The sequence below is a fragment of the Corvus cornix genome, chromosome 1A (genome assembly GCF_000738735.6).
Source record: "Corvus cornix cornix isolate S_Up_H32 chromosome 1A, ASM73873v5, whole genome shotgun sequence".
Taxonomy (NCBI): Eukaryota; Metazoa; Chordata; class Aves; order Passeriformes; family Corvidae; genus Corvus; species Corvus cornix.
Window position 1 is genome coordinate 28,116,092 of NC_047057.1, and position 288,358 is coordinate 28,404,449.

At 39.4% G+C, this 288,358-nt stretch overlaps 1 protein-coding gene across 1 annotated transcript; it reads left to right on the forward strand.

The window, feature by feature from the left end:
- The first annotated feature begins 8,873 nt into the window (after nucleotides 1–8,873).
- On the forward strand, nucleotides 8,874–242,368 carry PDZRN4 (PDZ domain containing ring finger 4). Its single transcript, XM_039570943.1, is given in 13 exon segments — nucleotides 8,874–9,019; nucleotides 9,021–9,188; nucleotides 9,190–9,433; nucleotides 9,436–9,599; nucleotides 11,896–11,982; nucleotides 15,721–15,825; nucleotides 199,654–199,907; nucleotides 201,476–201,578; nucleotides 224,745–224,843; nucleotides 227,003–227,065; nucleotides 230,558–230,659; nucleotides 234,081–234,197; nucleotides 240,172–242,368. Coding segments are annotated over 13 exon segments (3,096 nt in total). The 5' UTR covers nucleotides 8,874–8,956; the 3' UTR covers nucleotides 241,699–242,368.
- The last annotated feature ends 45,990 nt before the right edge of the window (nucleotides 242,369–288,358 follow it).

Below are 288,358 nucleotides of genomic sequence, written 5' to 3' on the forward strand. Positions count from 1 at the left end.
AGTGAGGTGAAAAGTGAAAAGCAGTTATAGGACTTGCTTATAAGCCATTTAGTGGATGAAAGAGGTGGGTCAAAAATCTAGACGTCCCACTTATGGGATTTTAAGACTTGTTCTCAATTTTCTAGTGGCCAGAGCTGATTGTTGATTCATTTGATGTCAAACATAGTTACACAGAAATCATATAGTGTCTTTGTGCTGGTGAATAACTGTCATGATCTGATTATTGAGGTTCTTAGAAATACCTCTACCCAAATTAAGGTGCAAATGAGACCATATGCCAGTCAATAGTATGGGTTTTATTTCATAGTAAATATGAGAGAAAGAGAGAGAGAGAGAGAGAGAGAAATAGAAAATAGGTGGGGGAGACAGGAAGAGAGTGACTGGGAAAGAATAAGGACAATATTACCATTCCGTGGATCCCAACGATCGTCCATTGATCCTCTCCAGCTGGTCATCTTGGTGGTGAAGGTCCCCCAAAAAGCATAGAATCCCATGGGTTTATGTACCCTCGAGCCAGGTGGCAATGCCCACGCATGTCCCCCATGGGGAAAGGGGAGCAGTCTCTCACAGCAGACTCGGGATCTGTTGCATCACGTGCAGTCCGGTGGTGCAAAGCCTCTGAGGAGAACTTTGGGGGGTCTTTGATGGATTATGGCTCCCCCTCAGCTGTCTCTCACGGGAAGGTCCCATGGATGTGGCCTGTGGGGTTGGGGGTTCCACAGCCGGGCCGGTTTGTGTAACGGAGGATGGGTGTTCAGTGCCTCTGACCAGAGGTTGCACCACACACCCAAAACCTCCTCCTTCCCCCTCGGCTGGGGGGAGTCTGTGTAAACCTGGCTTCTGTGAGCTGGGCTCTCCCCCCACCCCAAACTCAGCCAGGGATGATTCTCAGCACAGCTGGTGGCTTTGGCCTTTTGTGGATGCATACCTTTCCCTCAGCCTGAGATGACTGAACAATGGGTTTCCCTTTATCTAATCAGCAGTTTGACTTTCAGTCCAAAGTCCCAGTCTTCAGGGAGGCTTCTTTGGTTGTAGTTTCTTCATAATGAGCAAAAATTTTTATCTATGTTTGAGGCATGAACTATTTTCAGTCTCTGACAGCCACCTCATGAGTCAAACATTGTAATACATGTCTCTTTCCTAGAGGTCTTCTTCACTTTATGGGTTGTCCATGGAGGTGATGAAGAGAGATAATAGTAGAAAAGATAGAAAGAGTAGAAGCAATAACATAATTAATCCTACAGTGTCCAATAGTCCGAAATGTCAAAATGTAAATTCAATTGTAATCATCAATTCAATTTCCATTAGTCAGTGCTTCCACCCCGTGAATCCCAGGAATCAATGTTTTTTAATGGGTAGTGGGTGTGAGGGATATCACAATATTGTATCTCTTAGATGGTGGTTCAATATGTTTTGAAATTAGTTACAGAATTGTACAGCGGGTCTTCATTTTTAAAATCCATAGAGGGGTATCTTCAACAGGTACATGTATTAACATGTGTGTCAGCTGAGTTTCAAGAAGATTCCCAGCTTTTGTAGTACAATTGATTAACTTTACACCCTGGAATAAATGTGAAGGGATTTGTTGAGGATGAGTATTTTCTTCTTGATGGCAGTCACACATAGTTAGAAGAACTTCATAGATAATATTCTTACTCTGCTGGATAATTCTACACATTATGAAGGATTAGTTTTTATGATACAAAATTAACACACAAAGCATTTTCATACAAAATATTTTCATGCAAACATATCCTTACATCAGGACTATGCTCTGTTTTCTAGGAGACAGATTATAGCACTGCTGTCATTTAATCTTGACACAAACCAGAAAGTGTGTCTTTATTACTGGTGGGATTAAAAATTGAAATTAGTTGCCTTTCAAACTTAGTTTCATTATCCCAAGTAGCTTTTTCTTTTGATTTTTAGTGAGTAAATTGCCTTCATCCCATTCTGCACCCACAACTGAGAAGCATGTGTATTACAGAATGTGCTGTAGTGACTACAATGATTGGCATAAATAGGAGAAGTGAGGAAAACTTAAAATACGCTCTTAAGACATATGGCATGAAGTTCAACAGTACATTAGTTTGAGAGTTGGTAGAAGGCTTTTCTGTAATTTATTCATGTCCTATCCCCCCTGGTTTAGGAAGGGGGATTCAATAATTTCTCATGTAGCATTTGCTTGTGTTTTGTCAAGTTTCTTTAATTTACTAATTAATAAATCCAAAAAATTTAGCCAAATTATAATAATTTTGAAGCCTTCTGAGGTAGAACTGGGAAGGTTAGTACATATTTGTACAATTTCAAATATGTATAAATTCTTATACCAACTCTTAGGATAAAAGTGGTTGAACAAATTATACATCCGTAAGACCTTTAGCCACACCATTTTTCAGTAAAAAGACAAAACAGGTTAGACAAAAATCAAACTCAAGAATATGTAGAATGCTTTAACTGACATTTGATCTCCCACCAAGTCACTTGCAATGAAAACACAAATTACAAATATTAACAAACTGGCAATGCAAGCAATTATGGTGACACTTTAAATTTCATTGTTTTTCACGCAGCTCCATCTCATGTGTTGGTAGGTTCCTATAAAAGAAAAGTGAAAATTTGGCCCACTAGACCGATTATTAAAAAGAAATAAAAACTTCTTGTGGCTAACACAAAGTGACAGAGTCCACGTGAAGAAATGGTATCACATTTAGGTGTGATTTTGCTGCTTGCAGTTTCTCTGCTCTCAAACGGTTTCCTGTATCTTCTCTGCAGGGATGTTTGACATTTCTAAAGAAAGAAACAAACTTCCTCAGAAAAATACGTCTGAGTGAAACAAGTTGTTAATTGCATTAACTTATTCAGGTGGAGTTTTAGCTTTTATTCTATGAAGTGCTTGTTGCGCCACTTTTGTTGTCTCCCGCAGGTTTTCAGTGGGGTTTCTTCCAAACGGTTGTTCAGTGGTGGGAGTGAGACTGCTTTTAAAAGTTTTGCAAGAGTTGCTGTCTGTGAATTAGGTATTTGAGTTGCTTTTTTTCAGGATTTTAGTAGGCTTCTGCTTTTCGCCCTGGAGCAGTTCATCTTATCAGTTTGCTCCCTTTGTTCCAGTGATTTTCCTTTTGGACATGATCAAATTCAGTGGCAAGTAATGCCATTGCCTAAAGCCATTTTTTTTTAAATAACCAAACACCTTTTTAGTAACCAATCATCTTCTAGTAACCAATAGCTCCCTATCCCAATTTTTCTTTTTACCAAGTCCACCCCAGGGATAGAGGCGCAACTGACAAATTAACCAAGGAAGAACAACAGAACATTTTCTTTGCACTGGCCACTCAGGACAGGCATTTTCCTCTAAAGTTAAGCTTGCATAGGGACAACACCAGCCCCATAAGTCAGCAGTTGAGGAATTGGCCTCAGGATTAGAACCTGCCAATTCTAGTTCTCCACAATAAACCACAGACTGGTGGGGGGGAGGGGAGGGGTGCCCACAAGATAGGAGCTGCAGAATTGGCTTCAGGACTGAAACCTGCCAATTCTGGCTTTTCGCAACAAAACACACAAAAGGCACAGGGACATGGGTCCCCTCCAAATGGGAGCCTTTCGGCTCCACACAAACACCACATAACAGGAGCTTTACAGCTCCGCACAAAACACCAAGCAGGAAAGGGAACTAAATGCCCAAATCTATTAACCACAATGTCCACAATTCCTCAAAGAAAGACGTATTCAAGTTTCTAAGCCTGCAGAGGAAACCACAATCTCCACAACCCCTCAAAGGAAGTTCATCCAAGCACCAAGAATTCCTATGGAAGGAATCTTAAAAAACCCTCACAGGCCCTCAAAAGAAATAGTGTCTAGATTTATGAGTTGTAGTAGAGCAGGAAGCATATGAAATAATTTCGTGAGAGGAGACAAGATTATTGTGAAAGGCACTTTGGGTCAGAGAATGTTATGCTTGTCAACTACACCAATTAAATGTCATGATCTGATTACTGAGTTTCTTAGAAATACCTCTACCCAAATTAAGGTGCAAATAGGACCATATGCCAGTCAATAGTAAGGGTTTTATTTGATAGTAAATATGAGAGAGAGAGAGAAAGAAAGAAAGAAATAGAAAATAGGTGGGGGAGACAGGAAGAGAGTGACTGGGAAAGAATAAGGACAATATTACCATTCCGTGGATCCCAACGATCGTCCATTGATCCTCTCCAGCTGGTCATCTTGGTGGTGAAGGTCCCCCAAAAAGCATAGAATCCCATGGGTTTATGTACCCTCGAGCCAGGTGGCAATGCCCACGCATGTCCCCCATGGGGAAAGGGGAGCAGTCTCTCACAGCAGACTCGGGATCTGTTGCATCCGGTGGTGCAAAGCCTCTGGGGAGAACTTTAGGGGGGTTAGACTCGGGATCTGTTGCATCCGGTGGTGCAAAGCCTCTGGGGAGAACTTTAGGGGGGTTATGGCTCCCCCTCAGCTGTCTCTCACGGGAAGGTCCCATGGATGTGGCCTGTGGGGTTGGGGGTTCCACAGCCGGGCCGGTTTGTGTAACGGAGGATGGGTGTTCAGTGCCTCTGACCAGAGGTTGCACCACACACCCAAAACCTCCTCCTTCCCCCTCGGCTGGGGGGAGTCTGTGTAAACCTGGCTTCTGTGAGCTGGGCTCTCCCCCCAACCCAAACTCAGCCAGGGATGATTCTCAGCACAGCTGGTGGCTTTGGCCTTTTGTGGATGCATACCTTTCCCTCAGCCTGAGATGACTGAAAAACAGGTTTTCCTTTATCTAATCAGCAGTTTGACTTTCAGTCCAAAGTCCCAGTCTTCAGGGAGGCTTCTTTGGTTGTAGTTTCTTTACAATGAGCAAAACTTTATATCAATGTTTGAGGCATGAACTATTTTCAGTCTCTGACAACAACATAGATTACAAATGTTTTCTGGATGTAATCTTCTTCACTGAATATCTGCAGCTTAATTGAATTTTCTTTCCTTAAATGATGAATGCAAATACTTGCTCGGCTTTCAGCAAAAATCTGTACGCTTTCAGACTTGGAAACCTCTTCAAACACTCTTATCATGATCAATGATAAACTGCGGAACAGAAAACTTGCTTGCTGACTCAAAAATTGTAAACCTTCTGAGGTGATTCTCTACAATGAAACATGCCAAAGTGCAGTGACATAAATTCTTTGCAGACTTCTGATGACAACAGATTTTAATAGCAAATGCTCAGATCTAAGTTCTCTCAGAGTGAAGTTGCTGAGATCTCCTGGCTCTAGATTAGTTACAGCATCTTACTAGTGTGGCTGGAAAAAGAACCTTCCTATGAAATTCTATGGATGAATAATACAGAAAAATTATTATTAAAATGAGGGGGGAAATACAAAAATACATCTTCTATGCCCACGTATGTGAGTTGAAAGTTCACAGGATTTTCCCCATTGACTTCAATGTACCCTGGAGGCTTACAGTTACCTTTAGGATTCCAGTAATTCTTACTTTCTTCTGATTTTTTTTATCAGAAGACTTGGAAACAGCTGTATAATTCATCCTTTAAAGTGTAAATCCGCTTAGGGTGAGAAAAGAACTATGGGCAGAATTAACCCTCTATTTACAATAGAAATAGCTCTTCTTCCCCTCTCTGATGACCAGGAGCAGCAGTGCTCTGTGCTGGTAAAGAACTCCTTCAGCAGCAGTTCCCCCCATCAATATCCTCCCTCAAAGCGTGTTTTTGTGTGTCTGCATTTGTGTAGGTACCTGTGACTAAGGAAGCAAATGTTTTCTTACTTCAAATTATTTTTTCTGCCTTAGCAAAGCAGAGCAAAAATGAATGTGTTGGAAGCTGTTGAAGACATGGACTCATCCAGAGACAAGGCACTGCACATTTATTTGATCCATGACTGGGTTCAGTCCCAGTGTGGCACTATCACTGTCAGCTGTCCCCAGTGCTCATGAGAGCACTGCTGTTCCTATGCTCCTCAGCCTCTCTCCATCTCCCTAAATCTGCATTTCCCTCTTTGACCACCTCAGTGAACTCATGACTGGAGTGGCTGTATGAAATCTGGAGCGTAGGTGCTGAGCCCTTGGAGGAGCAAAAAAAATTATAATTGTATTGTCTCTTTAAGAATATTTTAGGACAGTATGAGGATTGTGTTTTTCATTTCCTGATTACATCGGAACTAATAGGACTAATTGTAGGAATCATCCCTTGTAAGCACATCGGTAACATTTGCATTTATTTATCCATGTGTATCCATTTCCATGGAGGTCTGGTATGCAGACAGCTGTTATCTTTAGATGAGTTTAGTATATTTGTCTGTATTACAGGTTCCTGCACTGGAAAATTACTTCTGCTATAAACCCAGTTGCCTGTGCTTCCATCCGTGCTGACATCATGACAAAGAAAGATAATTCTTAGTCCAGCACAAGCAGACAAAAAGGCAACTGCCTTCTAGGCAACTGCCTGGAACTGTTTTGCCAGTGCATTGACATTTCACCAATGCCCAAAGTAAGCCAGAAAGGGCAGAGTTGTTGTTTTCAAGTATGCCTACCATGGGAATTCTAAACCATTGTTTAATTAATCACCTAATCTAAAAGAAGCCAACAGGCTCTGAGGCTCAGACCTGGCTACCTCATTCCTTTGACTGCATTTATACTGGTGAATAAAATGTGCCAGGAACTTCAGAAGGACTCACAGCCTTACCCCTAAGTCTCCAAAAGAGGGCAGCCACCCCAAACTATCTCTTGGGACTTGCCCCTGCAGCCCTTGCGCTGTGTCCAACTGTTGTTTGGGAGGCTGCTCACACATCTCAGCCAAAACTATTTCAAGCATCACAGTAACAGATTAACAGGAGCAATACCAGTTTAACAGATCATGAACCAGTGTCAGGGCCTGTTCTCTGCCCAGTTTAATTTATGAATGAAGACACTACTGCCTGTGTTCAGACCTGAAATTCTGGGCTGTATATAATGAGGTCAAGGAGATTCATTGAGGCACTGGGAGAAGAGAGAGGATATAAACAAATAATGAAGCCAAATTGATAGTTAAATTCAAAAATGGAGAGAAGGACACTATTATTTCATAATTTTCTGTAACATTCTGAATGACACTGATTCGACCCCATGAGCAAAGCAATTAAAATCAATGGATAGATGATCAAAACCAGCACAATAAGTTACTCAAGGTGTCTGATTTCCTTTTTCGTGTGAGAGAATGTGACTTTGATCTGCAATGAAATATTGTGTTACAGTACATTGTCTTCAAGATGAGAGACTATTTGATGGTGCAGTTCATTGGCTTATTTATTTCATGGCCATGGTAATCCAACAGAAACTGTGGGTTTCTGTTTGGCAAGTCAGAAATAGTAGATTGGTTGTGCTTCTCAGTAATATTTGTGTCTGTAGATGTTCTGTGAGGCATTGCCAATCTTTTGTTAAGTGAATCATGAGTATACATAACAGATCTGCCATCCCAGATACAGTTCTAGGGGCAGGTGTGTGCAGAGTTTTCCTTCTTGCTTTGGGGGGAAAAAATAGTCTCTGCTGTATTGCTCACATGATGTCTTTTTAGTCATGGAAAAGAACCAGTCATTAGTGGGTCTCAAAAAAAAAGCCCCCATGGCTTTCCCAGAGGGATGCTCATGAGATTTAGAATTCGAAGCAGAAATTGCAGAACTGGTGAGGACACCCCTTGGCTCTACCTCAGGAGTTCTCAGCCCAGAAAATAACCTGTGATTGGGCCTGGACAGACCAAACCTGTCATCCTTTCCAAAAATTATGGTGTCTGATCCACGTGTGAAGGAGCCCACTGAAGAAACCCCTCAGACAGCTCCATCCCTCTCTGCTCTGGGAGGTTTTCCACAGGGCTGGGGGGCAGCAATCTGGCCCTGTGTTTTCAATAGTGAAGTTATGTGGGGAATGTGTTAGGGGTTTCATGTTTCAGTGTGTGTTGTGGGTTGTGCAGCAATGATGGGGTAGAATCCAGGCAGCTATTGATCCTCACTACGCTTTTCCAGATTTTGCTGTGTTTTAGCTTTTCTTTAAATGAAAGTGTTGCTTATACATATGCTGTTGTTTAAGGGAGCTCAACAAGCTACTTTCTTATCCCGACTTATTTCCTTTATGGCATGGCAACAAAGAGAGCACTAGTACTGGGGATTTTAGGATTCTGTGCCCTGACGGATATCCCAAAACGGGAGGAAAAGAGAGGAGGAAGCCTTTTGCAGAGACGTGAAACAGGCATGCTCACACGTGCGCGTTATTTACCGGCACATGGTCGGCTGCCAGCCCAGGAGCGAAGCCATCCTGCTCGTTCCCCATCCTCTCCGGCCGAGCAAGCACTCGATCGCAGCCTCTGTCAGGCACTACTGGGCTCACCGCAGCGCGGGGTTTCGGCTACCGACAGGCGCCGGAAGAAGGACTGACAAGAAGCGTGTCCCCCGTGGGGGTGTTACCAAAAATCATAAAAATAAAACTCTTCTTCATTTGGCAACAGGATCCGGCAGCTATATCTCTCCGAAAGAGGGAGCAGTCAGAGCCTGAGCGATTCGCTGTCCCGCAGCCTGTCAGCTCCCTCCCTCTGCGACCATAGCGCAGCCCCGAGTGACCCGCTGGGGGCACGGCTCGCCCTCCGAGGCAGTGCCCGCACGGGGAGGCCGGAGGGCGCGGACCGAGCGGCGGAGCGTCCCCACGCCTCGGTCCCCTCGCCCCGCCGCGCAGCGAGGATGCTCTGGGAGGGCGGAGGTGGTGCCGGGGCTGGGCGTGGGGCGGTAGCGCCGGGGAGAGGGAGCTAATGTGAGAGGTGGGGGGAGCCGCCGGATCTCTGTCTCGGCGCTGCCGCCCGCCTCCCCCGGCGCGGCCCCGCTCCTCCGCCCGCCCCTCGCCGCCGCCCGCCGGGAGCGGCTCCAGCGGCGCCGGGCCAGGCCGGGGTCGCGGCGCCGAAAGTTTCGCGGTGTCCGGCCGCGTCATGGGCTTCGACCCGTCGCGGTTCGCGGGGCCGGTGGCGGCGGAGCTGCAGTGTGGGCTGTGGCGGGCGGGTGCTGGAGGAGCCGCTGTCCACTCCGTGCGGGCACGTCTTCTGCGCCGGCTGTCTGCTGCCCTGGGCGGCGCGGCGCCGCTGCTGCCCGCTGCGCTGCCGGCCGCTGGCGGCCGCCGAGCTGCGCCCCGTCCTGCCCCTCCGCAGCCTCGTCCAGAAGCTGGGAGGTCAAGTGCGACTACAGCCCGCGGGGCTGCGGCCGCACCGTGCGGCTGCGGGAGCTGCCCGCCCACCTCGCGGCGTGCCGCTACGGGCCGCCCGGCCCCGCCGAGCCGCAGCCCGCGCCGGGCACCCCTCCGGCCGCTCGCCGGGCAGCTCGGTGGGGCAGCCGCGAGCGGGCGGCGGGCACGCTTCCTGCGGGCGCTGCGGGGCGGCGGCGCCCCGGAGCCGGGTCACGAGCTGAAGAGGGAGGCCCCTGCGCTGGAGCAGGAGGGAGAAGTCGCTGCTGGCGCAGCTGTCAGCGCTGCAGAGCGAGGTGCAGCTGACGGCTCGGCGGTACCAGGCGAAGTTCGGCCAGTACATGAGCCACATCAGCAGCATCGCCCGGGACCTGGCGGGCAGCCAGCCCGGCAAGGTGAGTGAGGCGTCAGGGATCGGCCGGGCAGAGCCCCCCGGTCTGCGCCCCTCCAGCTGTGCTCTCCTCCAGCATGCTTTTCCCGTGCCCGACTTGTGAACGACCGGCCGAGTGGCGGGGCGGCGGTGTCCCCGGGGGCCGGCAGTCACCACTACAGCAGTCCGGGACCCAGCCCGGTCCGCTGCGCATCCCCCGGGCGGTGCGAGCTGCCCCTGCCCGTCCCTCGCCTCTTTCGGAGAGATATAGCTGCCGGACCCTGTTGCTAAATGAAGAAGAGTTTTATTTTTACTGATTTTTGGTAACACCCCTACGAGGGACACGCTTCTTGTCAGTCCTTCTTCCGGCGCCCGTCGGTAGCCGAAACCCCGCGCTGCGGTGAGCCCAGTAGTGCCTGACAGAGGCTGCGATCGAGTGCTTGCTCGGCCGGCAGACGGGTCCTGGTTCCTCCGGTAAGGGTGTCCGCATCAGGCTGCCCCGCCTCGCAGGAACCCAGCTGCTTTTGCTGCTCATTTTACTCCAGCTGGTAGTGGCGGCAGCTCAGGGGCGTGGACCTGGCTTTTAACTTTTATTTGAGCAGCTGAGAAGTTGTCTTAAAAAAACTGGAGTGTAAAATTATTGTAGACTTTGGAAACGATGACGAAAGGACATCAGAGCCTCTCTGGTTTGGTAGAATGGAATGACAGCTACCGCCGTGGATAAGTAGAGGCCAGAGCAGTGCTGCGCTCTCCCCTCAGGTCTGAGGGCATTGCCCAGAGACCGACTCTCTTCCGTAGGCGAAACAAACCATCCGAGAGTTGCGGTGAGCTGGCTTCACTTGCTGTGATGGAGCTGGTTGGTTTTTAATTCCTACCTGGAAGCTCACTCTGCAGGCTTAGGCAGTGCTGATTGCAGCCGTGGTGAGAAGTGTTTTAATGCAAACAATTTTTCTTTCTACCTAAGTCTTCACGGACCCTTGGGAAACAAAATCCTAGGTGGAAAAGGTCTGAGCAGTGAAACTCACGCCTGAAGCAATGTAGTATGCTGGGCATCTGCCTGCTGCATGGAAAATGGGAAAGGGGACGTTGTTCGCAGGACCCAGAATGGCTCAGAATACAGATCTCACGGGTCTTCGTGGCACTGAGTAACTCTGAAAACTTGAATTTTTTTTTTTTTTTTTAAGTTTCCTCTGGCTAGCTAGTCCATGAGGTTTAGGTTGCTGGATCTGAGAGGTGTGCTACACACTTGCTTCATCTCTTGGCAGATGAGATAAGGTCATGTGGAGTGGGGCAGCAGTCTGCTAAGCGAGAGGTGTGCGAGGAGAGCGGTGGCTGAAGAAGGGAGGAGAGGTGTCGGGACTGTCGGAAAGGATCCGGCAGAGGTGCGGGGACAGGCTGGAGCACCGCCGGGAGCACCTGCCGCTCCCGAGCGCCGCCGGGAGGTGTCGCTGTGGGCGCTGCCGCTCGGGCATCTCCCGCCGCTCGGAGCGGGAGAATGAATAAAACAGGAGCTGGACAGGAAAACTGAGTACAGGAAAAATATACGTAATTAAATTCAAATGCACCATTCGGGTATTAAACACGTCACTGACACAGTTAATAAAATATGTGTTTCATCGTAAAATAAGGTAACTTGCTGTGCTAAAGCCTCCTTTTTTTTTGTTTTGTTTCCTATTTTTAATTTTAATTATTTACCTGGTCCACTGAAGAAAAATATTTCTCTTTTCTCATTTTTAACTTTTACTCCATTTCTGCTTTTCAGTGTCTGCTTTATATTTTAAGCCTTTTTTTCAGAATAAAACCTATATTTTTACAGATATTGTTTTGGATTCTTTCCTTTTGGAGAGAAGTGAAAGCTTGGGATGAAGAGTTGGTTTTCATTTTCTCTGTGTTCTGTGAAAGTTGCTTTGAAATGTGCACTGATATGGCTTTGGGGTCTGAAAATTACAATGTGTATTTTAATCTGTACGTTTAATGTTTGAAATGTTAACATGTATAGGGATTTTATATTTATAGAAACTTCTAGATATTTTGAATGCTTTTTCGGTGGTGCCGAGCATTCCTCACGCCAAAAGTCTGTCCTTTTTTATGTTCAGCTGAAGATAACTGGAGATAATCAGGTGTTACTTGCTAACTTTTCAGTGACTTATGACTTTTCCTTTTTTTTTTTTTCCCAGTACCAAGTCTTTTCAGCCTAATTTTCCTTCAAGCCTTATCTAATATATTTTCCAGCTAAAAATCTTATGTGCATTAATGCTTTCATTTAATACCTTCTTCTTGAGACGGTGTTCTTTAACTATATTTCATCTCTTGCTTCTTAGGGAGGAGAACGCAAACCAATAATGATCATGCTACACCGTGAAAATGACACTTTGGGATTCAATATTATAGGAGGACGACCCAATCAGGTAATGAGAAAAGTAACTGTAGGTGATTTTGTCCTTATCTACTTTTACTCTATACACTGTTAGTAAAGAGTTACTTTTGATGACAGTAGGTATGGAATCTGTTCTTCAGATAGAAGAACTGTTTATTATCAGGTATAATTGGAGTCATTGTTTGGAAGACATAATCTCATGAGGATTTTACTATTCTAATTTTTTGGAAGGGTGTTCCTGGTGTTTTTCTTTAGGCTGGTTTACACTCAGTTCCCATGTGAGTAATGTGTATTCGTGCAAGCTCTTCAATGGAAATCTCTGAGACTACTTGTAAAAGTCATTGTTGCAGGATTAAGCCATTGGAATTTTGTGAAACAGCTTGCCTTTTTTTTTTTTTTTCTTCATTTAAAGGAGAGAAGAAAATTTGCTTCTGTAGCTCAGATAGTTTAAGCACATGTCCTGTTCTCACATGCCTGCTTTCAGTTTTTCTTTATGAACTGAAATGGTTTTCATCAATGCTATATCTTAATCTCATCAGTCTAGGTTTAGAAAGTTCATTGCAAACCATAGGATATGCATAAGGATCACTAGCCCCCACCTAGAACATACACATGAATATGCTTGTGCTTTTTTTTCACTTCATCTTTCCAAAAGCATTAATCAGGACTGTTATTGCATATGAAGGGTAAAGAAACCTGTTAAACTGGAAAATTAATAGTTGATTAAAAAGGGTTGGTAATAATTATGTACTGATCAGGTTCTTGTTAAGTGGGAGAGCTGTAGCCTTCTAATATTATTGAGGAGGGGAATAGGACCCTGTCTATTAGTTTGGCAATCTTCTTCTCTAAAGCTATATTTAGTGGTGCCAAAGAGTCTGTTCCCATTAGTTGCTGCAGAGTTACTGTTCCCTGTGGGTAAATATGAAGACCAGCAGTAATCATATGTTTGGGCTGTAAATCCAAACTAAGAGTTTCTTAGATTTTTCTAGTGGAAGGGTGAGACAACACGTGGCTACAAGTTAAAATACACATGCCATGTTTGGAGTATAGCAGTAACAAAATCCAGACCATCTTTAGTTAGGATTGCATTGTGACTTCTCTTACTTACATCTGTAGGAGAACTGCAGGGAAAAGGGAGCATGTGTTCTGTTTCCTTGGGATGGCAACTGAGCTTCTTCAAAGGGCTTAGATGTTGACAGTGCATGCTGCAACAGTTATATGTATCACAAACTGTCAGATTTTCTGACTTATTATTTTGCAGTTTTAAGGAGTAAATGATAAATATATGGAGGTCTATAGCTCTGGTGTTGAGAAAACTGCCGAATGGAGAAAAGGAAATTAATTTCTATTAACACTCATATTTGGAGACAAATTGGTGATGTTGTGAGGCAGGGATGGTCTCAGGTGGTTCTGAGTCTTTGAAGTTCAGCTTGGAAGTTCCTTTGTGTTTTGTTCTTATTTTGATAAATATGACTACCATAGGCATTTGATTGACATTTCCCAGATATCAGTGTGAGACTCAGTGTATCTGGACCTGAGGATAGAACAGGAAAAAAAAATGCTTGAGTTGACTCAAATATTGAAAACACAAAGTTCTGCTCAAAAGCTTAAATAGTAGAACAGGAGTTGTTATTAAAAAGACAAAAAGAGTTGGTGAAGGTGCTCTGTACATTCAGGTTGTTCGGGGAAAAGTGAAGCGTTGGCTTGGTTGAAGCGTTGGCTCTTGCAGCAGAAGAGCAGAACAGTGATGTCTTTATATTAGTCACTTGCTTGGGAATGAGTTCTTCACCACATGTTATTTGTGTTTTATAAGTACAATGCAGCTTTTTCCCACTGTAAAAAGCTCTTGATGACTTGATGACTTGGGGAACGTACACACATACTTTCTGCTGGCTGTGTTTCTTTTCAGTCCATAATAGGTATCCCCACTGTTTACCTCCTACCTGAAGGGAGGAGGAGAGGAACAACTCATCATAGGATCATCTTTTATTTTGTCAGAAAGGAACTTGCTTCTCATAAGTGTGTTTCTGAGAGGTGATTCATTATTCTGAGGGAGCAAGGCTGCTTTGATGGGCCCCAGCTCTGTCTGGCTGAGAGGACGGTTTCCCCTGAGGACACCACGTCAAAGCCAGGCTGGAGGGAGGTGTGTGCTGCGGGCACAGTTGCTGCACGGCACCTGGGCTGTGTGACGTAGTGCTGCAGCTCAGTGTGCCTTGTGCTGTGTTTTCCTGTCAGGAGTGGTGGGTACCAGCACATGCAACTGATGGGGACCACAAGCCACACTGAAATACCCTTTTTCTTAACAGGTCATATGTTGCTTTTGAAAAAGCCAATGAAATTTCTGATGGAAAGAAATACAGTTTTATGTATTAAGTGCTGTAATTTAACTTTTGGTTTTCTCAAGTTAAAACCAAACCATGTTACTCTTGTCTTTTCACTAGTGGCCATTACGCTTCTTTTATCAGTTTCATTTCTTGCTGCTTAGATGGGAAGTCAGTGGAAGTCTGTTCATTCATCATTTCAAAATATTGCTAAAACTGTTACTGTGTTTCCCTTTTGCCTCTTACCTGACATGTATGAGTCTCTGTGACAAGGCGGAAAAAAAAAAAGGAGTTTATGAAAACATAGTCTGACTAATATTATGTTGAACAAATATTTATTAACCTTAAATCTACCTGGCTTAAGTCTCCACAGGACTGTTGACACATTGTGTAAAGTATGTTCTACATATGCCTTTACAGTCTTCTTAATAGAAAAAGTTATAAAGCATTTTCCCCATGAGTGTATAGGACCTAGACTAGAAACCTGTGCACAAATGAACTGTGCTCTTGGTCAGGGATTCACCAGTCACAGAAGGAAAATAAGCATCATAATCTAAAGCATAAATCAGCTGGTAAACTATTCCTTTAGTTATTGCTAATTAGGTTATTATTTGTATAAACACTCAAAAAAACCCTGTAAGTAGGCACCGTCTGCTTGACATTAGTTCTTTATTAATAATTATTTAAAACTACTTTTAACTACCATGTGATGAAATAAAGCAGTTCCAGCATGTACAGCAACATCAGTTATATTGTTGCAGCTGTGGCAGATAACTTGTCTGTTTTAAATTTGACCTTATGCGAGCTGTACTTAGTGTTGCATAGAGATCAACTGGAAGTGGGTTTTCATTTTGTCCACAGCTCGTCTGTGTGGATTTCATAGTTGAGCAAGTTCTCAATCTCCCATGTGAATAGGATTTATGAGGTTAACCAGTTCCAACCAAATCCTGTCAATGTAACGTGCCAGCTAACTAGTGTCACTTTGTTCTTTGGAGCTTTATTTTCAAATGCAGTAAGGGAGTTTGCAAGCAGCAGTACTGCAGGACCCCTTTTCCTTCTGGGAGAGACACTTGTGCATCCATTTTTATGAGTGTCTTCTACTGTGCATTTATGTGCTAGGCTGCTGTGAAGTCTGAGGTTTGCTCCAAGTATTTTAGCTGGGATCGGATAACTCTTGCACCTTGTGTCTCATTTAGACTAAAATAACCGGAAGTAAATGGATAATCTTATAAAAATTTCTGGAATAATTCATTAATTCTGTCCTTTTGATTAATGACTACTTTGTGTTAAGCAAGTTAAAAAAACTCTCAAGGAGCTTAATTCTTAGCTAGAAGAGTGAACTGCATATTTCAGGTGGATTTACATTTTTCATTGCTGCTGATTTTAGTACCATCTCAGTTTTTGTACTAATGTGGCCCTTTTTGCAACTTCCCTCTTGCCTGGTACAGAACAATCAGGAGGAATCTGCTGAGGGAATTTATGTGTCGAGGATTTTGGAAAATGGACCTGCAGACAAAGCAGAAGGCCTGCAAATTCATGACAAGATTATTGAGGTAAGAAAAAACCCTCACCAATGGATTAGTCTGTCATATTATCAGATTAATAAAGGATTTCATGGTTTTCACCCTAAGTATGTTGTAATTTTTCTCTTTTGCTGTGTCCGAACATGATTCTTGTACACTGAATTGCTTGAACATTTCTTAGAATTAAAGACATAAGTAAGACAAGTAATAAATTTACTGGTGTTGCAATTAAGCTGATCTAAGTGAAGCAAAGGTGTCAGCACTTAAAAAGAAAGCAATAGAGGCATTTTGCATTTCTTTTCATTAAGCTGAGAAAGAAGGCAAACGATGAAAATTCACATGTTTTGTGAAACTGATTTTGTCCTATGTAGGGACTATTACTGTCATGACTCTGGGACAAGGCAGAGGAGATGGCTTGGTAAGCACTGCTGTGAAACTTCTTAAGCAGAGGAAGTACTTTCTGCTGTATGATCAGAAGGAGATAATCTATCGTTCTCACCTGGATCAATACAGCACTTTCATGGTCATGTAATATGCTAGCATGGAATTTTCAGTTTGTTCCTGCATTGTATGCAGTTTTTCTCATTAAATAACTATAAATAATAAAAGAAATCAATAACTCAGTTGGAAGAATAGGTCGATGTCTACCCTACACGTGCAACTGTAATTAGCCCTGTAAGAAATCTCAAAGGAACAGTTTCAAATGGTGACTGAAATAGGCTCCTTAGGGTGCTGCCAAGACGGCATTTCCCATCACAGCTCTGACACAACTGGCAGTGACAGCACGTACCACTAGCTGCTGGGTTTGTTTAGGCTGCGTCACTCCAGCTTTGCGAGTTTAGGGGAGGCTTAGAAGCATGGTGTGAACTTGTCAGTTGGACGGGTGTTTGAACAAAGACACATGAAACAAGTGGATTGGAAGATAAATGCAGAATTCTGGTGCTGGTTTCTTGTGTTAAACCTTGTTAAGGACTAAAAACCTAAGCTAAGAGTGTTTGAATGCTGGCATTGCTCTTGATGTTGGGAGCCTAGCCAGTATGTGAAATCAAATGAATATATTTTCTTGGAAAAATAAAGCTTATGCTCTTAGCTGGCAGATAGATGCATCTCTAGGAGACACCAAGTGGGCTGAGAAGAACTGAACTTGCACAATATCTCTTATTTCCCCAAGGTATACAAAGGCTTTCACATTTGATTTTTTTTGTAACAGTAGCCTTATGCTGTGAAGATCTATTTTCTTCTGACATTACTATTTCACTTACCATATTTTGTTTTGGGTTTTTTTACAGACTGACCAGCTATGTAGTTTCATGCATTTGCTCAGCACTTCCTGCTTTAATTTCTTGTGCTTTTATAGTGCCTTGTTTTTTAAGGCAAAATGGAGTGTTTTTGGAGGAAGGAAGAATAAAGTCACAAACCAGCATTTATTAAATGTGAGGTCATTTCTCAAAATGTCACCATAATTGATGCTTGATTTTTATATGTTGAAAAATTCTGGGTGCATAAAATCATACTGAAACAGATTCCAGTTCTATTTGACATTATAGACCCAATCTAGTGTAAGTATTCATACAGCTCTGAATGGAGCACCATGTTAATATGCAACAGCTTTGTATAGAGCTTTTATATTCGGGCAAGCATTTAAAAATATTTTGGGTTAGGCCAAATATTCTAGTATATGTTTCAGTGTTTCAAAATTTATTAGAACAAAATAAAAAGAGGAGAAGAAGTAGTAACACCAAGGCATTCTAAGTGAAATGCAAAGAAGAAATTATTCCTCCATGCTAGGTACAGGAAGCAGCTGGAGTCAGAACACTGAATTTTTCATTGCCCATGTATAGCTACCAGTGTTGTCTTGCTGTGGTTTGTTGTGAAAGATCAATCTGAAAGCTTTCGCTGTGAGGAAATAATCAGGATGGTGTAACTATTTAAAAAACATTGGCAGATATACAGAATATGAGTTTTGGTGAGAAGTTGATAGGAAGTGGGACTTCTTATTGCTTGCTCTTTGCTTATTCGGTGATCTGATCTAATGGGTGATATTTTATGAGACCATTCTTCAATAATCAAGCACAGAAGGAACTGATGTTGTTTGAAGAGCCTTTAATAGCTTAAGTCATTTATTTGGCAATAGGATGCCCGGGGTGTTTCTAGCAATGTGTATCTAATGGGATAATGGACAGAACTATCCCATTAAATCAGAAAATCTGTTCTCAAGGCATGTTGCTAAATAAAGAAGGTAATTTGTTTCAGTGGTTTATCACATGTTTAACAAGTATTAACTGCACATGGTTGACTATGGTGGGTTGTGCACATTTCAGATGACCATCTTGTGGGCGACAATGCAGCAAATGGATTTCACAGTCCTATGGCATTGGCAGATGGAATTGAGAGCCAAGGCTGGCAGACATAAGTAGTGCTGCCTTTTATTTATATATATCATTATCTGTAGCAGAAACATTGCCAAATAATTGTTAAGGTATTTAGAAGAATGTCAAGGGAAGGAATCAGATTTCTTTCTTGAGGTATTTATTCTAAGCGTAAAAGTACCACAGAAATGACTTAAGTTGATGGAAGTTTTTGAGATCAATGTGCCCAGGCCATAGAGCCTCTGATACTTTTGTGTGAAGAAGGCTGGTGTTTATTTGGGCTTTACCCTCAGGGGAGCATATTTTGTGCATGAGGACCTGAAAGCTGAAACAGATGCCTGTGTGCTGGCAGGGTGGTGGTGTGTGACAGTGACAGGGTGACAGCCCCAGATCCCTTGTGTCAGGGGACTGCATCTCTTCATGGGGGATGGTCATGGACCCTTGTTGATAATTTTCACCGTTCTGCTGAAGAACAGGTTTCAGGCACAGCATTACCCTTTTTATTAAAGGTTAACTCCTCTGTGAAAAAATTGTTTATGCATTGTAAAGCTGACCTGGGACAGTGATGTGCACAAGCAACACTTTGATATATATTTCCAGGAATCCTATTACAAGCCTCAAATGATCCTTATTTATTCATCAAGAATAAGCCCTTATGAATTACTTCTATGTAGCAGTTCCTGCGGATTTCATGGTCTTCTGATGCTTTCAGAAGTTTTTATCCAAAAATCCAGCTCCCTAAGTTGGCACTGAATTGTGTTTTCCAGGACTAAAACTGTTCACATTCTATAAAAAGCATCTCATAAAACCAGATGCAGCACTGGTATCTTTGACTCCCAACATAAAACCATTGGATATGAGTGTGGTGTAAAGCCACCCAAGCTCTAACTTTTGGATCTCTGTTTTCTTCCTTTTCACCCTTTTCACTTCCTTTTCACATGCATTGTGATTCTGAACATCTGAATTGTGTCAAGAGGAGACAAGCAGCAAGCAGTGCACAGGGCTGTTTATTAGTCTGTGCTAGTTCAGAAGAATTCTGGTTGCTTCCAGGAGAAAATTCAAAGTATGTTTAGAATGGTTCACAGTTATATAGCTCAGCATAATTTTATCTCCCCCTTGCTGCATGCTAATCGTTCCTACTGAGTAAATTCATTGCTCATCTCTGTTCATGCTTGATTACCTCCTCAAGGCAGTATAAAACAGCTATGATCCTTAGCAATGTTACTGATACACAGAAGTGTTTTTCCTGCTGCTTTTTTTATCCATACTTATCGTTCTGAGTGGTTAACACTGAAAGCAGCTCTTTCCATGTGGAGGAAAACGACTCTCAATTTGCAGTCAGTTCATCTTCACGTAAGTATGGCACCACATTGGCCAGATCTCCAAGCAGCACAGTACTTAATGCCTAATTACCAAGCCATTCCAAACTAGTTCTTTGAGTTGGTATTTTTCTTTGTATGCTCTGGTTTTAAGCCCAACTTTGGAATAAAAAACAACTCAGTGATTGATTTTTCTCCCATCTTCTTCCATTATGTAAGTCACAGTGTCTTGCAGAATACTCTTGAATCGCTTCAATGGTGTACAGAAAACACAGGACAGACTTTACAATCCAGTTCTTATAAAGAACATTTTTTCGTCAATTTGAGGAAAAGGAGCAACTATTAACTCACACTGTCAAAGTAGGTTTGCCAAATAACAAAAGAGCAATGAAAAGCTTTGTATGCAAATAAAAAGGACTAGGCTGAAGTCCAGAATATTCATATGTGGAAGTGTAAGCACATCATCAGCTGACAGGCTCAAGTGTTTTTCTGTTCCTTGCATTGCAAGGAAAAGACTTCTGTTCTTTAACTCTCAAGTGAAATGAGAATATTGGCCCTTCAGCATTTTAGTCAGCTGATTCTCATGAATTAAGTGGGCATGATGGAGAAGAAGGGAAAGGAAAACATTTCGTCTGGGATCTTTAAGTCTGAAAAATAAGATAGATGCATTTATATATAACGACTGTATGTTTTGTTCATGCAGCCTGAGCTCCATAAGTAGATAATAAATAAGGCTTCATCCTGTATTCCATGTTTCCCTTTGTTCTTTCCACTTTTTTGGAGAGTATTCGCACAATGGCTTTGAAGCACATGTCAGCAAAGCCAGTTTCAATAAAGATGAAGTCTTAAGGCTTATCCTGGCAGAAGTAACTTACATCTGTTAAGTGCCTACACAGAGACTTTTTTAACTACTGCCAGACTGCTGACTGTGCTGTGTGTCAGCCTTGTGATGTTTTATCTTCTGCATGTTTCTGTCATTACACTCACTGTGTTGCTCAAGCAAAATCTTTGATACTAGTCATGTTTATTTGGCTAAGATTCTCCAGTGTCAGATTATGTCTGTAGAAGTGTAGTGAGTCTTAAAATGTCTTGCTGGGATCAGAGCCAGAAGATTTCGAATGACTTTGAAACAAAGCTGCACAAGATGTGGCCAGTAAGATCTGTATGGTAGCTAGGAGAACTTAATATAGTTAATTTTAGGGGTGTGGATTTCAGTGCCTCTAAATATACCTTAGCTATATTCTCTTAAATGTGTAACAAATTCATATTATGTTGCAGGTAATCAGATTTAGCACCTGCAATCATTAGATAACTCATAACTAGTCTGAAAGATCCCTGGCATAATAAACTAGTGGAACTACAGGCTTAGAAATGTCTGTAGAATCTTTTCACCTCTCCCTCACCTGTTGAGCTACAGGTTTTTAGAGACCTGAAATCTTTCTTCTGTCTGAAAAAATTTTTAGAGTCGGGTGTGACCAGGTCTGCATAACTTCATTTGAATAGAAGCTACTGTCCCACTGACATTTTTTACAGAAAAAAACCAGAAAGCCTTAGAGTGCTTCTTGGAGAAGCAAGAGATCCAGGTTGTGGTCTCTGCCCTGCCTGAAGGATTGAATTTACGTCTCCGGGTAATTGCTCCTGTTAGTAAGGCAGAAGCTCTCCTGTGTTAGACCAGCATCCACCCACCCTCCTCAAACAGAGCTTGGTACCAGCAGGTTTTTAGAGAGCCAGGATTATTCAGTGATAATCTGGTGTGAGATAGAGACTAGTTCCAGGGAGCTGTATCTGGAATACTGGTCCTGCCCTTTTCCGGGTAAGTGCTTGTGACAATAAACAAGAATTCCCCTCTTTCTTTCACAGTCTTGTGTCTTACATGACACTTTAATGATACTTGCATTTCTAAGTTCACAGTGCCTTGACTTTGAGAGGGGAGCTAGCAATTGCTGTTAACCAGGAAATCCTCTAGCTAGGACAATTTTCTAAATGTGAAAGATGGGGTCCCCTGACTGAATGAATACCAGTAGTTATGGTTTTCCTCCTCTGGGTTTTAACTCAAGCTGCTGTGTTATCTGAAAGGTGGTTACTGCTGCTGATGCCCACTATCAAAAGACCATGAGGGCTGGGTATCTTGTCGGTGGGAGAACTTGGTGTTCAAGGTACTCTCTGTTCTAGAAGTTGACCATGGTTATCCTAGAATGCCTGAATTTCATAACTCGTTGCCTCAGTTTAGAGATCAGCAGCCTAAATTTGACTAGACTTGCTATAGGTCTTCAGAGGTGCTTGAATTCCTTTCTATTCACAGAACTAAAATGCAGATATTGTGTTTAGAGAAACAGGTTATGCTCCTTCCAAAAAACACTAAAATTCTAGCAATTCAGTGTCTGTGTTTTAAAAAGAAAACGTTAGACTTGTTTTTATGTGACCTAAAACTTCTTAGGGTTTTTTGTGGTGAACTGTGTTAGTCCTACTAAGACTTCACAAAATCCTTTCTGTCCTAAAGAACAGGAAGAAATAAAGCAAAATTATATTTAAGAAGGGGTGAAGTTTGTGTAATAGAGTAAATAGTGAATGACAAGATTTTATGAACAGAAATCCACTATTTGATCTCTTAGTTGACTGCATGAAGTCTTACAGTCATAAACAGGTAAAATATTATTTGACACTTTTTTGATACTTGTGTAGCACAGCAACATTAAACAATTCTAAAATGCCTTGTCTTCTAAGAGATGGGGTCTTTTAATCTGAGGTATAAACTCAGAACTTGCTGTGGATGCAGCTGTAGAGAGGCCCAAGCCTGTGGGAAGGTTTTCCATCTGTATTTGTTTGGTCTTATTCTCACAGACAAACCAAGCACATGTGCAAGTATAATGCTGCATTGTTTTTGTGAAAATATGTATGCTCACAGTGCTTTTATCTAAAAAAGGATGGAAATGCCAAACGTGGTTGGAACATGACCACCAGATGAGCTCTCCAACTAGTTTATTTGCAGAATTGGTATATTAAAGCGATAAGGCAGTGTCGTCCTTTTCAGTAAGTCTCTTCAGACTGTGAGTCATAGCTCTTTCTCAGCAAGGTGCTCCCAGTAAGCAAAGAAGAGGGATGCTGTGGTAGCTGGAATGGCACAAGCTAGATGGGGCAGAAGCAACCGTGTGAGAGTGTTTCTGAAATGTGACCTAGCATGAAAGAAGTCAAGAGAGTATGTGAAGTGGAAATGGTGAAAATCGTCTTCTACGCTGTTTTTTTTAATGCTATTTCTACCATGCTGGGGTTTTTTTTAGGTGGTTTAGGTTAGTCCTGATGAAAGTGGCTTTGGGATCTTGCATGCACGTGAATGTGCATAACCCCTGCCCTCCAATGGGATATTTCTATGTTGCTCTGACTGTGGGGGATCTCTACAACAGATGGATCACTGTAGGAGCAGAAGGGAAAGAGTGAAATAGAATGTACAAGAAAAAAGAAAAATAGGAAAATTTACAATTAAAGAGTACAAAGCACCAACCTCAAGTTTCCACAGAAGTACTTTCCAGTGCTTGCTCATAAATAGGAAGTGTGGGAGAAATTGAAGGCATGTAGGAATAGGGGTAGCTGAATTGTGAAATTAGATCATCCATACACGCTGCCATGAACTCTGATGGGTAAATGAGGGGGAAAAGTACTGCAGCAGAGCTATGATAACTGTACTGGGTCTGCAGAGTTGGGCAGTTGCCAAATTAGCAACTCAGCAGTGCTGTTAGGCCGGAAGGATTTTTGGTTAACCTGTGGAAGAGCTGACTAATGTAGGAACCTGCAAGATCCCTTAAATGGTGTTGCTACCATGGGCTGCAGATCCCCAGGCACCATGTGAAGGCCTGCTCACACCCATCTCCTTCAGCGAGTTTCTGATCTCACCCCTGAGGTATAATGTGTCAGAAATTTGGCAAGTTGAAGCTTAGTATCTTCCTAGATGCCCTGTTTGAGCTTGACTTTGCTGCATGTCATCTTTCTTTTCTCTCCCGTGAGTATTTTTAGGTTTTTTAAAAAGCTTTAAGGTAAACCTTGCAAAACAATAGGATATAAGCATCCTTCCCTCTTGCCCAGCAGCCAGAGTAATGCAGATTTATATGTAGCTGAGGTAGTAGGTTTAGAGGAAATTTTTGTTCATATGAGGTGTTCTTTAGGTGCTTTCAGGAATGCATTAAACAACTTGTCTAACATCTGTCAAATGCTGTTGCTTTCATCCCCTTCCCAGGAAGAGAATGGCATATGTAGGGGGGAGTGTTTTGTTTAGGAATTTTTCAAATAATTGTGTACACACATATTTACGTGTCAGCGTCTGTTTATGTTAGGGAAGACAAAGTCATAGAAATATATCTTTATTGCTGGAGGTGCAAGCTTTTGTGTGAAAACCCTTCTCTTGGATCTTTGCTCTGGGCATGATCTTGGCTCGGCCCTGAAGAAAGTGCTTTCTCATCCATTGATAAGCCAGATCTCCATGGCAGTTGGGCTGTAGGTTGTGTACCATTGCCTTGGTTTGGGTCCAAGTCTGTCTTACAGGTGTGGTGGACTTGCTGGTTGCTCTGGAGCTAGATACCCTAACCTGGTGAACTATGGAAATCTGAGAGGAGGAAAGGCATTCTCCAATGACTTCCTTAACCTTGTCAACACAGTGAACAGAAAAGATCAAAAGCTTCAGAGAGGACTTTAGGATGTATCAGGGAGAGCTAACACTTTGAGGCTCATATGATCAGGACTAGTGGGAATAATTGATGATAAGCCCAGCTGTGGAAAGCACTGATAAAGTCTGAGACCATGCTGAGTTTGTTGCTTAGAACTGAAGGATGTGCAAGGAAGCCATGCCTCTCACGTCACATGCTGCTGGCACCCCAGAAGCTCTTGGCATTTTCAGAAAGTGAAAAGAGCCTTCTTCTGCCTTTCATGAAGGTTGCTCTTTATTGTGGTTGAGACAACTTCACAGTTAGAGGAGTTGACAGCTTACATGTGTTGTGCGAATGCAGTGTTTTATCTTCTGAAGTCACTGAATGGATTGTTGCAATCCCAAGGATATGTGCTCCAAGAGCTTTGATCTCTTATTTTTCTTAATCAGCTAGTTATATTTGTATGGAGTAGGTAATCATGTTGTCTATAATTGGAGGTTGAATGAAAAAAGCCTTTTGTGTCTGCCAGTGAAGAAATGCTCTAAATGAAGTAATTATTCAAGGCTTAACTTAAAAAATTAATAGCCCAGTTTTTAAGAAGATGTGAAATACAGCAGTGTGTTGAATGGGAGAATGCTCCTCCTGAGAACTGTTGAATTGGTGTAGTAAGAAGCATGTACAGCACTGTGCTTTCCAATTGCTTTGAAAATTGAAGTGATAATGTTAAAAAAAAAGAAGTAGTTATTTGGGAACTTCTTCTCTCCAAAATGAAAAATTCTGCAGCATTTTAAACCATACTGTTATGGAAAAACTGATTTTTAAATTGGCAAGAGCAGATGTGGTCACTTCAAACCACTAACAAAGGCTATGCTTAGTAAAATCAAATATACTAAACAAAATACATTTGTTACTAATACACAGGCATTTTGGTAAATATATGTCTTGTTTGGAATTGCAAATCTAATGTAATTTTACAACTTTGTATGCAGACCCAACTTGATCGAGTCACTGCTGCTGCAGGAAAGGAGTGCAGAATGACTCAACACTGTTTCTTAATTCAAATTATTTTGGAAGGCATTCTCTTTATGAAATATTGTTGACAAAATAAGTCATGGCTGCTATGTTTATTTACATAGAAAGCTTATGTATGTTATTTATGGGATATGTTTTACATATTTTTCTCTTTGAGGAAAATATTTGTCTTTCAAGTAGCAAGACTGGGAGACAGAGAGGGAATGGGAGAAATTACAGAAAAAAAATTCAAAACACTTGAAATCCTGCTGATTTCTACTTGGTTTTTAAGTATGAAAACCTTATTTGAATATCACTTCCAAACACCTATTAAATGGTTTCACAACTTTAAAATTGGATAAATTATGATTCTCTGTGTCTAGAGGAGGTCACCTAATGTGGGAGAAGTTCTGAAATGGGTTGATAGAGAATATGAGTTTTTTTCCCTTTATCTGTCTTTCCCCCCCCATTTGGAGCATCCAACGTTTGAGAGATCCAGAGGCTCAGAGCTTACCCATCTGTTTCCAAGCACAGTCTCTCAATCTTGCATTTGCTTCTTTAACCATGCTGATCAAGAGGGTAAATATCTGAAGTCCTTCTAGCAGCATGTGGGAAGAAGGCATGCTATTTTAAATGGAAGGGATTTGCTGTCTTGAGTGAATTAAAACATCTGGATCCCTACACTTCTCTGTTACAGTCTGATTGATTCAGGCTAGTCTTTGGCACATGGCAAATATGGAGCCATATGGTCTTCATGCTGTCAGCAAGATTTTTGAGCACATACCTCTGCCTGCCCTCCAGCTTTCTCTGGTAGCTGCTACTGTGACCTAAAAGATAAATGTTCCAGGCGCTTTCAGGCTGTTGTGCCCTTCTTGAGCAGATTAGTTGCATTTTTTTGAGGGGTGCAATGTCTAGAATTTGGACCAGAAAGCTGAATCCTTCACCTCCCCTGCAGTGCTCAGAGCCCTGATCCAAATCGGATGCCTTGTGCTAGTGCCAGATGTGTAGCAGCACTTTCTAACTTACAGTTCTAACTTGCACTTACACTGCATCTTGTTTTTTTTAAATTTCTCCATGAAATCTCCAAGTGTTCAGCACAACTGGTTTATAGTATGCTCTAAGTATGTGATTATATAGAAAACTGACTCTTTTGAGAAGTTTTAAAACAGAAATTTACTTTCTAGTGACCAAGAGGATGGTGTTAAAGCCATAATGCTCTTTCTAGCACATCTTTTAATTTCTTTTTCTTTGAGTGGTAGGCAGAGTAAGTATGATATTTATCAAAAATATAGGAATTCTTCCATGTTTCCAAATACTCAGAATACCTTATTTTTTTTAATAAGTCTTTTTAATGATTTCTCTATTTTTCATTTTTATTTAAAAATAGAGCAGGAAGAGTCTGAGGACTAAGAATAATATTTCTATTTTAAAAAGCCTGTAAGAAGCAAAAATTGTTCATATATATTTTTTTTTTTTGGAGAACTCTTATTACTGCTAGAATGTACACCACTGTTTTCAGCCTTCTTTCTGAGTCATTTAAGTACTGTACCCTTGTACTGAGAGTGCGGGGGTTTTTTTGTATTTTTTGTTTCCTCCCTGCTATGAGGTAATGGAAATCTAAAGGATCACTAGTCATCACTTAGCCCAGAGGTTGTATCTTCTAATTAGCACTAACTATGGGAAGTATTTTAAAGATTAAAGAACACAATGACATATCAGAATACCTTTCAGAGAGCGAACTGTTCAGACAATGCTGTTAATATCTTAGCAGAGCAACTTAAGAAAAAGTTTTCATCTGATTCCTTAAATTCCTCACATCTTATGTTGGTCAGAGCCCTGCAGTCTGTTACAGCAGTTCTGTTGATGGCATGAACAAATATTTCAGGGAGTTTTAGTAGAAAATGAAGAATTGTACATTATCCACTTGCATTGCATTTCTCTCCCTCTTTTTATGTACTTTAAAACTAAAAAATACTCACTCCTGCTTTCTTAATCAGAGTTGCTACTTAGTGTATAAGTACCCTGTCCTCTCAGAGAACTTGTCTGTCTATTCTGCTTTGAGCTACTCCTGGCATCTGTTCTGGCAGGAAAAGCCTGAACTCCATAATCCAGTTGCTAAATTTTTCCTTTGATTCAGCCACTTAAACATGAAATGAGACTTTAGAGACTGATGGACTAGATAGAAAAATCTACTACACAACAGTGGAGTCCAATTATAAATTGGAAGCACCATCATTGGTGCTGCTTTTTCCAATTTTAAATGAGTTGAGTTTTCCCCAAATTCATGTATTGTGCATTTTACGAATAAATGACTGGCCAAACCATGATGAATCCATGTTACTAAGTAGGAGAACAACAATAAGTGATGTTCACCAGCCTGTGCCAAGCCATCTGCCTGATGTTTACTTTTTTGATCATGTGTTCAAAAGAGTACAAAGCTCTGCAAAAAACCCAACAAACCAATCTAAAAATAGAACCCAGAGCATACAGGACGCTTAAGATGAGATTCATACTGCCTATGGATAAATATCTTAATATTTTCTCATTCTCCAAGTATTGAAGATGAGTTAGGCATGTATTTTTTAACAAAGATGATTAGTTCAGCCTGAAATATTTCAGCTAGTGACATCTAAGTTAGGATGAGCTTCAGCTGAAGCAAGTGTTAGTGATACATCTTGAAGTCTTTGGAATTTTCACATGAACCAACATATTTTTAGTGCCTTTTAGTGCTTTTGAGGTTAGATTTTTGGGATAAAACTCTTTGTACAGAGTTCTTCACTGTAAAGCCAGAACACACCTTACTGAATCTTGAGTCATTCAAGAATGAATATAATTTTAGAAGAAATAATATTATTTGGTTTATTCGCCTTTGTATGTCATGTTTCACATGGGTCTGATATTCCATTCTTCTGGAATTACATATTTCACTAATTAAATCAAAGCTCATAATATGTAAAATGCCAACATAAGTACAAAGAGAGAAATTCAGGTACAAAACATCCTCTGATGCTGTTTGAGGTGGCTTGCTCCAACTCCATAGTCTTAATGACTCAATGTTACATTTTTCATTAAACTAACCAAGCAAAATCAGCACACAACAACAAGATCAAGCCTTATTCCTTGTTTCAGATATTTCAATTGCTAAATCGTTGCTCAAAATCTGGCAGGAATTAACATGAGAAAAGATGCAACTTGAAATGCTCCAGTAAACCCTCCTTATTTAGGGACTAGCTTTGAAGTCACTTAACATATGGTTTCATGTCATATCTAGTCTTGTTAATCTCTATGTCTTTATGACTGGAGTAAACCCAAGTGTTGGATGGCAGTCTGTGTCCCCTAAATTGGTTGGTGTATCACTGGTTTAGCTGACTCTGCTGTAGTGGAGGAATGAACCCCTGTGTTGGCTGAGAGCATGAACTCAATCTCAGCTTTGACCATTCTCTGTGCCTTTTTAGAAGTCAGAAAACTCTGATTTTTGCAATTTGTGGAGGAATCTGAGTAGCTGTTTGTGGAACCTTGGTGATGGGTTTTAGCAAGTGAAGATGCAGATGTGTGTTTGAAATGGTTGAGGGCACCAGCCATTGAAAGCAGTAGAGCAATGCTTCATTTTTCAGCAGTCTTCAGAGAGAGTTTGTTCAGAGAAACAGACCACGCAAAGACTGAGAGACTGGTGACGTTCTTTTGGCAAGGGAACAATAAAAAATATTGCTCAAAGTAAGAAATTTTTATCTGCACTTTTGTTGCTTTTGGGTTTAGTATTTTGTATGGAGATCAAAGTTACAAAAGGGAAGAAAGGCAGCATCATTTATCAAACTAGGTTGTAAAATTTGGGCGGGCTTTTGGGCAAAGGGTGTTTTCATTAAAACTGGCATAGAAAGATTTATTACACATTTTTACTTATTTTAAGTTTTTCTGAGGCTTTTTTGTGTGTTTTTGGTTTGGTTTTGGGTTTTTTTAGACCAGGACTGAGAAATTAGGAGATGTGGGGATTGCTTCCTGCAAAATAATCTTTTCCTTTTCTTGTCATCTTCATTGATTTGTGTATCCAGAGTTTATTCTGGAGTTTCATGGTTGAGTGTTTCCATTCAATTTCAACAAGCATATTTGAGCATTGAATGAGCATATCAGGTTTTGGGATGCACATATGTGGGATGCATTGGTTCTGAGGATGCTTCTGTGGGGAGGCATTAAAAACTACACTTGGAAGGAGATGTTGGCTGTAGAAGTACCTTGGAGCATTTGGAGGCTACTGAGAAAACAGGAACACTTGGCAGCAAAGGCACAAACACCAGTGTAAACTATAATTATGAACTAACAATCTAAAATATGAGTCAGACTAAAAGAAAATTGCAAATGTTTAATGTTCAATATGAATTTCTTGTAATACTTTTTAGTGGAAGGACTCGTAGCATTTTATTTGATACTGTTAAGATATTAATGGGCTAGGATGTCAGACACAAGGGGATAATATAAAAGGAACAGCTGAAGTTTTATCTATTAAACAGACTTTTCCAGATTGATTTTTTTTTAACATGGCTTTTCAGCTGTGCACTCTGGATATTATTTAACTTTCCTTTGCAACAGTTTTCCAACTTCAGCTATTATATGAACGTAAAACCGTGCTTTTGGGATGACACTCAAAATTTCTTTTTACAATTTGCAAGCTGTGCCTTTCTGTGCTCAGAAGGCAACTAGTATTGTTTTTCAAACTACTGTTTTACATGTGAGGATTTGGAAGTGATTAAGATCCAAAAGGCACTGTGGGTTACAAACTAGAATAGAATAGACTATTTTCAGTTGGAAGGGACTTACTGCAATCATCTAGTCCAACTGCCTGACCAATTCAGTGCTGAACAAAAGATAAAGCATGTTATTATTAGAGTCTCTTTTCTTAAAGTCTAAATTTGTAATCACTTTAAGGGATTTCTTTTTTTTTTCAAATGCAAGTGTTTACATGAATACTGCAATACAACTTTCAGTCTCCAACAAAAGCACTGTTAAGTATATTTCAGTAAGAAAGATTATCAAGGTGAAGAAGGTGAATGATGACTGCCTTTTCTTCCCTTCCATGTCATGCAGTTCAGAGCAATGCATAAGGAGCAGTGGGGAGCAAAAAAGACTGACTTAAAGGCCTATACTCATTACTTCCTCCAGCAACACTTCAAGTTGTCAGGTTTTTAAACTGGTTTGTAGAATTCTGGTAAATCAAAATTTCGTGTCTTATTGTTCCAAATTGAGATAGTAATGCAATGATTAAGACTTTTCTTTTTGTGGATAACCAAGAAAGTGCGTATGTTCTCCTGAGGTTACAGGTCAGTGTGGGTCTTTGAAAAGTTTTCTGGAGAGTCTGTGTGTGTTTTGGTGTTGGGGACTTGCATAGAGAAGCAAACTACAGTGACATCAGATGCAAGTGTGTATCTTGAGGTGAATCAAACACACTTTAACATTTATTTAAAGTATTTCAATTGCCATATCCATAATGGCATGTAAATATACAACAAATGGATGTTTATATGTGTATGTGTATACGTAGTTTTCCAAAGTCACCTGTGAGCTGAGGAAATTCAGTCTGGTATAAATCTTTGCATTTACTTTTAAAGTTTATAAAAAAAAAAAAACGTTTCCAGACAATTTGCATGTTAGGTCAAAGGTTTGTTTTGTGGTTTGTTAATTCTATTTTTCAAAAAAAGAGCAATCAGTGCTTTTTTTAACCTTAAATCATGTTGTTCTGTTAAACACAAATGCTCTATACTAATTGAAAGCCATGGGCAAATGCAAAGAATAGACCTATGTGTTGATTTCTTCTTACTTCATACTTTTATCTGAAATCTTACTGTAGGAAATATTTCTTACTTGATTTTGAGAATAGAGAAAATGTTTTCAGTATTTCTCTGTAAAATCCTGCTGAATATATTTCAAAAACTTTGATTCCTTCTTGCACATCTGTAATGACTTCTGTTTTTCACATAATGCTCAGATCACTGAATGTTAATGGCAGTTAGTTGAACTGAAGAACTAGTGATACTTTTATTATATTTCTCTTTATCTCCTGGAAACTCTGTTCTGCTCCTCTGCTCATGCATCTGGCATCTTTTTCATGTTCTTGGTGCAGAGGCCTTCAGAGTCAGGGACAACAATCATCTGAAAGAAACCATTCTTATCTGTTCTTATATTTTATGCATTTGTTTGCTGCTGTTTGATAAGGCTGTTAGAGTAGGTATTAAATGTCAAGGGCCATATGAGTGAAGCCATGAGTTGCTCTCAGTAAGAAGAGGAAGAGGTCATGCTCCTGCGTCAAGAGTGGGGCAGGAGATGGTAGGAGGGACTGTGCAGCAGCAACTGGAGAAGAGTCAAACACTCTCCAGTCTTATTATCAGCAGTTTTAATGTAGTTAATTAATGAGTTTAATTCTTGTCATCTCCTTATCTTCTGTGATCTTAATTGCTTGGCAAAGACTTTGTTGCACTGTGTCGGGGTTTTTAATGCTGTCAGTGTTTTGCATTGAGAACCTGACATTTATTGAAGTGTTACCTTATTGCTTTCTCTCTGGTTACATAAGTAAAGTCAAAGCACAGCAAGTGAAAATAGAATAGACTTGTAAGTCTATCTATTTTTATTGTAGAAGCTTTGTTGAATTCAGACATTTGTTTTAAAAATGATGACAAAAGTGACAAGTACCTCCTCCTTCAAAAAACCAGTGTGCATAATTAATTGAATGCGTGTATTTGTATACACATGCAAGCTGTATCATGTACCTTGGTCTTTGTACCTGATTTTGATGTAGACCAGCCCATTTCATAGGAAGTCAGCTGAGGTCTGCATCGTTTCACACTAGGTGCTGAGTGTTGCAAGTGACTGACCTGTAGGAACTGCTTGTAGGCGTAAAATATCCCCCGTAGCTGCTGTGGTGGGAAAGCTTCCAGGAACAGATGGAAGCTGCCACCATTCTCTGGAACAGCACCCAGTGCCATCAGAAGCATTGCCATTAGAGTCAATCTGTGCTTGCTCCCAAGGGACGTGCTCATATGGAGAGAGGAAATCAAAATGTACAGATCTTTGGTTTTACATACGTAAGCAGATTTGATTTGTAAGCAGATTTGAGATTGACAAAAGGCTGTAAAAATGGAGAAGCTTGGTTAATGCACAAAGCAATATTGTTTAGACTGTAGTGAATAGTGTCCTCTGATTTCATGTGCTGTGCTGCAGCTGTGGTAACCAAAAGATGATGGCTCTTTCCTCTGGCCTCTCAGCCTCAGGTATGAAGTACAGCTCGCCTGCTAAATATATTCCTGGAAATGTTGAAACTGCTCGGGAGGCAGTGCTATGACTTACGCCTTCCTACAACTCTGCTACTGATTAATTATTGCTGATCTTTGTTTCTAATCAGAGCTTTCACTCCATGTGTTTTGTCATTAAAGAGTACAGGGAATTTTCAGAAGAAAGATCTACAGGCCATGGTGCATAATGCTAATTCATTGAGATTGTGACTTGCTCATAATGCAAATATGCCTCCCTACCTCCTCTTTTTTGATTTACTTTATTCAATAATGTTAGCTGCCGGTGATGTTTAATTAGTTTAATTACTGTTGTTGACCTGTCAGGAAGTTTCCTTGGGTTTATGCAGACAGTTTATAATCCAACTGTTTAATATTGGCTCATGGTTGATTATAAATTTGAAAATACTGTAAGAGTCTGGGAAATCCAGATAATAACACTTAATAATAGTTTTAATGCTTAATCAAGCTGAGCATTTTCATTTACATGTATTTCCTGAAAAGCCAGCACTGATTGACAAAGGCTAGTTTCAGATCCTGGGTCCTTTGAAAATTAGGTAACAATTGACTTCTCTGGGTGTGGACATCCAAAAATCTGGGACACAAAGCTATGCTGTTGAGTCATCCAGTGAATCAGATTTACCCATTGATAAGAAATGGGTTAATGAATGCGTTTTAACAAAAAGGACATGGAGAGCAAAGTGAGAGAACATATGCTGGTGAGTCAAGATTTCAGCTGCCTTCCCTCCTGCTCCATCATCCTGCCATGTCAGAACCCTTAGCTGGGTTTTTGGGGGCAGTACCTGCACTGTCTAACCTACATGGTTTGCCTGCAATTATTCCTCATTTACAAGTTAGTGTGCAACATAGAAGAGTCCCACTGCTGGGTTGATCAGCTGCTCCTGGCAAGGGCTGTCAGTTGATGGGAGTATGCCATTTATCCCATCTTTAAATGGCTCTCATTTTACTGAGGAGATCCTGGAGTGCTCTTCTCCAGGGCTGTGCAGTCAGCTGCTGCCTGCTACCCTTGGCCTTGCCTGCTTCTCATGAGCCAGGAACCCCAAGACCTTCTTCTCAGGGCCCATTCTCTGCCCAGCCTGTACTTGTGCTTGGGATTGCCCTGATCCAGGTGCAGGGCCGTGCACTTGGCCTTGTTGAACTTCCTGAGGTTTGCACAGACCCACCCCTCAAGCCTGTGAGGGTCCCTCTGGGTGTCATCCCCTCCCTCCAGCCTGCTGACCACAGCACAGAGCTCGGTGTCGTCAGCGAACTTGCTGAGGTGCGCTCGATGCCATGTCCATGTCACCAAAGACATTAAACAGTACCGGTCCCAATACAGACACTTGAGGGTGTGTATTCACAATATACTATATATGCATAGAATATATTATAAAACGTGTGTGTATATAAATATATATATAAATATATATATATATATATATATATATAAAAATTTGTGTATCTCTCATGTAAAATCACTGTGAAAACTATGAGACGTAAAACCTGTTATTGCTGATTGGTTAAATTCTGGCCTGGTAAGTGAGAACAAGAATTTTAACATTGATTATAGCTACTCTGAGACTTCACTCTGTGCTTGCTTGTTGATACACCTCTAATCTTCTACTCGCACATGTATAGATTTTAGGGCCACGTAAGTGTAATTACAGTGGTAGGACATGACCAATCTCAGTGTTAAATATTTCCACAGGATTTCTTTTTGCAAAATCAGGTCCCCAAGCATCATTACAAATGATCTAGTAATGATATATTACCTTAAAAAAGATGAAGTTTAGGAAGGACAAACATAGGATTGATCGCTTTGCTCCCTTTAGAAGATTTATAATGATGTAAAAATTTCTATTCACAGGCAAGCATGTATGTCTGTTCTTTCCATTTGGAAATAGCAATATCTATTTCTCCTGTGTACTGAAAGACTGGAAGTGTTGTAGACTTTCCTCAATTTTCATTTGAAATAAATTTTTTTCATAACCTATGCCTTTTCATTTTGGTCTGGTTATCCAGAATTTGAACTAAATGAGTATTAATTAAAATAATGATGATTTCTGGAAGTTTAAAAAAAAAAAAAAAAAAACACAAAGAAACCAAACCACCTCTTTAAAAACTGAATCTGAATACATTGTATTTTCACAGTTGTTCCTAAGAAAGTCATTAAGCGAAACAGATCAGAAAAGAGCAGCTATATTTAAGATAGAGAAACCTAGAAAATAACAATACATAGAAAAATCTCTTCAGATCTTTTAAAGATCAGAATGAAAAATAAATGAAATGTTTATTTAAATGTGATTTTACGAGTTTCACTTGTTAGTTTTTACAAGCTGTCACCTATTGTGATTAAGATTGGACCTCTTTATATTACCCATTATAGTGAAAGAAAAGATTTTTATTAATTTACTTGAAAAACAAGATGGTATCAACCTATTATGTGTATATACCATTCAGAACCATTCAGAACATATTTGTTGACTTTTATAATTGCAGCTTAGTGAAATGATTTATAATCTTGTGAACCATTCAGAAGGCTAATAATGGCACTTTTGTCTTGTAAAATGAGCCAAAAATCATATGTCTGAAATCTGTTTTCCTTTTTTCATAAATGTCGTGAGAATAGACAATAGCCTGGACTGAAGCAAAAATAACAGCACGGAGCCAGACAGAGTGAATCCTGTGTTTGAGAGTAATATGAAAGGTTATTATCCACCCTTTCCTTAATCTGCCTCTACCAGAGAGCACAGATAGCACATTTTCAAGCTGTCTTCCCTCTCTGGAACAGTGGCAGCCAGTCATCAGGATCTTGCCATTACTTTTCATAATAATGGTCTTGCAATACATTAAGGAAATTCACATTTTGATGAATTTGCTTTTGGGCTAACTTTAATTAACTGTACCAAATTGATGGTTCAAAAGTTTGACTACATGCTTTTTAAATAAACATTTTGAAAACCTAAGATAACAAAGAAAAGTCAGAGTGGTGTTATCTGAATATCTTGATAATTTTTCTGATAATGCAACAAAAGAAATATGCTGGAATATTTTACGTGAAGTGACATTTTCTAGCTATCTGCACTTAGGAATGTGATTTAAGTTCCTAATTAACATGAAAAAAAGAAGGTTTTTTGGTTTTTTCCTGAAATATCATTATTTTCATCCAAATACAGGTATGGACTGCTGTTACATGTTACATGAAAGTTTCCATTTCATGACTTACTTGAAAGGATAGCCTCTTGCAGTCAGCAGGGAAGCCTAAAAACTTAGCTTCTTTTAAAGTGTTTCTCTGTCTCAAGTGAGAAAAAATACTGTTTCACTGTGCAGCAGTTGAACCTTTGAGGCAGTTAGTGATATAATTCAGACTGAATTAATTGCAATTAGAGTTGATATGTCAGTAGTTATCTCATATTGGAATGCATAGAGGATCTAAAGACATACTAAAAATATTACTTGAATATTAATTTTCTTGAAGAAGAACAAATAGTACCCCACAAAACTAACTTTCAGCCATTTCCAGACCATTTTATTTCAATTGACAGATGTGACCATAACCAGTCTGAAAGAAGAGTGTGGACTCCTGTTTATGTCAGTAGTGGTTGAATCTGTGTTTTGACATGCAAAATTTAGTTTGTAGTGAACATCTGTATTTTGAGGAAAAGCATTGTAGCCGTGTAGTAAGTAATATGGAATGTTTCCCAGTAATCCTTCCATTGAAAGAAGCAGGGTGGCTGATTTTTGGTAAGGAAAACCTGAGGAGAGTTTGGATTTTGTTCTGCTGTGTAAGCACTATCAAACATTACCTGGAAAGCTACAGCTGGCATTTTCTGTGCCTGGAGTTGCAAATCAGATCTCTGATTTTCTCCATGTCACTGTCTATTTCCTATTTTTCACCTACAGCATTTCTAGAGAAAGGAAGCTGCAGTGAGCACCCCTGCCAGGCCTGAGACCATGACACTTTGTCATGAATAGACAGAAAGTGCTTTACAATTCTCTGTTTATAGAGTCTGCTTGTGTTGGAGATACTGGCAGTATTTTTTCTCTTCTTTTACTTTGCCTTTGAGCAGTGGGTTTAGGGGAGCATTTTTCTGGTAGCCTAAAAAGATAAATTTTCTTCAAACTCAGTGTTAAACTAGTGCTCCTATGGAGGGGGAAGCACAGTCTTGGAAACTGCCATTTATGAATAAAACTTAAATAACTCATAAATACAAGGACTAGTCACAATCCAATCCAAGTTCTAGTTTCATCAGCACAGTATTATTCAAATCTGTGTTTCATCTGCATTTTAACTTGTTGTGCCAAATCATTCTTTTAGCCCACACTACATTGCTGTGTTGAGCCATTTAATCTGTTTTGTGGTTAAAGACTTTGAAGTTCTATACCAAACTGTAAAACTTTATCTTTCAAACACCAAAGACTTTGTCTAAAATACAGCCAGAATTTCATTCCAGCATTTTTCAAAACCGTCAGATAAATTACTTACTATGTTTAATTTCACTTGATATAATTGAAAAAGAAATCAACAGAGTAATAGAGCAAAACACCCTCAAAGGCTATGAACTCCACTGTGAGCCTCTTCCCTGTAGAAGCTGGGAGAGCTAACTGGGGAAAGATTGTGTTTGCTCTACTCTGACCTTTTCCCTTGCTCTGGATACTGATCAGGCTGCAGGATGGACCTTGAGCTTGATGGTCCTTTGGCTTCAGTCAGCACAGTTCTTACGGGAGGATTTTGCATTTGCTGGGGTTTTGGTCAAGTCACACTCATTAGCAGTCAAAGCTGCTGCCCAGGGTGTATCTGCACCAGAGCCCAACATCCTCCTGCGACAGTCGGGCTTCCTGCCCCAGCTCTGCCTCGACTGTGTGATCATAGTCAAACCCAAATGACTGCTTTCCTTTTGTAACCCTACGATAACCTTGAAAAAAAAAGTGTTTTCTCTGGGCCACTCTTTCCAGTGCCAATGACTTAAATTTTCCTAGTTTACTCCACAGGATATCTAGGTGGATGTTTGTTTGTTTTTTTGTTTTAAGTTGGCTAAAAAATACGAAAACATTTTCCCTGTTGGGGTGTTACAGAAAGTATTAAAACAATTTTGTGTCCTTTCCTAATCTGGTATGTTTGATAAAACTTATTTTTAAGGCTTGCTGATGAAGATATTCTCTTCTGGGGGTTTTGTGTTTTGGGGTTTTTTTCTGAATGAGGTTCCTGTTTCGTTTATGTGTTTTGTGTTTTGTTTTAATAGTGTCCAAAGCCTATTTCAGATAAACCAGGCACAGTGGCTTCCTTCTGTTGAGAAGGCTACGCTCAAATTATACTTTACATTCTGCTGAGCCAAATGTGCCAAAATTATTTAATACATAATTTCTCTTTAACGGACTCCTAAAATCTTGACTTCAGATACTGGTATTAAAGTAGATGTGAGGGAATTTTGTCTGGTGAAAACTGAGAATGGTGAGTAGTGGCAATGATCTCTTACGTATAACACCTGTTGAGTTTGGAAGGTATCTTTGAAAGAACCCTAAAGGCTCTCATTCTAAGTTTGCTGACTTCAGCCCACATATTAAGGCTGATATTTCACTGATACCATTGGCAAAAAATTATAAAAGAAGGAAAAAAGCCAAAGGGGCTGCCATCCTGCAGCACTAGCCACTTTGTAGTATGCACTGGAAAAGTCAAGAAGACATGTAGGAACCCCCAGACAGGCATCTGCACAAGCAATGCATAACCAGCCTACTGTTAACTCACTTATGGGGAGTGATAGCAAAAGAGCAATGACACTGATTAACAATGAAGCTGATGTTACTTTGTGTCTTGGGCAGGAGTATAATTTGTCATTAAATAAAAAAATCCTGTAAAACAGTTTGTAAATTATGCCCTCAGATTCACTGGAAATGTCTTTCTCTGCTCCAAAACCCCTAAGTGTTTATGAGGTGTTATTCTCACAGTTCATGGTTAAAAATGGTATGTATACACTTTAGTGAAATGTGAGCATCAAGATCTGAATGGATGGCAAGGTGTCTGTATTACAGAGCTAAGAGCATTTGTGTCTGTACTGCGATGTCTGAGCTGTTATATCGCTTAATGTATGAAAAGGTAGACTGATGGGAAAGTGCATAGCGAGTAGAACCATAAAAGATCATTAAGAGGAGACAGGCAAGTAGATGGTTTTAGGCACACATCCTGACTCACCAGACTGTTATGGTGAACATCTCTTAGAGAGCATTGCATTATGAAGGCCTTCGGAGTGGCTCAGTAGCCAAACAGATTATCAGATTTATGATGTTTCCTAAAGTTAGAAGAACATATATTTCCATATTTTAAGCAATAATTAATAATAGTCTACAGAAGTTAAAGCATTCTTTGACTTTCTTTTCCTAAAATAACATTTTATGATGACTATAGGTTTGTAACAAGTAGAAGAGAATGCTTACTATTTGCAGCTCTCATGATGGTACATACAATTCTCCTTCCATGTCTATTGAAACTCAGGTTAAACTCTGCTTGCCTTCAGCTTGGAAGTGACCAGTTTAAAAAAAAAGGCCTCTTGAAAATCTTGATTGGTTCAGGGCTCTAGTCTGCAGTTCATGGAATCTACTGAAATCAGAGATGATTATTTAACCCTATGACAGATGGAGCCAGGATGTCTGTACCATCAAAGAGAGGAAAAATGAAATGTGAGTGAGCAGAGAAGTCAGTAAATTGGAGTGGGCATGCTGAGGGAGTAAGAAAGGATACATTGCTGACATTTTTTTTTCAGCCATCAGCTTTGAAGCCAGCTACTGGTCTGTGTAAGTGACCTCTACAGCCTAAGCTGAAAGAAGTTAGAGGGTTAGATAAATGCACAGTTCTTATAAACGTTTCAGGAATACCTATCCAGAGCATTTTTTACAATGACAAGACAGCTGAGCTTCTTGCAGAGGATGAACTAAATGATTTGAATTTGTCTTTTCTTCTGGAGGTATTTATTTTACAATTTGATCTTGGTAGTAAGCTGAAGTTTTTAATATACTTTGAGGGTGTCCTCTGGCTTCTGTTAGTAAGTGCACTCATCTGGTTAGGAAAAAAGTCTTGATTAAATATATAATTGAATTCTGTATCTTTAAAATGCTGAATGATGTTCATTATTTGAAGCATGAGGCAGTTAAGACAGCTATGGACTGGACTCAGGTTATACATACTCAAGTTATAACATACTTTTAAATATTGGAGATGGTGCTTAAAACTAATTACCTAGTTCATAATATTCCCACTACAAACCTGTTCCAGAACCTTGTTTTGTTAGTATAGTAGTCATAGATGGTCTACCAGTTTATAAAGTAAGTGATTTTGCAGCCATTATTGTTAGTATCAGCCTTTCAGCTTAAATGATTCCTGTCTTTCTAGAGTTTGTTGCTACAAAGTAATTTTTAACACTCACAGCTTTCGTTGATGTAGGTACATAAAACAAAGCAGGTTCTTCTGCTTTTCTTGCAAAATTTAGAATTGGGCCTTTGTCTAGGCAAGAAAGTTGGGCTAAGATAAAGCATAATGATGAATTAGAGCAGGAATTAGGACAAGCTGAGTGAGATGTACTGGGAACTGTCTTGGGGATAGAAAAGGCTCTTGTGTAATCTATTTAACCTCCCTCCTTTCTGGTGTTTGGAGTAGACAGAGGATTCCAGGTCTTTCCATTATGCGGATGTCAGGAACTGTCCATGGAACCTCATGGTAGAGTGTTTCTGTTGCCCTCAATGCTGTGGAGGTCAACAATCTCCAATCGTCCTCAGTTAGACTTAATGGAAAAGATTAGTGTAATGAATCTAAAAATCACTGCTGTTGGTTCCTGTGAAATATGTGATACCAGATAATAGAATTTGGAGTTAGGCGGTCTTCAGTTTCTTTTTAAACTTTTATTCTACCAGTTTTACACATTATTTTTACTGAGAAAAGACGAGGGAAGGAAGTTGAAAACTCATGTAGCCAGGAGTTAAGGACTTCTAAATTCTGTGCATGAACATACAGCATAATTTGGCCTTCAGTTACAGGACTACAGCTGTGATATTTTGGAGAAAAGGGGTTGTGGTCTGTAGAGTTGAACAGAATATGCTAGATTTCAAATTCGTTTGAAGATAGAGAACTACTGAATTGAAGCTTTTTTTTGTACTGGTTTGGTTTTTTGAGCAGGTGTTATGTGTTTGTCCCTTGGAATATTTGCTTCTAAGTTTGCACTATATCTTGAGATAGCACAAAATACATCTTGAGAAGCCTCTGAGGGACAGTATTTAGCCAAGTTACCAAAGCTATTTTTGATTATTCATATCTTGACTATCCAGTTTCTCATTTTAAATTATCTGCTTCTAGACATCATCTTCAGTTTGTTGTGGAATTGGTTTAATGTTGCTTTGGAAGGCACAAGGGATCTGGGGAAGGCTGGTCATGGGTGTGGTGTGGAAGGTGTGGTGTAGACCATCAGCGGGTGCCAGAGACTCTCCTGGAGCCATGATTTAGAGTTTGCTACACATTTTCCATTGCAGCAAGTTAGCTGAGTCACTTGCCTGTGTTTACAAGAGTTATGTGAGTACATGGTTATGTTTGTAAAGATGAAGTAGGCAAATTGCCTAAAGAGATCTGGTAAAGGTAGAAGATGATTCTGGCAGCAGGTGGGATGCTAGGCTACCTGGAGCTACTTGTGAAGGAAAATGCTTTTTTCTCTCCGTATCCCAGCACATTAAAAATATGCAGTGACCTTGTGCTGTCCCTGTTCACATCCTCTGTACCTCCCACTATAAACATGGATTTAGGAAAATGGTTCCCTTCACAAGCCTCTGCCCTCCTGGTTTGAGGACTAGAGGTGCTAACAGGGGCTTAGCCAATGGGCAGGCCCTCTTTCCTGCAGCTCTCTTTCAGCTGCCTATTTGCACTTGTTTGACTGCTGATATTTCGATTAGCAGAAGAACATTGTCTAAGATCAGGACTTCCATTAGTAGTTAAAATTGATTACTGCTTCAAGAGCTAGTTAATAAAAGAAGGAGCAAAATTCAACTATAAGGCTTGGCTGAACCACACAGCTTTCACATAGATAGCTTTACTCATGATGAGCTGAAAAAATGGTTCCCTTAAGGTATCACAGAAGGTAGAGCTTGAGGGTTTTATTTTTCTTTTCAACTGTCAGTCTTGAGTCTTTAAAGTTACCCTGAAAGAATGTGTTTATTTTTCTTGTAGAACTTTAAATCTTCTCTACTAAACAAACATTGAACTTAAGGCCACTTACATCGTAAACTTCTTGAATTATCAGCAGAGCAGCATGAAAGATCTCCATTCCTGTCCTGATAACAGTGATAGATGTGAGACACCCAAAGAAAAGCCCATTATCTATCTTCCTCTTTTTATCAAAGAAGCAGAGTGCCCCAGGTCAATTCTGGAAGTAAAAAAAAAGCAAAAAGCAATTAAGTATTCATTACTCGTGCTTGAAAAAATAATTTGCAATATTTTTGGCAAAAGAAAGATGTTTTTGAAAACCACGCTCAGAAACAGGACCAGTTGCTGCGTATTATATTTACTGGTTTTAGTGAGGGGAACATAAGCTTTTTTCCTTGTTTTTTGTGTATGCCTGTATGGGTATAGTTATTTCGCAGAAAGACATATTGCCATGTAATCTTCCATGAATCATCATAGATTTATAAAGATAGAATTAAACAAGTGAGAAGGTTTCACTACCATAAAGGCATTGAAGTGAGGACCTGGCTCTTGAGTTAATTGCCATTTGAATTGTAAGATTTATCAAGAAAGAGGTAATGTATTTTTTAAATTCTGTGCAATTTTGGGGGGTTTATAACCACAGTAACATTTTGAAAAAGGCTAAACGTCCAGCCAAGTAATGCTTAAGCTAACAATATGTGTTTAGCATGACAGCAGTAGCACTACTGAACTCTTTTAATGAGTTTTGCATAAGCCACTTCTTGATTTTTGGTGGTCATTGTAACTGCAGAATTTATTCCCAACATCCATTTTATTTCAAATAAGAATCTTTGAACACTGTTGAGTAAGTAGCAGCATTTTTTTTTAACCTCATCAGTGATATAATTTCACTCAGGGGATCAAAAGGTCAGGAAAGCAAAAAGCTATATTAAGACCAATCAAATAACACATAACTATGCTGAATCTCTTAAAAAGCTAAAAGTGCTCGTAAAGGGAATGTACCCTTGAAGTGATTTAGTAAAATAATTTCTTTCTTTCTTTTAAATGGATTTTATCACAGCCTCAAAAAAAGAGAGTTTTTTATGAAAATGAGATATGGTATCTGACTTTCAAGGATAAGGTGAGACCACATCTTTTGAATTTAAAGAACTGGTAACTGACCTAGGGCTACACTGGAAGAAGGCAAGCGTGCAAAGACATGTTTAAGTTTTAAGGTTTTGAATGGTATTTGAACTCTATAAACATTTCCCACCATCTGAGCTGGATACAACCTCTACCTAGCTGCAGTGTTGTCAAGCAAGACTAAAGGTGGCCCAAATTAACTAATTCTACTAATTCTAATTTTTCAACCTAGCACACAGTTTTTGCATTTTGACTGTGGAGATCAGCTGCTCTAAAGTGATACCTTGCAGTTGCATGATACCAGAGGAAGGGCATGAATAAATCCAGTATAAATTACAAGCGATTTTAGAACCTTTTAGCTTGCTGTTATGGACAGTTCAGGCTTATCTTCAACTGTTACTTGACAGATTTAATTCCCTGTTCTAATAAAAATCTTCCTCCCTCCTCCTTACTTGCACCTTCCACAATCCTCTTTTATGATAATCTTGAAGGTCGGACTTCTGTCATTAAGTAGAGGAGCTTGAATGGAGGTACTCTGATTTACGGATAAAAACATCAATGTTGTTTTCATCCTACAAGATGGTGTTTGAATTATTCTTTTCGGTGTTGGAAGAGATGCCTGATGTGGATTAGAGCTGTGGATCTGCCCTCAAAGAAGGAGACAGTCTCCATGTCCTGCAGTGTCTGAAGGTGCTTTGCCAGACCTACAGACAGTGTTGTTTTGCAGTCCCTACTGATATTATTTATTTCACATTTGGTAATTGTGAGGGAAGAAAATAGTATCCTGGACTAATAAAGTTTCAGTAGTTTTACCAGCCAAAAAAAGTCAGGAGAATTCAGATTTATGAAACATTCTGGCCTCTCCTGAAGCTCTGCCCTTGTACTATAGATTACTCTTTCATGGATCCTGGATATTACATTCATGGATAGTCAGTTAGTGCTGCAGCTATGTCCGAAGAGCTCTTTCTGAAAGTGAAATGAACTTTTTTTTCCTTTGATATATTATAGATCTCTGGCATTCTCATTTTCCAAAGACTTGAAAGAACAACTTTTCCTGCTGACACAAAATTTTTCCTTCCTAGAGCCTTCATTTTTCTAGGGTAGCTGAATCAGAAACCTTGTGCATACTTATACTGAGTAGCAGGTGCTCAGGAAGGGAGAGCAGTGACCTTAGCGCTGTGCAGAGGACGGCTTCACAGAGCTGCCATTAATCTGGGCAGCACATATGAACTGCAATTGCAACCAATAGACAAATCCCTCGGACACTGTTGTGGCATGTACACTGTTACCTAAATACACCATGAATAAATTGGGTGTGGGAGAAAGAGCTGGAGAGCACACAATTCTGATTTTGAGAGAAGGGAGGGGGCATGAGTATGGGTTATTGGACATAGAAGAAACCTGCTAATGAGGCACTAAAATCTCCATGGGCTCTACCCCCTCTTTCTGCTAGAAAATTCATGCCTGTGGCAATAATTTGAAGGATCCTAGAATCTTAGCTGGAAAGTGAGCTGCCTTTTCCTGTTCTCTCATTTCTGACTGTATTTGTGTTCCCTGTGCCGTAAGAGGTGTGAGGTGGGGGGCATGAAATGTCCTGCTGTGTCTTGGCTCTTTCCATAAGTTTGCTTCATGTTTGGGTGTTTTCAAAGTGGTTTGCTGCTTTTGCAACTTTTTCATAACTCAGCAGCTAATTTTTCTTCATCTGTGCTTGTACAGTAATCAGTTTCTTGATGTACCCGTAGAAAAGGCTGAGTTCATATCTTTTGCAGTTGATTGACAACCTTTTTTTTTCCTTAGGACTAATCCAGTTCTTTAATGAGTTGCCAGAGGATGTTTTAAGCCCTCCTTGTGCCAATTTCTAGTAAAACCATGTGTTCTTTACTTGCAACAGCAAGTAAGCTTATCTTTATTAGTCATGAAAAAGTTAGAAATATCCTAGAAATTAATTCCTACTGATACTCATCCTGCCTCTCCACCTTATTGCAGCACCCTCAGTGTGCATGTTCAGCCTGTTCAGCTATTGTGCAAGCTGCAAAAAGACACAGACTCTTGCAGTATAGTACCATAATTATTATCAAAACCTGTCTAGGAATATGAGGGGGATTTATAGAATTGTAAACATAACATTCATGAATCAGTGCTTGCTTTAACATTGTCGAAATTAGAAATACTGTTCTCAACAGCTTCTTATGCTGTTCCTATGTTGCCTGCATATTCCTCCACAAACAAGATGAGAGGCAAACAAGAGATTTCAGTATCATCTGCACACATCTGCATCTCTGCTCCAACATGACCAATAATGAGCCATGAGCTGAAACACAGAATTTATCCATGCTCCTGTCGGTATCATGTAGTCACAGATGTATCAGTTTAACTCCTGAAGTAGGGAGTTGAAAATATTTTTGCCATTCTTGAAAATAACATACAATCATATCTTTTCATTCTTAGTTTATGTTGATTTTTTGGGGTTCAAAAAATTTTCTTGCTGTATTGCTGTTCAGAAAAGGAGGTCAGTGTTGAAGTCTTGGGCATGAAGTGTAGCAGTCAATAGTGAAGAGCTTCTGCTATGGTTGACTATGGTCAAAAGAACTTACAACTCAGCTTTTAGGTACCACAGTGCAGACGAATAATGGTTTGGATACAAAAAATGTATAATAAAACTACTAGAGAGTGTATAGGAATCCGTGAAGCAAGCAGTGACAGAGAACTTGTGTGTTTCTGGTACTAATCCTGTCTGAAGGTCAGGGAGTACTTTTTTTTTTTTGCTCTGTTCCTGTTACAGAAATTCCTGGTTTAGTTTTTCTTACTCCTCTTAGGGATAGTTGCTAAATGTGTCATGTGGCCTGCTTATTTTTCATCCCTGCTTTGAATTTTTCCATGCCATTAAAATTTCCAGGTGTAGACGGCAGCATAGTGTCTCTCTACAGCCAGAGATAGTGCTTTCCAACTTGGGCCAGAAGTTGGTGTCCATGACTTGCTGTTACTTTTGAAAATTAAGGGATTGAACAGTCTGCTGCAGTAGGAGCTTTAGGAGAGTGTCCACTGTGACCATGACCCTGCCCTGCACCCACTTCCCACTTTCCTGGTTTCATTTAATACTTGTTGCTTCACTCTCTCTTCTAAAATGTCAGTGCTGTAATGTTATTTTATGTAGTTTTCTGACCTCACACTGGAAAAATCTATTAATCTCCTGGTTATTATGCCCTGCCAGCTGCTAACTCACAGCAATTTAGGATATTGCTAAATCCTGCTGCTTTACACGCCCTCTAGACTCTTTTGTCTTGTTGTTGACCACTTCTTCCAAAGGTGCTGGCTTCTTTCCCACTCCTCCCTGTTTGAGTGGCCTTTCATCCTCAAACAATCCTCCTTATTATTCTACTTGCTAGTAGCATAGTTATATTTTGACTTTTCAAGAAGAACTGTTGCTACTCTTTACATCTTGAGTTAACATTTGAAAATCTGCAGAAAATCCTGTAGTTCATGTAATGCCTTTGTGTTGGTTTTGTAACTAATTTTCTGTTGTGATATCCAGAAACACCTCCAATGTGATGGAGATTCCACGGCAAGGTGCACAGAGAGCGTATCTGCCCATTTGTCAATAAGGAGACTTTTTCTTTCTGTATTAGTATAAGATCTTCCTGGCAGTTTTTCAACATCCACTTATTGAACAGTTAAAGTTTTACTGACTATTATATGAGAGGGATGAAAGAGGTACCCCAACATGTGGACTAGGAAGAAGTTCCTGGAGCTATGGGAATGGTTTTACTGTCTTGCCCTCTCTATGATCTGCAATTTGACTGCATGTGCTGGTGGAATCCAGCAGGTGACCCTAGCTGGGATGTGTCTGCTCATGGTAACCTCCTGACACAAAAATATATGATCATATTTTTCCTTGTCTCTTCTGTTTTTAACTTGAAGATGCCAAACTAATGCCAGTTGCTTTGGGCAAGGTACAGTATTTTGTGTCAGAGGGGGACACAGGAAAGGAAAGAATATATTGGCATGCAGTATGTCATCTGTGACAAAGACCTCTGGCACATGCCACTTGATCTGCAGCTGTGTTTCAGATACCAGTGGCATGGGAATGGGAGGGAGATGAGATGGGAGATATGGCAGGAGCACTTGGTCAGGATCTGACCCTACCTCTTTCTGGGTGATGTCTGTATGTGCTTGTTTATTCTTTGGATAATTACATAAATGCAGTCATGCAGGACACAGAGCATTGGAGTCTCTTCTGCTCTTGATTTCTGCCTCTTCTTCATAGAGTTTTTCAGACTAGTGGCTTGACCTAATACTGCTTGGATACTTTAGAAAGAAATCCTACAAGAAAATCTCTGATTTTTCTTCAGGCCTCTTTGACATTTCAGGTTATTTTATCTTGAACTAGTCCCCTGTCTTCTGAGGATTCTTCACCTACACCCAGTATTGTCCTTCATGTTGCACTAACCCTATTTTCTACCTGCCTTTGTTCTCATGCTGTCACAAACAGCTTAATGAATTTTGAGGAAAAAACATGAAGAATTTCTTAAACACTGATAATTTTATCCAGTTTTCTTTTTTTTTCCACTTTAAAGCCTTTTGCAGTTATAAAGGTGATCACACAAAGTTATCTTCTCACAGTGACCAGATTTTTTCCAGATCTTGCTGAACCACTCAAATATTTTTTCACCAGAACAATACAGCAATAAATCTCTAACTTCAGCACCTACCAGATGAAAATCTCATTGTACTCGAACAAAATAACAAAAGATCCCTGTGTGATAGGTTGGTGTTTTTCTTCTGTCAGAGTCTGGAGACAGGCAAACAGGATACAGAGGGTTTCTGTCGTCTGCGATGAGCAATTAAGCTGTTGGCCTGCTCATGAGAGTAAAGGCTGGCTGACAAGTTTCCTTCTTCCCCAGCAGCCTTCTAAGGAGCATTGCTGGTTTGAGCTGGGGACATGGAGGGGCTGCAGCTGCAAGCTGTGGCTGGAAATCATCTGGTTGAGTTGCACATCTCCAAACCAAAATAACCTTTTCTCTATACCTGCAAAGGGCCTCTGGTTGGCCTTCATGAGCATTTTTGGTCAGGACAACGGGAGGAAGACAAACTGATGTGTTCTACAGCAGATAATCCCCTGCTTTTATGGGTCAGGCAGGCACTCTCAACCTTTGTGTACTTGGAACACGTAAGGGTGTGTGTTGGGTTTTGTGTAACCTGGGTCACGTCATCTGGCAAGTAAACAGCTGAGCTGAGCATTCAGGCCTTTTGCAACTCAGTCCTGTGCTTTAATTGCTCTTCATCACCATGTTTTTCATTACTGGCCAAATCTGCAGCTTAAATCCCTGTTGCAATATTTCTGGCTCAATTTGAATAACTTCATGTTTCTCTGTGAATGTGAATCCATGGCCTTGTAGAGACTTTGAGGCTCTTGCAAACAGTCATCTTAAAGCCTAAAATGATTATCCTCGATGCTACAAGTAGATGTTTTTAATCATATATTGAGCAATATGCCTGAGTCCTCCACATTTGTGCTGAATCCTATATGTGGTATAACACTGCTCCCCTTAGTAACTCCAGGACAGTGGTTGTCTGGGCCCTGGCAAAAGCCCTTGGAAAACAGTGGCTTCGGGAACTTGTCTTTTCCATCTTGTCCTCTCTCACACATACTAGTAGCACTATAGGTTCCGCCTGGGTATCTCTTGAAGTATTAGAACCTGGATGTTTTGTGGTGTTACATTTTTTTTCTTCATTGCTGAGATAATTCACAAGAGTAGATAAGGAAATAAGAACTGGTCAGGAATTAAATCAGCCTTTCTATTGCTTTATTTAATAGAAATTGTAAAGGACTAGGGGCTGTTTCCGGTACAGTGACACTCTTGTGGATTTACTTTTTTTTAAAGAAAATGGTATGTAATTAGAGTTTTGTTCACTGAAAATGTAATTTCAACATGATTAATTCAGAGAGCTAATCTTACTGTAATTAAAATGTACTGTTGTTTTTTTTATTTTAATCCAAAGTAATTTTGCAATTAATAGCATTGACCTCTGGGTATGTACAGGTTAAATGAAGGAGAAAAGTACCATAATCCTTGTAAAAAACTAAGCAGTATGGACGCATTAGAGGAAGAAACAGTAACTCTTGTGCTGGCAGAAACTCTCTTGGAAAGGGCTTGTTTCATAACCCCTGGCAGAAGGCAGGCTGCAGCTCATGAGGTTTTAGAGAGCTTGAACCATCTCTCGATATTTCAGCTGCATGAGAGGCTGGCATTTATCCATTTGCTGAAAGATTTTACAGATGTGAGCTAGGCAATACTGTTGTTTTAGGCAGCCAGGAAATGACCTGTATGGAGCAGGCAGTTAAAGAAGAAAGATGTGAGCAAGCTTCACTTCTCTGGGACGGCTGAGGGGTTGTGATTCTGAAAGTTAACCTTATCCTGTTCAAGTTAAGCAGATCATCCCATCTGGTGTTTGTATATGATACTGCTGAATTCTGGCTAAACCCTTTGAAAGTTTTCACAAGTGTAACTTTAAGCTGGATGAAATCTAAGAAAGGCTGGATGAGGTCACAGTGTTTTGATGAAATCTCTCTGCAAAGACAGGAATGCGGTACGTCTGCATGTATTGTAGTGTACTCAGGGACTGGGGAAAGTTGCACTGTGGTACTTCTAGTCTTTGACTAGACATTGACACATTTTAACAAGCCTTGAAAATATTGTTCCGTATGTATAAACACATAGAGATGTTCAGGATGGAACAGGGAAAATGCAATTTATTCATGTACCATTTTTTATAAATGGGCCAAAATAGCCTTAAGCAAGGGTAGATATAATATTAAATTAATCATTGCCACTTTAGACGTTCTTTTTTGTTATTTTATACTGTTAAGTACCTAGAGATGATGGAGGTAGGTTGTGTTAAGGAGTGCAAAGTGCACTTTTTTGATGGCTGAAGTGAGCTATAACACTTGTTAAGCAATAATTAGGTGAAGATGCCAACAGATGGAAGAAAGTCTGTATTTTAACAGAAAGGCAGATCGTAAACAGAGCAGAGACCACCAGAGTACTGCAAGGAAGGTACGTGTCTATTCAGAGTTAAAGAATTTGGGGAAATTTAGCATAACTGATTAATATGGCATAAAACTGTCCTCTGCAAGTTGATGTGCATCTTGTTGGTGGTAAACCTAACAAGGATTGCATTCATTGGGTAATGGTCAGGAAGTGTTTATAAGCCACAGTTTAAATAGAGGGGATGTGATTTACTTGTGTTTTCTGGGAATCCTTTGAAACATTTGTTTTAAGTCATGTTAAACTAGAAGAGGTGTTTTGCTGTAGGCTTTTTGATGTTTTGCATTCTTATCTCAGGTGGTGAATTCTTTGATCACTTGATACCAGTAGAAATGATTCTACCCTGATGAGAGGGTAGAATCTCATTGTCGTATTTAGAATGCACCATGAGGAGATCTTACCTTCCTTCATCAATAGTTTGCTAATAAGAAAAGCTGCTGTTAGTGAGAGCCTCAGGGCCATAAGCACCTCTGTAACATGGAGTCCATAAAGCAGTGTCACTTGCTTTAACTGACAGATTTGCTAAGTTTAGTGGTCTGACACAGTCTTCAGTGTGATGCTTTCATATTCTGTCATGTTGCAGCATTTAAGCTGAACTAATGGTATGATTTTTGTGGTTTTGTTTGCCTTTTTTTGTTACAGGGGAGAAATAAATGATCCAAGTTAAAATTTAAAATTCCTATTTAAAGTATATCCAGAAGTATAGAATACTAATTTGCTAACAGGAAAGGCTAACTACATGATTTCCTGCCAAGTAGGTAGCAAATTTTCTGCCTTGATTCAGTAATTCAAAGTAAACAAGGTATGTGCTACTCCCTCTGCATGAATTCAATAGATTTAGCAGATGTACCATCAAGAGTCATGCTCTCTGTACCAGCTGTGTGAGTGCTCCCAGACTTCAATAACTCCTTTTCTAGACAACCTCACATGCTGCTTGCTCCTGCTGCAAGGCTTAACTTGGCTGAAGTGTGTCTGTTTGATCACTAGCTGTGTGCCCCAGTTATTATTTTGTTGCTGGGCCTTTGTTCCAGAATTTAATTTGTTTCTCTAAATAGAGGGTCCCCACAAAGTCAGGATCAGCACACCATGGAGGCAGCTGCCAGAGCTTGGCTTATTATCAGTGCTCTTACCTACACTGTGTATTTTCATAATAATGGCAGTCAATTCGTTACATTTACATTCTGTTGAGTAGCTTGAGGAAATTCATTCTGTGTGGCTTTAACTCAGAAACCATAATGGTATGTTTTCACTTTAATGAGCATTTTAGAGATGTTATGAAGACAGCAATAAATTAAAGTTTTTTAGTTTACAACTTACTTTTATTAGCCATTAATTTTTATTAACTTATTTTGTGCACTTACTACAGGAAAAATGTTGTGTTCCAAATGCCATTTAAACAGTATTCTTAGTCCAGAATTGTTAAGCTGTGTGTATTCACCAAGATATCAAATGTGTGATGGGGTTCTTTTGGGGTTTTTTTGTTTGGTTTTTGTTTGTGGTATTGCTACGTTTGGTTTTTTTTTCTTTACACATTTTAAGATGAAACTTGCTCTTAATTCCTAATTGGAGCCTATGGTAGCATTTTCTTCTAACTGTATGAAAGAAATAACTACCCATTTGCGTTTTCTCTATCTAGTGGGATTCTATCCACATCAAGGGGCCCTGTTTGTCACGACAGTTTCATATCTCTGAAGTTCAAATAAAAATGCACTTAATCAGATCCCAGACCTCTGACTTAGAACTACTGTGTTTGATTTCCATCAGTATTTATGGTTATGCCATTTCAGTGACATAGTGTTTCTTACAGCTATTGCACATTTCCCTAGTCTTCAGTTACTGCCATGGCACTGAAGGTCAGCAGATAAACTTTGACTTATGTTCTCTAAATTGGGAAAACAAATAAGAGAAAGGATTTCTCTCACTGGAATTGGAACATGCAAGAGCATACTGAATTAATAATGTTATTATTATTTTTTTATAACCTTAATCATGAGATTTTTCTTTCATTAATTTCTGTTGAGAATCTCTTGGCTATGGTTTTGTAGACACAGGCAAAGTAGTTTAAGCAGCCAGAAGTCAGTGCCCCCTTGGGCAGTAAGCCTTATGGCCCCGTGGTCGGGATGCAGGAACTGGACTTAAGCTGTCAGGCTAGATTTAAATGACAGATTCTCTGTGTATTTTCAATTCTCTCTTAAATATTTTAGAAGGTTCTTACAATTACAAAATGAGGCAAACATGAGCTTTTTAAAAAGTGTTGCTGGGTTTCGAAAATAGAATACTCAAGTAAGTGTACACAGAAGTGTATTTTTTTCTGATTTTCAGTTCCCTCAGCTTGCAGAGTAATAGAACGTACATAGAAATTTATTGGCTTTTATTTTTTTGCTGTTGGGGTTTTTTTGGGGGGCAGGAGTCTGCTGGGCCTTTGTTTTTTTCTTACCCTCCAGAATTTACTTATAGCATGTCATTCCATCTACACATAACAGCAAGTCTGAAATTCCAGAGTGGTTGGAGGGTTAAGCCATGGCCCACATAAACAAACATGCTGCCTCTTTAGTTTCATGGCTATAAGTCATTTTGTCAGTTGTCTTATTTGCTATTTGAAATCACTTGCTCTTTATAGCATATGATGCCAGAACAAGGGCTGATATTCATGGCCAGAAATTGAAGCTGACAGAGTTTGTAAAGAAGGAGTGACACAAGCCAGGATAAGCTGTTATGATGTGCTGTGTTTGTCAATACTGCATTTGAAAGAAATATTTTTGCAGCCTGATGACATGGATGATAAATGAGTGTTTGCTGCATTGTACTGCATGATCTTGACGAACTGACACATCATTGGGAATTTGTATCCTTGGGGCAAGCTGCTAAGGAAAAACAAAGCTGTTGAATGAAAGTGCTCTAGACAGTCAAGACAAAAATCTTTTCATGTGTAATTTGAAGGTACCTTAAAAGTGCTGACAAAACCAAAATGATAAAGTGACTGCAGTGTCTCAGTATTTGCGTTTGAGCCGTGTGTCTAAAAGGAGTTATTTCCAAGAGCGTCTGAAGCTGGGACTAATTACTGCTGTTACGCTGACTGATTTCATCATGGAAAAGCTATTCACAGCCAAGTAATTTGAAGATGTTACTGCAAACAGGAGATAACCTATATTAAGAAGCTCCAATGAGTAATGGTACAGTGCTGTTGGAATCCAGAAACTGTCCACCTGATCTTCTGTCTCCTCTTTAGCAATGAGATAAAGTTGGTATAAGATCCCATTGGTTGACATGTAGTAGCAGGCTTTTTTTTTTCACTACACCAAATTTGTTCTTTTTTTTTTTAGTAACGTTGTCAGAATTATGGTACTTCAGGTATTGCCAGGAACACCATCACCTCTAGAAGTATCTTAATTAATTTAAGCAGAGTATGCTCATTGATCCTTACCATTTTGGAAAAAAATCCAACTTGACTTATCAAGTGATTTCCTCAATGTTAAACAGAACAGGTTTTCTTGAGTCACTGCCAGTGGCCTTCAAGTTCTCATGTCCACAATGGTCTGAAAATTTTTTTACCCATGCTGAAAAAATACTAGTGGAAAAGTCTTTTGAAGGAGATTTAGAGTGTGTTTCTCAGGGTAACAAGGGAGTGTATGTTCTGCATTTCTGAAGGTTAATGTGAGACAGCGCAAAGTTCTCAAGATTCAAGTTTGTATTGCACTTAGGCTCTGATTCAGGTTGTTTTTGTGTTATGATGCCTTGTTGAGAAAAGCAGTGTTTTCTCTGTTGAGAAGAATATTTTCTATAAAATTTTGTAACTAAATGAAAACAAATGAGAAAATACTGTCAGAGGGAATTCAAAAGCTTTTTTCCTGTCTTCTGATTTAGTAAAGTAGAAGAGTTTCAACTAGAGGTTTTACAGGTTCTCTCAAAATTTCTAATGATTATCTCTTTGAACCACAGGGTCAAAACCTGCCTGCAGCTATTTTGTTTTTGTTTAGTTTCCTTTTGGGTTTTTTTTTGCTTCTTTACAGTGCCTCCAGCAGCACTTCAGATATACAGCTCACATCACAAAAAATCATCCTCTTGCTCGTGGCTGGTCAGACAGTCATTGTACCTGTCTTTGTCTCATGAGAATATTGAACACCTTCTTGTCTCAAAAAAGAAAAACACTGAATCTGTCATGCCAACTTTAACTTTTAGCAAAAGAAAACATTAATAGAAAGCTGGTGTTTTTACTTTAGTAAATACTGAAGCATACAGACCTTGACTGATGTTAGCACTTTCAGGGATAATAAATACATTAACACTTCTTCATTGCCACTAACAAAACATACCTGCTGAGGCACATCTCAGCTTGTGAGCTGTAGAGTGCCTTTACTGGGAGGATTAAGTACATTCAGTGTGGGGAGACTTACACTGGGAGCCACAACTTTTTCCATCAAATGTGTGCATCTTCCTCTTTCTTCCTTTATATTTCATTGGGATAAAGAAAAAAAATTACTAAAAAATCCAGGAAGCTTAAGGTTACGAAAACCCCAACAACTCTTCTCTGTTAAAAAATGGACTTTGAAAGCTTCTTCCCAGTTGTGTCATATATGCCCACTTAAACAAGATTTCACCCAAAATGTTTGGGTGTTTGCATGTTTGGGATACTTATTGAAATGTCTGAGAACTGTCTGAATGCTAGTTCATTGCGGTTTTTCAAGACAGACTGTAACTTGGTGGCAGTGATTTTGCATCTTCTTTGTATATTTTTATGCAACTGTTGCTGAAATTCAAAGTTGTCTATACTTTTCTATAAGAAGTAGCTGTAATAGTTTGGGAAAATAGAAGTATTTTTCTTAATTGTTAAGGTTGTTGCCTCTGATTTTCATTAGCTAAGGCTGAATTAGTGAGAAAAAATCTTTACATGCTATAAAATGAAATAAAACCTCAGTATTTATTACTGTAATTTATTGGAACTGAAAGGATAGTTAATACTGTTGGGCGTGGCAGTGCAAATGCAGAGCAAGAAGATTATTTCAGCTTGCAATTCAGGCATAAGCCAAATTACAGAAGGTAAAAATGTTGAAGCACAGCGAAATAGGTAATTTTAGGCTAGATATCTTGGTTGAAATTTTGTGATTTTTTGTTTGTTTTTCTGTTTCAAATGAGAGTTTTAAAGAGCAATTTAAAGAAAAATTCAACTTCAGCAGGGTTGGAGAAACTCTTCTGAAGCAAAAAGAAAAGAGAGAACATTTCTCCTCTCTGGAAATAAATACAGCAAGAAGAAATTTAATGAGACTGATGCCATGGTTAGTTATATACAATTTAATCTGTGCAAAACAAGTCTTTCAAAAAGATTGTTCACAAAGCCAGCTTCTCTGTAGATGACTCTGTTGTTAACACTTCCAGAGTTGTAAGAGTTTATGCCTTTGCAAACTGGCTTTGAGGAAAAAAAAAGATGTTTATACTTTTGAATATTGGAGTCCAGAAGGTGTAATGAGCTTTTAACCAAAACATTCCAATTTAAAAATAGAGATGTGCCTAAAAAATACTTCCTTCCAAGCTTCATTAATGCCAACAGCTTCCACCACTTCTCTCCACCTCACAAATATGGACAGATTTTTATTTCCTTTTAAATTACCTGGCAGCTCTTTACAGGTATATACCTCTGTAGGCTCTCTCTTCTTTTCCTATCATTTATCTTTCATCACCTGATGATGTAGTTTTGCATCTTTGCCTGACACTTGCAAGAATTGTTGCCAGAACCATAAGATGCTCCTTCGTGTTCAGATGTGTTTCTTAGTTCCTAGGAATTGCATGTCTGGAATATAGTTTGTGATCTCTAATATTCACCTGTCTTGCAAAGACTCTCCAAGCTCATCAGCTGATTGAAAAGACAGTCCTTTCCCTTGCTCAGTCAGAAGACGGTGGATGAGGTGAAACCAAATCAGATGCTTGCTCCCACCCAGAGCAAGCCTTTGTTCTGAAGCACCCTCTTATGTCATCCCCAGGTTTAGGATGCTGAAGCAATGGTTTGTTAGGCTTTTTTCTTAGTAACACCATTCGATATGGATCTAGAAACAAGGTGGAAGAAATGTAGGAATGTATTTCTAACAGGAGAAAACTAATGCAACCTGAACAAAATCTCAGAGATGGTATCTTCAACCCACATGTGGTACAATTAGTAGTCTAGTTGAACACCTAGTTATTCTGCAAAGTAATTACTTTTTCTGATAGAGCTTGGTGAGGAGAAGTGTGAATTGCTAGTCATGCAATCAACTTAACTTTCAGGTTGGGTTTTTTTTTCCCCCCAAGTTACAGTTTCCATCCTTAAGGCATTCACTCCTGTTTTCCTCAAAATGAGCATGCTGGTGTTAAGGAATTAATTAGAATTTGTTCAGAGATGCTAATGATGTGCCTATTGTGTTTTACTTAACCCTAGCAGTTTGTTTTGGAGAAGAAAAATTCTCTTTAGACTTTACTGCACATTCTCATTAATAAAATAGAAGTACAATTTCTGTCATCCCAAAATGGAACCAGATTCCACAGTAATCGATAATGGTTTCAAAAATGCTGTCTTTAGTTTGGAAGAAGTAGCATTAGGAGAAGTATAGCCTACTGCTTAGGAAAAAAAGACAAAAGGTTCTATAACCAGAAGACAATAGAGGAAAAATACTCTCGTGATCTGTTTACTTTATTTGCCAGTACTTCTTATGCCATGGTCTTTCACCATTTCCCATGGAGTCAGACAGCTTCCTCTACTGTTTGCAGAATAAACATTTCTGCTTCCTACTGATCTGGGAAAGGCCTAGGCAATCCCTTTTTATTTCCTTTTCTGTATTTTATTTTAAATAATAACAAGAAGGCTGAGAGACAGAGACCTTTCTGCAGCCTTTCTGGAGGAGGTCATGTACAGGTCCCTGCTTTGTTTTGCAAAACACAGAGTCACAACCATGAGGTTACACATCAGATAGCATTGCAATGCTTTTGCCTCCTTTTCTTTACGCTGCTCTACCCTCTCTGGAGTTTGTACCAAACAATACCTTTCATAGAAGGGTTTGAGCTGAAAGGAACCTTAAAGATCACGTAGTTTCGTGCCCCCTGCCACGGGCAGGGATATCTTCCATTAGACCAAGTTGCTCAAAACCCCTTTGTTTGATCTCTTAGCATCTCTCCCTTTATACTGATAGTGAGTGGTCTGGTTTGAGGGTTGAGACAGGATTTCAAAAAATTTACTGAAAAAGCTGATTGAGTTCTGTGCGTTTGAGAGTTCTCTCTTCACTATGGGGTTTGCTACTCTTGATCTCAAACATGCTTTGAGGATGGATTTGTGGAACTGGGAAGTCAGCATTTATAATCTCTTCACACAAATTGGTTTTCTATGCTTGACAATATTTTCTTTCAGCCTTTGAATATCCCTGAATAGAGATACCCGTTGCCCAGTAAAGCTTTTTTCTTCATTAATTAATTTTAAATCATTGTTTTTCTACATGACAGTAGAAATTGTTGCTTCTGTTTTCTTTGTTTGAATGGGGTTTATAGCTTTTTTCTACTGCTTTTCATCTTAACCTGTATTAGTATTAGTGAGCTGGCTCATTTAGTTAAACTTCAGTCATCAGAAACTGATCCATTAGTTTTCATGTAAGTTACAATTTTAAGAGGACAAAGAAAGGAATAACCTCCCTGAACTACACTTTTCTTTGAGTAAGGGTATTTTTGAGTGCTTGGATGTGGAAATATATATTGTACTCAGTACTTTCATGCGTTTTTCCGCCCTAGTCAGACAGTCAGAGGCTGGGTGGTCTGGGTGTAAAAATTGCTTCTGTTTCTGTGTGGAAGTGCCAAGAGTCATTACCTTCAGGAGTATAGGTTAGACCCAGCTTCATGGGTGTAAATGTCCTAGCCAGTTTAGTGGACTTCTCTTTCATTTTTGTTTGTTTTAAATATAATTGCTCAAATCTCAGCTCAATCAGAAGAGGACAAGAATCATTACTTGAAATTACACAGCTTTGCTGAAGATGCTTAGCCTTTATAAGTTTTAGAGAATAAATCCCAAAGTGAATGATTAGAGCTTTAGAGAGCTCTGTCTGATGGTACACTGGCTGGATATTATCAGAAAGGCTGATTTGTTTGTTTGTTTGTACATATATGCGTTTTCAGACTGAACTAACTTGCACGTCATTATAAGAACAAAAGAAAATGTCATTTTCTTTGATATCATCAAAATCAAATAACCCTTGCAGCAAAAGAAACATAATTACTCAAACATCTTTAATCCACAGTTTTTGCTATGACTTCAGTTTAATGATGTAGATCTAAGCTGATCTCTTGTTCTTCCACTCTTGGGTGCTGACACTTGCCTGTATGTTGCTTTTACTTAATGAATTTAGCAATCCAGAAATGTCTCTTCTTTCCTTGAACCCCCTTTGAACCTCCTACTCCCAGGAAGATGATCTTTGATGGAACCGTAACGTTCAGAGATTTGAGTCTCCACTTTCTTCATGTTTATCAAATCTTATTCCCCATACTTTAAAGATAAATGGTTTTAATTTACAAAGGTGACTCTGGTGGTTTTAAGGATAAAGCTAGGCAATGACAGGATGACATTTGGAGTGCTGAAATTTGTACAGTCTTGCTTTTTTAATGCGTTAAATATTGTGTTAAATAGAAATTTGTTTGAAATTTATTTGGGTTTTTTAAATTGGTGCTACACAATGAATATTTAGCATTTTGAGAATGATGATAATTAATAATTATCACTGAATCAGCATTTAGATGCATTAAGCTATCACCACCACCACCACCAAAAAAAACCTTTGCCTGTTACTTTAAAGTGTATGTGCTATCTATGTGCCTGTTGTTTACTTTGGATATGACTTTTAGATACAATTAGATCTCTTCACAAAGTCTTATTTTTTTTGTAAAATGTAGTTGTTTTCCATCTGGAAGAGATAAGCACTTTCTGGGAGAAAAGAGAAAAGGGCAGAAAGGGAGGCAGTTGTGCTGATGTCACCTTGCTGAGACGGGAGGACATTGGTGGAGTTGGCAAGTTTAATGTCTGGCTTGGGGTAGGTAAATGAGTCCAAAAGTTGAATTGGAGTAGTTGAAATTTTCTTGAGAAATCCTTTGCTGGGTCAGCTTCTATTTTACTTTTCTATAAGCAGGTTTTTGACTCTAGATTTCAAATTGAACTTACAGTCTGAGACGATTTAAAGACCTGAAACTCCAGCACACATTACTTCATTTTTCAGCTGAATAAATTAAAATGAAAAGGTTGAAAATTAAAATTTTGCAAAGTTTAATTCAAATATAAAAAGAGAGTTAAACAGGAGCAGGAAAAAAGACAACTTTACTTTGCCCATTTCTCCTGTAACCTTTTTGCTTATTCAGGGCTTTTAAAAGGAGAGATAGGCTTATGCAGTTGTGCAGGTAATCCGTTAGAGGGCAATCTAATATTGCACTGGAAAGAAGATGAGGCAACAGAGAGCAGGGGGATATACAAGAGGTATAAGTTTGATAAGGTTGAACTTAGTTTTTCTGTTTAAAATTAAGGGTGTAATGGCAGAATGTATGTTAGCTCAGTGGTAGAATGAGGAAAATAATTTCTTTGATATTGTTAGGACATTTTAGTAAATATAATGGATTTGTTGTTACAATAGAACTTCCTTAAAATCTACCTAGTTAGAGAAGTTGCAAAAGGATTTGATAAAGCAAATTCCGTCAAGTTTACTTGCCAGATTACTCAGGCAAGAATTTTGTAACCTATTTGGGGAAAAGCTAAGAATATAAATTCTTATAAAGAATTTAAAGAAGTAACTTCAGGCAAAAGTTCTGTTGAAACTGGAGCACTCTGTTTTTAGCAGATCAGACATTTACTACCTCTATTCTTTCAGACTTGAGAAGGGTAGTAAATCATAAAACCTCAGAATGATGTTTCCAGTTTTAACACTTAAACAAAATATTATCCTATAAACACACTGCTATAAATGTACTGTCGCTGCCTACACTGTAGAAGGAAATGATTCCTAAACTTCACACATCTTGATCTCTCTGTAATCTTCTGATAACCACTGGAAGCATGAAGTGTGCCAGCAAAAACACTGCTTTATATTTTCTCTATTTCTTAGCATGTGTTAGCAACACTGAAGAAAAAAGAGCACTGATTTGGATCAGCTCTTGGGTTGACATAATATGGTGCTTCTTATGTTGAGATAGTGACATGAACTTTATGTTTCGTATTTTCATTTTCATATTAGGGGCCTATATTTTTCTTCCTAGATAGGAAAGTGACTTAATTGAATTCAGTGGATTGGGAAGATTCCTGTGTGGAGTTCAAAAGTGCAGATGTGATTATCAGACATCAAAGGCAGTTCTGGAGAAGTTTTAGGTTGATAAATTCCCTAGGTGTGAATGTGAATATTTAAAAAGATTTGCAAGGCATCTATTACAATGGAGCAGGCCACAGACAATGGTGTACTGCTCAATGATAATTGTATCATTTCATATTCCAAGAAAACTTTTTTTATTGTATATTGGTAAATTCAATTTATGTCAATTTATGCATTATTTTCCATTCAGTAATTCAGTAAAAATAATCTACCTATGCCTACAAATTTAAACCTTTTTTATTATTACATTTTCCTTCACAAATATGAAACAAACTGGTAGTAGTGATTAATATTAAAGTATGTATGTATGTTTGTTTCTACAGCAAATGGTGCTTACTCCCTGTGGAGTAACAGTTCAGAGCTTCTTTATTTTGCTCTGAAGTACTGAAATGGAGCTAGGGCATCCATCCAAAACCCATGCTTCAATGATTCAGTCTTTTATTAATTGTACACAAATGAGGAACTTACGTTCCCTCACGTTCCTTTTTTTATATATACTGCTTTTTTTTTCCTTTCTTTTCCAAAACTGCACAGAGACAACGTGTATAAATAGTCCCAATGCTATTCACTTTCTCATCAGTGCTATTTTTGTCAGTGGCCTCTGATTAGTGCTGGTTCCATTATGAAAATGTTTGCATGTGTTTCCCAGAGAGTTTACATACTCTAGAAAGAAACATGCAGCTCTAGTGTTACCTTGTGAATATGGCTAAATATGACACCTAAAGGTAAAGTGTCTTTTTTTCTCAGTTTTGCACACACAAACATGCACACACCCCCTCTGCAGGACTGATGTACAGGAGTGCTTTTTCTGATGAGAAATGTGCAAAGACTGCTTTCTCTGTGGGTGAACCTGCTGTCTGACAGTGTCACACCCTTTGCTTCCTGTGGGTTTGGGAGAGGGACTGTTCCCAGAAACACAGGTAGAAGAGCAGAGCTCTGATTCTCAGGGTGGATGGTCTGCTGCAGAAGGTGCTTTTTGTGCAGTTTTTCCTTTTAAATAGATGGAGCACAGGAAAATAAAAAATCTGTTTTGAACATTCAAAACATTCAGTTGGGTGTTCATAAAAGATCCATTAACAGGGCATTTTGCTTTAGATTTTATTTGCCTAGGGACTTCTTACAAGGTATGACTAGCTGGTTTGTATATGATACACAGAATTTCATTTTAACAAAATAAGCAACATTAATAACCTACTCAGCTTTTACAGTGGAAAATACTGTTGCTGGTGAGCTGTCAGGGGTTTCTAGTATGATTGATGAGCTGGGTTTAAGTACCTGAAAGTTAAAAAACTGCTTTGTAAAACATGTCAGTCATTTTGTTTTATGGCCCCTTTTCATTTTCATGAGTCCAGGCAATACTGAGTTGTGAGGAGAATTTAAAGGCTGCTGGTGACATTGAACTCTGCAGAGCACAAGACTGAGCCCACTGCTGCCTGCCCTGAGCGAGGCTCCAGCACTTCCCTCTGATACAAATTGGAGAGAAGCACAGGTAGAGCAGGTAACTCAGAAACTGAAATTAGTTCTGTTTCACTGTAATTCAGTTGTTAGTGATTACCCCACGAGACTGATGATATCATGACTGTGCCATATCTTCTGGTTCAAAGTGGGTGGCCTCCTTGGCGTGCTACTGGGGCCACCCCTGGGAATGGTTTTCTGAAAAAGTGACTTTTCCAGCTGAGGAGGAACTGGGGGTGGGGAGGGGAAATCTGTGGGTGAATGACTGGCTCAGGCTCAGACTGGGTATTTGTTTCAGATAGCTATGGTGGTAATTGCTGCTTACAAGCCTTGGGAAAAAAAAGAGTATGAAGTATGATATCAAAGCTGCAGCACACAGGAAACAACTGAGTTCTTCCAGAAGAACACCAGCAGCTTATTATTTAAAGCAAGATAAATGTGTAATACACAGAGCAGAATTTTTTTTTTCATTCATTCAATTATTCCCCTCTTCCCCACCCTTCTTCCTCAAAACAACTAAGGGAGGAGGGAAGGCAATTCTTGTGAAATGCACTCATGCTTGCTAAATTTACCAAGCTTGATTTTCCATCCCCTCCTTCCTCTTGGGGATTATGGAGTGGGAAAATGCAAATTTGACAGCTGGGTAGTTTTCTGTAAGTTTTCTGAAAACATTATCCTGAGTAATTTTAATGACTTTCAACCACCAAACCTGTTCACACCATCGCTTTGGTTGGAGGACTCTACAATGCCACAGCTGGAAAATGCATCTAGAAAGGTACAGTTGTTCATGTTTCTGGTTCCCTGGTCTACAGTAAACAAAATCAAGTGTGCAAAAAATGGTGACATTCAATCTAAAAGTCACTACCTACCAACTGTATAGATGTTGTCAATATAGTGGGAGGTAGAAGGAACTATGCTTCTCTAACTACAGAGACACCCATTTCACAGGTGTGTTTTTCCTTCTTTTTGGTGGTTGAAAGTCATTAAAATTACTCAGGATAATGTTTTCAGGTTACTGACTGGTTAATGATTAGACTCTTTGGGTAGTCTGTTGATGTAAAAACTTACCTCCCTGATCACATTTATAAGGTATCTATTTGACCTAAATTTTAAAATTTTTACAACCAATTCATGTTTGGGAAAGAGTAACTGCATACTCATCACCTACAACAGTGAAGGGAGGCTGGAACTACCAAATTTTGGTGCTGTACAGGCTGCCTTCTGCAAGACAGATTGCAGTTTCAAGGTCTGGATCAAACTCTTGAAGGTCTTCTGAAAATTGTGCAATTTATGCACCGTGTAAGTTGTAAATGCTGTCCGTGCGGTCTCTGCTAATGTCAAATAAGTTTCATAAGCATTTCCATTATAATTCAAAGACAGATAGGATAAAGAAGTGCATTTTATCTTTTAAGGATGGCTTCATGGGGGCAAGTGCTGCTTAAAGGGTTTCTTCTTGAAGGACCTGCAGCAGAGATTGTGGGTTTGTGGCAGTTGTGGCTTAGTGACAGCCTCGTCTGTGCTCCTGAACATGTTCTCTCTTCTGCTGCGTGTCCTGCTAGATGGGCGTGTGTGATATTCTGTGTGTCCACTGGGAAGCCTGAGTTATGTCATGCAGGTCTCCTCCTGTGAAACATCAGAATTAGGTAGTGCACAACATAAACCATTTAGTTTTAAAGTGATCTGCATCTTTTCCAACTGAAGGAAAAAAAAGATTTACTTGAAGATCTGTTTCTTCTTGTTTTGAAACCTACCCATTTCAGGCTTTTTGTTCTTGTTTCTGTAGGTCTGCATTGGCCCTACTTTCCTATATATGGGCATTGTGGGCACAGAATGAATGCAACTCCTGATCATCTGGCTTATGCAAACCTTTTTTAAAACGGCAGTTGTTTAGTTACTGTGTAATGTACTGCAGATGAACAGTAAGCAGGGCAGAGAGGTAAATACTTAAATATACCTAAATATCTGTCTAGGTAACTGAATATCAAGACTCTGTAAGAGATTTTGATCCTTTTTTTCTTCCTTTTTTTTTTCCCCTCCCCTTGAGTAGTTTAAAAGGTTTCCAGTTGTTTTATTCTTCAGAGCTTCTATTTATTTATTTGGAGAAATATGCTTGTGTTTAAAGTCTGATTGCTTGGCAAGATGTAATGACATAAAGACTTACCAAAAACTGACTTTTTACTGTTTGTCAAGTCAGTATCATTTAGTCATTACCTTGTCTTACAAATAATTCATTCATGTTAACATTCAGCTGTATACAGCAATATGTTAATTGCTATATAATTTGCATCACCATATCTAAAGGAAGGCAAGATGCAGATTAAAATGAAATATTCCAAACAAGTATGTTACCATCTGTTGACACAAGGTATTAACTGCATTATGGAGAGCGGTGTGGCAGTACTGATTGAGCTTACCTAACATTGCTTTGCCATTTGCCAATGAAATACTGGGTCACTTTATTCTCTGCATGCTGCAGAGAAGAGTGTGCAGTGTTTAGACAGATCAAAGCAGTGGAGTGCAGAGCCTGTGAAAAAGATGGTAATATATAGCTGATCCTTTCTTAACGGCGGTAGGAAAATTGCCAAGCTTCGGGGAAGTTTACACCATGGCGTATGTTTTGGTTTTCTCAGTTGAATAAATTGATGAATGATCGGCATTTTTCTCTAATGTACTTTTGTTGTCCTCTTTGATCATGTATTTGGTATCTTACAGAGCCAAAGGGGATTTTGTGATGTATAAGTCTATAGAAGTTAAAAATTGCCATTAATGAATACCATTAAAGTCTTTTTTTTTCTGAAACGTTGAATGTCATTCTCCCCTTCTTCGGCGGTAACTATACTGAGTCTTTTAAACCTTTGCTTCAGCCAGTGGTTACAATGTAACACAGTTTCAATTAACACAATGAGCTCTGGCAATCCTGTAGTAACACTAATTTAATTGGGTCTTGAGTGCAGCCACCACTAAAGAGCTGGAACATTGTAAAGGCCTTCACCGTGCTTCTAAGTATTTGGTTTCCTCTCTCTCAAAAATGTAAAGGCTTTTCAATCTCTGGTTTGTTTGTTTGTCTGTTTGGGGGGTTTGGTATTTATGCTATGCCCTACTTCTTTAACTCTTTGCTTCCTTTTTCTCATTCCAAACCAGCATCTCTTTTTCCATGTTCTCCTAGTTTGATTCCAAATACCAATTAGTTGTGATTGATCCTGTTCACAAACTGCAGCCTGGAACCCAGATCTGGGCTTACCTGCATTTGCTGTTGTAATTAATGAACATTAATCAGTGGTGACACAATCAGCTGGGATGCAGGTCAGGTGAAGATGAAGAAGAGTGGGATCTGCTCTCTCTTTTTTAGTTGTATTGGAAACAAATTGAGATAAACACTCTGAGCCAATTTTTGCGGCCTGATATATTAGAAGAGTGTATGTGATGCGCTAATGTTCATCAGTTTGTGTTTGCTGAGAAGAAATAAAAGTATGTTTGAAAAGTATGTTTAAAAGGTAATTTTAGGAACTTGATCAGGTGTGTATTTTTGCTGGCAACTGGAAGGTTGAAGATGAAATGAGTTCTGTTCAAATATTAGTGTATATAATGGTGGGACAAAACCATGGGATATAAGCTGATTTCTTTTTAAGAAGGGCTCCACTGGGCTTACCTTTCCTCTCATGACTGATATTAAACCTGGATTGATGAAATACTTACGGCAACATTGTTCTGGGATTTTGCAGGCTGAAGGTCATCTTAGACTAAAGACTACATGCATTATGATTTTTACAGCTGAGCTTTGTCTGTACGGCTCTTCCAGCTAAGAACTTAAGCTCATTATTTTGCAGTAAGATTGTTTGCTTTCTGACACTATAACCTGATTTACAATGCATGCTATTAGTAGTCTGTTCCTTCTTAATGAATAAAATCAGGCTGAAGACACATGAAACACAATTGACAAATGCCATGGATTGATTTTAAGCCTGACCTGATTGACATACTAGAGAATAGCCAATTTGCCAATAATAGGCTATTTGTCTCACAAAATAAATGTTAAATCTTGACAACTATTTGAAATTGCATTAAGGGGTCACTGCTCTAAGTGCCTCTTAAAGAAGATCACTTACAAAAATCTATGCATCCCCTTATCACTCATATGCACATCTGCAAACATGTAAAAGAACTGTGACAAGACGTGGAATGAGAGCAAGTGTAGAAGAAAGCATATGTCCATCACGGGAACAGGAGTTATCACTGAGTTCTGGCACCGTCCTCTTGGAAATACTTACTTCACTTCCACTATCCAAAATTCACTTTCACTATCTGAAATTTGTTTGATACAAAAAATTTTCTAATTAACTGCCGAATTTTTTTTTATGCTGGAGGTTCATATACAATGCATTAGAAAGTCACTGTGGGAAATATGTTGTGCACCATGGTTCTTGTTTTAAATATTTCTTACTTGTCCTAAACGGTCCTGTTTGCACTTCCAAGGACAGGACATTCAATAATTTTAAACCAGCCACTCAGTGAAAATGTGATACTCTCTCTTTTTGGTGTGGTTTTTTTTTAGTTTCAAGAATTGATGTGATCACTTTGTCTTGAGTAGCATTGGCCATCCAAGTGAGCAAAGCTGCAATTATTTTCTGGTCTGCTTTTATACTGAACATATTTGTAGATCACATTTCTTCATCACTTTAAGCTTTATCTGCAAAGTTGCTCTTTTTTCCTATGATGTGTTTATCTATAGGTGCTTTATTTTTCTTTTTTTCTTAGTAATCTGTTATTGCCTGCTGCTGGCAGCTCTTTTAAGTGCAGCTTGAAATAGCTGACAAATGCTCAACTTCTTAGCACAACTTCAGCATATTCCCTTTGAAATATGTTTAAACTGTTTACTTGCACTTAGAGTTTTGTGTATGTTTACACTTGGCACTTAAGCAGTCTTTCCTTTAAGTCATCAAGTGAGAAGGAAGCACTCTGCTATTAGATATGTAACTTCACACATTCAGTGTAAAACTGAATGGGGAACTGCAGTGATAATTAGTTCAGCAGCTTTCTCTGGACCACAGGCATCATTCCCAGTATCCTGGCTGGCTTCCAGCTCAAGCAGTTGTTCTCTGCTCAGCTACTTATTTCCACTGGATCCAATATTTGAGTCCATTTTGGTTTTATGCTGTTATTGTGTTATTCCCCACTGCAAGCTAAACTGTTTTTTCCCTTAGTTGGCAGCCTTTCTGAGTGGATATGAAGTAATCACTATGAATAAATTTGTTTATAGTAGACTTGTTAAGTGGCTGAGGTTCCTTAGTAGTCAGGTTATTTGTAATGTATTACGTGTATACATATTATTTCCTCTTGTAGCTTAATAAGGGAGTGTGCATATTTACAGGCATATTTACAGGTCCATAATATTTAGTGGTGCATTTTTCTAAATAGACTAGTATTTTAAGAACTATTAGAAATAACAGGACTATTTTGACACCATGCCTTCACTGATGTAGGCAGAAAGATTTGTGTGCCTTTTAGAGGTATTTATTAAGTTAGAAGGAACCTATGTATATGCTCAGTCAGTCAGCTGAGAACTCTGGTGTCACCTTGCTCTTTAAATGACATGTTGCATTCTTCATTGATTATAAATTGGACAGTTGCTGCTGCAGGGGGGAAAAGCTTGTGTGTGTGTTTTGTTTATTCAGCCTTAAACCTTTTTTTGTAATTAGGAAAGTGCTAAGCCAACAATTTAATAGATCAGCATGTAGAGATAGTGCTTTTTTTTTTTGCAGCTTTTAGGAAGAGTTTGTTAAATAAAACTGCTTACATTTGCTCTGTGCTCCTCTCTGCCTCACCCAACCAACTTTCTGATTGCAAAATACTCCTGGACAAGTAGGTTGCATATTGGTGTGCTCTTTCCTCTCAGGGTTCTCCCCTTGCTCCTCTACCTCCATGCCTCTCAGGGCAGTGAGGCAGGCTTGCCTACACACAGGCAGATGTATAACCCCAGTGCAGCAACCGCAGTGCTGTGATGTCCATGAATATCCCAAAGCTTTCTCCACGCAGTTTTTCAAGGTGGCATGTGTGTTACCTGGCTAGTTAAATTACAACTGTCTTCAATGCAGCCTGGAAGCATCTATTCTCCACTGGTTTGCAGACTTGCAGCACTGAGTGACTACTTCAGCCATCCAGGACTCCATGCCTGTAGCTGGGCATTTGGTTGGAGTGAGCTACCATGGCCCTTTGCCGTTTGTGTCAGCTTTGGAGGGTCACAAGGTAGAAATGAAGCTCTTTGAGATGATTACAGTGGTGCTAAAGATATTGCAACCTGGCTGTTCGGTAGCTGTAATGGAGTGCCTCACTCCTGACAATACAAGTAATCTGTATGTACTGTCTTCACAGACATAAGGTTATTTTCTAGTTTTGTTTCCAAGACTTGTTTGGGGAGGTTTTGTCCCTGCCTTCCTTTTCTTAATTTTTCAAACATTTTTACTTGAAATTTGCTTAGAAAAGGTTAAAAGGCTCAGATTCTTATGAAACCTCCTGAATCCAGCATCTGGGGTTTTAACTGAAACAAAATCCCCCCTAGCCCCCCAAAATACCAAAACACTTGGAGTAAGTTTCTAAAAATAAGGAAACTGTTGAAAGTTATGAAGTGGCAGTTTATCACCAAATCTTTCTAGATTACTGGCATTTTGAAGTGTTTCTTTTATTATTTGAGTAACCAACAATTCAATTCTGCAAGAAATTATGTGTCTGTTAATATTACCAATGTTGATATTACTAGAAGAAAATAATATGGTATTATATAAAATGATGCATACTCTAGAGTAGATCCTGGCAAACAAATATGCTTTTGAAGTACATACAATAGTACATATTTCACAAATAACCTGTGTGATGCACAGAATGATTTTCAAATTTTTCATAACTTTATTTGGTGGATTTTAAAAGTCCATAATTACATACGTAATGGTAAAGGGGTTGCAGATCTGCAGCAAGCCATCTGCTCCCAGCAGATGGCAGGATATCCCAGTTTATCCCATCCAACCACACGCTGGGTGCAGCCCAGGCTGCCTCGTGTGCATTTATGATTTTGGTGTAAGTCCCTGATTTAATGTAGTATACTTCCAATTTGAGCAGGTGCCTTTAAGGCTATGGAGTATTCCTGTATGTTGCTTCTATGAAACTGTTATGAAGAGTGACTTTACTCGGGAATATTCTGAGTCACCGTCCTTTGTGCCAGGGTGAGGTGAGGCTTTTGGGAGCAGGTGGTGCCCAGGTTCCTTCAGTGGAGGAAGGGTACTCTGTGCAGGTGGGTGGTCACAGACTTGCCAGGGCCACCTTGGCTGTGCCAGGTTGCAGAGGATGGTTGTGAGGTGAAAGAGATCCTGGTGCTCCAGATGCTGCTGAGACTTTCAAAGAGCTGAAGGTCACACCAGGCTTGGGCTGTGGCTGGGCTGTGTCCATGCCCAGCGCTGGGCAGGCAGTGCTAGCTAAAAGAAATCCATTTCTCCTTTAATGATTTAAGAACCAGATGAGTTCAAGGTGAAAATTCCTCTTCATACAGGGAGAGAACACGTTATTTTTAGAAAGACTGTTGTGTTAAAGGTGAGTATTAGTTAGATATTTTAGCCTGCTGCTGGGATTTTAAGGCAAACAACCCTTCAGCTACTCCAGTGCCAATTATGTTAATGGTCTCGTAGATCTAAAAGCCATGGCCGTGTGTCAGGCATAGGCCTCTTGCACAGAATGTGTGTGTGCAGATAAAAGGGTGCCTCACATACGAGATGTGCCTGCCACAGATTAAAGTTGTGTGCTTTCTGTTGCATTTGTGCTGTGATCACTCAGCAAATATTAGTAACATTTTAATGAATAAAAACGAAGTAGCAGAGAACTGAATTGCACTCATATTGATAGTAGTTGTTTCAAGCTGAAATCAAAAGAGAATAATATAAAGGGTAGGGAATAGTATGATTTAAGCCCTCCAAAAGAGAGCATATCTTATGAACTGCAGAGTTTTGGTGTTGGTGAAAAGTGGCATTTTTTAATTAATAGTTTACATGATTATGCTCATGTCTGTTCTATGCCTTATGATATTAACCTATGGTTTTAGAAAAATCCCACAGCTCTCATGGTACCCTAGTAGCTTTAGGGCTATCCCTGTTACCTACATTCTGCAGAAGGCGCTAACATCAATAGATGGTGCTAACATCGGGTCAAGGCGTGTGTAAAACAATTTACTAACAGGTAAATAATTCAATTTACATCTATCTATCAATACATATAATGCTTTTGAAAGTAATTGAATGAGTTTGAGTGCAGAGTTTTATATTTTCAGACTTTATAATATTTTTAGCGAGATGGTGTTATCATGAGGACTGATGAGCAGTGGTGGAGGGTGCTCTCTGTGGTATGTGCTCATGTTACCTGCAGCTAAGGGAGGAAGAAATGGAAGTCTGCCAGAGAAGCTGAAATAACTCTTGTTTTATCCCCACCTGCATCTGTAGTTGTGTTACTCAGTAGCATCTGAATTAGCCTCTTTAGAAGTTAAATTCATCTTGATCCAGGAAGTGAAATTTATCTTGTAGAGCCACTCAGCTGGCAAAGATCTACCTTTGAAGAGAAAATTTTGAATGCCCCTTTCTACTTTTGATGGGTTTTTTTATCCTTTGTGTTGTTTCATTCCTCAGAAGTCCTCAATTCTGGTGGCACTGATTTTTACTTAGCCTTCTCTAAATATTAAACCACAAAAAATTAATGAAGCGGAGAGGTAACTGTGAGTGGGAACATCCTTTGCAGCCCTTTTGTTTCATCTCTGTTGAGGTGAACATGTCAACAGCTGTCAGCAATAATGCTTATTTCTCCTACAGCAATGTGATGGATTGATATGTGTACCAAAATATGTTAGAAATTGAAATAAAATATGCATTTTTTTATAATTTATCAGCATTATGATGGCACAAAAAAGCCAGTCTTATGAATAATACAGAGATCTGCAGCGGGCATTATGTACTGTAGGTAATAAATGCAACATCTCTCCTAGTCTACCAGGAGAGTTGTAAAGCAGAACGCATTAGTTCTGCTGTGTGATAATAAATCACTTTAGTTTGTCAGAAAGCTCTGGCTAACTTTTACTCCTGAGGTATGAAAGAAGGCAGTGCCATACGGCTCTGGATGGTTTCTGAAGTGTTTAGGCTGGCTCTGAATCTCCTGGGCAATGTTTCTAGTGAGCGATATGGTTAGATAACAAGCGGCAGTATTTCTCAGGTATCGATGTTGTGATGGCTCCCGTTGTTTTATTGCCTAGAGTGGCTGATTTTGTCCTAATTGGAACTGTAGCTCTTCTCTGATGTTTTGTGTCTCTATTTGCAACGTGGTCTCCATGTGTCTCTGAAGAGTGTGTGGGAATGCTGAGTGACTACCTGCTCTTCTCCTTGGGCATCTTTTGGAGGGAGCAAATGTCAATTACCCTTTTGTTTTCATTTTATGTGCCTAAGCATTGTTGTAGGCAGTCATGGTAAAAAGCTACATTTCCCTATGCTTGCATGCATATCAGCTGATCATTTCTGCAAAGAGCCCAGATGATGGCAACACAGAGTAGTAGAAGCAGACCTGGGCTGATTATGCAAGATTAGAGGAAAAACTTCTTGTGTAAACTTCACTAAAATATGTGAGTTATCTCGAGTTCATTAATTTCAGTTTAATTTTCAGAGCATTATGTGTTGTGGTGTTCTTAGGAAAGATAGTCTTTCTAATCCATGCTTCCAGAATTTGCACAATTTATTATTTATATTTGAAATGATGGAGTCTTCCATTTTCTAGCGAAGAAATAACAACAGAAAATATAGCAAAATGCTATTAAAAAGTTTCATCAGCTGAACAAAATATGCTACAGTGTGTGTACAGCATGTTACAAGGTATTATTAAAAAAAATTATGTAAACTGCCTAATATTATGTGGAATGTGACTGTAATCTCTCTTATTTTGTATGCTTCCTACTTGAAGAAACATTTATGAATTACTGGCTATTATTTTTTTGTTGTACTTACAAAGTTGTAATGGACTTTATTATCCCAAGTGTAAGAAGACCAGTCCTGTATTTCTGGCTATACCTTACAATATTGGTGAAGGGGTTGGTAAGATGTGAACCTTGAGACACCTCAAATAAAGTTCCTGTTGCATAGGAGCTGCCCACCAGCTGCTGCAGATACTCACATCTGCCATGGGCACTCTGACCACAACCTCCTTTCCCTTTTCTTGTTGTCAGCGAGATGGAGCGAGATCGTCCATTTGCAAACAACAGTGTGCTTCAGCAATGGCAGCGCTGGGTTTCCAGAGTTACCTGTTCCATTGTTGCTCATCCTTGCACAGGTCCTTTCATGGAACATGATTCTCCATTGCATAGTTTGCTTTGGTATCAAGCCCAAAGAACACTTTTCTACCCTCCATTGCTGCTGCTGTATGCTGCTGGGGAGGCAGTGGCTCCTGCTACCTGCGTGGTGGTCAGTGGCACTGCAGGGGCACTTGTTTGGCCCTGTGTGTGGTGCCACACATGAACTGTCACTGTAGAGACAACAGAGTTTCTGCATGGGCTGCACAGAGCATCAGTTCTTTCTCCTGTCTGTAGAAAGGCAGGAGGAGCAGGAAGCTCCCTGTGTTTACATGGAGACTTTGTGACTCCTTTTGCCTTGCCCATGGCACCCCAGGTGTTTCCCTGATCTAAGATATGTTGCTGTTCTTGGAGTACTCCTCAGCATGAGTGGCCTATGCCTCTCAGTTCATAGGAATAGCTTGGCTCTGTACTCCAGGGAGAGCTGCATCTCTCAGTCTTTTCCGTGGGTTGGTACAATTGAACACACTGTTCTGTGTTCTGGCCTGTCAACTGAAATGACATTGTCCAGTCCTCAGCTAAAGTTTTCCCTGGCAGATTTTGTGGCTCTTGAATTACATCCAGTCAGAATAATTGTTCTGTGCTTACAGGGCTCTGAATGGTATAATTAGTCTAATATTTATGGTAAACCTTCCATCTTCAAATAATGAAGTGATTTTTTTTACTCTGGAATTGTTCACAGAAAGTATTGTGTACTTTAAAGAATGACAATATGGTTAAAAATATTCTTTTGCAAATTACTCAATGTTGTGACTAATATTCTTTCTCTTGCTAAGAAGTTAAATAATAATGAGCAGTTCCATTACTGTATTTAACAAACAGAAGTGTGCCTTATCTCACAGAAAAGCAAACAAAATCGGGTACCTTTTGGGGCTTTAGTTTGTTTTAAATCAGTGGTGTGCTATAACTTTGCCTTTCACTGTTTTAAGTTCTGGTAGTGTGTTCTTATTCATGTGTTTTTCTCAACTTAGCCACAGTCACTGGCTGTTACCACAGTCCTATATTTCAATTTTATTTCAGGAGTCAAATGACTAACCTGAAGTTCTTAGTTCCATGAGGTCAGTGTAATTTTCAGAGGAGAATCTTACAGAATCAATGGAATGTTGTAGTCTGTCTTGTCTGATAATGGAAATGAAGAATTTTCAGAAGAAGCTTTGTTACTTCTTGCTGTGTGGAGCTTCCTCTGAAAAGAAAGAGAAGCTGATGTGCAGAAAAATTGAATGGCATTGCAAATTCTAATGATTATGTCAATCATAATTTCCCTCTACTTGGGGAGATACCCTTAAAGCCTCTAGACTCCCTGAACAATCCTCCATTTCATTTTGATTTATCCTCATTCCAAACAAACCCTAATTTCCTCATTAACTGGATCTGGGAATTGATGAAAACAAGTTGTATTTGGGTTAGTTAAAAGAACTGTGGGGACCATGTCCCTGTCTCTTCCATGCAGAATTCTGGTGGGCATGGTCCAGTGTGCAAAGGTGCTTGTTGGCAGAGCCCAGTGTCTGATGGCAATAGTGAGGTTTTACCTACACCAGCTGGTTCACTGTATCATCACAGCATCACTGAGCCCGCTTTGAAGCATTCATTAACTTCCTTAGAAACTTTGGCCACAACATTTTGTTTGACAGCTTCTAATTTTCTTTTTTGGATTACTTTTTGAACTTCCTATATCAGTAACACATTGTGAAGTCTTTGGTTATGGCTGTGGGCTTTTGGTGAAACAATAATTGATCTTTTAAATCAAGCTGACTTTATCATAGCACATCACAGAGTGTAAGAACTGCTTCATCCCTGCTTGAAAGAAGTTGCTTTGGAAATTACAGAAGAATGTGACATAGACTATTTGATCTGATGGCTGAATGTGCTTTCAACAAAATGTGATATAGAGTCTGTTCTTTGATCTCATTTGTCCTCTTCAAGCACATTTCTGGAGCGTTTCATGTACAGAATTCATTTCGTACAGAATAATGCAGTGCTGCAGAAATGAAGCCAGTAACATAAGTTCTAATGCTGAAAACTGAAGCTGCAGAGCATTATCGCACATTAACAGCTTTATCACAGGCAGACCTGTTCTTACAGGTGCTCTGCAAAGCTGTTATTGAGAATAAAACACCCAGAATCTTCAAATCAGAGTTTGAGGAGCTGGGCACTTGAATGTATTTGTTTTTTTCCTGGAGTCTGTATGGCATTTCAGCTTTTCTTTGTCAGACCATAAATTCTCTGCTTTCTATACATAGTCTTCACAAGCGTGAGAAGGAAGAAATAAGCACAAATAAAACCAGGATCTTTCTGTAAGTCTTATTAAGACATCAAATGTATTTGCTGTCACCGATGAGATATTTGATTCCAGGAACTGAGTTAATGAATTAGCCTGCAGAAGCTCCCCTGAAAGCAGAGAAGTAATGCCTCCTCAAATTTAAGAGTATGATAGTGAATCATGAAGTGAATGAAGTGCCTGTTTGAAAATTGAGGAGGAGGGTTCAAAGCAAGGCATCCAAATACAAACAAAGCTTTTAAGTTCTGTTGTAAGTGGGAGAAATAACTACAATTTTACTCATTAAAGGTTTCTGTTTGTGCTGTGTGAGTGAGGGGGGAAAGAAAGTCATCAGTCAGGAAGGGGGCTGGAGACAAGGAACTAGATTAGATGGTGTGAGGTGAAAGAGAACAGGTTTATGTCAAAGTGAAGAAGAAAGACCTTCAGCAGGTACATAGAGGCAGTCAGGATTAATGAGAAACAACAGGGAACTGAGGAGGGTGCAGAGCCAGAACTCAGGCTGGGCTCCATTACACCAGGGGTGCTGTAGTCTCCAGCTCGGTGTTGAAGGCAGGTTCACACACACAGAGCTTTCTTCATGGGAGCCATAGCTGACAAAACCCACTAACTCTTAGCAAAAGAAGTTAATTCAGGCAGAAATAAAAAGAAAAAATAGAAAGAAAACTCCCTCCATGTCCAGTGATGCAGAACAGAGATAGGGTCCCCAGATCAGCAGCTTCCTGTCTTGGGAAGGGTATGGAACAGGAGTTAGAGGCCTGTGCACTAACAAGGGATCATTTGGACTTTTCCAGAGGCTAGCAGCAACTTCAGAGGCACAACCTAAACTTCTTGATGCTAATGAAGAAGGTTTCTGCTAGCAGCTGGGTGTACCAGCTCACCACAGCTGAATTTGGATTCTCTGCCCTTTTTCCTCTGTGTGATGCTGTAGCTAAGTAGCATTTCTCCATGATGCAACACAGTCTGACATCATTCCTTGATGACGATATAATGTCTGGATGTTTGGAGGTGGTTATGCTTCCCATCTAGTGCACCATGAGGTGGAGTTCTCCTCAGGTCTTTCTTCCTATTTGGGGTTCTAGGAGAAGTTTCCTTTCCACATGTCTCTAACTTGGTAAATGTTTAGTATTTAAACTCAATTTCAGAGTAATTTTATGGAAATGATTTTATCTATAGAGACTACTGGAAATGGTTTCAGAATAATTTCAGAGCACATCAAGAATAATGAAGAGAATCTTAACACTACATACATATTTCCATACAAATTACCTGATATGATTACTTCCATGATAAAAAGTACCCAAAACTGTAAAACACACATCCAAAAATAAAGATGTGTAACACATGCATGGGAGTGCTCTTTCATAAACAGTTGCTTTGCACTGCAGTAGATTGAGAGGAATAATATATTATGTGAGTACAGTAAATATTTCCTGATCCCTGAACACTTCTAAGTCTTCAGCAGGATCTTGGGAAATATTCTATACAGCAATATATAATTAGAGTCAAACTTTTAATATGGAAAGTTGGTGGACTGCTCCCCAAACTACACGTACAGATGCAAGACTGGATTGGGGGCTGTTCCTTCAGTGATATTTGCAAATAGGTATTTAAAAGTTTATCCTCTTTCATGTGCAAGTTTACTAATGCTTCAACACAGCTTCTTTCATCTGCAAGCCAATTGATAGTTTATAGCCCACAAAGGCTCTGTTCTAGGTGGCAATGATGGTAGAGAGAAATCAAATCCAAGATGGTTCTTGAAATTCTTGTTACAATATTTTGGGTTCAAACTCCGAACACGAAAAAAATACTTCATTAGTTTTTTACAATGTTACATTTGCTCTACTGTTAGTCTACTGTCTCCTTTTCTTGCTAATCTATCCAGCATATTTGTGAAGGCGAGTGAATTAAATCACTACACAAATGAAGTACATATAATTTGGATTTCACTCTGAAGTGAGTTGCATCATCTGATGATTTCTGGCTGATAGGTAAAAGGAGGTTGACCTACAGGTGGAAAATATTAAAGTCAGTTTTGGCTTTGAGTTTTCTTGATTCCTGTACAGATGGACTTTTCTGGAAAAAGACAGAATAATTACAGTATCTCTATATGCTCACTGCTGTAATTCATTCTTCACATGTTGCTTACTTTTTCCTGTAAAGAATCATTAATTTCCCAGTCTTCTTTCAAATACATGAGTTTAAAACTTCTGTTCTCCCATTTCTATTGGTAAAGCCACTTTTAAAGTCTTCAGAATTATTTCAAGATTCATAAATGTATCATATCACAAAAAAAGCTTGCCCTTTTATTTTTAAACTATAGCTATTAGCTTTATGATTAATTTCTGCAGCCAGATGTATTCTTCCTTTTTCCTCCTAGTTCCAGTTTCTGCTCTGAGTTCTTCAAACTCCAGCAGCACTGCCTTTGTGAAAACACAATGACCCAACAGTCACAGCTAGTATTGTGTGTAAGTGGGGGGTAACAGGAGTTTCTTAAAGCTTTTCTTAATGTGAGAACCGTAGCAATGGAGTAGTATTGTTTAAGTATATTTTGTGTTTTGATAATAGAATTTTCTTTGGCTAAAAAGGCCAGAGTATTTTGAACTAAATTTCTGTGTAAGTATGTTTAAAAATTCTATGCCCAAGGGATTAGTTCTTTGTAGTTTACACAGTGTGGGGATTTTTAAATGATTGGCAGAGAGCACTGTTACAAAAAGGATTATTTTCCATTTAAGATGTGTGACAAATAGCGACTAGACTTATTTTCATTTCCTATAGCCATCAAAACATATCATTTGACTATTGTTTATATTAGAGAAATGGACTGTTCTATATAGTGCCTTTTTACTTAAGACTTTTTAAATTTTCATGTGAAAAAAAAAAAAAAAAGACTGTTCCATGGTGCTAACTATAGGTGTAAGAACATTGATTCTAAGTGTAAGAACATTTGAGTCTGAATCATTTGGTCCTATCTGGTCTTGATTCCAATGTGAACATAGGCTACTGAAAGGGTTCAACTTGCTCTAATGTTTAAACTTCCCTGTTTTCCTATGATCCAAGCCCTTCTATTAGGAACTTATTTGAGCTCTTGTGACATTTCAGTATTGCCAGGCCTGCAGGTGTTGAAGTTGCAGGAGTTCAAAGTTAGAGACTTAATTCTGTAGCAAAAGAATCTAACAGTGCGCAGCATGGACAGTGAGCTGTCAATTGGTGACCCTATTACCAATGCCCACATGAAAAGTATGGACATTTCTGCTTAGCCTGGTCCATCACAACCAGTTCAGTTCAAATGATTCAATTCTGTAAGGGAGCCAGAGCCTTAAGAGCCCACCTTCTCTGTGCAAAGATGGGGACACATTCTTTGTCTTGAAAGATCTTGGGAGGAGAAGCTTTGCACACGCAAGTTTCTGCTCCAAAGGGCTAAACCAAATAACCACTGAGATGATTTCTGGGAATGTAAAGAATAAAAAACATGCATAGTTTACAAGGTCATGGTCTCTGGCATTTTTATTTTTTTATTTTTAAACTATAGCTATTAGCAGTATTTATCTGGTTGTCATTCTGTTGGATTTGCTACTCAGCCATGCTTAAGGTCAGCAGTTTTTATTGTTAAAGACCATTTAGGAGCTCTTATTTATTGATATCTTGCATAATTTATGCTTTCTGTCTCCAGATAGGAATACACAATGTAGTATAGGTTTCTAATGATGAACTGAGTGGGGAAGCTGTGCAGAACAATGGGTTGATATTATATTAGCAAATGTAATGACTGGATGTGTATCTTCCTTTAATCGTTGACCTGTTTGTTGTGACCCACCACTGACCTCTTTAAGAACAATTTCCTTTTCATATACGTGCATTTGGCTGGCCTAGTACCTTTCCTAGGTAATTATGCCTCATGTAGATAGTATCTGTGCCAGGCAGATGGATGAATTGTGGCTTGACTCACCAGTTTACAAAACCAGCAGTCAGTTTCTAGTGATGCTTTAGAATTAAAATGGTTCTCTAACGGGAATAGGAGCTCTAGAAGACATTTAATTAAAATAAGAATCTGTTATAAACACTTTGTGATATGCAGTATATCTTTGCCTTGGGAAAATCACCAATAGACTTCTAGTTTTCACGTTGATCATTATGATTTCTTTGAAAATTACTCCATAGAAAGATTCCTTTAGCCAGGTGCCATATTAAGAATAGGAGGGGGCAGGAGGGGAAGACACCAAAAAAAAAAAAAAAAAAAAAAAGGTCTGGAACCTATTAGGAGTCCCCATGAGCTCATACCTAATATCAGAAGGTATTTTCAGTAGTCAGAAACTACTGACCGAATAATGCCCCTTTTCCCCTAAGATGCAAAAGGCAATCAATATTCACAGTGAGAGGTAAAACACAGGATGCTGAACCTGGATTTACAGTGGTTTAACTGAACCAGTTTATTTAAACAGGTAAAAACTTGTGTGTGGGGAAAACCTTCCTAAACTGGAACATTTTACTTCATATTTGGAGTAGTTTTCCTTTCCATCTGCTCATGTTTAATTTGAAAACTGGTCCCTAGGTGCATTGAGAAATCATTACATGATTATGTGCCTTCAGCTTACACTCTCAGTTTCACTGATGCTGATGTTAAGCAGATAAAATTAACACTTTTATTTTTCCCTGTATATGCTGCTGCTTGGCTAGAATGAACGTTTTCACTGTTGTGCTCTATGCAAATTTCTTTGCATCAAATAGTTCACAACTAAAGGAGAGTTGCTCCTGTTTTCATGAAAAGTAGGATCTCTTTGGAACTTACTGACTGCTTGTGGTGGTTTGACTGTGGCTGGGTGCCAGGTACCCACCACAAGCAACGCTATCACTCCCTTCTGCAGCTGGGCAGGGGAGAGAAAATACAACCAAAAGCTGATGAGCTGTGATCAGGACAAGGAGAGATGACTCACTGATTACTGTCACAGGTGAAACAGACTTGACTTGGGGAAATTTACTGCATTTATTACCAATCAAAATCAGACCAGGATAATGAGAAGTAAAACAAATCTTAAAAGCACTTTCCCATCACCTCTTCCTCCTTCCTGGGCTCTACCTCCTCCCACCCAGTGCGGCAGACAGAAGGAGAATGGGGGTTACAGTCAGTTACGACATGTTTTTTCTGCTGCTGCTTCCTCCTAAGGTAAAGGAGTCCTTGCCCTCCTCCAGCATGGGATCCCCCCACAGGAGACGGTCCTCCATGGACTTGTCCAGTGTGAGTCCCTGCCAAGTGCTACAGTTCTTCATGAACTGTTCCAGTGTGGGGCCCTTTCCACAGGGTTGGTCCTTCAGGAACAGCTCACTTCAGTGTGGGTCTGCCACAGGGTCACAAGTCCTGCTCCAGTGCAGACTTCCCACAAGGTCACAGCCTTCGGGCATCCACCTGCTCTAGTGTGGTCTCCTCCACTGACTGCAGGTGGGTCTTCTGTGGATCTCCATGGGCTGCAGGGGCACAGCTGCCTCACCATGATCTGCACAATGGGTTGCAGGGGAATCTCAGTTCTGGCACCTCCTCTCCCTGACTTTGGTCTCTGAAGAGTTGTTCCTCTCACTTATTCTCACTCTTCTCTGGTCAAAATTACTTCTATGAAATAACCTTTTTCCTTCTAAAATCTGTTATTCCAGAGACTATCATTGCTGATTGGCTCAGCCTTGGCCAGTGGAAGTCTGTCTTGGAGTCCCCTGGCACTGGCTCTGCTGGCCATAGACGAAGCTTGCAGAAGCTCCTCACAGATGCCTTCTCTGTAAGCCCCTGCTCCAAAATCTGACCATGCAAACCCAATACATGCTATGGGGAGTATAGTGAAAGACAGTGCAGTTTCAATTTTTCTCTTCTTCAGTTCTTTCCTTAGTTCTTTCAATTTATATTTGTGCTTATACCAGTTCCTTGTTAATATTAAAACTGTCACAGTAGTAAAAGCATTGCAGTGTGTAAATTACTGTATATTAGTGTAGTTTAAATCAAAATGTGGACAACCTCCAAATTTTTGTCCTTGTTTAGCTGAACTGTTTTAAAACTTCACAGTCAGTTAAGTCATACCTCTTGGTTAAATTTGCTTTACATTACATATGTAAGAGTATTAATACCTTCTTACAATTTCTTCATAAAACATTAAAGCAATCAGGATGGTAAGTGTGAAGAGAATGCAGAAGTAAAGTGAAATTATCTTCTCCTGTGAATTTTTTCACAAAGTAAATCTGAATGTGTGGATTGACCCACATCTTTATTCTGCAAATTCTATCTGGTAGCTTAGAGCAAAGGTGGCCAGTCATACTGGGCATGTGAAGCAAATTGTCTCAGGATCACAGCAGCCTTTTGAAGATTATCAGCTTGCTTGACATTTTTTTGTGTGTCACTTCACTTGTAGATGCAGTGTGCTCACTGAATTTAATCTGAATCAGAATTACTCCTGTCCATGGAATTATTTGTCACCCTTTCTCTGGAATGTGGCTGTGGATTACTCTAAATTCAGATTTGTGGCTAAATGGAAAATTTGCATTTTTTAAGGATTACTTTTTAAGGGTTTGACTGTATATCTGTCTGTAGTGCTGATCATGTGAGATTTTCAAGTATTATAAAGCCATGGTGCATTGCTGAGAATGATCAAAATTACCTATATAATTATTCCTTCATATCTTACAGTGAATTAATTAACAGCATCACACCTGTCAGTATACTTGCAGGGAACCCTTCATTTATGAATCACAGTTTGTTTTCTATGTAATTAATGTTGTTTGCTGCTCTTTTACTATATTCTCTACTAAGCAGACAGCTGTGTGCTGCCAGGTCTCTACCTCTCCTCTCTCTGTACTATCACATCAAATGAAAGCTTTCAAACACTATATTAATTAAAGCAGCTGAAGCTTGAATTGAGTTCAACTCTTGCTAATACTCTGCTAAGTACTTAAACAAGTCAATCTAGAGATTGCTTAGTAAGTCTAATTATACTCTTAGGAATATATGGGACTGAAAGGTCATCACTTGTTGACTATATCTATAGACAAAGCAACATCATGAATCTTTAACAGATCTAGTTTATCTTTTGGAGGTATTAACAAGTATGATATGGTGTTGGGTCAGGCCAAGTCACATGCAAAGTTTAACAAAAAAATTAAAGAAAGTGAAGATGGCATTACACTGTAAATGCAGATACTTAAGGGTATATCTGAGTATGGCAAAGGACTCCACTGGATTTTAAGAAAATGAACTTACATTCTCATTTTTAAGTCGCATTTTACTCTTTCCAAGGAGAATCTTATTTGATAGGGACCATGGAATGTAATTTTGAAATGCTATGGGATGTATTTAAAATGTAAATCCAAAATTTGGCTATCTGCTTATATCACTGAAGGAGGTCATGGCACTCACGTATGCAGCAGAGCTGCATAGGGTCACTTGAGTAGTTGTCTTTAAAATGTTAACCTGATTGGTTTTCCAGCAGCCAGCCCATGAAATTGTATGACAAAACCACTTAAAACATTGAAATAGAATGAACTGCACTTTTAAAACACAGATATTTTTATTTTTTTTTTCACTTTGGTAAGAAAGGAAGTCAGAAATTTTTTGCTATGAGCTCGATTTCAGAATACAGAGTATGTGCTTTGATGGGTGAAGCATGTGGGTGCAGAGCTGTGCTTATAAAAAGCATGTTGAAGGCAGGACCTAGTTGAGCTGCGTATATGAACAGCATTACTCTCTGTGCTATGATCTCTCCAGAAAAAGTCAGTGCGACTTCAAATCTGAAAACAGTGCCCTGTAATAATATTGATATGACTGAAAACAGAAGCAGGGTAGGAGAGGGACAAAGGCAGGTTGGTTGGATGAAAACTTTCTCAATTTTACACATGGATTTTAAGCATTTTTCATGGGGAAAAAGAAAATAAACCTCAAATGTGTGTCATAAAATCTCCAGAGAATTACTCCTTAAAATCACCTTCTAAATTATGTTGCATCATATTTCATTGAAGGTAACAATCAGCTAGAGGTTTATTGATTTATTGTCCAATTTCAACTAAGAAAATAGTGGGATATTGTGGCAGCTGTCATACTTGTATGAAGTCCTTTCCCTCAGTTCCTTGTTTTTCAGTATGTATCAATATTCCATTGCAAAACTACCCTGACAAGGAAAAACCGTCTCTCCCCTTCCCTGTAAAGAAGAATGTTCCTCTGGCAGGTAAGTGGCTCTTCACATGTGGCTAGCACAAGGTCAGTCTTCCAAGCTGTTTGTTCAGAGTATAGTTTTATCCATCACAGAACAGATAAACACCCTATGTTCTACTGTCAGCGTATTTATTATCTGAATGCAGGAAGTTAACATAGATGTTGTCATCTGAAAAAAACCCCATGCAACGCATGGATGTTGTGCCATAAGCTTTCACATAAATTTTACGGAAGAGCTCCTTCTAGAAGCTTCAATCTGATACCCATAAAATGAAAGCCTTTTTTTAAGTGTGTGGTGAGTAGAGAAATGCTGCAAGCTTCATTTAATTTCCTTGCTTTGTACTTATTCTCCGTTGAAGGATTTTTGTATATTTTCTTCGATTCTGCAGTCAAGTCTATTCATCACTTCTTAATGCAAACCCAGAACTCGCTATCTTCCAGTTTTAACAAGTTACCACTGTGGTTTCTGGTATTCTCTTGTGCTTAAGCAGTGACCCTCTGCAGCTAAAATGGAATACTGAATTAGCAGTAATTTGAAGATGCACATATAAATGTGGCTTCTGTTACCTTGCTTGGTTTTTACTGGCTTGTGGAGGGAAAAAGAAAGAAATAAATAAGCATGATGATGACAAGGATGAGGAGGATGATGATGATGCATACCCAATGTAAATGCAAGCCTAGTCAAAGAACAGCCATAGATAAATTACAGTTCTTACTTTTGAAAGATATTAGGATATGAAAGCCAAGAAGAAGCCTCAAGATCTATTCTCATTCAAGTCTCTGTTCTAAAGTAGGATGAGACACATCACCATCCTTGACAGATACTAAGGAGTCTGGAAAACCTGTGTTGATATTTTCCCAATGTCAATTGACTAAAAAGCACTGGAAAGAGTTTTTATTATAGCTATGGGTTTGTGGTTTGTTTTTTTTCCCCTCCCCCAGTCCATTCTCACAGAGCAGATTAGGATGATTGCAACTTGCTCTATTCTCAGTGAACACAAAAAACAACTAATGGTCACCTGGCTGTAACAATTTCCCATACTGGAAGGCTGTTATTGTCTCTTTTGTTCTCTCTGTTTGTTTTATTGTCTCTCTGTTTCAAGCCAGACTTTTTGTATTGTTGGCATCTAGTCAATTGTTCCCAATATATTTGTGTGCATGTGCATTGCCCAGTCCTGATTTTTTTAAAGCTGTTCTTAAAATTTCAAAAATTTTGTCAACTCAGTAACATCTGCAGGTTTTATACACATACAAACTATTTTCATCTAAGCCATTCACAAAAATGGCAGGTTTTCCAGGACCTGAGACAAGTCATTGCAGATCTTCTTTATACCTTTTCTCAGCTTGATGGAGAAGAGCTGATAACTATCCTTTAAATCGCGTGCAATTCAATCTTGACCATATTTCTCTCTTCTGCTTCTGGAATGTCACATGTGACAGCATCAACAGCTTTAGTGGTCAGGCTGTATCACATCTACTGCCTGTCCCTTATCCACTACAGCAGTTGGTCTGTCAGAGAAGTAAATGAGATTGGCCTGACTGATTTCTTCTTGGAAAATCCATGTTTTCTGTTCCCAATCACATTATTACCCTTAAGGTCTTTAAAAATTGATTGTTTAATAATTTGTTTTACTATCTTTCCAGCTATTGAAACTAGAGGACTGTTTTTCACTCCTTTCCAACTGCTTTTTCCATTTGTAAGGACAGGTGTTGTGTTTGATATCTTGTCTCCAAGTTCTTCATTCTCTCTAAATTCTCAATTAACTTCAGTTGGTTCATTATATACCATGCAGTGGCCACCACCAGGCCTCGCCAATCTGAGAACATCTGACTTACTAACATTATTTGACTGGTTTTTCCCTCTGGTAATACAAAGTCTGTACAGCTATGTTGATTATTTTTTTAAACCTTTTGTGCCAGTAATCCACTATTTCAAAGGTGGGGCATGGGGGTGTATTTAAACAAAACTGTATTACAGCCCGTTGAAGATGTTTGATGCGGATGTACTGTGAATTGCTGCTGTGATAAAACTAAAGCTGACTATAAATCAAGCTTTCAAACAAAAAAAAAACCAAAAAAATTTCGTTTCTGTTGAGCTGTGGTTCCTTTTGCCTGCCTTCACAAGCCAAATTGAGGCATTACAGTTTTGAAATGTGTTTAAACCTGGCTCTGTGTAAAGTCTCTAATGCAACAGCCATCTCTGCCAGAGTGCTATAGTTGAGGTAAACACAAAATGATCTCCAGAGATCCCTGTGTGTCCCCAGAGACTACCTGTGAAGTCTAGATGAGTATGTTTAGGTACCTTAAAGGTTACACTGGAGGAATGAAGGTGTTTAGCACAGGTGTCTAATGACACGCTGGTACTGAGAGATGCAGGTAGTACATCTGCGATGCCTGTTCATTTCTTTATATGTCAAAGAACTTTAAAACCACGTAAGATTTCTGTGAGCCCCACTGGGATTGTATTAGTGAAACCACTATGGCCTGAGTCCTGTGACATTTATTTTTTGAATACTACATATAACTTCTTTACATGTATTGTTACAGGGTACAGCTTTGGCCTGTGTCAATTAGCACTTTCTCAGATCATCTCGTTCATGAAGTAGGGCTTGTTCCAAGAAGGCAAGGTGAATGAAGCCACTATTTGGGGGATGGAGTGTATTTTTTTGGATCTGAGCTGAGCCATCCATGCTCCTTACAATGAGAAGGAGATGTGGGTTTGGTTTTTTTGTTTGTTTTTAGTTGTGTTTGGGGTTTCTGGGGGGGCATGTGCATGTGTGGGTTGTTGTGTTGATTGATTTGGTTTTGTTTGTTTGGGGTGGGGTTTTTTGTAATGTGTTTCAAATATAGACAGTGAGGCTGGGTCTTAGATCTGACCTGCTGTTTGTTCATGCACTTTTGTAAATGCTGCCCTTTTGTCACGTTATTTTACAACTAAATAAGTACCTCTGTGATATAAATTATATCCTCATGATGTAGACTGTCTGGTCTGCTGTGTGAAATACCTCTCTTTAAAAAACTTGATCTGTATAACATGCTAATGGCACATGGTCACTTACTAATTATTAGTTATGTTGATATTGTTACTGCAAAGCAATATAAAGTAGGAAAATACATTAAAGATGTTTATTAATTTGCTTTTCTCCACAGAAAATCAGTTTAAAACTTTATGTTAAATGAGAAAATAGAATGGGAAAAAAAGTGGCATCAGCCACATTTAACATAGCACAAAAGACCAGTGGTCAGTGAAACCTCTTATTAACTTGCACTTTTTAAGGGTATGTATTCAATCTTTACCAGGCCTTCCAGCCTTGCAGAGAAGCATTGGGCTGGAAGGGAATGTTGCTCCATTTGAAACAGCTATCTACAGAGTGTAAGCACATTATAACTGCATTGATAGTTCCGTTATCACAGCGTGAGTCTATCAGACTCAGTGAGGTTGCTAAGTAATCAGTCAATTGCAGGTCTTTCTTAAGTAGGGCTCTGGAAAATAAAAGGAATGCTGTGTGGAAGAGTATTGCTCTTGGTGTTTATTTCCAGTGGTGGAACTTATTTTAGTAAAATACTGATATATTTTATGCAGAGATGGAACTGTATGACAAATCCACACTTACAATACAACCTCTAATGTGAGGCTCTGCCATACTGAATAGCACTAACGCACAAGGTTGCTTCGAGATGCAAGAGAAAAATGGATAAGAAGGAAATAGAGATGCAAATCTGATGGGCATGAGAGAATTATATCTATCACATTTGAAACAGGTCATCTGTAGCAATAAACTGCTAGTTTCAAAACTGATACCCTTACAGATATAATGATGGTTCAGAAAATAGCCGCCATATCAAACAGAAGTCAGATTGTCTATTACTGCAACAGCAGGATCACCTTTACAATTGCCTGTTGCAAGGTGTCATTAAAAAGATTGGTTGAATCATTGGGCAATCTGAACACTGATGCCAACATGTGAAAAATGCAATCTAGAGCAATTTTATTTCCCCTGAAATGTTTCTGGTATTAATATCACCAGACATTTGCTGTTTGGAAACTTGGATTTCAAACTTTTCTGGTAAATGTTAATTTCATAGGTTTCTAATTGAAATTTTGAAGTATTCTTTTGTGAAGAATTTGATCATTGAATCTTAAACAACAGAAAAACCTGGTAAATGTGTTAGTCCTACTCTTGCTAATCTTAATTTAATCTAAAAAAGTACAATGTAGACTGAAAGAACTAGCCAAGTGTGAGGAAAAATGATCAGGAGTTAAAAGAATTGAGAAAGAAAAATTTTAGAGGAATACTATTTAGAATACTTGCTATTCTGGCTAATAGAACATCTTTAAAATAATGTTAACTTTTTGTTTGGTTATATGCACTTATCTGGAAGAGCATAAGGAAGGCTTGCTAGCAGAGACTACTTAGGGAACAAGGGGATGCAGGTGGACATTTCTGTGGCCTTGGTCTGCTAAGATACTTGGAGCCTACTCATTTAATAGTCTGTCCAAGCTACAGTAATATCTATTTATATTGCATATTTACAATGGGTATTCACCAAGTGAGATTGGTCATCGTAGCTTCTCTCCACAATGAGTAGATAGAGATCATCTCCTCCAGAAGATGTGTTAGAGGAGCTAAGTTTATCCTTCTCATTGACCTTTTTAGGGAGACTTAGGGACACATCCTCCTACAGCAGAATTGGTGAGGCACGTTCCTTCTCCATTACAGCAGTAAGTGCTTGGTGTTGTTTGAGTCTGAGTGAACAGGAAGATGTATTTGCCACTTTAGAAATTATGATTATTCCTAGAGTGGGTTATGGGAACAGCTTGTTTGGGGATTGACCTGTTTTTCCTATGTTTCTATAGAATTTGAGTGAGGACTACTGGAGCAGAAATGTAACTCAGATTTTGGATTCAGAACTGGAGTTTTGCCACAACTGGTAGTGCAAACTCAGTTTTGAACAATCTTGGTGCATCTTGATCAAGACAGAGAGGTGTATGAGCAGCTCTGCCTTTTGTTCTCTGACTACACATAACCTTCCTGTAACCCTGCTGCTGTGTCCTAAAGAGATAAAAGTTCCAGGAGATACAGCTGCAGCACACTGTGAAGTTGAGGGTGTGGTGTTGGTACCCTGTTTTGTTCAAAGATGTGCCTCAAGAATCCGAGGTACTTCTGAGTCCTGATCTGCTTCCCATTGTCCAAGCACAGACTTGTGAAGAACATGAGTGTGGGTAGTAAAGGTGCTTTTTCGATTGGATGGCGTCTGTATTTCTGCATTTCTTAGCTCTGTCTGTGGATCTTGTGTATGCTGGAACTTGCATGGAGAACACTGATTTAATAAAAACCACTAGTGTGATTCTTCCAACTATCCCTGAAAGGATATTTAGGGGCCTCATATTCTTAGACAAACACCAAATTAATCACAATACTAAACTAGAATTAAAGCCCATATAAAATTTACTACATTTTTTGCATAATTTGAAAAAAAAATCAGTGTGCAGAATTGATAGTGGTAGCTTCTGTTTACACTTGTGGTCTAAGTTAATAGTGTATATCTATTTTTAATACAGCTCTACAGTAGTGTTTACTGCTTTAAAAAGAAAGGAAAAATTGTGAAATTAAAAATTGCTGAAGGAATTCATAAAGGCAAATGCTGCAATATGGTAGAATTTTCAAGGGAGGTGAGTATAAGGATCAACCTTTAAATCCATTTAAGGGCTGAGGAGAAATATACATGTCAGACAGTATTGTTATTACTACTTCATAAAATTTGGCAGAAAGCCTGATGCATGTTTCTTGTATAGAAACACTTCACTGCCCTGCAGTTCAGATCATTTGGCTGCTGTAAAATAAGGAGTTCAAATCATTTGCCTCCTCTTTATTTTATTTGCATCTTTGCTTAGAATCAAGCTGTGCATGTGTGAAAAGAGGAGTTGAAGGGGATGGTGTCACTTTTGAATTCATTAATAAATAATGCTGCATTTATATTTTATGAATAATCTCTCCCAGCAAACTTTCGGTACAGTATAGGGGAATTGCATGCTCAAATGTTTGAGTCTTAGACAAGAGGTTTAGTTGCTTCCACTTAAAAGGACTTATGGATTTTCTGTTCTAAGGTTTTGGGTTTTTTTGTGGCAGATACTGTAAGTTCTAATAGTTTACAGCCACATGTTTAAAAAGTGAACAAAATATACTGCAACTTTCTGTTCATGTTCAGTAGCTGTCTTATACTGTTTTGATATCAAATAAGCACCAAGCCTAGAAGAGGTATTTTTCCTTGATATTGCTTATGGTAAAAATGGCCTCAGAATGTCAGTCCCTGACCTTGTGGACTCAAATACTTTGAATGTAAATATATGTATTATTTCCTTGTAGAGTGTAATTTTGAACTCTCTCTCTCCTTGTTCTCACACATTTATTTTATCACAATGAGAGATTCCTGTGCTAGACAAAGTATTTTTTTCTACTTTCATGGCCAAAACAGTGGAATAAGCAAACTGACATTTGCATTTCTCATTTCTTGCATTATGAAGTTTTGATCCACCCTGCAGGCATCTGCCCTTTGGGTTGGGCGAAAGACATTTCAAGACTCAGTGGCTAAAAGTAGACTTGTAAAACTCTTGCAATCAAACTTGGAGGCTTCAATGACCTGTCTAGAAGACAGGAAATTTCCCACTTTAATGTTGATTTTCCTAATTGTATTGAAAATGCAACTAAACACAATAACATAGAAGACATTAAAATATGCTGTTTATTGTAAAGTGGGACCCTAAAAAATACAAATTCACCTTCATCCATCAAAAAGTCTCAGAAAGTCTGTGGCTGCACTGCTAGTACTGGGTGAGTGTTTTGAGGAATTTTGCATTAATTAAAATCCAGGTGAATGAAAAGAATAGTAAATGAGTTGGAGGAGGTAGGCCTGGGGATTTTATTTTATCTCTGGAATCTGTTTTATAGGAAATTGTGAAAACTGAGAGTTTAACAAAACTTCACACTCCATTTTTTCATGCTTCATTTTATTTAAGTCACTACCCAAATTATCCAAGATTGCTACTAATTATGACAATACACACTTGTGGAGGGTATATTTAAACTATGTGCTGCGTTCTTTACTCCACTTTTTAACACTGGGATAAGACCAGATGCCATAATGACTTACCAGTGATACTCTGTTCTCCTGGAAGACCTCCTTAACCCATCTAGCGCTGTCTCCTAGCAGAGGTGGGGAGTAAATTTAGGAAGTCCTTATGACAGTCCTTGTTTCATTTGTGGGTGAATGGGTAATTGTAAACCTGCATAAAACAATGACAGTGTTACTCCAAATCCATTCAGAAATTAGTTTTTCCTAATAATATTCAAAAATTACTATCATGAGTGGTTGTCTTGTAAAATGTATATAGATTTAGAAACACATTTGCCAAGAATTATCATGTATACATGATTTATAGTTGATCACCTACTCCCTGAGCCATTGTTTCCTGTGAATAGTTGTAAAATGTAAGAAACTCTGTTCGTCGTGTCATCTTACATATATTTAGGAAACAAAATGCATGAACATAAAATATACTGGTTTTAGACTGCATGTATGTAAACCATCATGGGTAGAGATTTTTTATTTTAAAGGCTTAGTAATTTAACCTACAGGAGGCAGAGGTGGAGTCTTAAATTCAGTGGAATTCCAGTTCTTAAAAAGATTTCTTTACTGCCTCTGGAGCAAAAGAGCAACCTAGTTCTATTTTTAGATCTACCCATAGTAAGGATAGAAACACTACTCTGTATGTAACCTTTTAGTGGATTGTTACCACGAGTGTGTTTAGTAAAAGACATGTAAAACCATGTAAAAAGCGATGAAAGGTATGGTCAGAAATCTTAGCTGAAAGGCATTTTCAACACTGCATGGGTTCATTTCCTTTACTGTTGCTATCTTGCAGGTACTTAGCATTTATAGACATCATACCCTTGTAATTGAACTTGCATGAATCATTTATTTACTACACTGCACTTACGGGTAATATATGTCAAGGGAATTCATTTTTTATTGTAGCTGATGGAGCCATTATGATGTCCTAATATATACAAGGATAGAGATATAGCTTGGACAGAACTTCTGTTTAAGTCTGTGAAACTCAAGGCTGTCTACATTTCTGTTTTGGAAGTAGAAGTGCAAGATTTGGTGGTGTAGTATTCTTCTAACCCTTGACAACAGCTTGTTGGATAAAGGATAAAGGAATATGTTATCCTAGATATGGCAGTGATAGTATCTGCATTTAATTTGTTATGAAAAAAAAGAGACAAAATGTGGAAATTTGCCAAGGAAGACTAACATGCACTGTTTTTCTTGAGGAGTTTAAATAAGTATCTTTTAAGATTTGATTCTAAGAACTAAATGTAAGGAAAAATATACAAACATATGCATTATGTTTGTTAGAGTAACTGAGCTGAATTGCCTGATTTCAAGTCTAATATTTTGTTTTCACTGGGGAGATCACAAAATATCTCATTTCCATACCCATTTCCAATCTGGCTGCTCTTCCAGGTCTGGAACAGAGTAAGTGAGCCAGTATGCAATGCCTACTGAAGCCTTCCCCAGCGAGAGATTCCGAAATCTTGGGGTCTTCATGTCTTGGAAAGTCCAGTGCTTGAGTGAAGGGGATGCCAAGGGACAGCTCTGCTTTTCTTTTTTAAGTAATATGTTAGTTAACCTACTAGGTGTGCTAATAATTTATGAGAAAGGGATTAACACATCATCTGAGAAGATAAGGTCAAGTAAGTAATTACTTGATTTCTGTAACAATCAAATCAGGTCCATAGGGTGCCTTATAACCATTATTTATTTCCAAGTTCAGGTTTGATGATTTTTCACTTTTATTTATGGCAGCTAACTATGCTAAAAGTTCACTGACGATGTATCTAAAGGAAAAATAAAAGCTGTTTTTAATCCAGAGGAAGGCTAAACCTCATCTAAAATTTAAACCAGATCAATCAGGTTGTTCATCAATAAATATATGCCATCTTCCGCAGTGCTGCATGTGACCTGCAACTTTAGAAAGCATGAGCTCACTCTGAGGTAGACAAAACATGTTTGAGTTATGTTCTCTTTTTAAAAGCAAAGATTGCTTCTAATTTATTGAGGGAAGAGATAATTAATTCTCAGATTCAATACAGGAACCCTAAGAATTAGATTCCATATTTAGTTCCCCAAATAAAGCTTAAAACTAGAAACTGAGAAAGTAAGATGGATTTTGTAAACAAAATCAGACATATTCAAAAGTTCATGGAGAAATCTGTCTTCAGATGGTCTATAACTATCATGTTACCAGAAAAATTTGAAGAATAAAACCATCAATGGATATCTGATTTCATTTTTTTCCACCCTCTGGGGGGAAATCAGGAGCATCATTTTTCTTTTTCTTCCTTCCTTTCAGTCTTATGGGGAACTAAAGTCTTTTAGGTGATGACACTGCCAGACTGTTTCCACATAGCTGAACATCTTGATTGCGAAACAGTGCAGCTCTTATGACTGCAAACTTCATTTCTCTTTCCATCTGTCCTGTCTTTTTGTGTGTATCTGTGCCATTGCATACCAGGTTCCTGTGATGGTTTGTTTTATCAGCTTAATGGGACAGGTTGTAGTGCAGGCTCTCTAAATCTCCAGCCTAAAGGTAATTCTCTCCTGCTGCCATCGTTTTCTGTAAGGTAAAAATATACAGAGGTTGCTTCTTATTTGTCAGAACTAAGAAGCAAAGTCAGCTAGCAGATCTCTGATAAGCTTGCAGTTCTAATTTCACTTTTATAAGCTTGAAAAAGCACAATTTAGACTTTTTGGGAGAATTTTCTTGCGCAGCAACACCTTCCAAACTCTACATTTTCTTTGCACAACACTAGCTGCATGTTTTCTGTGCCACTCATGTTCCATTTTGATGGAACAACTGGATGAGGGACATTACAGGACTCAGGCTAGACTGGAAAATCAAGGTCAATAATTTGGGGAAGAAATTGGCAGCATTCCTAGAACATCTTAAAACTGAGAATTGTCTTCTGTATATGGAACCAGATTGCTTGGCTAAGATCAAGGCTTCTTCTTGCTTCTTCTTTTGGCCTCCTTCTTGTTGATGTGAAGTGTGGGAATAATAGTGTGCCCACAAATTTTTCTCTCTTCAAATGGATAACTGACTAGTTGGCAAGTATGAACATGTAATCTGAAAGTATGCAAAACGTCATCATTTCACTCTAATTTGAAAGGTGCTTTAAATAATATGCATAGCCTGGGTAGTTTAACATGAATCTGAATTGAGCTTTCTGTGTAGGAACTGAAGTTTCATCAGACTTGTGTATCTTAAATGTATGCAGATTCTCCTTCCTCTCCCCCATTTTTAGTTAACCATCCCATTGTTTCTAGCAGTCAATTTTCTATGTAGTTTATGGCAGTAAATTATATTGGCAGTCATTGTTTTGTTGTGCAATAAGCTATTGCTAATTGGCATTTCCTCTTTAATAGACTCTGTTAAGAATTATGTTAAAATAATTGCTGCCAGAAAGCACAGTACAGAACTCTTAATTACTGGCTAGCAGTTCTGTCCTTCAGATCCTTCCTCCAAGCTATGCTTTCATAGAGCATGTGCTTTTAATTTGAATTCAGCTCCATAAAACTCAGGAGAATCTATTGTCTATCAAAGCCAAACTCGTAATAACGAAGGATTTGTCACAGCAGATCAGACACCAGGTCTCTTTAGTCTGGTGCCATGCCTCTGGCAGTGGCTATTTCTTGATATTTTAAAAGAAGGTAAATCTCTTCCCAAAAGGCTAATGCGTCTTACCCCTTTGTGTGACACTGCACATTTGTTTCTAAACCTTGCAATTCATTGTCTTACACCCTGAAGCATAAGATTTGATTACCCTTATTGTCTTACCTTGCATAGCTACATAGCTATTATCATTGATAAAATTATGCAGTTCTTTTTTAAAATGTAGCTATGGTTTTTGTCTTGATGACCTGATCTGACAGCCAGTTCCATTGACTATGTAAAAAAAATGTTTCTCTATATTACTTCTGCATTTACTGCTCTTTCATTTAAAACTCCTTTTATTTTATGTAATAGAGAAAAGAGAGGAACCTGATCAGATTTTAATATATCCTATCTAATTATGAATATCAGCATGAAATTCCCTCTAAGTTTCATATAATTTTGGCTGCTATAAAATTCTGAAATTTGTTAATTGTTTTAATCCCTTCCACTTATTGGTTCAGCCTTAGAACCAGTCAGTTTTTTTTCTGTGGTTTTTTTGTCCTGAACACACTAGTGGACATTCAAATGTACCTGGTGTATGGTCTGACGCCTATATTTTTAAATTTTATATCCCTCATTTTCCCTCATGTTGTGAAGAAATTTGGTAAAAGAAAAAGAATACATAGTTAGTCTTCTGAAGAATTTTACTTTTAAGTTAATGACTGTAGAATAATTATAGATTTTAAACAGCTAAAATTTATGATCTTTCAGTCTTTTCAGCAGATCTTTAGAGTCTGAGTAATCAGGATGTGATACATTATGTGAATTATGTAGACTGTTTATGGACTTTATTTTTAATTTGTATCATTTTGTCTGTTTAAGCTAAATATAGTCAATCCTTGTGACAGATGATTTCTCTTACATATTTACTAGAAAAAGTGTTGTTTCATATATCCAGAGGCAAGTGGAATAATTGCATGCTATATAGTATATGCAAAAAACCCCCTTGCCCAGTTATCACAGAGCATAGAACATCCTGAACTGGAAGGGACCCACAAAGTTCATTGAGTCCAACTCCTGGCCCTGCACAGGACAATTCCAAGAGTCACGCCATGTGCCCGAGAATATTACCCAAACTCTTCCAGAACTCTGTCACGCTTGGTGCTGTGACCACCTCCCTGGGGAGCCTGTTCCAGTGCCCAACCACCCTTTGCGTGAAAAACCTTTTCCTAATAGTCAATCTAAACCTCTCCTGACACAACTTCAAGCTGTTCCCTCAGGTCCTGTCACCAGAGAGGAGATCAGTGCCTGCCCCTTCACTTGCCCTTGTGAAGAAGTTGTAAGCAGCTATGAGTCTCCCCTCAATCTCCTCTTCTTCTGACTGAATAAGCCAGGTGACCTCAATTGCTCCTCATATGGCTTCCCTTCTAGACCCTTCACCAGCTTCATGGCCCTCCTTTGGACACTCTCTAATAGCTTTATATCCTTCTTATATTGTGGCTCCCAAAACTGCCCCCAGCACTTGAGGTGAGGCTGCCCCAGTGCAGAGCAGAGCGGGACAATCCCCTCCCTTGCCCGGCTGGTGATGCTGTGCCTGATGCACCCCAGGACACGGGTGGCCCTCCTGGCTGCCAGGGCACTGCTGACTCAAATTCAACTTTTCCTCAACCAGAATCCGCAGGTCTCTTTCTGCAGCGCTGCTTTCCATCATCACATCCCCCAGTCTGTCCGTACATCCAGGGTTGCCCTGTCCCAGGTGCGGAATCTGGTACTTGTCCTTGTTGAACTTCATATGGTTGGTGATTGCCCAGCCCTCTCGTTTGTCAGGGTCTCTCTGCTGGTTCTCACTGCCTTCACTTTTCTGTTTTAAAAAACTATTTAATGGTCCTATAGTATACACTGAGATCTGTTTCCTCATATTTATTTTTTTCTAAATGATTTTCATTTTACCACTGCTAGTATCATTGAGGTTTTTTGGCTACTTGAAGATTGTAAAACTTCCCAGAATTTCCAGTAAAAAACGCCAATAAACTCACACTACCACAGCTGCTAACTTGTTCAGTACCATTTCCAAGTCATTAATAAACAGTGCTCGTCTCAATAGCAACCCCAGGAGCATTCACGCCTACATTTTCTTCATTTTGAGGGGCAGCCACTTGCCATTACTCATTGTTTTCTATCACTTAACAATTTTTCAATCAATTCTATGACTCTGTCCCTTGCCCCACTGTTACTTATTTTCCTTAAAAGACTCTGATGGAGGGAGTTTATGAAAAGCTCATTGGAAACACAGGAAAATTAAGTGCCTTAGGTCATTTAAGCTGCTATTTCAGCAACTGTTTCCAAAAGAGCTCAGGAGGCCGATCCCTTTTTGTTGCTGCTACTGAGGGCGGTCTGAAGATAACTCGGGTTATACCGTGTGCCCAGATCCTCGCCCGGGGGCGGGTGGCCGCCGTGCCCCGGCCCGCTGGGCGCCGGCGCTGTCCGCGGTGCTGAACGGCTGCTCCCCCCCGCCCGCCGCGGTCCTCTGGCCGTGCGTGCGGGTCGTGGTCACGCGTGGCGTTCTGCGCTCCTGCTCAGCGCTTCCTGCATCCTTCCTGCAGAGAAACACCAGTGCAGGCTGGCAGAAAGATGGGTTAACAGCAGAGTGCGTCTTGAAGTTCAGCAAATGAGCCCATCAAGCAGCAATGAAGTTACAGATAACGTGAGGTTGAGATGAAAGCTGTTACCAGAGAGTTATGGAAATAATCAGTTGTGGGGATGCAAATACTGCATCTAGAATAATTCTGCCTTGGATCAGATCCTGACTATAAGAAATTATTTATATTTAAGTTATTAATTTTAAAAACATGGCACTGGATTTTATTAAAATAAAAATCATCTTGATAGATGTCTTTCTAAATGCAGAAGAATTGATTATTTGATGATTTTTTTCTACGTAAAAGGCCAGCATCATTGCTGTTTTATCTTTGAATCGGTTTTTCTGCCCAAACTGATGGCTGGAACAATAGAGATCGTTCTGGAGCAGGAACTTCTCTCAGAATCCAGGTCTTATCACAGCTTTTACTGGCAAAGGCTGCTATTCATACTGTCACTCACTGATGCTACATAATAGATGGTGTCTGCCTTGCACACCATAGATAACTCACCAGATTAGGAGTTGGATTTAATTCCACACACTCTAGTGACCCCCAAATCACCCAGCCTCTTCAAACAAACAAAAAATGCAACAACAGCAGAAGATAACTGATAGTTTAGGTTGTCTGAATGTGTGACTTTCTTTTTTGCATTGATTGTCATGGGGAATGTTGACACACCCACTTTTGATTAAGGCTGTTAAATACTGTTTCTTCATAAAAATTGCGTCAATGTAATCTTACCTATAACTTTCCCACAAGTAGGTAGTGAACATAACCACAATCTGTATGCACTTGCACACAGTGATTATTTTACATCAAGAAATAATTAGTCCTGATTTTATTCCCTTCATATGTGTGAAACATGGCATAAATTAATAAAATATATGTAAGTATTCACTGCAAACATTGTATGGTGTTTAATGGTTTATGATTTCTCATGAGTAGGCCTGTAGAAATAGTCTGAAGGTAATGTCAAGAGTACCACATGCTTTATGGTATAATGACAGGGAAAGTGATGCTGACAATGATAACTGCCATTCGATCACCATCTCACTTAAATGAGTAAGAGGCTCTTCTTGTTTATACCTTTAAATAAATAATAATTCATATTTCCTTTGATTTTATTTTTTTAATGTAAAAGGACTGAAACAAAGTGTGACATGTAAGGAGAGAAAGTCCTTCAGTATGTGATTCAAAGCTTCTCCTCTGAGTCATTGCTATTTATTTAATTTTTGTTTTCATCAGGAACCAAATTGCAAAGGAGCTCCAGGGACACTATTTTGTAAAGCCAAGGAGACAGAATATTCCTAATACTTCTCCTTGTCCTGCGAATTGGAGTCTGGGTTTAGAGGTCGCGTGTAGTCCTCCATCCAGCTGGGCAGAAGAAGAGGGGCTGTTGTCATATGTAGCCTTTATTCCCTGCACCTGCCTCAATCCACCAGCTACTAGAAGAAAATGGAAATACACTGCAGTCTCTATTTAGTTGCAATAAATGACTTCCTTCCGCTGTCACGGTAATGGAAAGTATTCTGTATTTGAATCACAGTTCCTTCCTAGGACTCATCCAGGACTGATTCTATGGGCTGCTTATTGTACGTCTTGAGTAAAAGAGGCTTAAGTTCTCCATTAATTCAGCTTGGCTCTAAAGGATCTACTTTTTCTAGCAATAAAAATAGTGTATATGTACATTATCTAATTAAAGGCTTAATACTATGTGTGCATAAAAATTATCAGAAATGGTTTTTATGTGACATCCAAGTGGTAAAGGGGCATTTCAGGTACATATTAAATAATTCTCAATTGATCTGGTCAAGTTATTGCTCCAGAGCTAAATAATACAAGTAAATTTTTTTCTTCTCTGTGTTCAATTTAACTGTAGTTTAATTTAACTGGTATGGTAGAGTCCTGCTTGGTCAGAATGCTGTGTGACCATTCCTAAACAGGCAAATACCTAATTTTTGTTCTGATAAATGCACATGAGTTTAAATGAGAGTGCAGTGGCAATTAGTTCCAGTGTCTCTTTCCCACAGGAATAAAAATCTCAGCCTTTCCCAGGGGTTACTCTAAAGCCTGTTGGGGGAGGATGGCTGCAGTTCATCCCTTCTTTGCTGAAAAACAAAGAGGAGTTTTCTTTGTATGCTTCTTTGGGCAGCCATGGCTCTCTCTCAGCCCCTCTGGTGCTTTGTCAAAGGCAAATGGAATTCTGTTTTCTGTTTCAAGCTACTCTTAAGTATTATTTCCTAGAGTCATACATATTCTAGCATATTTTTTTCCAAAATATCACATCACAGTGTTTCCACAAACTGTCCTGATCAGAAACACAAGGCAACCATTCGCTTCCTCCTGATGTTTCCCTGGTGTCACAGTGGCTTAGAGACAGGGTTGTGGCAGTGCAGGGCTTATCTGACAAAGAGGGCCTTAAACTTGCCTTGAACTCACAGGTTTTAAGTTTGGGGTGTTTATTTGGTAGGGTTTTTTAGTGGGTTTTTTGTTGTTGTTTTTTGGGCTGTGATGTTTTATGGGGGGGGGGGGGGTGTTTGTTAGTTATTGTTTTGGGGGGTTTTGTTTCGTTTTGTGTTTGTTGGGGTGCTTTGTTTTGTTTTAGTTTGGTTTGGTTTTGGTTTTTGGGGGTCTTTTTGTGTGTGTTATTTGAGACCTGTACCTAACAGTGTATGTGCTACAAGATGGGTGAAGTCTGTGGAATAGGCATTTGGACTGTATTGCACCATATCCTTCACCTTTGAAAGCCTACATCTTGATCTAGGAGGCTTTCTAGATGTCTCTAAGGCAATCTTACACTGCTGAAGGCAGCAAAATATTTAGCAGAGTAATAACATAAATGGGCAGTGGTGGGAGGGTGACGAGAGTGCTTTGGTAATGACCTGCAACACTTCTCATTCTTTCACATGTCTGACTTGGGAAGGGATAAAATATCTTCATTACTTCACTGCAGCCTTCTCATGTTGGGAGGGCTGAAGATCAAGTAGTCTGGGTGTGTTGTGCTGGAGCATGCAATCATTATGCAAAGTTCAGTGAACCTTTTCATTGTAAGTGGCACATTTATTTTTACCTTTGTAATAAAGGTCTTTCTCCTTAATTTTTTTTTTGCTTGTTTGTTTCTTCTTTTGGCTTCTCTGTCACTCTTAAACTCTGCCTGATAAATCTTTTTATACAGAGAGAGTTCATTCTTTCCAGTGACAGTTCAGTGAGTTGCCCAGTGCACCCACTAGTTTTTCCAGTTGGTCATCAAATAGATGCATTTTTTGATTGACAGTGATTTTAATTTTTTTTAGTATCAAAAATTGTATTTGCTCTTCTGTTTTTTGAAAACAATGGGAAGTTGTTACAGTAAATGCGAACAGTAAATATCCTTGTTAAAGAAATGCAAGTGGATGTGTTTTTCAAGTGTAACTGCATTTAATCTAAAAGTATTAAAATACAGGTTTCTTTCTTGCCCCTTAATGTGATCAGCAAATTAAATGGAGAAAAAATGACTCTTCTGGATATTAAACTGCTTCCAATTATTATTTTTTTTATACACAAACTAAAGTTATAGTAAGATGATCTAACTCTAGGGTTAAAAAATCTACTGGAGAAAAGGTATAACAACTTGAAGAAAATTAAAAGGGCCATTTAGCCGGAAATCTTACAATCAACGAAACTATGACAGCATTATTTTTCAAAATAAATACTTTTATTCTAAGATAGAAAATATATATATAGAAAGAAAGAATATATGTATATGTACACACGCATACATGCCAAGGGTAGTCTCCGTAGGTTCTTCCTTGCTTTAAAGATGGGAGTTGCATTAAAATAAAAATCCAATTCAGAGTATTATCTCCCCAGCTGCCTGTGGAGACCATTGGGTTGGCCTGGGAATATTCTCATTACATGTACTGAAACAGTTAGTCAGTGATTGATGCTGTATTAATTCACAGCACAGACCCTTTGCCTTTGTTACCGAACATTAGACAAATTAGTTCTTACAAATTCACACCCCACCCCCACTGCATCCAAGGTCCCCACTCTGGCTGGTTAGTATTGCTAATAACCTTCATTCAGAGCAAACTGAAGCTTTAGGAAGGAGGAGTTTGCTAAGGGAAGGGGCAGAAAACGGGTAGCAGCCACTGGGGTCTAACAATACAGTCATTTGCTGGCAGAGCTCAGCTCAGTAATGACAAATGATCTTTTCGTTGTCAGACCCCCCAAATTAATTTTCCCTCCCACTTCTCATGAGGCCACATTCATCACACAGATTGTGTTAAATGTACTTTTGACAGGACAGAGAAAGATGAGTAGTACAATAATTTGATTCTAGTAGCTTCTTATCTGGGGAAGTTGACCAATGGGATGATACCTGTAAAGGTAAATATTTCTGTAAGTGTTTCTGAGATAAATCTGCATTAAGATTTTTCACAATATTTGGGCAGAGGGTTAAGCACAAATGAATGAGTGAGAAAGCAGTGCAAGGAAGGTTGAGTAATATCTTTAGCTGTTCCCACTGACCTTGGAGTTAAGCCCTGCTTTGTACAGAGGGCACAGCAGCTGAAATAGATGTGTACAATTTATGTTTGTAATATTCTGTATAGAATAAAATTGCTTTTTTTATTCTCTTCTTTGAAATTAATTAGTTAGAGATGATTTTCAAGTATGCTTTTATAACTCCCCATTAAGTTTTTGCTGTATGCTGTCTCTTTTTGGCCATTTAAAAAGACATAGGAAATAATGTTGTATGGAGGAGAACCAAGAGATTTGTCAAGGTCAGCAGAAGCACTAGAGCACAAGGAGGCAGGGGAATCCCAGCACAGTCTAGTTTTCTGAAATATTCTGCTTATGGCTGGATTAAGTCACATTAATTGAGCATAAAAGCAGAGTGTTTAGTGCTTAGAGTGTGACTGGAATTGATGTAAAGATTCTTGTGCAGCAAAGTGCAGAAAGTGTGCTCACTGCAAGCTTGTCTCTAGTATTTTCAGTATATGATTGGCTCTCTGTAGTTTGTGTTTGTTTAAAACAGCCATAATAAACTGCAGTAGCTCTCTGGGCACAGATCGTATTCAGTGCATGATACCTTATTGTTAGAGTAAGTTCTATTCAAATCTGAGACTGCTTGGCCTCTCTTAGTTTCCACCAGCACTGGCCTTTGTTAAAGGCATCCAAAATACCTTCCATATTGCATTCACACTTCCTTGATTCACATGGTCCAACACCTATGAAAATTCCCTGGAAGTGTTCAAGACCAGATTGGATGGAGCTTCAAGCAATTTGATCTAGTGAAAGATGTCCCTGCCCATGTCAGGGGGATTGGAATGATGTGATCTTTGAGGTCCCTTCTGGCCTAAATCCCCATTCTGTGATGATTTTAATATTTTTCAGTTGGCTTCCTAATCTACTGCTGACATCCAGCATCATGAGGCTGCTTGTTATTCTCCTTTTTGTTAGGGTCTGATGCTGATTGCATGTGAGCAATGCAGAATTTCAGATGTGGTGCAAATGTGAATTAAATATACAGATGCAGTTTTCTTCAGGGAAATACTGTTCCCAGGCTGCACTGTTTCACTCATCTCTCACCGCATTTTCACCTATACCTGGACAGGAGCAAAATTCTACTTGGAGTTCTTTGATGTTTTATGTAACACGTTGGAAGTAACATGCTTTCATAATTCCTTTATATATATATATATATATATATATATATATATATACACAGACACACATACATGATTGTTGACATAATTCATACTTCAGTGAACTTCACACTGGGTATTATTGACACTTGTAGCCAGGTTCTATGTCTCTGGTCAATCTTACATGTTTCTCTTCAATAATGGCATCTGTATTGCAAGGGAGGAGAAAAAAAGGTGGAGTAGAAAAGTTCTCATCTGCAGGTTGTCTGCTAATCACTGGATTGCTTAAAAACCAAAACCTTGAACTCTCATAGCTTCCACTTTTTGTTCAGGTACATTTGGAAGGACTGTATTTGTTATGAAGACCACTGTATTTAATGTGCAATTTAGAAGGTATGCATATTATATGTATTTCGGATAGAGATCAAGAAGATTTTTTTGTTCACCCTATTTTCCTTCAAAGTTATAGGAGGAAAAATCTGTTTCATTGTCATAGAAAAACAAGTATTTCAGCATTACTTCTGTATTGCATTTTTCTTTCACAGGTGACAACTAGATAATACCACGTTAGTGAATGAAAAAGGTATGTTTACCTTTATGCATAGCCACAATATTAGACAATAAAGCTGTGAAGTCAAGGGAATGGAAATGAAAATAGCTTCCAGGGAAAATTAATAAAGGCGCAGCAAAGCAGAATTAGAGTGAATTGCTCACTTGCTTTAAAGGTCATTGCCCATCTTCTTGCCAGAAAAGAAGTGTGTGTTGGGGTTTTTTTGAGGTAGGAGGGAGCATTCTGATGTCTGTCTTGGAGTTCTCCTGTTTACCTTTTTATATAATTAGGCAGACCAGATTGGCATTTAGTCTTATTCTGACAACAGTAAATTAGGCTTAACTCTTTAATTACAATGAGAAGGAAATCACCTTTCTGATATCCTTCAATTAACTGAAACATCTGTTAAGTTATAATTAAAATTTCACATGGATCATTTGAGGTTTTGGGATGTTTCCATTTAATATAGAAAAAACATTTACATATATGCATTTGGTTTTCAACAACCTTTTCTAGTCTGTTAGTGCTATACTAGGAATACTGATGCTATATTAAGTAATATATTTCTGGCTTTATGAATAGACAGCTGGTCCTAGGAAAATGAAAAAAGGGATGTAGAAGAAGGTGAACAGAAAATATCAAAGCTCGAAGGTGCACTGGAGCTATCTCAAAAGTAAACTTCTTTTTTTCTCATCTTCTTCTCATTTCTCATGCTCTTTGAGATTCTAATATTATCTTTAAGACAGGAAGCAGGTTTTGGAGATGAGCAATAACCTTATTGCATACCCATTATTCTATTACAACCTCTTGTACCTTTTAAGGATCCAGACTTGTAGATATTTTGATTGAAATAATCTGTCAAGAAGTATTTTATGTACTAAGGAGAATTGTATTCTCATCTCAAACAACAAAAAGTCTTAAAATACTACGGTTTACTCAACAGATAAAAGTTTTCTTTTGTAGCATCTCTTGCTTCTGTCTGCATCTAGGTGCTCAGCTGGTGATGAGGACCTCAGCAGCATGCAGAAATGGATTTATCAACAGTGCCAAGCACTGCTAAAACCTTGCAGCTAAATATATTGCATGTTTGAAAGTGAGTTACCCAGAAACTGAACTGCTCAGCGCTCTAAGATAAGAAGAGGTTTCCATACAATTTTTTGCTTTTTAACTACTTAGAACAGTAAGTTCAGGGAACATCACAGGAAGGGAGATTTGCCACGTATGAGAAAAATAGGTTTTGTGATCCTCCTTTTTTCTCTCTGCAGTCTCAGTGCTTCACTAGTAGTCTAGTTTATCATGGACTTAAATGGACTGCAGGGACACAGCTGCTTTACCATGGTCTTCACCATGAGCTGCAGGGGAAACTCTGCTCCAGTCCCTGGAGCATCTCCCCCACCTCTTTCTGCACTGACCTTGGTGTCTACAGGACTGTTTCTCTCACATATTCTCACTCCCTGCTCTGGCTGCAAAATGCACATGGCTTTTTTCCCCACTTCTTAACTGTTATCCCAGTGGCACTGCCACAGTGGCTGATGGGCTTGACCTCGGCCAGTGACACGTCAGTCTTGGGGCTGGCTGGCACTGACTCTGTCAGACATGGGGGAAGCTTTTGGCAGCTTCTCACAGAAAGTAACCCTGTAGCTCCCCGCTATCAAAACTTTACCACACAAACCCAATATATGGCTCTACAAGGTCTTCACTGAGTCAGAAATCACCATCTGTTTTCTAAAGAATAGGTTTTTTATTATTTCATATCTATTATTGGTTTGTCTGCATGTCTTAATATATTTTTAATCTAATTTCTGCTATTTTCACCAAATTATTCAAGAATTAAAGCTAGATTTTGTTCTCTTGTAGGTATGTGCATTGGGGATGGGAGGGTTTAAGTAAGTGGTTTTGCCTTTTTTCTCCCAGATGGAAGCAAACTTCTTTTATGTGGCTTTTTCTGAGCCTAGTTATTAGGAATAGGGGATATTGAGTGGTCTGGCAGTATGTGCAGTATCTTGCAGAATTCAATTTTGTTGTGCACATTTTCAAGGTAAAAGTACAGACAAAACTTAAAGGATGAGATTTTACCAGAACATTTATTCCTTTAGTCAATCTCATCTCCTTTTTTTTCTTCATTTATTTTTTCCTCTTCTTGCAGCTAATGCTGAGATTAGTACTGTCTTAATTTTCTTTGAAGTTTTATTCTACCATGGGTTGCTTTTTAGTATAACATACAAAAAATATACTGCTGTCTTAGGCCAGGTCACATACCATCAAGAACTTCCACTTTACTGTAGATGAGAAAATTTCTGATGCCTTGCTTCTGGAAATTGTGCACTGTGGTTTCAAATTAATATTTAACAATTTTGTAATCTAGTTGTTATTGGCTTTTTAACCTTCAAACCAATGGCTTTTCACTCTTCAAATTTTTAATATGTCAGGATGGTTGTCTTTCTGTGTCTCTTTTACTCCTGTTTGCATTATAATTTTGTTGTCTTCTTGAGAGCTAACAGGATTTTCTGTTGCTGTTAGATTCAGTTTTCTAAAACTGTTATTTCTGCTGTTTTGAGAGTGTCTTTCTCTTCAAATACATTACCTGGATACATATTTTTCAAGATTGTATATGTTAGATTTTCTTAAATTTCTGGATTTGTGGGAGCTCTGCAGAGGTGTATATAAAAGTGAGTATAAAAGCTGAGTTGGGATAGCTGCAGCACAATTTTCAGGACTGTAGAGGAAGTGTGTTAATAGTTTTCAACGGCATTTTCACATTATGGGAAGAGGGGGTTTGGTTTTTTCCCAGTTTGAAGTATATCTGCCACCTTAGCTCATATTATGAATTCTTGCTCTACGTTTTTTAACCTTTTTTGGTTTGACTTATTTGTGTCAGAACTATTGAAATATTCACAGAAAAATGGCAATTTGTCTTTTGGCATGGCTGCTTTTATGAGGTCTTGCAATTTATTTTCAAACTTGGGTATGGGCTACTGTGTGTTTATCTACTCAAGTAAAGGAGGAAAGCACAACTTGGATGTAAGTGCAGGTGTCTTATTTTCAAAGGCAAAGTTTCTTTGGTACAGTTGTGAAGAGCCCATACCTGAATTTTAAGTGGGTGCATTGTTATGTAGTTTCCAGCTGTTATTATTTGGGGAGGGGAAAAAAAAAGCAAGAGTAAGGTCTGAGAGAACAAATATTTATTCAAGGACACATGAAGCCTTCACACACGGCTTTTTGTTTCATTTATCTGTAGTTCAGTAAGTTTAGATATAGGCAGACCCAGGAGGTGCAGTAAAAATCTTCCTTGGATTTTCTTCTTTTTTTTTCCCCTGAGAGCAATGACATTTTACATCAACTGCAAGGATTACATTGTTCAGTTTAGAGACATCTGCTTTCTTAAGTATTCCTTAGAAGCTCTGAGTTGATTTATGTTTTTTAATTTTAAAGTTTTGTAATTTTTGCTGTATTAAGCAGTAGATTTTTATGTCACCTGGATGCTTCTCCAAAGCTTGTAGCATGTAAGCCCTTACAGAAGAGGATGTTGCTGTCATTCTATCTAAATCAACTTGAGAGAGCAGTGTCGTTACAGACATGCAGGCTGGTGTGTAGGCAAAACCTCGTGTTACCATTGATTGCTTAACAGAAAGCAGCAAGGTGCTGGCTTTCATATGAAGAGAGACTCAGTGCTGTGTTCCCAGATTTGGATTTTTGATGTTGGTGCATAAAATAATACTTTAATACTTGCACATATCAGTGTTAGTGTAGTGTAACACCATTATGACAAATGACATTAAGGTAGGCTAACACAGTGGAAGGCCAAATGTGATGTATTTTGTCTTATTTAGTAAAAACATGGGCATTTAAAAACACATTTTTCATTGTAATTCAGGTGCATGCACTGAGACTCTGTCTTATGTCCTAACCAGGAGATAGCTGAAAATGGTCTGCATGTATATTGTGTGATTAAAGATTTTTAAAGAGACTTTGATTACATCTCAGTAAAGATCACGAGTGAGTGTAAAACTGCATATCTTCATTTTCCAGTGCCTACATTGCATTGATTAGCAATACCATTTGCAATGTGCCACACAAACTGATGCAGCTAAATTGACAGAAAGGAGAAAACAACATTAGCTAGTGTCTCTCTGTATTCCACCAGACAAGCTTTTATATTTCAGATATCCAAAGGTTTAAAATATCTTAATAGAACCTGGGATTGTAGTAAAATTTGAAAGCCAGACATAAGTAATTATGTCTTATATTTACGTTAAGTCATTGAAAATGCTAATAAAACATATTTGTGGGTTTTCCCTTTAATGAGTCTAACAATAAAACAAAATAATTGCTCAAGTTCCCACTAGCTTTAAAGCCCTAAAAGAGGAGGTTCATCAGTGTCTTGATATCAAGCTTGTTTGTAGTGAATTATGGCCATTTTCTGCAATAAAATTTGGTTTGGTGGAAGAAATGGATTTGCAAGCCTGGTTTTATTAGTGTGACTAAATATTGTGGAACTAAAGCAAGGAAATTCTTGCATAGTGTCACAATTTGCATCCATATGGATCATAAACTCCTCTACGCATATTTCATTCATAGACTTCAAGTGGCGTTATCTCATCACAGAGGGGGGAACAAGGAGTGCACTTAAATTTAGAAATTGTCCTCGTTACTGAATGTCAGATAAAGGCGAAGCCTTTAAATAGGAGTCTCCCTGATTTACTACCTTTAATGTGCACGGGAAGGGATGGGCAAAGCACATCATTAGTGTGACAGGGTGAAAGGGGCAACATGTTTCTTCTGTTACAATGGAAAGAGGATGAATCTGGCACAGCTCTGATGTCAGAACCTCCATCACCTTTCTCACAGATGATGTAGATTTTAATTGTACTCTAGGCTGATTCACATCGCACCAGCTCTTACGTGACATTGAGATAGATGAAGCCATTTGTTGGCATTATCAGAGCCAGCTGTGTGCTTGGCTGCAGCTACAGTAGGCATTATATCTCATGCATAATCCTCTCATTGAGAGAGGATCACAAGCATCTGAACCATATGGCAAATAATTTTATTATGATCAAAAAAAGGACTCTTGAAGCTAGTTAAACAGAAGAGTCCTTGAAATTCAATCAGAGGAGGTTTTTATTTTCATGTAGCATTATCATCTTAAATTAATTTTTTAGCTCTGCCATCATCTGTGAAATACAGGAATGTTATTTTTCCCCAAAAGTAAGAAATTAATGTTGTGATTACAAGAAACAGCAAGCAGACTTGCATAGCTTGATTTTTTGATGTTTGAAGAGTGCCTTGCAGATGTTAATGCCTTTTTTCACTAATTACACACTTGTATCACTCAGAAGCCCAAACAAGAAGTAGGAAGTGCCTGAAATTAAAAAAGCTAGGGAAGGGGAGAGAATTGTGCACATTAAGCTATGGGAGTGCTGTGTTGATGTCTTAATGCCTCAGTTCCTGAGTGCTGTTACCATTTCCTAGGGAGAAAACATACAGCTGTAGTAAAAGCCATTGTTCTTTACATGAAAAAAAAGAGGTGATAAGGAAGAAGAGAGAAGCTTCAGCTCTGCACAGTTATTTCTGGGAAGCTGGAGGTGGGGGGGGCGTGGGCAGAATATGGTCATCAGAGACAACAGGATCCAAACTTTTTAGCCTAGAAATAAGTGATAACAACTCTCAGCAGGATGAAGGTATTGCTCAGGGGCCTGATCCAGTTTCCTTTTGAGTATACAAGAAAAATTCTTGCTGATATCTTTTGCCACCCTTGGACATACCAACATCATACCAAGAGGCAGCCAGAGAAGGTATTGGCTCAGTACAGGGGTCGGTGCCTGCTGGGGGATGCTGTGTTAAGGGGAGGCAGTTTCAGAGCTTCACAGGCAGAAAGCAGTAACACGAATCACGCTGCATGTGAATAGACTGTGTGTGTGCTGGAAAAGATGTGCACTATTGAGGACTTGGCCCTGGGGACACGATCATTTCCGTGGGCCACCTGGTAATAACATGCATGGCCTATCAGCAACTTTCATGCTGCAAACTTACAGAACATAAATAAAGGTTCACCAGAGCCAAATAGCAACAGCTGCCTTATCTGGGGATACCTTTTTTATTTGGTACTTTATTGACAAATAATAAAGCCTTTAATTGGGCTGTGGGAGGAATATAGCCATGTAATTTACAGAACCTTTAATTTTCTAGTGCTGCATGCCTGAAGCAGATTGTGGTTGTAATTGCAGCCTCCTGAGTTAAGCAGAGGTCCTGGCTGAACTGCTGAATTACTGTGAATTGTGCATCTTTATTCTCGCATTTAGAAAGTGTCCTTGTGTGCCTTGGGGGAAGAAGAGGAACAGGGAGAGGAATCCCTGTTTCTTCTTTAATAAAGTGATGATTAAGAATTCGTAACTTCAGTTACTAAAATAAAAGTCAGCAAAACCCCCCAGCCAGGCTATCGCTGTGGTGGCTTTCCCTGCAAACCACCCATCACTCTCAGCAGGATGTGAAGCAGAAATGTGCTCGTGGAGGAGGCTAACAGGGAAGAATTGCTTTTGCTGCAGCAGCTGCTGAACTGAGACTTTCTGGATCATGAATGTATGTAAATATGTCCAACTGTTTGCCCTTCACACATCTTTGGCAAGTTTGGAGTAAAAAATACTGCACTGCTCCATTAGTTTGCTTGCCTATTACCACAGCAGATGCTGTTAAGAGCACTGAGATATGTTTCTAGGTGAGCCTCCCTGTCTGAAATAGGATAAAGAAATAAAGGCTAGAGAGGCCCCAGATAGCATCTTGAAATGAATATAAAGCAAGCTTTGGCAGCAGGGCATGCCCCAAAGTCCACTGCAAAGACACAGGGTTGTTGGCTCTTCAGTCCATTAAGCAAAGCAGAAAACAGTTGTGGCTTCTGCATGTTTGTTCCTTTCTGAACTGTCTCTCTAGCAGACTAACAGCTATTTTGGAGAGTTTGTACAGGTTTGATTCCTGACTCTATCTGCTGAGTGACTAAAATGGCTGCATTTGGATGCCAAGCTATACTTCATAGGGATTTCACTGGCAATGAAGGTTATGTATAAATAATGGATGAAGAAGGGTGACAGGACCAGAACACTTGTGGCTTGACAGATTATCTTGTGATGTATTACAATTAGATATGTGTCAGTGTCACTTCATTTATTCAAGTAGTAAGGGTGTATAACTCAGATTTATTTGGAGGTGGATTTATTAAGAGCCTTAGTCAAGTCCTCTCGAAGTTCAGAATTGATTTTTAAACATCCTTAGCAGCTTTCTAAATCACTTTGCTCTTAACAAGTATGTGATTCTTTTCTCATCTTTTTAAAGTACTTGGGGTTTTATTAGCACGTGTAATAGAGGAGTTTGTTTACTTTGCTCAAGGTAAGTACTTGCAAGACGAGAGACCACTTTGTAAATTAGCAGGGTCAACAGATCAATTTGGACTATGGGAAGAAGTTGTCTGGGTTGTTTGTACAGGAAGGTGGTAGATAATAAGCCTCAGCCATCACTAAATGATATTACTTAGAATTGGAACATCTAGTGAATAGGAAATAAGATGGGCAAAGATTTTGTATGCCTTTTTGCTTTTTAAATAGTGGTAATGAAAAAGCCTGTCATGGAAAGATGCAGAATAAAATGTAGGAGATGGGAGAGATCAAATCTGTCTGCATTGCAAATGGAGCCTCTCAGACTGTCAGGTTAAAGCAGAAAAGGGATTAGTGTTACAATCACTGTAACTTTCTAAACTACCATAATGCTTTTACTCTTTTTTTTACCTTCCAGATGTGTTTCTCTCTATCATAAATGCAGATGCAGAACAATTTACTACAAATACCAGCAGTGTGCCCAGCCTTTCTGGGCTGCTGTAGGCAGGATCTTTTTTTTCTCTTTGAAGTCATCATTTATAAAACAAATGGTATTTATCTGTTTTTGAGAATTCCTCAGCAAAGGGAGTGGGTGTAGGACAGCAGGTGGCCACAGAACCCAGCAGAAGCTACAATCCTCCAGATAATCAACACTGTCTCCCCCGCTGCCTCCCTCCCCAGCACATGCCAACCAACAAACATGTTACTCATTTCATAGCAACCTCCTCGTTCTTCAGATAGGAACTTAACATGGTTTGGGGATAAATGACGCTCATAGCAAAGCTGATCCAAGCCAACAAGGTTTCAGAGCATTTGCTCTGTCTTGTAATAGCAGAAGATAATTGATGGATGACCGGCGTGCAGGACCCTGACAGGCTGGTTGGCTGCCCTTTGCACTCTGCCAGTTCAAGCCTTACAAGTGTGAAATAGCCAATTACTGGAATACCTATTGAAAGTAATAGGCCAATGAGCAAATGGCTACTGTGGGATGTGGTGGTGGTGTAGGTGGACGAATGCCAAGATAAAGTTCTGCTCTGAGCAGCTGCTCCCACCACAGCTTGGTAATGCTATTGGATGACCAAATGATGAGAGAAAGGTATTTCCCCATTTGAACTGCAAGTGTCCTGGCTTGTATTGACTTAAAGTTTATGATGCATGATACCGTCTTGTTACCCAGATCCTAATTTGCAGAAATAAATCCTCCTTTTAAAAGGTAGTTAAATAGGAAATAGGGACAGTCACGGCCATAGATTTTGTGAAAAAGCATTAAATACAATTTTTGCTTGGAATGAAATTCATATAGTGTGCAGAGTGTTAATACTTGCCAGCCATTTGCTATTGACAGAACAATTTATCTTGATAAAGGACAGTGAAAAATTCCAATCTATTCACTGGCATCACATTATCAGCAGTAATATATGACTGCATCTAAATATAAGGTTCAGATCTGATACAGCTGAGGAGTTTCTGGTAATTTTCCTGTAAATATATTGTGTACTGGACAATGAAAAAATGTCGGTTTTGCCATGTAATTGGATGACCTATTTTTATGTGAGATTTAAAGTTTTACTGTGTTTAATGGAATAGACCATAATATTTCCTTTTTGGGTAACCTGGGGTTTTTTTATATGACTTTAGCAATATAATGGATATTACTAGGTTTGACAGAGCAGAACTAGCAGACAAAGAAAGATAGAAGCTTAAGTATTAGTCTGGTGAAAGGAAGATTCTGTGACCACACAAACTTGCCACAGGGGGAAAAAATCTATCTGAAAATATTATCATGAAATTGTCTGCTGTCAATCGTTAGCTTAATGTGGTTAGTATGTCTTCTTTTTGCCAGGATAGGAATGCTTATGGGTAATTTTAAGGCATTTGCTTCTTAGCTTTCTTAGCAAAAAGATACATTTCTTAATTTTAAATTGTATTAAGAACCTGACTTATTTAATTCAAAATATATTAGAAAGAAAAGTGGCAAGTAGCTTTGGAGGAAGAATTTCAAAAGTGGTTGGCAAATTCTTTTATCCTTGTTTCTGTAATTGGAAAGCAACCATTGTGTAAACACCAGAAGTGTAAATGAAGCCAATGCTGGTGCTCTGTAAAATCCGTGGTTTTTTTCAGTTCCCAGTCACCTGTTTGGGGCTGAAAAGAGAAATGACAAATGGCATTTTGCTCTTTTCCTTTGAATTTTCTATTAACAAGTCCATTTTAGATGGAAAGAATAGAAGATGGATTCATTTGATATTAAACAGAGATCAGCCACAAAAATAAGATTATTATTGTTTAAATCAGGGCAAAGTTTACAACAAAAGAATGAGGTAAAGACACAGGCATTTTGAGCATGATTGCTTTATTACCTTTAAAAATGTGGCATTTTTTACTTTATACTTGAAACTCTGAGGGGAAAACTATTATCCATTTGTGGTTTTCACATTGTGTTTTCTTCTGAGCATATCTGATTGTAAGACCCTTATGTGTGGTGCTCTGCATTAGAAAGAGAGCCTCTTTGCTTATCTCCTGAAAAGACAGTAGATATAACTCACCTTGTGAAGATTTCCACCAGAGGCATTGGCACTGTCCTGAGGCTTAAAAAAATTATTAGGCATGTGCTGGGCAAAGAAATGACGTTTCTAATGACTGAAGCAGTGAAAAAGCTTGCTAAGGAAGGCCAAATCTGAATAATTCATTTCCATTTTAAAGAATAAGATGGGTTCAGAAGTTTCTATTAAATTTTCATTTGTGGACTCCTCTGGAAGGCTAAAGATTTTGTGTGCTTTTAGCAGACTTGAGACAGTTAGCCCTACCATGGTTCCTGGGAGAGTGAGAAAATGTAATTATTTTCTCTTTTCTCTTTTTCTTCAATCCAACAACTTTCTTCTAATATTTTACTTTCCAAGCACTTGACTGCCCTGAGAGGAGAAACAGTCTGGTGTTATACCCAAAACCATTTGTCCTTCCCCAGTTACTCTGCTGAGCGTTGCTTTATTGAGCAAGGCTGATATCCCCAAATTGGAGCAATCCTTCTGCCATTCCCTTGCTTGTGAACTCCTCTCTGTAGTTCCTCTGAGAAGTTATGAGGAGGAGCAGAGGAATCACACTCGCCTGACTGCAGATCCAGGAGTGAATGGAGGCTCACACTGGGAAAGTTGTCTACTCTATGAGAGTAGGGCTTTCTGTCCCTGGGGCATCTTTTCCTCAGAAATTGATGGCCTGGGTCTCAGCAGGAAGAGCTTTGTGCTCTCTGGCAAATGGGTAGTTGGAGTACACTGGGAGTTTAAGGGCCTTTGCTATAAATCCTCCTGCTTCTTCATTTGTTAAATCTGTGTGGGACTTCAGTGTCAATGTCGGGACATTCAAGGAAAGGAATAAAGGCTGCTCCATGTTAGCAGTCCCATTTGGTGTTAAAAGCAGAGAGAGAAGATCTCAAGAATTGTTCCAGCTGCTTGGGATCTTTTTTTGGGGGATCATATCCTTCGTTTTTTTTCTTTTTTTTTATCTTTCTGACACAGGCAAGAAAAATGGGCTCTGTATCGCTCAAATAAATGTACAGGTATGACAAAACACAGGTAGTTCCTTTTTTCCTGATAAAAGTCTCAGCTGCCATCAAAGAAAAGACTTTTATGTCTGTCAGAGAGTGAGTTCTGTAAGAAATCTATCTGAGGAAATCATGAAGAACAGGAAAAATGCTGCAGCCAATGCTAAAAAAAAGGTTGAAGAATTCCCTTGGAATTTTTGACTTGAGGAGAATGATGGACACTGAAGCTATTAGACATGGATAAATGTGGAATATCCCAAGCTGTGCATTTATGTTCCTTGTTCCTTTAAAGACTTAGTCCTAAATTAGTACTGGTAGTCCTGTGCTGGTTTCTTTTCTTATATTTATAGTATTTCTTTCTTCTCTTTCTTGGCTTTTTATTTGTTTCATCCAACTTTGACTTGACATGTCGTGTCAGACAGTTTTATTGAAAAGATGAAAGTATCACAAAAGGTAGAAGCAGATATGTCATCATTGTGTCCTTTTTCCTTCATCTTTCACCAAAAACTGCCCATTTTTGTAACCTGTGAAACTGCAGTATTGCAGTGGAGTTTAGGCAGAGTGATACAGGAGAACTTCCCAGTAGTTCTTACTGGCACAACACTAGAGTTGCAAAGTGAAGGGTGAGACTTCGCATTTTCAACACATGAACTGACGATACACATATCCCACGTATTTTGTAGGTTATCCATTGTGAGTACATGCATCTTATGCATGTTCCACTTCATCTCTCAGCTTCCCCCTGCCTTCTGTTTGTGTAGCACCTCAGTAACACGTTAGTGATACACAACCAGTTATGTGTGAACTATTATGCTGATGGTTTACGACCAAGCACACTCCAAGCTGTGGTAAAGCAGTCACCTGCTGCTGCTGATGCCTAGTGCATCACATTTTGCATCACATATTACAGGAACACAGCATGGGACTCCTTTTTCTGCCCCATAAAGGTGTTTCTTTGAAAGGAAGCCTCATCAGGGCAATAGAGTGTCTCCCAGAGCCAGGCTTACTCAGGGGCTGGGCCATGGTGGTGGCTATCAGGCAAGCTCTCTGCTGTAAGGCTGGCAGTGACTCAGAGTTTTGCTGGAGAGTGCTCCATCAGCACAGCATGTTTTCAAGGCATGTGTGCGTCATGTGGTTTGCACCTTGTAGAGCTTATTATAAGGCCAGCATCTCTTGATTTCAAGCATGTGGTTTTAAGGCTGTAATATAGCCTGTTGGCAGTTCAGCAAGGAAATCATACAATCACATAATTATTTAGATTGGAAAAGACCTCTAAGATCATTGAGTCCAACCATTAACCCAGCACTACCAAGCCCACCACTAAACCATGTCCCAAAGTGTCACATCTACACACCTTCTAAATACTTCCAGGGGCGGTGAACTCAGTAGCCTGTTCCAATGCTTGACCACCCTTTTGGTCAAGAAATTTTTCCTAACATCCAATCTAAACCTCTCCTGATGCAACTTGAGGCCATTTCTTCTCGTCCTGTCACTTGTTACCCGGGAAAACAGACTGACTCCCACATTGCTACAACCTCATTTCAGGTAGTTTTAGAGAGTGGTAAGGTTTCCCCTCCTTTTCTTCAGGCTAAACAACCCCAGCTCCCCCAGCTGCTCCTCCTCTTGTGAGAGTGGACTTGTATGAGTCCAAGTATGAGTGCAAGAGGCTTTATTTGGCTTGTCAAGAAATCAAGCAGTCACTGGGACATGTGGCTCCCTTTGCTGCTGAGGAGGGAACTGTACCTCTTGCATCTATTCTGTCTGCAGCCTGAAGAGCCTTTGTGACTTTGGGGGAAAACAAGTTGCTTTCTGATACAGAAACAAATTTAAATTGGGATTTAAACACTGATTTGGATTGCTGTTCTCTTTCAGTGATCCATCTAATAAGCTCACTAATAAAAGATGTTCATGATTTTTGGCTTTGGAGCAATATTCTATTCAAACCTACTTTAACTGTCTTTTAGGCTAGTTTAAATAAAACAACAAAACACAAGAAACTAAACAAAAATAATCCCCAACACTTTGAGTTACTTTATGATAATTAATGATACTATGCTGAAATAAATAATTATTTCCCATTTCCATTTTTAGCAGTGGATTTCTTGTCCTGAGATAATTTTCAGCTACTTTGTGTTGGTTGGTGGAATCAGTTGAATAGAAAAAGGAGAACTAATTTGGGATGATCAGCTACTGTTAAACTTCTGCCTTCCTTCATTTTTTTTAAGCTACCTAACACTTAAGAAGGAATCTAATTGGAGAAAAAAGAAAAAGTACCTGAAAAAACTGTTAATGCTTGTGAATTTTACAATCTTGTTTCAGATATTATGTAATTAAGTACTCGAGTACATGAGTAACAAAGTAGTGGAGATATCTGAATGGAGAACATAAGGATTTATTTCTAGCCAAATAAGAAGCTACTTAAATGTCTTGGTTGATTTAAATATGTGTAAATGGAGGGAAAAAATGCAAACCATATTTATATCTTGCCTTTCACCCTGATGGCTTACAATCTTCCTTTCAGTCTGTGTGAGTGAACTGATCGCTCTCAAGCTACTGCACTGTAGCTCTTCCAGGGGTTTTGGTTTTAGTATTTTAGGGGGACAAAGGAAGGTCATCTCCTCTACTAAAAAATCAGAAGCAAGTTTTCAGTGTTTGAAATGGAAAGATATTGGTTTATTAAAAAAGAAATTAAGGTTGCTGTGATATGAATGGGCACCAGTCAATCACTAATGGTGACAAACATGGATTTTTGCACTCCTATATACCAAACATGCCAAATTTGCTGCTCTCACTCTCACTTCATTTGCAATACTCATTTTTAACATCTGTGTCAAAGCATCTCATGCACTTTTTTTCATTTGGCTCCTTCTTGCAGCCACGATTAATTTGACCATAGCTGCTTTTACTCTCATTTACTTTATATTTTGCCCATATTTTTCATTTCACTCAGTTTCCTTGAATATTTTTGTGTTTGTTTTTTTCTGCTTCATGGTATTTTCAACTTTCCCCAATGTAGTTCTGCCTACTTTGACATTTAAAGGGAGTTTCATTCTTTTTCCCAATAGAAATAATGATGTCACATTAAAAAAGAGTGGATAAAATCCCACAGTACTTATCACATTTATTATATTTCTTGCTTTGTTTTCTTCTTTTCATGTCTTTTTGCCCTCATCCAGTTTTTTCATTGCATGATGTTCAGACAATTTCAAAATATTCCAAGACTTAATGTTGGCACATCCTCAAATCCTATGATGAGGCTCCCTTAGATAAGTAAGAATGAAAAAACAATTAGGCTTTATGCTGTATATAGAATTAGAGCAGGTGTTCATCAGCTGTGCTGTGACTGACAGACTGCTGTATCTTTGAATAGAAAGTCTGTCTCCACTTACAAATATTTGTTAATTTTTAATTAAATTCATTGCAAACATTCACTTGATACAGGATGATACAGTTTCTTTTTTTGTGCATGCATTTCAGATACGTATCACCCCTTACTTCAGTACTTGGCAGCTGACATATTTTAAGAAAAAAAGATGCTCATCTACGAGCTTTACAAAGAAAAAATGAAATCTGAAAGAAATGCTTCCTTTTGCATGTGATGAAATGTTTTTCCAGTTAGGTGAAGCAGTGTTTTCACAAATAGTCTCTCTAAATGTGGCAAATAACTTCAGAAATCTTTGCACACACAAAAAAGTTTTGAATTTTTTAAGTATCTCTAGATGAAGTAAGTCTGGAGTCTGCATTCAGTAGCCTGAACCTCAAAGTGGCCTTTTGAAAAAGGTAATGCCAAGAAGCAGCTCACTGTGCTGCTAATGGGGTTGGATGGACTGCCTTTGGGACTGAAGTGACCTTTTCGGAAACTTTCAAGCAAGAACGTGTCTCCTCTAACTCCAGCACTGTGTGCATGTATGTTATAGTTACCTTTACCCTTAAAACTTGCTGGAAACAAGCACTCTTGCACATCTTGACTGAGCAAAAAAGACGGTTCAAGAACTAATATAGATATTGGAGGTGTGGTTGCTTCTGCAATAAAACAGAGAAGAGAGGCTTGAAGTAGGTGTTGGACAAGGAGAAAAGTTAATCTGTTGAGTGATTAATCAGGACTTTTCTTTTAACAGAGCCCTTTTTTTGGAAGAGCTGGGCACAGCAGATCATTAAAGTATAACGAAAGGTATTGAGTAATAAAAAAGATTGAAGAAATCAAATAATTCAGCAGTTTGCACATCAATTACAGAGAAGGGGCAGTAAATGTGGAATGGATGAGTGATATTAAAAGCTCTCTTCATGGTCCAAAATTAATTTGAATAACATTAATTTACAGTTGACAAATTGTGTCTTTTTAGCATTGGTAATCCAACCATTTATTAAACTATAAAAGCAATGGCAATTAAGTATTACTGTCCAGCAGTGTTACTATGGTTAGTTACAGCAGGAATGGGTGTGAAATAACTTGCCTTACAACGTTAGGGAGAATGCAAATATTTGCTCTCCTAGGGAGGAAGGCAAAAGAGGCGTGATGTTGCCGTGTGGTCCTTGCCAGCTGCAGCATATTCTTTTATTTTACCTAAAGTCATTTTTCAGCGAAGTGAGAAGGAGCTTGGGGGGGACAGGGGAACAGGGTGGGTGCTCTGTCTTTTGCTTGCTGCTGATTGGAGCATAACAGAACTGCCAGTGTCTCTGACACCCCTTCATCCCTCCAGTGCCAACGGGTGAGGGAAGCCAGGAGCCCTCTCTGGACACCCTGACTAGGTCTTCATTCAGCGAGCACTCAAAAGAGGTCAGAAACAAACACTGAGGGATGCTTGCTTCCCTTCCACATCCTCCTCACCTAAATTATATTGGCCGCTGATATGTGGCATCCCCAGTCAATGGGGGTACGGTCTTGACCAAGCATCCCACACATCTTTTCTTACACAAGCAATGGTGTCCCCTCTTGCCCACTGCCTCTTACTATGATATCACCCTGAATTCCTTGCACATTCCTTCTCTCACATGAAAATGAAGTATTGGGAACAGTCATGGAGTGAAACCTCCTACATCCTGAGGAACAGGAAGGTGATGGGAAGGATTTGCAGACATGTCCCTTATCCTTGCAGACAAATGTGAGCTTTTTGAAGGAGCTGCTGTGCCAGGATGCTGCTGGCCACACGGCCAGCATGCGTTGTCTGTGCTGGAAATACTGCTATGGGTTTTGTCACCAAAATACTTAGGCTGAGGACTGTGTTACTTGACATAGCACTGAATCTGAGCCACAAAGCTCACATTTTCTCTGACAGGTTCTCAAAAGCATGGTATTTTTGTGGTGAGTAGTAACTGTCTTCCTCGGTGTCAGCTTCCTGGAGGATTTTCAAGTCAGGGTTTGGCTGAATGCACAAGGAATCCCATGCCTGAGCATGTCTCACATCCCTCACACACTTTGGCCTCTCTTCTGGCCACTTTCACTGTGGGAAACAGGCATTTATTTTGCTATCAAGGACTGTATCAGCAGGAATGACCATCCTCCTGCTTATTTAAGAAGACTCTTGTGTTCTCTGAGCTGTTTTTTTGACCCCAAGCATGATTCCATAAATAGAAATAAAAATTTTGGTGTCAAACTGGGTAGTAAAGAAAGCTTTGTAGTGGGCATTTATGTCTTCCTCTAAGAATTACCCATGGGCTTCACATGTAGTTTAAAGTGAAAGGAATCGGTATTTTAATTTCCATCTCTTTTATGCCAGTGCAGAAGACCCTGTCTCTCATTAAAATTCTCTGCTTGTCTGCTGCATATTTCTTAGACCCCCACCTGTTATATCACCCAGACTTCTGATAGAAACTTATTTGGATAATGTCTGCAAGCAAAGAATTTTCCCCGAAAAGGTTGAAGATGGAGACACTCTGTCAGGACCTGACAGGTGTAAATTTCTTAATGTATGAGAAGTATATGAAAATACAAATCATCACTGAGAACCAGCCTGAAGCAGACTGAGAAGCTGTCATAAGCAATTTCAAAAAGTAGGAGTTATTTGGTTCTCTTCCAGAAGGAACAACTCCACAGGCATAAATTTGTGAATGGTACTTGACAATTTTAACAATTCTTCCTCTCGCAGCACTGAGCATGTGACAGAGACGTGATAGGGACTGTGTGCTCCTCTTTCTTCCCCAGCTGTGGAGGAGCTGCCATGATATTCAGGGAATGAATCCTGCTTTCCTGAATGTGAGCCATTCCTCCACTGAAGCAAATTTCAAGGAACTGATTAATCTGACAGTTAGGCCATGCTGGAGCTGATTATTTGCCAAAAGAGGTTTCATAGCTTCTCTTATTTTTTATTTACTGAGAGAAATGGTAGGAAAGAAAATAGCAGATGCCTTGTGACAGACAACTTGGCTATTTTGTATGCTCCTTGGTTTTGTAGATTTTTACTTTGGGCATGTGGAAAGATCATTGCTAACTGGATGGGCCTATTCACCGGTGTATGGAAATGGACTTTAGGAAGCATTGTGCATGATTGGCAAATCGGTTCTAATTGAATAAATGTCAAGGTCAAAACAAACAAGTGATGAAGATGAGAAGGCCCTGGAGTGGTATCTGTTTCAAATCATATTAAAGGCTGTTCAGTAGCAAAGTGCTTCAGGGGGACTACGTGAAATTAAAGAGCAATGAAGATGCTGCACAGTTTTAAAACTGAAGTATCTGTTTCCTCAACTGAAATTGAAAGGTGGTGTTTAGGAAATATTCTGGTTGAAGTGGCAAAGTTTATTCCTCTCTTGCATGTGGACTAGAGCAGATGGGGCGGCAGATTTTCTGACAGATAGGAGGCATGTGGCATGTCCCTGCTTAGCACTTTGTACTGGGATACAGTGGAGTGCCACAGTGGCCTTGCATGCCTTGCTCCAGTCACAGTGACCTGGGTACAATTAGCATGATGAATGTTTTATCATGGTGATTGTGGACATATATGTAATACTAAAAACTTGTTACAACATTATATGTAAGTACAATGCAGGATCCTAAAGGAATCCTGTGTAAGGATCTAGATTATTTTAAGTCATTGTGAAACTTGCATTTAAATAGGATACAGGAAACATCCAAAGTTTTTTCTGATTCTTTTACACTCTCATTAATTTTGACTTATTATGGAGGCTCCCTTTAAACTAGAAGTCTAGGTGAATATAGAAATGTACCATGAAGAGCCCAACAAACTCCCTTTGTCCATGTGACTTGCTTTAAATTAGGTTTCATATGCATTAGGTTGTATGACACTACATGCAGACTGTTTTTCAATGTCAAATCTAAATATGGAATCATTGCTGAGAGGGGACAAGAGCAAACACTATTTGTTTCAGGTAGAATATCAATTGTTACTTTAAAGTATTATAATGTTGTTTACTAGGTTGCTATTGTATTTTTTAAACAGATAGTTGTTGTGGTCTGATTTCAAAGTCATTGAGATGCTCAGAGATACGTTTAAAGTTCACAAGGCATTGGGCAGGTACTTGAGAAACTTAAAGTATGTTTCTGACCTTTTAAGAGCCTAAACTTCTTGAAAAGATTGTCTTTCTAGTACCCAGAGAGGTTTTGGGTTTCTTCTTATCTCTATTCTCCAGGCTTTGTTTTGGATTCTGGAGAAGATCACCTACTAAAAGTCACAATACCAAAACAGGATTATTTAGGTATGAAGAATATCAGCCAAGTAATGTCTCAGTGGTGGCTGATGTTAACAGTAAACCATGCTATGGCCTTTGGGCCTTTTGCAGACCTAGTGGAAAAGCTACTTTGTTGCAATGGTGGCAATTATGTGAAAAGACCCGTCTGCTTCAAGTGAATTAAATCAGTCATAAATCCGGTTTCTTGAGGTAGTGAAATGACCAGTTCAATCTTGACTTAATTGTTTTTAATTTATTTTTCTGAAGCCAGAAATCATTAATCATTTTGGTACCTGTGTCTGTATGAGAAAATGAGATGAGTTTTCAGGCATCTGATAATCTGGCTTTAGGATTTTGTTTGACATTATTTTTATCTTTACACAAAATGTTGAGGGTGAAATGTCATCACTCAATTTCTGTATGGCTCTTGAGGACAGGTGAGGTGCCACAGGAGTAGAATACATCAGTTGTCATGAAAGAACTGAATGTTTTTAAATGATACTGAGAAATGCAGATTCTTCCACAACTGCACAGTTATCCAGAATGTAAGAAATAAAACTGGTGTAGGTGATCTGTTTTAAGGTATTTGTGTTTCGTGCAATGTTGTGTCCTGATGCACTGAATGCCAGCTGCCCTGGGATGCCTTCTGAACCAGCTGAGCGACTCCTTGTCCACTTGTGAAGGACTAGCAGGGCTTGTTATTCTTGTGCAGCATTTGCTATTGCACATTGTAATGAGCTTAGTTTCAAAAAATGTACCTGGTGACACATATAAATTTGATTTTAAAAATCTTCATGTCAGCATCCCTGTGTGGCATTGTAGAGTGGTGATGGAAAGCTGCTCAGGGGAGTAAGGATTTGTGAGGCTGGTCTCTCCTCTTTCATAGCAATATTTGGCCTTTGTTAGTCAAAGTCTATTTGTTGCAAGTGTGATGTGGAGAAAAAATTGCCAGGTCTTAATATTTTAGATGTTATTATTATCATTCAAAGTAGTTTATATTTTCAAACTAGCTGTAAGCTGTTGCACCTATCTTGTTCCTGTTTTCAGGTATTTTTCTGCCTAATCTGGTCACAAAGGAAAGCTCAGTTTGTTTTCAAATGTGTAAAAATGACTGCTGATCCTACTGTATCTTTTGAAGGTAATTTCTGCCACTGTAAAAAGCCAGAATCAAAATGACTAATCAGTTATAAGCCACTCCTCATTAACTTGCACTAAATTATTTTCATTTGGCAGATAAAATAGTCACTTTTCCACCCTTAATTAGAATTTGGTCTAATAGGATTGACAAGGCGAGCTGGGGGGAAAATGCCCTTCTTAATTGCTTTTAAAATGGAGTAGTTTTTTTAACAGCAGATTGAATTTGCTATTTATGTTATAGGAAAATTCTGCCTCATGAGCAAATGTATTCTTTTTGTTTTTAAATCTTGCTGGGATTGCCCATAGCAAAATAAGCTTAACTAGTGTTATCTTTAAACAACTGTGTTTATAAAGGATTGCACTGTCCTGAGAGATTTTAAAATTGAAGGGTTTGAGGGAAGTAGCCTTTCACCATCTTCATTCACTTTTCAGTGTCATAATCAAATGAGATCACTTCAAGTGACTTTCAGTGAAGCAAAAGAGGGATATTCCTTAGCACCCGTTTTCCCAACTTAGCAGTGTAATTTTTTTCAACTTAACGGCTTCAGAACACACTAAATCTCTCTTTCGAAAGCCGTTCTCTGTACATATTTTCTCTCCTAACTTGCCCAAGCACTATCAAATTACTGTTTTCTTTCACATCCTTGAAAATCTTACTTCTAAAAACTTAGCCAAGTGGGGATAATTGGTGTGTATCCAGACAGCTCCAGTAACATTCTTTCTGCTTCCTTTGGCCCACGAATGGCCCCAAAATTTCTCATCTTGATAGAAACAACACACTCCCTGCTACATGGAGTCACAGGGCAGATATTACAGAGCCTGTAAGTATTTGGAAGAGTTTTCTGTCAGGATACCCTGATGAGCAGCTTGCCACAGTTCTCTTTAACTGTAGCAAAAATTGCTGGAGCCGATCCCCTACTTTCTGGGACACTGACTATGGGCTGCCTGCACTGACTTCATTTAAGGCTACTCGGTCAATTTGTTATGTTAAGTTTCATTTCAATGCTGTACTCTCTTACACTATTTTTGTAGCATAAATCAATAAAGCAGTGATTGTTTCCCTAGAGATCCCACAAATAAGAAATATACCTATATCAAGGCTTCACAGTTTTTGCTCTTTTCCAGTTTCTTTTTTTTTCTTTAACCACAGTTTGAGCCTTCTCTTTTGGCAAACAGTGTATAAAGGCAGTAAAAAACCCAAAATGAATGCCCTCACCACCCCTCTCCCCCTCCAAAATACTGGTCTTTTTTTTAATAGGGACTTGCTTCCACCTTGAAGTCTTTCAGATATTTTTTCATTATAGGAGAATTTGTAGTAGATAAGGAATTCTCGATAAGAATTGAAAGATTTAAGAAAGAGTTGGCTGCTTATGATAAGGTGGAGAACTCATATCTTGTTCCTAGAACAAGTTCACTGAAATCAGTGGTAGCTTATGTTTCTCTCTGTTACTCGTCACTATACATCAATCTTAAAGTAGCCAAAGCTCTTTGATTCTCATTCAGGAGAACATATGCAGTCTCCAAGTCCACTCCATCCTTGGCATCTTTGCTGACACTGCCAACAATGTTACTGAAAAAAGTGGTGTGATTTTAATGATGCAAACCCCTGCCCAGTAGGAACTTGACTGAAACTGCCAGCTTTTTTCAGAAGTCAAACCTGTGACCTGCAGGTGAGGGGCTTTGTATCCATCACCTGTGCCTTGAACCATCTAGTCATTTAAATGTCTTCAGAAGGGACATGTTTTGACAGTTTGGTTGAAAAGAGGGAAGGGAAAGGATTTTAAACAAAAACTCATAATTTTTTTTTTCCTACTGATAATTACATGCATTTGGTACTGGTTTTGTGTTTCATGAGAAATTTGAGAAAATCCAGATGACATGAATTATGTCTATGGGCCAGGCAGGTCCTCAGAATTACATCACCATGGTACTCGGAGGCAATGCAGTATTATGCCATTGGATGCGTCCTTTTCAGCTTAGTCTTCACATATTTGAATGTCTCTCTCTGTGTAAAAAGAAGAGTGTATTGACATAAGGTCTTTGTTTTGTATAGATCCTGAATCTGCAGTTTTGTAGCAGCTTTCCAGTCCCTATAGTGCATTTAACTTAGATTTGACAAAACCACAGAATGGTTTTGTAATGGATATTATCTGTGCTCCTGGTCCCTGGAATGCCTTTTAGATGGGCTAATATCAGCAAAATTTTAGTGGGTAGTCAGGGAATTATATAGAAAACATGTAATTGGACTTCATGAGAAATTGTTGACTAATACCCTTCTGATGGTACCTTGGAATCATCTATGGCTGAGTAATCTCTGTAAAGTGATTTGCATCACAGCTGAGTTAGCATCAAGGGTATACTTTGGACAGAAGGCACACTTTAGAAATTAGGATCTCCATTTTTTTTTTTCCATGTGAAAATACATTACATATGCTCCCTGTTTTTCTCAGGGACTATCACAGAGCCCTAAAACATTTACAGCTTTGCTTATGCTAGAAGGAGGGTATGAGAGGAGAGAAAATATGACAGTGGGGGCCGATGGCAGCGTGAAACTGCAGCTTTCCATGTGCTTTCAGTGCCTTGTTTATTGCTTTGTGCAGCACAGCCTAGATGAGGCTCATCAAGCGCCAGCTCTAATTGAAGATGTCTTATAAAAGTGCTGCTATGAGCAGATGTGGCTGTACCAGGAATATTTTTTTTAATGCACTTACGAATATTTTAAGACCTAATGTATTTCTAGACAGAAGCAAGTTAGTTGTCACAGGCTGAATATTTCAGCTTCATCGCAGACACATATCTCAGTTTTCTCACTCCATAACTAGTCCTCAGTCTCTCCTGGGAATCTGGTCAGTACGTGCCCCCATTAATGCTGTGTGCTTTAATGGTTTTTAGTTGTTCTTTTCCATCCTGACAGAAACGACACCTTTTGGGATAGATTTTTAATGGAGATTGGAAGAAAAAACCTCTCATTTTTTAAGGATATTGGGTAATATCTGTGCACATTTTTAACTTATATTTTGACAATGGGGCCTGCTTCCGGCTTTCCCAGGTGTACTTTTCCACCATCTGCCAAGGTAACTTGATGCCTATTGAAAATATCTGTAGATTTCATAACTCTTTTCCTACCCACCTATCACAGCTCAAGCTATGGCAGCTGGGATGTTGCTCATCTACACTCAGCATGGAAAGAAATACAGCAAAATTCATTGTGAGCTGAGACAGAGTGAAAAAGGGTGGTAACTGTGTGTGGTGAAGAGTAGTTACCAGCCTGGGCAGCAAAGCCCAAGCACATGAGCCTTTCTGGCTGCAGCTGTATGGTAGTTCGCTGCAACCAGCCAGAGCCTTTCATGCTGTTCTTCAGTAATTCTTTCTCCTGTCATTGTCTTTCTGGAAAACCGACCAGTGAATTAAAATGTGGGTGAGTCAGTTTAAGTGAAATAACCTGTTATTGCATGTAGTTTTGGATTTGTGAAACAGCTTTCTTTGGGAGTCAGAAGGTCAAAAGAGAGGCATTTTCTGGAATGATCAGAAAGGTTGAGCAAATATGACAGCACTTGGTGTCAGTGGTTAGCTGGGTTTTATTTTAAAGTGTTCAGACTATGTCCTGCTAGTAGAGAAAGGGCTTTAAAAAAAGCCTTTCATGGCTTGAAAGTGAAGAAATTATTTAACTTGTAACTGCAAGGCAATGGGTGATTTGTGAGCATGATTCCTCCTAGGCTTTCAGTTGTGTGTCCTGATGCAGAACTTGTGTTACCAGTGGATTCAGCACTGTCAGACATAATATTTTATCTTAGGAGAATAGACATTATCTTAGGCAAAAGTGTGATGTCCCATCATGGGCAGGGTGCTCTTTTGAAGGACTAAAGGCTGGCAGTAATGCCTTATCTTGGCTGGTGTTGGAGCTGCCAACTGGAGGCACAGGCTGGGGAGGCTTTGAGGAGATGCTGGATAAAACCAGGGAGGATAAGGTAGGAAGCAAGGAGTTCTTTTGTAGCTGAATTCTGAGCGAAGACTTCTTTGTCATAAGCGCTGTCAAACAGCCTCGTTGCCACGGCAACACTGGCTGGATAACCCATTTGGGAAAATACTTGTAGGACCTAACACTCTATCATCTGTCATTCAATAATATCATGTTCATAATAACTAGGAAATCAATGGCCATCCTCCGAGACAGTTTGCTGAAAGGGTAAGTGCTCTGCAGCCAGCGCACAGCCCAGGCTGCTCCCAGCTCACTGGGAGGCTCACGCTGGCCATGGAGTGTGGGCTTACGTGGACCTGCTCAGAGATTGAGGTTTGTGATCTAATTAGACTGTGCTGTTGACACCCATAAGAGAGAGAAGAAAATGGCAGATAAAGCAGTTCAAGTAATGTGAGGAAACAAAGGTTTAAGTAGAATTATTTTTTCATATTTTAAAATACCAAGGAAAACTATGTGCTCAAGTTATCACATGGCCAGCATGAACAAATTCTGTAACTTAAGGGCATTTTTTTCTTATCTTGGCTTTCTAATTAAAGTGCTTATCATCATAAAGGCTGTGTTACCTGTATGCTATGTATTGAATATAAAGCAATCACGGAACAGTAATTAAAATTCTTAAACATGCACCCATTGACTTTACATACAATTAGTTTGCTGCAGTGTGCCATTCATTAATAACACAGGTTCTCAGAACTGAGACCTTGGTTGGCTTTGCAGGGAAAGATGTGTTTAGTAATTATTTTGGCAGTGTTTATCTGTTTTGAAAAAATGTGCTAATATATATCTCTGGAAAGTAATTCTGTAAATAAAAAAACATCTTAAATTGAAGCTTAGGGAGAGAGGGTAAGTCCTTGCTGATAGGAGTATTACAGACATGAATAAAAGGTAATTCTTATCCCTCTATTAACAGTATTTGAATGATGCTTATTCTCATAATTCACAACAGGAGTTTCCTTTTCCTTTTAAAAATTCTTGTGGAACACAAAGATAAGGTGGCTCTTTTCCAGCTGACTGTTTCAGCATGTCCTTGGTCCAATTAGTACACAGCACAGGGCAGATGCATGCAGGGCCACAGGCTGAAGCTTTAGGTAGTTTGTGCTGGGGAATGTGGTGAATAATCAGGTCAATTTTTATGGGTTTCTGAGAAAACCACATGCCTTTTGAAGGGAGATTTGTGGATCATTTTGCAAATGTAGTACTCAGTAATTATGTGAAGTGATACCTTAGGTATTAGCATGGGAAATGAGAAGGCTCACTGTCCTTCTTGTTTCATACCCAGAGGTCAAAACTGTGAGTATTCAGGCTGGTGACTTCAAACTCTTCATTATTTGATGGCCTACTATGGTTTCTTGAGGTAAGCACTTGCTCTCAGCTTTTGAAAACTTGTTTGATTACAGCACATTCAGTTACAGGCTCAGTGTGTGTTCTCTGAGAAGACATTTTCAGTTGTTCAAATCATCAGGAATACTTGCAGATCCTAATTCCTGGCTCTGACTTTTTCTAGTTAAGTCTCTAAAATCATCCACTTGCTACTTAAGTTTAGATTGGCTTGGATTCTAGTAATATGTCAGGTTGGAAAAAAATTTCCTGGAATAGATCTGTTTGGGAGAAGAGGCCTGTTTCTTTCACATTCTGCAACACACTGGATTCAGAAAAGAAGACAGAGGTTCAGGAGGTTGCTGGTCACTACCTATCTGTTGAGAAACCCAGAACTCAGTTTTAGGGGAGGAGGAGTCAAGATTTCATTGTGAGGGACCTGATGAAGAAGAAATCCCTGAAGAAAATAGATTTATGGAGATACATGAATGAGATCCCACAAGAAGTTTGGCATAGAAAAAAAAGAGAATAGTTATCCCCAAGTTAAAGAGCTTCATAAAGAGCAGAAGAGACATGCAAGGGAAAGAATGTTACGCTCTTCTTTAAAAAAAAAAAATAAGTAAAGATAAGTTAAAAAAAAAGAAGAAAGTTAAGGTAAGGGCTATGGAAGCAGGGACAATGATAGGAGAGAGTGAAAGATGAGCTTTTAATGTCTGAGTCTCTCGTGATTAAGGTGAACACTTTGAATAGGAAGTGATTAAAAATACGTTATCTCAGCAAAACTGCTCAAAATTGAAATATTCAATCAACAGCAGGCAGGATTGACAATGGCCAAGCTGCAATGTGGCTCAACCTTTCTTTGACTTCATGTGGAAAAACAATCTGGTCTATATGGAGAAGGCATTAAAGGAGTCAGCAATAGACCCACCATTGAATAGAACTGAGAAACTGTCCTTGAGAAAAATACATCCAGATAACAAGCTAAGAAAGAGTTAGAGCAGATGGCTGGAGAGGAAACAAGTAGGTGCCTGAAGTGGTACAAGTAACTTTCCATACCAGGTTCACACCGGAATCCTTCTAGATGCCGTTTTTGTATAAGAAGTAATCTTCTCTCCTATGTGACAAAATGACAAAGCCTTATTTCTTCATGAGCGTGTCTGCTGGGTACCTCCAGTGTGGGCACTGCCAGGGCAATGCCCCCACAGCCTCAGCAATTACCTCCTTCACACCTGGGCATTTGACAAGGGAAAGGCTGGTTTCTGTGGACAAATGAACCTGTTCTGCTGTGTCACTAGTTGGCAACTTTTATTCAGATTATTAAACAAATGTAGGGAAGCGTTAAGAACATTCATTTCTTTGCCTTTCTGAAAGGAATTGGCAGCTTCCATGACTTCCTATGGGGATTCTCATATTTACATTGTTTAGACTTGAAGGAGAGTGTTAGAGATATGGATAAATATAACATTTATTGGTGAGGTCTTGTGCTTTCCCCCAGCATTTGTCAGTAACTGCAATTTTCTGTCACCCTCTGGAAGATGGAAAGGAAAAGAATTTCAAGAGCACCAAGGGAACACAAAAAGTGACTACCTCTTCCATACTTAATGTGAGTGGATAAATACACGACATTAGTTTCCAGTGCTGGCACTCACTTCAGCTGTGCAAGTCCTCCTTCCCACCCCTCCTTCCCCTCCTCTTCTAACAGAAGAGGAAAGCCAGGAGGAAGTAGTAACATGGCATTCCCTGTGTGTTGCAAAGGAAGAATATTGCCTCCCCTGGTGCTGCTTTGATGAATCTGTGTTTAGTCAGAGGTTAGATCAGTAAAGCTTGCACTGGAGAGTGTGAAATAGCATTGATCAGACTGACTTCTGAAGCACGGTGAAAGACAAAAAGAGTGAAATAAACCAGGCATCCTGGTTTATTTTGCTGAGCACAGGGAAAGCAGGTGTGTAGCTGTTGCTTGTTGTAATACCCAAGCTGGCACTGTTGTGGGGAGCAGCCCGTGGGGCACGTGTGGCTGAGCCCAGGCTGTGCCGAAGGCTTCAGTGGCCTCTCCCATCTGCCAGCCACAGGCAGCCTGAGGAGGGCTCCTCTCCTCTCCTTCACAGCCTTCTGCCTGCCAGAGGGGTTATTTTAGAGTTCAGCTCTTGAGAGGATGCAGAGGAGGGGTAATGCTGGGGAAGTTTTGAAGCCAAGGGTAAAGGGAAATAAAGTAGAGAAAGCTGTGAAGGAGCAGGATGTGATGGACAAAAGCAGTGCACATCAGCAGGGACCTTTTTTGGATGAATTGGGAGATAAATGTGGAGTTGTGGCAAGGCACAGAATTTATGTGGGGTGTAGGAAAAAGGAAATACAGAGCAGAATATGCAAAATTAAATCTCACCATACAGTAAAGGAAGGAAAGGAAAAAATGTGATAAAACTGCATAGGTTTGTGTTGCTGGCTGGAAGCTGATATGAATTTTATATGTGTTCATTGCAGCTTATTGTAAGAGCTCCCCTCAAAGAGTTTTTTGTTCAAGATCAGGTTTCATGTCATACTGGTTTTGTTTCTTTGCAATGTATGTAAATATCTAAAAATGGTTTTGTTATCCCAAACAGTTCATTAGATGCCATCCTCTGGTGTGTGTGCCACCACCTGCCTGGTGCTGGGCAGCTCCCTCATGATGGGGTTTCTTGGTACTTTCTGTACTGGTACTGAATTTTGAAAATTATTTGTCGTATTTCAGTGTTATACGTTGCTAGATTTCTTCATTGTTTACACATTGTAAAATGGTGATAGCTTTTCCTGACTTTATGAGGTACTTTGATACCTCTGTATGAAAAATTCTGTGTGAAACTTGACTTCTGTTGTTATGTAAGTAGTTTACTGCCAGGGGTCTTTTTGGTACAAGTTAAATTTAACTATTTTGAAATCATCTATTTTACTTGCATAGAATTGTTTGTTCTTCTGCTTGTATCTGGAGGAATAAAAAGTATTTTCAAACAGAAAATAGACCTTTACATAAATTGGTGTCATCTTCACCAACAGTATAGAGAGGGTTAAGACAAACCGGGTGAGGATAGCAGTTTTTCAAGTTTTTTGCTTCTCATCCTTGTTTTATCACTTAACTTGCCATTAGGATAGCACGTGTTCAGAAAAGCACCTAAATTATTAATTTTGTTAGTTGAATTGTAACCTTTTGCAAAATGCTTATATGATGAACTACAGGAGGCAGTAAAAAGATGACACAAGTGCCTTCTGCAGTCCTTCCTAGACATAGAGAAACTTGAGCACTTCCCATGGTGATTTTGATGTGGTCATAGCTGGGTCTGCTGGTGATCAATACATGTATGCCATAACTTAAAAGAAAAAAGACACTCTGTAATCGCAGAAATTAACAGCGAAACAAGAGTTTTTGGTTATCTGACACGTCCTCTGAGGTCAGTGAGAACACAGCTTTGTCTATGAGTTTTGTTAAGAAATCTGGGAGAAGCTAATCTAATTTGAATTTCTGGTGGGTTTCTGGGAGGAGTAATCAGTGAAGCTGTCAGCTGGCTTACTGCATAAGACTCATGTAGTTTTTTGCAGCAAGGGTGAGCCTGTCCTGATGTAGGCTCTGAGCACTTTGTGTCAGGGATGTACTCTCTCCAGTGTTTGGTCTCTACGCAGGAGAGCTCTGGGTGCATTGTTATGTCTTGTTAACAGAAATAGCTGCAATGGGTGCTTTACTAAATCTCACTGGGGTTTGCTCCATTTCTTTAAATGTATCACCGATTTTCTGCCTTAGGAGTTCCAAACACAATTTTGGATGAGAAGTATGCTGAAATAATGTTAGTTTGGGGTTTTTTCCTATAATTTTAATTTCAACCAAAAGTGGGAATTTTTCTGAAAAAACCTTAGTTCTTACATGACAACCCATTTCTGAGGAATGTATAACATCCAAAATTTTGGGTAGCTAAAATACATGCATTTCAGTTCAGATTTCTAGCTTGAGGCAGGGCTCTTGTTATCCCTGAGCTGACAATGTTGTTGCTCACTGCATGAGTTTCCTAATTTATTTGACCATCGCTATCAGATCCCTAAAGCATTACAATAAATCCCTGACACATCTGCTGAAGGGGCAAAGAACAACCTTAGGGCTTCTGGCTAGTCACTCCAGTGACAGGGTGAGGACACTCTCAAAGGCAGTAACTTTTGAAGGAAATCACAGTGGGACAGAGAAATACGTTATGTCATATGCAGATGGTGTTTAACGACAGAAAATTTTTTGTCTTTTGCTAGAAGCCATTGACTCAGAAGACTTGTGATTCAGGTGCTGGGGAAGGAAAGACATTGCTTGCCATAGCAACCTTAACATCACCTTACAGTATGTCTGTCAGTTGTGCTAGGGCTAATTTGTCATGTAAAGTGTATGCTATGTATGTCACATTTTGCTGTCTGTTCATTTGTTTTGATAATCAAGATCTTGACAGATTTGTCCCACATGGTAGGATTTATAGTAAGGATTTTCTTATCACTGAATTAAGTTGATACACATAATCCTAGTGTCCTGCACAAGAACTGAATAGAAATGAAACATATTCAGACTAGATGCTAAGGTCTTGCAGAAAAAGCACTCACCCTTCCCCAATCAGTTATTCTCCTTGATTTTTTTTCCCTTTTTTTTTTTTCCATTCTTTCCTGTGATTTGTTTCAGTTCTTTGCAGGAGGAACCATAGACAAGAGAATAGACATTGACTTTGAGAAGGTTAAATATTTCCTCTTCTATTAAAAGACCTTTCTTTTTCATAAGATGCAAAGTTTAATTCTGTAAAAAACACACGTGAGTTTTGAATATACACTGCTTTTGCCTCCAGTGTGAACTCTCACATACATGCTGCCTGTAATTTGAAGTTTGATGAGCAAATTCCTTTTTCAGAGATGTTACTTCCTCCCCTGTAGTAAATGAAAGCGTCACATTCTTGTCTCTGAAGACAATGAGTTGAAAATACGGGGTCTCACTTCTTATGGGCAAATACAAATGTGAACAGATTTAGCCACAGGAGTTGCCTACCTGGCCTGAGGCCCCTTGTTCTTCTTTTGAAATTAAATGGTTCAGTAGTACAGAAATTGGCTCTGGAGTATTGAGATTACATTTCTCCATTTTTATATTGCAGCAGGCTGCTTTAGTCTGGGCAGGCAAGTTGATGGATAGGTGTGGGGACACAGGGAAGGTATGTGTCTGCCTGTGAGCATCTTTAAACTCTTACAAATATAAGTACAAGAACTGCCTTACTGAAGGAGCTGAGAAAGACTGTACAAGTGGTCTTGAACATTTTGAGATAGATAACTGTCTTGGTTTTGGAGACAAAACTTCAGGAGGAAAGGGCCTCCCCTTTTCCTCCACGAATAAGACAATAAGAAGTGAAAGTGGGAAAAAGAAGCCAAACTGTTTATTAACACCAAACAAACCAGGGTAGAACAGGATAAAAAAAAACTCAAAATACAACAAATTCCCGGAGAGGGAACAGACACACGGGCTTGGACCAGCCGGGGCTGCCCCGCAGGCCTGCCAGGGCCACCTGCAGGCTCCCCGGACTGGAGAGGAAGGAAGGGGAAGGAAAGGGAAAAAAGAGCAAGAAAAAACCCAACAGAACCTTTTCCCAGCTAGCTGGAACACAAAGGAAACCCAAAAAGCAGCACAGTGCTCCCGGCGCACTCCCTCCCCAGCCCTGCCCAGAGCCTGGAGCCCTTGGGCTGAGCCGTTCACCTGCCCCCTCCAGTCCCTGGCTCCGCCCCTGGGTCCCTCTTACAGGCACAGCGTCCTGGGGCATTGAGCGGATGGGTGAGGAATAAAGCGGCTTCATAATGTCAGCCCAGGACAATAACTCCAGACAGTGTCTCCTAAAATATCTATCCTGCAAAGATATAATTTTATTTCACTATTTTTAAGAAATAGCACTGTTTGCTTTTGGTAATGTATAAGGGTACCAAGCACACTTACCACACTGTTGGACAAAGCATGGTGGCCGTTGCCTAGCAAGGAAAGTTTAGATAAACCACAGAATCACAGACTGCTTTGGGTTAGAAGGGACCCTTAAAGATATTGCTTTTCCCAGCACTAGTATTGGAGAGAACATCAGTGGAGAATTACAAAGCAAAGATCTTTGGAACAGGAGATTTTGTTTCGTTTCTCACCACATTTCTCTGGTCTAGAGTCTGCTTTATCTTTATTTATGACTGATATTGACAACCAAAATACATTAGGTTGCTTGGGCATGTATTTCAAGAAGGGCATATTTTGCAATCCAAAACTCAAAACATCTGGGAGAGCCTGTTTTCACTGTGTGAAAGTTTAATTGGGAAGGATTTTCATCCCAGATGAATTGCACTGGTGTTGCTACTATTTCATCTATTGATACTCATCAGTGAAGAAGGGTGCTAAGCTGCTCTTCTTCAGAACACAGTGATGGTTTTTATGTGCTTCAGTCTTGGTAAAATAAATGAGACCATTGCCTCTACAGTTCCAGCTTCCCACCTGAAGGTTTCTTTTAAGTGATCTTGATGTTTGTATTGTTTCATTCATATTTTTTAGCATAAAAGCATTTAGCATGTTTTTATGCTAAATACAAGTTAAGTGCTTCACTGTAATTTGCACCATTCTTTAACTGTAATGTGATTGAATTATTTTCCTCTGCTGTACATTATCCTTTGGCAATTTTAGGAGGCTATGTTCAAAAAGAGTTTTTAATGCCTCTGTCCAGGGAGCTCAGTCAATCCAGGAGTCCTGCCAAGCTGCAGTAAGGCTGAAGCAGGATGCAGGGGTAGCAGCAGCTGAACAGAGGGTGAGTGTCAGTGGTGTCCCTGTGGCCGGGCAGCGAGGGCTGGGTGGGCACCCGCCCCTGCAAACCACTGATGTGTGACAAATCTCCCTTCTGAAGCTGACAAGATCTTCGTTTTGGCTTTTTATTCCAGGAAAAAAGAGAGGTGTTCAGACTAAGGATCTGAAATTTTGTTCAGAGATAAAGCAGGACTTGCTATGCTAATTTCTTTTCCACAGAACATCAAAATAGAAGGAAAAGATGTGTCATTAATCAGATTTCATTTGTCTCCATCTATGTAGCTCTGCAGGATTTTTGTAACTTTTTCTACATTTTTCATCCTAACTCCTTATATCTGAGTTCAGACCTGAAATTTCTGTTTCTTGATGGGTGAGTGTTGCAGGGATCTTAGCTTTGGAAGGGCACACGGGCAAGGCTGAGCTCTGGTGTGCTGCAAGGGCTCAGGGCACCCTGACACGGGTGGGGTGGCTGGCACGGGGCCGGGACCAGGCTGTGCCCAGGCAACCTGCTGGGTCAGCATCCAGCAGAAAGACCCCTGCACCTCTCTGACAGCTGCCACAGTAATCAAACACCAGCAATTTTCAGGCAAAGACACATCTAATGACATTAATTTTCTTCTAGAGCAGACGGTACGGTAACTAAAGCCAGGTTGATTGGGCTTTACTGGGACATTTACCTAATGATCTCCTAGAAAGCAAGTACACTGGCAGTGATTTTAAGCTTTAGAAAGCCCAAAGAGTGTACAAAGTAAACCTTTGATGCTGTGGGGATTTTAAAGGAGAGGAAGCTACATTAGTTTTAGATCGTTACAAAACATTTGCTGACGACAACAGAATTAATGGTGCTTTTATGGTGGTCAGTTACTGACTGCCAACAAACAGAGCTGATTTCAGTTCACATTGTTATTTTAAATCAAGCTAGCTAGTCTAAACCAAACTCAGGTAGTCTGACTAGCTGACAGAGTTGAGAGTAGTGTGGGCAGTTCCTCCTGCAGCATTGTGTGGTGTTCTCCTGCATCCATCATTCTATCAGGTGTGTGTTGGGAGCCAGGTTTGAGATTCAATCACATTCACCACCTAATGCTATCTTTAGGGTGGTGAAGTCATGATTAGTTACACGTAAGTATCCAAGTCCCCTCTGCCTAACTACTTTAAAGACATAGGTCATACCTGTGTTACAAAATTATTTTTTACTATAGTAATGTTGACTTCTGACAGTTATATTACAACATCTTTATACTTTGGCAGAGGAGAAAAGCAGCTGCTTTTATGGCCTGATTCAGTACAGTTCTCCACTCAAGGCTATGAAAACTTCCCTAATCCTGTTGTGTTCTTCTAGGGCACAGTAGGCCATTTATATGGGGCAAGACAGAATTATCTATTTTATTGCTGTATCCCTCAACAGTTTTTCCAGATTGTCACTTCTGTGAGCTTTGAAAGTGAATGGTGGCGTGTCCATATTGGTAAATGTGTCTCTGTACTGGTAGTGCCATATTCATGACAAACTGTTCTTTTCAGCATCTTCACTTTTGAAATATTCGGGTGTACCAAAACTACTCTTGTAGATTTATCCAACTAATGGTACTTACACTCAAAGGGACTCTTAGCAAGGGACTTCTCATGAGTAATGAATAATTTTTCATTTTGTATTTCTATACCAATTACCGGTATAAAACTTAAAACTTTTAATTGAGAAAACACACAAGACATGATAATTACATTTGAGTGCTGGAGACTGCAAGGGTGGCCACAGCAGGACTTGGATGGGTGTAACAGCCCTCCATAATACGTTCTTTGAAAAGCTCTGTAAAGCCTTAAAAGGCTTATTGAATTGATGCCCTTGCAAGACTGGTGTTACTTATTTTATAAGAATGTAAAAAGGAAGAGCTTTTCTAATGACACAGGTATCAGAGGAAAGAACAGAGCCAAGGAGTTTCTCACCACTGCTCTCTTCCTCTGAACCAGTTCCTGCTGCTTCAGCACTTGAATTAGTTTTGTACTGTGAGTTCAGTTTCTCATTGAGGCTCTTCATTGATACTTACCGTTGTTTGATCTGGGACTGAAATGGCATATCTCAGATCCAAATGGTCTTTATTTCTTTTTTTTTTTAAGCAGATATAGCTTGAAAGCTTTGAAACCAATTAGGACAGCAGTAAAATGTACTTTTATAGATGTGTTTGAAGTGTGTTTGAAGTTCAAAGTCATCATGTGATCATTAATGCTGTTGGACTCCATGTTGTATTAGCAGCTAACATTAGCTAAGGAACTTCCAGGTAAGTACATATTGTAGGTTTTTGTGCAAGAACTGGTAAATTTGGAGCTTTAGAATTGAAAGAGTAAAGGGATCATATTGCCAGTATAAGATTTCTGGAGAGGCAAATAATAAACATGGGCAAGCTATCAGCAAAGGGTTGCATGGAGGGAAATCTCAGAGCTGTTCTGTCTCTCATAACTCCCAGGAGTTGGTGAATTATGGACTTCCTAGGCAGGTAGATGACTAGTGAATGATCTGTTATAAATAAAGGTCTAATACCTTTTGGAACTCTATTCTGCTTTTTGCTTCCTTTGAGTTTTGGTAATGCATTCCACTGTCAAATTACTCGGAAAAAAAATTCCAGGCTTCCTTTTGTTGTTTTAAATGTATCATCGGATCATTTTATTGTGTAACGTGAGAAGGAATGCCTTCTGTATCAGGAGAATAAATATAGATTTGGATGAAAGATGCAGGGAAAGTGAACTATTACATATCTGTATTTCTCATTTGTGCTTCATAGCTCTTCCATTTTCTTTAGATGATTTAGAGATGGAAAGACCAGGACTGCTGGCTGTATTCAAATATGGATATTTCTGGTGTTTCTGCAGTTTCAATGGTTCCTGCTCCATTGTTAGTCTTTTCCTCAGGCAATTTGAGGAAACTATCCACAACTCCAAACCTATTTTCTGAGTAGATATAATTACTTTAAAGACCATGACTCTGAATATTTTAGCAATGTTCCCTAAGTGCATTATTTAATGTTTATTGACATGGGACTTCACATCTAGATTTATCTATAATCAGAGTTTTTCCCCACAACTTTGTTCATACACGTTAGGTTTGGCCATCCTGATTAATCCCTGTTTCCTTTAAATCATTTCAAGATTATTTATGAATAATTATACTCTGTATACTCCATAGTGTTACAACTATCTAGTGCAGTTAAGAGCCATCAGCCTGATTTCACATGATCATATTATTTTTAAAAAGTGAAGTTGTGTGGGATAGTTTCCTGATATGGTTTAAAAACAGTGAAGTTGTGTGAGATGGTTTCCTTATAACTAACTGATGAGATAGAGAAAGTCAAGGTCCTTCTAGAATATGTTAACAAAAGTCCTGACACCAACCTTTTTTTATTCCTAAGGCCTGAAAGTTCAGTATAGGCATCATTTGGTTTTTTGCGGCTCCCTAATGATTATGGCATCAGTTTAAGAGTGATAAGGAAGCTGCTCAGAGTAAAAACCTTGGGAAAGAATATCCTCGATGACACTGAGAAAGAAAAGAGAAAAAAAAACGTTTCTGAGCAGTCTGAAGTTTGGCTAGTAGACCTGTAAAAGGAATCGTACTTTGCCCAAAGAATGCTAGCCAGCTCATTCTCATTGGGTTGATAGATAAATGGGTTAAAACAGAGGGGTGACTTTCTTTTTTTCCAGTGTAGAACAAAAGGAACAAGTAGATCTTGTAAACAATCGTGGCAGAGAGGATTCCTCATGTGCTTGCTTTCCATTTCTCTTTAGAAAGGTATTTGCATTTTGGACAAGGAATCCCATAGATCCCATGGGATCCCATAGATCCCATGTGAATTTAGTCATGCATGGGAAAAACAATAAATAGATATCAATAGACTGGACTTGTGTAATATGATGTTATGGGTGCCCCCTACCTTCCAGGAAGCATTTGAGCCCAATGGAAAATTCCACTTATGGAGCCCATTTGATTTACAGTCAGGCAGGCCTAAATAGTCTTAAGAGAAATTACAGTCCTCTTGGGAAATACAGAACACAGGAATTCCATGTCCTGCCTTTTCTCTTGCCACCCTTACTTTGCTGTGACTTTGACCAGTGCATGAAGTCTTGGTAGCTGTGGTAAAGGATAGGAGGTCAAACAAGTGTCTTTCCTAAATTAATGTTCCAGAGAATATTGCATTTTGTTCTAGACACAAATTCTTTCGTTTTTACGTTCATGCATTTTTAAGCATGCTCTGATGACTGTAGAAAACATACAGCATTTTTACTTTGAGTAAGATTTTAATGTATCTTGTAGGGAGTGTGGTGAGATTTTCCGGTTTATTATATTTGCAAAAATCCATTTTATTGAAGCCTAAGTCCCTTTCAATGACTTTGTACTTCCATAGTTTGCACCTTCATTTAGCCTACTGGTTAATATATACATTACGTTATTTTAGAGCTCAAGCTGGCTAGCTTATATGCAAATTCTGAGTCTTTGAGTTATATTTAATAAAGATTTTTAAGTTTTTCTCTGCATTCATAGGTCTGGAAAATTCCTTGTTTTTCTAATATGCAAACTGACTGATGCATATGATCACCTGATTCCAGCAGCTGAGGCTTTATGAAAAACATTAAATATCACAACGGACTAGAAGATCTACCCAGACTGAGGTTAAGCTTTATGAGTTCAAACCTTTGTTAAGAACAGTGAGGATATGCAAAAGCTTTCTCCAGCTCCATTTTTCTTATGATACTTTTGTTTTACAGCTATGAAGCCCTTAGACTATAAATTGCATTGCCATCTATTCCATGAGCCAGATTTCTGGGAATTCCTTAAAATTTAGAGAGTAAATGCTGTAGGGTTGGTACATCAGGAGGAGAGTGTGAATTCAAGGGCTTGCAAAGAAAGCTTGGAATTCCACATATGCTTCACTGGGTTTCACCACTGAGTTTGGACCAACAGCTTCACTATCTTCACTTAAAATGAATGTTCTATTTTATTATGTGTCTTTTAGCTGTGTGATAAAGAAGTTATACAGAAGTGAGTGATCTTTAATTTGCAGTGTCATTGTCTTGAATTTTTTAAGCATGGGTGCTTATAATTAGGCATTGATATAGCTCAGTGAGGTAACTATATACCAAATGCAAGTCATCTCCTAGATATTTAAAATTAATTAGGGGACCTAAACAAGCACATATTGTTTGAAAGTGTTAACAAATTTTGTTGTAATTCTCTTAAACCTCATCCCTTTGCATTACTGATTGCTGGTTTCACTGTAAATTATTATTTTAATCTTTATGGTAAGATTAAATTGTAGGCAATGAACACAGAGAACTCCACAATTAAGAAAAGCATTGCATTATTGAAATATCTATGAATTACATATAAAATAAGAATGACCTGATTATGTTTTTGTACCTTTTTGATCCCTTTAGGTACAAAATGTTGGAGGGCAATAAAGATGAGAAAGTTGGAAAGAAAGAGATTGCTTTCTTCCCAGTATCAAATTCAACTTGACCAGAGCACATCACATCTTTCTTTTTAGTTAATACTTCCACCAAGTTTTGCCTTGAATGTCATTCCATGCTGCACAAAGTTTAATCTTTTGACCACATGTAAGATCAAAGTTGCATATTTACATAGAGCTCAGGAATCTGGAAGTACACCTTTCCTTCTCAAATAAATCTATTCAGCCCTTCAGACTGTGCAGTGGTTGCAGAAGCAGAAGACAGAACCTTTTTACTCTGTATGAGCAGAGGGCAGGCACTTGATAAATTAATGGAGAAGCTTATGTTGTCTCCAGAGAAGTAAGCAAAAGAGCCAGAGAAGGAACAACAACAAAAAAAATAGACACTGTAAGGGGAAACTGCTGAAAGCTTAACTGTAGCTTTCTATTGCTTATTTTGTCTATTGGTTTTTGTTGGTGTTGTTTGTTTCTTATATATAACTGGAATCCTGTAATAATATGTCCTTTTTTCCCTCCAATTTTTTAAGAACTAATTTTAAGAGAGTATCAAAAATATACCAGGGTTAATCATGTTTCCTTTCAAGAATGTAGTTTAGCTCTCAAACCGTGTGTGTGTCAGAGGAAGACGTTTCAGTGGAAGAAGAGAACACTTTCATCGAAAGATGGCAGGGTTGTCCTTGCATGACTGTTGTCTTGTTCATTGATCTGGCTTTCTTAAGTTCAAAATTTACACATCTGAGAATCTTTCTGCACCTCACAATACAGAAATCTTCAAAGATTGAGTTGATGTTTGCTACATGGGTTTAAACCTCTCAGCGTGAATACCATTTCATGTGAGTGTGGAGGAGTAGAACAGAGGCTGATTCTTTCTAAAAATGATGAACCTGCCTCCATGGTTCATCTTTGAAATCCTTGGGCTTTGGAGGAAATTCGTAACCAAACCTACCTGCTCATGTTCTTCCGCCAAATAAAAATTAATCTTACTGTTCTGTTTCAGAACAGTGCTGGAAGCTGCTATGTGAAGAGCTTGCTCTCTTAATGGTCATTATTTGATTCTTCCTGACTCCACTGATTTATTAAAGGAGATGAAATTTAATTAAGATTTAGTCTCAACCTATTTGTAATTTACCTAGAGGTTCTAGCAAACTTTACTACTATGCAGAGTTTGCAGCAGTGGTCCAGTTTTTCTTGTAGGTTTCTCTGCTTGGCTCTTATCCTGTCTATTAGGTAAAATTAGGGCCCAGAAAATCGGATTATTATATCCCAAGGGACTGAACTGATAAGCAGCACATGATTGTTGATTTGCTTGCTACCCGGTGTTGCTGGTGTTTGAGTTGCTGCTAGATGCAAAGCCAATTTGTTATCAATTAGTGCTCATTAGAATCATTTCCTGTTATCGATTTTAAATGTTTGACAAAGCACTTTTAGGAAACTGCACCCAAAAAAAACAGTAGCAGTACATCGCTGCTTAGTAAATGCAACTCTTTAGGGCCCAGTGTCAATCTTAACTAATTGGTTTCATTGGTTTCCAAGTAATTATTTCTGCTTTGGATCCTACCTGATATCCTCTCCCGATTAAAAATGTTTTGACTTAAGCACTTGATACAGTTCTTTATGAGCAAAGTTGCTGAAAAAGTAAAGATAAAATAAAAGCAACTTCTGTTTTTTCCATCCTGTTTTGTTATGGCTTGGGCTTTTTATCTTGCATAACTACCATCAGATTACATGTTCTACCATACAGGAATTAATGTCAGCCTTGAATTAAGTGTGATTTCCATTGGCCTTAATATTTAATGTCTGTTTAGTTTAATTTTAAATGCATCTTTTCCTTTATACACACATTGAAAATTGTGACACCATTAAAATCTAATTTACAAATGGTAAAATTGGATATAATGACACATTAAAATAATAGCTTTGGTATCTGGGAGTCTGAGAGGGTGTATCTGTTGAGTTTCTGAGAAATTTGGCCTATAATTACTATTAATCTGTTATACAAGCAAGAAGGAAACTCAAATGTGAGATTATTAAATAAACAGTAAAATGTGTATATATATATTTTTATACGTATAAAAATATGTAAGAAGCACCAGGTCAGGCACAATTGCATTTCCTGTGTCCTGGATATGCAGGATGAATTGTTATGGACCTATGCCTTTTATGAGTACAGTGAAATTTTGGCTAAATTTGGCAGTGTCAAAGCTGGAGCTATCAGTATAGCCATCTGGGTTAATTTTCTCTCTTTCCTTCTTTAGTTTAAATTTTTAGCAACATCAGCTCAGGTTTCACAAGTGCTCTCCTAAAATGCTTGCAAATATTTAAAATGTATTCTGTGATCCCTGTTGCACAAGGTGGAGACCTAACATAAGACTTGACTTGTGCCTTTCCCACCCCCATTAATGAATTAGTCTCACAATTACTGTAAAAATTGAGGCAAGTGTGGGTAATATCCATGCAGCTTAGTCTCTCTAACCTTAATAAACAGAGTTGGTATTGACACAAGTGGATTTTGTTTAACCACAGTACATTTGCTTCTTAATTAGTGAATATTCATCTGTCAGCAGCAGCAGCTATGACACCCCTCCCCGCTAACACGTTCTGTCATAAATAATCAATGAGAGGCTATTAATATTCATGAGTGGGAATCTGTGTAGTCATGTGCACTGATGCAGAGACAGGGGGAGTGTTGCCATGAACTGAGTCGAAACTCTGTGTGTGTATACGTGAGTGTAAGATAGTTAGGGAAAGGGAAGAAGAGCATGCTGCTACACACTGCCCTGCCTTGTGCTTCCAGCTAACAGTGGCGTGCCTGTGTGTCGGGGCTGGAGTGACTGATGAAAAACAGTAGACAAGTCTGGAGGGTGATTCCCCGTCAGTGCATTTGCCTTTCAGTGCTGGGGAAATTAGAGGCTTTGCTCTTGTGTTGCTTATTAGGATGGGCTGCAATCTGTGCACTTTTCAGAAGAGAGAGGAGCACTACAAACTGCTCTATGAAGTTTCACAGGTGAGTGCAGAGGATAATACCAGCATCTCCAGAGTAAAAATGTATGTGCTTTACAGAGAGTAAGTAGAGATGCTTTTGTTTTGCTTTGCCTTTTTTCTTTGCAAAATTGCTAGCAAAATTTTTGGGGGGATGTTGGTAATTATTAGTATTTTGGGTGCCTGTTGTTTTCTGCTCGTATGCCACTCCCCCTTCATATGACTTCCTGTGGGATTCTTTTAACATTTTTGTGCATCTTCTGCCAAGATGTCAGTCATGTAGCAGCAGTCTCGTTGAACCATATCAGTGATGTTTTAAGGGAGTCCTTGGCTTGGGTAATAAGACTGATTTCAGATAAACTGCACTGCTGCCTCTGCAAGCCTTAGGTCTGTGATCTCAGGTATTTTTAAGTTAAGGAACAAAGTTTTTATGGCATGTCTGTGCTGGCTGAGAAGTATGTTAAATTTTCAGATTAATTAATTAAAACTGAAATAATTCTGAAACATGTCACCTTTAAACAGGTGCTGAGTACAACAGGGTTCCATGGGTGAGATGTGCTGCTTGTTCATTCATTGTGTGTGCATTATTTCTGTATACTACTAGACAAAGATCATAATCCCATTTAGGTATTTTGGTGTCTCTTTCAGCATCCTAACAGTGTAGTGCACAGCAGAGTAGCAGTCTGCTGCTGCTGTGTTCCCAGCTCCCTGAGAATAAGATGAGAAAAGACGAAACAAGTACTTCCCATAATAGCCCATAATTTTTGCTCGGATCCTATTGAATCAGTATTTGATTTGCAGCTTTTTGTTTGTTTTTTTTCCTCTTGGCATAGCAGACTCACACATACTAAAGTTTAGTGCCTTTCAGCATCTGTTCTTTCCCTCTCTATAATTTGTTCTGGCTTTGACACATTGCTGTTGACAGAGGCTGAACACTGGCAGTTTTGGACTGCGCTGCTGCTGACAGGCAGTGCAGGGGAGAAAAAACAGCTTAGAATGTTGGTGGTCCATTGGCACAGCAGCAGCTAAGCGCCCAGTGCCGACTGCTTCCCTCCGAGTTCCTCCTGACGTGATTCACTTCACAGTGGGCTAATTACAAAGTGGATTCTCTACACATGAAGCAGCCTCCTCAGTTGTGGTGTTAATGCACATTTTCATGGTAATGTGATCAGAGCCTCATTAGCCAGTTTCCAGAATGATCCTCTGCATTAATTAAATATAAAAATGACTCTTTTTATCACCATAGAGGGAAAGAAGAAGATTAACATTGTTAATTACTACTGGGGGCCATACCTCTGCATCATTTTTTACCACAGAATCAGCAAGTGAATTCAATCCTAAAAGAGTGTCCGTTTGCAGGTAACATGCCCATTGCCTTGCCTGGTGAATATGGTCTCTAGGTGGAACACTTCCCTTTAGTTCAATATTTAGTCGTAACCCCATCATCATTTTTTCTTACAGCAATAGCATAGGGAAAAGCATAGCAGCAGCACATTTCTCTCTCTTCCCTTTCCCTGTCCCCAGCTCTGGATTGCCAAACTGATCTGAAAGTGTAAAATGGAGTAGAGTAGGTCGGTGTCTGCATTTCTGTGCCAGGGAATAAGAAATGCAGGTTCTTCTGTGAAAGGAATTAGACATTTCTTAAAGGGCTGCATGTATATGTGTAAAAAAGGCTGTGTCTGATTTACAGCAAATGTATTTTCAAAATATTCCTTGCAGTAATGTTGCATGGTAATAAATGTGATTGAAATTATCAGCAAACACAAAGATGGGGTTTTAAGAGATTCTAGAGAAATTCTTCCATCTATCTGTTATCTTCTATGCTATTGAGTTGGAGTGTCTGTGGATGTGAGCAACCAAGGTGCAAAATTAACTAATGCTTTCACTTTTTACTCTGGTGCTTGCCAGATAAAGTGTTATCCCTGGGAGGATCTTGGGGGCTTCCTTGGGGAGTTGAAATGCAGTGAGCCTGGTGCTACATCTTGTGCTGTTAGGGAAATGTCACTGATAAGGTGCAGAAGGAGAGCAGAGAAATGACTTAGTGTGCTCGCTGCCAGATCCTGTGTTCATCTGTAAACTCATCCCTATCTTTGTTTCAGTGTGTGGAGGTCAGAGCCCAAAGGATACTGAGCATATTTTTAACCAGGTGCTGCTGTAAAGATCAGGTAGTGTCTCACACCGTAACTGCTTCTGTGTACAATTCTGATTTGCTGCTGGGGAGGGGGCAGCAGTAGAATATGATAAATTAAATTAAGCCAAGGCAGGCATTACTACTTGATTTGCAAATCCCTTTTTAACTCTCCAATCCTGTAATTCCTATACCACAGGCTTGGCTCTTTCATCTACATGATTTCTGGAGAGCTTGGGACAAGCTAGCCTGTCGGGGACATGAATTGACTGAGGATGAGCTGTGGCTCACTAGCATATGTGGATCAGATAGATTAATTTATATTCATATAAAGAAGCAATCCTAGCTTCATCTGTCACTTTTCCCATGCTAGGCTACCTGATACTGTGGGTGGTCTCTGCATTCATATACTTAAAAATATAGTAAATAAAGAAAAGCATGTTTGAAGAGGAAAACCATGCAAATGCTTGTAGTGGGGCAGGTTTTCTGCAACTGTTTTTAGTGAGGTCAGATCCAGCACCACAGAGCTTTTTGTTGTAGAGCTGCTGGAAAATGAAGACATCATTAGAATATGTATAATTTCTCACTCTTCCCCCCATTCCTTTACTCCAGACTTGTCTTGTGCTGAGGTAACTGTTCAGAGCCATGGGGGCCCTGTCCAAAAGCATAATTTGCTTGTGTGATGGAAATGTTTATTTTGGTAACTGTGTTTTGCAGGTGCAGATTGGGATCAAAATAAAAAGCCAAATAGTCATATTTTAAGAATGAAAGCTTTTGAGATACCACTACGCATTGGTGAAGAACCCTTGTGCTTCTGAGTGCCTCTTCACCAGTCCTCAGCATGGCTCAGGTTTATTTCTTGGCTTCACTGGGGGAAGATATAAGGCATATTACCCTCATCAGGTCCTCTTCTCCATATGCCTACCAGTGCAGAAATGAAAGATGTCTCAATTTGAAATTTATGGCCCTACATGCTACTTCATGAAGCACTTTAATATTATTTCCTGTGTGCTGTATAAGCAGGATTGAGCTAATGAGTGTGCATCCAGGAAGTCTATGTCAAGTCACTTAGAGAGGGTAGGATCTGGTGTATGCTCATATCCATTAGGAGCAGACTTCTGGCATTCTCAGCTGATTTTCCCTTCCACTGCAGGGGTGGAAAGAAGTGAGTTAAAGTCATTTCTTAGCAGCATGATGAGGACTCTTCCCATTTAGCAGAAAGGATAAGAGAAATATGGCTAGGATTGAAGGGAATCAGCAGTAATCTTCAATAGCCTTGTTTGAGACTCAAGAAAATGCACGTTTTCTTCAGAACATTGTTGTTTTCATATAATAATTTCTGTTTGCTTGAATTTTTGTGCTTTGTTTTCAAAATGTGCAGTTAACCCAGAGAAAAAGAGGGGAAAGCAGGAGAGAGAACATTGCTTTTAGAGGTAAACCAAAGAGTGGTGCAGACTTAGTTTTTGAGTTACGTGTTAAGAAGCAGATCTAGCTCAGGTGAGCACAGAATTGAAAGGGAGAAAGGAGGAAAGCCAGAAGGGAAAACAGAGGCTATCTGGGATGGCTCACAAAGTCAGTGGTGGACCTGGGATTAAAACTGGAAGGTTGCAAGTTTATATTTTACATTTGACCTGGGATAATAGTAGAGCTTGCTTGCAGCATTTTCAAATCCTATGAAGACTTATTATGCAGTTTGCTTCTCATGTTGGTTTCCATAATTACCATAATTTTTACCAGTTTAGAGTTCTGATTTTATGTTCATTTTGATATCTCTTGGACTACTTGAAGTTCTAAGGTCTAGTGGTACATCTCTTCAAACTCAAAGCTGCTCACAAGAGAGACATCAAGCCTGCCCACTGTAACAGCAGAGACACTTCTGGATGTTTCAGGAGATGCTGCTTGTAGCTGACATTAGAATAAGGAAGACTGTTCCTTAGCACTGAGACCTGCCTTCTCTGATGAAGTTTGAGTTTGTTCAGAAGATTAATTGAGTAACTAGATGATGTGATACTTATCCTTGAACCAACCTTCAGCCACTAATATTCTCTTTTGGTACTTATGCCATGTGAGGTATTTACATGACAATTCCTCGGTGTGGTGGTTGCCATTAGCTCTCTCTTTTCTGTAGATACCTGCCACAGCTTTGGTGTACCTTTGTTTGCTGTGTATCATTGCCACTTCTAAATGCCCCTCATGAATTTCAGCAGCAATGGGAAAATACTAGCTTGTGTTGCATCAGCGCAAACACATTTTTGGTTTATATCTAAGCTCTCTTTTTATTAGAAATTCTGTAGCAGCACACTTTTACCTCTGGAGAATATGAAAGAAAAAAATCTGTATTTAATTGTCTGGAAATTAGCTGAATTACATGAGTTTAATTAAATCGGTAGCAAAAGTAGATCTGGTTTGATCTTACTGCATTTCCTGTCTTTTTCTTCTTGCTCCTCTAACTTTTTTAAAACAAGTGATAACCCCCTGATTCTTGCTTAAAATAATTGCTTAAAAGAGATGACATCTTTAAGGCCGCCTCTTGTCTGACTTTAGGCTTACCACAGAGCTCTGTTTGGGTGTAAAGGCTCCCTGAGGAGGCCAGGAGGATTGGGATTTGGGTCTGGGAACACACAGGCTGCTTGAAATAACCAGCTCTGGCTGTCTGGTTGGATGGTGGCTGTAGAGAAGACATCCATGCATACAACCACACATGTAAGGAGATTGTCATCTGGTTCTCTAAAAACCTAAACCAGGTTTAGGAGGTTTTGTGATCATTCTTTTGAACTTGACGCCTAAATTATATGCCAAGTACCTAAGTATTACTTTTAATCTCAAACCAACAGAATTTGATAAAACACATTTTTTCTAGTATAATCCAGGAAACTGAAGCGTTGCTACTGACTTCACTGGGGCCAGGCTTTCATTCTCTGTCCTTGTTTACTGTCTTGTAAAAGGCATATAATTTCTCTGCATACCTCAAGAGGAAAGAAAAAGGAAGAGTCCTCCTGAGATAAGAAAGCAGACAATAGTAAGTGAGATAAGAATTCAGGGGATGAGTACAACAGAGGCAGCTATAAAAAACCATACTGAGATTATATCTGTAATCTGCAGAGATATCCTATGATTCTGTGATTCTGTATGCAATGCCATAAAAATTAAAAAAAAAAAAAAGTGGTTCAGGTACTGAATAGCATGATTTTCTCTGTCATTTTACTGTTTGTTCCTTGCATCTTGAATTTGACAATGGGGATTAAGGATTCTTCTAACGATCAGATTTTTATACATTTTTACAGAGCCATCCTTTCTTGAGGCTTGCTTCCTGATGTGATTTGGTGTGGATATAATCCTTAGGCCTAGGGCAATATGTATCTTTATGTGAGTTCTATACCTCAGTGGTGTGATGAAGCCAGTCTTACTACCTTGAGCATTCTGTCAAAAAAGAAGCATGTTTTAGAGGTTCAGTATTTTTGTTCTGTGGCTCAGTGAAGAGGAAGGGGACTAAAATGTCAGACAAACACTCCAGCATGTGTGTAGAGTTAACTGACAGTAGATTGTTTCACCAGTTTTCTCTCAGGAGCTAAGAGTTTAATGGAGACATATACAGCAGGGCTTGGTGATAAGTTGCAGTTCTTCCACCCCTAGGGATTTATTGAGGTCTTATAAAAATAATTTTTAAAAAATACTGAAAAATTCTTGGATCTTTGGCTTTAAGACTATTCAGACTATGTTTGACCTGTTATTTTAAATGGCATGAGCTTTTTGTATAATATTTGCTTTTCTGTCAACCCCGTAACTTTGAACCCACTGGCTAATTTTAATCACAAAGGCTTTTCTCATCTTTTAGTTTAATGTAAAGTAGTTTGATGATACTGTTAGGCAGATTTTTTTTCTCAAGTGCAAGATTTCCAGGTTTGCAAACATCACCTCAAAATATCAAGACATGAAAGAATTTAAGAATTCTATGCTGATTATTCTTGATACACTTACTTTATCATTGCAGTGAAGATAGCTTTTCTATTTTTTTGTGTAATGAGCTTGTCATTTGTTTTATTTTGCTCAGTAACTGTAACAAAAATGAGTCTGTTAAGAGAGGATATTAAATCAGCTACTGTTCAAAGGTTATCTATAATGCTATTATAACAAATAGTGGGTCAGAAAGAGAATTTTTAAAATACTTCTATGCCATTTGTAGGACTGGAGCTACAAATAAAATTGCAGTGTCTTTATATAATGCACAGAAAACTCTCTTCTATAATTGTTTGTATTTTAGTTTAAAATACTGCTGTGGAGAGGCAGAGAACAGGGTGACTATTTGGCCCTTTCTGCATAATAGGATGATGTAGACTTCCATGACCCTCACTGTTGTGGGCTTTTATTGTTTCACTTTGAGGAAGTTAGGATATCTTACATATTCTTCTCTCAGCTGGGAAAAAATAATACATTCTTTCCTTCTCCAGTATGAAGGTTGGGGGTTTTGTTTGTTTGTTTCTATGTTTAACTGACAAAAACAAACCCTGATAATCAGCAAAGTGAAGCAAAACAAACATTATTTTTTTTGAATTGTCATCTGACTTTTTACAGTAGTGGTTATTCTCTAGAGGTTTTGGCCATGACATTTGACCTCTGAAACAACATCAGCACAGCGGAACAAGGAATCTTCCAAACTACCACATCACGCACAGAATTCCTGTGTTTCAGGTACATTCAGGTCAGAGTTGAACCTGAGAGGATTCCATCTGCAAAAAGTCTACAAGTGTCTTTAATTTGTCTAGATAAAACATAGGTTTTGAGTTCTTCACCCAGCTGGAGAGTTTTTTCTTTTTTGTTTCATATCTTTGAGTATTTGGGTGGGGGAGGTGTGCATGGCAGCAGTGCATGGCCCTGAGAAGGAGGGAATGGTTTGGCTCTGGACTTTCAGGGCTTGCCCAGAGACATCAGTGCCAACAGGAGCCAGCCATGGCTGTTTCAGTACACTGCAAATCCAGGCTATTTCTGGCAGGGATCTGCAGACATGCCTTCAGGGACTGTCCTGCCTGCAAATGTCAGTGCAACTTCTGTGTCCACGCGCATGAAACTGCTGAAGGTCCTGGGAAAGAGGCACAAACCTCTTACGTGTTCAGTTGCTCTGCAGTGTCAGAAAGATCATGTACTGCATGTACATCTTCGTACTGCATGTACTGCAGAACCCGTGTCCTGAGGACCAAAAGGAGCATGAGATTGGGTGAACTTGGCTACATCTTTATGAGGACTGAACAATTGAAATAATCAGAGAGAAAGATTCTTTTTGGTTACCCGTAATATAACAGAGTTATTGACTGACCTGTGTTATATGTTTGATTGTATTTGTAATGTGCTTTTTGCATATTATAGTGACGAATTTGGAGGGAAAGATGCTCAGGGAACAATCATTATTCAGGTCTTAGACTTCCCCATGGCTAGAATGTGAAATATTCAGATTCCTCATGATATCTGGGGTCATAGGAACTGCCAACTCAAAATAAATTTTAATGGAAGAAAAGGTTGATTATTAGTTAAAGTTCATAATTTGGAATGCATTCTCAGAAGTCAAGGTTGCTAAAAGGGGGGATGACATCTTTCATTGCAATATAGTTTTTCACTTGAATTTGTCATGTAGTCTACTATTACAGTTGGGAAAAACAGAGACATAAGTTTATACATGGGGAATACAGTAAGTGTGCATGGTATCTATGTTGTTTCTCACTGAGGAATATAATTCCATCAAAATGAAATTCTTCATAAAATTTTTAAATATTTCATCAAAACATGGGCTTAGAGAAAAAACATAGGGAAAAAGTTTCCAGAAATACCTGGATGTTATTTATATACCATCATAATTAAATATTTAGGTTGATTAACTTTTGAAACATATTCACTAGTTTATGGAACAGTATGTTATTTCATGTACTATGAAATTTGGAAGCCAAAAGTAAGTCAAGTTTTCCTTTATCTAAAAGTGTTTTACTCTTTCCAGAGTTAGGTGTACTGTTTGAGAAATCTCAGAACTTCTCTTGATGTGGGATTTCCATTCTCTCTGGATTTCTCATTCTGAAATATGTGACTTACTGTGGGAAACTCGTATCTATGTGCAGTTGCATTTACTAGCATACACTTGTAGAGATTTTGTTTGAAAGCAGTCTCTATCTTGTGGGAGAGGAGGGAAGTAGCAAGAACAGCTGTCGTAGCTGTAAACAGCTTCCAATAAGGTACCTGACAGAAAAAGAATCCGCAGTGCATGTTGTGATGCCAGAGAGGAATGTTGCCCTCTTTAAGAGAATTTGCCTAAAGCTGTCTTTTTGCTTTCTGCATATTGCGCACCACTGGATGGGTGATTGGAGTATATTGAGGTATAGGGCCTATTTTTTGCAGCAGTGAGACTTGGAGGTCTGGCTCTAATTCCTTCTCTTGTTGGTATATTTTAAGAGGTTCTGGTTGCTCTTTTCCTGTTGGTTAAAGTTTGGTATTATTTAGAGCTTTAAAGATTAGCTTTAGAGATCTCGGCAAATGGCTAATGAAGAAACCGAATTAGCATTGCCTAATAATGATGATAGTGATCACAATAACCATCATGAAGTGCTAGATGGAGCCACTTAGCATTTATTGGTACAGTTTTGTAACACAAGTGGATCATTACAGTAGAGTGTAGGCCTGCCTGCATTTCCAATGGTTCCTCAGCATACAGAAAGGGTTTGATTTGGTTTGTTGGATGACAGTTTTTTCCTTCACTGTACACTAAACATCAGTTTTGATAGGAATTTTCATTACAGTTTCCCCAGAACTACCTCTCAGGCAGCTAATGGGACATGCTGCTTTTTAATTCATATATTTTGTTGTATTGTGCACATCAGAGGCTTTTTAGTGTGAAGGAATTTCTAATTGCTAATTTGTTGGTATTGCTTTCTTCATGTTCAAGTAGGAATAGGGGATTTTTGGTATTTGTTCATCAGTAGTGGTGTCCTGTTGCTCTCAGTTCAACATAGATACCAAATCTCGTCACTCCTATAACCATATCTCAGGTGTGAATCTTACTAAACCATTTAAAGTCTTCTTGATGAAGTAGTTCGAAGTTCCTAACACAGGAGGTCATTCCAATTTATCTCCAAATGACCTCTTTGTCCCCAGATTAATGTATTTCCCTGATTTAAAAATGTCATTTGGTCATGTACAGTAGAAGAATGTCTTTGAAAGTCTGACCTGTGGGAATATGATGAACAGTGACAGGGGAAGGATTTTTCCCAGTGAGAAAATACCAAATCATGTAGCACTGTAGTTTCACTTACTAAATATTGTCCAGCTCCATTGTTGGACCCTATGCTGCCAGTGTCACTTTGTCAGGATGCTTTCTGTCCTGTGACTAGTAGCTTCAAATGTACTCATCCATCTTCTTGTCCCATTACATTTCATGTGACTGATGGTCTGCACCTATTAAAATTGATGGGAAAGAACAAAGAAGAAAAATGTGCCCTTCAACTGATTATGCCTTTGAAAGAACAAATGAGACTCTACTTCTGTTTAGAGTAAATTGAACAGTTATTTCTGAGTTTATCTATATCACTTTAATATTATCAGTAGATCCCTTATTTTGCTTTTTCAATATTATATTGAGAGCAGTAAGTTTGCATCAATATTTTCTCCTTTAATTTTGTGTCAATAAGTGAACATACAAACTCTCTTAGATTTATCAGCTGCCTCTGGTAATCCTGCCTGTGAGATATTGCTGGCATGTCTGAATTACCCTCAGGGAAGGATGGAGGCATGTTTGACTAGCACAGGCCTTTCCCCTGAGGAAGAACCCTTTGCTTGGGCACAGTTCCTGTACGCTGGGAGAGCACTTTTGTGGGTTGTCACAAGGTTCTGCTTGGTGATAAGTGCTTGCTTACCTTATGTTAAGTTCTTCAGGACAGTTAATGGTAGACTAGAAATTCAAAAGACTTTGTAGTACTGGCTTTATTTTCTGGATAGAGATGGCTTCATAAAGTGCTAGCGCAATGTTTCAGAGTTAGACGAGGGCCATTAGCCAGCTCGATGGAGAGGACAGATGCCATATTTACTGACAACTGAAGACGAAGCACTGAGGGAATTCAGAAGGAAAAGCTCCCAAGTGACCATATGTCTGATTATATATAGATTTATGGCAGCCTTCTCAACATAGCAGCCAACAGTTCATACCCCTTTGTGCATAGTAATGAGAATGTCATTTCTTTTTTTTCAAATTTGAATTTTGACTATGGGTATTTGCATGCCCCCCCAAATGCAACATGATGGGCCCATTTAGGCTCCCTGATGTTCTTGTAGAGATTTCAGCAGTGCTGTATGCAGCTCTGTTCCCTTACTTAGTGGTACTCAGATGCATTAAAGTTTATTTCCAAAATAAAAAGTTAAAATATGTTCTCAATTTTTATATCTCTGTGGAAGGAATGTGGGTTTCTTAGACTTTGTCTTGATGTTAATCCTTTGTCTTGGTAATTCAGGCTTAGTAGGTGTTCTGTCTGAAATTCATAAAGTGTGTTTGGCTTGTGGGCTGATAAATGCTTCAGAGAACTCTGAGTCTTGAAAGACTTTCTTACACCATTATCTGTAATTATTTAAGATTGCTGATAGCCTTCAAGGCCTGTTGCTTTGTCCAACATTTTTGTCATTCTGGAGATGGTGTACTGTGAAGTGGATAATAATTTTACATTGGGAGTGGATTCACTTGGATTAATATAAAGACAGTTGTTCCCATCTAGAATTTGTGAAGAGGAATTTGGTTAAGATTTAAATAGGCAAGTAAGACTTTAAGAATCTTAATTTAGTAATTTCTCTGTGAGGTCTCTTCTCTCTTTAGTCACTTACTTGACCTCCAGCTGAGAGTGGATTCATGATTTTACAATAACCTTCTTACAGGTAATTAACTCCTGAAATGAGTGGAAGCTAAGCAAAAATACAATGGACCTCTAGTCAGATCCTACTTAGTACTCTAATCTTGGCAGGACAGCTCTGGACTATTCAAGCACATTCTCACCCTTATCATTAGAGGAACTTGAACTTCATATTGCCTCTCTTTTACTCTGTGCTAAAATGACTTGTAGAAAAGAGATTGGTGGAAGAATGCATTCTGTATTTTATGTAGGGTAAAAATATGCAGCACATAGATGATGCTTGTGTGTAATGATAGCTCTTTCCCATGCATATGTCTTCAGTGGGATATGAAAAAGGGAGGAAGTGGGAAAGAAATTTCAGCTTACCCTTCTGGATTGCAATGACTGCAGCAGCTGCTGGGACTAGGTCCCAATGAATTGATTCTGTAGCCAAAGAAAACCAGTTCTTAGCACTATACAGAAAGGTCATCATACAAATAATAGTGCTGTTCATTTCTAGTATGACTTGAGAAAGAATAGGTCTCAGCCTTCCACCTCCCCATACCTCAGGAGATTTTAGCTGGGATCTACTCTAAGCTTGTGGTAACAGATTTTCAGAAAGGCTGCTGTTCCCACATTTTTGATTTTGAAGACACTGAGAATTGCTTAGCTTTTTGTTGTAGTGAGGAAAATCTGAATGCAAGAGGAGGGATGAGAAAATTGGATTTCGTTTTATTGCACAGGAACACTGAACAACACTGACAGAATATTTACTCCTGTCTCTTCCTTCTAATTTGATTCTCTGACTACCATATCAATCTTTGTTCATTGGTGAAACAAAATTAGAGTATCACAGGTGTTGCTTGTACCTCTGCAACAACTAAAAAATGTGAATGAATTAAAGATATGAGCCATTCTGTAAGATTTATTTACAAATGCATCCACAACGAATGTGCCATCTGTACAAAATGTTGTGAAAATGCTCCTCAAGCCATGTCAACCAAAAGGTCTTTTATGGTTCCTACTTTTCTTCCTCTAGTGAGAGATTTGATATGTTTGGTATGGATGTGTTCAATACTAGTAACTATTGAATTCTGATTGACTGGCTTTCTTTCTACTCCACAGCACACGTGTAGTCATTTGAATAATACAAATTACACTGGCATTAGTAATATGTACAACATTCTGGAGTAAAGAACTTTACTATCCTCAATTAAAATACTGTGAATATTGTTCCAGGGGTACCTTTTTTTTCCCTAGTGGACAGTTAGGTCTTTTACCTTGCTATTAAAGAAGAAAATACAGCATTGCCTTGCCTCAGCTTGCACGATTTTTGTTCAGCCCATGCAGAAGGAAGACAGGATAGCCCTGGCCTCTACTGAACAGGATGTGGCACTGGTTGCAGCAATGACAGGGTGCTCTTTTTTTTCATGGGGGATCAAAGGATGATCCATAAGCAAGCTAGTCTCATGGTTACCTTTTTTCAATAGGTCTGTATTGGTCATCCCTTTCCAGACGTGTAACTGTAGGCAGAGTGAAGTTAAAGATACATGACCAGGTGCTGTAAGATATTTTCTCTTTGTTCTGTCAGCTGTCTGCATGCTTACAGAAAACAATATGCAGAATTAAACCTGCCAGTAAGGACACTTCTGTAAGTGTAGTGTAGGTTTATATTCAGAGCAGGAAAAATTTACACTTCTTATGGATTGGCAGTATGTTGGGCCCATTTGAAGAACAGAGGCAGAACTCCAGAGAATAATTTCCCAACATGCTGGTGGAAGCACAAGGTAAAATTTGTTTCCTCTTCTTAGAAACAGGCCCTTAGTTTTTGTCTATTTAGCATTCATAGAATACCTCACATGCTAAGATCTTTCTTAAGTGAGGTATAGGCTCTGTAAATAAATTAGGAAGAAAATAAAGTATCAAGGATAATCACCTGACTAAAATTGCAGGGCAACATTTTTGCTAGGACCTCTGAGAAAGTAAGTTCGGGGGAAATACTTCAAATCTCCCCAATTTATATTTCATTCACAAACAGCTTCTAGAAAATACTACCTGACACAGATCAGAATAAGACGATGCTAAAAATTCAGATCTCTGTTTACAGTTGCAAGTGGCAAATGTTACAACTTTCAGAGCTGAGAGTATATTCAGAAATATTGTCCATATGCCTCTATTGGCTGCAAAGTAACGCAGCTTGCGTTACGCTAAATGAACATTCAGGGATTGGAAACTTGCTGTTGTTTGAGAATTTAGACCTTACTTGCACCTGCCTACACAGTGTAAACTTCTGATTATCCTTTACAAATGTTTTAGCTCCAAGAAGCATTTTGTAAAATTACGGATACATACTGTTTCCACATTTGCAGCTAAATAGTTGCAGTAGCTTAGATAGTACGGACACAGCAAGGTTGATTTTCCTCTTTTTATGCAAACTGCTATAAAAAATCCAAAATTTTAGAGCTGTGGTTGTTTATCCAAGAGTATGAATCATTTTACAGAACAGGAAACTTCAGTTAAATATTACATTTTATGCCTTGCTATATATAACTGATTGATAATGGGAAACTGAGAAAGCAAAGTCCTTCATCACCTATATCCAGGAATGTGGAGAAAATACTCATTAGATTAACATTAGTTTAAGAAAAATGAAACTTCTGAGCCAATTACAGTTTACTGTTTAGGCTGAAACAAAAAATACGACCTTTGTTACAGAACATGTGACTTGAGCAGGCAGTTTCATATAAAATTGAGAAGCTGCAAATGTTCTGCATTTGAGTGATGGTGTGCGTGTGATCTTAGTTCTGCTTCATTAGCCCCTAGTGAATGAGTGGTAAATTTTTCCTATTTATACATTTCTGTCAGGGGATCATAAACATAGGCTGACTAGTGCATGTTTTCAGTGCAGCAATTTCTTTTTCTTCTTTTTTTTTTCAGCTTTGATGAATAGTTTATATTTCACTTGAATAAATTTTTCTTCTTTTCAGATATTCAGATAGGTATTAGCAGTGGTTAATTATGCACTCAGTACCTTTTCTAATAGAACTATCTGTCATTATGGCAAGCTTTTATGTTGTATTTGAGGTATTCAGTCTTTTCAGTAAAATACTGCTTTTGCAGTATGCATGGGAACGATCAATTTTATTTTCTGCTGATTTGATAATTTTCTACTGAAATTTAATCTTCTGTGCTATGGAGTTTGTGGCCAATTGAAAGATTTTTCTCCTCTGCTAAGAGAGTATCTAATACTTCGGGTTTTTACTTCCCATTGCAGTAAGTACACCTTTAGATTTTTCTGCACTATAATACATTTGTATCCCATTTTAAGGGTAAAAAATGTGCAGCTAAATTGTTTTTTGTATCATTTACTAATTCAGCGTACCAGGGTTATAAACAACATTTCCTTTTTCCTAGATGTTTCTCTAGTGGTGACGTTTTGTGTAGAATGTGCTTTCAAATAAGTCACTAGAGCTGGTACAGACATGATGAATATTGTACAAGTTGATAAGTAGTTTGTTCTATTCAGTCTTTTTTATGCAATTGCAAATTATGTTGTTGGCTTTAGACAGAGTAAGTTTTTTGTGTTTCTATACCTCTATATTATTACTTTTCCTGTTTTCAGGTTTTTTTGTCCAGGATTTTCAAAGACCCTTACCCAGACCCTTACCCAGTATTTGTCAAAATTAAATTTCAAGCAGTTTCAGCAATTTTCTTAGTGTTCTATGGACACTTCAGTCTTCAACCCTGTTAGATGGAGCCAACCAAATTTAATTGGAATGTGGTATCTTTGAGATATACCTGAGCAATCTTTCCCAAAATGCTCTGCTAGTCCTGTCGCACCACGACCAGTTGTAGGGATGAAGCTTGTTCCATCTTCAGCTCCTGGCAGCTGACTGAAGGTTACAGCAGGCATTTGGCACCTTTCTTCTGATAATGGTCTATACGTCCTAGACAAAGAGCCTGAAAAGATGTCTGAGCTTTGGATGTGTTCTACACAGTGGTAATTTTACATGATTGGAAAAAGATGAGAGGAAGAGGAAAGGAACTCTGTGAATGATAGTTACTAAAAATATATAGCAGAGCTAACACAGGCATGCCTTAAAGGTTATATTTTTTATCATTATTGTAAATTGATTCTCTGCTACATTAGAACTGCTCTCCTAATCACAATAAGATCATAAATGGGAACAAACTTAGTAATAACAACAGATATTATCAAAGTCTAGGAGACACTTTTAGAAACTGAGAGCTGATTCCTTAGTATTGACTATTCATAGATTCATAGAATCCTTTAGGTTGGAGAAGATCTTTAAGATCATTAAATCCAACTGTAAGCCTAACACTGCCAAGTCCCATCACTAAACCAAGTCTCTGAATGACATGTCTACACCTCTTTTAAACATCTCCAGGGATGGTGACTCCACCACTTTCCTCAGCAGCTTATTCCAACGTGCAATAACCTTTTCTGTGAAGACATTTTCCTAATATCCAATCTAAACCCCCCTGGTGCAAACTATCACTTGCTACTTGGATGAAGAGACCGACCCTCACCTCACTGCAACCTCCTTTTAGGTAGTTGTAGAGAGCAAGGGGTCCCCCCTCAGCCTCTTTTCCTCCAGGCTAAACACCCCCAGCTCCCTCAATCACTCCACACAGCACTTGTGCTTCAGGCCCTTCACCAAGGCCTCCTTGCCCTTCTCTGGAAAAATTCCAGCACCTCAATGTCTTTCTTATAGTGAAGGGCCCAAAACTGATCACAGGATTTGATGTGCGGCCTCACCAGCGCGGAGGACAGGGGGGATGGTCACTGCCCTAAGTCCTGATGGCCACATTATTGCTGATACAGGCCAGGATGCCACTGGCGTTCTTGGTGACCTGGGCACAGAAAATGCATAGGTAAGTTCAACAGAAGCTAGGATAAATCTAATTTTAGTTACCATTGATGAAGACTCTTGCTCCATTAGTGCAAAACAGATTGAAGATTCAAGACGATGAGAGGGCTCATGAGAATTTGAGAGAAGAGATGACCAGAGGCATAAGAGATTCCAGTGAAAACAATCTATCTCAGTGTGTTAAATAGCTCCCATTTTCTTTATCGCACTAATAAATTCCTAGTATTCTCTTCCTGTTTTAGCCTTTAACTTCTACAAATCTTTGTGTACTCTTCTTATTCAACAAGAAGACTTAGGAACCTTGCATGTGGTTCATAAAGCATCTGTAAGTAAATTACACAGGGTGTGTGATAGTACTACTCTAGTCTATTATCCTATTTACCCTAACCATGGTATCAAAGCATCCATCAGTCTAATAGAGTAACCTTGATCTGAGACAAGGAAGTACCAGGAAAAAAAAAATGTACAGGAAAGTTTTGTTTAAGATAATGTATAGTGCCAAGAACATGAAATTATGCTTCTAACTCTTCCCTTCCATACTCCTTAAAATAAAAAATAACTCTGCTGAAGATAAACAGAAAAATAGAATTTGATTTGTTTGGGAACAATTTATTATGCCTTGTGTTGTTACACCTCTTCTTGGGCTAGAGAAATTGTCTCATGTTTTCATGGAAGGGTAGGTATATGTAAAATCAATTATGCAGGGATCAGCATCTTTTCAGGTTAACAATCAACTGCTGATTATCTGCTGATTCTTGCAAAACAGAAAATCTGTTCTTAAACAAACACTAATTACAGAATATCTGCAGAATCATTCCAAACTAGTTTAATTATACACAGGTTTTTATATCCTGCTTAAATCGCATTTTACACTGAAGAAAGGGCCAGACCAGTCCTCGTACTGGTCTGGATCTTTCTTCAGTGTAAAATGCAATTTTACACATAAGCTCTTTTTACTTCCTTACTTTGCTTTAGAGGTTAAACTGACTGGATTGTCCCAGATGCTTCCCTGTTGTGGTAGATAATTTTTTGAATGGCTCCTCAACCTCTGTTAATTATCATATTGGGATGAGCCTCCTGTACCACATCAAACAGATTGCATCTGTTACATCCAATAAAATTGGTGTGTGGTGGTTATTGATGGGGCCTCAACCATCCCAGTTTTATTGAGGCCACTTTTACACCTAGGTTACAAGTTAACAGTGCCATTATCTTTTCCCAGAATCCCTTTGCAGTTAGTATTGCCAGCAGCAGTAGAAATTACAGAGGGATTAAGCTCTGGCTCCATCCCCCAAAAGCTTTTCTCTGGAGGTACAGAATGGTATGTTGAACTGTGTTAAGCAGTGAAAGATTTAATGAAAAAAAGCCCCAAGTGCCTTCCTGCATCAGAGTCTGTGTCTGTCCCTTTCCAAACCTGTCAATACCATTTTCCATCTGTGCAAGCCTGTTGGGCTGCCTCAATACACACAAGGGCTTGGGCAGTTTTGTTGCTGTAGTTGTTTTTAAAAGCCCAACTCAGCATAAAGTTGGTTGGTGCAGTCAGTTTTGGAAGGAAATGAGGAGGTGGGGTAAAAGAAGGAGTGAATTACCCATCTCTCTGGAGTCTCTTTCACTGCAAATCATTCTTTCAGCTGTGGGAGAGGGTTGGTGCAGTGAGCTGAGCAAGGGGAGACAGATCCTGTGGATGAGGACAAAGAGCAACACTGGGCACAAAAGGGTGAGGGAGAGGAGAGGGGACACAGTGACTTGGCAGGTCACTCCTGTGGCACCCTGCTCTGTCTGATAAGGGTGGGTTTTACAGCGGGGATGCTGCTGCGGACACACCTCTGTGCGCACTGCAGAAGCACTGGGGTTTGGGAAAGGAATGATAAGGAACACAATGAATAACTAACAAAGCTCATTTGATGAATGCAGTCATTTGCATTACAGTGCCAAATAGCTTTGCTCCTGGTGGCTGTCATACCCAGCTACAAATATTAACAGTGTTTCAATGACATCTAAGGGTGACAGTAGACTGTATGGGGGGAAAGGTTGTTAGGAAGTTTGAAATTTTGCAGAAGAAAAGAAAGCTTAAAGAATAGTGAGCTGCCCATCCCTCTCTTTTATTTTGTTTAGAGAAGTTAATGGCAAGATTAAGTTTTAAAGGGTGTATACAAGTAAAGGAAAAATACAAGACAGAACTAACATCACGGTATATATCATGCCTTCCTATTTACATTTTGTGACTTCCTTCAAATGCCAAATAAAGTGCATGGTAGTTGATGGCTTCTCTGCATAGGTAATGCCTGTAAATGCAGCATCTACACATCAACAGACCAATCCTCGTGGCATTCTTGAAGATGCAGTACAAAAAGCCCCAATCAGAGATTTTCTTGTGTCTGGTTTTTGTCTTGTTTTCACTTTCACTCACATGCACACTCATAATATTTTCTAGTGAAATATAAGTGAATACACATTGTGCTATGTTTTATTCTTCAGGATTCATTCCCAAGGGAAAAAAAATCATTACTTCTAAAGTCAGAGAGAGATCATACAGGTAAAGCATATTTCATTCTTTACCTACCACAAGTAAAGAGTATAAAAATCCATGACCCACAGACAAATGCAGGCTTCACCTTCCACTAAAGTTATGATCTACCACCAGATCCCTGATCTACAGAACATCTATGTTTGCAATGGAAAATAACCACAGAACACGCAAGACTTGTAGAATATATATTAATCTTAGCTCCATTTACAATGCACAGTCTTGATCTTCAGATATAGAAGACAAGAATACCCTGAATTTATAAATAACCTTTGCCTTCTTTAGTGTCCTTTTCCCTTCCTAGTGTTTATTTCCCTGGTCATTTTCCTTGGACATTAAGTTTCCTGAATTTATGCGTATGGCACTTTTTATGTGTCTGTGGTTCGTATATGTTTATACGCTCTGTATTTCCACTAGCTGATAATAGCTGATGGCAGTACAAAAAATTATGTGGTAAGTGTCAGAAGATGGAAGGGTGGTAAATGTTAGCAAAGCACTGTTATAAGAGGTCCTTAATTTCTTATTCTGTTGGGAGTACTTTGTTGCTGGAATATTTCTGAAAAATTACAAATGGAAGTTGAGAGACAAAAGAACGACATTTGAAGAGAGCTATGAAGCATTGAGAGCCTTAGAGCTAAGAATTTTGGGGGTTTCATTACTCCTAGGAAAGCTGTTGATTGCAGACAGTTCCCAGCAGTGTGTAAGACAGGTTTGCAGAGTGTCATGAAGTGGCCAAAATTTGCATTAGCAAGTGCCTTATCAGATTGTGGGCAACCTACAGCAATGACCAATCCTTCACAGATTTCGGGATCAATACAATAATTTTCTGATTCTGGTTTTACAATTGTATGATCATGTTTTGTTATTGCTGCTATAAAAGTTAATTAATCATTTTCTCCTCTTCACTTGCAGTTGCAAATAAAGGTACAGAAGAGCAAGGGGGTTTGAGGTTTGGTGTTTTGGTTGTTTTGGGTTGGATTTTTTTCTGGTCATTGAGCATATAGTTTATGGTTTGGATGTTCAGTTAATATGGGCAAAATAATATCTAAATACAGATTAAGTCAGTTTCAAAATTTGGTGGGTATTTGATTAGCCTGCAGAAATACTTAAAGGATATAGTTGCTGTAGAATTTCCATAGTTGGTAAAGGAAATTGGAAGCCTCTGTAAGGAAGCGGGATATGCTTCAAGCCGGTGTTCTGTAGTAATGTTATGTCTTCAGATTTTTAAAAGTGAATCTTGCATATATTTTCAGTTCAGTGAGTCTCCCAATCTCAGATGGGAGCACAGTAAGGAAATAATAACAAAGCAACCAGAAAAATCTGAATTAGCACAGTTCTTTAAGAAACATCTTTTCTTTGACATTGTCCAGTAAGAAGTTTGTTCATTAGTAGGAAGGATTTTGTTTAAAAACAGTTTTAAAAACTTCTGTTTCCAGAAGTAATGAAAGAAGCATCTTGACTGACAAAACATTTTCCCCACTGAGATACTGAGTTTCCAACCTGTTGGGGTGTCAAAGGGTCGTTGGCTGGAGTCCGAAAAGTCTGACTTCCAGCTGCCATTATTCACGTGAGCTGTTACATGTTGTATGCCTTCTTCATTTAAAAGCCTGTGATATGTATAGATTTATTTCCAATTAAATAAATACAATTATGCATGATTTCTGAAAGTATGTTCAGAGTAGAAAGTTTGCCCTCAATTGGAGAAAGTATTTATTTAAAGCATTAATAGCTAGATAGGATCTACTCATTTGTCTGAAGAGGCTTAACCTCCTGGTGAGCTGGCTGGGGAGGAAATCCCAGTTGTACACTGGTTTGGTGCAATGGGGCTGTCTCCAAAATGTGAATGTGACTATAACAACATAAAAAAGCTGTGAGATCTGAACAGCACGTCACCACTTTCCTTCCATTGCTGTAACTTACAGGCTTTCGTGGGCCTCTCCTAGAGTTTAAAATGCTAAGTGCATAGAAACAGGTTTTCATTGTGGAAATTTGTTCAGCAACAACTGGTTTACCATATTTTTGCAAACAGAACCTCATTCTTACAGTTTTCGAAGGTCCTCTACTACTGGAGGGTAATCCATTGTCACTACCTTCAGTTTTCATTCTCACCTCTGTGTCCTTTTGTAGTTTAGTCTACTGCCAGTGTAAAACCAAAATTGAGGCATTCTTGGTTATTAATATATTATGAATACAGTGCACCTCCAGCAGAGCTTAATCTCTTACACTGACTCCTAGTCATCTTTCAGAAGTATACAGAAAGTGAAAATGGGCCACTTGAAACATTTTAACCTGATTGGAAAAAAAATCTCCTCTCCTTGTGCTTGCAGCTCCCTGGTTAAAATTGTGTAGACTGCTGAGCTGAATATGGAAGCACAAAGTGTTGTTCAGATGACCACCCGTCACTTTGTGCTTATTGATAGACCTCAGAGGAGAGTGCTACTGACAGATGAAAAGCAACACATGCTTCGCTTTAAATTTGGCATTGTCAAAATAGTGAAGTACTCTTGGAGCAAGCCCATTATTGCTAAGGATATCCAGCATGGCTCAGTGTGTAAAGCTTCATAATTTATGTGAAGGGGAAAACAGGAGAAGGAGGAAGAATAAATATGCAAGTAACTGAGAATTATAGGATTTAACATATATTTTTGAAAATGCAGCTTTACAGAGTTTGATTGCAAGGTTCACTCTATTACTAACTACACAGGTTAAAGCATACAAAGGAAGATCAAATTAGAAGCAATTTGCAATGATTTACATGGAAGCTGGAAATGCAAAAGGAGGTAAGGATGCAAAGGATATGGAGGCACAAATGAGGGTGCAAAAGTGTTTAGTGGCACTTAATCATTGAGTACTTTACCCTTTACAAAGCAGTTTGATAGGGCTCACTACCAATTGTAACAGTGACTTAACTATAGATTTGAGACAGTAATGTTCATACCAAAATTAATTCATACCCACACAGGTAAAATTACGTGTACACCTATTTCTCTGCATGTAAAGGTACCTAATAAAAATTTCCCTCAGGTTCACTGAAATAGTCACATCAAATTCCTTTGCATTTCCCAACAGGCAAGGGTTGCACCTCGAGGAGCATGGAATTGTGTCTTGGGAGTGGTATTAGCCTAGACCTCATCATCAGCAACAATTTGAGTATCAGAAGCTGGAGGGTTCATGAGCTCTGAGAGGTGTCCCACTCTGAGGAAGGTGCTGGCCCAGCCTGCTGCAGTCCAGGAGAGCTCAAAGGGCCTCACTTAGGACCACTGTCTATATGGTTGCAAGATGATTAAATCTGGTCGTCAGTAAGTTTCCATTCTGGCCATAACCCAAGTCGATAGCTACTGGGCTTTTTTCCCAAAGTGCAGTAAGATGGTACCATTCCACTTGGGCTACAATTCACAATGGTGCTACTCCACTTCGACTAGGATTCAAGTAAATGGTTTACCAAGGCTGCAAAGGATAATTGCTTATCCTTTGTTTCCCACTTTGATTGGGCAGCTGGTGTTTCTGATTGTTCCCACCTCTACCATGCAAGATCTCTTGGTATGATCAGAGAGTGCCCCACAGCTGGAACAGTCAAGGGATGCTTCACCACTCAGATGGTTTGGTCACATCTTATCAGGAGCTTCTGAGATGAGGTCTGAGGATGATCTACGGACGGGGGTAAGGGATGCACCACCACAATCCAAGAATACCCTCACAAGATTAAGAAGGATGGCTGGGAGTTGCTAGTAGGCATAATAAACTCCTCTCAGGTAAATCCATGAGACTGGGGTAGGTTAGGTGATCTCCTGAGGCCTGTTGTTCCATGACTTTGCATCATGTGTGTGTGTGCTGTGCTTGTGCGTATGTGTGAGGAAAGAGAAAAAGGAGGGATGATTATTTTTACTTCATAGGGAAGTTGCAAAACATCCCTCCATTCTCTGATCTCTTTCCGTATTGTGTGTATTCTAGAAGCAAAGGAAAAAATGGGCAATTAAAAGAAAATTAGTGAATGCCATGTCTTCTTTTGGTATTCTATAAAGCAGCACGGGAGTGTGATAAGGAGAAGTGCAGTATAGCATCACTCGGAGGTAGAAAGGGATGTAAAGTAGTAAGTATATGGCTTCATTTATGTGATTATTTTTACTCAACCTGAGTATCAATTCTGATATGGGGACCAAACCCCAGGCAGCCCCATCCCATGGCTCACAGGACACCCTGTGATTTCCTATCCAGCTGCACTCAGCTGGGGCAGCAAGCTCCTCAGGCAGGGACCAATGCCTTGCCCTTGGTGTGTGGTAGCAGGGTGCTAGGCTGCCCTTTTTCCTGCTTGCCCAACAGCACCCACACACCATCTAGGGCAGGGAGTAAATATGTTAGCATCTACATGAGCTTGCAAAAGACAACTTCCTATGTTTCCTATCTGTAACTTCTCCAAGGGTACCTGGCCGTGTGTCAGGATGATGACCCTGCTCACTGAACCATGAGCAGCATGTTGTTGAAGAATCAGTTTGGAAGAAAGAGGGGTCTTGGTTAATCATTTTACAGTTGTCATAGTCCATCGTGGTCTGTATTAACTTGGGGATAGAATCGATTCTAAAGATTATATATTTAAGTAGGAATTTTCTCCCTTGTAGTGGACCTTACCCATGAACTTCCTGTGATCACTGTGCAGCTGTAAAATTCTATTATTTTTATGTAGCAGCTGACTGAGACTTCTCTTTAAACAAATGGGTCTTCTATTTGCAAAATATTTTATATATGGTAGTTTTGTCCCCACCTGATGGGTGTCATTTATTCCTTTGCACATAGGGGGTATGTTAATGCTGTGGTTTGAAGTGAAGACAATGGTCTAATTTCTTGTCTTGTTAGCCCATTGGAAATAATGGAAGACTATAGCATTGAATTGCCATTTAGCTACCATAGGCTTGTGTGTACATAGAGCATGGCATAGCAGAGTTAATTCATTTATTAACTCCTTAACAACATATATTTAATCAGTTTTCTGGTGCTTCAGACCTTGCAATCAATAAATGCCTTTTACTTTCTTGCCCTTAATTAGTGTATATGTGTCGAGATTGGCTAATTTGTAAGCTGCAAATGGTACATGGTAGTGAATTCTTTACATCATTAAATGAGACAGTTGTGAATTTTTGTCAGGATATCCTTGTAAGATAAAATGAATCTCAGTGCTTGACATTAATCCAGTGGGGTGTCTTCGGTTTGGTTTTTTTTTTGAGTTAAACCAGTGAGTGAATTATTAAGACTAAAACTGGCAAGGGACAAATGTCCTGTAATAAGACAGCATTCATGGGTATCATTGTAGCTTTGTTTCCCCATGTTTGTAATTAAAAACCTGCTGTATTGCTGCAGTCATCTATTCATACAGAATGCTCTGCACAGGTGTAGAGTTTCTTAGGGTTGTGCCCATGTTTGCATCAGAAATGGTGTCCACTGAGGTCTGAAAACTGGTTCCTCATATGGATTAGGCAAGAGCATTTGATGAAACCACATGTGAGCAGACGGATCTCTTACCAAGATCTAATTATGCAATTTTAGTCAGATCTGAAACAGATGCCCTTCTGCTTACCTATTGTTGAAGCCATTTGGTACCATTCTAATATTACACTGACACCAGGCAGGAAGGCCCCTTTTATTCCCTGCTGAATCCCATGCCTTGGGTGCTAATGTAATAACTTCACAGTCCCAGAAACCAAAGGCGTTTTTGCAGAACACACGTGTGCAAGTCTCTCTACAAGGTGAGCTTGGTGCCGTGGGGAAGATGCATTTATTTATGTCAATGGTATATGAGAGGGGAATTGACAAGCAGGAGCACCTTAATGGCTTCAAACTACCTGTTAATGATCATGGCACTGGTGCCTGTCTGGCAGCCTCAGTCTCCAATTAAGCATCTGCCCAAGCTGGAAGCAGGGCTCTTAATTGGAAAGAAACAGATTCAAAGCAGGTTGCATTTTCTGCCAAGACAGTTTTATCTGCGAGGCCATGCCTAAATCCATTGTATCCCCTTTCCCACCCCAACCTGGCTTTTTTCTCAGGCACAGCCCTAGAGCAGGACAGGTAGCACGGATGGATGCTCAGCACCTTGGGGAGGTTTGGTTCTCCCCTAACCTTTTGCTGACCTGGGGCCCAGTGATGGATGCTGTCCTAATTGCAGACCCTCGACAGCACGCATACATCCATTAAGATATATTGCCTAGTACACATTCAGGAGATCTGTTTGCAGCTATCTTTTACATAGAACTGATTGTTTAATTGCAGATTAAAGATTAATGCAAGTATAATGATTCCATGAGGACACTTCAGACAAAAGCATCCTGCATCAGGCAGCCTGCATCCATTTTTCAATTTGGCCATAAATTTGGCTGGGAATTAAATAGTAAGTAGCCGTGATTGCAACACTGGTCTCTGAAGGCACTCACGGGAATGAAAATAAATGAACAGGCTCTCACACAAAGCATGTTTCATTATGGTCATTAGTGGACAGATCCTCAGCAGGGACTCAAGGTAAAATTGTCTACAAGAAATGTTGGCACATGTCTGATGAAATTGAAGTAGTGAGGAAGTGAGTATGAAAACGTTCAAGTCACAAAACCTACAGATGACAAACTTATTTTCCCTGAGCTGTGGGCATGAGCTGCAGGAGGTGCACATGTGGGGAGACCCTGGTATGCATTTCAGCATAGCTGTGTCTTCTTTTACAGAGTTTGAACATCTTGGGGGAAATGTTTGCAATGTTGTGAATGCATAATTGTGTATGTTGTTTATGTACCAAGAGTTACTACAGTTCATTACCCTGCTGATTTTGATGAATTGTTAACATTTTACTTTCTCTTATGTTTTTCAGGTAAGGCCACTTTTATTTCCCTTAAAATGCCCAGCTGGCTGGTAAGTTGTTTATTTCTCCTCATTTCTCTTCCCTTGTGTTACATGCTGTGAACAGATTCATGGACTGTTTAGGTTGGAGGGGATGGCTAGAGACCACCAGCTACAACTCCCTCCCACAGAAGAGCCAGTTTTGTTCAGGTTGCTTAGGGCTTTCTGCAAGGGTTGAATCTGCACAGCCTCCCTATGGAACCTGTCCCAGTATTCCACCATCCTCATGGCAAAGGCTTTTACCTGATGTCTGACTGGGATTTCACTGGGTTTGACTCGTGCCCACTGAGGACAGCCTGGCTCTGTCCTCTCTGTACTGTTGGTGGCATCAGTAAAGTAACCCTTGGTCTTCTCACAGGGCTGGAACCTGTCTTCAGAGATTGGACTGACTTTCTGGCTTCTGGATGTAGAACAAAGCACTGAAGTTACAAATTATTTCAGCTCAGTTTGGTTAAAACAGCTTTTGTTGAAGTTTTGGTTAAACCAGCAAGATAGCCTGATGTCTTGCACAGCTTTTATAAGTCTTAGCAGAAGCCACTAATTTTAAGTGATAGAACTTCATATTCCTTCTGTGTTAATAGCATTTTCAGGATAATTTATGCTATTTTGAGACTAACTAGCAATCCTAAAGTTAAAATCGTTCTTCTGAAAAAGCAATATATTGCAAGAAAGTATTTCCTTCTTTTCCCAAGTAAATGAAAGAATCCACATGGGGTTTACTGAAATGTAACAAAGGGAATCCATTTGGGAATTACTGATGTGTGTTTGACTCAGTTTGACAGAGTTTCATCTAATTAAAATCAAAGTGCTGACATCTTCAAAGATGTTCAGTATTTGGGATTTTGTTTGTTTTCCATTAGCTGAAGAGTCAGAAACTTTTGTTTGAAAATAAGGTCCAGTTTCCTCCAGTGTTTAGAAGCTTTTTCACCTTTTGTTGCATCCTTGAAGTTGTTCATAATTCCATAAATCATTAAAGGAGCACTAATTATAGTCTTAAAAAAAGAGAGATGATTTAACATCGGTAGTAAATTACAGAATGAGATGATGACATAAATAGTATTCTGATATAGCAAATTCCTCAATCTCGTTGTCAATGTGTTCCTCCTTATAGTTTATTTTTTGTTTGGTTTTGTTTGTTTATTTTGCTTATATACTAATATACAAACTCTTCTAGGTACATACTGTTGGTTATGCATTCATACAAAGAGAGTACCTCAGTTTCCTGATAAATCCTCCACATTGTATAGCTGTCAACATGTTAACATACATTGATAATACTGATCTGTGCTTCCTTATGAATATGTCCCTCCCTGTATGTGTATGAGAAAGCAAATACTTTTGGGCAGTAGTGTCTGAGTGGCAGTGCAAACACCTTTGGTTTTTATGCATTCCCTGAGAATAGGGTAAAACCCAAAGTGTTTGTAGCAACTCACTATTATCTTACTATCTATAGCATCAAGAGGAAAGCATGCTTTATGCTCCTTTAACCTATTCCAGTTTTTGGAAGGGACCTCCTTAGCAAGCCCCTGCCTGCCTGCTCAGCCACTTGCCTTGTCATCAAACCTCCCACTCATCCTGCTCTTAGCAGACTGGTCTGCTTCTGCCTGCAGGATGCTCCACTGTAGAAATCCTCCCCTTTTAAGAGTCAAAAGGGCCACTCATCTTAAGCTGCATCTATTTAACCATCCCATACAGATGCACTTGGATACAGAAGTGATGATCATGACTAGGGTACGACAAGATAAGTTATTACTGCCCAGTGTTTCATCAAAACTCTTCAAAGATCAGGCAAGGAGGACTTCTATCAGCAAGAGAGGATGTCTGCAGCAGTGCTGGGGAAGGCTTCTGTTATGGCTTTACTTGTCCTGGTGAAGGCTTGAACTCTTCTTTTATTTTGATATTCGCAGCAGCCTTAGTGTAGTTCTTTTCTTGGCGCTGACAGTCACAATATTGACAGCTCCAGCTCTGAGTCTGCCTCTTGCATGAGCAATTGCAGAATAAGTAGTGAAAGTCACACTTGCCTAAATATTTGCTTGGATTACAGCATACATATTTATTCTGAGTTTAAAAATGCTTTATAGTTTGGGATGAATTATGTTACTTCTGTAAGGGCATAATCTTGAAGCATCTAGGAAGACTGTGAAATTAGGGCAGTTTCTGTGCCGGAGGTTTGTAAAATCTGTTGTCCTACTACAGTTCTTCTGTAACTGTAGAAGCATGTGTAGCAATGTGGGTGGTGATAAGGACTCCATCTCTGTAGTGGAATCCACACTGGCATTTATTTGTAGACTCAGAGGTATGTAGAATAAAGACAAATGTATCTTCCACTGAATAAACTGCTATGTGAGTTGAAAAATGTGAAGCTTGCTCAGCCTGGGTTATGCTCTGGAGAAAAAAAAATAAACAGTAAAATGCGATTGGAAATACTCTGTTGAGTTTCTAAGCAACCAACATCACGACAGGGAAATCTGGAGTATTAGTCTTTTTCTTTTATGTTCTACACATTCCTTTTTCTATAGACAATGGCTCTGGTAAAATTTCAGGGACCACCCAGGTCTACCCCAAATTTGGTGGCATATTCTGTGAGTAAAATTCAGATTACCCTTTAGTAGAGCAAAGTAAAGCAGCAGGCAGAGAAAACTGATACATGAAGTAATACCATATGGTGTGAGCAATAGGGCCTAGATCCAGCAAAGTCTTTAGGATCTTGAGTATTTTTTAAACTTCACATTTTCTATTTCTTTTAGGCATTGGGAGCCTTTGAACCAGAATCTAAACATTTTCCTTCTGGGGAATGAAAAAGCTGTCTGTTTGCTAATTAAGCTACAATGAAGTACAGAAATTCCTTGTGAAATCAGAAAATATTAATAATGACATATAGGTCAGCAAAGTTAATTTCTCAGGTACTGTGACTTACCTTACCTGATCAATAAGATTTATTTATTTTTATTATTCAGTTGCCTTTGCTGAATTAGGACACTGTGATTTGTATTGCTAGATAATATAACTGCATTTTTCAAGGATTCTGTGTTTGTTAAAATTGCTGGAAGAAAATACTTTAAAAGAAACAAAAAAGCAATTTGTTACCATATTTGTCAATTATTTATGATAAGTTTTTTCAGAGGCATAGGTATTGTAGGGTAAACTTATTAGAAGTGTCTATTTTGTCAGCTGAGATAATAAAGCCTGAGGAAGTGCTTTTTTTACTTCAAAGGACCACCAGGTTTTTAAATATTGACTCTGGGCTTTTAGAGGGTGGCCTTACTGTAAATAGGTTAGTGCCATGCTTCTGGTAGTGAATTCAGAAAGAGGAAGAGAGAAAGAAGATTATTCACCCTAGGCATGTTTTATTTATCTACATGATTTATTATAAGGTTTTAATGAATTAGAGTTGTTAGTAATCTCTTTGTAATTGATCAATAATTCAAGTAGCATGGGCACAGGCTCTTCCAGTAAATGTCCATGCCTTTAAAGCAGTCACCTTGTATAGATGTGCAAATACAATTCTGATAAGGGATGTTTGCATGAAAGTGCTGGTGCTTCATGTACAGTGATGCTGCACTTGGCGATAACTCTGGTGATGCATACACACTGCGAGTTGTTAGCGCTGTGAGCAGGCAAAGGAAGGCATCTATCTTGTTTCATAGAGAATGTAAGACTTGCTGGACTAGTTTTAGAAATACCAGTCTCTCTTTCATCCTGTTATTTCTTCAAGAAGCTGGTTTGAATATCCAGGGTGAGCTTTCTGTAATTGGTAACGTATTTCTTTGTGCTGAGCCAAGAGTGAGATTTTAAAGAGAGAGCCATCAATCACAGTCCAGCATTGCTTCAAGATAATTTACTTAGAATGGATTATTAAAGAAAGATTAAGGATGTGTTAAAATAGTTTATTTGATATTAATAGCACACCTGAAATATGTGTGGTCATTCCAAGGTGCTCCCATAGTCCACTTATATGAAACAAATGAACTCTCTGTAGTGCATCCATTACGATTGAACATCTGGAGATACAGAGGTCATGGATGGAGTTCCTTGGTCAAGAGATGGTTTGTTAGCTTGGGAGAGGGGGATGGAGTTAGGACACAAAAGTGCATAAAAGGAAGTATGAAAAAGGTGTGCAACAGAAACATCTGCAGTTATTCTTATTCTTGCAATCAGTACGTGGAAGGGAAAATCATTATGAGAATATTGAAGAGAGAAATTGTAGCTTTTCAGCAGGAGACACAACATTAGCAGTCCTGCACTGTGTGGATTGTTCTGAGTGGAAGGGATTAAGAACAGCGTAATCCAACAAGGTACTTGCTTTGCTGTTGATCCCAAACAGGATGTTCTCTCAGCAGGAGCCTTCACAGTCTGCAGGAACCAAAGGAAATACTCCCTTTTCCTTTGGCAGCATCAGGAATATATTGATGAGTGAGTAACCATTGAATGGTAAAACTAGCTAGATTAGCTGTTCTAGGACACCCTGCCATGGTATCAATGTGTAAACACTTAAATTGATGGTTTTCACTATCTAGAAACTGGTTTCTGTGATATTTTTCCCAGACATGTTTCTCCTTGACTGCTCTAAATCAAATCCTCAGGGCACAGGAAGGAGAACATGGCTCCAGTCTGGCATCAGTGCTGCTCGGGGGCTGCTGAGAGTGAACTCCCTCCTCATACACAAGTTTCCTGTGACCTCTGAGTCCACTTAATTCCCCTGGTGGTGCATGTGATCTGAGAGAAAGAGATGCAGAAGGCGGGTTACTAGCTCCAGGAATGCCATCATGAAACTTCTGTCAGTTTTTAATTTATGATGTGCTGTGTGTAATCAAAACAGAAATTGCTCAGATGCTGAAAGATTGGTAGGTATCAATTTAATTTGTGACAGAAAATACTTCTACCTCTGATCTGGTGTTTGCAATGTGTGAGGAAGAGAGATCTGTTCTTGTGGGGTCTTTTATTTATTCTGTTTTCAAGAGCTGGAACAATCTGTCTCTATGCTTATTTAATTAATGTGATGTCAACAGTGATAATATGTTAAATAATATAGAATGAGTTTTAAACAAAGCAGGATTTGAATCTTCCAAATCAACCAAAAGTAATTGGTCAACTTCAGGGGATATTGCAGTGCTGAACCTTCTTCTAGAGCTTTGTTTCCTTTTCTGTGAAGAGTGAATTAGTTTCCATTTTGAAGCATCCTGAAATAATACCAGTTTTGTTGTCTCACTTTGAGAAATAGCTCACACTGATTCTCAAAAAAGAAAAGGGGAAATAAAAGAAAAAGCAAAACTCCCTGTAACTAAGGCATAGAGCCAGATCCTGAGCTCCATATCTGTCTGAAGCAAGACTGGAAGTGGTCCTGTGTGAACAATGACAGTATTTAAATTAATCCATTAAAGCACTGAAAGGTGATCTTAATTAGCAAACATCTGCATTTAATTAGCAAAATGTAAGTGAAAGTAAGGCTATCTGAATGAAAACTTCTGGTGGATTGTTAGTTAAGCTATTTATTGTATTATTTTATTTATTCACCTGTTGGATGTTTTAATTGTATATTTTCCTCTCCATGGAGGCTGATGCCCATTTGCTCCTAGATGAAATAGTAACTCATTGAGGTCAGCAGCCAAGCTGTCATGAAATGAGTGATGCTTGAATAAGATTCATCTGCCCTATTTCAACCATGTGTCTGGACTTGGGGAAAACAGGGTAAGGAACAAGCACCATGAGAGAGCAGCTAAGCTCTTCCTTAGCAGAGCTTAAATAGATCAGATGTATTGGCTTGAAGCTGCCCTCTTCCCCACGGACTTCAAAGGAAGCCTGCAGCCACTTAGACATATAGCTTCAGGTATCTAAAAGGCAGGTGAGGTGGATGCTATCTTGTGGTTTCATGGTAGTATAAGCCTGTAGTGGAATAAACCTGCCTGAATAGACCTTCAGGCAGGGGGGACACAGTGGCCTGAGGGAACCTTCTTTGCCTCCGTGCCTTTCTTATGCTTATTTGTTTGACCTAAACCCTGCTATTGCCTTAATAATGAGCACTGAGACCTGTGCTCATGTTGAGTTTTTCCTCTGCTTTTGTGCCTGCGTGGGCACATTTAGCCTCTGTTTATGCTGCCATGTTTCTGTTTTACTGCTCTGAAGCAACTGCAGAGAAGAAATAAAGGAGAACGGGAAAGTTTCTGTTTAATTTTACATTAATCTGAGGGCTCATCCATTCTGACTGTCATTGGAGAAAAAAATTGTCTTACCTTCTAGAACTCCTGAAACCTTCCGAGAAAGAAAGAAGAGACCCTTTGTTTTTACTTTTTTTTCATTTTACTGTGAAAGAGTAGTCAATCTGTAAGATTAGTCCAAAAGGTACAAAGGAAATATGAAAGCCCTCTGTGAGTTGGGCCTTTTTCTGGGTTTTTTTTCAGATTTCTACTGTACCACAGGCTTGCAAAAGAATGCAGAAACCCTAACACCTCACTGTCTTAGGTAACAGTGGAGACAACAAAAAGACTTTTTTTCCTTTAGAAAGTTTAGTTGCAATATGTAGAACAGATGTACGACATGCTGTTCCTTTGTGAAAGTACTGAGAATATTAAAATATTCCTATTATCAGTGCTTAGCCCCAAGCTTCCTTTAATGATCCTACCACATCTTATAAGAACTAAATTGAGTATGTGACTTCAGAAGGAAGCTACACAGTGACAATTAATGGTTCTTGTCAAAGTCCTGCACAATCACTATCCATGAATTATGTCATCTAACTACTAGTCCTTTTAATCTTGACTAAAGGTTTTCATGTTCCTTATTAAAGTATCAATCTGTGGCTCTGATGTGTTCCCTCAAAAGAAAAAATAAACAACTAATCAAGTAGACAGTGTTCTTTGTCTTTTAATTCAAAGGCTGCTGATGTACATATATTGCATTTATATGCTAATATCAGTTCATCAGACATTTAGGCATGTATTCCTTTCATCTATATTTTGTGTCTTCGTTATTATGTCAGTCTGCTGTTGAACTTTCCCCCATTCTCCATTCGGGGAAAGTGGCTAATACAGTCAGCTAAGCAGATGAAAGAGTTACAGAGATAGGAGTTGGCTCCTGCTGTTCTTGTTTTCCTCACCAATAAAAGTCGTGCAACTTAAAAAAATAATTAAATAGCTCTTAAAAAAGATGTGAACAGCAAAAAAAGACCTTGTAAGTGGTCCGTAACAAGAATGAACAAGCTTTGCCTTTCTCTACAGGATTTCTTTTTTAATGTACTGTATCTGATCCTGGTGCCTTATCTAATTTAGAGAATAACTACAGATGTGCTTTAAACTTGTGAGAGTTAAAAGCTGAGACACATTTATTCCTGGATTTGGTTTGAAGAAGAAAACCTAAAAGTTTACTTCCCATTGCTCTCCATTCCCCTGCCTATATACCAGCCAGGACACAGCCACCAGGGCAGATGGTAGCAGGGGCTGGAAGCAGATCTTTTTGTAACATGTGGTATGCCCTGCATTTTAAGTGTTACTCTGTCTTGATCAAACTCCAGTCATGGCAGGTTTGAAGTCTGGGCTACTTAACTTGCTTTTCCAAGTGTGACTTGTTGTAAAACTGATGTAGCAAATCCTTTGTCTTTTCTCCTTGACTAAAAAACAGTGTTGCTGTGGCCCTGAGGGACAGATAAAATTGACCTGAAAACTTTTCCCTGGTGCAAGACTGTCATGAAGTCGTAGCAGATACTCTGGTTGTTTTCATCTCTTTCCTTTCTGTTTCTCTTCACACTAACCGTTCTCCAGCAACATGATAGTACTTCTAGCCTTGACTCACATTACTGGATCTACTGTTGATTAATTCTTGATGGTTTCAAGGCCTGGGTTTGCAGTTTATTATTTTTGAAACTTTTCTTTAAGAATGAAAAAAGACTGATTATGCCCAGTAATCTCAATAGTGAACTTCTGTCTTTGGAAAAAGACATCTGGGTATGGATCATAGGCTTCTATGTGCAAGACTTCTGCATAATAGCTGGTGCTGAAAAGCTAATGCTTCCTGAGCAGAAAAGTTGTAAAGGGTTGGATTTTCAGACATATCCTAAAAAGCTTTAAATTCCTCATAAGTTCAGGAAACTCAGTTCAGCTCTAAATCCAAAGCACGTTCATGATGTGTTTGCTTCTCCAGTATATCTGAGTGGGTACATTCCTAAACTAAGACAGGAAATTTCTCAAAATCAGGCGTTCACATGTGATTTACCGTCTTTGTCATATACCAGTGGAAAAAATGCATTGATACACCAGAACGGAAAAGATTAATAATCTCTTAAAAATAAAAAATGGAAACTTTTCTGCATAGATAAGTGAAGATTAAAACATTTCACCCATCAATTCCTGATCTAATTTTAGCAACCTAATTAGAGGATTAATTATCTCTGTATACTTTTTTCAAGTTTTGCAGTATTTTTCCCTATTCTTAATTGGTGATGTGGTTTGACATTAACTTGTGCCAATGTAGTCAATATAGTTTTAGAATTTGTTAAATCCAGCTTTAGTTGGTATTGTCCTGTAATAGCAACAGATTCTTTTTTTTTCATTTCTTTTACACAGAAAATTCACTTTTAGAGTCTTAGAGCAACAGTATCTAATTTTTGTTCCATTGTAATGATGGAGCCAATCTTCATCAATTAACAGAAAACATCTACTATGAAAAGTTGTTATGCAAATGTAGTAAAACCTGTTGTATAACTGGACCTGGAAAACAGGAAGCTCTGCATGGGAGACAGACCAATGTCAGTCATACACCAAATCATGAACTAGATAGAGACATTGGAGCATACTATATTATTATCTTATAATCTGCATCTGAATAAGCTAGCCCTTCACTGTTCCAGCCTGCTGATTCCTTGTTCTTCTCTGTGGGTTCTTACTCCTTGCTTACACCACTTCTTACTCTAGATGTGCTAACTACCCTTTTCTTAGCCTTTGTATAATTAATACATCTGCATTTAAATCAGAGCAACTGCTGCAGTCCACATTTCATTTAAAGTTGCTGTGCCTGTTTTGGATGAGGAGAAAGGCATTCCTGGCTAAATTCTGTGTATATTCCCTATCGCTCTTGGGCTGACATTCAGTGATGCAGTAAATGCTGCTCTAAGGCTCACAAATACAAGAGAGCCAGTTCTGTGACTGCATCTCACATACCATTGACTGTGTTAAAATTCATCTTTCAGTTTTGTGGAAAAAATGTTGATTGGCTAATTTCCTAACAGCAGGCTTATGCTTAATACCAAATCAGATCTCATCTGTCTGCACCATCCTAACTTTATGCTGGTTCAACAGTTGTCTGTTCTCCCTCAATGTCATGTAATTGGCACTGTACCATAAACTTGCTATCATGCACGCCAGCAATATGTCAGAAATGTGATTATAATGCAGAGTGATACAACTGTACATATATTTAGGATCAGCAAATTGTGGAACTGCTGCGTGACCTTTTCCTGTGTGAGATATATTTTCACATTCTATGTACTTTACTCTGATGTTTTTAGATAATAGTAGCAATAACACCATGACTAGCACTGTGTTGTGTGTCACTGAAACAGAAAAATGCTCTGTTGTTAGATCATTTATTGAAAACAATGGAGATGAGATCAAGTACAACTTACTCTCTTACAGTAGAAATGAGACATACTGCATATTCTGACATACTGTGTATTCGTGTTTTGTTTTGATTTTTCTTCCTAATGTTCAGTTGCTCTGGTACCTTCTTAAAGGAGATCCTGAAGGTATGTATCAGCACAAAGACCTGTAAAGCAGCATTTTGATTGGTTTTAGTCATCAATCAGATTACCATTTTTACTGTCTTGATGCACTTGTATTTTTACTAAGACTGAGGTACAGAATTTACTCAAAGCAGAATAGATGAATTATTTCTGCTGCAGTAATGCCTGTGAAAGCAAGAGCAATCCAATCTTTTTAATGGTTCCATTTATTAAGCACACCTCTTTCCAGTCTCCTTCCCATGAAATATGCAGAGGGAAACAACTGTGTAAAGGAACAGAAGGCAAAGCTCAAGGACATACATAGTATATGTTACAGATATGAAGATTTCTATCATTTCAGGAGGTGCTATATGAAATGTTGGTACCATGTGTAGGTGAACATACTGCCTCATCTGTCTTTATTGCTCTTCTTAAGTGCAGAGTTGTTGATCAATAAAGCTATTTTTGACTAATTTAAAGCATCATCCTTATCTTCTGGTCAGTTCTAAGGCAGTACACCTTGGCATAAGTGTCTTGCTCTTGAATATTCACTGGTGGAAATGAAGGGTTTGATACCTCCAATGGTTATGATTTGATTGATTCTTCTTCAACATCTGTCTTTTCTACAAAGATGTTTCTGGCCTTTACTGTTTATAGAGCAAACTGCCTGAGTAAGGTTAACATATCCTTGGGGTGAAATCTAAATACAGGGCTGGATGGAAAATACTAGGAAAGCCTGTCATCAAGATGGAGCCCAAATATGAATTGTTGACTTGTGCTTTTCTCTGCATATTCTTGGTATAGGAAACAGACATATGCATTTATGTATTTATTCCAAGGATATCCACTATCATGTAATTGGACAATGTCTTGAAAAATAGTGATGATATGTTGGCCAATGGAAAGTATCCCAAATGAATTGCAACTAACAACAGTGAGACCCAACAGAATGAAGAAACATGTGGCTGAATCCTGAGAATGGTTTGCTATAAGGAAATGCTGTTACAAAGTAAATATTCAGAGTAAGCCCCTTTGTAATTAGTTTGAAGAATCCTGTTCCAGAGACATTTCTGCATGGGCAAGAACAAAACCAATGAACTAGCTGATTATGACTAGGACCTCTTTGCTATGGAAAAAAGGCCTAACTGTAAATCTTGGACGGCAGTAAGAGCATTTATACTTAAATGTGTTTCACACTTTTACTGAAAAGTCATTTAAATGCTTTACCTTTGCAATAGGTACTTTAGACAAAGTACAGCTGAGATGTAAACACTTTAGACGAAACACTGCTGAGATGTAAAGATGACTTCAGAGATGTGTTGCAACTATTTGACCGCAGCACCAAAGTTTTTTGGTGTCCTGCTGGAAGAGCAGGCTGTGAAAGTGAGGTCCTTGGGAAAAGCTTTCAAGAAACTTTCTGCTGCCAACTTAACAACCTTAAATCCGTGCAACATGAGTATCAGGAAGAGCAGGTTTTGATTCTTAGATAGGAAAGGGAGAGAATATCCTTGTAACATACACAGAAAGTAGAAAAGAAGACAACAAAAGAGAACTGCAGCATTAGGTTTTACTACAGGAAAAGCACTTATAGCTAGTCTCCCTATAACATCTCTCCCAAAATCTGTGCAGATCAACTGTACTGGCAAGTGTTTATAGTAAAGCAAGGATCTATACATTTACTACAATTCAGTCATAATGACCAGAGGTTGCAGTGCATGCATGTACACATAATATATATTATAAATGAAACATCCATTTTCATTTCAACACTAATTCCCAATAAGCTGGTATTCATCAATATACGTTTGCTAGCAGATCAATACCTAATCTGTTTGCCAATTTAATTGTATTAGGAGGGTGCATCAGACCAATAATTTTCTAGTCAGTCTCTTGTGTTAACTGAAAAAAAAAGGTAAGAAAGTATTTTGACAACTGCAAATGAATGAAATATTTCAATGCAGCAAAAACGCTTTGCATTCTGACCTAAGAAAACAGAGAGTCAAAGGTGTTATTTATATTAGAACATTAGATATTTTAGGGGCAGAAGATGCATCATGTTATATTAATGTAGCTATTTTATTTAAATTTGCATCTACCCAGTATAAAGGAGTGGAGATAATTCAGTGGAGGACCACATGAAAAACATGTTACAGCAGCACAACTGGGAATTTGTGTCATATAAATGAAAGGAAGTCTCTAGTAGAAAAGATGCTGCAGCAGCTCTTGGCTGTCACTGTGTAAGTAGACGGATGAGTGTTTTTGTGACTCACAAAGCTGGAAGGTTTATACTGTATTAATGGGGCTGTTTTCATCTGATTGCATGGATCAAATCCAGCATTTGGCCAGGCTGACTAGAGCTGGAAATCTGCCAGTTATACTCTATTATGCAGAAGCAAAGTGGAAAAGGCTGTTTTCCAGGTTCTCCGTGCAAATGACATTTTTAAAGGATGGTCTGTAAAATTCTATGAGCGCCTGGGAGGGTACATGGGGACGGATTGCCAAAAGTAGCTGGCCTCATGTGCTCACTCTGAATAACATTTGCCATTGCCATTGCTGGAAGCAAGCTACCTAGGTGGAGGTGGTTGGTCTGAGCTGGTGGGACATTTCTTGCATTCTCTCCATGGTTCACTGGAAAAGTCAGTCTCATTCAAAGTTACTGTAGTTTTAGATTATTTTTCCTCTTTTGGAGGAATCCAAGGCACTTTGGGTCATCTTTTTCAGAAATTGCTGTTATGGCATGATATTTAAAGCTGATTTCAAAATAGTCTTGCATATTTAACAGGAAAACAACCTGCTCTCTGAAGATTGGGATTGCAATGATCTTTTTTCAGCATGGATCTTCTGTACATATGAAATTCTGCCCATTATGCATTCTGTTTCACAGAATTACTATATTTATTACCAGAGGAAAATAGATTTTTATTACAGCCAAAGGCTGCTTTGATTAAATGTAAAATTATTAGCTATGCTAAGCCCATCCCAAAGCTCCCAATATTTTCAGCTGGATGGTTTTTCTAGAACTTTTAATTAAAATTGTTCTAAAAAGCCACAAGTTAGCTGCTTGTGTACTTAAACTGAAGTTAGCTCTTCAGTTTTTCTGGTTGCTGTATGCCATCTAATTAATCTGTAGTGATTAAATGTACATAAAATCATCTGAAATACAAGGTAATTTGTGCAGATACGGAACAGTGAAGAGCTTTTACTAGTCCTTGAAATAATTGTTTTATCTTTGGAAAGTAATTTCAGAAAGCTGCAGATGATAATTGTTTTGATGAAGCAAATGTGGAAAACAGCATAGCAACCACACATGTTAAAAAAAGCACCAGCGGAAACTTACAGAGATGGAGGTGTTTGCTTTTCAGTGTGCAGCTTCTCTTTGTTTCTAGAGGTGCAGGCTCCTTGTTGGCTGTCCTCAAAAGTTTGGGAATCTCTCTGTGCTGTCTGGCAGTTTGCACCCCACTCCTGTTTTGTTGAACTGACTTTTGTGTGGCTAGGAGGTGCCTTGGGGCTATGTTTTCTTTCATGATTTATGAATAAAGTTAGGGCTGAGTTTTCCAATGGGACTGAGAAAGCAAAGAGCTCCTACAAAAATCCACAGGGTTTGTTTTCCTGTCTGCCATCAGTATTCTTGAAATCACTCTTTCTCATTCCTGCTGAAATGTTCTCAGCAAAAATCTTTGAGAGATTAGTTTGTAGATGGTGTAACATTCCTTGGAGGGGACAGAGTGTCTTTTAAAGTATAAATGCCTGTGATTTTTGGCTTTTCCATGCATTTGCTTCCATGCATGGAGGTCACAGACCCTTTATGTCACAGTAGTGATAAGTTAAACAAATGAAGACTGGGTTTGGGTCAGGGGTGCATTGTCGCTAGCTGGAGCACCTGTAATTCCAGAGACAGGAATGGCAGCCCCACAGGTTGTGGTGGTGGACCAGGAGGGAATTAGAGCACACATGTCCAGCTGCACTTTTCTCAGAGAGGTGTCTCATCTCATGTCCCTCACCAGCCATTTGTCCTTTTCCTCTGGGTGCAGCAGAGCTACCTAGAGCACATTATCTTATGGCCCTGTGGTTAGAGCAAAGTCCCACAAAGGCTTGAGCCCTCCAGGGTCTGGAGGGCCTTGGAGTCAGGTCGTCTGTTTCCTGCTGGCCATTCCAGCTGTGAGGATGTCATTGTGTCAGACCGTGAGCCTCGTGTGGGTGTGTTCACTTTTCAGAAGATATGTGAGCCACAGTTAACAGTTTTTGCTTTGTTGTTTGTGGGGTTTTTTAATTCTCATTTGTTGTTTTTTGTCTTTTTTTCTGTGTGATTTCCCATGAATGAGATGGGACAAAGTTGCAAGTGATTTTTTAGTATTAAAAATATCTATTACCAAAAAGGTCAGAGAGGCACTACAGGGGAGGTAGGCAAAGTCATCATGGAAGGAAATTTTATTTTTTAACTGAAGCTGGAGAAAATAGTGTAAAGATAATCTCCAATGTCCTCTGACTGAAGCTGAGTTTATGATTCTGGGATATAAGCTTCTTTTCTGTCTTATTCCTTCTTTTTCCTTCTCCTCCTGAGAACAGCAAAATTCCTCTCTATGGCTTCAAGAACTTGCTGCAGGTTTAGGAATATAAGATCCAACTTAAAGAAGAGCTGTACATCATAATAAAATGATACATACTGTCTCCAGAAGTAGTGCCTCAGCTCTCATTAGGCTTCATATCTTTTTGTTCTTTTTACCAATTGTTAGTTCTTTTCACAAAAATGAAGAGCGCCTTGGTTTGGACTAATATTAATATTCAGAAGGCTCATCCCAAACATGCCACAGGAGAAGCAGCAAGTTGCTTTTCAAGTTCCTAGCTGGATGCTGGATCATCCCTGTCATATCTGCACAGTTAGTTTGTTATAGCACAGTCTGTGTCCTAACCTCATGATTTTAATGTATATGAGCCTCTAGCTTTTAATGGTACATTAGCTTAATTTGTACTTGACAAAAACAATGTTCCAGTTTTGCACATTTTGGTCTATAAATATCATTCTACATCAGGAAACAATACTCTGGTCTCCTATCAAATATGCCTCTAACTTTTTTTCACAAAACTGGGGTTTTTTTAATTAATTTTGCATTCACAAGCCTTTCCAGGGGGCTAATCAGTGTATACAACTACATATATTCTAGCTTTTTCTATTTATCCTGAGGACTTCTCCACTTTATTATTTTGACACAGAAGGGAATTTCTGAATGTGTTAAACATCCTGTGAATGGTGGTTTAAAAGCCTCTCTCATGCCATGTGACAAAGAACAGACTGCAGGTGCAAACAGGCATATGCTACATGTCACAAGTTAAAAGCAAACCAGTATAGCAGCGTCCTAACCCAGCCGTAGAGAGACCCCAGTTTTGTGGTTAACTGTGCCTGTATCCACTGTGTTACTGAAGCTGAGAGTCAGAAACTTGAGGTCAGATCTGGTTTTGGTGCCAGCCTGCTGCCGAAGGAATGTGCCAGGGGCAGAGCTGGATGGAGCCATGTAAAATGCTCACATTGGGAGTTGTTCTTTGCAGTCATCGTATTTTCCAGGAGCCGTACCTGCAAGCCATTTACATCTGTATCTGCCAACTAATGTGCAGACCGTAAATGGAGTCCTTCAGCTGTCAAATAGATTGGAAATGCAGATATGCTGGCACAAGAACTGTCCTATTTTTCGTAACACCGTGCTATCATTCCCCTCATGGTAACTCATCCAATACCAGTCTTAAACGTTGGTGACTTTTGGAGATACATGAATGAAGGTCACATATCAGTCATGACTTTTGCCTGGTTTTGCTTTGTGCTATCGCTGCAGCTTTTATCAAACTTCAACATCTGTCCTTATTACAATTTTTGCTTTGTGAATGTGCTCTTTTTTGAGGTTCTGAAGTGCTTTGCGAACATTAACTCAGCCACAGCATTTCTGAGGTGTGGTGCAACAAGCATGCATCATGTTTGGGGAAGGTTGTCTGCAAATATGGAAAAAGAATTTTTCTATATATAAAATAAAATTAAATAAAATAGATTTAAAATATATTTTATATATTATATAATTAATTTTTTATATAATATCATTTATATTTTAATTATATATTATATCTTTTCCATATACAAAATAAAAATTATTAAAAATATTTTTTTAAAAAAATCAACAGTCTATTATTGAAATCAGAGTAGAAGTTGACTATCTTCAGCATAACAGCAGGCAGGGAAAAAATTAAAATACAGTGAAGTATTAAAATACAGTTAAGTAAGGTTAAGTTACTGTGCAAAAATGACAGGGCTATGCCAGTTATAAAGGCAGAACTCAGACATTTCCAGTTCTGCCCCATCCAATTCACAGCTCTGCTTCCACTTTTTTTTTAACTTAACTTTTAAATGAAAAAGCATTTATTGTCTGAGTGCAAGACCTGGCACACTATGTATCTCCACCATAGCTGTTCCAAGCTTCAGTATAAATACCTTACACCTTTACAGTCTCTTTCAAACCCAGCTTATTATGATCTTTTGTGTAAGTCTTTCTAAATTCACAGAAAATTGACAAGACAGGCTCTAAGGGACTTAGAGCTAACTATGTTGGTGAAGCTGCTTTAGGAAGTTCTAGTGCAGAGAAGCCTAATATATTATGGGAGAAAAATAAGTGATTGCCCATGCACAGCAACAGCTATAATAAATGAAATACCTCACTTCTTTTATTTTATTTTTTCACAAAATACCCAAAGGCAATAATCCACTTTCTGGATTAACAGCCTGTAAAATATTGCTCTAAAAAATAAAGCCATCTTTGAGCTAATTTACACCAACGCAGAGGGCATCAAGAGGCAGCAGAGTCTCTGCTGTGTTGTACTTGTGTAACTTGAAACCATGCTGAGTGAAAGCTTTTTTTCTGCTTTTGTAAGACATGGGAAGAATAATTTCTGTCCAAGACTATAAATCAGACCTCATCCTGGGAAATAGGTTTACAACACCCTTGAATATTACTATCTATTAATAGAGATGTTCTCCTTGGATTAACAAATCCCATAATAATAAATCTTTATAATTTTTCAGTATTTTGAAATGTTCTCTTCCTGTCTTTCACTGATTTTAATACCTAATTTTTTTCCTTTTAGAGACCTCCAAAACCTAATTTATGTCATTTGGTAAATTGAAAGAATATTCACACAAATGTGAGGTGTTTAGTACTAAAGATCCATTCCTGTCCTCCTCTTCAACCTGAAGATCTGGCTGGCTTTACTGTACATTGCCTGTGCCTTGTGTTCAGGAAAGTAGTCATTTTATCACAGTCTGACCATTTTGAAGATTTTCTACCTTTTAGGGAGTAACAATATGTGTCAAGCAGAAGGGTTAAAACCTCTCAGAAAGATTTGCACAGGTACATGTTTTGAGTGGATGGGAGAAGCACCTGAAGAGTGAAGGGGTAGGAGAGAGGATTTGAGAGGAACATGGGTAACATGGAGGGAGAAGGCAATTGTCTGTAGGGTAAATAACCCTAACATTTTAATAAAGATTATTTACAAAGCAGGATCTCTCAGAGATTCAATTTTCAGGATAACCTCTAGAAGTAGTTATACTGACAAAACTATGAGGCAAGGGACTCTCAAGTGTTGAGAGAAGCAGTAGCCAGGATGAATAGGGAGGTTTGTTAATCTAGTTTAGCATGGAGGAGTTCGTGGAATAAAATTAAATTGTGTACCTATGCTTAGGATCATTATGGGATTTCCCAGCCTTCAGGTTCAGAATACACAGTGTGAAGGTGTTAAAGTACAATTCAAAGAAAAGGACGATTACACTTAGGGAAAGCAAAGGGTTAAGTGCAGCATAATGAATCAGAGACTAAGCAGGGGTGGATGGTTGCAAAGCCAGGCTAACCTGATAGTCTTTTTGATTAGCAAATGCTTTGTCTTCACAAAGAGCATGTGGTAGGTCCTCTTTATCTGGACTTCAGATAAACAAAAATATCTGATCTGGTACTATAAAGGAAAATACTAGCTAAATTGGAACAGAAGCATCTTAGAGAAGTGGTCTTAAGGAGGACTTGGAGTTGACTCTGGAGGTATATCTATCTGTGTGTAGTGTTAAAAGGGAAAGTGAAAGGCTGGGGAGAGGTTACTGCTAGAACTCCAGAAGAGTTTGTCTTTGCAGTGATCTTATTTAATACTTTTATTAGTGACATTTGCAGAAATATCAGGAAACTTCACCTGCCAATTCTTAATGACATGCTTAATGTCTTTTAAAATACTGATGGCTTCAGCAGGACTGGGAGGTTTACCTGGGAACCCCAGGGGGAAAAAGAGGGGAAGAGGGGAGAAGGCTAAACGGTGAGGCAAGAAGGTGGAGAAAAAAGAGACATACCATAATGACTTATGTTTTATGAAAGTACAGTAATCAGAGTGCAATAATGAGAAGAAAGCAGAGGCTGACACTAGACCTGTTATTTTTCCCATTTGCTCCACTACTGGGAGATTCCACACACAGCTGTTGTACCCATTTGACGGGGATGGAGTAAGCATTTCAGAAGAGCAGCCTCCACCTAACCCCATACTTAACTCCTTAAACCCAGCCCTATTTGATAGGTGGTTAGATTATATTTTATTACTTTAAATTAAAGCTTCAGAAAGCAGTGTGTAATATCTTACCCTCCAAAATACCCAGTAACCTGATGGGAAGACGGCCTTGCAGAGTGAAAAGTGTGATTTTATACAGTTATGCTCAGTTCAGCTTTTCCAATTTTTAGGCAAATAACTTATTTGTTAGGCTACTGTGTCAATATGCAGCTGCTACTGCTCCAAATCCATACTGTCCTCATTTTTTAAGGGAGAGGGAAAGTCTTGTGTTCCATTAGTTGACTTAACTTTTCAAGAAGTCTGGCTGACTGTCCTGGGCCTGGAATAGAAGCATAGACCTAATGGGGAGACGTGCCTGCTTAACTGCAAGGCTTTGATGACAGCTCTAAAAGTGCCTTTTGGGTTTGCTTCCAGCCTGTTGTGCACAGTGGCTCTTTGCTGGCCCCTGGACCACGTGCATCTCCTGCTGGCAGGCCTTGCGGGACCCTGTGCCTCCTCCTACCCACATAATTCAGGGTGAAATGAGGATACTGATACCTTGTGGTACCCCTGCACCTTGGCTGCTGATCACACATGAGGATGTCAGATGGGATGGCATTGCCCTCTCTGAGATCACAGTATCACAATCTGTTCCAGGTATTCCCTGTCTCGCTCAGTAGAGCTGTGTGACGTACAGGATGTGATGGCTGGCCTGCAGCTTGTTTCCACTGACTGCGACGGGCAGTTGGGAGAAGCCGGAGATTAAGATTGCATGGCTGGGTACCTGACCTTGCAGGATTCTGGATTTTTCTAAGGCTAGGGTTTAGAGGGGTAGGACAGGAAAGAAGTGCATGTTCTGAATATCTGTGAGCACTGGCTACCTTAACGGTGTTTTAGTGAGATTTGCGCACTGGGAGTGTGATGATATTTCCATTTGGTATTAATGAAGGCACTCAAGGCCAGTATGAAAATTCTTTCCCACAAAAATTTCTGAGAATTTCCATTCAGAGCAGATTTGTCCCAAATGTATGTAAATATTGAATTTTCACAGAATTTTCACAAATTAGAAAGCTGCAGTCCCTTTTCTCAGATGTTTTCTTTGTTGTCTAACAATATCAATAATTAACTGCAAAGTAGCCACAGTGAGAAATAGAAACATGAATATTAACTTGGCAGGTTTATTTTTAAACTGTCTGCCTGAAAAACAACCTTACCATTCCAGTATTTCCCATCTCTTATACGAATAGTAATCAAAGAATTTTCTTTATCCTGGCAGACCTGAAACGGTGAGCAAAACAGTTTATGCTTGGAACAAAGAAAAGCAATATAAGGGTTGGAGACCTGCAGTCAGGTGGTTCACTCTCAGATGTGGAGGCTGGCCAAATTTCCCTGGTGGCCTGGCCTTTTTGCCATGGTTCCACATCAGCAACCGAGCCCAACAAGTGTCAGGATAAATTCAAATAGCAGAATTGATTGCTGGGAATGATTTATGCCTGTCTGCCTCTCCTTGGGTGGGGAAGATTTGTTTAAATTTTGCCCTGCCATTTTGAGCTGGCTTCAGACATTTCTCAGTTTATTGGAAGTCTCTGCTTTTCAGATGCAGTTCTTTTCACCAATAATTTTATGCTGTGACATTTACTTTACTAGCTTGTAAAGCCACCTTACCATGAAAGTTTAAAGGAACACGGCTTTCTTAAAGTATATATCTATCAGCAGTAACAAGAAAGCTACTCTCAAATCCTACATGATGTGGGTTTTGAAATAGGAGCCCACTTGACTTTAAATTCAAGGGAAAAAATACACTTTCCTTCAACAGAGCCATTCTAAAACATAACCTTTTCAACAAGTAAGCCAAGAAGAAGCATTTGAATCCAGGTACATCTGAGCTGTTAGAACACACAGGACTTAGTTGAAATTTGCACTTCACTACAATTTATCGGTCTGGTTGCAAGCTTATGCTGCTGCTCCCTGCCCACCTTCTATTTAAAAACAAACAAAAACTTTGCAAGCTGTGATGTTGCAACATCATATTTTGGTTTCTGTGAAAATAGACTAGAATAGAATACAGTATTTACAGTTGGAAGGGAACTGCTATGATCATCTAGTCCAACTGCCTGACCACTTCAGAGCTGACCAAAAATTTAAGCATGTTGTTAAGGGCATTGCTCAAATGCCTCCTAAATGGTGACAGGAGCGGGGCATGGGCCACCGCTTTAGAAAGCCTGTTCCAGTATCTGACCACCATCTCAGTAAAGAAACCTCCCCTGGTGCAGCTTTGCACAATTGCCCTGTGCCCTGTGACTGCACACATGGGAGATCAACACTGCCCTCTCTCCTTCCCCTTCTCAGGAAGCTGTACAGAGCAATGAGGTTGGCCCTCATCCTTCTTTTCTCCAAACTAGACAAACACAGAGTACTAGACTGCTTCTCACAGGACATTTCTCCCGGCACTTTCACCAGCATTGTTGCCATTCTGCAACGCATGCAAGTACCTTCACATCCTTTTCAAACGGCGGGGCCCTGAACTGCACACATGTACCCCAGGTGAGGCTGCACCAGCTCTGAATACAGCAGGATAATCACCTTCCTTGAGAGGCTGGTGATGCTGTGTTTGATGCACCCCAGGATGGGGTTTGCCCTCTTGGCACAGTGCTGACTCACAGTGAGCCTGCTGTCAGCCAACATGCTCAAATCCCCTTCTGCTGGACTGCTTGTCAACCACTCCTCTATGGATTATCCTTGTGCACGGCGTAGATATTTTATATTTTACCACAGTTTCTTGCCTCCTGCTGATGAAAGTTGCTGAAGTTAGTGTGAATAAACACTTCAGTGCAGGGGTCATGGTAAGATGACAAATAAGACATCTTAAAATCTGTGAGGTTTAGTTAAGAAGTTCAGCTGAGAAGCATTTCAGTGTTGTTGATTTTGGTGAAATGTCTTCATTTGTTCAGGAACTTTGTTTTCACAAACACTGTGCTATTTTTATAACTCATGAAAAGCTTTTCTATATAGTCTACTCTTAATCATTTCATTATAAGTACATATAGAATTTACATCTCCCTTTATAAAATAATCCTGTGTATATAATCTGTATATTGCCATCAGGAATTCATGTGTACCTAACACTTCTTTTCTGATATATAATGTAAAAAATAAGGGGCCTTATTTCTTCTTTCACTGGTATCAATCTTTTTATGTTATGAAATGTCATATAAATTGAAAAAGAAGGCCTCATTTTTCGAAGGACTTTCTTCCTGAGACAAAACAAAGACAACATTGCCCTTGTCTTGATATCCCCCAGTGTGCCATGGTTAAAGTATTTTCATTGTCTAGGCCATAAAGTTTATTTTAAAGCACGTCTATTTTAATTCATGTCCCCTTATAATTCATTGTCTAAATTCTCAGCACAGATGTATAATCATTATTTTTATTACAGCAATATCTAGCAGGCCCTACTTACTTTGGGGCTCCATGATGCTTGATACTATGCAACCAAAAAGACAGTCCTTGCCTAGGCATTTTTTTCCAAATACATAAGTATAATAGGTATAAAGTGTGGATTGCAATATTCTTTTCAGTGTTTTAATTAAGTTGTTCATGCTACTTTTAAGATAATCAAAAGCCTGTCTGATAATTTCTTCTCAGAGTAAAATTCTGTTTTTCTGAGCAGAAAGAATTACTCTGTTCCTGATAACTAAAGGTCTTTTCTGCTCTGTATGCTAAACTGCACCATCTGATGTTGGTGCATGGCAATTGAAAGCTGCAAAAACTGCCCACATGTATCCAAAGGCCAGATTTTTTCCTGAAGAGTTAACACAAGAGATTCTTCAAAATCTGTTTGTATTTCAGTGATATTTGTGGTATTGCAAGGCAATGGTGCAACGTATTCTGTGACCAGTCAACAGCACAGCCTTGGCTACCAGCAGTGTGTAAGCTCACTGATGTATTTTTCAGCCATTTGAGCCTTAACAGCCTTGACATGCCTTGGAGAGCTGGAACAGCAGCTCTGATAGCCTTGCAATACACCTGGAATTGCCTGGGAAAAGGAAACTGATGAGCATTGCATGATCTTCCTCAGAAATTGCCCTTTGCTGATTTTTTGAGAGTCCATTGGAGAAATGAGTCAGCTGCTTCATTCTCTCCTAAAGCCTGTATGGAGGGACTTCCTGTGTAGACCTCATTCAGAGAGAGACTCCCTTTGCAGGTGTTAAATGCTAAAGCCATACAGGAGTGGTTGCTGCTGCTTCTAACATTGCAGAGACCAAATCCAAGAAGATAAAGGGAGTCAAAGCAGCAAGTGAAAGATATGGGAAGGAAGCCAAAGAGGCAACTGGAATAAAACACAGGAAGGAAGTAGTGAAGGAAGGCAGAGGTAGGGGGAGAGGAAGGAAGAATAGAGCTGGAAACACAGGGGCAGAAATAGCAGCTGTAATTGATTTTTAGCCAGAAAGGAGATGCAGCTCTTAGTACAGAAGATATATACACAGTCACTGTGCTGTATAAATAAGAGAATTAAGCAGGTACTAATATTCACATCCTTTACCATTTTTTCTGCTAAGAAGGAATGTGGCAAATAAAGTTTAGAAAAAGCGACTTAAAATATTTCTGTGTCAGCGCAGCAAGCATCACTCAGTAGAAAACTGAAGTAATCCTACATGAATAAGTAGTCTTTAAAAGAGGATCAAAGTGGGAGAGAGAGAAACAAAAGGGATGAAACAGTCACAATTATGTTTCATCAAATTTCTTTTCTATGCCTCTACATGTAGTTACTTTTGTGTTCCTTGTGTGTAACTACAAGTTTACAGCTGCTCTCTTGATGTTCAATAAAAATTGTTGCTAAGCTTTCCTAAAAGCTACAGGGAACTTTCTGGTACAAAAGCATCTGATGAACTTTTGAATGGCAGGTAATGCCCCATTACTTGCATTGTTTTATCAAATGAGTGGTTCCTCTGAATTCATTTTCTTCTTCTTTGAAAAAGAGATCAAGGAAGTTGCCATGTTCCAGAGGCAGGATGAAGTTAATGTATCTATTATATTGTCAGCCTGTATGACTGAGAAAATCTAAATACATGTGAGCTTGTCAAAAGTATTTTTTAAATATTTAGTCCTGTAAAACACTGGAATTAATTTTTGAAAGTATTATTATGCCAAAAAAAATTTGCCAATATGCTTATTCTGGAGTAAAGCCATGAAAATCAACAGAGAACAACAGTGTCAAATTAGTTTCAAGGCAGCATGAGAGAAGAATGGAAAAGTAATGAAAGAGACCCTCCAAGTTTTGCTTCCAAAGAGGAGGACCCTTTTCTATTCCTTCAAGATGAAATTAAAACAGATGCACAGTAAGAAATACATATTAAAGCAGAGCCAGTCTGTTGTACATTCATTGAAAAAACAAGCACAGGTGTATTTAGGGATCACTCTAACCTTAGCACTTCGTGTGTGTGGCACCCCAGCAGGACACTGGGTTGTGCTAGATGTGTGGCAGAACCCAGGAACTGACCAGGGCATCAGCCGGAGTCGACACCTGGCTCAGTGCGCTGATGTTGGATTTAATGTCTCTACAGCTCTGCAGTGTGAAATGCTGGCACATGGAGCACCCTCCTGGCCAGGGCCAAACTCAGCTTACCAGACAGGCTGGAGGCAATGTGCTGTCGGCTGCTCTTCTTTGCGGCATCATAGGAACCAGCCCAGTGTACTGGTGCTTGCTGGTGGACATGCTGGCAGAAAGAAGCTCCCTTGCTGGGGTGAGGAGCATTGTGGCACAGGGGATGCAGGCTCCTGGTGCCAGCAGTGCTGTCAGAAGCAGGATGGTGAGACCCAGCCAGCTGCCTGCACTTCCACAGCCATCTGTCCTGCTCCTGCACAGCTGGAGCGGCCAGGAGTTAGTACTCCACGCTGGGAGAGATATAGGTCTTGCTGTGCTACCTTAAATTGAATTTAAAAATAAAAAAATAAAGTCTGCCTTGTGCTTAACTGCATGCCTTAAATGGGGAATTTTAATAATGAGCCAACAGCAGCAGTTTGGAGTATCTTACTGAGGAAAAGGTCACTGTGCCCATAAGTTATCCCAGCATTTGATCAGTGAACTCTTTTCCAAAGACTTTAAGTCTCATTATTCACTGCTTATAAAGTCACTTGAGATATAATAAGTCTTTTTATAGTAATGAAAGAACTCCCACAATTAGCCAGAAGGCAGCCATCTATCTTTTTAAACTACTCAGTTCAGAGGAGACCAGGAATGTCTGTATGTGGATGAATTGTTATGACAGTGATAAGTGTAACATTCATGTGGCGATGCCAGCCGTGACCGAGTTCATGGAAGAGTGGGGTTTTTTTAGAAGTGAAAGTTTTCTGTTAGTGAAACATAGAGTATGACTCCCTGGAAAGGAAAAAAGTGACTATACGTTATTTAGAGTCCTAAAATCTGCCATTCAGCCTCTTCCATTATTCTTTGGGAACTGCAGATGATTAAAGAATGTAATTAATTTGATCTCCTAAAACTTTAATGGCAATTACCTTCTGAAGAACCTCTTCTCTGAGAAAAGTACATACACCTCCTGTAAAAGAAATTGGAGAGTGAGCTTGTGGTAGAGCAGAGACACCATGAAGTTCACAGGAGACTACAGCATTCAGTGCAAAGGCTTAGAGATAAAAGGTGGTTGTTCTGAGCACACACTGGCCTTTGACGGTATTTTTCCCCACCATCAAAGGATTGCTGTATGTGGTAGATCTCATGAGAGATTTATTTAATGTCCTATCCCCAAAGAGAAAAAGTTTGCAATGATTAATGTAATAAATGATGTTCTAATTATATCAAGATGTAACACAACGTATTTTATGCATGCCACAGCTAGTTTAGTCTTTATTGCCCTCAGGCAGAATCTTAATATCATCAGAAAAACTGTTTGTCAATATTAAAAGCAATTTGCATAGTAAATACACCCCAGCCTTGCAACATTACCATCTGGGTTAGCTGAGCATTCGTGTTGGTACCAGGAGGTGCTGGTGAAGGCAGGCCTCATGCGTGTTCAGCTCTCCAGCTGTCACCCTGGGAGGATGACAAGTGCCAGCGTTCCCAGCCTGTGGGGAGGGGACTGGTTCAGTGAGAGGGCAGTGGGAGGTCTTTGTAGAGAAGAGTTCAGGAAAGGAAAGATGGAAAGTTCTGGAATCAGCATGAGAGTCCTAGGGAGTAAAGAAGGGCCTGCACTGAAGGACAAAGGCAGAGTGAGAAGAGCCGACAGCTTAAGAGAGAGAACAGAGGTGGCAAAGCAAGGGAAGGAGGAATGAGGCTGGGAATACAAGCTGGAAGAGGATGCAAGAAAGATGTTGATTGCAAATAGTCACAGGTCTACAGGACAGACTGAGGGAGTTGGAAAAAGACAACTATGTCTACCAGCAGTTGTCTCCAGGCAGCTCACTCTGAAACTAATGCAGTAATTCTTGCATTTAATTTGGTGATTTCATTTCACTCAGAAGACAAATGCAGATAACACAAACCAAGAGAATTGCAGATAATAGTATATTCTCTCTTTCAAAACTTAGGTGAGTATTTTCTGAGCTGTTGCTGTACTTTCTGAGCTGAATTCTGAGCTGTTCTGATGTTGGACATCAGAACTAAAAAACTTGAAAAGATCTTTGTGAGATGTGCATTGCTCTAAAACACAGTGATGAGCTGGAGGAAATATTCTCCAGTTACACCGACTGCCAAGCCTCATGTTATGAAGTGCAGAAATGAAGCTTGCATTTTGGTTACAAATCAAAGCTGCTAACTCAGTAATGATTTAAAACTTGTTGGAACAGTGATAGTTATCCTGGAGATGTGAATTGTAGCAACCAAGTGTTTTTTTTAAGAGATGTCCCAAGGTGAGGGTCCAGATCTACAAAGAGTCTTTAGGTATGGAAATGTCCCGTACAGTGTTGATTGAAATGCTCACAGGCATTTCTAGTGAATGATCACTGTACCTCACACAGCCAGCTGGAAGCAGGCTATAGGCATGCATCTAAAACACAATCCATTTCCTTTACTCAATACCATAAATGCAATTAGGTAGTCAATACATTTGGGATTTAAAACCCTAAACCTCCTCCTGAAGGTGGGAGGGATCTTCAGTGATTGCTTTGCTTAAAACAGACTTAAGTGTTTTTCCAAAACATGGAACATGATTCTGCACACAGAATTTTGGGAGATGCTTCTACCAGTGGTTTTGTTTTATTTAGAGATGACTGGGTAGAGAAGGCAAAATCATGGAGAAGAAAGATATTGAGTTTCTATTTGTTGGAGAACCAAAGCTGTACAAGCACATCCGTATTGGTTATCTTGCTCTCTAGTTTGCTGTAACTGCAGATGTGATGAGAACTATTTGTCCATTCCCTGTACATCTACCTGGGACATTTTTTCCATTCCAGTTTAAAAACCTTTTGAATTCGCTAGGATAGCTTGTTAAGCAATACTTCCAGGCAGTGTCCAGGTCTGTGCCAGGGTCTTTTGGGAATGTGTCATGTCCTTCGTAGAGAGAAGCTGTAGTTTTCAGACCTGCCACAGATACAGTTTTCTCAGTGAACGACTCCAACAAAATGAAGCATCATCTTGAGGTCACTTGAAAGGAGGGTGCTTTTCTTCTGACAACTGCTGTTTAAATGATCAAAATTGCCAAGAAGTCACTGGGTTGCCTCCCTCTGAGAGGAAATTTTGTAGAGTGGAAATAGGTATATTTTTATACTTTTCCAGTTTCTGTAGCATTTATTTTGTCTTGCTTAGATAAAGTCTTGCCCATAGGCTTTTCAGCCACAGTAGATTTCTGCTAAATACTGGGAAATAGAAGTGGTGTGCTAGTTATACACGGAGATACACAGAAGGCTGCAGTACTGGGCGTCGCCTCAGCCTACCCAGTATTGTTGAACCAACTACACAAACCAGCTATCAAACAGCACAAACCTCAACTCTCCAGGTAAGAGAGATGTAATTCTTGTTGTGAGCCTGTGGTTTAGCTTGAGGGAAGTACCCAGAGCCTGCATGTTCAGCAGCTTGTATAGCTTTTAGGAGGGATGACAAGATTTCACAGTCAGGCCAGCAAAGGATCAAATTGAAGCAAGAGTCACTTAACTCATCTGGCCAGGGAAGAGGAAGTGTCATTAACCAGCATAATAAAAGCTGTCCCTTTACTGAATTTGTGTGAACCCTGACTGAGATAGTGGTGTTGGATAATGGCTGAATTTGCTAGCTTTCAGATTAACTTGCTGAGGAAATGCAGCTTAGTACTAAACTGTAACCTAAAATGTCTGTGTGTCAAATGCCCCTTCTGTAGATGAACTATCGCATTCGTGTTAGCAAAGACTCACGGTGTCCTCTCTGGCATGTGTGTCAATGGGAGCTCACATGTGCCTCACAGCTGTTGGACCTCAGCAGTGGAAGTTTTCTAAAGTCTCTATATGCCAAAAGCTGTAAGTCTGGTAGGAAGGCGGTATGTTTTTGTTCTTTTTGCTCTGTTGCGTGAAGTTAGGAAGGGCTCAAATTCCTGTCTTAAAGAAGGACTGGTCAAACTTAAGGACAGTGTTTGATCTTTGTGCCACTCTGCTGTCCAAGGATGTACCCAGGGAATGGTAGCCTGGGTGTGTTTAGGGTGAGAGACTGAAGGTGAAGAGACTGCTGTGATGAGAGCAGATTTAGCACCTGTCAGGTCAGGGGCATCTTCTGCATGGGTATTGAAATCTCCTAGGACAGTGAGCCTTGTGTGAACTCCATCATCATGTCAGACAGCATCTCTGTCATTTCGCTAGGAAAGCTGTGTGTCTAGACACCTCTGCTCTTGCAGAACACTTCAGTTATTCTTCCCATTGCCTTTACTGAATAAATTAAGCGTCTCAAAGGATTTTACTTCAGCAGAGCTGATCTTAAACTTGCAGATGCCAGATATTTGCTGAGGGTAGGAGGTTATCTCATGAGCTGCTAATGCAACACCTTTTGTGATGATTGCATTCACATGACTATACATACTTTTCCCCTTTTTTTTTTTGCACTATTTTCCTTTTTTCCTTTTTTTCTTAATATGGGAAAAGTAAAGACTATAGGAAACATATCAACATTTCTGGCTCTTTTGTTTCAAAAATTATGGCCAGCATTAAATGATTAAAAACAGAAAAGAGTTAGAAGACAGACAAGGCAGTTTAAATTTTCAGTCACAGGCACTTAAATCCTGGAAGCAGTCTTCATCAAAGGTCTGATTTTTCTTCACCTTTTTTTTTAGAACTCAGAACATGAGGATAACCTAACAACCATTTGTCTACATTTTTCATAGTCACTGTTTTGTTATTTAGTCCTGTCCTTACTTCTCTGCTGTCCAGCTCTGAGTGGGAATAAGCCTGTGTGCACTGGTGCTGGCATCAGAAGTGGCAGCTGGCCCATGTCAGTTGATGTTTGCATGGAAGACAAAGCCCATTTCCTTGTTTATCTTCTGATGCTGATGAAGTTTTGCATGTGTCTGGGTTTAGAGCAAGAATCCAAAGGGGATGGCAGGGATCCAGGCAGTGGCCACTAGTCACTCTGGGGGAGATGTTGACAAGTGGCCCAGACTTTGCACTGTGTCCAATAGCCTGGACTAGGGAGACAGCATTCATTAAACAAAAGCTTAATCAAAGAGGGCAGGAGGATGGTTTACATAAGAAAAGATATATTCTTTACTTAGCATTCACAACTTGCTTGTGGATTAATTAGCCCATCTGCTACAACAAATGTATTCCCTTGTCTTTGTGTTGACTGTTAGAAGTGACTGATTTCTCTATCCGATTAAAATAGTACCCTGGATTCCACTGAAAGTAACCTTACCAGGAAAGGAATTTATTTAATCATCCACTAAGAACCTGTAAATGGCTTGCTATAAATAAGTGCTCAGCTGTCTTCAACTCCCAGGGTAACTATATGTGAGTGTTAAGTTGGGGGATAATGCAGGGGGAAGAAAATCCTTAAAGAAACCTGCACGGAGTTTCCAACCCCATCTGTAGTACTGGCTCTAAGTTTTTTTAAAAAATCTCTCTTCTCAGCCCCAAGTGGGCAGGACAGCTGCCAGCATAGAGTAATTCAGCTATAGATTTTCTTCTGAGAAAGGAGGCATTTGTAAATTAGGTGACCTTTATGCAGATAGACAAAGTGTGTTGATGAACTTCAAGTGACAATTTAAACAAGTATTGGGTCCAATGTGCTTGTATTTCATAAGAAACCAAATAAAGGAGAGAATGTGTTTAAAGTCATCAAATTAAATAAGCATTTAAATGAAAATAGAGGTCAGCCATAGGTTCCCAGGATAAATGAAAATGTGTATCTTTTGTGATTTTTCACATTCATGTGATTTTAAAATATTATTATCCTTTAGAAATAAAATTTGCATGTAAATGGCATTATTGTGAATTTATATCTATTTCTTCAGAATAAGTTATAAGCATTCACTGATGTGAATAGACAGAGCTTCTGGTTTTCAAAAAAAATGGGGTTTGTATGCTACCCAAACATCTTTTAGATTTGCTGATGTGGATCTGTAATAAAATGGTTATCTTGTGCCAAAATCCATGTGGTTCAGCTGGGATACAGAAGGATTGTGTGTTTTATACTTGAACAGAGGAAAAAATTGATACATTGCTATGAGGTATTTATTCCCAAGCATTTACTTTTAGGAGAAACACCATATAGTTATCTGAAGCTTAAGAAGTATTGAAAGGGACTGGGGAGTCATGAAAGTAATTTTTCTGTTCGTAGGGCCTTAGAAATGAGAGTGCCTCAGACAGCCTTTAGGACACTCTTGTTACAAAAATCACAGAAACTGAGAAATTGTGTCCTTGATAGGATCTGAGTTTGAAACAAGACTGAAGCAGAGACTGGAATTGAAGAGTGGCTAGAAGACCGAGGCTTGAAGCTTTATCTCTAATTGCCTCCATTAGATGGGGCTGAATCTGAGCACCCTGGCAGTGTGACTTGTGTTATCAAGAGAGGGTTTGCAGAAGCTCTCTCCTTGGGGAAATTTCTTTGGTTTTCTTATAATTTGTTCTTTGACTGCTCTGGCTCTTCGTCTTAGATACCACTGATATTTTTTCCATGTAAATTAGATTATAATTAGGTTATAATTTTATGGATGATAATTTAAATGATAAAATTATAACATTAAATCTTAATATTTTTGGCTTCGGTTATCAGACAGACCATAGATATGCACTGAACTTAGATGACCAAGCTAGCTGCCTTTTGAATTACCTGGTCACAGTCTAGGCTGCAGTGGTGTGGTACTTTTGGGTGTCCCAGGCATTCAGCACAAGGAGTTTGAGCTTTTATATGTATAGAAATGTGTTCAAAATTTGTAGGCTTCTCATCACTGCATCCAGCATCAGGGCTAGCTAGAAAGATCAGCTGACGCTTGCATTGGTGGCTACATTACAGTGTGGTTATTTTGCATGTCCTCGTGAGTGACGTGGGCATGAAAGTGCTGATTCTTTGGAAGTTAAGTCAGAGGAAAAAGATGATGCTACTTTGTACTTGAGCACATACTCTGGAAATGTATTGAGTTGATATATACATTAAATTAATGGTCAGCAGTATCCTAGCCATGCACATAAATATGACAGGACTATGGCTGCACAAGTAGCTTCAAAATATTACTGAAGGCTACGGAGTTACTGAGGCTCTTTTGAGTTTGCTGACATTGTTTTTGTTTGCCTTCTTCCTTTTTGACTAGAAATTTCCAAGAATTTCTTGAACGAAGGAGTGATGTGGCAAAGAAATTTTCATTTCAACCAGTGTTTGCAAACACTGGGGTAAAGTCAGTTATGAGGTCTGTCCCATTTCTGGGACGGGTTTAGACTTAGTTCATTAAGGCTTATGAAGTTTTATGTCTCATTGTCTATACAACAAAGAAAATTTGAGCATGACCTTGCAGCAGAATGCTATTTCTGATTTGCCACCAGTGTAGAAGTTTTCCCAGGAATATAAATTTTAATCAGGTTTGGTACCTTCAGATAGTCATATTTCTTACTAGAAAACCCTATCTTTCTACCCCAGCACAGGATCATCTCATTTTCACAGTAGCTCACAACAGTTAGGTCCTATGTAGCAGTCAGCAGTGCTCTGGAGAAGGTGGAACAGTATTTTCTGTGTAAGGATGAACAACCCTGTGTTCAAGGGCTTAGATACTGACTGCCATTGACCAATTAGCCTTCACATTTTGTAGTGGGCTGATGCTTGCAAATCTTGCCCCAAACACCTGAATTAGTATAAATTTAGCATAATCCAACCTTGAGGTTACATTTTTTAATACCCTAAGGCCTCATCTAGACCAGGAAAAATTTGCTGCTTTGCCTGTAGCAGAGAGAAATCTTGGCACAGTCTTTTAGTTTTGCCAAGCTATGCTGCATTTGCAACGTAATTTTCTCTGGTTGATTATTTGTCTGTTCATAGCAAATTATTTATTGAGTTCTCTTTCCTTGAAAGAGCAGCAGCTGACTGTGCTAGTCAAATCTTCCTATCTTCAGTCTTAATGGTTGTATAATAGCCATAGCAGATAAGTGACAAAACATCAAAAATTGTCCTTGTTTCTTTTTAGATATCAGAGACGTGTCTATTGACATCTGCATTAGTAACAATGCTAGCCAGAAATCCTTTAAAGCAATTGCATGCCACAGAAAATGCTGAAATTCAAAATTAAAGGCACCTCTCCTATTTTAGTTGTATTTTACAAAGTTAATAAAACAGGATAAGAGAAATAATTTTAAATTACTTTCTAAATACTGTAGTTTCTTTGCTGTGTTTGGATTTCATTGGGTGGAACAGTTATGGAAGAGTTCAAACCATTTATAATTTCTGGCAAAGATTAAAGAACTTATTTCTGCTCCCAGCTATATATTCTCTCTTGCATGGATACCAAAATAAGATCATCAATGTCATCAGATGGCTTGATGTAGTGCACAAATAATTCATCCCCCTGTATCTTACACCCATGTTTTTATGCTGCCTTTTCTCTAACCTTTGCCATATTCTTCTCTTTTCTCTAGGTCAATGGGAAGGACCTGTCCAAGGCCACTCATGAAGAAGCAGTGGAAGCTTTCCGCAATGCCAAGGAGCCCATTGTAGTTCAGGTTTTACGACGAGCCCCAGCTACCAAAGCTCACAGTAGCTCTCAGGATGTTCGGCTTATGGATGCCAGCACTCAGACTGACATCACTTTTGAGCACATTATGGCTCTGGCCAAACTAAGGCCTTCCACACCACCAGTTCCTGATATCTGCCCTTTTCTACTTTCAGACAGGTGTGGTTTATCTTTTTCTGCGGTTTACCTGTGGGATTGAGGCATTGCAGTGATGGTCTTCTAGCCTTCTCCTGAAAAAGTCTCAGGAACACTTTAAATAAATAATAAATGTTGTTGATAACCACTATCCCATTCAGGCTTCAATGGTAGCTTTCCTAAACTCTGCTTGTAAATTAGGGCTACAGGAAGGAATCTCAGGCATGTTTACTTTGTGTTCACATGTCTGTTCATTCAAAGCTAAGTCCTAGTCAAGAAGAAAAACACTTCTGTATTCCAAAGTACAAAAAAGGCTTCTTCAGACCTAGAAAGAGCTTGTCTTGTTTTCTGTTCTTCCAAATTTCTCACCAAAAAATCAAGGAAACAAGTGATTTAATATAAGGGTTCCCTTATCAAAAGCAAAACAATTGCAAAAATATAGAGATCAGAAAGTACCATTTCATTTTTCATATGACAAAGTATATTAATTAAATTATCCCTCTTTGGAACTGAATTGGATGCAAACCTCAGCAGGTGGTGCTTATACATAAGTAGGGTGTAGGGTTCTTCCTCTTTTGACTCCACCTCAAAAATAACATCATGCAGTGGGTGACCTCAGGTGACCCTACCGACCCTCTGCAGCTTGCTAAACTGTGATAGCCCTAGAGCTTTTCCACTGATTTGCTGGCATGGTGTGCATCTCTGCAGAATTGATGCTAATGCAGAACATGCCACTTTTGACTTTAATGTAGGTCCATTTTTAGAAGTTCTAGGTTAGATGGATTGGGCTTACCACTGACTGCAGCACTACAAGGAACAGCATACCTGTATTTCTGAGTTTTTACTGGGTATTTCTAAACTGCGGGCTAATATGATTGAAGTTCCCCTGCCCTCAGCATGGGGAAGAGTTTTCAACCTCTGCTAAGATAGATCTGCATTGGGTGCTTCATGGTTGGGATCCAGCTTTGCATCTAAAGCTGTTGCAAAGACCTCATTCTTTGTGTTCCAATCCCATTTAACAGTACAGTTTACTGACATTTGTAACTGTGCAGTTGCTCAAGTTCACTTCACCACCCTGTTACCACTTTAACAAAGGATAATGCAAGTTATTTTATGCAAATTCTTGCACAGTTTGTGAGCCTGATATGGCCTGTAGATTTTGGATGTTCAAGACTATGACCAGATAATTAGTGAGTTGCCCTCAGCCATGGCACAGCACCTGAATCTGGAATTAGGTACCTTTATGAGTAAGGAATCAAAAAGTGTTAAAATGAAGCAGTTTTGCCCAAACCAGACCCTTTTAAGAAATCACCCTGTGTAAATCTGACAAAAGATGAACCCAGCAGAATGAACTCAGCCAGAGCATAAGCTTTTGCAAAGAAAACAGCCTGTGCTGCTTCTTGATACAGTTCCTTTCAAGCTGTCAGGCCATTCAGAGTAGCACTCCTTAGATGAAAACTACAAAGTGGGGCTGGGTTGGCAGGGGGCGCGGGGGGTTTGAGGGTGGGGGGGTGAGGTGGGCTTATCACCTTTTAATTTAAGAAAACCCTATTGTCTCATCTACTGTTGTTGTACTGCTTTGTTCCACATAGCTGCCATTCTCTTCACCCAGTGGAGCATGAATTTTATGAAGGTAATGAGTATCTTTCCAGCCTGCCTGCTGATGCAGATAGAGCAGAGGACTTTGAGTATGAGGTAAGATCATGGGCACACTTCAGCCTCTCTTTCTGTTATTACAGATATGGCATTTACACAGCTGATAGCAGGCTCCTCTGAGAAAAAGAATAGTGGGGAATACTTCTTAAAAATCATCACAAAAGCCTGTTTTGTGTTATACCTGTGCAATGTCACAGGATTTACTAGGGTTAGGCTAAAGATGTGAAATATGAAAGCAGAATTCTGCAGTGGGTGACTACATACTAGTCTAGGAAGCTTGTTAAACGTGTTCTGTCTTTGTACATTGGAGACTGCAACTCAGATGCTTCTCTTTAGTAGATTTAACAATTTAAAGCAGGCCTTTCCACAATTAAAAGTGGTTACTGGAGGCTTAATTGCTTTCCCCCTCCTGCCTCTAATTTTAAGAATCAATTGTCCTTGTATTTCAAGCCTTAGAAATCAGTCTTCTAGATATTTGGGTATGTGCTTAAGTGTTTGTAAGATCACGCTTCAAACTGGAAAATGAATATAGTTTTTATTACTTGCTCTCTGATATTTGTATTGCAATTATAAGAAATTGTGCTCTGTACCACAAATCTCCCTTTGCTGCTAATGTATTTCACTCTCTGGTGACAAGGGTGGATGTGTTTCTGAGTCACTGGAAAATCATTATGTGAAGCTTCCCAAAATGATAACGTGTGATTAGTGATGTTGATAGTCATTAGATTTTCATTTCAATATCTTAATAGTCTACTTGTCAGTCAGTCATTAGCTTTTCATGTTTTCCACTGTCATCTAGTAACAAAATATTTATAGGGACAGGCATAAGAAGCAGATGGCTCTTTTTATTATTAAACAGTGCTGAGTCTTTTCATAAGTTCAAGTAACTGTATTTTAAATAAGAATGATTATAAATAATTAAAAATCTTTAATACAAGATTAAAAACATCCTTTCCTCCTGTTTGCTCTACCTTAAGAAACCTTTTCAAAGGTTTCATATAAGTGGATGACATTTGGAAATTAAATGAAAGGGGAAAGCTTTGGCAAATATGCAGTGAGTTCACTTTTATTGTATCTTTAGCATCTAGGATGCTCAACTGCAAGTTCAGCCCATTGTTCTTCTAGCAGCCTGGGGAATATGAAGTCCTTCCCCCTGGAAGCAGAAAAATCAAATAACATCTACTTAGTGAATCTCATCAGAACAAGCAAACTTCTATTTGAACTCCTCAAAAAATCATTGCTAGGGATAAGTGAAATGATTATTTCTTCCCAGTTGGGTTTTGGTGTGGTATCTCACAGCATAAGAGTCCTAGACCTTAAGTTCTATTTTGACTCCCCCTGTGTAATATAATATTAAATTTCTCTGTCAAGTGTGTTTGTTCATGATACTTGTTTCTGAAATGTGATAGAAACTACTTTGTCTGGTAATATTTAAATTAATTAGTAATGTAAGCATCTAGAAAGGATTTTTTTAAAATGGTAAAATAGAAATAATTTTTACCATTTATTAAGAATATCAGTGATAATTTTTAAAGGATCTACCTGGTGGAATCAAGTCCTCTTTGTGGCCATTATTAATCCCTAATAAAGGCCTGCATAGCTATTGTGACAACAGCAAATGTTTGGGCAGGTTCTCAGTTGCCTGTAATCTCTGCTAATCACAACATCATCGTCATTAATTTGCTGTCTGCTGTGATTCAGTTGCCCAAGGCATATTCACTGAGTGACTGAAATAAAGTGTTTCATGTGAAAGTTAAATAGGAAAGAAACTCTCTAGACTCCTTTGAGAAGAATGGTTTCCACTAAATATGAAAGTTTTGTAGGAGGAACAAGAACATCTCATAGCCTTTAATTAGCAGAGATCTAGACATGAAAGACATTCCCAAAGTTTAAACCCATATGGTAATATTATGGTTTAGGTTACTCATTGGTTGTATTATCTGCTATTTCAGGTCTTTGTAAGACATTATTAAGCTCCCTTGACACAACTAGGGATCTGGAAAAACTGAGAGCATTGTCCTCAGAGCTGTATATCTCCATCCCCAAAAAAAGTCTCAGAGTCAAAAGGGACTTCCCAGCTTCTGTTGCCAGTCCTGGGGAGAAGCAGCAGGACAGTGGGTGGAGTAGAGGCTATGGTCCAATGCTGTCATGGACTCTACAGCAGTATTGCCTTAGGTGTACCCTGCTGTGGCCACACAGTTCCTCTACAGAGGGACTTGCCCTGATGTACTCTGGCCCCTCAGTTGTGCCAGAATTACTTACTGTGAAACAGATGGGAGAACTAATCTTTTCTTTTTGTTTTTAATAGAATTTTAGAAGTGTTGCTGCCTGATCTAATTTCCAGCATAGCTCCACAAGTTCCTCCACCGTGGCAGCAGCAACAGGGAAGGAAAAAAATGCTCGAGTGCTTGGGAAGACAAAAAGTGACAAAAAATGAACAAAAATCATCACTGTCCATCTGATGCCAAGATGATTTTTCCTTTCATATATTCTTCAGATATTTGTAGCTCTGTAGACTATTACTGTAAAGTTACATAGTTCCTAGCTAACTCCAGCATTTTTCCTACCCTGATAGACAGAAAGACAAAACAAATTCCAAAGACCCTATCCTAATCTTTCTTCTGGGAACCAAGGACGAGCTACCCTCCCAAGACACTTTCCTATAAACAAGAAGAAGAAGGGGGCTCCAGAGGAGGTTAAACCAAGTGGGGGAATTACCTCATCACCTGTGTTTTTAATTGGGGATTCTTGTCAATTATGCTAATTTGCTAAACTTATAAAACTGTATTCAGCCTATGTGACGTGGGCATTTTTCCACACTTGGCCCTGGAGGCCTCCAGTTAAAGACCAGCTTTTATATTACTTCCTACATTAGTATTGTCTCAAAAGTGCGGCATTTTGTTTCTAGATTTTTAAGGCATCATATCCACCATGTTAGGGTGAAAGCAGCAAGGAGGGGGTGCAGAAGCCCTGCTCATGCCACCCCACAGTCTGCAGGCTGGATGGAAGAACCACAGAGTGTTCTCTATCTCACACTGATTGATTTGTCCTGTGTTTAGGGGAAAGAGGTTTATTGTTATTACTATGCTTTATTTAGAAGGAGGATTTTATCACTTTTCCTTGATTTTGTCATTGTTTTTTAACTTGTAACAACTTTCTAGTGTGAACTGCAGCTAATCACACACAGCAAAAAACCTGTCTGGTGTCAAGAGCATGGTTCTGTTTCCAAGATATGCATTAGCCTTCCCATTGTACAAAAAGATGCAGATAAGCAGCTCACAGGTCTCCATGGCAAACACAAAAATTTTTAAATGGATTCAAAATCAAACCAGGAGGTTTCAGAAAGGAATTGAAACAAGATAGTGAGCAAAAAAAGAACGACAACACCTCATTATTTCCTGGAATTGGTTTGTAAATGAAGAATGCATCAGTTCTGAGACTCAAATGAAAAATACACAGCCAAATTAGGAAGTAAGGAAATAAGATGACTAGCAAATGAGGTGCTGGAAACAAAAATGTTTTCCAAGAAAGGGAATACCCTGAAAAACTCTGATCACTGGTTCTTGCTTACAAATATGTGCTAGTGTATAAGTACCTGAGTTAGCACCATAAGAGACCAAGAGGAGGATCACATATGATAGCCAGCACTAGGGATATGGATTTATACCTGCAGTGGTAGGATTAGACACTTATAAGACTCTTTCACTCCAATTGTAAGCTAGAAAAGCCCAATGGGCTGCATTCAGATTGTCGCAACGCAATGAACTCAAGTATGAGCCAATTGTCTTGGAAGGATGAACTCCCAGGGAGGCTCATTAGGCTCCATACAGTACCATACCTTAAACAAATGCCTGGGAAGATGATGAAGCTGAGGGATTGCCAGTTGCCACCTTGAGCATCCTTATGTTGCTACTGCAAAAGTTGTCCTAAAAAGAATCTGAATTGCTGGTAGATACTGAGATGAAGGCAGAGCCAGCATCAGTCAGTGTCGGCAGAAAGGCATCAAAAGATTTGTAATTCTTGCATAGCTAGATACTCATGAGGACTTTTAAGCAGCAGGAATGGACTGATTTGTAAGTGCTCAGTTGGACTTGGAGCCAGCATTACTGAAAGAGAGCCAAAGACATTCAGGACAAACCCACCCAGTCTGGCTATGAGTGGTTTTGTGCTGCTGGAGTTTTATCACGTGCATTTAGAGTATACGTCACACTTGCTGGTACCAATGAGGTGAAAGGACTAAAAGCATCACAGTCCCCAGTAAATCTATGTTAAATGTGGCTCTAAAATTTGTCCTTGTAAGAAGAATAGAGGATACTGGTGCTAGGGAAGAGCAAATAAGCTAATGGATGTGCACTTATTTAATAAAATTTCTGAACCTACTATGCAGGAGAGAGAAACTTCATATACTTGTTTTGGAACATTAACAATAATACAGAAATTAAAGGTACAGAGTCATTTAAATGGTGGGGCAGTTGAAAAATCAGTAGAAAAAGAAAAATAACAAAGGATGTTGTAAAGACAAAACTGGTCAAAAGAAAGTATCACTAATGTCTGGTCCTACGTATTTAGTCTAATGAGACAAGAAAATGAGATGTTACAAGCAGGCACAAGCTGGTATTGTTTAGTCAAACAGGTCCTTATCCAAGGGCAGAGACCTTCATACCATGTATGTACTGAGGTAGCTTTTGAGCAAAAGCAAAATGGGAGGTGAGTGTTCTCTGCTGGGGGATTACAGCTTTTAAAATTTCATATATCTCACATAGGAAAATATTCTCATTTCCAGCTGAATGCTTCTTCCAAACAGCAAGAGTAGACATCCTTGAGAAGGAATAGCAGTGGGTTGCATTATCTGTTGTTGCATATATGAGGAAGACTAGACTTAAGTTTGCTGTCAACATTGAAGGAGTTGTTTTTGGAGGAAGTTCAGATGTTAGTCAATGGGGATGCACAAAGGAAACCAGAATAATTGCCTAAAAGACTTTCCAGCTCTGATTGTTTTCATTTTTAGGCATAAGTGATTGCTTCAGTTTTTAAGAGCCTGGGAAATTATATCAAGAGTCCACCATGGCAGGAGGGAAACATTTCAGAGTGAAAAAGGGAGAATGGCAGCCATTGTGTTAGCCTGCCTGTGTCTGATGACTTTAGTTTTAATGCATGCCAATGCTGGTCCTGATAGATTGGGACAGTTTTAAGACCAGTACCTGTGAAAAGTTGCTAAGGATAGAGTTGACCCTACATGAAATTATGAGGTATTCTGATGCTCTTCACTTAGAAATCATTGAGCAGCTTTATGTTACTTTTTTGCTCAGAAAGTTTGTGCATGTCAGTAAATGTACAGACAACCGCATGAGCCATGTGCAGGTAAAATCTTTCTGTGGTCAGGTTTTATGGACTCTTTTGTGTCTAGGCAATGAAAGGATAAGAGTTCTTGGAGGAAAGAGCAGCGACGAGGGCCATAGTATTTTAAGAAAAAGCCATGTGAGATTTTTCCCTCTTTGAGCATGAGCTAGAAGCTACACACATGCTGTTTGGATTCTTCCTGTGCTGTAGAAAATAAGACTTCTGGAAATTAGAATATTCATATGCGAGTTGCTTTACTGCATCATCCTCATCCTAAGCACAGCAACTCATTGTGCTTTGCGGGCTGGTTAATACTTCGGGGCAAAATTTATTACTCTTAAGATCATGTTCTGATTTTTAGACCCAAGGGACAGATTTTTCCATGAGAATAAGGAAATAAATGTGTGTGTATGCATGTTGACTGCAAATGCTAATTTATGGTTATGCACAGCCATTCATTTAAATGTTTTGATAACTATTTGCACTCATGAATCTGTTAACTCTAAATTTAGATTAGTCCCTAAAGTTTACAATTGGCGTGATCCAAACCTGCTGAAATTCCTAAGGTTTCCTATTGACCTGAGCATTTCTGCATCAGAAGCTGTCAGCTGTTTTCACAAACAACTAAAAAGGGCCTTGAAGAGAGATAAGCTAGAAACCTTTCGGAAGGTAAGAGTAAGTCTTTATGGAGACGTCTTTTCACTGGACACTTAAAAGTAGCATAGGGGAAAATTTTTTTTCCTGCTCTCTTTGTTTCTTCTATCTGTATCTGAGCATTGCAGTAGATACAGTGCAGCCATAACACACTGGTTCACTCTTCCAGTAATACTCATCCCATTGTGATGAGGGAAGGTATTTCGGGAGCAAATTCAAATTTACCAGTTCTGTGACATTGCACTTTTGAAGTGATTGATTTTATTGGTATTTCTTCCTTAGAAATAAAGAAGGAGTAATTTCAGATTAGCAGTCTGAGTGAGGCTGTTTATCTGAATAAAGTTACTTGAACACCTGTAAGTATTTATGGTTTGAGGCTCTCATGGGCCACTGAAGTGTGGTATCAGTGACATTCTGAACAGCCGACCATTGCTGTAATAGTCCAGGAGAGACCTGCCTGCCTGGTGAATTCCTATTTAAGACCTTTTGAACACATGGATTACTTAACCAGTAAACCAAACAGGTCTGTCTATCTTGTAAATACATATTTAGGGCCTTTTGAACATGAGGATTACTGAGCTGATAGCCTGTAACAGCTCCCTCCAGAGCTCTGATAGCCTGCAAACACCCCTGTGTGAGCATTACAGGAGCTTGTGGCAACACAACTGGAGCTCCTCCTCAATTGCTAGCACCTGAGCAAACAGCTTTTATGGAAACAGCTTCTGTGCACACACCATCAGCACTGCTGATAGCTGCAGTCAGGCTCTTTTGTTTTGTTGCTTGATGAGTGTTTCTGTACAATGAAGCTAACTCTGTGACTTTCTATCAGGTTGTGCTTTTGTTTTTACTGTATTTCCTACTGTGATTGGAGTCTTTATATTTTACCCTGAACTTCTTAAAATTGGAGATAAATCACAAAATCCACCTCTAGGAAATAAAAGGCAGTTTTTTAATTCAGCAACCACCAGACATAATTTAAAAGAGAAGGCTTCAAGAAATATGGTTCCTATTAGACATATGGGTATTGTAGTTTAGAAGAGCTGAAATTGTGGACAAGTTGTGTCTTTCCATTGTCATCAGACCTGATCGGTGTGGTAGGAGAAATAGGAACAAACTTGCTATGGTGTAGATTTTCAGTGGAAAAAGCAGATGCTTCTCACCACATGCCTTACCTTATGGAGCTGCTGTTGTGGTGAAGGGACTGAACTGACAGATCAGGGTAGGCTAAAATAAGCTGGGACTTCATTGTAGAATTGTGGAATGGTTTGGATTGGAAGGGACCTTAAAGATAATCTAGTTTCAACCCCTGCCATTGGCAGGGACACCTCCCACTGGACCAGGTTGCTCAAAGTCTCATCCAGCCTGGCCTTGAACACTGCCAGGGATGGGATATCCTCAGCTTCTCCAGCTGTCTCACCACCCTCATAGTAAAGAACTTGCTCCTAATATCTAATCTAAATGTGCCCTCTTTCATTTTAAAGCCCTTACCCCCTGTCGTATCACAACATGCCATGTATAAAGTCCCTCTCCAGTTCTCTTGTAGCCCCCCTTAGGTGCTGGAAGGCTGCTCTAAGTTTTTCCTGAAGCTTTCTCCTTTCCAGGCTGAACAACCCCAACTCTCTCAGTCTGTTATCATGGGAGAGAGACTTGGTACACTGCGTTGATTTTCTGACCATTGGTTCCGACCTAGCAGTTACGGCTGAATCATGGTTGCCCCATGGTACAGAGACATTTACTGACACCTTTATTCTGATTTTTTGGTGGCAATTCTTAATATTATGTAGTACCTGCTGATAATAAGCATCATGAAGTAAGTGAATAGATATGTGTGTGCCTGTAATCTGTGGTCTTGGTTGCTTAGGAGAGTCTGGTTTGTGGGGACTTGGAGTGATTGGGCTTTTTTTTTCCCTATTCCACCTGTAGTATCATACAAATAGAGAGAAAAATGGACAGTGTTTTAAAGCTATCTTGTGAGGAATTCTCCTGGATTAGTAAATAGATTATTAGAGTTGTTTCATTTGGACCTGAGGAAGCACTACAATGAGCAGGGCTTCTAAAACCCTTCCTTGTGATTTTTTCCTTTTAACTCAAAAAGAGTTTTGAGTGGCAAACACCCAGTCTGTGATCCTTCTGACTGCAACTACTGACTAAAAATGGAAAAGGTCACAGTTGAAAGGAGAAAGTGGCACTGCAATATTTTTTGCTGTATTTCTTTGAATAACACTGGATAATAATTAAAATAAGACTGTTTAAGCATGCATTTGGCCTAAAACAGCATAAGATGGTGTATTTTCACTGGCATTTTTATTTTTAAAATACCTGTGAATTTACATCAGTATAATTTACACACAGACAATAATAAACATGGAATTTCTCCCTAATTGTGGCCAATTGTACACTGTAAATGAACAAAGGATTGGTAAAAGGAGCAGCCCTTTTCTTCCACTTTTTCATTTGTCTTTTAAGTATTGAAGTCACTTTTCAAGTGTAAATAAATTAAACAAAACCATTCTACTGAGGGTCTTCAGTGTTATGTAGCAATACATGTCTTCACGAGCAGGTGAACTAAGGACAGTTGTATCGAGAGACTTGCCAAGTCCATCAGTGGCAGAACTGGCAGTAAAAGCCAGAAGCCTTTAATTGTAATGCATCTCCTTTTTGGCTGTTAAATCACTCTTCTTCCTTACTAGTCATTGGGTCATTTAGATAGAAGGGGATTTCAGGGTAGTTTCTGCCACAGTTGTTCATTGATTTTGAGCATATTGCTGTGTACCATCACAAAATTCTGACATTCAAAGTGAATGAAGTTGCTGTCATCTCACCTCCCCTAAGTAATGACTATCCCAATTTAGGGATTTGAGTTGTGTCCACAACTGCAGAGGATCATGAGAGAATGGAGAGCAAAAGACACAAAACTGACATGGGCAAATTTATCAAGGTTATTACCATTTATTGCGTTTTAAAACAGGAGGAAAATATATCAAGTCAGTGATATTCATTCTGTTTCATGATTTCATAAAACAAGCACAGGGTAACTCCTCACTTCACCTGGAAGCTAATAAAAATTCTTACTTGTCAGAGCTTATGTTTTTCCAGGAAAATGAAGAAAAGTGAATTTAGTTCAGCAACACTACATTGCTATTACAATATATGGAATGTGATTTTCAGTCGGTGAAGGTAGAGAAAGGTGCTGGCAATATTTTTGCATTTGTGGAAATCTCTGGTTTATAAATCTTCTGTTTTGGAGAAAGTCTTTGTTTAGACAGTTCTTACATTATTATCACACATACTTCCATATATGCTTTACAGTCAAAATGTTTCTAAGAGTTTTATTAATGCTATTTTTCATATGCCTTCTACTTGAATGTTCACGTAGTCTGTCTTGGAAACATGAAATCTAGCTATACAGACAAAAGATGGGAGGGAATAATTTATTTTACATATTCTTTTAAAAATAGCCTAAGTCATGTTAACCACCTTATTATAATGTTGCTATTTTAAAGCTTAGTATCCTAGGAAATCCTAGAGCACAGGAAGCATGGGCTGAATCCCCTTAGCTAGAGGGAACCTTTTACAAGAAAATGGACTTTAAACAAGGTTTCAGTATTATGCATGCTGGGCCTTCAGAGGAGAAATCAAAAAAAGCAGGAGAGGCCTTTTCTCTGGGAGTTTGCTTTTTTATTTAATGAGGGATCTCTTCAAAGAGAATGTGATAGTCATTCCTAGAGGGCATGGTTTGGTGAGCAGGAATACAGGTGAAACTGCATTGTGCATCAAAAAGCAGAAGATGAGTTTGCTTTGTATTTCATCTCATGATTTTATCAATCTGCACTAGTATGTGTTTGGGGGTAGAGGGCATTCCGTGTGCAGCAGAAGTTTGAGCAGCTGAAACTCAGCATGGATACGGTGCCCATAGACCTCATTTTGGTGCCAGGAAAATCAAGGTGCGTTTTGAAAGTCATTACCTATTGCTTCATGTGCTTGATTTATGGGCACGTGTATGTGATTAAAATTTGCCTATTTTAACTATACATGTTTTAACATGTGTGTACCTCAAGGTAAACAAGAGCATGGAAGGGATGGAATTTTAATAGTGCTTTCTAAGAATTTCTAATTCTGTAAGTTTAACTTTACAATTAGCTTTTTCATAGTATTTTGCCTTTACTGTGTCTGAAAGGCATACACTGAATTACAGGAAGGTATATTTCTCACAAATGTAATTGAAAAACTACATTTTCAACTTGATTTCAAGTAATATCCCAAAACAGCCTTCACACAGTTGTAGATCTAGGTTGTCCAAATACATGGAATTGTAACTGGGTAAGAGTTTGAATCTACAACTATATGTTCCACTGTCCAGATAAACACTTGCTGCAGCAGATGTTGGCACATCTGTTATGCCTCCCTATTTCAATTGGCTGTCTGGGTGTTTAGAAAGTGCTGATGAGGCAGATAAATCTTCTGACACATTTCAGGCCCAAAGCAGGCAGGCAGCAGTTAACAATGATGTTTACAGAGCCAAGTACTCAGCAGTAACATTTTGAAATACAGCAAATATAAAGTATGATTTTACCTGCAGTAGGTGAAATGTATTTTATTGTTTTAATTTATTCAATTTATTGTATTGTGAAAGCTAGCTATGCTAAGTGATTCTCAGCTGATCTGAACTGCAGCTATGATGCCCCTTGTATCTCTGGACTTTTTCTCTCTAAGGTTTGTTGTCTAGAAAAAGGTGCTTGCTACAGTTTAGAAAGACCTGTAAGCTATGAAGAGGCTCTTTATTAAACTTAAGGGAATTTGGAATCAGAAACAGCTGAGGTATATCTGTTTTTTGGAAGGAGAATAGCTGTCTTCTGGGGACCTGAAGTTCCTGGCCTTATCAGAATTCTTACTTTCAATAGGTTTTCTTCTACCCAGTGAAGCGTGTCAGATTTGAATGTTTTTATACCATTAGGGCCTATAAAACTCTGGAGTATCAAAGAGGACATTCATGGACAAAGGAGTATGTATCTGACAGTCTCGTGTGGAGACTGGTTTCCAAGTACATAGAGCTTTTGCAGGCATTGGATCCCTTCCAGACCTTAATCTCCAACACAATGAATGATAAACAGAAATGTAGAAGTTACTCTAAAGATTTTAGCACTGATTTCATGTGCTAATATTGTCCTGTTCCCTTCAGTAGACATTACCACTACATTTTCCAAGTGGCTTTCAATTATCCCTATTTGAGGCAAGTCCAGAAATTGAAGTGAGCCTGTTGTAGAGGAGCAAAGAAATGGATGCTGATTATACAGCTGACATAGTAGGTTATGTTTTGCAGTATACAGTCTACAACTTCTCAGGGCAACTCTTCCAGTCTTTGACTACCCTCATAGTAAGAAGCATTTCCCTAAATAATGTCCTGGGTTGCAGTGTATTCTATTACCATTCTCATGAGCTGTTGAAATCAGGTGGGGCAGTGTTTCCTTGCCTCCTCCCCCCAGACTATCTTGCTGTTAATTGCCCATCATTGTCCTGCTGCCTGACTCAGAGATAACTCCCTCCGGACTATCTTCTGTTAATGAGCCTAATCAACACTTGGCCTCATGACTCATTGCCCCATTGTGAGATGCTCCACCCAGAGGGAGGAACCAAGCATCCCATAGTGGATATAATCTGAGATTCTAAACGCCAGGGACAACCCTTTCCACTGGATTTCCAGAGGACAGGAGCTACGTAGCCACCACTGGGCTGTAGGATCACTACAGGATCACTCTTCAACAGAACCACATCCACCACTTCAGAGGACTGCAACCACCATCTTATCAGACTGCTACCACCACCCTGACTAACAGGGTGTCAGGTTGTATCCTGGCTCTGTCTGTTTGAACCAGTGTTTTCTGCCTTTTTTTTTAATTTCCCTATTAAATTGTTATTCTGGCTTGGTGCCTCCTACTGGTTTGTTTAAAAAACTAGTACAAGTATCTAATCGGAATTTCCTGAGTAGTGACTGATGTCTGTTGTCTCATGTGACTGCCACAATGCACCTCAAAGAAGAGTCTGGTTCTGACTTCTCTGGACTCTTGCATTTGATACCTGAAGGAAGCAATAATATTTCCTTATTGAGAAGATGACTTCTCTTCAAAAGGCTAACCAAATGCAGTTCTCCTGGCTTCCCCTTGTTGGAGATGTACTCCAGCCCCCTAATTAGTTAGTGGACTTCTAGCCAGATATGGAGTACTGTATTCCTACCTGATAACCAAGAAAAGGTCCATTCTAACATTTTATGTCAAAACCATTTCCATTGGAAAACAGTTTGGGGAGCAAGCAAATTCTGGAAAGCTCCAAAAGGGGAAAAAAATGCACTTGCTAAGTTGGATGGGTTTGTTCTCCCCAGCCTCAAGGAGCTCAAGCCAATGTGATAGTTTAGAAGGTTTGTGACTTCCTGGAAGATACACTGTCAGCTGTTGAACCTTTAGCAGCCAGGAAGAGTGTAATTTGTAAAGGATTTTTTTTTCCTTCTTTGACTTCCATGTGACATACAGGCTTCTCATATTTGTAGTCCAGCTCCATCGTTCCTCCAGCCCAACCAGTTCTCCCATCTGCTCCATGATTGCTATCTGCCCCCTTGTCCTCACCCAAAGGGAGTCTCATCTGACTCCAGGGTGTCTTTCTCCTCCCATTCATGGCCAGCAGGCTGTTACTGATCATCGCACATCAGACTGCTGAATACTCACTGGCAGGGATACCATGCCTTAAGTTTCTCCAATGTTTGATTTTTTACATAGAAATGTAATGCACACCAAAAATTTTTGCTCCAGAGCTGCAGGGTGAGAGTGATTTCCCACATCCATTGGAGTTTCTTTATTATCGAAGGATTCATCAGCTACAGGGCCAAATTCTGCTCCCCCAGTTGCAAGATGATATTTTATTACTAGCTGCATATATGTCAGCATATTAATTCTGGGGGTTTCTGCTATTTTCATTTTTTTCCCCTTCTGTTCTATTCTCTAACACCGGTATCATTGTCTACATTATCCTGCCATCATGAAGCATTCTTTGTCTGGACACAAAACAGCATGAGGCTCTGAGTGTAGCTATAAAGCAGGGATCAGCAGGAGAGTGATTTTGTTTTTAAGTATTTCTCATACTACATTGTATTTGGGTTTGGATTATGCATTTGAAAAATGCTTGCTGATATTTCTACTTTGTGCTTTGATGTAAACAACTCTTGTGTCAGAGATTCTTAAATCTAAACCTGACTTTAAAAAATGAGGATGAAATGAGACTTCAGCCTATAAGGTAAAGCCCCCACCCCTTGGACTAAGCATTGTCTTTCCCTACCATGTGGAATGGAGATAACCCTCTGTTTCTTTGTGGTAAGCTACCAACCAAATCCATTCTGGTAAATCTGACACCCAATGTGATTTGTCCTTTTCGATGCTGTTTATGAGAAGTCAGGACAGTCTTCTGTCAAAATTGATAAGTGAGAAGGCACTGGGGAATGCAATTTTATTTGTAACAGCACAGCTGCCAGCAGTTCCAACTTGTTTACATCTAGGCTGGCTCTGTCTTGCTCCATAGCTTTTCTATTTCCATCCAAATAGCCCCCAAGTACACTGTGGATGTGCCTGTGTGAAATCTGAATAACAGAGCATACTGGGACTGCTAGAGAGAGGAAAAAATAATTTATTTCTTTAGGTTATTTTCACAACTTGAGAATGTCAGTCATTTTAAAAGCAAAACCCTGAACTCTACCAAATCTCCATAGACATTTACAGAATGGGTTCTAAAACTGATCTATAATGTGCTAAAATCCTGCAGTGCTTGTAACCTTCCATGATGAAGGTACCAGAGGACCTAAGAGCTTTGCTTTTCTGATAGAAGCATTGTTTTTCTGGTGAGAGTGGCGAGTGTTTGTAAATTAAATCCCCTGCAAGCTTTTAAATACAAGTTTATTCATTGTGAAAAGAATGCAATAGGACCCTGCAGTGACCTGTGAAGGGGAAGGCTGTTTCATTGCACTTTGTTTCACGCTGAATACTTCTGGAACATAGCCTACAATTAGCCTGTGTTACATAGACATTAATGTATTTCCTGGAAAATCCCTTTGACAGGAGAGCATAACTCGTGATGGTGTTAGGATAGTTCTCAGGTCTAGGATGCCTTTGTTTGCCTGCGGTATTACTTGCCTTCTGTCTGGAAGCCCCAGAATCCCAGGCGGTTTTGATCTTTCTTTATTGGCACACTTAGGAAAGCTGCAGTGATAGACATTTCCTCTATATAGGCTCTCCTGTGAGCTGTTTCTTTACAGTAGCTCATCCTAAACACTCGGTTGTCATGGAGGTAAAGTGAGAGAAGGGGTTTATGTTTGACTGATCTATCTTATGACAGAAGAGCTTTTCTAGAAACTGAAATTTCTTGTTTCCTTTTGCCACTACTTTTTTTGCAGTTACTAATAAATAGGTAGTCTATATGGTTTGTCATGAAAAGTAAGTAAAGTCCAGAGATGGCTGTAAATGTCAGTACTCTGATTCTGTGAATTGTGGGGTGATCTAACATTTTCACTTTCTCATTATAAGCATATACCCTGTCACTGTGTTTTCAAGAATTGTAATCATGGTCTTAAATTAACTCTTAGATGATTGCCAGGAAAGACTCTCTGCAATGTAACTGACCTGCCTGGCATGCACTTACACACAGATATAGAAGCACTACATATGCCTATACGGTCATATACATAAGTTTGCACACATAGACATGAGCACATGCAAGTAAAGAATTAAATATTTAACAGCCACCCCAACCCTGAAAACAAAATTCCTACCTTAGTATGAAATTACTCTGTTAAATATACAGTGCAGGTGTCACAGACTCTCTTCATCTAAACAGAGATAGGTAGTCCATAGAAAAAAAAATCATAGTTGAAATAGTTTTGATGACTTCTACCAATGCTAGGATTTACATCTCTTTCTTCTGAGTTTCTTCAAATTACTTCTGGTCACCATTAAAGACATAACCTCTAAAAAAAGCCATGCTGAGTGTTGGAAGCATGATTTGGGTAATGTGAAATATGATACCTGTTTGAAACACTAAGTGTCTGTTTTAAGTGTGTATCTTACCCATTGTACACACCCTGATCATTTGTACATGACACAACCCCTCCTGCACAGTTCGAATTCAAAGGTGAAATAAACTGTGCTTTAAAATGAAATCTAAAGAATAGCATTTATTCTGCTGGTGGTGTATTACACCTTCTCTCATTTGCAACACATGATTTTATGTAACATGTCATACCGTTCTCATCACTTTTGAATTTGAGATGAATTTTTCTATTTAGTAGCTCCACTGTTAGTCTTCTTAGGGCTTCATTAGATTGAACTGTTCCTGTATGAAGAGTGAGGGTTCTGTTTGTATTATTTTTATTTCATGAGCAGAATTACTTGCCAGTGATGATGAGTGTGTGGCATTAAGAAGATTAAATATTAGACAAGGTAGCAATGTAAATGACCAGTGATTTAGCAGCCTGGAAAAGCTATATCCTTCAGGTTATGTGGAGGAAGATACCAAGAAAGTGAATGCTATTAGCAAGATGCTGCCAGGTGTTTGAAGCTCTGTTTGATAATGATCTGAATGCTTGCATCAGTGAAATGCAAGATAAGTGATGAGACAAGAAGCGCGGAGTTGGAATTACTAAACACATTTATGAGACTGACCTTTGCTTAGTTTCCATAGTTTGCAGAAACTAACAAGAAGCTGAAAAAATGATCTTGCTTACAGAACTTCCATATAGCAACCCTGACAGAAAGTGTGAAAAGCAGCCAAAATTCAGCTGTGCATATAAACTGGACGTTGATCTCACCCATAAAGATGCAGAACCAAGATGATACTGCAGAATTAATCTTAAGGTGTGTGTAGTCCGTGTAGTCCCTTAGGACTTCTGTTTGATGCCTCAGAAGACTGACACTAGCTCAGATAGATGCGGATTTTTTTTTTCAGTGTAACTAGTTTATTTTAATAAGTCAGACTTTAATGTACTTTCTCAGTTAATTCGTCATTGAGCTATTCTGTAAGTACTCTGATCTTGGCCTTTTGTGCTTCATTCATTCAATTATTCATTCTGTCAATTATACCATTAGCAAGATGAACAGTAAAAGCAGCTTCTCAGCTATTCCTACAGGTAAAAAAGGAAAAGAAAAGACAAAAGTAACTATTCTTTTCTTATTTTGCTTTATTATTTTGGTGTTTGTTTTTCTTAAAATGTATGCTAAATACTATGCTTCTCCACCTTGGATCATCAGATATTGGGCCCCTCATTGCATTCAATAAGCTTTGTTTTCTTCTGAAAGGGCTATGGTACAGAATAACTTGCCTGACACAAGACACTGCTTTACAGATAAACAAGGACCAAATCATAAAACCTGTCAGCTAAACCTTTGTGTATTTTAGCATTTCCTAACTCTTAGGTCATCCCACTATGAGGTAAATTGTGTAAAGAGTTTGGAGCTCTGCCTGGTAGTAGACTGTAAAGGGGTAAAACATAAAGGTGTTTCGTCTCATACCTGGGGTTGTTTCAGAATCTGCACGTGACCGCTTACTTATCCGTGGGCAGTAATTCACTAATTGGTGGTCAGTGCATTGTTCTGGGTGGCTATGAAGATAACATTTTATTTTTTGTTTGGGTTGGGTTTTTTTCCTTGACATTGCAATAATATCAACTGAAAGAATTATAATCTGGATTTGGTCCAAAAGGTACTAGTAATCCTCCACTGGTACAGAAAAATTGCTGAACCCACAGAAATGTCCACAGACTGCATCTCTTGGAATTTTTTGCCTTAAAACACCATTACATTACTGTGAGCTTTGTAGATGGAAGTCAGCCATATTTCACACATATTAGGATTAAGATAAAGTATCTCTGAACTGGATTGTTTGTTTCACCACGCAAGGAGTTTTCCAGACTGGCAGGATTTTATCTTTCTGCTGATGGAGTAGGAATCCTTCTCCAATATGCTGTGGTGATTTCCTTTTCTAAAACATGTGTGTACTGTTGTATTGGCTCTTAATTTAAAACCTGGATTTTTTCATACTTGTAAACCGCAAAGCTTCCCTTCTCCTTTCTGTCTTTTTTTTTTTTTTGTTGTTTGAACCAGAGAGGGAAGAAAGCACAGTGTTTTGGTTTTACAGGCTAGACTATACTGATCTTTTCCTCTAAAGATAATGGAGCTAAATGGGATGAGTAGATTCTAGTTAATGCTAAGAAATTACATAGTTGACTGTATCACAAACTGAAAATGTTTAGGATCTTCTGTCTTACCATGTCACAAAAATACGAACCTTGAACTATGAATCACAGGTTCTGTTACACTGGGTAAGTAACACTAATTAAAATTAATTTGTTTTTTGACTATGTCTCAATGGCGAGATGATATTCTCATTGTAATAAGGAGTTTTATGTTAACTGATCACACAATGTCCATTTAGGAAAAATACTGTTGTTTTTGGATTTGATGCTGCCCCTTCTAATGGCATTACCAGGGTTCATGGGACCCAACACTCTGACATACTGCACGCGTGAAGGATACTCCGTAGCTGTGATGGTTTTGATCGTCTCTCTTGGTCTTTTAAGTGGGTTCAACAATTGCTATAAAGGCAGACGGGGATTATTGGAAGGATGTAGAGTATTTATAGTATTCTTACAGTGCTTTTCAAATGCTCTGCAACAATGTATTCTTTAGTGTGCTGCTACTCTGGTAGTGTTTGCATTGTTTTCTGCTTAGAGATAAGGAAAACCAGTCACAAAAAGTTGTATGAGATGACTGTACCAAAGCAGTTACAACTGAACAGGGAATAGGGACTTAAAAGCAGGAAACTTCTGGAACTCTGCTAAAAAAATCTGTCTTATGAGGCAAAATCTTCCTAATTTTTTTTTAAAGTATGATGAATTTGAGGTTTCCCTTCCTACAGCACATCATCTAAGAAAGAATCTCAAACATATGCCCAGTAATCTAAAATTCATCTTCATTCCTTATTACAGTTTTTCCATTCTGGAGATGGCTTACTGTGTTTCCATACACAAATAAATTGCAAAGGGGATCGGCAAGTTTTTTTGTCATCATAGTCTCAGGAGACTCCCAGACCTAGGTAGATGTTTGGACATGACATAGCCAAGTATAGTTTACCTTTTTCATACTGTAAAATAATGTTGAATACCTGATTAACTTTTGTTAGTTATGGTGGTCTGCAGTATATACAGTAAACTAGTCTTCTTGCATTTCATGGCAAGTCATCAGTGGACAAAAATTAATGAGCACAGAATGATATGAGAAAAGATTAAAGTGTCTAGCAACAGGACTCTAAACCCTCTAGAAATAAGGCAGTGTTTTTCTCATTAAACCTCCCTTGCATTAGAGCAGCCCAAGAGTTACAGTTCCATGCAAAGAATTCATAGAATGTCTTCACTAACTCTGTGAATATAGTAGGTCAAATTCAATAAAAATAATATTAACACAGAGAGTGTCAGGGCTTCCATAAACCTGTTTATTCCCTCTGAGTTCTGGGTCAATGGACACATTAGATTTCAAGTATATTATGAGTTTCAAAGTCACTCAATTACCTCCAAACACTGGAAGTTCTTGTATAAGCTTTGAGTCTCCTACCTTGGGAAGAGAGTATCATGCTGTTCATTGCAACTAATTTGTATTGAGCTTTAATTTCTTGTTTGCCTTATTTCTACCCATACAAAAACATCTCATCACATAGAAGTGTGAGATGGCAAGACAAAGAATCAGAGGGTGAGACAGAGGAGGGAGAATGAACTACAGTAATAATAGGTTATTTTGGTAATGCTCAGCTGTATGTGTGTTTCATAAGTAGTGAAGTGGTCACTTTAGTAGATGGATCTTTCTGCTTACCAGACAATAATTTCTTTACAGATTTCTATAGGTGAGATAACAGGATGAGTTATAAGGTGAAAGTAAAAGAGAGGTGTTGTAGGGGCTGTGTGGATGTGGATGCTTACTAAGAATGTAAACATTTGGTGGGAAAAGGGAGAATATAATGAGGCTACTATCTGTGAATATGGGCAGAGGGTCACTTAGGGAAAGAGTGAACCGAGATGGATTTTGAAGATGAGAACAGGACTGTGTTGGTGGAGAGGGGTGTCGGGGTAGGATGGTTCAAATGGAAGTGAGAGGGAATGTCAGGCAGTGGGGCTGAGCTCAGCCGCACTTTAAGTGTGGTGAACAGTGTTGAACAGGGAGTAGCTAATCCTTACAGATAGTGGGGGAAGGATTCAAAGGTGTGCATGTCTTCTTAGACACTATTGGCAGAGCGGTCAATAAAGAAAAACGTGGCAGAGTAAGCCGTCCATGTGTGCAGTTATTCCAGCACAGGGTCAGCTGATGAATAAGTTTTGTCAACTTCTTCTGAGAAGAAATTTTGCCAACTTTCCTCTTAGGTTGTAATCTGTTTTGCAGTGTGTGGAGGGAAAATATGAAGAGTTCATGGCTCTTCTCCCCACACAACTGTTCAAGACTGATCATGGAAGGGTTCATGATCTGTTTTGTAGCAGACCATCAGCTTTACTTTGTGTAATCTAGCTCTTAGTAGAAAGACCCACTATAACTGCAAATGGATGCAAACTTTTACAAGATCTCCTTTAATCCCCCTTAACCTCTTTCCAGCAATTCCTGAAAGCCAAAAACCAAATTGCTGGTGTTCATAATTGACTTTTCTAACACTTGAGAGAAATGACAGTAGTAACCTAGCCTTCCCTCCCCAAAGAGGTGACAGTCCTTGTCTGGTCTTAGGTCTCCTGAGGCTGACAGTCTATAAACTAGTTTTCCATCACTGAAGCAAATGTCAGTATTTAGCTGGGAGCTAGAGGCTACAGCGACTTCTCCATCACTTTAGAGGATGACGAATAGAACCAATTTCAATCCTACATGATCTGCATCTCTTTGCTGTCTTTTCTATGTCTGAAGAAATTGGCTACTTTGTAAATTTGTGTCCCAGTCTTTCAAGATGGGATAGTCATTCTAATTTCCATGTCTGTCTTTTAACCAAATAATTTATGGCAAAACACTTTAAAGTATCATCTTTACTGTGGAAATGCACTGAATTTTTGTTCTGGCTACAAAGAGAAAAGAAGCAGCAAGTCAAAGATTTAGCAATTTGGCATTGATTTCTGTCACTTGGCAGCAGAGTATTCTTCGTCTTGAGAGGTGGCTGCCCCCAGTGTGCCCAAAAGAGGGGAAGGCTGTCATCTCCTGAGCTCTCTCTTCAGTCCCTCTCCTCCCACCATCTGTCTGTCAGCACTATTCATGAATGTCCAAATATTGTTTCTCACAGATTTTTAAAATGTTGAGTTTTGAAGACTAGCAGTTCAGTTCTACATGCACACAGACAAAAGCCAAAGATAAAGCAACTCTGTGTGTGTGCATGTGTGCATATATCAAAAAAGATTTCAGAGGAGGAAATTATGTCCTTACATATTCATTGCTGCTGCCAAACTTACTGTTTCTTCTGTTAAAGACCAGTTGTGAGGAGAAAAACCACACAACACTATAAAGAATCTGTTGCAAAATACTGTGTCAAATGTATTTGACAGGTTCTCTAGTGTTTCAGTTGCTGCTCTTCCATTGAAGTTGTTTCATATATGCTTGTTACTCAGATGATTTAATATTTTGTGCAAAATGTTTTAAAATTTTCCAAAAATATTTTTCAACTTGGTTTGTTTGCTTGTGACGAGGATGTAAGATGCAACAAGGTTAGTAGTGCAAATGTGCCATGGGCAAAAGGCAGTTATCTGGAACAACTTTCAAGGCAAAGCAACAGACCTCATCCACCTCCCTCATGCTGAATGAGATATTACTTGAGTATGTGCTTGTATCTATGTGAAATGGTTGTTGGGCCTTTAATACTAAGTACTAAGATCTCAGCTGTAGGTATCTAAATCTTCTAAGCAGACACAGCTATGTGCAGTCCTCAGACTACACCCCATATAGTCATTTAGGAAAGAGGTAGTCCAAGACTACTACTAACCTCAGCTCTTAGATCTGTTACTGGGCAGAGAAGTGAAAGCTGTGGTAGCTCAAGTACTGTGTGCAGCCAGAGCTATTGCATCCCAGTCAGAGGATGTTAGTCACTGATACTTGTCATCAGCTGGTTCCCTGAGCCAGTTTTGGCAAATCTCTTGGAGACACAGGTTGAAGCCTGTAGGCTCATCGTCATTTTCCTTTGCACTTTCACTCCTTAAATGGTTAATTTTGTCTGCCCATTGAGCCAGCTCACTAAGAGGATTCAGTTTGTTTGCAGCCTGAAACATTTGTAGTAACATTTTGAGTCAAATCATCCACGAGAATTTCAAGGTCATTCCCATCTGAAGAAATTGTGTTCAGAGCAGTCCGTGGGGCCCCTGTCAGCCTCAGCATGGGGTTACAGGAGGTTGTGCCAGCAGGACAAAGAAAGTTAGTGGATTTCAGCTTGTGCAAAGCTCCCTATTTGCCTTGATTTAAAGGTCCCAGTTTCAGTCCTTTATGGTGTATTTAGGTTTCCTTATAGGCCTCCAAGGGGCCGCAAACTTCTTTATTCCTTAAAAGTATACCTTGTTGCTGTAATTGAAGCCATTTTGTTACTGTAATTTCTCCCTAATATTACAGTTCTAGTCAAGTGGTCTTTCCCTCTGGAGGCATCAATTACTGTGGGTTTTGAATAGGCCTCCCTCCAGTACAGGTACTTTTGCTCCCAATGCCAAAACCAGGTCACCATAATTCCCTTCCCTAATAAAACATGCTTCTGTGTTTCTTCTTTCAAACCCAATGTGTAACATGTACTGGTGAATAATTCCACTCTTTACCATCCTATGTAGAACTTCTGCCATATCTAAGAAAAACTAAAGAAAACTACGAATTTAATTATTTTTTTCTACATTCCCTTTGTTTTCATGAAGATGTTGAATGTCCAAAGTCCAGGGAGAAGCTTATAGGGTTTGTGCAGGTAGTGAACCCATGTAGATTTGTACTCTGGTGAGGGAGCAGGGGAGCAAGCCATAGCAGTGCACTTCGTGAAAGATATTCAGCTGAAATGAAAACATCACAAGGCTCGTTGGCTAACCCATGTCTGTGAGGCACAGGTTTTTCTGTAAGTTGTGGTATTTTGACACCTGGTCCCCACAGCTTGATGGACTCAGTAGTGAGTCCTCACTGCTGTGCACCCTGTGTCTGTTTGTGGATTAGTCTGCATGACATCTCTGGGGATGGGGGGGAACAAGCTCTGTATCACAGACTGAGAACTGAAGCAAAGTTTGGTGTCTCTCTTTTTATTGCATAGCCACAGGAGCAGAGGCTGTCAGGGTCCAGCTGTGACCTGCAGACTCCCTTTACATACAAACACCAACTAAAGTTTCCCACTTGCAACCAAGTTAATACTCTGTGTTATTGGGTTCATCCTGCTTTATTACAATTACTTGTTTCACAATGTTCAAACAAAGTGCAGCTTTGCATTTTTGTGAATGGTTCCCCTATGAAACCCTAAAGATGCTTAACTCAGATGGGCGTATGTAGTAGTTATCACTGTCATCTGCCCTAAAACTTGAACTTTTCATGAGATGCCACTTCTGGGACATCTGGCACTAAAAATGTGTTTTCTGCATCATCTCACAATTGAGGAAGATGCCATGGCTGTTTAGCTCCACAGGAGATTCCTTGAAGCATCTTTCTGTTATCTAACAGCTTCTGCAATGAAGCACCACTAAACTGACCAGGGAAGGAATTATGCCATTAATGGAAGCCTGTATGTCTGTTTTATGACTTAGATTGCTGTCAGAAGGGAGTGGCACTTGTGTGATGAATTGATTGATGGTAGCCAGTCTGTCTTATATGCTATAAATCAGCAGGTGTGATGCAACTAGAAGGACTATGTAATCTACTGTAAGTCAGGTTCTATTACCCAGAAGTCAAAGACCTGAAAAATCAATGCACAGCTATATTTCTCAAAGTTTGGCATGTCTTACTGTACAGTTTCTATATAGCTTGAACCTGCATTGTACTGGGATTTCCTTCTTAATTCATGGAATAATTTCTCCCTTAAAGATCCACCCATAACATTTTGTCTCAAGATTGAGCAGGATGGGCAGCATGAGTACATCAGCAGCCTGGTGCTCCCTTGTGCTGTACAGTTTTTTCCACCCTTGGCAAGAGCCACCACAAAAGCCTGTATATTTTCTTGTAGGAGGTGGAGCTGTGCCGCATTGGCAGCCAGGAGAAGCTAGGGCTGACTGTCTGTTACAGAACCGATGATGAGGAGGATACGGGAATCTATGTCAGTGAGGTAAGGACATGACGTTGGGGAGGAGCATGGGAGATGCTCATGGAGGGCTAAATGTGCCAAGGAATGAACAAGCAAGTGCTCTGAGATGGGAGTGAAGAAGTCTTGGCCATCAACCAGCTCATGTCACTCTCAATTAATTTAGATTATCAGTTCAAATCATGAGTAATATTACTAGTGGGCTTCTTTAGTATAAGTGCTTTTAACTACAACATTGTAGTTAGTGAAGTACAAAGCAGTATGAGCATGGTCTGAATTTTGAAAGAAATGTGTCCTTATGGAGATCAGGCAGAGCTTTTGAGGAGAAAAGTGCCTTCTCCACACCCTGCTTGCATTCTCTCTCCCTCTGCCACGGCTTCAGTAATCCTAACAGTGGTCAATCATTATTGTATTATTTCTGTGTTTGTTACAGTTGTGGTACACACAGACATATCACAGATGGGTGGAGAGAGTAGCTTGGGAGATTAATATGTTGGAAAACTGAAAAATAGAATTCTGGATACTGAGATGGGGTGAATCCTCAGGTTTTAATTGGCTCCACTCAGAAAATGTGGCACCCAGCACAGATTGTTAGTGTTTCACAAGGTCAGTCCGCAAGACTTCAAAGACCACCATCTCGCTTTGAGTGTCCAGTCATTCAAAGAGGGGTTCTTTTCTGGGTAAAATAGAGCTCTTCTGAGTCCAAGGTCACTGGTGATTGTTCTGCACGAACTGTGATCCCAATTGCTCACTTTTTTGACATGTTGAACCAAATTTTGACATTAGAGAAAAGTTCTTCACTAAAAGTGTGGTTGGTTCCTGGAACAGGCTGTCCAGGGGTGTGGTCACAGTAGCAAGCCTGTCAGAATTAAAGGAGCAACTGGGCAAAGCTTTTAGTCATATGGTTTTGTTTTAGGTAGTCCTGTGAGGAGCAGGTTTTTGGACTTAATGGGATCCTTATTGGGTCCATTCCAACTTGAGAGATTCTGTGATTCTAAATTCTTAGTGAAGCTCATGGACAGAGAGGACCAGTAAAGACAATTCTCCTATGTATCAGTGAATGGGATGAAGGCAAGATTGCACATAAACAGGCAAGTAGCAATGTTAAAGCAGCTGAAAAGCACAGCCTTGGAGCAAGAATGAGGAATTAAAAAAAGTTACGTAAGACTATATCTTCCATCAGTTGTATAAGCTGTACTGTTAAATTCTGTTTGACCTTGTGAGGGCAAAGAAAGTTCAGGAATCTCTTAATATATTCCAGGATTATATCTGAAATACTTTGTTTATCCTACATGATAAATTTTTCTCAGATCTTTGAAAGTGAATGTAATGATATTATCTTTTGTACTTGATTAAGGACTTCAGATTCATTGTTTTTTCTATGACAATGCAAAAGAGGAAAATAATATCTAACAGGTAGAGGATGTAGCCTGTGAACTAAATGCTCAACTCAAAATTTTGGTTTGAAAAAAGAGCTTGTGGCATGATAAGATAACCATCAAGTGAAAGGTGATAGATTGAATTGCCCTGCAACAAACAGTAGGTCATTGCTCAGGGATAAGCTGTAGTGTCTTTTGATAAACTATCACTGAAGCCCTAGATATCTATTTAGGTTAAACTAACTTAAAATTAACTGGTTCAGACTAGGAATGATTTACAGGACCTGTGAGTGATCTATACAATCTGGGTCCATTGGGTTTTTTTGATGTTTCCTCACTAACTGCAAAATTCCAGAGGAAATAACAGATTGATTACTAAGGTAATAATTTATTAGTAAATGCTTCCATGGAGGAAAAAGAATCGTGCCCAACGACAGGCCCATTTGTATAGAGGTATCAACTGCTGCAGAAGCTTCTCAGTCCATAGTGAACTTCAGGAGAAAAGGGGTCTCTGTCATTAATTTTTAATGCTCTGACAGCTGAAGATTAATGCCTGACAGTGGCATAGGAAAGTATTTATTTGAAAATCATATGCTCCCAACCCTTTCTGTCTTGAGGCTTTTATCTGGAACAAGCTCATACCATCATTTAAAGAACTGTTTCATTTCTGTGGCTGTACAGGAAACTTCAGATTGCCTCTGTACTGACTAAAAATGGTACTTTTTCAGCTTGTGCAATTGTGCAGCTGTTCTAATTTCCCATTAAATATTTTCATGTTCAGTTACTGGTTATTGTCCTGTGCAGGTTGATCCAAACAGCATTGCTGCCAGAGATGGACGGATCCGTGGAGGAGACCGCATTTTGCAAGTATGTGAAAATAGACTTTTCCTTAAACTCTTTCTATAGACAAACATGCAGTGCCATCTTCTCTGTGGACTGTTAATGAGGGAAGGTATTTCTCTTTGTTACTGTGATCGATGAGAAAATCCATGTCTGTCTGTTTTTTAACACAATAGCTGGGAGCTAGAGTGCGTGTACTGAGAAATGAGACTGACAAACTCGTTCTGGCTCATGCACTTATGTCTCATGTCTTTTTTTTTTCCATATTTATTAGAAAATCTCATTTCCACTATGTTCATCTCAGTGTCAAATTCTAAACAGGATCCTGCAGACATAAATATGAGTGTCAGAGACGTGCTGATCATTCACCAATCGCATAAATTTGGGGAAAACTCATTTATGCTAAGCATAGATAATAAGAGTTTTCGTAAAAAAAAATGTGCTGTTTAGAGAAGGATGATCTTGAACATACTTAAGGAGGGGGTTCATTAGGTTTTTGTTAATATTTTCTTTCCTCCCCCAATAAGATATTGCTCTTCTGAATTATTTTCTAATCCACCACCTTGGCTTTTTTTTCACCCTTTGTTTCTGTTGATCCACTTGCCTAAAGAGCTACCCCAAAGATAGGTTTGTGTGTTACAGCATAGGTGGGTGAGGGTGGCTGGCTGCCATACAGGGCAGTGTACCTGTACAGAGAGGGTAACAGCTAGAATGGCAGTGGGTTTCCATTTTCAACCAACAATGGGTAGTGCATTTTCCACCCTAGCACAAAATCATGAAACAGGTACCAAAAATCACTTGACTGGAAATTTTTTGCTGTATTGTAGCATTTTAATTCTGGTTCCAAGTTGATTTGCCTTGTATTTTGGCCTTTTTTCACTGAAGCGCCAGAGAAAGCTCCTGGTGATGACAGGTTGGTTTTCTGTAACGTGTTCCATAATTACCCTTCATTAATTTAAGCAGATGAGCTCTCAGGTTTTCACAAGATCAGTCTGTTCCTTCCTTCCAATCTTTTCATTTCTGCAGGAAATACCTTTGTTGAAACCTGTATCTCTTATCCTGCTACAGCTTAAATCAGCTTTGAGAGCCTAGCTACACAACAGTGTCTATTAGCTGGCTTACCAAAGTGGTCCATTTTCTAGAGAGGAAACAATCAATTCGATTTTAATATCGGGGCTCACTTGGGGGCTGCTGGTTTTTTTCTCTGTGTGGATGGAATTGTGAAAACATTCACAGGATGATGTTCTCCCCCAGAAGGCACAGATGCCATGGTGTGAGGGCAGTGACGTCCTTGGCAGGACTTGGGGTGAAAGGACCATACCATGGGCTGCACGTAGGAGAGGAAAAGTTAGGGCACTGCCTTCCGGCTCTTTATATGAAATACCTACTGAAGAAATAACAGTATTTTTAACTTTCAAAAACCAGAAAAACACTCCTTTTTTATTTAACTGAGTAGAAACAATTTTCCATTCCTACTCTAGTTGCGTCAAAATAAGGAAAGAGAGAGTAGGTTCATTTTCCACTCCTTTCCTTGTTCTGTAAAATTTCTGGGTGGACTGCCAACAGCAGTTCAGGCGAATGTTCTCCAGTTCCTAACGAAATTCAATTCATTTCAATTATGAGTAAAGACTCCAGGGTTGAGAGAAAACGTAGATAATTCTGCCATCCTCTTGAGGACTGGAGCATTACTTTAATGTCAGTGCTGATAGATAGCTATGAATTTGATCTTTAAAGTTAACACACAGGGTTATGTGGGGTTTACTTTCATATCTGAAAACACATTGACCCTCTATCTCCTCTTATTGGTGGCATAGCTCAGAGAAACAGAAGGTGACGTTGCCATTGTGGAGGGTTTACACTGAGGCTGGAAGAGATACAGATCCTTGAGCACCGGGGCATTTTCTGTGGGTGGCAGGTGGCATTGGTTAAGGATATGGGGGGGAATGCTCTGTTATGTGTATTCCTCACAAAATGACAGCAGGTTTCCTCTCCTTTTTGAGGTTCTAACTGCCCCCTTCTCACTCTCAGAAACCACCAATCTTCACAGTCTAAGGATCTGAAAACTCCCCAAGTACTTTATATGAAATGTTACAATGTCAAGGGAAAGTTGGAAGAGGGCAGTCCTAGTGGGAGTTTCCTAAACTTCTGCTATATTTAGCTGTGAACCTCTGAGCTAAGCACAGTCTATGGAGCAGGCTGAAGTCCTGCTCTTCCCCCGTGATAGTGAGGCTGGGGTGGGGTGGGCACCTCCAGGTAGTATGGGGACAGCCCAGCCGCCTCCTCTGGGGTGCATGGGGAGCAGCTGATAGGTGTTACTGGAGCAGCCACCATGTCTGGGAGTGTTTTACACAGGCTGGAAATCTGCTCCTGAGCCTCTCCGTGGCTACATCTCTGCTTTTCAGGTTAGGGCAGCTCTGTGTTACCTGGTCCCCCGCAGACCACAGCTATCCCATCATGTAAGTTTTGAAGGGTCTCAGACATTTCACTCACTGCCACTTGAGTGATCAGGATGCACTGGGATTTTCTTTAATCTAAATTAAAGCTGTGGTTTTGAGTCAGGGCTTTCAGGCCAAACATATGTACAGAAATGCAACTTTCTCTTGATTTTCAACTACAAGTTCCTACTACTTTGTAATGGAATCATTAGAAGACTTTTTTCCACAAAATATATTCAGGTACTTCTGCCTTTCAGTTTTGTTTTCACTCTTTTTGAAATACACCACATTTTGGAGGTTTTGTTGACAATATGAGAATAATCCACTTCTTGTGCTGTGAATTGGACAAAACTGAATTCATGTGGGAAATAAGATTTCTATTTGATTCCCTCATAAATGGTTTTGGACAATGAAAATTGTGTTTATTACCATGTAGTCATGGATGTCGTTGTTTTAGTGGGGTTACAGAATAGGAGAAAGGTAGCAAGAAAAGACAAGTTTCATCAAAGAACTACTTTTATTTTGATTATCCCCTTGTAAGAGGGATACATATGTTTTGTGTGGTACTGGCTACTAAGCTGTCTGCACAAATATGAAATGATTAAATGGAGCAGCAACAAGCAGTGGCCTGAAAGTATTGCCTGGTGAGAGATAATACTGTAGCTCTCTAATTGGCTCTCTACCAGCATTCAGGGTGACTGATTTCAGCTGTAGCATTACCAGTCTTCTTTCACCAGCACTATTATCTCAGAGTGACACTTCCATTACTCTGAACGGAGAAAGATGAACGTCACCTGTCAGGGGCTGGTTAATTGTGTTGCTAGATGTATGTTACCAGGGCGCAGGTTGGACATTTATGAACATAACTGCTTCCTCTGATGTCCACCATCCTTCAACGATCAATACAGCTCTTACAGTAAGCGCATAATTGAGTGAAGGCACTTACCTCTGAGGGGCCGAAGATGAGCCCATTGCGCAATTTTCATTGTCCATACATTCAGCACAAATGAGCTGATATCTGCCCTTTATTGTGTGTTGCTTTGTGGAAATAGAAACTAATGTGCCACTTTCATTTGTTTCCTAGATAAATGGCCAGGATGTCCAGAATCGGGAAGAGGCAGTGGCGTTGCTCTCCAGCGAAGAATGCAAGAAAATTGTGTTGCTGGTCGCAAGGCCAGAGATGCAGGTTAGACTAAATAGATGCACTGAGCCAGAACCTGGGTTATACCATGCATTCACTGTCACTGTAAGTAATGAACTGCCAAGAAATAGGAATGCCAAAGTTACTGACAAAAGGAAAAAACAGATAATTGCAGAGCTTTGCCCTCTTTTATCCAGCAAAGAAAATAATATGATATTACCAGGGCTTGTTTTCCCCAAATGAAACAATTTCTTTTATAGCAGAGTGAACAGGTATATAAATAAAGCTGGCAGCACCAATATGACATTAGTAAAATATGAAGTAGAACTTGAAAACTATGCATTACTCATTAGATGATTCTGGTTTTTTCAGGGGATAAATTTCCCATACTTATGTTTATCAATTTTATCTTTTACATGAAGTTTATCATTTATATGAACTTACACAAAGCTGTAGCTTGTCATTGGTGAGGGGGCTTTTTATGCTTTGTGCTTATAAGCAGACATGTAAATGATTCATCTATTTATCAATTACAGGACTTTCACTACATTATCATTCAGCAAATGGAAATCTAATTGTTTTAAGAGCACCCTGGTCACAAAAACACGCCTGCATCTTGGGAGGTGCATTTTCAAAAGTTTTTAGAAATACTTTTATGGTTTTGAAAATAAAATTATGCCAGTGCCAATAATCTTGCCATGCCAAGAATGTTTAATATCGTTGCAGGGGACAGATGTTAGATTGATTATCAGATAAAGAAGAGTTATAGTGGTAGAAGACTACTGTTTTTACATCCCTTTATATTCTATTTGTAGGCCTTTGCAAAGCAAAAGGTCACTATATTATCTCTATCTGCCAACAATTTAGAGTTGGTTAAGTTGCCATTTGTCTCTCATGCTATTGATCTGATATTTTCAGTCTCACTAGCTGCATATTCTGTATAAATTAAATCACGTAAGTTTAATTCAGTGCCACTTGGAATCTCTACTTAAATACAGTGGTTATGAGAGTCACAATTTCAGCATTCATATCCTTTATGTTTTTCAGGAAGCTAAACAATTCTTATAAGACCAGTGACAAAGTACAGCAAAAATAGGTGTGCCTCACTTTATAGTGCAAAACTGTAGTCCTCAACTTCTGAAATTTTGAAAGAGATTTTTCAGTATTATTCCGACTGTTTTTCATTAGGATTCTGTTGCTCATTAAGGAACAGAAACTCATCCACTTACAAAATACATGCCCAGAGAAAGTTCAGTCTCTCTATTTGTTTAGACTGATCAGCATGAAGTAAGGAGTCATGATAAAATCTGTATGAGTTAAGGAGTTACTTATATGTAGCATTGTAACTTCCCATATGAATACTCTTTGCAAATAATGAAAGTGTGGTTTGGTTTAGGTTTGGGCCTTTGGTGTTGGATTTTTTTGCTTAGTTTATGTGTTTTAAGAACATACTCATACAAAACAGATGAAAAAGCCAGAGTATGTCAGAGATCAGGCTGTCAACTGATTTCTGGTAGTTATGTTGCTTTGACTCTGGTAAAAGACAGCAGGATTAAGCAGGCATTATTTCTAGATAGAAAATGGTAATGGCAGTATTGCAGCCTTGAAGGATGATTGCTGAGCACATTCACTCAGTAACAGGGAATAAAACCCCTCAGACCACTTATTTGTGCAGTGAATAATGAAGTTTTGAAACAGAGCACTAGGGGAGCACACCACACACAGGCATGTGCACTCCCGTGTGTGAATGTGTACACAGTGTATGGTAGTGCACATGTATGCTAAGCCATTTTTTAGTTTTCTTCTAAAAGCTGTAACATAACATAAGCATTCTCATTAGTTATATACTGGGTCTGCCACAATCAAATCAGCAGATTTGCCCAAGTGAGATTCATCTTTCGTCCTCCAAATTTGTTAATCTCTGCAATCTCCTCAAGTGAGGTGAATTAAACTGTGTCCTTTACAGTAGAGGAAGGCTGTGCTCATGCTTTCCTTGGGGGGAAAAAAGTAAACAGCACAAGAAAACAAAACTATCAGATGTTTCATAGAATGTTTCGAAAGCCCCATTAAGGACAAACATAAAAAGTTATATGTCCTCAAGAAAAAAAGTCTCTTCCTAATCCCAAACTGTAGGTGGCTGGCTTTACCAAGCAAAATGATGAAAGGCTTATTATGTGCTTTATAAAAGAAAAGAATTCATTGACATGGGCAAAACCACATCAGAGTTTGTGAAGGAAACAGTGATGTTCTGCCAGTATTCCATTAGAAGTACTGCACAGCATCAGTCACTCCTTGTGTAGCTTTGAACTACTGGTTCAAAGTACTACTACTTCTACTACTACTACTGGTTTCAGGTAGCTTTTCTGACTGACGTCTGTGACCAGACACATCCTGGCTTTGAGGCAGTGGTAATTCTGCTGTAGGTGGTGGCCTGTGCTTCACTGCTCTTGCCATCTTGGGACATGAGTTCTTGGTAGTCTTGTAATTGTCTTATGCTGAGGCTTTTCCCTTTTAGCATGGTTTTATCCCTGTCGCCCTGTGGTTCCTTCAATGACAAAACAATAAGTGTTTCCTTCTGCTACAATCCTGTCATTATAGCCAAGAGTGCCACTGACCAGTGGTTTTCTTTTTGATGCAGTGTGCCATCTGGCAAGGGATTGCAGGTACAAAGGACATGTGCCATGTGCACACATGAGCATGATGAACAAAATGGGAAGAAGAGCATTTTAGGCCGGGGTTCCTGTTTTATCAGTTTCAAAAGATGTGAAGGGTGTGAAATGGGTGCAAGAAGAGGATCTATTTACTTGAGAGAAAACATAGCATCCCCTCCTGTCCTTTTGCAACACCGTGTTCACCAAATGTCAATGTACTATTTTACACATGGGGAGAAAAAAACATGCAAACAGATAAGCCTTGCTTCCAGACACACCGGGAGAACAAAAATTGCCTCCCTTCAAGACACCACATCTGTTTATTTGTTTACTTGGAAGATCAATGGGAAAATGGTGACAGAAGCGCAGCATAAGGTTTCTATTGAGGTGGTGGTAGCAGGGCACATCTCTGGGATGGAGGTTGTTAGAGAAAAGAGCCCAGTTGCCTCCTGGACCTATTAGTAGTATTGCCATTCTTTCAGTGCAGGGTCTCTCAGTAGTAATGAACATGACAGCTTCAGGATTATGCGCTGTGCCTTTCATGCCTTTTGAAAGGAAATAATGTCTGTGCTGTGCAGTCTCCTTCATCATGAGAGAAAATCAGTCATACTGTTTTATGAAAGGATAAGAGACATGAATCCCATTTTTTTATCCTTTTTCTTTTCCTTTTTTTGAGACGTGAACTCCTACCGCCTGGCTTTCTTAAGAGAATCATTAGAATAAAAAGAGCTAGTCAGACATTGCCATTTGGGTTTACTTTATTTTAGCATGTGTCCTTGCTAACATAAAATAACATAATAATGTATTCTTTGCAGCTGGAGGAAGGGTGGCTGGATGATGAAAGGAATGAATTCTTAGAGGAGTTAAACTTGGAAATGTTGGAAGAGAAGCATAATGAAGCAATGCAGTACACAGCCAATGAGGTGGAGCAGGTAGGACCACTACTAAACATATCATTTGAAATTTTTCTGGGTATTCTTTTTTATTCATAAAAAATGAAACAGTATGCTGTAAAATGGGGTCAAAAGGCTTTGATAGAGTTCTCTCTCCAAATGCTGTGATCTCTGGCACACTGTATGTAAGGAAAAGGAGAACAATAGATGCTTAGCCCCAGTATGGCAAGTTAACAAACAATTTAAGAGGGTGTGATACGTGCAGATTTCTCCTTTTCTCTGAACTCTCAGAATAATATTGCTTTCCTTCATTAATTCTGAAGTGTTTGGGATTTATGATGATATACTTTATGTCAGTTTTTTTAAAACTGGTAATTTTAAACTAATAACACCAAGGTCATGGGTTCAATCCCCGTATGGGGGATTGAACTTTAGAGTTTGACTTTATGATCCCTTTGGGTGCTTTCCAACTCAGAATATTCTGTGAATCTCTGATTATCGGTGTAGCACCTAGAGCTCTGAGCTGAGATAGGTACCCCTCTTGTTGTATGCATGCAATGTATGAGCCAGCCTTGCACCAGAGAGCTTGCAAAACAAGATAGAAGAAGTGTTTAAAATAAACAACAGGTGTTTTGGTAATGCAAGTGTATTTCTCTTACATGACAGTGCACAGCTCAGCATTTGTTTTGTTAATGGAGACAAATAAGCTGTTGTTAGCATAGTCTCAGCTTGCTACTCTCCTGACTTTTACCTGCCCATACATTCTGTAGGCTATGTGACTGGGGCAAAGATGCCATACAGTTTCATCAAGGGGTCTTCTCAGTAGTACTTTGTTGTGGAAGGTGTAAGTACCCACTCCTGGATCAGATGATCTGTCAGTATGCACACCGCTGTGAAGTCAAAGAAATAAAATTCAACTTCTCCTGGCTTCTAGATTTATGCAGCTAGGAAGAAGCTGTTTTTCTACCCACAGAACTTTGTGACTTACAATTTTTTCCCCATTCTAAATTGCTCAGAAACAGAGCCTGAGACATTTTTCTTTGAAGTGAAGAGAGGGAGAAAGACTAGGAGAGCCTTCTCTTTTCTGGAAACCAGGGAGCTTCTTTGACTTCAAATGCCCCTCTGCTTGGTCCACACTGGGGGCCTGAATGTGCATTTAGTCTGTTTCCTCCTGACCTCCCCTCCACTTGAGGGGACCCAAATCCTTGACACTGGGTCACTGAGTAGGCGATAGTTCATAGTAAAGCTCTTCCCTGTACATAAATGAAATATTCATTGGGACAGAGACACTGACAGAATAATTAAGTCAATTATCTGAAATATGATAGATCAGATTACAAATATTTGATCTTATAAGCATTTAATTATTTACACAAAGTGGAATAATTCTAGGGTCAGAGGCGAAGGGAGCCTGCAACAGGATTTATACCAGCCTTTTACTTGTGGCTCTCCTTTCCAGGCAGTGAGCCAAACCACTGTTTCCCCAGGTTAAATGTGCTAACTTGCTGCACTGCTAGCTACTTTCAGCTGATATATGGCATCTTGTTTATTGTTTCAACCAAAATTTTATCTTGGATAGCAAAAGATTTTCTGTCAGACAAAGCACTTGTTCTTTGCAAATCAGTTTCATTTGTATGGTGACATTTTCACACAAGCCCCAAGTTCTGGTAGAAATTCTTGAACAACTGTATCTACAAACTCCTACTAGGCCCTCAAGTGACATGGTGGGACCTTTGAAATCATTTTACAGTTGTGACCTTCCACTGCAGAGCTCTTGTCAAGCTTTGGCTTTTTCACTGAATTTGGGTTGTGGATAGTGTCAATTAGTAAACAGTGGTATTCTGTGAAGTCGTTTCTCAGAACCCATTGAAATTGTTTTTTCCCCTTTGGAGTCTTTTGCCAAGCTTTTTTTTGGTATTTTTTGTCATATTAAGATTTTATATTACTGTAAAAGAACACTACACTTGAAAAAAATGGTGGTTACTCGTGATCTGTCAGTATCTGACATTGCATTGCTTGAAGTAATTCTAGGACAGCCAGACATTTCTTTGCCCTTCTGATGAGTGATCGAATCAACCAGATGCAGCTTGGTGTGTAATGGGGCGTCAGTAATTTGTGACAGCTGCTGTCTTTCTAGACTCTATGTAGTGACTCATCAAGTCAGAAAACTGGTTCTTTACTCCTTGTTAGGCTGGGAATCCTTGCAGTTTCCTGAGGGGATTCACACTATCCACTGGAGCTATGAAACCCCTCTCATTGAAGCTGCCAGTGGCAAATCTGAGTATCTTCAAGCTCCCTGGTTGGCCATGGAGACCAGCCTTGATTTTTGTGAACAAAACCATAGTCCTCTGGCTTCATAATCATCTGTCATCATGAATCTTGAGAGCTGCAGGAATGAATACACTCTCTGTCAGAATATCCTTCCAAATACAAGTCCGTTATACCGAATGCCATTTTAACATTTAATGTGAGTTGTCACAGAAAAATTTGGTACAGTTTGTAATAGAAGAATCAAGTAGATAGTCATGTCTTTTCTGTATATTTTTGACCTACTCTGTAGAATTCAGTCAAGAATTGTATCTTCTCTGTATGGAATAGTCCAATAAGCCTCAAGGAAAGATGTAATTCTCCATTCTTTATAACTCATTTTGTTCCTTTACAACATCATGGTTCATTGTGCAGCAGAGATAATTTTCAGAAGAATACCATACATTTGCCATGCAGAAATTCTTATTGGTTTGATGCTATATATCAGAACCTATTAAGAAGAAGAAAGAATTGGATAAAAAAATTATTCTAGTCCATTCAAAGCTGAAATACAGTGAAAATATCTGGGGGAAAATCCTTTTTATTTGAGGGAGGCTTGTTTTAAGAGACCAGCCTTGTTTGCAGAAGAGCATTTTCCCTTTTAGTGAACCACTGAAAACAATTCCAAATTCCCCTCATGGTTTGAGTACCTCATGGTTAGCGTGCCAGTGGAGATTCCTCTTCCTGTGACCAGTCTCCCTCTCACTGTCAGAGACTGACCAGAGAGCCCAGCTGTGTTTGTCAGTGCCTTCAACTGAATCTTACTGCATTCAGACTTTAGTAGCAATATGGGTTTTGAGTCCCCATATACATCATAAATTGTAAAATGAGAATAGAACAGTGCCTGAATTCCTGCAAGATTAGCCATTTTATAGGCAGGAATGCTTGCTGGAGCTGAAATGCAGAATCTTTTGAGGTTCATTTATTGCTTGATTGTACGCATTGCTGGGTTTGCCTTCTCATTATCTGAGTTCTCACTGCAAAGATGAGGCCTAAGGAGCCCTTTGGTATTTCAAACAGAAATAATTGTAGAAGAGATTGACAATGTATGTTTGAAAACAAACACTTTGTTTGAAATAGATAATAGATAACACCAGAAAAAGCAACACACTGAAAATTGTGGACTCTCTCTTGTTTTTCAGAAGGGAAGTAACATGGAATTAGGCTTGTTATCTTTCAAAATAAAATTAAAATTATCTCATGCTGTAAAAGACTTCTCATTCTGCACATGTTTAGGAGCTCTGGGAAGCATGAAATGTCCAGAACAGAAATGCCAGAGGCTACCTTACTTGAGTCACAATGGATTTTTTAAGAAAATATATCTCACAAACATGCAGTACAATAAATATCTGTATTACTTTCCATTTTCTAATTGACTTAGCTGTAAGTATCCACAAACTGGGGAAAAATTTATTGTGATATGGATGTCTGCATTAGTTTGAGAAGAATTTGATTGTATAGACACTTGTTTTTTCCTGAGGGAACCCGCAGTGACTATCTGACATTCAGATGCCTGTACTATAGGCACTTACATTTCATCAGATCAATCCCACTCATCTGGTTTCTACTTGACTCAAAAGATGGGCTTTGCTTTGTTTACATCTTTGGTGTGTGCGTGTTAATTCCAGGTAGTGTAAGTTGAGTAGATGGCAGTGTATTATATTGTGTCAGTACAAATCAAGCTGAAGAAGCAAAGTTTAAATTATTGATAAAAGTGGTGTGGAAAACAAGAGCTACCAGTTCTGAAAGTGTTGATTGCATGGGCCTCAACTGTAAAGTCTCTTACCAACACCTATACAAATAGCCTCATTTAGTGGTTTTTTTCAGAAGTGCTCAAATATGTGCTTTGGTGGTGTAGCACCATGCAGAAGACATCAGAGGAAGCATCATGAAGCTCTGCTCCTGTAAGCTGTGTAACTGTGCTAACACATTATGGATAAGCCACCCCTTCAGAGTTTTAGTCACAGAGATGCAAATTGTGTTATATCACTCAGAGAGCAGATCCTGACCCTCCTTGCTTGGTCATGTGAATGGAGCCCTGCATTTGGAACAGGCACCTAGATTCCTGACTGTTCTGCTGCACTGCCCTCCTGTTGTCTGGTGGAGCTGTTCTCTCTCCTGTCAGTAGTTAAATATTTTCCAGAGCAGTGAGAAATATGGATTGCACATTGCAGTGGCTGGGGTGAAGTTTAAGCTACCCAGGTTGGTGTCACTTCTCTGCTGAAAGGTTTGGAGGCAGAGGAGGTCAAGGCAAGTTGCAGCAGCTCCAAAGAAGGTGAGAGAAGGGAATAGAATAGCATAGGTAGTGGCACTTACCTGGAGGAGGTGAACTAGAAAGATACTAAATTAAACCTAAATCTTCTAAGACATCTTCTCAGAAATTTTTAACTAGTTTGTCACAGACACTAAATTCTCCTGGTGGTGTGTTTCTTTCAATATTTGCTTTATTCCACTCTTACACTGAATTGGGGCTGGAAGTTATTTTTGTTTTTCTGACACTAGGCTATTATTTTTTCTTAACAGTTGAAGAAATGAAACCAGATGAAGGGTATGTGATCATGAGCCACACACAAAGAGAGGAGAAGGGATGATATAGGAGACACATTTTCATCCTGTTTTACTGTTTGTCAAAGTAGATAAGAAGGGAATTATGACAGAGGCCTCTTTGAGTTTGTTTCCTTTCACTGGGTGCACTCTACCTTTTCTCTGTCTTGATTATTACAGTCATTATACATAATTATGCAATTATGCCTCCTAAAAGAGACATGGTGTTTGGTTGGTACTATGTGCACTTAGGTACTCGGTCATATAAATTGCACTCTGCATGATTCTTTGCTTATTTGGTTTGAAAAAAGTGTCTGTCTCTTTAGAGAAGTATTATCTCACATTCTATGGAATATAAATAGGCTGAGAATATAAATAGGTGAGGTACAATGAGTGGAGTGCTAATCAACAGCCAAAAAGCTTAACATTATGCCCATGGCAAAGCATTCAGTGTTGTTCTACACTTAATATTGAAAGACTGGTTTTATTTTTAAGGAACATAAACTCTAACAATGGAAATAAATGAGTTTTCAGAAAGAGTTTCCGGGGATGAAATGGATTGAGGTCCTTCCGAGCAAAATCCTAGAATTCAAAATGAACACTTTTTCAGAAAAAGGCTGCTGAACACAAGAAGTGTAGGAGAAGGCCATGGAGGGTGTAATGGAGCAAACAAAAGTTCACTGTTTAAAAAAAGAAACAGCAGTCTTTTTGCACCCTGTGAGGTTGTGCTAGTCATTGCTTGATTGGCTGCTTGCTTGTTTGTTTGAGTTGATACCAGTACTGAAGCTTTCTCTCAAGTTTGAGAAGATTTCAGCTCTACCAGTTTCTGGCCATAATCCAGAATCAAAAACAGCTCACCATCTGGTGATCATTATCTTTAAGCACTGCAAAGAGATAGCTTAGCTAGAGAGGAAAATATTTCTTTCTGGACTTTAGAAGCTATATCACTAGTACTGTAATTCACTTACTTTGCTCAGTATGGAAACCACAGCATAACTCTCAGAAATGCTTAAAAGCTGTGAGCACTAGGACTGCTGTTTAGTGATCTGTTTTAATTCAGCTTAAATCAGATCCCAGCTGTTTAAGCAAAACAGAGCTGGAAAATATTCTCTAATAATATGGTCTGCATTTGATAATCATTTTGGTTTACTCATTTTTTTAGCCAAAGAAACATGAAGAGGAAGATGGCACTACAGACACTGCAACCTCATCGTCCAACAATCATGAGAAGGACAGTGGGGTGGGACCTACAGATGAAAGTCTCCGTAATGATGAGAGCTCAGAGCAGGAAAATGCAACTGAGGAGCAGAATAGTGCTACCTTGCAGAGCAAACGGGATCTGGGCCACAGCCAGGATACATTAGGCAGTATTGAGCTCCAGTGCAATGAAAGCTTTGTGTCTGGGGAATACATTGAATCTGATTTCATAGGAAACCCAGAGGAGGAATGTGAAAGGTTTCGGCAGCTGTTGGAACTGAAGTGCAAGATTCGAAACCATGGGGAGTATGATCTGTATTACTCAAGCAGCATGATAGAGTGCAACAGAAGAGAGCAAGACGGAGTCGAGCATGAGCTGCAGCTACTCAATGAGGAACTGAGGAACATTGAACTTGAATGCCAGAATATTATGCAGGCTCACCGGCTCCAAAAGGTGAGAGATCAGTATGGAGACATTTGGGCTTTACATGATGAAAGTTTCAGGAATTATAACACCAGCATAGATGTACAAAGAGGCAAACTGGATGACATCATGGAGCACCCTGAGAAGTCTGACAAGGACAGCTCCAGTGCCTACAACACTGCCGAAAGCTGCAGGAGCACTCCGCTGACTGTGGAGCGATCCCCTGATAACTCTCTCCAGAGGGTGATCAGCATAACCAACAGGAAAAACCTGAGGAGCACGATCGTGGCTAATCAGTCATCCTCAGGACAAAGCAACAGGGAGACAACCTCAGCCAAAACCAAACTCACTGAGCAAAACAGTGCTGCTGAGAATGCAGGGCTGGCATCAGAAAGCAGCAAATTTACAGACCAGGAAAGGCAAGGCAGTGAGCACATTCCCTATTTGTCTCCATATCACAGTTCTTCTTACAGGTACGGGAACATACCTGCTCATGCAAAGCATTATCAAAGCTATATGCAACTGATCCAGCAGAAGTCTGCTGTGGAGTATGCCCAAAGCCAGCTCAGCCTGGTGAGCATGTGCAAAGACTCACAGAAGTGTGCGGAGCCCAAGATGGAATGGAAAGTGAAAATAAGGAGCGATGGGACGAGGTACATCACAAAGAGACCAGTTCGAGACAGAATCCTGAAGGAACGTGCCTTAAAAATTAAAGAGGAGCGCAGTGGGATGACGACAGATGATGATACCATGAGTGAGATGAAGATGGGTCGCTACTGGAGCAAAGAAGAGCGGAAGCAGCATTTGGTGCGTGCTAAGGAGCAGAGGAGGCGGCGGGAGTTCATGATGAGGAGCAGGCTGGAGTGTCTTAAGGAGAGTCCACAGAGTGGCAGTGAGGGCAAAAAGGAAATCAACATTATTGAACTGAGTCACAAAAAGATGATGAAAAAGAGAAACAAGAAAATCTTGGACAACTGGATGACAATACAAGAACTGATGACACATGGTGCTAAATCCCCAGATGGCACAAGAGTGCACAATGCCTTTTTATCAGTTACTACTGTATGAACACAACTTCTATCAGAGAGTATACTACCAGTTTAGGTAGAGTACAATTGCCTCGTTCAATGCGGCATTTTTATATATTTTGTGACTGTTTATAGTTTGATCTTTTTGTAAGCAAAATGACCTGGTATTTTTCATTTGTTTTTCATATAACAGTACTTCTTTATCTGGCAGTCTTTCTTTATCCTGCAATATATTCATATTTTTCATTTGTAGAAAAAAAATAGAAAAGAAAAGCAAAACAAAAAAAAGTGGAGAAGCCAATTAATTTCTTAACCTAACACATATCCTGTAACTTAAGATCTGGATTTATTTCTCTAATTTTGCTTTTTCTACTTTAGTAACAATACAATACCAAACCAAAATGCTTTATACTGTATCCTTGGCTTAACAAGTTTTAAAGTTTTACATCTTAGATTGAATCTATTCATAAATCATATGCCACATCCCATCATATAGATAAGAATAAGAATTTTTCCAACTACATATTTTACAGTACATTTAATCTGTAAATTGTAATTGTATTTGTCCAAGTAAAGTGTAGGTGGGCAATTCTCCTGTGTTATGTTGTGGCATTGGTCTTGTAGCTGGGCAGTATGTGATAATTGTGAAGATGAAAGAGAAATAAATTATTGCTTATCTTTAAGAAAAAAAAGGCAAGTGTTGTTTTATTTAGATTGAGAATTTCCCTTTAAGTAGAAGTAATTTCACTGTGCAAGGTATTTACAGCATACAGAGATTTCAAGAACAAATTCTGTAAGCTATTTCTTATGAATTAGCTTTTAATTTTGTGGAACACATATATTGAGTGGGTCTTTCTGGCTTTTCCTTACCTGCTATAATTAGTTAATTAAATGATTCATTGATATATTACTGTGTTGTAAGATGTTAGGTAACTGCGGTGAGTCCTCTCCCTGGCTGACCTTGCTATTTGTTCTACACATACAAAATATAAACACAGCTTTTGCCTAACTTTGAGCTAAATCTCATGCAAGAAAAACTAGCAATAACATTTTCATAGAATGTGAGTTAAGGAAAAACAGAGAACGAAAAGCAACTGAGTTAAGGGTATAAAATTATTGTTGAGAAGCGTCCAGGTCTTTTAGAAGAGCCTCAGTTGGGAGCTGGCTGGAGCTCAGGATCAATGGCAACTTGCTATCTGGGTGCCTGATGGAGTCCCTGACTCTCCATGCAGCAGAGGCATCTCAGCTGCCACAGGGGCGTCTTCTGAGCTGCTGCTGCTCCTGGCAGCCCAGTGCCAGTGACTAGTGAAATGACTAGTCTTGGGCAGTCAGTGGGGTTGAAGACCTGCCCTAATAGCTCCATTTTCATAGTTCCTGTGCTTGATTCACAGCAGTTCCTGATTGTCATGCTTTCCATAGCAGGATTAGGTGCTGAAGTCACTTGGCATCAGGCTTTAAAAGATATGCTTAAAGTTGCAGAAGGGCACATTGCAGTATTTCCAAACTACCTAATTCTGGGAATCATTTGTTTTTTAACCACTTATGGCATCAGTTGACATTGGCAGTGCTCTTTGCATATGCAGGCATGTAAATACCATAAGAACATTTCTCTCCAAGTGCTTAGGAAAATTATGCCACTGACAGTTCACAGTTTGATAATCAGAAAATTGTCTTTTCCAGACTCAGGGAGACATCATGCTAAATCCTCACTAAACATACAGCTGTTCAGGCTCAGTGAAAAACACCTCTACTCTTTTCTGTTAAATTAGAAAAAGTGTGGAATCCCTGACCAGAAAGGATCATAGGGTGATACAGTACTGCTTCAAGGGACTGATACCAGATTGTCTCTCCAGCTGAGCCTAGGAATTGTCTTTGACCAACCTAAATCATCTAGGAAGGTACACATTCTTCTGCAGACATCAAAGCACAGAGGTTTGGCTGTTTCCCTCACTGCATTCCAGTAATCATACTCAAACACGGGTCTCCTTCCTAATCAGAGTTGAGCTGCTATCAACTCAAGACAATGGCTGCTGTTATGTTTTTCCCTTAGATACAGTACTTACTGATTTTTTCCCATTATTAAATCACGACTCAGAGCTCCCATCAAGGTAGTGTGACATTCAAATTCAGAGAACAACGTGAATCTTCAGAAAACATCATTATTTCATCACTGAGAAATAAAAGTAGGAAAATCTATGTCCAATTAGAGAAAAGTCCTAACTGGAGGGTGATGGGGTGGGGACTCTAAGTGGAGAGGAGAGGAGCTAAGTGATATATAATAATTAGAGAAACAAATAAGCAATAAACAATATTTATAGTATACTAATAGGCTGTAAATGGAAAAATGTCCAAATCTGGGGAGATCTGTCAAAGTCTAGTAAGACAAATGAGAAAAGCAAGAGGTGATACAGTGATACTGCTGGTAGCACACATGATGTGATTTCTAGCTCAGCACATGCCTGCCAGCGCCCAGCCACCTTCTTTTTTCTTCACCTGCTGAAATATCATGTCCCTACTTAATCCTTGATCTGGGCAGTTTCGAGCAGCCCACAGTTTTCTCTCCTTTTTTCTCAACTGCAGTTATTAAGTGTCATTTCCCTTTTTCCCTGGGCAGTTTTGGTGAGAAGTATTCATTTTTGCCTGATGAAATGCCTTGATCATTCCTGCTAGCAGGAAGATAACCATGCAGCCCCAGAGCAGGGCTGCGAGGCCACCCAGGGTGGTGGTGCACAGGGGCTGAATGGCAGGCCAGTGTTTTACTGTTCACTGCTCTCAGCTGGTTTCTCTGCAGGGCAGGACTCAGCATTGCACTCTCTCATTCCAGCAGTTTTGTATCAGTGAAATCCAATGCTGACATCCCACATGCGGTTTATTCCTGCATATACTTTTTTAAAAAGTCATAATATTTACTGAGGAAAATAACATTTTAGCACCAAGGCAAATTAAAAGAGAAGGAACAAGATGCTTTTTATGTTGTCATAAATCTTTAAAAACTTGTCTGTTGAGAACTTTTTTTGTATGAAAGAACATAAAAATGTTTTCCAACTGGAACAAGACCAGATCTTGCTTAGCAGGATTGCTCTGAGATAAAGAGCAAAAGTCAGGGAAGAGTAGCTGCATGGGTGTGTTACCATGGCCACATCGCTGCTGGGAAAGGAGTTAATGTCCTGCTCATCCTTCCCCCAACACTGGTACCCAGCTGAGACCAGTGGGAGGTAATTTTTCCTATGAAGCCAACAAAATGGCCTTGTAGAAAGGCTTGTGCCTCTTGACAACTGTACTGCCAACTGATTTAGGAGCACTACTCACCATAAGTAAGGTTAAAATCTGTGGGATCCCTGAATCATCCTCTCCAGTGTAAGTCTCCTAAAAGGGAGAAGGGTATGATCATGACAATAAACTAAACCTGCATCAGATTTATTTTTTTTAAGAAAGAGACTGGTAACATTATTTGAGTTGACAAATCAGAGATGAAATCTAGTCGTGCTTGATACATTGCCCTGTGAGAGGGCACAACAACCTCACAAGAGATGATACAACAACTTTAGCATTACACTTTCTGGACCCGCGAGGATTTAATTATTCATTAATATTCATTAATATCATGATGCTTGACTTTTTTCTTTTGTTTTTGTTTAACAAATATTTATTTTCTACCTCCACTTCTTGGTACAAATTATAGAACAGCACCCTTTTTTCATGACATGGCATTGGTGCTAAAATACTTCCTGATTTAAAGCTGGAATCACCCCAGGTTTTATTTGGGTTCTTAACCTTTTAAACTGCTAATCGCAAACATGTATGTGCTAAGTGCTCTATTAATATCCATTTTATGAACCCACTGCTTTTTCAGAGTATTAAATGCTCTTTGGGAACGAGGATAAAATGAAGGTGATGGGGGCTGGCATTTGGCTACAGCAGCACAGGGCAACTATCAGAAACCTGGTGGTGTTAGAGAGGCCAGTTGGCTAATACATGGAGGAGGAGAAAGGATATTGCAGAGGGATCGTGAGCAGGTATTTTTATCTTTAAATGCCTTTGCTCTGAAACATGTTTCTCTGTTTAAAGAAGAGCATTCCATGTGCTTGGATGGCAAATCCTGCATTTGAAAGACTTGTATAGATTTTGCCTGGATTTTCAGATGTTGTTAATCTTGCTCTAATGTCAACTAGTACATGTACAATGGAGTGGTTTTGGATGACACCTCTGAGACAAGCTACAACCTGGGATTTGGGATGCACTTGGCAAGGCAGCCACCTCAAGTATATATTCCCTAGGCCCTTCTTGGGAGTGAGCAGATTCCTGTCCTTCCGGGAAAAGGGTCCACGTCTCACTGTCAGAGCCTTCAGCTATGTGCAGCTTTTGCTCTTCCTGGCGATTATGGATCTTGGCTTCCTTCACCCAATTTATCTGGTTCTGAGCCAGGAAAAAATGGCATTTGTGTAGACGTTCAGAACCTCAGTACCTGTGAGGTTAAGAGGTCAAATTTCTCTAGTGTAAAGATTTCTTAGATGGAGCTCAAAGAAAGGATTGTCTTGTACGCTCATATACCACCCTGGTTGTGACAGCTGTGGGTAGTGGGGCTGAGCTACAGGCATATTGCGTACAACTGATGTGAGCTGTAAAATATGTGCTGCTTTTCACAAGCACTAGACCCTGGGAAGGGACTGGGTCCTTACTCACTAATTAGTCTGTCTCATGTCAGTATTCCCTACTGATAGCTTTTTTCTTCAGTAAATGTACAAAGATGTCCCAAAACAAAGATGTCCTTCTGGGATACAAAAATCTATAACTTGACGGTGTCATCTGGGAGGTTACAATGTGTTCTGGCCTCCTCCTCATCCAGACTAGTTCATGGGACGTTGGTTTTTTTTTAAAATTTTGGTTTAAAATTTTAGTTTCCTGGCTCTCTAAACTCACATTGCACTGGCTCTCTAAGGACTTCACTAAAAGAAGCAATTTCTTTTCTCATAGATCAGCTTATCAACACAGAGACCTTTGTCTGACTGTAACTCTAAGTTTTCATCTGTAGCCAATTTAGGTGGTTTGGTTCATTTGGCATGTTTCCTACGCCACTTGAAGTTGTTTCTACTGAAGTGCTGCAAATGTCTTTGGTGATGTCTCAGTACAGAGTGCATTTTTAAAAGTTGGAGAAAAGGAAGACCTTTTAAAACATATGCTCACTTATCTGTGAGATACACAGTAATATACAAAAATGCATATTAACCCAAATGCTTTTATAATGAAGAGACTTGCTACAAACAGTGAATTGTATTAATCTGTGGTTATATACACAAAGAAGTATTTCAGTTGCTGTTGAATTTTAAGGACCTCCATTGCCTAAAACTCAATTTGAGAAGTAAGGCATTGGTTCTACTCTTTAACAGATTTAAACAATTCAGTCCCTATTTTTCCTGCACTTAGACTGATACAAAAGCAGAATGATGCTAAAGTCTGTTTCAGCCTAGGTACAAAACAGTAAACTTCAATTAATGCAGTGTCTGTGTTGGTCATTTATTGTGATTGGGTGTTGGTCAGCAAACCTTATAGCTTTAAGACTTTGTCATCACTTGGGAGCATCTGCACTGCAATAAGCATTAGACATACTGTGGTATTTGTTCTTCCAATACATTCCCAAAAGTATCTAATTTATTCCTGAGCTCTAGGAGCAAACCAAAGCTGATGTCTGGCTCCAGCGACAAAAAAAATTGAAAGCACAGAGAATTTTAAGTATGAAGTGAATATAGGAAACTCTCATCTTGACAGTGAGTAAGCCAAAAGATGAAAATTAAAATTGCATGATGAAAGATGAAAAGGTTGAAGCCACTGTTTTGACTACTGGACCTTGCAGGAAAGATATTTGGAGAAAGACTGAAAGAGAAAGTTAAGTGGGTGAATAACACATAAAATTTACCACTGATGAAAATATTACCTTCTGTGCACATCAAAGGCAATCCTCTTATTTTCATAAGTTATTTAACCCCGTTGGCAATCTCTGCAATGTATAAATTTTTCTGATGGAATGCAAAATATCTTCTTAATGGTGTATAGACACTATAGGGAGAGCAGGTTGAACAGTATAAATATTCACATGAGCAAAGATGCTGTCAAACTCCTGACTTGACATGATATCTAAAATGATAACAAAGATATTCTGGTTTTCACCTCCCTTTTCTCCCCAAATTTGGGACCTGGCTGCATAGTCACGGTAAAGAAATGCACCTGGAAGATTGTGTTTGGATTAGGTACAGGGAATTCAAATGAAAGCTCCTCAAACTAGACAGTTTAATTTACTTCTCTTAAGCTCCTTAATACCAAACTTATCAGTTCTCTCTGTTAGGCATTAACTTGTTAAATGAGTCTTAATTATACATAAGCAGATGGAGATTTGAATTAAAATTACCTTACACTCGAGTGGCTTTAGTTCATTATAACATATCTTCCTCTTAATCATTTAGGCAGTCTCATCATCTTTCATATATAAAGTTATTAAAGTATTCCAATTTCCATATTTCTTCAGCTACATCCACTATTAAATGGCACGTAATACACATTAGTTGGTGACTTATACCATTCAATAGTTAGTGAATTATTCATGTCAGTAACAATTTTTATACTTTTATGTCATCTGTAGTATTTTATTTTAAAGGGTTTATATTTACAGAGTGTCTCATCTTTTACCTCATCTCAATTTTCAGTGCAAATTTGAATGCCTTACTATTTCTACTGGAGTAAAAAGGATTAATATCCTCTGCAGGTTTTGCACTTCCATTATCTGAGGAATGGAAGTGGATCCAAAGTGGCTCCCACTATCAAACAAGTGTATGCTTACTGGGAGGTTTGGGAGTGAGATAAAAGAAGTCAGCATTATTCCTTACTTTTGTCTTGCTTCTGCACTATCATAATCTCTGGATTCTCTAAAACCAAGATGTTCCTTAGAATTTACCTGTTCTGCAAAATTAAAAGGGAGAAAATGCCTAAAGGAAGAAAATTACTGAAAAATTTTGCAGGATTTGGTGGGTACCACCTCACCTAACTGTAATGACCTCAAAACTGGGATACTAGTTAAATCAGCCATCTGGGTTAAGAGTTTAAGTTATCTCCAGAAATACAGAGGAGACACCTCCAAAAGACAGCTGACTTCTCTCTTTAAGGAAGGATGTCCTGTGAAGGGTATTTGTCCAACTAATTCAAGCTGGACCTCTAACTTTTATATACCTTTAGAAAAGTAACAAAAGTCTGTCTTAAAGTATGTTAATGCCTTTCAAAAAAAAGGATAGTCAACAGGTAACTACGAAAAGCTCATCTTTCACCGGCTTTTAAAGAATCCTAAATGCATATGCTGAGAGACTCATGTGTCTGTCTTAGAAAGAGAAAAGCACCAAGTGATTTAATCAACTGTTTCTATGTACCTCATGGGTAAGATCAAGAAAGAATTGGACAAAAAGTGGCATTTTAGTTCCAGTAAGCAATTTACAGCCATTCACAAAGGAAGGACCAGTGGGACTTTTCAAAGACAAAAGCATCCAATATTCCCTGCTAAAGGCAGCATACTGTTCTCAATATCCCTTTAGCTGATGTATTAACCAGATATCTTCAGTGTCAAATAATGGGTCTATAATACAGAAATATCTGTGTTAGCTAGATGATGGAGAATGACGACTCAGTCAAAAGGCTGAGTTTGCACTGGCAAACACTGCACCCACCAAGCAAAGGGATCGGGTATGAGAGGCTTTTGCAAAAAGAGGATTCTGACATTTACCTGAATCTTTTTAGAAGGTAAGGAGACTCACTGCATCCTGGGAGCCTCAGCAAGACACTTTAACCATGTGGCCATTTCACGCCTGTTATGAATGGATGATGTGGGTTTAAATCCGTCCTTGCCTTTTGCCCAGGCCTCTAGCAGCAGGCAGTTGTGTTATTGAGGTGTCCAGCACCCCAAGACCCACTCTCATTCACAAGTTCTTTAATAATGGTTGATTCGGTCTACTATAAAATGATTTATTAGTACACACAAAACTAGCAGACATAAGACTTAGACTATTACTACACAGGGATAAGATAAAAAGGGGATACTAGTACAATACACAAGGAGTCCAAGGTACCATTAAATTTACAGCTAGCCAAGAAATAGTATAACTTAGGATCCAGTGTTTCTTACCATCCAATTCTTCGATGGAGTACACATCGAAAATCCTTTCTCTCAATTTCTGGAAAAGTAACCTCAAAGTTGCGTCCAGCTTTGGGGAGAAATCTTCTCACACATTCCCGAGGAGTGTGTAAGAGACTTCTGCCTTTGCGATAATTCATGTGGGCTTTTATAGACATAAGAACCATGTCTTTCGGTCACCGATGTCTATTTTCTTTTATCTCTTTCCACATCTGTTCTCATACCAAGAAGTGTACTGGGGCTGGAGTTTCAGACTCTCAGGCACCTGGGGAAGGCCTCTTGCTGGGCTCTCTGACCCCTTGCTGGGCTATTAATCTGGCCTGAGTTATCTCTTCCAAATGCCCCAGCCATGAGAGAGAGGGGATGTCCTGCCACAACTCCCCAGTTCCTCTGAAAACACTGATGCACTGTAAGATGTGGATTTATTATGGTTAATCTCAGTATATTACAGTTGTGCTTCCTTGAGAGAGAGAGAGAGAGCTGCTGCTTGCCTAGCAGGAGGTTTATGAAAAGAAAATGCCAAAGCATGTGAGGCCCTGAGGAGCTGGAGAGAGGAGATACCAGTTGGAAGGGACCTACAGCCATCATCTAGTCCAGCTGACCAACCAATCCAGGGATGACCAAAAGTTAAAGCATGCTGATAAGGGCATTGTTCAAAAGATTGAGAAACAGACCACCTCTCCAGGAAGGCTAGTGTCTGATCATCCTCTCAGTAAGTAAATGATCCCTGATGTCCAGTCTCAACCTCCCCTGGTACAGCTTTACATGATTCCCATATGTCCCGTAACTGGATCCCAGGGAGATGAGATCACCACCTCCCTGTCCACCTCCTCTGCTCAGGAAGCTGTAGAGAGCAAGGATGTCACACCACCGCCTCCTTTTCTCCAAACTAGACAAACCCAAAGCCCTAGCCATGCCTCATAGTACATTCCTTCCAGCCCTTTCACCAGCTTTGTTGCTCTCCTTTGGACACATTTGAGTACCTTCACATTATTCTTGAATTGTGGAGTCCAGGACTGCACACAACACTCCAGGTGAGGCCTCACCAGTGCTGAATACAGCGGGATAATCACCTCTTTTGACCAGCTGGTGATGCTGTGCTTGATGCACCCCAGGAAGGGGTTTGTCTTCCTGACTGCCAGAGCACACTACTGACTTACATCAAGCCTGTTGCCAAACAGCATGCCCTAGATGCCTTTCTGCAGGGCTGCTTGCCAGCCACATCCTCTCCTTCAGCAGGATGCCACAGCACAGAGGTGTTCAGTTGTGAACATGGCAATGAAAGAGAGTTGAAATACGAAACTTTTTATGAACATGACCTAAGAGCTTTTAATGTATGGCAAACATGCAGAGGCAGGGAAAACCTTCTGTGAACCACTAAGGTCGGGGCATGAGGAGTAAGAAGAATGAGAAGGAGTAGAAGATACTGTGATGGTCTCTTTCCCTCATGGTGATGCTGAAGAATAAACATAGTGCAGTGTTTTGCAGATGGAAGATGGAAGAGGTAATTTCAGCACTTAAGCATAAAGTGATTTCTTGTATCCTCTACCACATAGTTGGCATGCACAGCTTAGCACCAAAGCACCAGTTTGCAGGAGGTTGTATTTGTACAGAAGCAACAGTACTCACAGCCCCCTGCACAGACTCACATCCACAGGAGCTCTTCCCACGCCACAGTGGGACCTACTCTAACTGCAGCAGTTTTTTGCTGGAAAATGTTAAGATATAAAATGTCAAAGATAAACAATACATATCACATAACCTATAAATACACTTCTTTATGCCCATTGGCAAAAGCACTGTCCAAGGCAAAATGAGCTTCTTTAACTAAACTCCAGTAAAATGTTACAGGGAGGTATGTAATTGTGTTTATTTATACTTATCTTGACGGGTGAGTCACCAAGGACACAATAATCCATGAAAGAGGAGAGGAGAAGCATCCCTCACAGCAGGAGGATATTCTCATTATCCCATTGATAGTGCAGAAGAGAGGTGGACAAAAAGTCCCCTCTGCTTGCAGAAGGAGACCAACGAAACTGACTGTACACTTTTTGTCACCTGTCATACACCTATGGGTTCACGGACCTGTGTGGGTCCAGTGGATTGGCATTCAACAGAGCAGCAGTCAGCATCCAGGCAGGGTGAGCTCAAATAGATTTGTGACTTTTGAGAATATAGTGATAAAAGCCAAAAAGTTTCCTTAGTCAGTTCCCCCCTGCCTCCTCTGCTTAACTCTTCATTCGTGACCTGGCCAATGTGGCAGAGTACACCCTCAGCAAGTTTGAAATTATACAAAAATGGAAAGAGTTGCTGACACACCAGGTGCTTGTGTTGCCACCCAGAGGGACCTGGACAGGTTAGAGAGATGCACCAACAGGCATCTCCTGAAGGTCGGCAAAGGGAAATGCCAAGCCCTGAGCCTGGGAAGGACTAATCCTATGCACCAGAGCTGGAGGCCAGCTGTCTAGGTAACAGCTTTGCTGAAAAGTTCCTGGGGTTCCTGGTGTTCATTAAGTTGAACATGAGCCAGAAATATGCCCTGTCCACATCAGTGGAGAGTGCTGTATCCAGTCCTGTGCTCCCCCACAGGACATACATGGATATGCTAGGCTGGGTCTAGTTAAGATCCATACACATGATTAAGGGACTGGAGCACCTGTCAACAAAGGACAGGTTGAGACAGCTTTGTCAATTCAGCCTGGGAAGAGAAGTCTCAGGAGGATCTAATCAATGTGTATAAATACTTGATGAGGGAAGAAAGACAAGGACAATGGAGTCAGAATGCTCTCAGTGGGGATCAGCAAAAGAATAAGAGGCAGTGACCAAAAACTGAAATACAGAGAAATCTCATTAAAGAAAAAAAAGCTTTTCTTTGATGTGCGTGGGCAAACATTGTCACACGTTGTCCAGAGAGGCTGGAGAGTCTCCAGCCTTGGAGATATTCAAAACCTGATTGAACACATGCATTCCTGATCAAACTACTCTCTCTCACTGACCCTGCTTTGAGAAGGGTGTTGGATGAGGAGATCTCCAGATGTGCATTCCAGCCTCAGTGATTCTGTGATTCTGTGGTCAACTAAATTACAAGCACAAAGCTTTTGAATGCAGGGAAGGACAATGACAGCTGATCAGTCATGTGGGCTGTATAAGTCATCAAGTGCTTGCTTCCTGACTGCAGCTCACACAGAGTTCTTGGCACATTTTTTTGTATAAAATCCAGCCCATTCCCTGCAAATGGTGAAATTTGGCAATATCCTAAAGGACACCAGCAGCACCATTCCAGAGGATGTGTTCTCACAAAGAAGCAAAGCCCATCAGCCCACATCTACATGGCGGTGCCCAAACCCACAGCCCTGGGATTTCTGGAACAAAACAATGTATTTTCAATTGTTGAGGTTTTTCCCCACAGGCAACCAGCAACCAGGATATGAATGTAATGTTAACTTCTAATTGCATCATATTAGCAGTTAGACGTTGCATCTTACTAATGCTTGTTTTTCCAGGGTATAGTTGAGAAATAGAATCATATTAACACTGTGAAAGCAAACACAGAGTTAGTATAAATTGTTAATGCAATCTCCTTTCAAGCAGCTTGTTTGAACAGTGCACTGGTGTATGAGAAAATGCCAGCCTTTTAGAGTCTTCCCAAATAGTGCAGTGCTTGCAGTCCGCTGCAGAATAAACATATACATTCTGTTTAAGGTAACAGATGTTCATTTGCTGTATGTTCCCATGAGCACCCAATCTTTTGCCTGCATTCTGCTACCATTTGTCTGAGACCCACCTGTGAGCCAGCACAGCAGTTTCTTAGACATGAGGTTTCCTCACTGATATGTCATGTACAAAAACGGTGGGGGTTGGTAGATGTATATCCTTGTAAGTCTTTCTCTGTTTTTCCTTCCTGTGAGTGGGACCATTAATTCTTCTGACTTGCATCATCAGACTGAAAATGGCAGTCTCCCTGCATAAATGCTGCAAAGCTGTTTGGATTCTTCAGACTCTGAAGATCAGCCTTTAAACCAACTAATTAAGTTTTCTGCTTGCTGCCATTGAAAGACTCAGTCAGATATAATTAAAACTGAGCAGCAGATGACGGCAGTGGCATTTGTCAGAATCATCCAGTGGTTCAAATACCACTTCTGACAGAAATGTCAGAGTGATAACACTCCCATCTTCCCCATGCATGCCACGAAAGGCAGGAAGAACTTTTATTATAAATGCCTTACTGATAACCTTTATGAATCCCAGAGCACCAAACGCAACACACTAAATTCCATTATCCCTAGAGAGGAAGCTCATTTCCAGTGAAGGACATCCTGCAGCTCATTGGGCTTCCTTGCCATGGCTGTGCCTATTGGGACACCCGTTCAGAAGTTTAAAGATTAAAAAAGCCCTCGTCCTGAAGTATGGGTGATTCTGGCCTTGCAGACAGCTAAGCTGGAAGGGATTCCTTAGAGAGTTAATGAGCAGAAACCAAATCAACATATTCCTCATCTGGAAAGGGCAAAGCCATAACACAGCTGTGTAAGCTATCCTTGAGCTGTACAGAAAGGTGAGAAGACAGAACCTTTTCTGCACAAAGTTTAAATGGAACTGTTATTTCTAAAGATCACAGAACAATAGAGTAAACAGCAGAGACAGCCAAGAACAAACGAATAGGGGAAAATTACTTTTAGAAACATTTTGAGATTACATTTGCTCCAGCTTCATACACAGGTTTTTCCTATTTTGTCTACTCAGTTTTGCCAGCAGATTTATAACACGCACTTCCTGCCCCTCTCTTTCTTGCTTGAGAGTTTGGCTGTTTTCTTCTTATTTCTTTTTTGTTTAGCTTTGTTTTAACTAAATGGAGAGCAAAAAGAACATGTCAGAAAGGGAATCAGTGGCACTTTGAAGCAGCAGCAGCAGCAGCGGTGTCATTGTAGTCTCAAAGTCCCTTGGCTCTACTCTTGCCTGTAGCAATTACTTGTTTCCTGCATGCTGCCAGAAAGCCACGGTCACAACAGCAAGCCCAAGGGGAGGGGACATGCTGGTTGTGACTTTCTGGCAGTCCGCAGGGGAAGACCCTGGCAGTGGGTGGCTCAGCTTGGCCTCGAGGTGCTGAGCTGGGGCAGCAGGATGAGCAGGGAGCAGCACTGCTGCTTATGATTCATCTTGGCTGCAGAGGAGGAACAGCATCAGAGCAGAGGTGCCTATTGCAAATGCCTGAGTCGGGATTTTGACTTACTGTGACTGAGATGCAAAGACATGACAAACCATTAAAAATAATAGTAATTGTATGCTTCTATTGAGCAATAATTAGACCATGGCCACAAAAGAAACCACCAGGCCTAATATATTTTTTGAAATGTTGTATTTGTAGAGGTGAGCCTGATCACTTACTTTTCCACTTTACTACTCGGTCTAATCATGGGGAAAATCATTGCTCCTGGGCATAGTCAGACTTGAGGCCATGTTTTGCCCTAATTATCCTGAGAGATTTTCGTGCTGGAGTTGAGCAAATATTTCTATTATATTGCTTTTTTTGTGTGGCTGAGGAGGAGTATACAAGTACCCCTTCTACCTGCAGGGTTACTTGTATTGCATTATTACCCTAGCTCTGCAGTAGTTTAGATTTTCAGATGATGGTGTTTGACCTGACCAAGAGCAGCTCTACTCTTTTGCTCTCAAACTCAGCAGACCACATCACACTGTACTGTGCACTGAATGTAAGGGCAACATCTTCTGTCTGAGCTCTTTCCTCTGTAGTAAGTAATCAAAGAACATTTACACTTTCCTTTCTTTTGACAAGTAGGCACCTTAATCAGCATGTTTTGGGGTGAGAATGACGTCTGGACAGATTGTATTCTGGGATGTAAAGGTCTCAGGGATCACCCTTAGTATTTGTGGCAGAACTCCGTTGAAATTAACATATTACAACAGATTGCATCAGACTGAATTGCAAACTTTTCTGAAGTAGGGTGAGCAGAAAGGTCACATTCCTCATCAGCTCATCTATCAGGCTGCATGAGGGTATCCGGTTAAATTCTTCCAGGAAATAAAATCAGAATTTCCCATTTTAAGGTCCCACTGTGCTTCTGAATTTCCATTTACTTTGAACAAGAGCTAACTTCATTACATTGGTGTATTTTTTTGGTTTCAGAAAGGATCCTTTTTTAAATTATAACACGCCATTAGCAAAGGTCCTTTTGTAGTGACTGCAGTTAATACAGAGCTCTTTTCTGTCTTGCTCACCTCGGCACAAGTGCATATTGTGCCCTTTGTATTCTGTCAACTGGAGAACCTGCAGAATGATCTTCTGCCGCCAAAATTGATTTAACACCTTTTTCTATTATGCAAATAAAAGGGGAAAAATAGGTTCCTGATTTCTTTCGACAGGCTAAAGCTGGCAGCTCAGGACTGCTTACTCAGGTCGCAGCGCGTAATGGGAAATGCCTACACATGGGTGTCTGTCACACTGCACAATAGGAGAGCAGCCGAGCACTGCAGCCCATCCCCATTCAGAGCTGGGATAATGGCATTGCAGCTCAAGTGGAAGGATGAGCTTGCCCTGGCTTCATGCTTCAGCGTGCTATCAAAGTGACAGGCAATTTTCCATTGGTGGTTTGAAAGCCTTTTTATTTTATTAACCCTCTCTTCAAGTAACAAAACCAGAGTCTTTTCTTCTGCTAAACACTGTTGCAAAATCTCGTATTTCCCCGTGACTTTGTTTGGACCCACACTTCCTTTGGGCAAGCCAGGTAGGTAGATGGGCCCTGCTTCCCTGTGCCCGCCTTCGCCTCCACATGCCTGTGCCAGTGAGCAGTGTCAGCAAGCTGAAAATGTCAGGCCACCGATTGGGAGATGCAGCCTGTTCTTGTGGAAGGAGAGGTGGCCAGCTTAAGTCATGCAGGAGATATGCACGAGCATCTGCCGTGCTTCATGGCACAGTGAACAATGCAAGGTTATCACCAAAAGCCAATGAATTCTTTTCAGAAGTTATCTTCTCCCTAGAACATGTCCCATAGAACTACAGCCCAATCCTAGATAAAATACTGCATTTTAATATTTTTTCCTTTTCATTTCAGCTCTATCCCTTTTTCCTTTTTTCCTTTTTTTTTCTTTTTTATAAAAGCATGCTGTCTTTCAATTAACATAGTAATGACCTATTGTCACCTGTTACCATGCTAATCCTGAGCTGGTGTGAAATTACTTTATAATAAACACTATGCAGTTCTGACTTTCAATTAATTTTTCCCATGCTGTGCTAAATCAGATTAACAGTACCCCACCCTTTTGACCACAGACATAATTCCTTCCTTATAATGAAATAGAGGATTAATTTATATGAAGCATATCTATACGCATTTGCAAATAAATGTAAAGATAGACTTTGTACCATATTTGCACTGCTCGCAGTGTCAGGTTGAATACAGACACAGAGATTATTAATTTTTATGTTCACTGGGATGGCAAAGGATATTGCTGGTTTTTTACTGTTCTTATTTTCACTAAATGTCTACAAATAAGAACAGGTAAACAAATTGAGTACTAAGGGACTGGTACCTTACACAGGGAATTACACCTAATGCTGTACAGCATTATGATGGTCTCAATGAAAGTAAATACCGCAAAATGAACCCAATCACCATTAATTTACTAAATTGCCTGTCATCCTTCTTGGGTGTATATAATGTGGCCAAATAGATGGTTGATAGCCTGTGTGAAGCCTTTCAAAACGTTTCAAAAAGTATAGAGAAACTGTATAAGCAAAATTTTTTAAAACATCTTCATCTTCAGTGCAGAAAAAGCTTCCAAAAACTTTTTTTAGTTTTGGTAACTTCCACAGTGCAGTAGACTGCTGTGCTATTTCATAATCAAAACTAATATAAACACAGAGTTGGCTCTTGATTTTTCTCTGCACAATCATTTTCTCTCTATAGCTTAATTTTGAAGTCCAAAAGTGCAGAATTATTGCAGATATGAAAAGTATCCCTTGGAAAAGTAACAAAGATGAAAATGGGGTATTTCTACAAGTGTCTGAATGCCTATACTTCTCTGTGCTCATTGCTCATTTGATTCAATTCAGCGTGCCTAACTGGTCCAAAATCTGAAGGTTTTCATCCAAATTTATCTCCTTGAGAATCATATTGGCAAAATGTCAGGCCAAACCCCAACTCAACCCGTTGCTTTTTTTTTTTCACTAGCTGCATTGGACTAGACAGTTCAGAGCTAGGCTGGAGCATTCTGCACCCAGCTGGACCACTGTACAGACCCACTGGGTCCTTGCATCCAACATCAGGAGCAGCATCAGGACTATGCCAGAGGTTCAGATTTACTGTTCATTCACAATTCCTCATTTTTGGAGCAGCCTGTCAACCACCTTTTGCTGATCCTGCAGCTAATCCAGGGGAAAAGTCAGGGACACCCTTTGTGTTAGTAAGGGTGAATGTGCTATCCAGTGGTGTAGCTTTGAGAGAGTGAACAATTGACTTCAGGCAGACAAGACCAGGACTAGCTGAGATTAAATACAGTTTTCTTATGTTTCTTATTGATTCTTTGAAACAGTACCACTGCTGTAGACAAGGTAAAAGTCATTACATATTCAGTGTTTATTGGCTTAATAATGAAATTTCAATGCACCTGTTCTACTGCTTTTCTCAAACTATTTGTGAAGTCCAAGTGTACAATAATAAAGCAGAAAACCATATGCATACCCGGAAGGATAAGAAACAGCAAAATGACCTACAGGATGCAAGAGCTGGGTATTCTTGTCACTGTGGTGCAGATTGTATCAATAAAGTGAATATACTGGCATTAGCATTTGGAGTAATACATTGCAGGAACAACAAAGCGAGCTAAATCTAGTTAGATCAGGTCAAACAAGCACAATCTCCACACGGGGATTAAGGAGGTCGGAAGAGACATCAAATCATTTTTTCATTTTTCTTAGGACTTTCTATTGCACATCAGTAATGAAAGGTCTTATCTCTGTCTTTTACTATGTAGTTTTTAACTATACGTATGATCTGACTTGGACTGATTCCAGCTTTGTTATTGAAAATCTGCTTTCAAATGCAAACATAAAAATACCAATATAATAGCCATTACTCTGTTTACAGTGGCAGTACTAAATGAATGAGTCATTTTTACTTTATTATTCCAAAATGTTTTACAAAATATCCATAAAACTTCACCATTACCACCACTTCTACCCAAATGCAACTACCGCATCACCACATGTGTGAATTGGTTACAAGCCTTAGCCACATTAATATAATCTCTCTCACACACACATTTCTTTCAACTATCTTCTTTGCTTTGAAGAAAGAAAAGAGAGGAGATATCACATAATATTCTCCTGTCATTATAGCAGAGAGAGGAGAAATGCCTTCAGTTATGGTATTCCAGTCAGCAAAGTTCACACCAGTTTCCCAGATGTTAAAGTATTGACAGCTCCTCTCTATTCATGCACTGCAAATCAGCATGTCCAAAAAATAAACTGGGATATAACAGTAGTCCTCTCACCCAGTAAAGCAGGACACCAGCTCTCTTCTCTCACTGTATTGCCTATCTGCTTTAGTAGACACAGGACATTAATGAAAGTGTCAGGGGGAAGTAAAAGCAATAGACTGCATTTCGGTTTGAAGGGGTTGGTAAGCGCTGATGATCTTTCTTCCTATGCCTGCTTACTTTCTATGTCTTTGATCATATGATGTGATGGAGACTGGTGATGCTGAGCTGCAGTGCTCAGCACCAGGCAGAAGCACAACGATGGGCAGAGAGTTCTACCACTCCATGTTCATCTACCACAAGGTGTGGGGATGTTGCTGAACACGTACATGGGACCTTTTCACCAAACAGGAGTGTCATTAAGTCACCTTCTCCAACAGAGCCTACTTCAGATTTGTATTTGCTGTGAGATTTATGTTTGTTGCAATTCCCACACCTGCCTGACTCTGCTGTGCTCCTTTTGGAAACAAGCTCCGATGCACATAACAGAGGATCTGTCTTCCAGCCATGCAGCACTGAGAGGAGCAGTAATAAAGCCCAGCTTCTGTACACAGAGGAGAAAAGAGATGGTAGGGGGAACAGATCCTGGGATGGAGTAAAAGACGTTAAAATTACAGAGACATAGGTAATTTAGCTTGAGTGTTGGGGGGAAAAAGAGAAAAAATGTATTTTCAGAGAGAATGGGGTCATGAGTTTTATTGATGATGGGTAAAGACAAGTCTCTGAGTTTCAAATGTCATGCAGTACTGCTCCAGGCAATAAGTTAATGTGAAGCATCACTGCAGCTCATACAAAAATATCCAAAAGTAACATGAAAATATTCTTCAGACAGTAGGACAGAAGAAAGCATCTTCTTGAACAGTCCACAACTGCATTTTGCAAAATCCATGAAGAAGGAGAAAAATCCCATTGAACAGTCTTCTGGTGGGCGTTGTACTGTTGGAATAAATCAATTTTTCACTGGGAATATGCAAGTGAAGCAAAAACTGGCTGAGTACCAGATCATTTCCCAGGTATCCACACATAAGTACATTTCTCATTAATGACATATAGTGAATATAAAAACATCCTCCCAAACCAGGAGCTGCTGTCAGATGATGTGCCTCAACAACGGGAGAAGCAGTTCATTACAAGCTGTAGAAAATGAATGTGTTTTCTTCTCTCCAGCTCAAAACCCAGGACAGATATAATTCAACTGGTAATTTTTGTGCTCAGGACATTTGAATATAAAAGTAGCTATTCCACTGACACTGTCGATGAAGAAGAGAGCAAGGGAGTTCAAGAAGTAAGTCATTAACAAGAAAGTAATGATAATAGAATTGGTTTCTGCAACAACAGATGGAAGCACAGGTATAACTGGATCCAAAGCTTCGATGCTTATAATCATCCTCAAGCACTCTGTGGAAACATGAATGACTTTAAACATTATGGGAGCAGTAGTAAAAACAAAAAGAAAACCCAACTCCATTAACTCCATTTGAGTCAGAGGCCTTTGTGTTTCAAAGGCTGCTTGATTAAACTGCGGCCGCTTATAATGATCTGATTTTACACACTGAGATGAATGAGCAAAGATATGGTTTTGCTGCAGCTTTTCCTCTGCTTAAGGTCAGAAGTCTTCCAATCAGGAAATTAAAACTCATGATCCTTCTGAAAAAAAGAGTATACTCTTCATTTCTCATTTCTGAGTGACTTGGTTACAAGGCAAATGAACATAAAAGTTGTTGGAAAATGGGACAATATTACTGACATGCTTCATGCAGTGAGTAGATTCAAAGCTGACTGAATGAAGAGCTCAGAAAGCAAATATTACAGTGCTTCATGACTGTGTGAGGAATCTCAGAGGACTGTGAAGGCAAAAGTAAATGGAAATGCCAAGAGGAATCATGAATGTTTTATACATCCTGGCAGGACAGCTCTGTCTCTGGCTGCCCTTGAGGGTGGCCATTGTGTGTGTGGCAGTGCAAGGCCAGAAGGACTGGAAAAGAAAGCAGAAAACACATCCAATTCTACAGACCAGGGCTTGTGCTTTTGTAACGCCAGACCTGCACTGTTTCATGCAGAACTCAGATGGCAGGAGATGGCTCTGGCCTGCAAGTCTTTGTCTCAGAAATCTAACTGCAGTCTACAAGACAGAATCAGCATTTAAGGGGAGCAGGCTTTGGCAAAAAGCTGCCTCAGTTTTTCCCTGTGGTGTGCTGAGTATCATCCAGTGTCCTGGCCACCACAAACACTCCTGGCCTGTCCCTGTGCTTCAGAGAGCTGCCTTGGCTTTTATTCTCTGCACATGTCAGTGTTGATATACCTAAGACTATCCCCAGGTGAGCCTGGCCTGGAAATAAGGAGCTTCCCTGTTGTAGGAGATGCACTAGAAACACCTTCAGTGGAGCATTCACAAGGTGGGAGTTCTCCAGAAGTTCTGCTACACAGTGTTTTGCCAAGGTCTGTGATCTCAGCTGGGGTCTCTGAGTAGTTGTAATAATTAATTGCACCTCCAGAAACAAGGGAAGATTTTTCAGGACCGGATCAGAAAGAGGATTCTCTCCTTGCCCTTCAGGTAATCAACTAAGGTGGCTCATGGTGCAATGCTATCCTGTGACATATCGGCAGGTTTTGAGCTTCTATCCCATGAAAAGTTCAAATGCTTGGATTTAGGTTCAATAGGGAATCGGGGTGGGAGGTTAGGAGTTATGTGTCCCAGGTACAGTGTGGGTTAGAGCATAGACCTCTGTAACTCAGTGGCATCTTGGGGGCTTTTTTGCTGTACCCTCCCAGTGACACTGGCGCAGGACAAAAAGGCTCTGGGAGGTCAGTTTGCCTGAGGTGCTGCTTTACTACAAACAAATCTTTATGACAAGATAATCTGCTGCAGATGAAGACACAGCAACGAGCCCTTTCTGCTCCAGCAGTATCTTCTGCATTGATTTATTGACTCCTGCTTTGTTCTCCTGCACTGGAGAGCTGCCTTCTACACAAATATCTTTCCCTGAGAAAACCTCTTGGGGGATAACTCAGCATTTTTCAACCAAGTTGAGGTTACCTGTTTTACATTGCTGTCTTTCTCCTGTAAATACCTTTTCAGCTGCTCTTCTTTCCATTCTCTTACTTCCAGGAATGATGAGTCCTTACAACATGGATGCTCTGTATAGAAATAATATTTGGAGCAGTTTGCAGAAGACATCTAAAATAGATTTGAATTTTAGAAGTTTGAAATTTTTTATAGGAATTAAGCGTGCATTTTAAAAGAACATTTCCTTTCTTTGATGCTTTCATGTGCCATATCACACACAGTGGTTCATGTAGAAAAGCTATATTGGTCCACTTCTAGAACCCACAAATAGAGAAGAAAAGTTGGATCAGTTCTTTTATGTGTGCTGTTGAAAACTACACAGCTACTGTAACAAAAAATAACCTTACAGGCAAACTAACCAGTCTTAGTTCAATGGAAGCATTTACATCTGCTAACGTGTCATTTAGTATGCTGAGTAATACAATTCTGCATTCCTAATTGAAGGAAACTTCACACATGCTATATCAAATGTCTCATTGGCTGCATTTCAAATGTCTCCCCAAGTCTAATTATGCTCCTGCACCAGGGAAAAAAAAGAAAAATAAGAAAATTAGTTAGAACTAGCTCCTGTTAAGTTGTCTGAAGTGAAATAACCACAACCATAGACATGATCTGAAAACCCAGAATGTGAAAGAAATATTGCTGCTGAGTTCAGTGGGCCTTGGCTCCAATCTTGTGTTAACACTGCTGTGACCATACCTGTGCTCCACCAGGTGGAGGGAGCCCAAAGTATCTTGGAATGCACAGGCCTAAGGCCATAAAGAGCTGATATTCCCTTCATAGATGTCTCTGGCCTCATGACAAATGAGCACAGCTTTTGCGCAAGCAGGGAGAAGAAACATAAACAACATGCTTACAAAATGCATTAGGACTGTTTTGATGAGAAACTCAAGTAACTGAGCTGTTTGTGGCTGTGAGCAAGATGATTAGATACTGTCAGTTTTAGTGAGATTTTTTCCTTATGGTTTTTCTAGCATACGGCATTCTCAGTGAAACAGCTCTCAAGCAATAGGATTTTCAAAAGGCTTATGCTAAATACAGTGTGATGTATTTTGAATTTGAAAAAGGTTGCATCACTTTATAGATATTTACCTCCGGTGCACTGGGATGTTCCAGTTGCCAGTAAAAAGTGGGCAGGAATCCTTTGTTCCCTTCAGATGTATTGCCTTGCTGCTAGCACCTTACAAGTCTCTATCATACCGGACATCAAAATAGGTGCTAGGATGGTGTGCGTATCAACAAAACAGAGTTCAGTTTACCTATATTATGAAGCATACAAACAAGTAGGCAAATATTGTGGAGACACTTATTTCTCAAAAAGAGAAGCCCATGCCCAAGCTAACCTTAATTTCTTATAGTACACTCCCTTGCAGGAGTCGTAACATGAAATCAGAAATTCCTGCCCTTGTGGGCAGTTGTACTGAAATAGAGAACCTACACAATGGGTTCTGCATTCTTCAATCCCTCCTCTTCTTTCAACCTTCAGTGGCAGAATGTTTGTCAGATGTAGGAGATGTACATCATACTTAATGCAAAAAATAATTATTTTAAAGCAGTTATTTTCCTAAACAATGGTCTCCTTTCTGAATCCCAGCTTCTATATACTGTGAAAACAAATGCATTGTGGCAGCAAAAATATGAAACTGTTCACAGGCTGGTTTGATACATTCCTGGAAAAAAGAAGAACCTACTGTCTTCTACTGAAGAATGATTCTCACTGTCTGTAAACAAGAAGCTGTACCAAAGAAGGGATGAAAATTAATGTGGTTACCTCAGAGAGGGAAGCTGTAACCTTCACAGAGACTTTCTTTCCAGCTGTGTTCAAAGGCACTGTAATGACTTCAGAGAGCTGCAGTGACTCATTTTAGTTGATGACTACATAACTATTCATTTACACTTAATGAGTTTATTCCATCAAGTATAGGACAAATTCTAAACAAATAATGCCACTGAATCATACACATCAATAAATTTGAGCACTAAACTGATTCTGGGCAACAAAGGTAATGATAGAGAGAGCAGAAGAAAAGCTGCTTCCAATTAATGAAAATGCCCTCTGTATTTTCTAATAGCTCAAACATTAATTTGAAAATGGCTTTCTCTGCAATAATTTACAGACAACCACTTCATAATGGGGAAACAATTCAAATTTATGTGCACTCAAATGGTGATGATCTGATTAACTTATTAAATTCTTGTTGATTCTACAGTCCAGATGAAGTGTAGCATTCTTCATGGGTTTCATACCTTGCAGTATTAAGTTCTCACATTATCAGACTTCAGGCTTCAGTTGCTACTGGAGGTCTTTTCTCTGGGACATTTTCTGGTGTAGAGTGGACAGAACCAAGATCCCAGGGATTGATTTAATTTGCCTCTTTCCATTAATTCCAAAGATATATTCTCTTCCACATTGGAGGAGCACTTGATTAAATTTAGCACTAGAATTCACATAGTCCTCAGCTGCTGTGGAGTATAATTGAAACGGTGTGAAATACTAGATACACACAATTCAAGTTAAAGCTGATTCAGTCAGGGGATATCCATGCTGGATTTAAGTTCAAGAAGCTTAGCTTGAACCATGTCAAGCTTAATGTCCTTCAAAGGAAGCGAGTTAGCTTTTGAAGGAAGAGAAGATAAAAATTATCCATGGGAAAAGACAAAAGAACACAGTCAAATCAGTCTGCCAAATCTAGCGTCCAGTGGCTTTAAACAATGGTCAGTAATACCAATTTATCTGTAATGTATTTGCCAGCTAGAGCTACCCCAGCTTTAATCACTGTCCCCTTGGATTTTCTGTACACCCTAGATAATTCCAAGGACAGTACAAAGTTGTTCAGACTCTCAGATATTGTGTAGAAAAGACTACTGAGATGCCACACACTAGCACAAATTACTGCAAATGTAAATGTAGCTATCTCCAGCATCCCTTTCACAATAAAAGAGAGGCTTCCTGTGGCTATGCAGTGTGGCACATTAAAAAGTCCAGCCTACTGGTATTGAGTAAACATGATCCCTAAAACAACCAGCACTTCATTTACCACTCTGCTTCATGGCTAACCTTGACTCTTATTCCATGTCCTGTTTCGACCTTGGGCCATTCCAGCCTTGCAGGATGTTATCTGTGTAGTCAGACAGAAGATGGACTTGAAGCATTATTGTATTTTCAGGTGTGACTTAGGTGTCATGGCTCTCTCATGCACACCCCCTAAAGCTGTAATTGCTGGCTAATAGGGTGTTTGCCCCTATTCAAGAAAGAGAGAATTGTTTAAAAAACAGCCAAATATTACAGCCTATTTTAGTCAAAACTTAAACCTCTTCCTCCAAAACTGCCCTGAGTCTTGTCCAGTGTATGCAAATTCTGAATAAGCCTAGTTTGTTTACTGAATTAGAACAGATATTTTTCCTATTCACTGAACATTTATCTTGCTTTTTATCAGTACAAAATTCCAGGTTTGTCCATTTACTTTATTCACCCGGTAACATTATCAACCCCAGTATTTAAGTATATAGTCTCACTTGTTACTTCCAATCATTCTTACACTGACTCTGGGACTCCTTCCCACCCACCCAAAAGAACACCCTCTTCTTTTGTAGACCAGGATCTGAAGTCTGGATCAGTCCTTCCTTAAAATTCAGTAGTAGCTTAGAAAGTTTGAGTCTTTATCTGAGTACAGTTTAAATAAAAAGAAATTACCTGCAGAAATCCAGTTTAACTGACAAGAGTCTCTAGCTGTGTTCACTAGGGTTCCTCTGCACCAGGCCACCCTGAAGAGGTGAGGTGAACTAAATATGTAAAGTTTGCATTCTTACATTGAGTCCCTTCTAGAAGTTATCCACAGCCAGTAAAGGACATTTATTTCCATGTGAAAGCACCACAAGTGGTTAAATGTTCTGTAGCTTACTCACGTTGTCCTCCCATCTTTCCTTGTTTCACTTCAACTTCCCTGACCATTTCCCTCATGTCTGTTAGTCCACGGGTTCTTTAAAAAGCTGTGGTGTTGTGGCTGAGGCAAAAGACAATTTTGGCTTTCTTTATTAGAACTCTTGCCATAGCAAAGTGAAATTCCTCCCTGATACAGATGTTTACTCTATGTTTCAGGGAGGAAGATTCTTCTAACTTCACCACATGAAGCACAGCTAGAAGAAGCACCAAATAAATGAAGTAAACCCAAGTCAGATTCCATGAGTACAGGCTCATTCTCTGATGTCTTACAAAACCTACATACAGGAAAGACCACGATCCTAGTGCTAAAAATGTCACTACCATTAACATTATTGCTGTCAGCCTGGGCTGGGGTTAATCATGGCTCAGCTTTTTAGTCTAGTGCTCAGTGATACTGTATTGTCAGGATGATGCTCCATTTTATCTCTATTTTCTGGCACGAAAGAAAGACAGACACCTTTCTTCACAGCTGCATGCATGCTCCTCTGTATTCCCTGCAGTGCTAGGAACTCTTGCTGAAAGGTAATCCAGAAAAATTTTGTTCTAGTCACTAAGATATGTTCATTATTTGCACATGTAGAATTTAAAAAAATCCAGCTATTTGAGATGGGAAGGATTTCTTTGGTCAAATGAGTCTGCTTCTTGGCTCACATCTTGTAATACAGGTTGCAGCCCAAAGCCCATTTTTATGACCACATTACAGTGTTAAAAAAGATCCCATGGCCTCTTGAAAATACAGTATCTCTGACAGCATTGCTGTCACAGTCTTAACTAAAGCAGTGTAAGTGTATAAATAGAAGGGACAAGGTGAAGGCCTTCAGGGCATTCCCCTAAAATAGTAACAGGTAATAGGTATTTAAAGTGAATATTCCCCTAATAAGAACCTACATAGCCAAAACTAGCTGTCATTCCAACAGGTGACAAAAGGGCAGTATCCTCTTATCAGCTGACTGAAATTATCACACAGGAAAAAAAAAGCCCATTTTTCTTCTTTAATTCAGGTTGCAAGCATATTATCTTGTTTTCCCAGAAATGTTTTCCCAGAAAACTTTCTACAAAGAGACCTCTGTTCACTCCTTCTTTGGCAGTGCCTGGTGAGTTTTAAGTCAGTTTTGGCAGTCAGCACTGGGGTCTCGCTGAACACAACACAGCAGGCAGAGGGCCAGTGGTGAGCCCAGGACAGAGGTCACTGGCAAATAAAGTCATATAACACTTATGCATTGCTAAATGCAGGTCACTGATCTTACTTATCCCATTAATTTTAATGGTCTGATCACATCATGATGAGGTAGATTGCTAAACTCCCATTATCCATTAATGCCGAGGTGTGAGGACCTGCCCCTTGCAGGATGGAGAGTGCCACTTTTACGTAGTCCAAGCGTCACTGGGAGCTGCTAAGGTTGTGTGTGCAGGCTATAAATTAACTGTTGCAGCAGCCTGAATCACTTATGTAGCACTTCAGGAGCCATATGTCAGTGTATATCAAAATAGCAATATATCAACAACTGAGGTGCAGGACATGAGATAAAAGGAAAATGGAATAATTAAAAAAAAATGATTGGGCAACTATAAGTTGCTGATGAGCAGCTTCAGAAGTCATTGTTCATATGCCATCATCTGCTAAAATCCATTCTGGTAAGCCTGTAGGCAAAGAGAGGGAGAGGGAATGATGGACCTGGGTACAGCATGGAGACCCCTCAGCTCCAGCAGCTTGAGCTGGCCCTTGGTTTGGCCTCATGCCATATCACTGAGAGGTAATTAGTTCAGGGTCATTTGAAGTGTGCTCATTTGACCAAATGCAGCACATACCTCGTCAAAATGAGAGGGATTTACATCAGTCTTACCATTTGTATTGAGGTTGACGCTAACTGTAATGGGAGCTATATATTTATAGCCGCCCCCAGAAAGATTTGCTCTGTCATGTACTGCCTGATAAACAACAGAATGAGATTTTGATACCACATGAAAGAAAAAAAGGGGGAAAGGAGATGAGGAATGTCATTTGATGGACACTGACAGGCATTTATTCGCCATGACCTAATTCACTTCTCGTTTCTGGAGCCCAGGGCAATGAATAACATATTAAGTGATATTAATGTGAAATATGGTTTCTGCTCCAACAGCAATATTAGGAAAGAAACTGCCATTATATGTAAAAAACATACACAACTCTTCATTTTTTTTCCAGAATCCTTTCCTCAGCTGCAGACTATGGCAATATGGCTAATTACATTAATTCTGATATTATTACCGACTCCAAAGCCCAGGACTTTTCTAGTTACTTCACCAAACAAACCTATTCTTCTAATTCCACTTCCTTCTGTTCCTAAGTACCTTCCAACCCCTTTTTAATGTATGAATGAAGCAGGAAGGCAGCTTACATTTTTATGTCTCTCAGCACTTTTAAAGATATTAACCAAAGCTGTTTATCCCCTCTCTACATAGAAAAGCAGAAGCTTGGAAAAAACTCTTTATTTTCTAAAATCCTGGAAACAGGCGTGCATGTTCACAGGTGTATTTGATGTAATATTTTATATCAACATGCTCATTTCTTTCATGGGGAAAGCAGTAAGCAGATGAAACTGGGAAGCACTAGTAAGAAAAAGCAAAAAAACCCCACATGAAATATGATATAAAATTGCAGCAATAGTATTTATGTTCTTTTATATACATTCCCATGAAGTATAAATCAGGATAATGCTGAGATTATACTCCTTCCCCTCTTTAGAGGAAGAAGAAATGCAAATACTCTAGACATTAAATTCATTTCTTGCCCCTCTTGGAAACATATGTATCACTCAGAGGATTTTTTTATTATGTGATTGACTTGTACCTGAAAATAAAAATACCTGTACCTGAAAATAAGGGAAAATTTGTGCATTAACAAAGGAAAACCTCAAAATTAAGGAACCAAATAAATAAATAAATCCTAACAGTTTAATGCCTGTTAAACACGGAGGCAATGTTCACTGCCGTTTTTCTAAGTGTGAGATAAGTACCTGCAGTGTAAAAAGGTTTCAAAACATCAGTATTTTAAAGAAAATCTTACTAAGTTTCCTAATGAATTTCTGATTTCTTTTAAATAGGCTTTGACAAGCTCTGACAAGCTGAGTTAAACCTGACTGTATTTTGTATCAGCCCCACTTAACAGGTGCCAGTGTCGGCTTGCTTCAGATAAAGGTTGTCTGAATGGATCTCCCCTTGCTGTAAGGTTTTAGGACAGGAGCCTGCTTGCCCCCGGGTCCCTGTATTCTCCGTGGAGAGAAAGGAGCCTCTCCCAGGAGTGAATGGGGTCCTATACATTGACAGGACAGCCTGTGCTGGTATCCTCACCCCTCATGGCACAGCTGGGCTGGTTCTCCACAGGCAGCTGAGGAGAAACATGGCTGGATGAGTATGTCCTGGCTTTCTGTGGAGGAAAACTCGAATGCATGGTGAGGAAGAAAGCTAACCACACTCACAGGGATTTTGTGTGAATTGTGGGCTGTACCACACACCTCAACTGTATTGCCATGTAGATCCAGGTACCTAAGACTGGTTTTAGCCCCAGATCCAGGCTTGACCCATCTACACACCCTCACCAGCAGCTCTATTTGCAAAGCATGTCCCTGATTGTCACCATAAAGTCCTCAGGACACGGAGCTGGAAGCTCCTTGCATTGACACCTGTGCAGAAGATGGGTCCCATGGCTGTTCAGGCAAAAAGCAGTGGCATGGCATTTGTCCTTTGCAGAGTGGCTGGCTAGCTGAGTAGAAAGACAAACTCAAACATCACCTCAGGCATAAAAACATTGCATACAGCTGTGATGGGGATCCAACCCAGGCTACAAAACTGTGCTGAGTATTATGAGATAAGGGGTAAAACAACCAAAATGCTCAACACCCCATAAGAAAGAGGAAACAAAATTATTTACTTTTGAGGGTTGAAAAATAAACATGCTAATAGCAAACCAATTTAGAAAAGCAATTTTTACAGAGACAGAAAATATTGAGAATCTTTGCAAATAATTAAGCAGTGTAATTGTAGATTATCTTTACTTAATAAAGAGAAAGGTTAGGCATCTCCAGAGCTTTAGAAGACTGTTCTGTTATTATGTCACAATTGATAGGAATTTAATTGTTCCACTTGAGGATTATTTGCCTCTTATCCTCATGATTATATCCTTTTGACTCACAAATCAAAACTAGCTATCAGCAAAAGTTATTAATTTCTCTTAAAGAGAGAGTTTCTTTTGAGATTTTTGTGTTGAGACACTAGTCTTGAATACCTTTCTTCTGTAATTTATAGAGAATGGCTGATTTCCATTGCAATTTTACCCAGTTTGTGTATTCTTTACCACAGGCTAATGGTTTCATCCATCTCAGAGGAGCATAAAAGCTCTTAAATTTAAAAATTAAAAGTCCTTTCCTTTCTTTGGAAAGGTAACTTGGTTGTAAGAATACAAGAGGTCTCTGTTTAGCAAAATGTTGTAAATGAGATAGATGTCCCTAGATAGCTGTAAAAATTTTGAGCTTGATGTTCCAATCCAGAATCACCTGCAATCCACATGCCACCGGAGCCTCGGGCACTGATGTTCATCATTCCTATTTCAATGGTCACAAAGGGATCAAGACATCAGCTGTATTGGATTGAAGCATATATGTGCATACATGTAGAATGTACACTGTATTTTTTTATTTGCATTTTCTTTTAACATGAGAATCATTACATTCCAGACTTAAATGGTGAACACAAGACTGCTATAACCACACAGAAAGCAACCACCTCTATGCTTGCTTGAGAATAGGATTACCTTTGCTTTTGTGCTCTTCATTTTCCCCCACTACTATTGTGCTTTTTAGCATAATACTAGCCTAAAACGATCCTGTGCTTGCCAACTGGTGGCCAGCCATGAAAGCCAATTTAAGCAGTTAGCAAAATCCCGCATCTGGTCTCTGGACTTCCAATGTATGTCCTGCGCATTAGCACAGCTGAGCTTCCAGCTGAGACCCTCAGTGCATTTCCACCAGGTGAGCCAAAATACTAAGCCAGGAGGTGCTTTACTAAACCTGTCGCAGCTGGAAGTTGGTCTCTGCAATATTTTTCAGTGTTATTAAGTTAGTTCATTCCATTCACAGATTCAGATGCTATTTTAGAACAGTTTTACTCTTTTCCCCAGGCAACCTGTTTTTTTATTACAAGCTATTTCTATATGAATCTTGTTCTGCAGATTTCTTGGAAGAAATAAAAATGGTCTCTGAGCTTAAGGTGTGCTCAGTGCCTGCTGTTCACTGATTTATCATGTGAATTTGGCATGATGCCTTTTTTTCTTTTGCTCAACTCTTATGTTGCTCCCTGAAAGCATTGTTAAAAAGACCAATGTCCAGGGAATATAGTACCTGTGATTTTTATGGAATACATTGCATGGTTAAAGATTTTTGAAGTATACTCTTTTTTTCAGAAATGATCTTACTATTGGCTCTCAAGTATTTTCCCTGACTGAAGAGAAGTGGTAATAATATCCATCATGAACTTATCTGAAATGTCTCTTTGGGTCACACAACCATATCCAGTCTCATCTCTTTTTATTTTCAATGCAGTCTATGGCTTGATGCTTATGTAGGCCTAATTCCTCCCGCCTTTGGACACATAAAAGTAGCTTCAGAGTCAAACTTAAAAGCACTGGCAATAGGAAGGAATAAGCACCTTCATTTAAGTTTGGGCTTTCTTTGTTAGCACCTGTCAAAAGTTTTTTAAGCCACTGCCCGTTTTGAGCCAAGTGAAGGGACAGCTACACGTCAGAGAGATCTCAAGTGATGATTGTATGGAGGAAAGGAGCTTATTAAGACAATTACCAAGGGTAAACAGAGGGAGTTCAGCCCTGATGGTTATATTTGGTTTGCCTAGCAGCCAACAGGCTGCCAGCTGTTCATGCATATGGTCAATCACATCCTGGCCAGGGGTGCAGCCTCTGCCTGACCAGCAAGTAAAACACGTTTGGTAGAAGACATGGGAGATGACAACCTCTGTGTGTAGGTGCAAGACACGTAGATTCAATGTTAAAGGTACTTGAGCAGGTAAATGGGGCATGGCTCAGAGTTGGTCGCACTGGGGAATATATTGGGGTCACTGAAGAAAGCTATTGCATGGTTAATCCCACTTAAAAATAAGAAAAGTTGTTTTACTATGAGGGTGAATACAGGTTGGCCAGAGAGACTGTGGAGTCTCCGCCCCGGGAGGTATTCAAACACTAACTGGCCTGAGCCACCTCTTCTACTTGTCTTTCCTTGGGTGAGGTGGGTCAGACTGGAGACATCCAGAAGTCCTTCCAATCTCTGCAGTTCTGTGACTTGGTGAAGCATAAGGCACATGGGAGTGAGGACAACCTATTAAGTGGGGATGCCAGAAATGTGGAACGTGCTGAAGGGTGTCACTGAAGGGCATAAGGAACATGGAATGTGGGTGGGGAAATGAGGCTGTTGTCAGGGGGTTGTTAGGGCACTGTGGGGCTGTAAGGATGATAAGAGTCCCCATAAGACCATGGGGTTAGCAGTGTGGATGGAACTTGAAGTATTGAAAAGGGTAGGTAACAGATGTTGGAGGTGGGCTTCACAAGGAGATGGATTTATTACCAGAGAAGATGAGGAATATAGAGGATCTCTAGGAACCGTGTCTTGATTATTTTCATGGTCCTGAGAGGCTTGCTATGTTTCAGCATGTTTTCAGTTCTTCAAATGTTTTCTGCTCCTTTATGCAGAATCTTTGCTGCTGGTTTGCATTTTTTCCCAGTTGTCATTATTGGGGTTTGGGGGCTTTTTCCTCCTAAATTTTTCTTTTAATGTCATACATCTCTATAAGACCATTTTTCACTTTCTTGAATTAATCATAGGCAGGAGGTGGAACCTGCTTACCATATGTTACTTTTTAATGAATTCTTTCTTTCTGCATGCTACTCTTTGATATGAATTACTTAGTTTGGCTCTTTATTGTGGTTACAGGGTGCTAATGCTCTTCTAGCATGTCACAGGAGTCATTTATATCAGAAGAGTTTAGCTTTGATCATGCTTTTCCTGTTATCCTGGTTGATTACCACTATTTGCATATTACTTGATTCCCCAGGTTTGTGATCTGCCGTTTGGTCTGGTTCCATCCTCTCTTGTCTCTCCAGGTTCCTTGTTTGCTTTTCTCTCCTGCTTGGCTGTGCTTTGGTGTAAGAGGTATTTCAAAACTAGTTAATTTCAAAGGCAAAGGTTTGTTTTACACATTTGCTTTTTTAACATTTGGCAGTTCTAGTTTATTTCATTACAAATGAGTCTTTGATATTCATCAGAGATCCTGTGGTGAATTGTTTGCTATTAAATACCTGGTTGAAATAAGAAGTAAGGTAAAACCACACTGCTTCAAAGAATCAGTGCTGAGAAAATGAGAAAAGCAGTAACTTCAGCATCAAGGTTTTGTCAGGGCCAAGTTTGCTCCCACATGCATTTTCTGGGCGGATGTCATACTTCTGTCTGCATGAAAGTTTGCAGTCAACTTCCAAACTCACACAGTGAGAAGTGCCTAGTTTTTATGCTGTTTGGGACAGTGAAGGTCATTTCAACTATTTGCCTGTGTCTCCCCTGTAGCGCCATACATTCACGACTCTGTTTTGTAATTTCCAGGATGCTCCTCATTATGGTAACTCCCTATGAACCTGCTCGTTGGGTAAATGAGGTGTTGATAAATGGGAATTAAAGTCATATCCAATTATGAATCATAGTGCAAGTTTCTTGCCTGTGCCTGTCATCTTCCTCTAGTGCTGTCCTTATTGCTAAGTGGATTCATCCATTTGGCTTTATTAATAATTCCCAAATTTACTTTTTCTTCTGCTGCATATGCATGTTCTGAGGCTCATGCCTCCTTCTCTTGGATGTTTCACCTCGGATTGGCTGCCATCCCGTATCAAACTCACTACCTCCAGAACTGATTTTTCAAGAGTGCCCTTGAAGTCATCTCTGCTTCCCTCACCTCCAGCGCTGTCAGTGACATGACTTTCTCTCACCTCTTCAGGAGACAAGTTATTAATCTCTGCCACTTATTTTTCCAGATAAGCCAAATTGTCACTGTCTCAATTTCCTGTTGCCTCACCTCTGAGTCTTTTCCTTGGGTCCCATGTTTATATCAAATTCAGAACCCTTGCTTTCAAATCTCTATATGAATTTTCCACTTTTATAGTTGCCCAAAAGCATTTTTCACACTCCCTTTCCTCCTTCCAGTGGTATTTCTCAATGTGATTACTCATTTAAAATATAGTTGAATCTAATCTTAATGACAGGGGATGGATAAGGTATTCTACAATTTATATGCTTTCCTTAAGCTCACCTGTGGCAGTGAGTATTCAGGAGGATGAAGAGTAAGGTGGAACATTAGCACAGCACCAGCCTTGACCTGCACCCTTTTTCTTTACCTTATGAAAGGGTATTCCAGCTGCTACTACAGCTCAAATCCTCCATAGTGTGAGTGGATTGAGTTTAGTGAGACAGATCCAGTCTAACTGAGAAGTTTACAGTACTCAGGCTCTGCCCTTCCAGAAAGTCATAGGCTGGGATCCGTATGTCCCATAATAGATTTTTATATATCCTGTGCAAGTGAGGGTCATGTCACAACTTCCTCTCCTTATTTTTCTCCACAATACTTGGGTTTTTATGATCTTTATAAAACTGGTTTCTCAGTCCTACACTTTCATCCTACTCAGGTTGTTCCTGAAAGTTTCCATCCAGAGCTGAAAGTAAATGTTCTGCATTAACTGAAGACCTGTGTAAACTTTTGTACTACCAGTTGCCTTAAACCAGTCTGTAATGTGGGTTATTGTTCCCTATTTCTGGGCATCACTCCACATTCTGCGAGTCCTGCAAATCTACAAAGTCTTCTCAAGCCATCACCATGGTGATGTCTATAATTTCTGTGTGGCCAATCAAGACATTTTACACCATGGTCCCATTTTATTAATTGAGTCAATCTGTTTAGGAGCCAGACCACAAATCCTACTGCTTTCTATGTATCCTTGATGGAAGTAATGAGGACACTGAATCAGTTTTAATTTTCCAGACATGCTTTGTGCATGCATGCACTTTCCCCCATTTTGGGACTGGTCACCACTTAAAACATGATATTATATATGACAGCTGAACTTGTGCATGGCTTTCTAGTTCCTTATAGCTTTATAAGAAAAATAAAGAATACCCAGTGGATTCCACAAAGCTATGTGTGGGAAAAACTTAAATATCTACGTATGTGTATACACACGCACACACACACATATATATATATATGTACGTGTGTGTGTGAGTGTATGCATCTAGCATATACACGTACTATGTATATGTATAGTGTATAAATACAACTATTTCAATTATATCACAGAATATGCTGGGTTAGAAGGGAACCATAAGGTTCATCAAGTCCAACTCCTCGCCCTGCACAGGACCATCCCCAAGAGTCACACCATGTGCCTGAGAGCATTGTCCAAACACTTCTTGAACTCTGTCAGGCTGGTGCTGTGACCACTTCCCTGGAGAGCCTGTGCCAGTGCCCAACCACCCTCTGGAGGAAGAACCTTTTCCTAATATCCAACCTAAACCTCCCCTGACACAGCTTCAGGCCGTTCCCCTAGGTCCTGTCACTGGTCACCACAGAGAAGAGATCAGTGTCTGCCCCTCCTCTTCCCCTCAGGAGGAAGTTGTAACTGCAATGAGGTCTCCTCTTCCCGGGGCTGAACAGACCAAGCGCCCTCAGCTGCTCCTCAAATGGCTTGCCTTCAAGGCTCTCCACATACACAGAAACACACAGGCCAAGAATTCATCCATGAATCTTTAAATAATCCTGTATTATGGATGCAAAGTGACACTTTGAAGTACAAAATGCTGGCTTACTTGTTTATAAGTATAAAGTACACACATGAAAGAAAGCATAGAGCCATAAATCCTTTTATTAGAGGGTTTTGCTCTGCTTTTTTTATTTTTGTAATTTTGGAGGCTGTCTCCTGAGCCAGAAGGATATAATTTCTTAATGATACAATAATGTCTTTCTTCAAGCATGAAGTATTCTGTGTTCATTTTGCAGCCTTAGTTCTGCTGGAATCAGGTAGAATAAGGAACCCAGTGCCTTTCTCTTTAGAAGATCCTCACAGCGCACGCAGCAAAGATTGTCATTTTTGCAAGCAATGAGAAATCTTTCAGGTAATATATGTAGGTGTTATCTTTCCTGATGTGGCACTTTTCACATTTTTGTGAGAAACAAAGATAGCTTTTTTATGGAGCCAGAGACTAGGGCTGAGAGTGTAATCTCAGTACCAATCCAAACTGAAAAAGTGATTTACACCTTTGGCTTACCTGAATAAAACATTCTTAATTATTTCTGAAGGTCTGCCTGCAAATTTTTCATTGTTTGCATAACTCTTACATATTATCAAGTGTTTGAAATTTATTTTTTTTTAGCATGCTGAAGGTTTTATATTGGTAGTTGCTTATTCTAATTAAGATGTGGTCATAAAATTGAAACAAAATTATCAAAATAATTTACTGGTTTGCAAGAAATGTTTACTAGTAGTAAGAGCTGAGAATTTTCCATGCATAATGAATAGAATTCCTTTTCAGAGGAGTTTAGTGAGATACATTTTGAATTTGCAAATATCAAACATACTAACATGAGCCCACATCTTTTTGATGAGAATTAAATGTACAGCTTTCTTTGAGAAGTAGAGTCTTTATCTTCTCTTCTGGAGAATAGAGTTTTAACAAGTAGGTCCCTGGAGAAAGTGAAATATCTTGGAGGAATCATGAGAAAGTGGGGGAAAAAAGAAAAATGGGGGAAAAAAGAGAAAGAGGGGGGGAAAAGATAAAAAGAAATTGGTGTTGGGTATAAGGAAGATTAAGGACAGCATTCTGACTGGGGACTTCAATTTGCAATGCAAAATCTGTATTCCAGAGAAAACTCGTTAGACTTATCCCCAGATTGAACCAGATTGAAAAATTGTGTTTTCTGGTCTTGAGTGTTTCCCGTAACATAGTATTGTGCAACTGAAACTGCCACAGTCTTCCTGTTTATCATCCCAGGTTTTTGTGAAAAATGCAGCAGAAAAATCCCTTTGCAGGATTGGGTCATGAGAGAGGAAAATTGTTGCTTCATTTCAACAATTCTACTACTTTTCTTTATATAATCTAATAGTGCGTTATAGCCATGGCATTCTCTGCCAAGTAAGCACAAAAGACTGTCCTTTGCCCACTTTCTGTATTTTTCTGTACCTGGAAAGCAACAAAAATCCATGAATTTTATTAGTTCTTAATAAATACTCAACAGTGATATGAAGCAGCAGGGGAGATGCAAAAGGAATAATAATTCTATTAAATGAAAAGGAATCAGATTAAGGCAGTTCATTTATGTTCAGGAAGGAGAGGGAATATGCTTACGTATGATAAAAATAAACTGATGAAATTTGTAATATTTATAGAACATTACTCAAAAATCATTTTAATGTGAATAACAAATTGCCTTTAATCTTCCCATCTGAGCCAGGCTTACCTTCAAGTCTGCACTCTCACCCCATTTCTTTTGTGGGAACTCCTCCCAGTTTCCGCAGGAGGAAGAAGGCAGGGAATTACGGGGTCTCCCACGCTTGGGGCTGGAAAGGCATCAGTACAAATGACTTAGTCCCCAGTCTAATTCATTATATTTCTGGAGCTGTAGTAGGGATGCATTTCTAATCAGAATTCTGCTTTAAGGGAGAGCCCCATGCTGCCAGCATGACCCTGAAAAGTCCCAAGGGCCAAACAGCAAAAAACTGCTCTCAGGAGATTGCTTACCTGAGGAGCACTGCATGGCTGCATCGGAGATCTGCTAGACAGAGTGAAAATGTTTACAGTTCATTCGCAGTTTAACAGTAAAGAATAATGTCCCACTCCCTGCCAGGCAGAACCAGATGTTAGCTGTTTCAGTACCAGCATCACTGTTGCATCATTTTTGGGAAACCAGAAGAACATAGCTCACTATAAAGTGTCCAATTCACAGCTCTTGCTGGTGGTGCTGTGCTGCAGCAAACCTGTAAGAGGTTGGATATTCCAGATCCACAGCTCACATCAAAGCTATTCACCTCTCTTTGCCACTATTTCAGATTCTGATGGTTAGATAATGCTTTACCCCATCTGAAGCCAGCACAGAAATTTGTCATTTTGTACTAAGTTTTCCTCCAAAATGTCTGTCTGCTCTTCCTCTCATCAACACACAGTTGTTATTTCAGCAGGAGAAGGGCTATTTATAGACATTTGGCCACACTTCAGCTCTGTTTTTGTCATTTGGCTTTGGCCAAAACACATTTCAGTGCTGACTGAAAGATGAATGCTCAGAATGGGATAGCTGCTTTCTGCCCTGGCACCAGCTGACCTGGCCTCACTGCTCCCCTCTTCACCACGCCTGGCTCATGCCTGTTCAGCACTGATGCCTGTGCACATCCATGTCACCAACTTTCCTTTAACTCTGTTTTACATGGTAACAGCCTGAAACATGCAAAACCTGGTCTTCCCGAGTCTCATCTGACATATTCAGAACGCTTAATCCCTGTTATAACACTTTTTATAGTGTTTGCATGTTGGATTGTAGACAAGACCAAGAGCATGAAACAATTGTCATCATCACAGGTCCCAGTTAAACCCATTTACTGTTAACTTTATGATCAGAGCTGTTATTTCCTCACCAATGCTTACACAAAGCTGAGATGGGATGGAGGCAAATGTGCTTAGGGGAGTAGTCATTACCAGAGGGATAGAAAAAGAAGAAAAGGAATGAGTTGGACACCGGGATGGAGGAGGAGGAACAGAAGATTTCAGGGCTGCAGTTGGGTTTGGTGCAGCTTATAAGGTGCATTTGGTACCTGCGGAATGTCACAGCTAAACCTTCCCATTGCACAAAGCACATGTGGGTGGTGGCAGAGCACTCCTACTCTCAGGTTAACCTAGTCCATGGATTTTCAGGGAGGTCACCTTCCAGCCTCCATCTTTCTAAAACTCCTTCAATGACTCAAGAGAAATCTTGGCAATGTTTTTTATGATTATGGCATAGTTCATAAAATAAGAATATTTTTTGACTTCCAGAAAATTGTACCAATGCCTCTGGTGTAACACCTGTTCTAAAGCAGGGACTGTCCTCTGCAGCTGGCTACTCCAGCAAAACTGCACTGTCCTCACAGGGGAGATATTGATATGCCCAGCTAAGGCACATGGAAATGGCGTCCACTACAAATTGAGGTAGTATGTTAAATTGGTCTTTTGGCATTGGGATAATAGGCTCCTGAGCAGTGAGGTCAATGACGTTTCCCTGTGCTCAAGCAGCTACTGTGGACTCTGCTTTCCATATCCTAGTGCCTCACTTCAGCTTCCTTATTGTCACATAACTAATGTTCTCTTAGAGGAACAAAAAGATGAGAATTACTCACTTTTCTGTTAAATTACCCTAAGACTGCAAGAGCAATATCTGTGACAAAACCTGAAAATTGTCTATTCATACACAGTTACATTCAGGACCTACCACTGGTTATGTTTAGATGGTAGTTTACCTCTCTCCTCTAATTTCACTTTTTTAATTGCTTTACCTTCTGTCATTAGTCTCTCATGGATCATCATTTGCACATTTCCATGCTGAATTCCCATGGTCTGCAGACAGCTCGCTAAACGGAGGGGTATGGGTCCAACACCCTGCTGGGCTCTTCCAGTGCCAATGCCTGAAGTTGCCAGGCCTGAGCTCCTGGGAGGCTGTGCAACTACCTGCCTGCTCTGTCTTCAAGTGGGCAGGAATTGCATCAAACAGGGAGGAGATCCCCCTGGACTGTGCTTGCCAGCTGTCCAAAACTCCTTCCAGTTGGGTTGTGTTGCTAACTTAGAGTGCAGAATAAGGTGTGGGAATAGATGGGGGTAACCCATGGCAAGGGCGATTCACTCTTTCATTCAGAGATGAAGAAGACAAAATGCAGAACACCGCATGCTGCCTATATTCGCTCCTAGAATGTATAATTTGTCAAAATAATGTACTTTTAATGCCCAATTAAACTTTCTTACCAGCCTGAGGCACTAGTACTTCTTGTGGTTAATCAAGACCCCTGTTGCCAGGGTAAGCTCTCCTGTACAGCAGCCCCACTCTCCCCCTTCCATGAGGTAGGGACAAAACATCCTGATTTTAAGTCAGTTATTTTTACAGGATATCCCTGGTACTTTCTGGAAGAAAATTGTGAAATACTGTGATTTTGGAGATTATTCAAACATCCTATGGAAAAGCTTTACAGAAAAACCTGTGTCAGTAGCTAATTAAATAATGTGTAGGGAGCAGATATAAATTTGGGTTGTAGTGAGGAAGGAAAAGTTAGAAAAGAGGGTGAAGCAATGCAGCATCACTTTAGTACAGTCTTCTGCAGTCAAACAAAAGCAGTTTTTAGATCCATGTTCAGTAATTTAAATCTGCTGACCTTTAATTCTCACTTAGAATCTATAAAACAATGTGAAATCCATATTTCAGGTAAATATGTGACCTTGTTCCAGAGGAAACTTGGTAAGCTAGAGACTGAGAGGATGTGGCAAGGGATAGTCTGTTAAATAAAGCTATGGTATGAAGGACATTCCCTTTAATACAAATATTTCACCTCTTGATATTTGCTGTGCAGGTTGTGGCTGTGAAATCTTTCCCTTTGTGCATGGACATTTTTCGCTGTACCTACTTTCAATTTTTCTGTATATTCTTATTAAAATTCACATCACGCCATAGTTCAGTTCTATTGAAAAAAAAAAATCCCACTGTATTCTTTCTCTGATACGTTCCTGTGCGCAGTTTTGGTAGCGCTTACCTCCACTGATACTGTTAAAGTTTCATAGCAAGCCTTCACACTGTTCTGCTTTTGTGTAATCTTTATAGTAATAGGGCTAATTCAATAATATTCACACTGCCAAGTGAAGAAGCCCATAATGTAAAACTCAATTACCTTTTCCATTCCTTTTCTCAGTTGCTCTTCTGCTGTGCTGTTCTGTCTTTTATCTTCTTCACTGTAAACAGGTAGCTTATTTAAATTTAATAGATACCACTGCCTTCCTCATTTCTTTTCCTTTGAACCTTCTAGACACTCTCATGAGATGTTCATTCACCTTTGTGTAATACCATAGTAATAGCAAAACAGGGGGAAAAGAATTTAATGATTGCATGAAAGCTGCAGTAAATGTCTAATGAACACTTTCTTTATGAAGAATTTTGCTTGGATTCCTAACTGCATTTTGGTAAATTATGCAAATTAAATATTCATTACTTTGTACTTCATTAGTTCACATTTGGAACATTTCTTCTTCTTTATAGCAGCCTGGGGTAAAGGTTTTTTTAATATGGCTTATTCTGTTATTTTTCAGAAAATCTTTAGTTAAAATGTTAGAGGAAAGTTGTATTTATTCCACAACAGCCCAGAATATCCATATATTCTAGAGACTGAGTATTTTCTCCCACAAGAATATTATGTATGTTCACAGATTGTTCAGAGTTCTTATATCAATAACCAAAGTAATCAAATATTTAAACTGATTTTTGCAGTAAGTTTGCTTGCTGATCATATCCCCACACAGAAAGCATTACAATTCCATTAGCATGAGCAGTATCTGGCGAATGGGGAAGCACAAAGCATGAGTTCTGCACTGTTGCCTTGCACTGCTCACAGTCAGCGCTGGCCATGACCCTTCAAGCGGGTTTATTTGGTGCAGAAGGCAGGTGCTGCTCACCAGCCTTGAGAAAGTGGAAGGAGTTACAAGGAAGGTGGAAGCTGGGCATCCAGTAGCCCTGGTTCCCCCTTGAAGGAAGGTGGCCATGGGACTGTGTCTGCCCACAAGACCCTGGCCAACACACAGAATTTGCTCTTGCTGCTATTTGAAGCACTGGAAGGATGTTGACTGAATGAAATGTCTTGAAAAGTTTAGTGCTTCTGATTTGCTTTCCTCACATGTCCCTTCACCCTCAGACATGGTAACTGGGGATACAGTCCATCTCCAGAAAGTCTCCTCACAAGCTGTGCAATGCTTTAAAGCAGAAAAGCACTTTCTGGTTGTTTATGGGCAGCAAGCCATGTCAAACTTTGTTGTTCAGACTTGAAACTAGGGAGGCTGGCAATTCTAGCTGAATTTCAGATGCACAGCAGGGTGAGGATTCATTAAAATAAAATCTTAAAAGAGCTTGGGTCTAGCTTGTTGGTTTTCACTGAGCACACAGTGGATAGATGTAAAGGAGAGATCCCTGATCTGGTGATTAGTAACTACACAGAGTGAAACAATTTGGTCTGTAAGTCAGCTGTCATATTGCTCCTTGCCAGAAGAAATATTCTTTTAATTCTCTTTCCAAGTAGTCCTAGGCAATAGGATGTGTTTGTATGGGTGGTGGGATGAGGTGAGTGTGTTGGCCTATCCATACTCAATAAGGCCGCAGAATGCTGAGCTGCAAGTTGGATGCTCCAGACTCAATATAGGGTCAAGTGTAAAGCCAAGCCATTGTGGTTTGGGGAGAATATGAATCCAGGGTTGAAAATCATGGTTCATGTGATTTCACTGAGGTTACACAGGGAACCCATGGAAGAGCCATGAAGAATTAATGTCTTATTATTAGTTGTCTTCTCCATCAATAACAATTTTTGTCTGTTCTGCCAAAATGCTGTGTTTAAATAAAGTGTGATGCTTTTAGTCGCTGCAATAGGATGCAGTAATAACACAGTAAACCTGTGTTTAAATGAGTTTGTGGCTGCTTGAGGTCCTTATCCTTCCCCAGCCAGCAGGTATTGTGCACATTTTGGCAAGCCAGCTATTCTTGTTGTGCCTCTGGCACTGTAAGTGGAAAACTGGGGAGAGAATAGGACACTGCTCAAAAGAAACAGGTGCATATGTACTGGGTTAATAAATCAGAAACAGGCAAACATTAAATGTGAACAGTGTCCAGCTCTCCGTGTGCCTGCATTTTTCTGCATACTAATTTTCCCATTTTTTGTGCGAACTGCATCAAACACAGATCAAGTTCTACCTCAGAGACTGCATGAAAATCAAATCACTTTTGGATCTTGTTTTATTTGCTGGAAGCAGGCATCTCCAGACTATGTTTAGAGCTTCTAGGGGATATAATGGAAGAGGTACACATCAAGGTAAGATGCCTTATTACCAGTCACTTTCTTAACAGGTAGGTGTTCTAGCAGCAATAAATAAGCATCACTCAAAAAGTTTAAGGCAATAGCCAAGAATGGATCAGAAGAGCTGCATGCTTGGTCTTTGAATGTTTCATTAAGCATGGTTCACCTGATAGTTATTTCCAGTTTAGCTGGACAGATTGCTGTGTTAGGAGCCAGCCCAATAGAGCCATGTAGTCCAAAGTTTCTTTAGCTTCTTGCAAAAGGCTTCTTTAAAAATGTGCTGCTGCATTGTTTGCATCCTGTCACGTTGTACACACACATGCTGATCTGAAGCCCAGGCAGAGAGCTCCCTCACCAGTCAGAGGATTCAGTTCCTCCTTTCCTGTGTCCTCTGCTTGAATGGACTGTAGCACTGGCTTGTTACTGGTTGCCTTTCCCTAGAATTTTCACCCTCAGAACCAATGTCTATTTTCTCATTCACTAACTAACTTCAGTGCAACTCTCTCCAAAATATGTCCATATTAGTCCCCAGTTAAAAAAAAAAGTGTTCTCTATCAGTTTTCATTTGCACACATCTGTGTGTGCTTATTGAGGTGAGGATTCTGGCACACATTATCCTCTGATCTGTGTCCAAGTTTGCATCTCAACAGACCTACATAGTTTGTTCTGATTCAGCGGTTGTGGATTAATTTCCAGGCATGTAATGCAATATTTAAGGGATTCTGGTCCCTTCGGTGGTGTCAACAATGCTGACCATATGGAAGTACTCTGGAATTACAGTTTTCTACTTCAGGAATGTATGACAAAAGCAACATAGGCACAGGCACACATATACACACCAGAGACTTAAAACATGATTCTTAACTGAGCTCTTCTAGTGACTGAAGAGCATTGCTTCTCTCTTACTTCAGCCACCCCTTCCACCCAAGGTCTCTCATATAATCAGTCCTGAGGAGTCCTGGCCAAGCTCTCTTGAGGGTGTTTGAGAAGGACATTCACCTGAAGTGAAATGTCTCACTTTACATCCACTGGTGCCACAGGATTCATCAACATCATGGTATGTTGAACACAGACAGACTTCCCCAATGAAGCAGTGACTAGTTAGGAACTTTTTCTAAATAAAAGTGACCAAACGCCACTTATGGAGATGGATTCTCTTGTGGAAGTAAGAGGATTGTATGTTTAATGCAAAAAACATGCAGAAATATGCTTCTAAACAACGAGCAAATTAAAAGGGTCCCAATCTATAAATAAAAATATCTGATGACACAAACATTAACATACAAAATTAATATCTTCTGCAAGGCACTTACACAGCTTGAAGCACAACTCAGGATGGTTAATGAACCTTTGTGTATATTATCCAACAAGAAGACCTGTGTCATCAAATAGTTTTATTGGTAGTTGAGATTACCTACACTCTAAAATGCCGCTGTAACTGAGAGCTCAAGTTGTGATTTCTATTGCATTGTCTCGAAGTAAAATAAAATCTTAAAACAATCTAATACTGCAGTTACATCTAATCCCAACCATGCAGAGCCATATGAATTCTGTGCTTACTTCACTATGCTTTTAACATGTTTGAAATTATGTGGCTAGGATAGACCTTGAACTTCATGACTGTTCAGAGAAGATGGGAATAATGACATGGTACCATGAGCTGGAAGGGTTTCACTGTATTTGTTCTTAAGTGTCCTTGCATTGCTAATCATTGAATAAATAAATAAATAAATAAATAAATATCATCAATAATGCAGAGCCATTTCAGAAACAGCAGAAAAGGAATGAGCTGGTTTATAGCCATCCCATTGGTGACATCTCATTTAACGATTTCACTGAAAAAGAGCAAAGCAGCCTGAATCCCTGCATTCCTTGTAGAATGTTAATGGTTTCTTGTTCTGTTTCAGGTAGTTTTCAGACTCCAGTAACAATCAGCTTTGTTACACTGTGTGGGAAATGGGAAGAAGATAGGAGAGAAAAAATTCACCTACAACAGCACCCAGGGCAAATGTTATTCAGGGAAGTCACAGAGTTGGAATAGGAGATAGATGAAAAAGGAAAAGGAAAAGGAAAAGGAAAAGGAAAAGGAAAAGGAAAAGGAAAAGGAAAAGGAAAAGGAAAAGGAAAAGGAAAAGGAAAAGGAAGAGGAAGAGGAAGAGGAAGAGGAAAAGGAAAAGAATCCCACATGATTAAATCATCTAAAAAGGACCTGTGATATTTGATGTTGGGTGGTGCAGGAAGATAAAAAATAGAGACAGAGGGGTGGAGCCCAAAAAGAACATAGGATTGGCAACAGTCTGAGTCTCTTAGCCCAGGCTAAGTTCCCACCTGATGCTGGCAGGTCTTACCTCCCCACAGGCAACCAAAACCATGTGGCTGAGTCCTACTGGCACTCAGGACATACAAAACACTGTGTAGGGACCTGCCTAACTTGTCCGATAGGTGTGCAAAAAGCAGGGTGCCTCTTAACCCTGGTCTTCTCTGAAGTGCAGATGCTTCAGAGTGGACATCAGGGAAATGACTCTGGGCTCTGACGAGCCTTCTCCTCGAACATGCACCTATGCCAGCCTTGTCCTACAAACCCCAGGAGAAGGAAATTGTCATCTTTTCTTATGCAATAGCTTAGCTCTTGGACCCACCCAGAGGAAAAGTGTGAGATCAAATTGCAATTTCTCTGCTGCTCAAATTTTCATACCTCCCAAGCCATGTGCTAACACGTACAGTGGCAGAAGTGTCCAGAGTACCACTTCTCAGAGAGGAGGATGCCTGAGCCTCCTGTCAATGCTTGCAGGGCATTGCAAGACCTTGTATCCACTGGATGAGGAGCAGAAAAGGGACGTGAGGGGTCTGGCTGTCCCTTTGCCTCTGCTGCCAGTGCACAGTTGAGCATGCCACACCAAAAGAACAGCCAACAGCAGTCATTTCCCCGTGTTGACATTAGCAGCAAAGGTGTGAGCTGCTCAGCACTTAAAAATTGCATGAAAGTAAAAGTTTAAGGAACTGAATACAGGATTACTGCTGTCTCACTGTATTATACAGCTCTCTAACACATGCATAATGGAAATGCAGATACTAATCTGCAAAGCTGTAAATACAGTACTGCAATTACTAAGTCTTTCTGTACTCACAGTTCTCAGGAAAAGATCTCAGTGCTTTAAGGTTGAATTTTACTTTGTTTCCTGAGCCTATGACAACTAGATAAATATTAACTCTTCAATTATACTGTTACAGACACAGAGAAGAGCAAACAAAACATAGTACTTATTTTTCTACTTTTGCAAGCCCTTCTGACTAGGGGTCTTGTAAAGTAAAGATGGATTTTCCCATTTTGGTAATTTCTCTGCTGTAAAAATTTCTCAAAGGCATAAATTAGATGAGGCCAGGGAATGATTTGTAATATCTTTTCCTAGAAACAATAGATGAGTCCCTCACGCAGAGTGCATCTAACATGATATTATAGAGATCTTGCAGAGACACCAAACGCAGACAATATTCAGCATTAATTCAGTGTCCATTTCGATTTGTTGCAGTTGGGCAGGAAATGAGGTCTGAGTGACAACTTTATTTACTAAGTCATAGGCCACTGAAACTTTTATGAAATGATGCAACATCCATGCAAAACAGTGGCGCTTTTCATTAACAAGGCTTGATAAGATACAATGAAAATATAAGTAATTTTCATTAGCTACTTGTCAATAAAAGGCATGAAAAATAAATTATATTAAAACCCTGCTCTGCATAATTCTGCCTTTGTGTTTGCACAAGAAACCTTATCCCAATACCTTTTAATAATATGGAACACTTACTGCAGAATTTGTTGTTTTATCCAAGTATGCTGGAAATGCTAATTGTTCTCTTCATTTTGTCTTCAGCCAAAGCTTCCATTTGTGATTTAGAGCATTATCTTCCCCAGTATTCTTACATCAGTGGAGTCTGTGAAATACCTGGCAGTGCTGTGGACACTACTTTAACCAAACATGCATTTTCAGATGCAGACTCTCAACTGCTTTCAGAAAAGATGGTACGTGTGCAGCAGCTTGTGTCCCATGCAAGGACATTCATATTGTACCTAATGCTGAATTAAAACCAGCAGAAGGAGTCAGAGATAAAAAAGGTGAGAAGAATGCACAGCCCCAGGGCACTATAATGAATATCATTCTCATGGAAGATGTCATTACTGCTGGCATTTGAGATTGAAAATAGGAAAAGTTATAATAAATCTCTCTCATAATAATAGTAATAACAATGCTTTAGAATAATTTTTAAATTAACCTTATTAGTAAACTCTTTTAGGTTTAGTCTTTCCCTGGCTCCAAGCAGAGGAATTCTTTAGAGGGCTAACACCAGCTATGCATTTCCTCCTCTTCTGACAGCTTTCCTTGAACTCTACACAGAAATCAATTTACCTCTTCAATATTCATACAGGTGTCAGCTTCTACATAGAAATATTCCTTTAAACAAAAGCCAATTAAAGGACTGGCAAACTGTTATCAGAAAAGAAAGCTGCAGTGTCCAAAGCACTGAAAACCAGAGCCAACTACAGAGAAAAAAAAACCTGTTTTCTTTTTCCAATTTAAAAGCAGACCTATCCTGGTGCAAGATTCTTCTAAGTGACACGGGACTAAATGAAGACACCATAGTTAAATATAGAAGAATAATAATTTTCCTTGGCTTTCTGTAGTAGCACACAAATATCTGTGAGTAATGCCACAGTGAGCAGGGCAGTTTATAAAACCCAAACAACTGTCACACATAGGTTATAAGGTCATTTCTCACACATAAGATAAACTGGAAATCCATCCTATGCATGGAATCTGAGAAAATGTTATGAAGTTTACCACAAAATAAAAAATGAGTTTCAGATGTTATTTTATTTCTCAAGGGCATT